This window comes from Salvelinus fontinalis, chromosome 37 (genome assembly GCF_029448725.1).
Source record: "Salvelinus fontinalis isolate EN_2023a chromosome 37, ASM2944872v1, whole genome shotgun sequence".
Lineage (NCBI taxonomy): Eukaryota > Metazoa > Chordata > Actinopteri > Salmoniformes > Salmonidae > Salvelinus > Salvelinus fontinalis.
In genome coordinates this window covers 109,424-397,781 of record NC_074701.1, presented here as the reverse complement: position 1 = coordinate 397,781, position 288,358 = coordinate 109,424, and the positions used below count along the sequence as shown (strand labels likewise).

The 288,358-nt window shown below is 43.3% G+C and overlaps 3 protein-coding genes across 12 annotated transcripts in view; 1 reads left to right on the top strand and 2 right to left on the bottom strand.

Moving 5' to 3' along the window:
• fgfr2 (fibroblast growth factor receptor 2) overlaps positions 1 to 68,177 on the bottom strand; it is a 170,819-nt gene extending 102,642 nt beyond the window's left edge. For 2 of the 8 annotated variants that reach the window (XM_055901665.1, XM_055901664.1), the window contains exons 1-2: positions 8,395 to 9,109; positions 5,502 to 5,778 (exon numbers count right to left, since the gene is read on the bottom strand). In XM_055901665.1, coding sequence (XP_055757640.1) covers positions 5,502 to 5,691 — 190 coding nt within the window. In that variant the 5' untranslated portion in view covers positions 5,692 to 5,778; positions 8,395 to 9,109. Of the gene's footprint in view, positions 1 to 5,501; positions 5,779 to 6,464; positions 6,765 to 8,394; positions 9,111 to 68,073 lie in introns of those variants that run through there. The other 6 variants (XM_055901661.1, XM_055901666.1, XM_055901659.1 and 3 more) reach the window with 6 other exon arrangements.
• A 23,896-nt stretch (positions 68,178 to 92,073) lies between these two features.
• On the bottom strand, positions 92,074 to 266,648 carry LOC129835960 (arginyl-tRNA--protein transferase 1). Of its 3 annotated transcripts, none has more exons than XM_055901655.1 (12): positions 266,460 to 266,648; positions 255,487 to 255,550; positions 255,194 to 255,256; positions 254,267 to 254,370; positions 246,938 to 247,135; positions 222,553 to 222,767; positions 216,961 to 217,089; positions 180,488 to 180,520; positions 164,414 to 164,595; positions 149,094 to 149,193; positions 117,801 to 117,921; positions 92,074 to 97,604 (listed from the first exon to the last, which is right to left on the bottom strand). In XM_055901655.1, exons 1-12 carry the CDS (start codon positions 266,557 to 266,559, stop codon positions 97,426 to 97,428), a joined length of 1,488 nt encoding a protein of 495 aa, XP_055757630.1. In that variant the 5' UTR covers positions 266,560 to 266,648; the 3' UTR covers positions 92,074 to 97,425. The 3 variants fall into 3 exon arrangements, with proteins under 3 accessions (XP_055757630.1, XP_055757629.1, XP_055757631.1); XM_055901654.1 differs by lacking the exon at positions 216,961 to 217,089 and adding an exon at positions 219,087 to 219,215 and having other exon boundaries at positions 266,460 to 266,647; XM_055901656.1 differs by lacking the exon at positions 216,961 to 217,089 and having other exon boundaries at positions 266,460 to 266,647.
• A 14,351-nt stretch (positions 266,649 to 280,999) lies between these two features.
• On the top strand, positions 281,000 to 283,898 carry LOC129835948 (gamma-crystallin S-1-like). Its single transcript, XM_055901642.1, has 3 exons — positions 281,000 to 281,098; positions 281,582 to 281,824; positions 282,738 to 283,898. Exons 1-3 carry the CDS (start codon positions 281,012 to 281,014, stop codon positions 283,023 to 283,025), a joined length of 618 nt encoding a protein of 205 aa, XP_055757617.1. The 5' UTR covers positions 281,000 to 281,011; the 3' UTR covers positions 283,026 to 283,898.
• Positions 283,899 to 288,358: the final 4,460 nt, after the last annotated feature.

Here is a 288,358-nt window from a genome sequence, read left to right as displayed (position 1 = left end):
ATCAATTTTCAAGTACCTACATTTTATATATGTAATTGTTGTAAAAGCCTATAGAAAAAAAAACTCCTCCCAAAATGTATGCCAAAAAAGTATGCATTACCACTTTAAGAATAATGCATTTTTCAATAGGCCTACCCAATGGAATTATACATTAACATTCTAAAATATGTCCGAATAATGTGAGAATTTCCTGACTAAATAGACAGCATGCTCCCGACACACACACACATTAATGAAGTCTGTCCATGTGGTAGCTAGTCATTCTCGCCATTTGAGATGTTGAAGAGTTATTGAGGGGTTACTGTATCTTGTTTTACAACGAGAAAGTGACAAGTTGAATAATAATATTGGAGCAAATCAATTCAAAAGTTTATTGGTTGCGTACACAGATTTGCAGATATTATCGCAGGTGCAGCGAAATGCATGCAGAACTTCTAAATCGGCTACCATATCGTCAATGACTTTAAGGACGAAAGAGCCTCGAGGAAATTATTTTCAAGGTAGGCTATTCCATGATGACTGAGTTGTGCATCGCAAATATTCAACCAAGACTTTGAACTTTTTAAAATACCTGGTTTGCATACCCATTCTTGCCTAAACATTTATAGGTAGATATCATAACTTGGAACTGCTACCGCTGTTGGTCATCGGTCCACGCAACAACCAGCTGTTTGAGAGCTGTGTGCTCTCTCTGCCCAACAGATTATCTATAGGCTATATGGGTGTAGCGAGCATGTGATAAATAATCGAAACCGCAAACGACCAGCTTCGGGAATCCATCTGTTTTTTTTAAATAAATTTCAGCCTAGATTAAAAATTGCATTATTGAAATATTCCTTACAGACGGGGATTAACGACTGGCCCGGAGGGTTCCCAAAACCTCCCTTCTAAATTGAGCCCTGACACACAGACGAGCATTCCCGTGCCGTTGTTGCCTGTTCAGGAAGTTGGTCCATTTTTTGTCATTTGCACATTACTGATGAATAAATCACAACGAAAACATTTTTACAAATTGTGAAGCAAAAACCAACGCGACCAGGTAAAAGAAATTCACTGGTACCCTTGCGACCAATTCAAAATGTGTGTCGCACTGCCAAGTCAAACCCTCGCAAATGCAACTGTTTCGGTCACAGCATTGAACCCTGCCCCCCCCCCCCCCCCCCCCCCGCTCTTTCATAGAGGCTCAGAATGCAATTTCCATCACTATCAACTCACCCTGCTCTGGAGTTCATTCCTACCCCAGCCCAGTCTATGCCTAGACTGGGCCCAGATATGTTTGAGCTGATCGTTGCCCATGGCAAACACACAAGGAAGGCAGACTGTGTTGTGGTCACCTTGCAGCATCCCTTGGTCACAGCCTGGCACAGGCAATCACTCAGTTCTATCACCCTCTTATCAGACAGGTGTGAGGTAGTGGTAGAGTGACAACAAGGCGTTTTCTGCTGCATCGGCCAAGGCAAACAACAGTCCATATAACACCGACACACCTCCACACTAACTAGGCCTAACGGCAGGCAAGTAGGGGCCTATAAAAGTCCATTGTATAGAAGAGGCTATCAAGGTAACTGCCTGGCCATATTGACAGCAGGACTCGGGATAGTTTGTTTAGTTAGAGAGTTCAGCTCCACTGCCACTGGGGCATACACACACACAATAAGCACGCTCACACACACACCAAACATGCTCACGCACGCACACACACACATCATTAACAGGCCAGGTGCAGGCAGACAGGCTGACACTTTTACACTTTTACAACCTGGATCCTACTGCTGTTTAGATATCACTGTGTTTGAGGTAAGTCATATGGCCACTATCTTTTCTCCACCACCCATTTACATGAAAATGAACATGCAATAAAATTAGGTTCTTCTTATCAAAATTGAACTGGCGATAACTATGCATGTGTCCTGTTATGAAAACCTGAACAGAGATTTTAAAGTAATATAATTAAAGAAATATAATTGCTAGATTGGAGGTCTGGGACGAACAATACCAGTATGGCAATATGTTTCCCATGGCAAAAATGAAAACACGAAGCAGACCAAACTCTTTGGTACTTTAAAAACCTGCTGTATATAAAATACTGTGTGCTATAACTTGGAAAATAAATACATGTGATTCTGGATGACAACATAACGACGTTAGTTTCCAACATTAGGAAGCTAAATCTGCTTCGTGTTTTGTTTCCTTGCCATGATACTAACGAGTATCGCGATACTGGTATCGTCCCAGCCCTACTAAATTGTGGTTTAAATGTCAGTAGCAGCCTCTTCCTGCTCCACACAAGATGAAGGATAGACGTGTATGTTTCAGCATGTTCCTCCCTGCTATACTAGCCTTCCAGGTAGGACTCCACCAGTATATCACAAGCTGACAAGTTGTTTTGCTCACATAATGAGTAGCAATCAATCAAAACGAATCACAATTACGCGTTTTCCATGACAATGGGTTGTCACGCCCATGCATATTTACATTGATTTAGCCTGACTATCCTTCAGTCCACTTAATCTACTACCACAAGTATAGTAAGAGTGAGGACCATAGAAATTGAATGAATAGATGGTATTTTTATGGTGAAGATAGCTAGCTTTACCTTCTAGAACACCTGTACTTTGCCAGTTCCATCGACACGCAAGTTCCAACGTACAGACTACACACACAGTGCCACATTCATTCATTCAACACAAGTATCTAAACAGGCCCCGGAGCCAAGCAGCATAAATGCCATTGTAAAGGGACACATACCAGCGTTTGTAACCCGTTTCCATATCATTGTTACTCCGCTCCACTTACCCAGTTCAATTCACAGTGAAAATCCAGCCGGGCTTCTGGACAAGGCAAACAGTTGCATAAATACAGAACGTCCGGGGTGACTGACGACAACAACAATACCAGTACTGTATAGCCTTTTCACAACCATATGCTCGCTCTACTTCTTCAGTTTCCGCATACAGAGGTAAACAAACCCACTGAGGAAAAAGGTAATGGGTCTGCGCACAAAAAGATGCATAAAGGTGCATAAAGAGTGAGATCGAGAAAATTCATCGACAGTCCATTCTTAAGTAAAACTAAGTCAAGGGATAGCATACACATACATTTCAGTTTAACAACCTTCTTTGGTGGGTAGGAAAACAAACTAGCAACAGAGCTATCATGGGTTCATTTCTTGTTCAAAGCTAGCAGTAACACTGATATGCACTCTATGACAATATCCCTCCCTTTCCAGAGAGGTATATAGAGACAGTGGTGCATGCACTTGTGGCCCTGGGCGCTCTAGTGTTCAGATAGGGTGGGGCCAAAGGCCATTACTGTCAAGACAACCTCTGGGGGGGTAATTAAGAGAGGGACAGACAGTCTAGTCTGTCTCTTTTCACGTTCCTCTCTTTCTGTCAGTACAGATGGGACACCACAACCACAACCAATCAGAGGGAGAGAGGTTCTCATATGAGCTCAAAGGAAATAAATTGTAAAAGTGTTTGGTGCATCTTTGGTGGTTTAAAATGCAGTGTATCCACTTGTGTGTGGCTGGGATGGGATTGTGTTTTTAAATAACCAAATCCAACGAAAAAGCTGGTTCACACACAAAACACACACAATCTTCACCGCCGTGGAATACTACCCTTACGTGCTTGACCAGGGTCAGCTAACAAAAACTGATCTGGGATCAGATATCGGGGCTTTCTAAATAAGCCTCAGAAACCTGCCCTGTTGATCCGTCACCATGTGAACCCCAGGTTCAGCCCACTTAATCCCAGTCACATGACTTCCCAACTTTTCCTCCTTCTCCGTAATCTCCCCTATTTGAAGGAAATGTCAGGAAAAGTCAACTATGCACAAATCCTCTTAAAACATTTAGCTATTTGCAAATATTGGATTACAATGGAAAAATTCCAGGCTCTTACAACAAAGGCATGTCCAATAAATCTGTTTTTCAAACGGAGCCGATTGGAGCTAAGAGGACTCTCTTTCTGTAAACAACAAAAACAAGAGTGAAAACCTGAGGTAGTGAGGTAACCCTTGTCTGGGCAAGTGTGGGCAACTCCCGACCCCTAGGCCAAAGGGCAAGAGAGCAGGGGCTGAGTGTGTGTGTAAACTTTGAAGGGGGATTCAAAAGGCATGCAGCGTTGGCCCAACTTACTGACTGACTAGCCAACACAACAACTCTAATTAGGCTCTGCCTACTTCTCTGAATTTCCAGGCTCCTTGGAGGCTAGTGACAAAACACATAGTACTCACAAACACTGCCTGTATTACAAACCATCTTTCATAATGTATTTCAAGAAGTAACTGTTTCTAAAACAAAATGCGACCATCTCAGGCACCAGTTCAGCAGCCCAAAAATATGTTAAAAAATGGCCATGGAAGGTAATTTAGCTGGAGACGAGCTAGAGCGACTAAGGAACCAAAAAACGGTGTCAAGTTAAGGAAAGTAGATCCTTTCACATTCACACTGTTAACCAAAAACAAGTATTTTCTTCCCAAACAAAAGGCTGTTTGGTGGAAAATAGGCTACACATAGACGTACAGGCTAAAGTGTGTGGTCCTCACTCCTCCCCTCAGAAGAAGCAGAGAGAGAGACTGACAGAGAAGAAGAAAAAGGGCAAAAAACGCAGTAGAAAAGGAGCAAAAACGTTTGATTCACTCAGCAACACATTGAAAAGTGTTGTTTATGGTGGGAATCAGCCTACTGCAGTGCGAGTAGTGGATGAAGAGAGCTCTCTCTTTCCTTCTCTCTATCTCTCTCTCTCTCTGGGGCAGCGGGGCACCCGAGAGGTGCAAGTGAAAACACTGTCCCACTCACCTTCCCACTTATCCTCTCATACCAGGTCCCGGACCAGTATTTCACACATGCTAGGCTTTGTCCATGGCAATTTAAAGCACCACCGCCTGTCACGCTTTTCATGACAGTTTTTAACTTTAGATGACACAAATAGTGTCCCGAGACTGAAATTTCACAACAACAGGCAAAGAAAAAGTGACTATGGGAAAGAAGTAAGAACCAAAGCGATGTGCCATGGTAGTAAGTATCTCATGGTGTGGCAAACATCACACATGCCAAGGTTAGTTAGTTTCCACATTTGATAGTTTCCTTTTTACGTGCCCCAATTTCTCAATTCCACATGTTTCATTTCTAATGAATCCATAATACTGTGGAGATTTGTTATAATGAGGGTGAGGGCATATTTTAGGGAAAAGAAATAGGAGTACAACTCAAAAGTGCCAGCCCTCCTCCTCCCCAACAGTGTACGATGAGGGGTGCAAGACAATAACCAAGGAGCCAAGTTGAGTCTTTCAACAACACTACCTCCTTCTCTCTATCCCACCATTATATAACACGCTCCAGGTGCCCATTGCCCTTAGGCACAGACCTAGGATCAGCTTATCTTTCCCAAATCCTAACCTTAACCACTGAAGGGGGAAACCTCTAAACTGACCTTAGATAAGTATCTAGGGGCAACAAAGTATATAATACAGTCAACGAGGAGCCAGTATCTTACCTTCAGGTTCTAGCGTAGCCTCCTCTTCCTCGGCGGCAGTGTACGGCGGCCTTGCCAAAGTAGCCGTTGCTAGGGACAGCAGGATGGTGGCGAGCAGCCAGGCCCACGAGGCCATCCCGTTAGTGGAGGGTGAGTCCGTCCCCCATCCCCCCCTCCTCAGGCTCTGCCTCCCCCTGGACACTGATCCCATCTGAGGGGCTCCACCCAACCATCAACTGCAGGCTGCCCGGCCTGTCACTCACTGTGAATTCCCCCAATCACCTGGGCTGAGGAAAGGCTGTGGGAGGAGCAATAAAGTTGGAAAAAGGGTGGTAAATAGGTGAAGATGGAGGAGAAAAGGTAGGTAGGGATGAACATTTTAAATAATGTGGGGAGAAAGGATGAGAGAGGGAGAAAAGCAAAAGAGAAAAATGTATATTGACTTAGAAACTGAAGCCAATTCTGCATTTACCATACACTATAGTCATATTCTCACCTATTCTAATTTGTTCACCGACTTATTTAATTTGTTTCAGTTACAATAACACCTATAGAGAGAGTAGAGAGAGGAAGAGCGAGAGAGTGTGTCACAAAATGCTGTCAGACAAGCCTTGCCACAGACATACCGAAACGCTGATGCACCTCAGCTCAGCACACAACCACACCACAGCTACCTTTACACCAGACCCATTGTCACAAATCCTCACGTTCCCTATTACAATACTACCGTCTGAGTACATAGCATTTCTATTAAGTGGACTTGACGCTTGCATTTCTAGGCTAAAATCACTCTTTATAAAAGATGCACATTTATTTAAAAAAATAGAAACGGCATAGAATAGGCATTGTTAGTTGTGAAAAACATAACTTTATTACAAGGCTATCTATACCTATGTATTGTATTATACCATTTCACTAATGAAATTATTAGCCTATTATTATTATTAATGAAATTGTGGAATATCAAATTCCATCAAACATTACCTTCTTCTGATCAGAGAGTAGGTTACAATTAATAAGTAAATCATCCAATACTGAATAGCCTATATGAGTTGTATCCTAGATGCTCCAAACCTGTTGCTTTCCATTTGAGGTTGGTATATTAGTGAACATGCATACTTTTCTGTTGCAAAATAAATTCACTTAATTCATTGTAGCCCTATGATTATGCGATTTGCAATTTAAAATGGAATACACTAGGACACATCAATCTACTGGCCATTGCCAGACAGCTGCGGTGCAATCCGTTTTAGAAATCTATAGAGGTTTGGAGCGGCTGCAAAGAGCCCCGAGTCACGCTTCCTCAAGCGCCTTCTGATCCAGCTGCGATGTATTGATTGGTTTACCCAGGAAGATGCATGTCATTTGACATGTAGGCGTAAACAGCAACTTTGAAATGTGTTGAGCGATTCTGGCTCATTTATATTGACTGGAGAGGGGAGAGCACGCGCGGATCGCAAGCAAACGTTTATGCCCCCCCCGCGCGCACTACATCATGGGATGCTGCCTGGATGCATTCCTCACGTACAACGTACCTAGAGTGGGCAGACTACCTTGGTTTAGGACTATGGTTTATTTAACATTTTAAAAATTCGTCTATCAATGCGATGTAGAAAATTAAGCAAAGTAATAAATAACCAGAACTGTGTTAATGAACATGCACGGAGCTCCATCCACTGCTTAGATATGTTTCCCTAATTGAAGGGAAAACATAGTAAACATCGCCTTATAGGCTGTTGTTGAATTAAAAACAGTATTTCCCCCAAATAAGAAAACAAGAGCTCTTGCTTCGTAGTATAAAAAGGGGTAGGCTACATTATATGGCAATTTCTTATAATTTGACTTGTCAGATCAACGTAGCATTTTAATTAGCCTATGGATAAGATGAGTCCTTTCAAAACTCCTTAGAACAACAAATATGGCTAAAACAACAGGTCTTACCAGCATTAAAAATGAGCTATTCTATTTCAGATGCGTAAAACCCACATCAGGAATGGATTATATTCAATTATATTCTCGTATAGTCTTTTGCTAAGCAAAATGGACACTTCAGACCGGCACTGCAAGGTAACCGACAATTCATGGACAATTCTTTATGCTCGACAATTCGCCTAAGTCTAGCCATCTTTTGCTGTGGTAAATCTAACTACCACACGTATAGCCTACAGCTTTTAAAACCTCTTTATGAGTTGCTGCTGTCAACAACATGACATCCAATAAGTTCGGACACCAGGGCTTTTCAGCATATGCATATCCATAGGTTTCCCTGGCTCCCATTTAAACCAAATCTTCCGAATGAAATTTCTAAGCGCTGATTTTAATCCTATTGATATTCAAATCCGTTGGCTTTTGGACTCAGTGCTCAGTGAGTCCATGCAGTAAAAACACAAAGTGCGGTCACGGGGTAGTTGGCACCATTAATGCGATGTAGAAAATTAAGCAAAGTAATAAATAACCAGAACAGTGTTGTTAATGAACATGCACGGAGCTGCATCCACTGCTTAGATATGTTTCCCTAATTGAAGGGAAAACATAGTAAACATCGCCTTATAGGCTGTTGTTGAATTAAAAACAGTATTTCCCCCAAATAAGAAAACACGAGCTCTTGCTTCGTAGTATAAAAGGGGTAGGCTACATTATATGGCAATTTCTTATAATTTGACTGTCAGATCAACGTAGCATTTTAATTAGCCTATGGATAAGATGAGTCATTTCAAAACTCCTTAGAATAACACATATGGCTAAAACAACAGGTCTTACCAGCATTAAAATGAGCTATTCTATTTCAGATGCGTAAAGCCCACATCAGGAATTGATTCTATTCAATTCTATTCTCGTTGTTCCAGGACGAATAGAACAATAACCATTTGAGATCTATGCCCACAAGTTGCCAAAATACGGCCCAAATACTTACAACGAATAACTACCTAAAGTCTGGAAGAACTCCGATTCGCATGCATGGACAAGGCAGGAGGCGAGTGCATGGGCCGAATCGAGAGGAATGTGTAGCCTAGTCCCGATGGAGCAAATTCACCCCACTGCACCAAAAATGCCAAGCAGCGATTTTTTTACTTTCCCCAAATTGGACGAGCAACAAATAAAATCACTGAAAATGTATTATTAAATCACGATGTCATTGTTGTTCCATTGCGCTTAAAAAAAAATCCGAATTTAAATCCATATCCTTGAAAAATAACTAGAAAAACATAGCTACGTCCCTGAAACTTCTTCACCAAGTTGCTAGTCAACTCAAATGTCAGTGTTCCAGAGCGAGCGCACTTTTCATCCAAACGAAAGGTTTGCACTTTATGATGAACTAATGGGTAAAAAAAGAACATAAACTCTCCAAAAACATAGAATCCATCAATATATGATCCCTCGCGGCAGAGCGTCTTCTTCCCAGACAATCCTAGTACTGTTCTCAGACGCTTTGTCAGGTTTACTAGATTTTTTCTCCTCCTTACGTCCCCCGAAATTCGAGCCGTTTCCTGGCCACAGTGTTTTTGGCTCTGCCTTCCTCAGCCAATCAAATCTCAGTGGCCCCCTCTCTTTCTATGCTTTTGCCTCGAAAGAAACGACGAGCCTTTCTTGCTCCGTGCGCCCGAGGAGAGAGTGCTCAATTTACGGAGCTCACTACAAACTTGGTCCCATACAGGGGTCCTCCGCCCTTCGTTGGCTAGGCTCAACTCGCAATAATTACGCCCCCGTGCGGACAAAACACGAATCATATACATTGCGTTCGGAAAGTATTCACCCGTTGACTTTTTCCACATTCTTATGTTACAGCCTTATTCTAAAATGGATTAAATACAAATATTTCCTCACTCGGGATACCCGAGTGGCGCAGCGGTCTAAGGCACTGCATCTCAGTGCAAGAGGCGTCGCTACAGTCCCTGGTTCGAACCCAGGCTGTATCACATCTGGCCTTGATTGGGAGTCCCATAGGGCGTGCACAATTGGCCCAGCGTTGTCCGGGTTAGGCTGTCATTATAAAGAAGAATTTGTTCTTAACTGACTTGCCTAGTTAAATAATGATATATATTTTTAAATCAATCTACACACAATAACCCATCATGACAAAGCGAAAACAGGTCTTCTTATGGCTGAGTTCCCGTTAACGGGATCGATATGACAACAGCCAGTGAAAGTGCAGGGCGCAAAATTCAAACAACAGAAATCTCATAATTAAAGTTCCTCAAACATATAAGTATCTCATATCATTTTAAAGGTAATCTTGTTGTTAATCCCACCACAGTGTCCGATTTCAAAAAGGCTTTACAGCTAAAGCACAACAAACGATTATGTTAGGTCACCGCCAAATCACAGATAAACACAGCCATTTTTCCAGCCAAAGACAGGAGTCACAAAAAGCAGAAATAGAGATCAAATTAATCACTAACCTTTGATGATCTTCATCAGATGACACTCATAGGACTTCATGTTACACAATACATGTATGTTTTGTTCGGTAAAGTTCATATTTATATCAACAAATCTCAGTATACATTGGCGTGTTATGTTCAGTAGTTCCAAAAACGTCTGGTGATTTTGTAGAGAGCCACATCAATTTACAGAAATACTCATTATGAACGTTGATCAAAGATACAAGTGTTATGCATGGAATTTTAGATCCACTTCTCCTTAATGCAACCGCTGTGTCAGATTTCAAAAAAGCTTTACGGAAAAAGCAAACCATGCAATAATCTGAGATCGGCACTCAGAGCCCAATCAAGACAAAAAGATATCCACCATATTGTGCAGTCAACAGAAGTCAGAAATAACATTATAAATTTTCACTTACCTTTGATGATCTTCATCAGAATGCACTCCCAGGAATCCCAGTTCCACAATAAATGTTTGATTTGTTCGATAATGTCCATCATTTATGTCCAAATAGCTACTTTTGTTAGCGCGTTTGGTAAACAAATCAAAACTCACGAAGCGCGTTCACTAGTTGCAGACAAAATGTTAAAAAGTTCCGTTACAGTCCATAGAAACATGTCAAACGATGTATAGAATCAATCTTTAGGGTGTTTTTAACATAACTCTTCAATAATGTTCCAACCGGAGAATTCCTTTGTCTTCAGAAAAGCAAATGGAACGGCAACTACCTCTCATGTGAATGCGCATGACCAGCTCGTGGATGCTGGCAGACCTCCGACTCATTCCCCTCTCATTCAGCCCCCCTTTACAGTAGAAGCCTCAAACACGTTTCTAAAGACTGTTGCCATCTAGTGGAAGCCTTAGGAAGTGCAACATTACCAATATCCCACTGTATCTTCAATAGGGGCTGAGTTGAAAATCGACCAACCTCAGATTTCCCACTTCCTGGTTGGATTTTTTCTCAGGTTTTAGCCTGCCATAAGAGTTCTGTTATACTCACAGACACCATTCCAACAGTTTTAGAAACTTCAGAGTGTTTTCTATCCAAATATACTAAGAATATACATATATTAGCAACTGGGACTGAGGAGCAGGCAGTTTACTCTGGGCACCTCTGGGCACCATATTCATCCAAGCTACTCAATACTGCCCCCAGCCATATAATTTTTTATTTTTTTTAACAGAAATACCTTATTTACATAAGTATTCAGACCCATTGCTTTGAGACTTAAAATTTAGCTCAGGTGCATCCTGTTTCAATTGATCATCCTTGATGTTTCTACAACTTAAATAAAATAACATTTATTTCACATGATTTGGAAAGGCACACACCTGTCTATATAAGGTCTCACAGTTGACAGTGCATGCCAGAGCAAAAACCAAGTCATGAGCTAGAAGGATGTGTCCGGAGAGCTCAGAGACAGGATTGTGTCGAGGCAAAGATCTGAGGAAGGGTACCAAAAAATGTCTGCAGCATTGAAGGTCCCAAGAACACAGTGGCCTCCATCATTCTTAAATGGAAGAAGTTTGGAACCACCAAGACTTTCCTAGAGCTGGCCTCCAGGCAAACTGAACAATCATCGGAGAAGGGCCTTGGTCAGGGAGGTAACTAATGACCTGACCTGATGACAGAGCTCCAGAGTTCCTCTGTAGAGATGGGAGAACCTTCCAGAAGGACATCCATCTCTGCAGCACTCTACCAATCTGGCCTTTATGGAAGAGTGGTCAGATGGAAGCCACTCCTCAGTAAAAGGCACATGACAGCCCACTTGGAGTTTGCCAAAGGACACCTAAAGACTCTCAGACCATGAGAAACAAGTTTCTCTGGTCTGGTGAAACCAAGATTGAACTCTTTGCCCTGAATGCCAAGCGTCACGTCTGGAGGAAACCTGGCACCATCCCTACGGTGAAGCATGGTGCATGGTGCTGGTTTTCAGTAGCAGGGACTGGGAGACAAGTCAGAATTGAGGGAAAGATGAACGGAGCAAAGTACAGAGGAATCCTTGATGGAAACTTGCTCCAGAGCACTCAGGACCTCAGACTGGGGCGAAGGTTCACCTTCTAACAGGACAACGACCCTAAGCACACAGCCAAGACAACGCAGGAGTGGCTTTAGGACAAGTCTCTGAATGTCCTTGAGTGGCCCAGCAAGAGCCTGGAATAGAAACCGATATAACATCTCTGGAGAGACCTGAAAATAGCTGTGTAGCAATGCTACCCATCCAACCTGACAGAGCTTGACAGGATCTGCAGAAAAGAATGGGAGAAAGTTGCCAAATAGTGGCTGTAATCTCTGCAAAAGGTGCTTCAACAAAGTACTGAGTAAAGGGTCTGAACACTTATGTAAATGTAATATTTCAGAAGATTTTTTTTAATGGATTTGCATACATTTCTAAAGAGCTGTTTTCGCGTTTTCATTATGGGGTGTTGTAGATTGATGAGGGAAAAAATACAATTTAATCCATTTTAGAATAAGTCTGTAACGTAACAAAATGTGGAAAAGGTCAAGTGGTCTGAATACTTTCCGAATGCACTGTACATAATAGCAATAGTGCATTTACATTGAAAAGGACCCATGAGCACCAACATGTGATGTTCATAGGAGCATATCAAATTGAGTGTCAAATGAGAGCTAAGAGTCTATATTTTGGGGAAATTAAGGCATAGATAAATGTTTAAACCATTTTCCATCGAAGAAATGTGGCATAAGTAAAGGCTTTGATTTCTGTATAAACAGATGGAAAAGGGGTCTTCGAAAACATCTACAAGACAAAGTTATAAAAGGTATAAAAAAATACATCAAAACACAATAATGTTTGATGAAAAGACTCCTGCCAACTAATATCAACACTTATATTAAGTTTTGGAGAAATCGTTTACCTTATGGAAGTTGAAGAACTATTGCCTTCTACCTTGTAATTCCGTTTCCAATAACCCACGTCTTTTCTAATGTCCCTGATGAGGAGGGAGGATAATGAAAGTTCACAGAAGTAACAAGTAATGGTAGACATACAAATTAGCTATATAAATTGTGTTTATGAATTATTAAGTGATTAAAACTCGTAATTCCTTTACCAAAAAAAATCTGTAAATGATTTACTGCAATTTAATTGGCTACAATGGGAAATCATAATAGTCACAAACCACAGTTGGGTCACCTGCTACTGTCTTTCAAATCAAATCAAATCAAATCAATCAAAGTTTATTTGTCACGTGCGCCGAATACAACCTTATAGTGAAATGCTTACTTACAGGCTCTAACCAATAGTGGAAAAAGGGTATTAGATGAACAATAGGTAGGTATAGAAATAAAACAACAGTAAAAAGACAGGCTATAAAAGTAGCGAGGCTACATGCAGACACCGGTTAGTCAGGCTGATTGAGGTAGTATGTACATGTAGATATGGTTAAAGTGACTATGTATATATGATGAACAGAGTAGCAGTAGCGTAAAAGAGGGGGTTGGCGGGTGGTGGGTGGGACACAATGCAGATAGCCCGGTTAGCCAATGTGAAGGAGCACTGGTTGGTCGGCGCAATTGAGGTAGTATGTACATGAATGTATAGTTAAAGTGACTATGCATATATGATAAACAGAGAGTAGCAGCAGGAGAAAAAAGGGGGGTGGGGGGGGCACACAATGCAAATAGTCCGGGTAGCCATTTGATTACCTGTTCAGGAGTCTTATGGCTTGGGGGTAAAAACTGTTGAGAAGCCTTTTTGTCTTAGACTTGGCATTCCGGTACAGCGTGCCATGCGGTAGTAGAGATAACAGTCTATGACTGGGATGGCTGGGGTCTTTGACAATTTTTAGGGCCTTCCTCTGACACCGCCTGGTGTAGAGGTCCTGGATGGCAGGCAGCTTAGCCCCATTGATGTACTGGGCCGTACGCACTACCCTCTGTAGTGCCTTGCGGTCAGAGGCCGAGCAATTGCCATACCAGGCAGTGATGCAACCAGTCAGGATGCTCTCAATGTTGCCTGAGGGGGAATAGGTTTTGTCGTGCCCTCTTCACAACTGTCTTGGTGTGTTTGGACCATTCTAGTTTGTTGTTGATGTGGACACCAAGGAACTTGAAGCTCTCAATCTGCTCCACTACAGCCCCGTCGATGAGAATGGGGGCGTGCTCGGTCCTCCTTTTCCTGTAGTCCACAATCATCTCCTTAGTCTTGGTAACGTTGAGGGATAAGTTGTTATTCTGGAACCACCCGGCCAGGTCTTTGACCTCCTCCCTACAGGCTGTCTCGTCGGTGTCGGTGATCAGGCCTACCACTGTTGTGTCGTCTGCAAACTTAATGATGGTGTTGGACTCGTGCCTGGCCATGCAGTCGTGGGTGAACAGGGAGTACAGGAGGGGACTGAGCACGCACCCCTGGGGAGCTCCAGTGTTGAGGATCAGCGTAGCAGATGTGTTGCTACCTACCCTCACCACCTGCGGGCGGCCCGTCAGGAAGTCCAGGATCCAGTTGCAGAGGGAGGTGTTTAATCCCAGGATCCTTAGCTTAGTGATGAGCTTTGAGGGTACTATGGTGTTGAATGCTGAGCACTTTCACTGGCATACTGTTATATTCAGCTCATAACTGTTTTCTTTCTGTCATCTGGTGGTCTCTCTCTCTCTCTCAAAAATAGCTCCTTAGCAAATAGCAATTTCTCATGAAAGAATTTTGGGAGTGGTCTTTGTGAGGGGCCTAAATGGACGAGCCTAATGGAAGGGATATGCAACCTGGAAACTAGCTGTTATTGGCAAAAAGTTTTAAAACTCTCTTTTTTATTGGTTTATTTACTTATACCGCCTGGCGGTCTTTTAAAAAATGTCTTACACTAAAAGGCTATTATCATAATCCCCCCCATTTTTTTGCCCTCAGAACAGCCTCAGTTTGTCGGAGCATGGACTCTACACGGTGACGAAAGTGTTCCAAAGGGATGATGGTTCATCTTGACTCCAAGGCTTCCAGCAGTTGTGTCAAGTTGGTTGGATGTCCTTTGGGCAGTGGACCATTCTTGATACACACGGAAACTGTTAAACATTAAAAACCTAGCCAATTTGCAGTTCTTGACACAAACCGGTGCACCTGGCACCTACTACCATGCCCCGTTCAAAGACCTTCACCCTCAGAATGGCACTCATACAAAATGTATGTCTCAATTGTCTCAATGCTTAAAAATCCTTCTTTAACCTGTCTTCTCCCCTTCATCTACACTGATTGAAGTGGATTTAACAGGTGACATCAATAAGGGATTATAGCTTTCAACTGGATTCAACTGGTCAGTCTTTGTCATGGAAAGAGCAGGTGTTCTTAATGTTTGTATACTCAGTGTACATAAAACACAGGGAAATCAGGTTTTTGACTGCACTTTAACGTTCACAGACAGACCGGAGTGGACCAAATCTGAACGAATTGTTTCATAGACATGTGTTTCACAATTTGGATATCACAGTTCATTACAGTACAGTACAGTGAGTAAAGAACAGTACAATACAGGCCAGGCACCAGGATGACAGGCCTGCAGAGGTCAATTTGCAGTCTACTATATTTTTGTAAATAGGTTCCGGCCCCCTGATCATCCACTCAATAAAAAATCGTCCCACTGCTGAATCTATTTTCAAAGATTTCAAAGATTTCACTGCAAATACAATAGTTGAACAGTTTTTAACAAATTAATTTCTTCAAAAATGAAAGAGAAGCAAGAGAGAGATTTCATCATTTCCCCCCCCCACTTTCTGTTTCACTTACTTAGCTAGCAAATGCAGCTAGCTACTTTAGCCTACTCAAACACCCTGCTCAAACAGAGGGATGCTATGTTAGTTAGCTGGCTATGACTATCCAACACAAGACTGGAACTCTTCCAAGTAAAAGTAAGCTTTTGGTTTTACAAATGTTTTGCCACCGGGGCCTGCCATTCTTACTGCTCAACAGCTTACTGTAACATTACTGCATGATTGTAGAGGGTTTACTAATGCGTTAGTTCTGTTAGCTATGTTGACTATGACATTACTTTAGTTAATATGGTGACAACGATGAAGGCTGTGTGTAGCGGTTATGATATGGTTTGGCTTGGAAAGTTTTTTTGTTTGGTCACATACAGCTGATGTGTTGTGGATTGTCCACAAACGAAGGGAAAAGGTGAGCGGGGGAGTGCAAATATGCGAGAAGGAATATAACGTGACTGCTATGAAGGTGAACTGTGTTTACACGTGATCAGGGGTGTATTCATTCTGCCAATTCTGTTGAAAAACTTTTCTTAAACAGAACCAAAACGGAACGACACAGGGATAAAAATACATGAATTTGTCCAATAGAAACTCTTGCTTGCAACTTTTTGACTAATGATTGCACCCTAGATCAGCTAGTTGCAGGCAAGAGTTGCTGCTACCGTCTCTTATGACCTAAAATAACTTCTGGGTATCAGAACTGCGATTACTCACCACGGACTAGCAGAATCCTTTTCTTCCTTTAACGAGTCTGATGAGCCCGACGTGAATGATATACCGCTCTCCAGGGAACAGGCCCAGATCCCCATTATTTGCGTGAAGAGAATGCAGAGAAAAAGGTCCCAGAAGGTGGGCTGCCTTCTAAGAATTCGTGGGCAATTGAATAAACCCCTTAAACTTCCTTCCAATCTGCTAGTAAACGTGCAATCTTTGGAAAATAAAATCGACGACCTATGCGGAAGATTAAACTACCAACGGGACATTCAAAACTGTAAAATCTTATGCTTCATGGAGTTGTGGCTGAACGACGACATTATCAACATACAGCTGGCTGGTTATACGCTGTATCGACAGGACAGAACAGCGGCGTCTGGTAAGACAAAGGGTGGCGGACTATGTATTTCTGTAAATAACAGCTGGTGCACGATATCTAAGGAAGTCTCAAGGTTTTGCTCGCCTAAGGTAGAGTATCTCATGATAAGCTGTAGACCACACTACCTACCTAGAGAGTTTTCATCTGTATTTTTCGTAACTGTCTATAAACCACCACAGACTGATGCTGGCACTAAGACCGCACTGAATGAGCTGTATTCCGCCATAAGCAAACAGGAAAACGCTCACCCAGAGGCTTCGCTCCTAGTAGCCGGGGACTTCAATGCAGGGAAACTTAAATCCGTCTTGCCAAATTTCTATCAGCACGTTAAATGTGCAACCAGACGGGAAAAAAACTCTGGACCACATTTACTTCACACACAGAGACGCATACAAAGCTCTCCCTCACCCTCCATTTGGCAAATCTGACCATAATTCTATCCTCCTGATTCCTGAAAATTAAAGCAAGAAGCACCAGTGACAGATTAATAAAAAAGTGGTCAGATGAAGCAAATACTAAGCTACAGGACTGTTTTGCTAGCACAGACTGGAATATGTTCCGGGATTCCGCTAACAGCATTGAGGAGTACACCACATCAGTCATTGGCTTCATCAATAGGTGCATTGATGACGTTGTCCCCACAGTGATCGTACTTACTGTACATACCCCAACCAGAAGCCACGGATTACAGGTGTAACAGTATAGCTTCTGTCCCTCTCCTCGCCCCTACCTGGGCTCGAACCAGGGACCCTCTGCACACATAGACAACAGCCACCCTTGAAGTATCGTTACCCATCGCTCCACAAAAGCCTCGGCCCTTGCAGAGCAAGGGGAACAACTACTTCAAGGTCTCAGAGCGAGTGATGTCACCGATTGAAATGCTATTAGCGCGCATCCCGCTAACTAGCTAGCCATTTCACATTGATTAAACTCACCCCCCTTTTGACCTCCTCCTTTTCCGCAGCAACCAGTGATCTGGGTCACGGCACCAATGTAGCCATTTCACATCGGTTACACAGGAAACATCTGCACTGATCTAAAGGCTAGAGCTGCCGCTTTCAAGGAGCGGGACTCTAACTCCGAAGCTTCTAAGAAATCCCGCTATGCCCTCCGACGAACCATCAAACAGGCAAAGCGTCAATACAAGACTAAGATCGAATCGTACTACACCAGCTCGTCGGATGTGGCAGGGCTTGCAAACCATTACAGACTACAAAGGGAAGAAAAGCCGAGAGTTGCCCAGTGACACGAGCCTAACAGACGAGCTAAACTACTTCTATGCTCGCTTCGAGGCAAATAACACTGAAACATGCATGAGAGCACCAGCTGTTCCGGAAGACTGTGTGATCACGCTCACCGCAGCCGATGTGAGTAAGACCTTTAAACAGGTCAACATTCACAAGGACGCAGGGCCTGACAGATTACCAGGACGTGTACTACGAGCATGTGCTGACCAACTGGCAAATGTCTTCACTGACATTTTCAATCTCTCCCTCTCCGAGTCTGTAATACCAACATATTTTAAGCAGACCACCATAGTGCCTGTGCCCAAGAACACTAAGGTAACCTGCCTAAAGGACTACCGACCCGAAGCACTCACGTCTGTAGCCATGAAGTGCTTCGAAAGGCTGGTCATGGCTCGCATCAACACCATTATCCTAGAAACTCTAGACCCACTCCAATTTGCATACCACCCTAACAGATCCACAGATGATGCAATCTCTATTGCACTCCACATGGCCCTTTCCCACCTGGACAAAAAGAACACCTATTTGAGAATGCTATTCTTTGACTTCACCATAGTGGCCTCAAATCTCATCAGCAAGCTAAGGACCCTGGGACTTGACACTTCCCTCTGCAACTGGATCCTGGACTTCCTGACGGGCAGCCCCCAGGTGGTAAGGGTAGGCAACAACATATCCACCACTCTGATCCTCAACACAGGGGCCCCTCAGGGGTGCAAGCTCAGTCCCCTCCTGTACTTCTTGTTCACTCATGACTGCATGGCCAGGCACGACTCCAACACCATCATTAAGTTTGCCGATGACACAACAGTGATAGGCGTGATCAACGACGAGACAGCCTATAAGGAGGTCAGAGACCTGGCCGTGTGTAGCCAGGACAACAACCTCTCCCTCAACGTGATCAAGACAAAGGAGATGATTGTGGACTACATATCCTCAAAAGGTTCTATAGCTGCACTATCGAGAGCATCCTGACTGGTTGCATCACTGCCTGGTATGGCAACTGCTCGGCCATACAGAGGGTAGAGCGTACGGCCCAGTACATCACTGGGGCCAAGCTTCCTGCTATCCAGGACCTCTATACCAGGTGGTGTCAGAGGAAGGCCCTAAAAATTGTCAAAGACTCCAGCCACCCTAGTCATAGCCTGTTCTCTCTGCTACAGCACGGCAAGCGGTACCGGACCGCCAGGTCTAGGTCCAAGATGCTTCTAAACAGTTTCTACCCCCCAAGCCATAAGACTCCTGAACATCTAATCAAATGGTCACCCAGACTATTTGCATTGCCCCCCCTTTTACGCCACTGCTACTCTCTGTTGTTATCATCGATGCATAGTCACTTTAATAACTGTACCTACATGTACATATTGCCTCAACTAACCGGTGCACCGCACATTGACTCTGTACCAGTTATCCTCCTGTATATAGTCTCGCTATTGTCATTTTACTGCTTCTCTTTAATTACTTGTAACTTTTATTTCTTATTCTTATTCTTTTTAAAACGGTGGATTAGGGGCTCGTAAGTAAGCATTTCACTGTAAGGTGAAACACCTGTTGTATTCGGCGCATGTGACTAATACAATAAAATTTGATTTGAGTGTGCAAGGCGGTATTGAATATGTCACTGTCTGTCCATGTGTCACCTCAAATTCTTCTCTCGACCTGTGTGCACCTGTGTTGTAAACTTTCATTCATAGGCAAGGTTGTAGTAACCTCATGATGGGTATAGGGAAAATTAGAGTATCGTGTAGTAGCCTAAACCTATCAATGTTACATTGAACTGGGTGAATGGAATATGAATGACAGTCATCCAATATGCTATTACAGAAATAAGGCCATGCCGATGAAGGAAATGTTTTTGTCTTCCATCATCTTAAATGGGACCGACCGCCACTAATGGGATTGTTTACAAATGTATTTAATGTTTGAAATGATTATGTTTTAGAAAAATGTATCTATTTGAGTTTCTTGTGGTCAATTTGCAGTCTACAATTTTTTTGTAGTTAGGTTCCGGCCCCCTGATCATCCGCTCAATAAAAAAATCAGCCCGCGGCTTAATCTATTTTATGATACCTGTTACATGGGACCAACACTTTACATGTTGTGTTCAGCGTATATCTTTCCAAAAGCCCCTCACACACATCCTAGGCTCACCTCATCAACTACCTCTGAGTCACAGGATAGGCCCACCCTGTAGCTCCCCTCTCACTCTGCCTCAAGCAGTCTCCCTCATTAGTTCAGGCCTTTTCAATGGCTCTGAAAGAGAGAGTGGAGTGGAACAGAGGGAGGGACGGAGGGAGGAAAGGAGGGAGGCAGAGGACTAGCTCTATTTATAGAGGGAAAAACCTCCTATTCAGGATGAATAGAGCAGCTAATAAGGCTGTTACCAAAAGCGAGGGTCTGTCCTGTGAATGGAGGGTTCTCTCTCTCTCCCCCATCTCTCACTCTTGCAGTAAAGCCATCAGAGAGGTGAAGATGACAGCTTCGTTTGAAACAAAGATGGGGAGAGGGAGAGTTCTGCTGCAGTTTTCTCCTAATACAAGAGCGTCAAGGCAGTCATTCAAGCAAACTCCCCGTTCCTTCACCTAACGCTATTTACCGCTTTCCATTTTCTCCACCTTTTGAACATCATTTATTTTGGAAAGAAACCTCATCAAGTTGTGTTTCTTTAAGCTATTGACTTGGATGGACCCAATTCCCAAGAGCTGTGCTGCTTGTCCTCCTCTCTCTAATGTCCCACTCAATTTCAATTTAAGGGGCTTTATTGGCATGGGAAACATATGTTTATCATTGCCAAAGCAAGTGAAATAGATATTAAACAAAAGTGAAATAAACAATGCAAAATGAACAGTGAACATTACACTCACAAAAGTTCCAAAAGAACAAAGACATGTCAAATGTCATATTACGTCTATATACATTGTTGTAATTATGTGCAAATAGTTAAAGTACAAAAGGAAAATATCATCCCTCTCCTCTCCCATTTCCTCCCCCATTTCTTCTGCCCCAACACCCAAAGCAATGGAGGAGAATAAACTAGTGGGACATAGACAGACACACACACACACACCGTATAAGCACTATCCTCTAAGCCTGAACTAATACCAGGTAGAAAGTGTATATACATGATAATGAACCTACTTTAAAAAAAAAAAAATATTCTCAGATTTTCTTTTTCTTCAGTCACAGTATTTTCAATTTAGACCTATTAGCAGCACTATTTAGCAGCTTTGGTGGATTTTGTGTTCTCAAACAAGTGAGCCTGCCAACATTCTACATCAAGAATATGGGCAAAATGGAATTACTGACAATGGAAAAGGTGGGAATGTTACTGTCAATATAGCATTAAAAATAGTTTTCCAGATTGGATTTCGACAACAAAAAAAGAGATGTGAGTATTGGGTTGCGTCAGAGACAACCAGGCTAAATTTGGGTCCCGACGCAAAACCAGTTGAGAACCACTGCTCTAAGCGATTTTCATCAACAACAACAAAAAAGTACGCAACCTAGTAATTTGAAACAGCAATGCAATCTTTACAACTTCGGAAATACTATTACTTGAAAAAGCCCTTGTTTAACCCCTGACCAACCAGAACATGAGCTAGTTCAGGCCTGGCCAAAGATCGGCCCGGGGGCCGTATGCGACCCGCGACCTGATACGGTCCGCGGAATCATGCTCAGATCAAAGAATTTGCGATAGTAAAGTTTTGAAAAACGTATTTGTTATTAGTTTTTCAAAGAAAGTAGACAATGAATGTAGGGTGTCAAGATGAACAGTGACACAGCGTGTTGAGGACATCGCAGAGAATATGGATCAACAGTTGAAAGACAAAGTAAAGGATTTCTCCTTGGCCCTGGATGAGAGTAGTGATGCACGTGACACGGCACAATTGTAGATATTCTTACAAGGCATAACCCCAGACTTTGAAATGACAGAGGAGCTTGCTTCAGTGCAGTCAATGAAGAGCACAACCACAGGGAAATATTTATTGGAGGAGGTTAATAAGTGTGTGGCAAAGCTGGGACTGAGTTTTGAAAAGTTATCCAGTGTGACCACCGATGGGTGCCCAAACTTGACAGGAAAAAACGTTGGCCTTTTGAAAAGGATACAAGATCAAGTAGCTGAGCTAAATCCAGAACATAAAAGTATTTTCCTGCATTGCATTATTCATCAGGAGTTGCTCTGTAAATGTGTTCTGAAAATGAGCCATGTTGTGGATACAGTCACTAAAGTGGTGAACTGCATAGGAGCAAAATCTTTAAACTACAGGCAGTTTCACTGTTGGAAGTGAGTCAGGTTGTGCAGATCTCCTCTACCACACAAACGTGAGATGGCTGAGTTTGGGGAAGGTGCTTAAAAGGGTGTGGGACCTGAATTCGGAGATTGCTGAGTTTTTGCAAACGAAAGGAAAATATGTGGATTTCCCTCAACTGCAAGATAAAGAATGGTTGGCTGATTTTGCCTTCACCGTGGACATCATGGCCCTCATGAATGAACTGAATTCCAAACTACAAGGCAAGAGCCTTTTTCCACATCAGATGTACAGCCTTGTCAAAGCCTTCAAGGGAAAATGACTCCTCCTGACCCGTCAAGTAGAAACCATTAATCTCACCCACCCTCCGACACTACTAGTCTGTTCCCTATCAGATGACCAGCGGGAGCAGTATACAACGCTGCGTGCTTTGAACAGTGAGTTATCTCGTCGTTTTGAGGTTTTCAATGTGTTGGAAAATGACATGCTGTTGGTCTCCTCTCCTTTCACCTTCAATGTGGATAACGCTCCCACTGACCTGCTGTTGGTTTCCTCTCCTTTCACCTTCAATGTGGATAACGCTCCCACTGACATGCTGTTGGTTTCCTCTCCTTTCAGGTTCAATGTGGATAACGCTCCCACTGACCTGCTGTTGGTTTCCTCTCCTTTCAGCTTTAATTTTTGATAACGCTCCCACTGACCTGCAACTTGAGCTTATCGATCTTCAGTCTGATGGAGTGATTGGAGAACTATTCAAAACAATGTCACTGACGAGGTACTATACATCTCTCGATGAACAAAACCTTCCAAAGATTAGGAGTCATGTTCAGAAGATGTTTGTACTGTTCGGGTCAACCTATGTGAACAGACATTTTCAGTGATGATATATAACAAGTCAAGGGACAGATCATCTCTTACTGACTCACCTCTCAGCAATCCTGTACATAGCAACTTCAGAAACTACACCTGACTTCACTGCTCTAGTCAATGCCCATCAGAGACTTCACTCCTCACACTGATTGAGTAGTTTAAACGTAATATTGAGCTCTCTCTTTCTTGTGTTTTTGTGCATACCCGTTAACAAGAGTTCTGACCGTGGTGCTGAATGCACAGTGTACTTTTCCCTCTGTGTAGTTCATTGCATGTTTAATAGTGAAAATACCTACCAAAAGGAGAACATGGATGTGTTTTATTTCTGTCATGTTAAAAAAGTAAAATAAGTAGCATATCTGGACGTGATTTACAGTAGATATATCGGTCAACACATTCATACACATGATGTATAATCCTGTACTATGATTCTGGCCCGCGATGGCAAAAATATATTCTAATGTGGCCCTCCATGGAAAATAAGGTATAATAAGCTAACATAAGGAATTGTTTTAAGATGGTCATGCCAAGGATCATTTAGATCAGGCCTGGGCAATTATTTTCCACGGAGGGCCAGATTAGAACATATTTTTGCCATCATGGGCCAGAATCATATTACAGGATTATACATCATGTGTATGACTGTGTTGACTGATATATCTACTGTAAATCACATCCAGATATGCTACTTATTTTACTTTGAATGAACTGAACTCACCGAGCTACCTTCATATGAGTCTAGTGGGCATCCTTGAGCAAAACAACCGACATGTACAGTACCAGTCAAAGTTTGGACACACCTACTCATTCAAGGGTTTTGCTTTATTTTTATTATTTTGTACATTGTAGGATAATAGTGAAGACATCAAAACTATGATATGACACATATGGAATCATGTAGTAACCAAAAAAGGGTTAAACAAATCGAAATATATTTAACCTTTTAGATTCTTCAGAGTAGCTACCCTTTGCCTTGGTGAGAGCTTTGCACACTCTTGGGATTCTCTCAACCAGCTTCACCTGGCATGCTTTTCCAAAAGTCTTGAAGGAGTTCCCATATATGCTGAGCACTTGTTGGCTGCTTTTCCTTCGCTCTGCTGTCCAACTCATCCCAAACCATCTCAATTGGGTTGAGGTCGGGTGATTGTGGAGGCCAGGTCATCTGATGCAACACTCCATCACTCTCCTTCTTGATCAAATAGCGCTTACACAGCCTGGAGGTGTGTTGGGTCATTGTCCTGTTGAAAAGCAAATGATAGTCACACTAAGCACAAACCAGATGGGATGGCGTATCGCTGCAGAATGTTGTGGTAGCCATGCTGGTAAAGTGTGCCTTGAATTCTAAATAAATCACTGACAGTGTCACCAGCAAAGCTCCCCCACACCATCACACCTCCTCCTCCATGCTTCACGGTGGGAACCACACATGCGGAGATAATCCGTTCACAAAAACACCGGTTGGAACCAAAAATCTCAAATTTGGACTCATCAGACCAAAGGACATATTTCCACCAGTCTAATGTCCATTGCTCGTGTTTCTTGGCCCAAGCAAGTCTCTTCTTATTATTGGTGTCCTTCAGTAGTGGTTTCTTTGCAGCAATTTGACCATGAAGGCCTGATTTACACAGTCTCCTCTGAACAGTTGATGTTGAGATGTGTCTGTTACGTGAACTCTGCAAAGCATTTATTTGGGACGCAATTTCTGAGTCTCTAATGAACTTATCCTCTTTGCAATGTAAAGAATTGGTAAAATTTTGGGCGGTAAACCCGTAGGGTGACACATTAGTTGGACTGTGATTTAGGTTTTGTATTCCATGTCTCACCAAAATATAAACCTTGTTTCCCTTCCCTAGTGATATGAAAGGTATGTATAACTTTACTACTTCCAAAAGCCCTAGGGCCCCTCCTCTCTTCTTATTCTCCCAGATTTTTCTCTTGATATTTCTGTCACATTATAATTAAAAGATCAAAAGTGGGTGAGTCATATCCTGTATAGAACCTGAAACAAATGTGTGTGTGTGTGGGGGGCGACAGAGAGAGAAGGAAAAGTATGCCCCAGGGTTTAATTTGAACCATATAACTTTTACTTTGCAGCCATGTAGGGATGGAAGGGGGAAGAGACACTGCAGGAGGGATAGTGTTGGTGTAAGAGAAACAGTTAGTAGCCTACACAAATCAAGAGCTGATATAATTGCATGTTAAATTGAAGGAGACCAGTCTATTGGACATTCCGTAGAAGGTGTGAGAGATGAATGTTATCGTATTGGGGGGGGGAGGGAGGGAGAGACAGAGGGGAAGAGAGGTACAGTATTGATACCATACTGCAGCCATGACCAATATCACAGCCCTCCAGATAGGGTCAGCCAAGAGGTCAGATCTCTTCCCTTCCCTGATATCCCAAGGAATGTGGATTAGCAGTGGTTCTCTGCTTTCAGTACTGTAGACTCCAGAACCCAGCCACTACTACATATCCTGGGTTGTGTTCATTAGAGCACACCGTAACAAAACATTTTAAAATGTGCAATTTAAAACGATAACTACTGTTTATTGTAGGGTAAAAAAGAAGGGAAGCGCTGCTAGGGTACACAATTTTGTACAAATAAATTGCTCTTTGGCAAAGGGGTTAAGTAGTTATCAAACAAATGAGGACCAAGGCATATAGTGTAATTAAAATGCCTTTATTCTTACGGCATGTTCAATGGATAAAAGACTTAAAAAGTCTGATGTGTTTCGGCAGTATTGCCTTTGTCAGGGAGTAACCATGAAAAACAAATAGGAACAAGGCACTCTTCATATAATTAAAATGCCTTTATTTTTACGGCATGCTCAATTGAACATGGAAGTTACTCCCTGACGAAGGCCATGATGCCGAAACACATTTTAATCATATGAAGAGTGCCTTGGTCCTTGTTTTTTTTTGATAACTAGTGTTTCTTATTGGACAAATTCAGATAGTACATCTTTGTTTCACTCCATTTATAAAAAATGTAATCCGTTTCATGCCTACTGAACACGACCCTGGATAGGATACAGAAGTACAGGTAGCTACCCCCTCTCAGCATCCCCATCCCCAATATCTCTTAATAACCCAATTAGGACACTTAAGACCCTCTACTGCCAAAACCCTCCTCACTCCCCTAACCATCAGTCAGGTAAGAGACAGAGCAGGGATTCAGTGAGGGGGTGGAGGGTCAGTCATCCATATTCTTCATGTTTCCGCCACAGTTCTTGCGAGTGTTTGGAATAGCTGGGATGCCTGGATGCTTGGCTTACATCGGGGCGTGAACGAAAGGGAGAGTCTCTAAAGTTGGTTTTACAATAAAAGAGACTTGGAGTCCAGGCCTTTTGAGAAGAACCAATTTTATTTTACCTTTATTAAACTAGGCAAGTCAGTTAAGAACAAATTCTTATTTTCAATGACAGCCAGGGAACAGTGGGTTAACTGCCTTGTTCAGGGGCAGAATGACAGATATTGACCATGTCAGCTCGGGGATTCAATCTTGCACTAGTCCAACGCTCTAACCACTTGGCTACCTGCAGCCCGAATATATCAATGTTTTTCTGTTTTAAGGTAAAGGAGATGGACATTCATTTGTCTTGTTTGCAAATTAACTCAAACGTACAGAAATACCTGTTTCATATTCTATACAGGATATGACTCACCCAATTTGGAGTTATTGGATTTACATCAAACATGCTTGGCCAGACTGCAAACACGCACGCACACACGCACTTGTCTCAGATTCTATACAGGATATGACTCACCCAATTTTGAGCTATTGGGTTTACATCAAACATGCTTGGCCAGACTGCAAACACACACACACACACACACACACACACACACACACACACACACACACACACACACACACACACACACACACACTCTTTCACACTCTATGCCTACTGCTCATTACCAGACATTGACACAGGCCTCCATACTAATAGTGACTGTAAGAGCTCAATCTTGTTTGCGCCATGGTGGAGGGAGTTAGGCATTAGCGCTGATGCTGGTGATCCATGCACTTGCTCTGTCTGGATCAACAGGAAGAAGGGTTAAACATTACTGTCTGGATGTGTCCCAAAAGGCACTCAATTCCCTTTATAGTGTACTACTTTTGACCAGGGTCCATAGGGAAAAGTAGTGCACTATATAGAGATTAGTGTGCCATTTACGACCGATATTCTGTACGTATAGGCTCCTAACAGTTCCCGAAACCCAGCACGGCTCTCTTTGAATGATGAGTCTTAGAATGTTCTCTTCACCTATTCAAAAGCAGGACACCTCTCTCTGTCAATGAAGAGATAGAGAGGTGCTGCTCTCCTCCGAAAGGTAAGACTTCCTGGCCTGCAGCGTTTGCGCTCACTTGACTGAGTAGGTAAAGGTCAGGAGAAGTAATTCAGGTTTAGCGCGATTATAAGTTAGTTCTTGGAATAGATTCCATGTGTCAAAAACTGACATTGTTGTCTGATTTGCCACTAATATTATACGGGGGAAATCCGTTCTGTTGATTTCTGGTATATTATCAAAATAAATCAATCACAGCACATTTTTGAAATCATTCAGCAGTTTTTACCTAATTAAGTAAAATACCATTGGAAATGAATGATGAAAGTTCAAGTTATATTCCTAAATATAGGGGGGGGGGGTATGTGCTGTTGAAACTACCACAACTCAAAAACACATGGAAACTAGAGATTTTATCATCACTGGTTAGAGGACAACCTCCAGAACACAGTCAGATACATTTTGGAATGTTGCATTTTGATACGGGGGTCACCCGTACATCCCCAAACTCAAATCAAATTTTATTTGTCACATGCGCCGAATACAACCGGTGTAAGCCTTACCGTGAAATGCTTACTTAAAAGCCCAGTTTAAGAAATAGAGTTAAGAAAATATTTACGAAATAAAGTAAAAAATGTAAAGTAAGAATAAAATGACATAAAAATAACGAGGCTACATACAGGGTGTACCAGTACCGAGTCAATGTGCGGGGGTACAGGTTAATCAAGGTAGTTTGTATATGTAGGTAGGGGTAAAGTGACTATGCATAGATAATAAACAGCGAGTAGCAGCAGTGTAAAAACAAAGGGGGGATGTCAATGTAAATGTCCAGGTGGCCATTTGATTAATTGTTCAGCAGTCTTATAGCTTGGGGGTAGAAGCTGTTAAGGAGCCTTTTGGACCTAGTCTTGGCACTCCGGTAATGCTTACCGTGCGGTAGCAGAGAGAACAGTCTATGACTTGGGTCACTGGAGTCTTTGACAATATTTTGGGCCTTCCTCTGACACAGCCTAGTATATAAGTCCTGGATGGCAGGAAGCTTGGCCTCAGTGATGTATTGGGTCGTATGCTCTTGTAACGGCTGTCTAATGCTTCCTCCTCGGATGAGGAGGAGTAAGGGTCGGACCAAAATGCAGCGTTGTATGCAGACATAACGAAATTCATTTAAACAAGACGAAACACGAAGAACACTTGAAACGATTACAAAACAACAAAACGACGTAGACAGACCTGAACATGTGAACTTACATAAACACGAAGAACGCACGAACAGGAACATACTACATACACGAACGACAACGAAACAGTCCCGTGTGGTGCGACATACACAGACACGGAAGACAATCACCCACAAACAGTGAGAACAGCCTACCTTAATATGGTTCTCAATCAGAGGAAACGTCAAACACCTGCCTCTAATTGAGAACCATATCAGGCAACACATTCAACCCAACATAGAAACACATAACATAGACTACCCACCCAGCTCACGTCCTGACCAACTAAACAAAGTAAAACAAAGGCAAATAAGGTCAGGAACGAGTACCCCCCCCCCCCCCCCCCCCCAAGATGTGGACCCCGGCCGCAAAACTGAACCTCAAGGGGAGGGTCTGGGTGGGCATCTGTCCACGGTGGCGGCTCCGGCGCAGGACGAGGACACCACTCCACCACTGTCTCTGTCCCCCTCCTTAGCGTCCTCCGAGTGGCGATCCTCGCCCCCGACCCTGGTCTAGGAACCTTAACACAGGTCCCCCCTAGATAACTCAGGACAGAGAGGTAGCTCAGGACAGAGAGGTAGCTCAGGACAGAGAGGTAGCTCAGGACAGAGAGGTAGCTCAGGACAGAGAGGTAGCTTAGGACAGAGGGGCAACTCTGGACTACTGGCAGCTCCGGGCTGAGGGGCAGCTCCGGGCTGAGGGGCAGCTCCGGGCTGAGGGGCAGCTCCGGACTGAGGGGCAGAACCGGACTGGCTGGCGGATCCTGGCTGGCTGGCTCTGGCGGATCCTGGCTGGCTGGCTCTGGCGGATCCTGGCTGGCTGGCTCTGGCGGATCCTGGCTGGCTGGCTCTGGCGGATCCTGGCTGGCTGGCTCTGGCGGATCCTGGCTGGCTGGCTCTGGCGGATCCTGGCTGGCTGGCGGCTCTGGCGGATCCTGGCTGGCTGGCGGCTCTGGCCGCTCATGGCTGGCTGGCGGCTCTGGCCGCTCATGGCTGGCTGGCGGCTCTGGCCGCTCATGGCTGGCTGGCGGCTCTGGCCGCTCATGGCTGGCTGGCGGCTCTGGCCGCTCATGGCTGGCTGGCGGAAGGCTCTGGCCGCTCCTGTCTGGCGGAAGGCTCTGGCCGCTCCTGTCTGGCGGAAGGCTCTGGCCGCTCCTGTCTGGCGGAAGGCTCTGGCCGCTCCTGTCTGGCGGAAGGCTCTGGCCGCTCCTGTCTGGCGGAAGGCTCTGGCCGCTCCTGTCTGGCGGAAGGCTCTGGCCGCTCCTGTCTGGCGGAAGGCTCTGGCCGCTCCTGTCTGGCGGAAGGCTCTGGCCGCTCCTGTCTGGCGGAAGGCTCTGGCCGCTCCTGTCTGGCGGAAGGCTCTGGCCGCTCCTGTCTGGCGGAAGGCTCTGGCCGCTCCTGTCTGGCGGAAGGCTCTGGCCGCTCCTGTCTGGCGGAAGGCTCTGGCCGCTCCTGTCTGGCGGAAGGCTCTGGCAGCTCCTGTCTGGCGGAAGGCTCTGGCCGCTCCTGTCTGGCGGAAGGCTCTGGCAGCTCCTGTCTGGCGGAAGGCTCTGGCCGCTCCTGTCTGGCGGAAGGCTCTGGCCGCTCCTGTCTGGCGGAAGGCTCTGGCCGCTCCTGTCTGGCGGAAGGCTCTGGCAGCTCCTGTCTGGCGGAAGGCTCTGGCTGCTCCTGTCTGGCGGAAGGCTCTGGCGGCTCCTGTCTGGCGGACGGCTCTAGCGGCTCCTGTCTGGCGGACGGCTCTAGCGGCTCCTGTCTGACGGACGGCTCTAGCGGCTCCTGTCTGGCAGATGGCTCTGAAGGCTCATGACAGACGGGCGGCTTTGAAGGCTCAATGCAGACGGGCGGCTTTGCAGACTCAGTACTTAATCATATGTTTGACATCTTAAATGATCGCGCCCCAGGTTACATGAAAAACCACATTGATATGGTCTATAACCAACACAGTCATACTACCAGAGCTAGTGTTATGTCTTGTAAAATCCCAAGAGTAATCAGAACTGCGATGAGCATGTTTTTCCATACAGGCATTTGTCTATGGAATAACCTTCCCTTGGAGATCAAGAAAATAGAAAGTAAAATTAGCTTTAAAAAGCAGGAAAAGTTTTTAATTTGGACAGGGTTGTCTAGGTAAGGGAAACCACTCCACTGCCCCTTGTGCCACTGGTCAGGTGTATTTATTTGAAGGATTGGTATGATATGAAATTAATAGATTGTTTTAATGTGAAATGGTTGATTTTTAAGGTTAGGGAGAAGTGCAGTGAATAGTGCCACTTTTTAGGATGTCAATATAAATGAATGTATTTATGGTTGTTTTGTAATTTTGTCTTGTCTTTTAATCATTATATGTGTTATTGTTTTTAACAATCGAGGACCACTTTGGAAACAAGCGTTTTAATTCATACTTTCTAGTGGTATCCTCTGGGTCCACATTGTGCATTTTCTTGTATACAGTGGGGCAAAAAAGTATTTAGTCAGCCACCAATTGTGCAAGTTCTCTCACTTAAAAAGATGAGAGAGGCCTGTAATTTTCATCATAGGTACACTTCAACTATGACAGACAAAATGAGAAAAATAAATCCAGAAAATCACATTGTAGGATTTTGTCTGTTGCACAAAATAAATTCAATTCAATTCAACAGCTGGTGCTCTCATGCATGCTTCAGTGTTGCTTGCCTCGAAGTGAGCATAATGGGCATTTAGCTCGTCTGATAGGCTTGCGTCACTGGGCAGCTCGAGGCTAAGTTTCCCTTTTATAGTCCATAATAGTTTGCAAGCCTTGCCACATCTGTCGAGCGTCAGAGCCAGTGTAGTAGGGTTCAATCTTAGTCCTGTATTGATGCTTTGCCTGTTTGATGGTTCATCTGAGGGCATAGCGGGATTTCTTTTAAGCGTCAGGATTAGTGTCCTGCTCCTTGAAAGCGGCAGCTCTAACCTTTAGCTCAGTGTGGATGTTGCCTGTAGTCCATGACTTCTGGTTGGGATATGTACGTACGGTCACTGTATGTGGAGTTAAGGTGGTCTAGAGGTCTTTTCCTCTGGTTGCAAATATGACATGCTGGTAGAAATGAGGTAAAACGGATTTAAGTTTGCCTGCATTAAAGTCCCCGACCACTAGGAGCGCCACTTCTGGATGAGCATTTTCTTGTTTGCTTATGGCCTTATACAGCTTGTTGAGTCTGGTCTTTGTGTTGGAATCAGTTTGTGGTGGTAAATCGATGGCTACGAATAATATAGATGTGAACTCTCTTGGTACTAATCTGAGGTAAAAAGGATGCATAATTCCCCCCAATTCGATGTGGTCAAAACGTCAGCTTGTGTAATGTAGTAACACATACTGTCCACATCATGGAAAGTAGCATAATATACATTCATTATATATAGCAAAATAATTAAATATCTTAATTTAGGATGACAGTAATGAAGCAAACTTAAATTCTTTCAATAATCACATATATTTCTCATTAGTTTAACCATTTAGAGATAAAAAAAATGCTCCTAAACACAATTTAACCAGGCGCTCTAGACTAGAGTGACCATTGGGCCTGTGCAGCAGGCTGAACGTTTGACGTCCTGTTTGTCCATTTTAGTACCGTTTGTCCATTTTGTGAAGCCGTAGCTTCCTCAAAAAAGTTATAATTAATCTAGGATAACTCAAGAAATCTGCTGTTTTTGCCGAGGAGATCTTAGTCGCTCAATTTTACATCTAACTAAAGATGTTTGGTTCAGTGAAAAATAGTGCATGAAAACGAGTCATCTCCTGTTGAATGACAACAAAGACTTTATTGAAGAATTCCTACTGTTGACCAATCACCAACGAAGGGGTGCAGACTTCGGCTACCGACTTCGGCTTGCCTCGAATATATCTTCCAAACTGTTTCGGCTGGGAAGCATGCGGACGCCTTAAGATGTACATGACTTCCAAGGATACTCCTGATAGAGCCATACTACATTCCCAACATACACTGCTTTCATCCTGTTTACAGTGAGATAGATGCCCGGTGATATAAATCACAGGGTCAGTAAATGGGCTGCCTGACCTTTGACTCCCCCCCCATTCCCCCCAGGGCAAGGAAAGACTCTGCTTTGTGTCCTGCAACAGCAACTCATTAACACCCAAGCCATCAACACGTCTACCCCCAACCTCCTCCCTCAACCGTCCATCCTCAACTATGAAATAACACACATGAAATCATGTAGTAACCCAAAAAGTGTTAAACAAATCAAAATATATTTTCCGTTTGAGATTCTTCAAAGTAGCCACCCTTTGCATTAATGACAGCTTTGCACACTCTTGGCATTCTTTCAACCAGCATCACCTGGAATGTTTTTCCAACAGTCTTGAAGGAGTTCCCACATATAATGAGTACTTGTTGGCTGCTTTTCCTTCGCTCTGCTGTCCAACTCATCCCAAACCATCTCAATTGGGTTGAGGTCGGGTGATTGTGGAGGCCAGGTCATCTGATGCAGCACTCCATCACTCTCCTTCTTGGTCAAATAGCACTTACACAGCCTGGAGGTGTGTTTTGGGTCATTGTTCTATTGAAAAAGAAATGATAGTCCCACTAAGCTCAAACCAGATGGGATGGCGTATTGCTGCAGAATGCCGTGGTAGCCATGCTGGTTAAGCGTGCCTTGAATTCAAAATAAATCACAGACAGTGTCACCAGCAAAGCACCTCCACACCATCACATCTCCTCCCATGCTTCAAGGTGGGAACCACACATGCGGAGATCATCCATTCACCTACTCTGCGTCTCACAAAGAAATGGCGATTGGGAACCAAAAATCTCAAATTTGGACTCATTAGACCAAAGGAAATATTTCCACCAGTCTAATGTCCATTACTCGTGTTTCTTGGCCAAAGTAAGTATCTTCTTTTTATTGGTGTCCTTTGGTAGTGGTTTCTTTTCAGCAATTCGACCACGAAGGCCTGATTCACGCAGTCTTCTCTGAATAGCTGATGTTGAGATGTGTCTGTTACTTGAACACTGCAAAGCATTTATTTGAGCTGCAATTTCTGAGGCTGGAAAACTCTAGTTTATCCTCTGCAGCAGAGGTAACGCACAATAAAATAACAATAACAAGGCTTTATACAGGGGGTACCGGTACGAGGCTATATACAGGGGGTACCCCCGCCAATGTTCGGGGGTACAGGTTAGTCAAGGTAATTTGAGCTGAGCTGCCTGTGGTGGTCCTCATGAGAGTCAGTTTCATCATAGCGCTTGATGTTTTTTTCCCGACTGCACTTGAAGAAACTTTCAGAGTTCTTGAATGTTCCAGATTGACTGACCTTCATGTCTTAAAGTAATGATGGACTGTCATTTCTCTTTGCTTATTTGAGCTGTTCTTGCCATAATATAGGTTTGGTATTTTACCAGGTAGGGCTATCTTCTGTATACTACCCCTACCTTGTCACAACAACACTGATTGGCTCAAACACATTAAGGAAAGAAATTCCACAAATGTACTTTTACCAAGGCACACCTGTTAATTGAAATGCATTCCAGGTGGCTACCTCATGAGGCTGGTTGAGAGAATACCAAGAGCGTGCAAAGCTGTCATCAAGGCAAAGGGTGGCCACTTTGAAGAATCTCAAATATGAAATATATCTCTGGGTTCGCGCCCAGGCTCTGTCGCAGCCGGCCGCGACCGGGAGGTCCGTGGGGCGACGCACAATTGGGCAAGCGTCGTCCGGGTTAGGGAGGGTTTGGCCGGTAGGGATATCCTTGTCTCATCGCGCTCCAGCGACTCCTGTGGCGGGCCGGGCGCAGTGCGCGCTAACCAAGGGGGCCAGTTACACGGTGTTTCCTCCGACACATTGGTGCGGCTGGCTTCCGGGTTGGAGGCGCGCTGTGTTAAAGAAGCAGTGCAGCTTGGTTGGGTTGTGCTTCGGAGGACGCATGGCTTTCGACCTTCGTCTCTCCCGAGCTCGTACGGGAGTTGTAGCGATGAGACAAGATAGTAATTACTAGCGATTGGATACCACGAAAATTGGGGAGAAAAGGGGGAGAAAATGTAAAAATATATATATATAAAAAAAATATATATATATATTTTGATTTGTTTAACACTTTTTGGGTTACTACATGATTTCATGTATGTTATTTCATAGTTGATGTCTTCACTTTTATTCTACAATGCAGAAAATAGGACAAACAAAGAAAACCCCTTGAATGAGAAGGTTTGTCCACAATTTTGACTGGTACTGCATGTCTAAGTGAACATCTATAAAGGTGTGAGTTTGTACTTCTGTGTGTGATAAAAGCGATTGGGGCTGGGCGTTGAGGCAAAGCATATGTTTTCTTAGGAGACCATGAGGTGAGTGGGGGTTAAATATTTTGACCATGGACTGCAAATTTAAAGCCTAATTTGAGCTGAGCTGTCTGCTGAAGAGTATCCTGTCTGCTGAAGAGTATCCTCTTCACCATAGACCTGACCCTTAACCTCTCTGCCCGCCTCTGCACTACATCTAGAGATGGCAGGCGGGGGAAAGTTAAACACTCTGTGTGTGTGTGTGTGTGTGTGTGTGTGTGTGTGTGTGTGTGTGTGTGTGTGTGTGTGTGTGTGTGTGTGTGTGTGTGTGTGTGTGTGTGTGTTTAGTTTTACTATCATTGTGGGGACCAGAAGTCCTCACAAGAATAGTACAACAGGACAATTCTGACAAGTGGGGACATTTTGCTGATCCCCACAAGGAAAACAGCTATTTTAGGCTTAGGGGTTAGGTTTAGGTTTAATAGGGTTTCTTTAGTGCTGGTATCAAACCTTGGGTTGCATGGGGCTATTGCAACTTCCTGCTCTGTCTGCATATTGCAAAATCAAATCAAACTTTATTTGTCACATGCGCCGAATACAACATGTGTAGACCTTACCGTGAAATGCTTACTGACAAGCCCTTAACCAACAATGCAGTTTAAGAAAGATTTAAGAAAAGATTTACCAAATAATCGAAAGTAAAAATAATAAAAAGTAACAAAATAAAATAACGAGGCTATATACAGGGGGTACCGGTACCGAGCCAATGTGAGGGGGTCCAGGTTAGTCGAGGTAATTTGTACATGTAGGTAGGGGTAAAGTGACTATGCATAGCTAATAAACAGTGTAAATAAACAGCAGTGTAAAAACAAATGGGGGGGTGGCGGGTCAATGTAAATAGTCCGGGTGGCCGTTTGATTAATTGTTCAGCAGTCTTATAGCTTGGGGGTGGAAGCTGTTAAGGAGCCTTTTGGTCCTAGACTTGGCGCTCCGGTATCGCTTTCCATGCAGTAGGAGAGAGAACAGTCTATGACTTGGGTGACTTGAGTTTTTGACAATTTGATGGGCTTTCCTAAGACTCCGCCTAGTATATAGGTCCTGGATGGCAGGAAGCTTGGCCCCAGTGATGTATTGGGCCGTATGCACTACTTAGCACCTTCTAGCGCCTTACGGTCAGATGCAGAGCAGTTGCCATGCCAGGCGGTGACGCAACCGGTCAGGATGTTCTCAATGGTGCAGCTGTACAACTCTGAGTCTCCTGAGGGGGGAAAGGTGTTGTCTTGACCTCTTCATGACTGTCTTGGTGAGTTTGGACCATGTTAGTTTGTTGGTGACGTGGACACCAAGGATCTTGAAAATCTCGACCCGCTCCACTACATCCCCGTCAATGTTAATGGGGGCCTGTTCGGCTCGCCTTTTCCTGTTGTCCCCGATCTGCTCCTTTTTCTTGCTCACATTGAGGGAGAGGTTGTTGTCCTGGCACCACACCACCAGGTCTCTGACCACCTCCCTATAGGCTGTCTGATTGTTGTCGGTAACCAGGCCTACCACTGTTATGTCGTCAACAAACTGGTGTTGGAGTCGTGTCTGGCCACACAGTCGTGTGTGAACAGGGAGTAAATGAGGGGACTAAGCACACACCCCTGAGGGGCCCCGGTGTTGAGGATCAGCGTGGCAGACGTGTTGTTACCTACCCTTACCACCTGGGGGCAGCCCGTCAGGAAGTCCAGGATCTAGTTGCAGAGGGAGGTGTTTTAGTCCCAGGGTCCTTTGCTTAGTGATGAGATTCGTGGGGACTATGGTGTTGAACGCTGAGCTGTAGTCAATGAACAGCATTTTCACATATGTGTTCCTTTTGTTCAGGTGGGATATGGCTGTGTGGAGTGCGATTGAGATTGCGTCATCTGTGGATCGGGGCGGTATGCGAATTGGAGTGGGTCTAGGGTATCTGGGATGATGCTGTTGATGTGAGCCATGACCAGCCTTTCATCGACGTTGTCGATGCACTTATTGATGAAACCGATGACTGAGGTGGTAAACTCCTCAATGCAATTGGATGAATCCCGGAACACATTCCAGTCTTTGCAAACAAAACAGTCCTGTAGCGTAGCATCCGCATCAACTGACCACTTCCGTATTGAGCGAGTCACTGGTACATCCTGCTTCAGTTTTTTTCTAGGAGTAGGAATCAGGAGGATAGAATTATGGTCAAATTTGCCAAATGGAGGGCGAGGGAGAGCTTTGTATGTGTCTCTGTGTGTGGAGGTGGTCTAGAATCGTTTTCCCCCCCTCTGGTTGCACATGACATGCTGATAGAAATTAGGTGAAACTGATTAAGTTAGCCTGCATTAAAGTCCCCGGGCCACTAGGATCGCCGCTTCTGTGCACAAACAGTTCAAGCTGTGGACACTGTGGTCCCGTGTGGCTCAGTTGGTAGAGCATGGCGCTTGCAACGCCAGGGTTGTGGGTTCAATTCCCACGGGGGGACCAGGATGAATATGTATGAACGTTCCAATTTGTAAGTCGCTCTGGATAAGAGCGTCTGCTAAATGACTTAAATGTAAAAAGCTTCTACTTTTAAAAATCCACCTTTCCAGAAATAATGATCTCACTGTTTCCGCTTGTTATAGACCCCCAGCTGTGCCCTGGACACCATATGTGAATTGCCCCCCATTTATCTTCAGAGTTTGTACTGTTAGGTGACCTAAACTGGGATATGCTTAACACCCCACCCCGTCCGTCCTACATTCTAAGCTAGATGCCCTCAATCTCCAACAAATTATCAAGGAACCTACCAGGTACAACCCTAAATCCGTAAACACGGTCCGCGTTCCAATGACCACCCCTCATCGCTGTCAAACGCTCCCTAAAACACTTCAGTGAGCAGGCCTTTCTAATCGTCCCGGCCCGGGTATCCTGGAAGGATATTTACCTCATCCCGTCAGTAGAGGATGCCTGGTTATTCTTTAAAAGTGCTTACCTCACCATCTTAAATAAGCATGCCCCATTCAAAAAAACGTAGAACTAAGAACAGATTTAGCCCTTGGTTCACTCCAGACTTGACTGCCCTTGACCAGCACAAAAACATCCTGTGGCGTACTGTATTAGCATCGAATAGCCCCAGCGATATGCAACTTTTCAGGGAAGTTAGGATCCTTGCATTCTGTAGCACAAACTCCAAAAAGTTCCGGGACACTGTAATGTCTATGGAGAATAAGAGCAGCTCCTCCCAGCTGTTCACTGCACTGAGGCTAGGAAACACTGTCACCACCGATAAATCTACGATAATCGAGAATTACATTTTTTCTACGGCTGGCCATGCTTTCCACCTGGCTACCCCTACCCCGGTCAACAGACCAGGCAACCCCCGCAGCAACTTGCCCAAGCCTCCCCCACTTCTCCTTCACCCAAATCCAGATAGCTGATGCTCTGAAAGAGCAGCAAAATCTGGACCCCTACAAATCAGCTGGGCTAGACAATCTGGACCCTCTCTTTCTAAAATTATCCACCGCAATTGTTGCAACCCCTATTACTTGCCTGTTCAACCTCTCTTTCGTATCGTCTGAGATCCCTAAAGATTGGAAAGTTGCCACGGTCACCCCCCTCTTACAAGGGGAAACACTCTAGGCCCAAACTGGTACAGACCTATATCTATCCACCCTGCCTTTCTAAGGTCTTCGAAAGTCAAGTTAACAAACAGATCACTGACCATTTAGAATCCCACCGTACCTTCTCCGCTAGGCAATCTGGTTTCCAAGCTGGTCATGGGTGCACCTCAGCCACGCTCAAGGTCCTAAACGATATCATAACTGCCATCGATAAGAGACAATACTGTGCAGCTGTCTTTATCGACCTTGCCAAGGCTTTCTCGACTCTGTCAATGACCAAATTCGTATCGGCAGACTCAACAGCCTTGGTTTCTCAAATGACTCCCATGCCTGGTTCACCAACTACTTCTCAGATAGAGTTCAGTGTGACAAATCGGAATGGCCTGTTGTCCAGACCTCTGGCAGTCTCTATGGGGGTGCCACAGGGTTCAATTCTCGGGCCGACTCTTTTCTCTGTACACATCAATGATGTCGCTCTTGCTCTTGGTGATTCTCTGATCCACCTCTACGCAGACGACATCATTCTGTATACTTCTGGCCCTTCTTTGGACACTGTGTTAACAAGCCTCCAGACAAGCTTCAATGCCATACAACTCTCCTTCTGTGGCCTCCAACTGCTCTTAAATGCAAGTACAACTAAATGCATGCTCTTCAACCGATCGTTGCCCGCACATCAACCTAGCATCACTACTCTGGACGGTTCTGACTTAGAATATGTGGACAGCTACAAATACCTAGGTGTCTGGTTAGACTGTAAACTCTCCTTCCAGACTCACATTAAGTATCTCCAATCCATCACTAAATCTAGAATCGGCTTCCTATTTCGCAACAAAGCATCCTTCACTCATGCTGCCAAACATATCCTCTTAAAACTGACTATCCTACCGATCCTTGACTTCGGCGATGTCATTTACAAAATAGCCTCCAAAACTCTATTCAACAAATTGGATGTAGTCTATCACAGTGCCATCCATTTACAAAATAGCCTCCAAACCCCATATACCACCCACCACTTCGACCTGCATGCTCTCGTTCGCTGGCCCTCGCTTTATATTCGTCGCCAAACCCACTGACTCCAGGTCACCTATAAGTCTTTGCTAGGTAAAGCCCCACCTTATCTCAGCTCACTGGTCACCATAGCAGCACCAACCCGTAGCACGCGCTCCAGCTGGTTTATTTCACTGGTCATTCCCAAAGCCAACTCCTTCATTGGCCGCCTTTCCTTCCAGTTCTTTGCTGCCAATGACTGGAACGATTTGCAAAAAGCACTGAAGCTGGAGTCTTATATCTCCCTCACTAACTTTAAGCATCAGCTGTGCGAGCAGCTTACCGATCATTGGTCCTGTACTGTACACAGCCCATCTGTAAATTGCCCACCCAACTACCTCACCCCCATATTGTTATTTCAAATTGTAATTATTTCGCCACTATGGCCTACTTATTGCCTTACCTCTCTAATCTTACTACATTTGCACACACTGTACATAGATTTTTCTATTGTGTTATTGACTGTACATTTGTTTATCCCATTGTTTGTGTAGCACTGCTTTTCTTTATCTTGGCCAGGTCGCAGTTCTAAATGAGAACTTGTTCTCAACTGGCCTACCTGGTTAAATAAAGGTTAAATATATATATTTTTTTTTTAAAGAGCATTTTCTTGTTTGATTTTTGGCCTTATACAGCTCGTTGAGTGCAGTCTTAATGCCGCCATCGGTTTGTGGTGGTAAATAGACAGCTACGAATAATATAAATGAGAACTCTCTTGGTAGATAGTGTGGTCTACAGTTTATCATAAGGTACTCTATCTCAGGTGAGCAATACCTCGAGACTTCTTTCATATTAGACATCGTGCACCAGCTGTTATTGAGAAATAGACACCCCCCACCCCTCGTCTTACCAGACGTAGCTGTTCTGTCCTGCCAATGCATGGAAAATGCCGCCAGCTCTATATTATCCCTGTCGTTGTTCAGCCACGATTCGGTGAAACATAAGATATTACAGTTTTTAATGTCCTGTTGGTAGGATAGTCTTGATCGTATATCATCCATTTTGTTTTCCAGTGATTACACGTTGGCCAATAGAACGGATGGTAGTGGAGGTTTACTCACTCGCCTATGAATTCTCAGAAGGCAGCACGGCCTCCGCCCCCTTTTTCTCCGCCCGTTCACGAGAAAGCAGTATATCCTTCGTGTCAGACTCGTTAAAGAAAAATATTTGTCCAGTTCGAGGTGAGTAATCGCTGTTCTGATGTCCAGAAGTTATTTTGGTCATAAGAGACGGTAGAAGCAACATTATGTACAACATCAGTTGAAATATTAAGTTACAAACAATGCAAAAAAACAAACAGAATAGCACAGTTGGTTAGGAGCCCATAAAGCAGCAGCCATCCTCTCCGGCGCAAGTCTGGTCTAGAGGGGGTAGGAGAACATTGGCAGGTTATTTTCCTGAGAGATCAATGGAGGCCCAGAGCTCAGAGGTGTCCCCTGCAATGGTTCAATGAGATCAAGACAACAACGAGAGGAGGGCAATGAATTGATTAAGTTCTGAGGGTAAATAATTAGAAAATACAATAAAAATCTAAAATCATGCACACTGGATCAATAAATTGATAGATAAATAATTGAATAAGTAAATGATTGAAAACTCACACCAAGAGATAATGGGATTTGGGGATTAAGAGTAGCAAAAATTTGTGCTACGTTAAAGTGCTTTATATAAGAAAAAATCTATATAAAGGACCAAACCAGACGGCACAAATAAAAAACAAACCTGAACTACCTCCTCGTGTTGGTGGCCTCTCTGGCTCTAGGGGGTTTTGGGTTAAGGTTAGAATTAGTATAAATCTTAGAATTTAAGGTTTTGGGTTAGAATAAGGTTAGGTTTAAGAGGGTTTCTGTTTCATGGGCCTATTGCAACTTCCTGCTCTGTCTGCATATTACAAGTCAGTCTGGTCTGGAGAGGGTAGGAGAACATTGGGCGGTTATTTGCCCGAGGGATCAATGGAGGCCAAGAGCTCAGAGGTGTTAGGAAGACAACAATGAAAGGAAGACAAGGGATTGATTAAATTACGAGGGTATGCAATTAGAAAATATAATAATATTCAAAAAAGCATGCAAGCTGGATCAATAAATTAATCGATAAATAATTGAAGAAGTATATAATATAGTAAATAATGAAAAACCACAACAACGGATAAAGGGATTAAGAGCTGCAAAAAGAAGTGCTATGTTAAAGTGCTTAATAAAAGAAAACATTTAATAAAACAAGACAAAAAATTCTGAACTTCCTCGTGTTGGTGGCTCCTCTGGGTCTCACAATTGGGCCCCTACCAACCCCTACAGGTCAAAGCTATATTCTATTCTTTACCATTCAAGCCAAGTGGAGCCAAGGTCTTAAGTTTGGCGATCCACCTGGATTCAGCCGCTCTTCTCTGGGACATGGTCCAGGAGGCTTTCATCACCAGAACGGTGATGCGGAGAGAGGTTGTGGCGTGTATTTGTATTGTGTTTTGATTTTTTTTTATTGTGCAGAGGTGTTGTTTGAGGAGTGTCAATACGGTGTGGCTGGTTTCTCCTATATAAATGTTGTGACATAGTATTCATGTTATGGCATAGACAACGTTGCTTCTTTAAATGGTCATAAGTTGTGGGATAGGACTGGAGGTATGTGCATGTGGATTTTGATTGTGGGAGTTGTCTATAGTGCTGTTGTTCATTGGGGAGGGGTTTGGGTTAGGGCATAGGATTTTGAATGGGAATCAAATTGTGTGTGTCCACAAGGTTAGTTAAACAAGACTGTGTTCCTCTCTAACTACACGAGAGTCTAAATTAAAGTGTATACTGTATGTATTAGGCTTGTTGTTTGTTAAATCCAGTACTGAGAGACAGAGTTTGTGTGTGTGTGTGTGTGTGTGTGTGTGTGTGTGTGTGTGTGTGTGTGTGTGTGTGTGTGTGTGTGTGTGTGTGTGTGTGTGTGTGTTTTTGTACCTCTGTTTATACTGTCTCCAGCTCTCAACGCCGCTCAGTAACAAAAGGGTGTCTGTGTGTGAGGTAGGTCAGGTTGCTGCGGGGCTTCACGTTGCAGCATGCATACCTCCAGAGCACAGACTGACAGATTTACATTGTTGTCTGCCCCGGCGTTCTGCACTTGCTTGTCTTAATTACCCTGCTGTTGCGCAATGGCAGCTCATGAAAAGACAATCTCGCAGCAGTGTGTGTGTGTGTGTGGACCATCCTCTCTGTCTCCAGTCATGCCCATGGCCATTGCTGAGAATCATTGAATAAAACTCAGACTATTAAGTCACTGTGTTAGGGAGCAACTGGAGTCAAGTACTTAGTAAGGCATTTATCACATGGGTTGGGGAAACATTGGGTGCTGCAATACCAAACACACTTGTAGACTAAAGAAGTATTGACTGATGGGATATACAAAGGAATATCCCTCCACTGGTAGAGGTCTGGATTGTCCCCAGGGTAATCACTCCTCTGGCACTATTTTCTTCATGTGAAGGCTAAATGTGTGACAGTACACTCCAGTCATCCCCTTTTGCAAAACTGTGCTAGATAAATAAATTAAGCAAGTTAAGAACTACAAGCTGCCATTTTAGGGGATATTCCATCAATCATGGAGGAAACACAAGACCTGGCGAATACACTGAACTTGATCTTTCCGGCTGCAAAAACATTGTTTCCAGACTTCACAGTATTTTAGTCCTTGACTATTTTATAAACAGTGGTAGGTAAACGCTGAAGCTCTTGAGTCAGAGGTGTATGGTAGATGGATGAGTTGGCTGTTGTGGATTTCAACTGTTCTCTTCCCAAAATGGGTCCTGAGATTGCATGAGACTAACCCGGTAACTACAACCTCTACATTTGGAATGTCTATTTATATGGATAACATACATCTTATGCCCAGTGTGGCAACCCCCACACCTCTACAAAAACATGTCTTTTGGATGAGTTGGGTTAAACACGGAAGTCACATTTTGGTTGGACAATAAAGTGATATTAAATCTCCTCACTTGAGGAAAGACAAGGATTTGGACCCGCATTCACCCACTCAAACTCTCCTGCGTTGGTTAACCAACGCTGAAGTAAGAGTGTGCCACTAGCAACACCAAGATTGTGTGTTCAATTCCTGCAGGGATCACTTATTAAAATGTAAGCGCTCCATTGTCACTTTGGATGAAAGCACCTGCATATATGTACATCGTGCTATTATTGTTACTGAAAACAGGATAAAAGAAAGCCCATATAAAGCGTTACATTTCGTCATACATTTGGAATGTCTATTTCTATGGATAACATAGCATACATCTTACAGCTGACATACAGTGTGATTATGGTATATCTAGAACTTTCTAGAACTTTCATTCATATGATGTCACCTAATCCTTGCTGTAATGAATAAACATAAATCCTATAGGAGTCATTCTACCAATGTGGGAAAAGTACAGGGTTTACACTAGTAATTACAGTAGGCAGTACAAGTCAAAGAGACACACCTTGTAAAATGAGTCCCTGAGAACAGTGATGTTCACATTGACAGACTCTCTCTCCCTTCCCCCTCCCCTCTGGCCTCCCTGCAGTTAATGTCTCGAAAGCACCACTCCCCCTCGCTCATCCCAACACCCATCTTCCCCTGGCCAAGACCCACCCAGCGAGAGCTGTCACTCCTCCAGTGTGTCACCGTAATTGACTGTGACAACAAACAACTGCACACGCCAGTGTGTGTATTTGTGTGTTACACGCCCACAGCAGTAGAAATCCACTTTTCTTGAGCTGAAAGACGATCGCCAGAGCTTACCCCATGATGTTGCACGCTGATGTAAGTCAATAAGTCATCGTTTTAGTCAGAGTATGATATATTTGGCTTGAAGTGACACAAACTGCCGATTCGTGCAAATTCATGCCAAAGACGTGTCTTTTCCTATGAAATGATGTGTAAATTATTTTTCACTGACGTTTTGTTTCATGGCTGGGTTTTATTTGAATGGTACCATCCACCAGTATGGCATTAATTAGAAAGACCTGCAAAGTTTGCGAGTCACGACTGAGTTACACAATATAATATACTGAAAAAAAGATATGTCAATTGAAATAAATTTGGCCCTAATCTATGCATTTCACATGACTGGGCAAGGGCGCAGCCATGGGTTGGGCCTGGGAGGGCATAGGCCCACCCACTGGGGAGCGAGGCCCAGCCAACCAGAATGAGTTTTGCCCCACATAAGGACTTTATACTCCTCAGTTTCATCAGCTATCCAGGTGGCTTGTCTCAGACAATCCTGCAGGTGAAGAAGCCGGATGTGGAGGTCCTTGGCTGGTGTGGTTACACGTGGTCTGCAGTTGTGAGGCCGGTTAGACGTACTGCTCAATTCACTGGCAACAGCTCTGGTGGACATTCCTGCAGTTAGCAATTACGCGCTCCCTCAAAACTTGAGACATCTTTGGCATATTGTTGCGTGACAAATCGGTACGTTTTAGAGAGGCCTCTTATTGTCCGCAGCACAAGGTACACCTGTATAATGATCATGCTGTTTAATCAGTTTCTTGATATGCCACACCTGTCAGGTGGACAGATTATCTTGGCAAAGGAGAAATGCTCAGTGACGGAAGTAAACAAATTTGTGAGAGAAATACGTTTTTTTGTGCATATGGAAAATTTCCAGGATCTTTTATTTCACACTTTACATGTTGCGTTTATATTTTTGTTCAGTATAGATCATCTTTGGCAGCAAATATGGTGAATAAATGAAGATAGTTCACTAAGGCCGTTTACCATTGAAAAAACATTTCGGTTCTGGTCTATTTAACACGGTTGGTCTCCCATAGACACCAATGCAAAAGCAGCAGGGTCTGTTCTACTTAGTTAATTGAAACAGAAAATAAAAGTGAATGGGGTGTCTCACTTCCTCTTCCATCTCTGGCTACAGCTTTTCGCAGTAGCCTACACTTAGCTGAGCCATGGAGCAATTAAAAAGAGGGGTTTCAAACGTATGTTTTTGGACCTCCACTTTTACTGGTAAAAAAACAGTAAATAATCTCAATCCTTCTGTTTGTAACAATGTAAAAATGCAAACAACTATTCAGAGACAACTTCAAAATGTAGGTAATCTCTCAAGATTTAGTACTTACATTTGCAGTTAATGTCTCGAAAGCACCACTCCCCCTCGCTCATCCCAACACCCATCTTCCCCTGGCCAAGACCATGACATAGACTGACCAGGTAAATCCAGGTGAAAGCTATGATCCCTTATTGATGTCACGTGTTAAATCCACTTCAAATCAGTGTAGATGAAGGGGAGGAGACAGGTTAAAGAAGGATTTTTAAGCCTTGAGACAATTAAGACATGGATTGTATATGTGTGCCATTCAGAGGGTGAATGGGCAAGACAAAAGATTTAAGTGCGTTTGAAAGGGGTACGGTAGTAGGTGCCAGGTGGACTGGTTTGAGTGTGTCAAGAATTGCAACGCTGCTGGGTTTTTCACACTCAACAGTTTCCTGTGTGTGTCAAGAATGGTCCACCACCCAAGGATATCCAGCCAACTTGACACAACTGTGGGAAGCATTGGCGTCCACATGGGCCAGCATCCCCATGGAACGCTTTTGACACCTTGTAGAGTCCATGCTCCAACAAATTGAGGCTGTTCTGAGGGGAAAAAAAGGGGATGCTACTCAATATTAGGAAGGTGTTCTCACTCAGTGTATAGCTAGCTAGCTAGCTTGCTGAAATTATAGAGAACACAAAGAATATAGCTATTTGATCATGTCCGTGTACATGCCCAAATATTAATGACATCTGCAATCCAACACAGTTTCACTGTAATTATCAAAAGTCATGTCAACAGCTCGTATTGGCACGGTTTAGCTGAGACTCATCTTTTGACAGGTAGGCTGGTAGTCTTTTAATAAAAGAATAATTTCCCCACCTGATTTACAGTATACCTGTATTTACTGAAATGGTGCTCACCTAACTTTACTTAGCTAGCTAAGGTTAGCATTCTAGCTAATTACACTGACAGCTGTCAGTCAGTGACTTATTTGTAGTTACTTTTCTACTAAATATGGAAATCAGCACAACGTTCCCACCCCCAATTTTTGAATATGTATTAGCAGCCTGTGTCAGTCTTCAAGGTGGAATTTAAACGTGAATTTACACTCTAGAACAGGAATTACCAGTGGTAGAAAAAGTACTCAATTGTCATACTTGAGTAAAAGTAAAGATACCTTAACCGAAAATTACTCAAGTAAAAGTGAAAGTCACCCAGTGAAATAGTACTTGAGTAAAAGTATAAAAGTATCTACTTGAGTAAAACTAAAAAGTAAGAGGAGATGCTATACATCAAATTCCTTATATTTAGCAAACCAGCACAATTTTTTTTTTTTTATTCACGGACAGACGGGAACACTCAACACATAATTTACAAACACAGTATTTGTGTTAAGTGAGTCCGCCAGACCAGAGGCAGTAGGGATGACAACGTGTTATATTGATAGGTGCGTGAATTGTACCATTTTGCTGTCCTGCCTGAGCATTCCAAATGTAATGAGTACTTTTGGGTTTGAGGGAAAATGTATGGGAGTAAAAAGTACATATTTTCTTTAGGAATGTGGTGGAGTGAAAGTAAAAGTAGTCAAAATAGTAAATAGTAAAGTAAAGTACAGATACCCCAGAAAACAACTTAAGTATTTTTACTTAAGTACTATACCACTGGGAATTACTCAAAATAGGTGTGGTAACTTCCTCTGAGGTGGGCCTTTAAAAAGCTCACTTTCATTTTTTCTTTCCGTTTATTGTTCCCAGTTACACTGCTCTGCTTTGCTCTGTCTTGTAAATTATTGAGTGAAGTTGCAGTAACCTCTTGCCGGTTAATAGTTTTATGGTTCTAATTATTTTAAAAGACTTAGAGGGGCTGAGAATCATCTTGGTCCTGTCAGAGAGATAATAGGTTGAGGAGCCGTAACTCTTTGACTTCCTGGTGAAGTAGAGAATAGAGAGTGGTAGGAGGGTTGCAGTTTAGGTTTCACAACCCTTCTCAAGTGGAATTCTCCCTGCTTGTTTATGTAAAAGTTTGAGGTGCAATGTACATCCCTCGGAGAGAAATTACTGAAAGTAGATGCCCAAAAAGTTCAGGGGGGAAAAGGGTGAATCCACACTTCAAGAGAAGCCAAGAAAGTATTTTTTGATTTTTATTATTTAACCTTTATTTAACTAGGCAAGTCAGTTAAGAACAAATTCTTCTTTACAATGACGGCCTACACCGGCCAAACCCGGATGACGCTGGGCCAATTGTGCGCCTCCCTATGGGACTCCCAATTACGGGCCAGTTGTGATACAGCCTGGATTCGAACCTGGGTGTCTTTAGTGACGCCTCAAGCTCTGAGATGCAGTGCCTAAGACCGCTGCGCCACATGTTACTAAAAGGAGAATCATTTCAATGAGAAAGGAAGGGAAAGAGAGAAAGCTAGAGGCACGTGACATCAGGTTTAACCGGAGAGAGGCGACATACTGTAAATCAAAGATGGCGTGAAACATGGCACCTTCGGGTTCACTATTGTGTTTTCAAATTGAAGTAGACAAATTATTCTCTCACGAGGCAGGGGTACTTTTAAGGTTTGATGTGCTAATGATATTGATCTGTTGTTTGTCTAACATTACCCCGAAGAGCCCAAATCAATAAACCTGTACACATTAACCAGGTTGAAGTGTGGATTCACTCACACTTGGCATGGGCAGCCAGGCAGGGAATGTTTTTTTTTAATCTACCATGAAAGCATAAGCTACAGCTAGCTAGAACTGCAGTGCATAACATGTGGTGAGTAGTTGACTCAAAGAGAGAGAAAGACAATAGTTGAATGAACAGTTAAAATGAATTTCTTCAAAATGAAGGAGAAGCAAAAGAAAGAGATAGCTAGCTATATTTCATTGTATTCTTTTCACATTCACTTACCTAACAAATGCAGCTAGCTAGTTTAGCCTACTCAAACACCTGGCTCAAACAGAGAGAGATACTATGTTAGCTAGCTGGCTATGGCTATCCAACATTGGAACCCTTCCAAGTCAAGGTAAGCTTTTTGTTTTATTAATTTACTGCCACAGGGCCCGCTGGTGGAACTGATAAACGTCTTGCTGACTGTACACTGTACTGCATGATTGTAGTCAGGTTTACTAACACATTAGTTCTAGTAGCTATGTTGACTATGACATTAGCTAATAATGGTGACAATGATGTAGGTTGTGTGTAGCGGTTAGTGGTTATGATATGAAGGATTGGCTTGGAAAGGGTTTTTCGCCTGGTCACAGACAGCTGATGTGTTGTGCATTGAAGTCCACAAGCAAAGGGAAAAGGTAAGAGGAGGGAAAGCACGTAGATGCAAGAAGGAATTATAGCTACAATGATCAAAGTGATCATGCTGTTTGTATGTGGCTGCAATAAAAAAGACGTTTGTGTGTGATCAGGGGTGTATTCATTCTGACGATTCTGTTGAAAAACGTTCTAAACGGAACCAAACGAAACGAAATAGGGATAAGCATACCTGCATTTGCCCAAATAGAAACTCTCATTTGCAGCTGTTGGACTAATGACAACACCATAGATCAGCTCGATGTATTGAACGTGTCTGTCACCTTGATTACTGAAATTTCTCTCAACCTTCTCTCAATCTCTCAACCCTTTCGTTCACGGGCTAGGTTGTAGCAACCTGATGATGGGTATAGGGAAAATGTGAGTATCATGTCTAAACCTATCGATGTTACATTGAGCTGGGTGAATGGAATATGAATGACAGTCATCCAATATGCTGTGATAGAAATAAGGCCGTGCTCATTAAAAAAATGATCATCCTCCCTCATCTTAAACGGCACCGACCGCCACTGGACCCAACATTGACCAATAGTGGAGGTGGTGATCACAGGACACATAGTTGTCCTCTGATTGCACGTATTGTCATTGTTGTAGTGAAATAGAACGTGTATGATGTGCACTGTGTGTTTTCGCCGTCAACAGAAATCCTACACAACTCCTCCGGAGTTAAAGAAAATGAGGTTGTTCTAGGACTGATTAATGATACTGCGTTCTGCATGTCAGCTAGTTCCTCAATGACCACAGTCAATAGAATGAACGTCAATAGAATCAACTAGGCGTCATGATATTTTGACTACAGTGTTTTGCATTGTGTTCAATGTGGCTGACCCCATTGATTACCGATAAGTAGTACTGACTTTATTATCCCCATGGGAAATGTTGTTTTATGTTGGTAAAGTTATTTAGTAATAGGATGGATATGTTTTTGGCTTATTGGAGGGTTTTTGCATTAGTGGCCATTGTGTGTGTGTGTGTGTGTGTGTGTGTGTGTGTGTGTGTGTGTGTGTGTGTGTGCATGCACGTGTGTGAGCAGCTTCCATCTGGGTGTCAGGCAGGCTGGCTGATGGGTAAGGTAACCCTGTGGTGTGGAGATCTGTCGGGAGGTGTGGGGCCATGTGTCTCCACCGAGGGGGTGCAGGGGGGTCTTGGTGGGCTCTGCAGTCCGTGACCATGAGGACTGTTACCCTCAACCTCCCATTCCAGACACTTGATTACACACACACACACACACACACACACACACACACACACACACACACACACACACACACACACACACACACACACACACACACACACACACACACACACACACACACACACACACACACACACACACACACACACACACACACACACACACACGACTCATGTGTTATGATTGATACTCATGTTATGATCTACGGTGCAGAAAATAATTTGTAACCATGAGCCTTTATTGAATTACATACTTACTCAATTACCCATTGTTATGTTTGTTCCTTATATAATGATAAACCGGTGCGTAGGTTTAACTACTTTTAATGAACATATACTTCAGCTAGAAAACTCCTTGTTTAGCCATAACGTAGTCTAAATGTTATTAACACATAACAACACACCCGTGATGTTAACAAATACGCTAAGTGTACAAAACATTAGGAACACCTGCTCTTTCCATGACCTAAACTGATCAGGTGAGTCCATGTGAAAGCTATGATCCCTTATTGATGTCACCTGTTAAATCCACTTCAATCAGTGTAGATGAAGTGGAGGAGACAGGTTAAAGAAGGACTTTTAAGCGTTGAGACAATTGAGAAGTGGGTTGTGTATGTGTGCAATTCAGAGGGTGAATGGGCAAGACCAAAGAACTGCAATGCTGCTGGGTTTTTCACGCTCAACAGTTTCCTGTGTGTATCAAGAATGGTCCACCACGCAAAGGACATCCAGACAACTTTTAATTTATTTTATATTGAATTTAACCTTAATTTGAACAGGGAAGACATATTGAGACCTAGGTCTCTTTTACAAATGCGCCCTGTATAGGCAACATAAATATATATACACATTATACCCAAACTATATACAGGTATATACAGTGGGGCAAAAAAGTATTTAGTCAGCCACCAATTGTGCAAGTTCTCCCACTTAAAAAGATGAGAGAGGCCTGTAATTTTCATCATTCAACTATGACAGACAAAATGAGGGAAAAAAATCCAGAAAATCACATTGTAGGATTTTTAATGAATTTATTTGCAAATTATGGTGGAAAATAAGTATTTGGTCACCTACAAACAAGCAAGATGTCTGGCTCTCACAGACCTGTAACAACTTCTTTAAGAGGCTCCTCTGTCCTCCACTCATTACCTGTATTAATGGCACCTGTTTAAAACCTCTACAGAGTACCTAACCCGGATCCGGGAGCACCCCCCCCCCCCACACACTGATTAGCATCGCTAGCATAGCGTCACAATTAAATAGTAGCATCTAAATATCATTAAATCACAAGTCCAAGACACCCAATGAAAGACACAGATCTTGTGAATAAAACCACCATTTCAGATTTTTTAAATGTTTTACAGGGAAGACAAAATATGTAAATTTATTAGCTAAACACGTTAGCAAAAGACACCATTTTCTTACTCCAACAGTTTCTTACTCCATCAGGTGCTATCACCAATTCGGCTAAACTAAGATATTGATAGCCACAAACCAACAAACAAATTCATAAGATGACAGTCTGATAACATATTTATGGTATAGCATAGTTTTTTTTTTTTAAATGTGCATTTTTCAGGTATAAATCACAGTTCTACATTGCAGCTGCAATCTGATATAGTGCTGATGCAGCTAGAACAATTACAGAGACCAACGTTATATAACTAATTACTTGTCTTAAAACATTTCAGAAAAAATACACAGCGTACAGACATTGAAAGCCCAACATCTGGTGAATCCAAACAATATTTCAGATTTTTTAAATGTTTTATAGCGAAAACAAAATGTATCGCTAAATTAGCATAACCAGGCCAGCCAGAACCGGCTGGACGCGCCCGACCAGTTCACATGCACGACAGATATATGAAATAACATCGTAAATTGGGTCTTACTATTGCTGGTCTTTCATCAGAATGTTGATCAAGGTGTCCTTAGTCCTGATGAGTCGTTCAATCCATTCACAATGGCAACCTCCCCTCTTCATTTAGCCTGGGTACTGGTCGACTGGCACGGTCCATGTCCAAAGTTAAAAAACTCAAAGAACGGAACACGGCAAAACTCCCGAAAAAATTCTAATAATCTGATTAAACTATATTGAAAAAACATACATTACGGTGATATGGTCACATGTATCAAACAAACTTCGACACGGAGATAGTTTTCATCCGTAACGTCAGCATAACAAAAGACAATGGCACCTCTGAAAACGCGCATCTCAGAAACCGGAAGTTGTCGGTCACGCTAAAGAAATAGGTCTTATTTCACGTCAGTACAAGATAAACAAAAAATTTCTCCTCTGACGTCTTCCAGACACCCAGAGGAAGAAGAAGGAAGTGTGTTTCGGGTCATAGGTCGCGTGACCATATATAGGCAGAGCTTTGAAGCGAGCATACACATCTTGCAATCTTCTTCTGGCTCAGGGAAAGTGCTGTGAAATGACCTGTGTTTGACTCAGAGACAAAATTGGAACGGTTTTAGAAACCATAGCTTGTTTTCTATCCAATGGCATATGGTTATATGCATATAGTAACAGCAATAATTGAATAAGAGGCAGTTTAATCTGTAGAGGCAATTATGCTAATGCGAAACAGCACCCCCTGTATTCTCAAGAAGTTAAACTTGTTATCAGTATAAAAGACACCTGTCCACAACCTCAAACAGTTGCACTCCAAACTCCACTATGGCCAAGACCAAAGAGCTGTCAAAGGACACCAGAAACAAAATTGTAGACCTGCACCAGGCTGGGAAGACTGAATCTGCAATAGGTAAGCAGCTTGGTTTGAAGAAATCAACTGTGGGAGCAATTATTAGGAAATGGAAGACATACAAGACCACTGATAATCTCCCTCGATCTGGGGCTCCACGCAAGATCTCACCCCGTGGGGTCAAAATGATCACAAGAACGGTGAGCAAAAATCCCAGAACCACACGGGGGGACCTAGTGAATGACCTGCAGAGAGCTGGGACCAAAGTAACAAAGCCTACCATCAGTAACACACTACGCCGCCAGGGACTCAAATCCTGCAGTGCCAGACGTGTCCCCCTGCTTAAGCCAGTACATGTCCAGGCCCATCTGAAGTTTGCTAGAAAGCATTTGGATGATCCAGAAGAAGATTGGGAGAATGTCATACGGTCAGATGAAACCAAAATATAACTTTTTGGTAAAAACTCAACTCGTCGTGTTTGGAGGACAAAGAATGCTGAGTTGCATCCAAAGAACACCATACCTACTGTGAAGCATGGGGGTGGAAACATCATGCTTTGGGGCTGTTTTTCTGCAGATACTAGTTGAGTATCTGGAGCATCAGCATTTGTGGGTTCGATTACAGACTCAAAATGGCTAGAAACAAAAAACTTTCTGAAACTCGTCAGTCTATTCTTGTTCTGAGAAATGAAGGCTATTCCATGCGAGAAATTGCCAAGAAACCGAAGATCTCGTACAGCGCTGTGTACTACTCCCTTCACAGAACAGCGCAAACTGGCCCTAACCAGAATAGAAAGAGGAGTGGGAGGCACCGGTGCACAACTGAGCAAGAGGACAAGTACATTAGTATGTCTAGTTTGAGAAACAGACGCCTCACAAGTCCTCAACTGTCAGCTTCATTAATTAGTATCCACAAAAAAACAGTCTCAATGTCAACAGTGAAGAGGTGACTCTGGGATGCTGGCCTTCTGGGCAGAGTTGCAAAGAAAAAGCCATCTCTCAGACTGGCGAATAAAAAGAAAAGATGGGCAAAAGAACACAGACACTGGACAGAGGAACTCTGCCTAGAAGGAGTCGCCTCTTCAGTGTTACCTCTGCTGCAGAGGATAAGTTCATTAGAGTTAGCGGCACCTCAGATTGCAGCCCAAATAAATGCTTCACAGAGTTCAAGTAACAGACACATCTCAACATCAATTTTTCAGAGGAGAATTTTTGCAAAGAAACATCTACTAAAGAACACCAATAATAAGAAGAGACTTGCTTGGGCCAAGAAACACGAGCACTTAGTGGGACTATAATTTGTTTTTCAACAGGATAATGACACAAAACACACCTCCATGCCGTCTGCCTTGCAAGGGTTAACACGTTTAAATGTTGGCCACGGAGAAGGAGAGCCCACAGGCTTTGATAGCGCGCCGTGTCAGTGGCACTGTATTGTCCTCGAAGTGAGCAAAGAAGTTGTTTAATTTGTATGTGAGCAAGACGTCGATGTCCGTGACAGGGCTGGTTTTCTTTTTGCAATCCGTGATTGACTGTAGACCCTGCCACATACGTCTTGTGTCTGAGCCGTTGAATTGCGACTCTACTTTGTCTCTATACTAATGCTTTGCTTGTTTGATTGACTTGCGGAGGGAATAGCTGCACTGTTTGTATTCGGTCATGTTTCCAGTCGCCTTGCCATGATTAAAAGCGGTGGTTCGCACTTTCAATTGTGCGCGAATGCTGCCATCAATCTATGGTTTCTGGCAGAGCAGGGAAGGGCTTTGTATGCATCGTGGAAGTTAGATTAGGAATGATCCAGAATGCTACCAGCTCGTGTCGCGCATTCGATATGCTGATAGAATTTAGGAAGTCTCGGTCTCAGGTTAGCTTTGTTAAAATCCCCAGCTACAATAAATGCAGCCTCAGGATGTATGGTTTACAGTTTACATAGAGTCCAGTGAAGTTCTTTCAGGGCCGATGAGGTATTTGCTTGTGGGGAAAATACACGGCTGTGACTATAATCGAAGAGAATTCTCTTGGTAGATAATGCGGTCGGCATTTGATTGTAAGGAATTGTAGGTCAGGTGAACAAGGGGACTTGAGTTCCTGTATGTTGTGATTAAACCATGAGTCGTTAATCCTAAGGCATACACCCCCGCCCTTCTTCTTACCAGAGAGATGTTTGTTTCTCTCGGCGCGATGCATGAAGAAACCGGGTGGCTGTACCGACTTTGACAACATATCCCGAGTGAGCCATGTTTCTGTGTCACAGAATGTTATAATCTTTGATGTCTCTCTGGAAGGCAACTCGTGCCCTAATTTCATCCACCTTGTTATCTAGAGAATGGACACTGGCAAGTAATATGCTCGGAAGTGGTGGATGGCGTGATCACCTTCTGATTCTGACCAGTAGGCTGCTCCGTCTGCCTCTCCTGCGGCAACCGCGTTGTTTTGGGTCGGCCTCTGGGATAAGATCCCATGTCCGGATGGAGATCCGAACAAAGGATCCGCTTCGGAAGAGACGTATTCCTGCTCGTAATGTTGGTAAGTTGACATAGCTTTTATATCCAATAGTTCTTCCCGGCTCTATGTAAAAACACGCAGGATTTTCTGGGCTAGCAATGGAAGAAATAATACATAAAAAAACAAGGATCTGAAGCAGGGCGACCATCTCTGTCGGCTCCATCTTGAAGAAATGATTAGCGGTCATTTGACTAGTGTTGAATGAATAACGACCCTACTCCCCAAAAATAGTAGGTCTGGCTGGGTAACGTTATAGTTACATGTTGGTCAGGATAAATCAATGGTACAGATTCTTCTGTCAGCCTATATGTTTTATGCATGTTCCGCTCCACCATTCCTGCATTTGCAAAGCTGTCTTTGGTAAAATGAGCATGGCACAGGCGACTTCGTTTGAAAGTGTCTGACTCGCCTTTCCCAGCAAATTACAACACTCCTCACCGTCGTTCTGGACTTGTTGGGAAGATTTAAAAAGCTTGGGTGTCTTGCGTCCAGAGATGAGGCATTTTTTTCTTCTTTTCGGTTTGGTTGAACTGCGACTTTCTCCAAAACAAAGCTACTAACCTATGTCCATGTAACCTAACCTAATTGGCACTTCATTATACTGCACCACACCACACACTACCTTTACATCAAACACAACATGCTCAATCTCCCTTCATTACTGTGGAGAATTTCCACAGAGTTTTTTCTACGGGTTTTCGCTCCTCCCTTTTACTTGATTGATTAACTAAGGTCACTAATTAGTAGAGAACTCCTATCACCTTCTTGTTTAGGTCTGAACTGAAAGAAAAAACCTGCAGACACTAGGCCCTCTATGGAATGATTTCGACACCCCTGCTGTAGTGGAACGAGCAATGTGAAACTTTCATAAGGCTGATTTGGATGAGGAATTATTGAAATTACTTGCTTTCATTCTTGAACTCTGTTTCTGTTAGCTTTGCTATTGACGGACACCATGATATAAAGTCCAATCCCACTAAGCAAGTGAAGTAAGCAAGTGACATAGTAACAAATAAATATAAATCCTAAGGGAAGTCTTACATAAGAATATCAATAAGAGGTCAGGGTTCCTGATAAATTCCCAGGAGGCAACAGCTCAACTCTTTGATGTTTAAAGACAGGATTTCTCAGAGTCAGCAAACTACCCTCTTGTGCACCACAGTTCTGAAACCAGGGGCCGGATTCACAAAACCTTCTTAAAAAGACATTTCTTCTTTTAACTGCCATTTCCCCCTGAACTATAGACATAAGGAGAATGTTAAGCAAAGTTGCTATTCCTTAATTGGAAATGTGAAGGTTTTTCCTAAGTTTCTTCCTAAGAAAAAAGTTAAGAAGAAATGGGATTCTTGAAAATAACGCTTTAGGATTTCTTCTTGGAAATGTACTTATCTTTAGGACAGCTAAACCCTTGTCTTGAGACTAATGGATACTTTTGCAATCATTAACGTTTTCTTGCGCCACAGACACAGTTGGCTAACAGACATTTAAATACAGCAAGAATAAAAATTAAACATGCATTATCTAGCTAGCTAGTAATTAACAATATATTACAATATTCTAGAAGTGTTAAATATCTAGCACTATCTCGTCAATTAGCAAAGAAGAACATGGCTAACTTAGCTAGCGACGTTAACGTTGGCCATGTTGGCTACAATGTCTTTACACGCTAACGTAGCTAACTAACTTAATGGTCGCGCAGTCCCTCTAACACCATCTCTATGATGGACAACACCTTCTCCTACAGCTGGTCCACATGAATGGTCTCTCAGCTCCCTTCTTCTTAGCAGACAACTTGATGTCAGACCACTTATTTTTACGGCGTCACTGTCCCTTGCCATACCCCCGACGGCAGAGACAGACTCGGCCACTCTCAACCATCCTTTCTTTTTGGTCTCAGCAGTGACCCCGCAGTTATCAAGTCTCCCCAACAGCAACCTTTTCCTGACTGCTATTTCCTCCACCATCAATCTCTTTTCTTGGTTATCCATTTTTGATTTTGATATAGCTAGCATGATGGCAATAATGTGTGAAAAAATAACAAAATAACCAAATACGATCATCCATGTCACATAGGCTTATTTATTGGTTTCAAGCACGTCACTAATGTCAAGGCCACATAATAAGATATTTACGAAGTTCCTAAGAAAACTATGAATTCCTAAGAACATGTTGAGGAATTTCATTTTCTAACTCTCTTATGAACTTACAATTTTTTTCATTAAGAAACTTACGTTTTTCCATAAGTAATGTTTGGTGAATCCGGCTCCAGATCCACAAAAAAACAGGAGTCCATAAGTGCAATTCCTTAACAACATCTTAAGATTTTATGACGAAGTCCTCAACTTTCTTCTTACAAATCTTCTTAAGACGTTTGTTGCTAGGCAACCACTTTAGATAGCTATCTAGCTAGCAATGGCAATCATGTTCACATATTTCCTACTGAGATTACTGTTCTTAAACATGTTCTTGGGTTTAAAATAATCAATACTGAAACTTTCAGATTAAGTTTGTGAGTGAATTAAACATGTTCAATTGCTTTCATGAGCTTATTCTCTCACTGCCCTGAGTTTAAGACAAGGATTTAGCTACCTTGAAATTAAAAACAAATCCCAAAACTTTATTTTCAAGATTCTAATTTCTTCTTCACTTTTTGCTTAAGGAGAAACATAAGAAATAGTGCAAGAACATTTCCAATAATCTTTTTGAGGAACAGCAACTTTTTAACTTTCTTCATAAGTATCTAGTCAAGGAAAAAATGGCAGTTAAGGTTTACATTTATTTTTAAAAAGGTTTTGTGAGCCCAGATACACAAAACACTTGTTACGCAAAAACTTAATAAGAAGTTCATAAGATCATTCGTAAGTGCAATTCCTCAACAATTTCTTAAGATTTACTGATTTTCTTACGAACTCCTCAAATATCTTCTTACGTATCTTCTTAAGATGTCCGTTGCTAGGCAACTGATTTAGCTCGCTATCTAGCTAGCAATGGCAATCATGTTAGCAAATTTCCTACTGAGATTACTGTTCTAAAACAGGTACTTGGGTTTAAAATAATAAATACTGAAACTTTGAGATTAAGTTTGTGAGCGAATTAAAGATGTTCAATTGCTTTCACAAGCTTTTTCTCTAACTACCCTGAGTTGAAGACAAGGGTTTAGCTATCTTGGAATTTAAGAACATTTGCAATAACTTTATTTTCAAGAATCAAATTTCTTCTTAACTTTTTGCTTAAGGAGAAACATAAGAAATAGTGCAAGAGAATTTCCAATAACCTTTTTGAGGAATAGCAACTTTACTTAACTTTCTTCTTAAGTCTAAAGTAAAGGAAAAAATGGCAGTTAAGAATACATTTCTTCTTAAGAAGGTTTTATGAATCAGGCCCCTGGAGTGCAAGAGTTTCAGAATTAATGTCTGAAATGTACAACAGCATACAGAAATAGGAAAACGTACAGCTATTAATGAATTACACACACACTGAAAATTGAGTCTGTAAGGCGAGTCTGTGAGTACCAGTCCATCTGCCCCTGATAGTTGGGCACTGGATTTGTGGCCTGTGATGTGAGTGCTCCTGGTGTGGTGTGGGAATAGCAAGTGGCTGAGCTAAAAGTCATTGGTGCGTGTGTGTGTTTGTGTATGTGTGCTTCTATGCGCTCCTTTATACGTCTATGTTCGCAGACCCATGTGTGTGTTTGCTCATGGGCTCCCCTGCTAATCTGATAATGTATTCCAGAGGTCAGGAGGTTCTCCCCCCAAATCAATGGAGGGATTTAAACAGCTTTCCCAAGGAATGTGCTTCATCTGCACTCCGCTCCATTCTGGGGAAAACATCCACCTCGATTATGCCTAGCCATCCAATTTTCCATGGAATTTAACCACAAAAAAAAGGGGGTCAAATGACTGAATGAAAAGCGAGTTGCAACAGTGGCCTTCCGTCCCTCTTACTCATCCCCTTCTCTTTAACATGTCCGAAAAGGCCAAAGTTTAAAAAGGTAAAAAGATTGCACTCACTTTCTCCCACTCAAACTGTTGTTGTGATTCTTTGGCCTGGCTGACACAGTGGAGGCACTGAGGCAGGCATACGGGCCTTTTTGTCACTAGCATAGAGCCACAATGGATTTGAGAATTCACATGCATAACTGATTAACTGGCCTACTAATATTGTTGCACTCACTAAGTCTAGGGGTTGTAGGCCTAGTTAACTGGTATGCAACCTGATTTAAGACATGCATCTACTGTATGTGAGAAATCAGCGCATGCGCCTAGGTGTTGAATGTACATGTGCCCAGGGAGCCAACAACCTTACCTTGGTACAGGGCTAGCTGCATGTATGGCTATCTTGACCTCTTGGTCGGATAGTCCAAGCGGACTATTATTTGTTCAGAGTGTGACTAAACATAAATATGTACAAAAAGGAAAAATACCAAAGGCATGCCCAAACTAAAGTCTCAAAAACAATCAAAAGGCCTCAAACAAACCCAGCCCCCTCACGGCTTGCAAGCTGGGACACTGACTGACGGTCGCAATTGGCAGCACCTGATGTGCTTATCAATCAGGCTCAGCACCTGGACAAGGTTGCTGCTGCCCCCTGGGGGAATGGAGTGTGAAACTGGTAGTGTGCTCTCTAAACTACCTACTGTAACCTATTCCCTAGCAATACAGAGATAACTGAACAGTGATGTAAGAAGATAGATAGGACTTCCCTTCTCCATATGTGAAGAAAGATGAAAAGACACGCACACACACAGACAGACTCCACAATCACACATGACTACACTCAACAAACAGCATCCATTTTGAACCTACACAATGTCATGGCAGCAAGCGCCAGCTTCCCCTATTTCAAATAAGGATCGCTGACATTATATGATATTCTCTATAACTCTATTTAACTTCCTATATGATTGACAGCTTATGATTCCACAGTTCTATGCAGAGGTCGGTCATAGAGGTTTAGGGGCAGAGTTATTATGGAAATAAAAGAGGGATTTTCAGTCATAAAAGAAGGGTCTTATATAACAGAGAGCTGTAATAAGCCTGTTACAGAAGGCTAGGGTTACAGTGCTGTAGAGAGAGAGAGAGAGAGAATGAGGGAGAGAGAGGGAGAGAGCAAGATGAGGAGCGAGTAGCAGTCAGGGGGAAAATGACGCAGCCTACGCTCAGCATGGGCTTGTGATATGAGATCATGAGAGATCTTTTCATCTCTGCCTTATCAGCAGCATTTGTGTGAGTGTGTAGGAATACACTAGACCGGTATGTACTCTCCATCTCTCCTCCATCTCTCCCTTTTCTTGGACTGGGCCTGTTCAGGTCGTAAATAAGCCTGGGCCCAGATAGGGGAGGACGCCTAACCCAGACGGGCCCCTGGCCTCCCCCTCCACTGGCTAGACTCCAGACTCCCAACCCTTCATTCCCCTTTCCACCTTCACCCCAAAGCCATGCTGTACCCCCATCCTTTCCACCCACCCTTCTACATCCCTGCTTCCCCCTCCTCCTGTATATGGGGCGGATGAGGTCAGCAGTTTGATAAACACATAAAGCAGCCACGTTACACCATGAAGGCCCCTGATGGCCCATGTCACTGGTTCCCACAGCCCGTCTGTCTGTCACTCTTACTAAATGACAACAGTCACCCTTTCCCTGACCCCTCTAAACACCCCTCTCATGCACGCACGCAGGCAGGCAAAAGCATCCGCAAGCAAGAAAGTGTGCACGCACGCACACACTAATCAGCCCACCCTCACACTGCCCTGTCATTCTCTTCTTGACTAACAAAACCTCCAACCCCAAACCCTGTAGTCCCCCCCCCCAACCCCCCCCCCCCCCCCCCCCCCCCCCACCCTGCACAGTTGACAGGCTGTCAGTGGAGGGAGAGGGGATGGGCGTGGAGCCCAGTGATCCCACCCTGTCTGTCCCATCAGAACCAGGGTCTCTCCGTCTCTCTCTCTCTGTGCAGACACTCTTTGAAACAGAAGAATGCACCATGTAAAATCTGCCCATAGAGGCTGGCAGACAGTCTGAAAGGGGCAACACTAATGCCACCCGGATATCACCCTCCCCCTGGCACAATAACACAGATGCTCCTGGCAAGCCTGGCAAAGTCCACCCAGTATGGTGGACCATTGAAAACTCTGTTTGGGTGACATCCTGGGTATAGAAAAACAATTAATGTATCTCTCTCAAACTATCTGTCAACCCTCTGTGTGTCACTCACTTCCCAGCAGAAGGGAAACTTATTTAGTCACACAAGGTCAGGGGCTGTTTCTCAATTTATCTTTCTGCAATTCTTCACATCCTATCTCCTCGCCTCCTTATCAGAAGGTCCAAGGAGGCGAGGACAGAGGATACAAGGAATTCAGTGGCAGTCGTGCCGTTTAAGATGAGGGAGGACATTTTTTTTTCATCATGAGCATAGCCTTATTTCTATTATAGCATATTGGATGACTGTCATTCATATTCCATTCACCCAGTTCAATGTAACATCGATAGGTTTAGGCTACTACATGATACTGTAATTTTCCCTATATCCATCATCCTATATCATCCTATGAATGAAAATTTACAACATAGGTGCACACAGGTCAAGAGAAAAATGTGAGGTGACAGACAGTGATACATGGATAGACACTCTTGAAAAATGCAGGTGTGTTTATCCCTGTTTCGTTCCGCTTCTGTTTAAGAAACCTTTTTCAACAGAATCGGCAGAATGAATACACACCGTGTCACGCATAAACACAGTTTACTCTCATAGCAGCCATGTCGTATTCCTTCTCGCATCTATGTTCTCTCCCCTTTTCCATTCGTTTGTGGACAATCATGCAGTAACGTTACAGTGTATAGTCAGTAAGCAGTTTAGCAGTTACACCGGCTGGCCCCAGTGGCAATAAATTAGTTAAACCAAAAGCTTACCTTGTAAGTGGCTCCCGAGTAGAGTAGCAGTCTAAGGCACTGCATCTCAGTGCTAGAGGCGTCACAACAGACCCTCGTTCGATCCCGAGCTGTATCACAACCGGCCGTGATCGGGAGTCCCATAGGGCGGCACACAATTGGCCCAGCTTCGTCCAGATTAGGGGAGGGTTTGGCTGGGGTAGGCCGTCATTGTAAAATAAGAATTTGTTCTTAACTGACTTGCCTAGTTTTAAATAAAGGTTAAATAAAAAAATATATATTGGAAGTTCCAGTGTTGTGTTGGATAGTCATAGCCAGCTACTGTAGCTAACATAGCATCCCTCTGTTTGAGCACGGTGTTTGAGTAGGCTAAACTAGCTAGCTTCATTTGCTAGCTAAGTAAGTGAAACTGAAAAAAAATTACGAAATCTCTCTCACTTCTCCATTTTTGTTCTCAAAATTACTGTGTAAGTCTATGGAAGGGGTGAGAACCACGAGCCTCCTAAATAAATGTTTATTGGTCACATACACATGTTTAGCATTTGTTATTGCGGGTGTATGATTGGTTTTGTATTGAAGTCAATGTACCCAGAGGAGGACGGAAGCTAGCTGTCCTCTGGCTACACCGTGGTCCTACGCTATAGAGTTCTGTTGAAGCTACTGTAGACTTCCATTGCAAAACAGTGTGTTTTAAATCAATTATTTGGTATTGTGAATATATTTAGTATATTTTTGTCTAAAAAGGATAACTGTTACTGTTTTACAATTGACATTTTTAGGAAATTCACTGTGGAGGATGGGTCTCCCCTTCCTCCTCTAAGGAACCTCCAGGAATTGAGTAACGATTAGTTGAGAAACAGCCATTGTTCAAGCTTCACATCCCCTTCCTCCTCGAGGTTGAAGGTCATTATAACCTTATGGAAAAACCACATCACACTTGATCATGTTTTTCAAGTGATTCACATGTGATCTTAAGTTAATGTAACTTAACATGTAAGGGGATGTAACGTCCTGACCAGAGTTCTTATGTGTTTTGCTTGTTTAGTGTTGGTCAGGACGTGAGCTGGGTGGGAATTCTATGTTGTGTGTCTAGTTTGTCTGTTTCTGTGTCCAGCCTAATATGGTTCTCAATCAGAGGCAGCTGTCATTCGTTGTCCCTGATTGAGAATCATATATAGGAGGCTTGTTTTGTGTTGGGATTTTGTGGGTGATTGTTTCTTGTCTTCTGTCTTTGTGTTCTGCACCAGATAGGACTGTTTTCGGTTTTCACATTTATTGTTTTGTTGTTTGTAGTGTTCACATATTCTTTATTAAATTATGCTGAACACTAGCCGCGCTGCATTTTGGTCCTCTCCTTCATCCCAGGAAGAAAACCATTACAGGGGACATCCTAAACGACCCATTTTTGTTTGCAGGGCAACACTGCTACTCCTACTGCTCTCTCCTCGTCTGCCCACGTGTTCTCGCACACCCCGAGAGCTTCTGGTCAGCGGGGTGGTGGCACTGGGATCCTCATCTCTCCCAAGTGGACATTCTCTCTTTCTCCCCTGACCCATCTGTCTATCGCCTCCTTTGAATTCCATGCTGTCACAGTTACCAGCCCTTTCAAGCTTAACATCCTTATCATTTATCGCCCTCCAGGTTCCTTTGGAGAGTTCATCAATGAGCTTGACGCCCTGATAAGTTCCTTTCCTGAGGATGGCTCACCTCTCACAGTTCTGGGTGACTTTAACCTCCCCACGTCTACCTTTGACTCATTCCTCTCTGCCTCCTTCTTTCCACTCCTCTCCTCTTTTGACCTCACCCTCTCACCTTCCCCCCCTACTCACAAGGCAGGCAATACGCTTGACCTCATCTTTACTAGATGCTGTTCTTCCACTAATCTCATTGCAACTCCCCTCCAAGTCTCCGACCACTACCTTGTATCCTTTTACCTCTCGCTCTCATCCAACACTTCCCACACTGCCCCTACTCGGATGGTATCGCGCCGTCCCAACCTTCGCTCTCTCTCCCCCGCTACTATCTCCTCTTCCATCCTATCATCTCTTCCCTCTGCTCAAACCTTCTCCAACCTATCTCCTGATTCTGCCTCCTCAACCCTCCTCTCCTCCCTTTCTGCATCCTTTGACTCTCTATGTCCCCTATCCTCCAGGCCGGCTCGGTCCTCCCCTCCTGCTCCGTGGCTCGACGACTCATTGCGAGCTCACAGAACAGGGCTCCGGGCAGCCGAGCGGAAATGGAGGAAAACTCGCCTCCCTGCGGACCTGGCATCCTTTCACTCCCTTCTCTCTACATTCTCCTCTTCTGTCTCTGCTGCTAAAGCCAATTTCTACCACTCTAAATTCCAAGCATCTGCCTCTAACCCTAGGAAGCTCTTTGCCACCTTCTCCTCCCTCCTGAATCCTCCTCCCCCTCCTCCCCCCTCCTCCCTCTCTGCTGATGACTTCGTCAACCATTTTGAAAAGAAGGTCGACGACATCCGATCCTCGTTTGCTAAGTCAAACGACACCGCTGGTTCTGCTCACACTGCCCTACCCTGTGCTTTGACCTCTTTCTCCCCTCTCTCTCCAGATGAAATCTCGCGTCTTGTGACGGCCGGCCGCCCAACAACCTGCCCGCTTGACCCTATCCCCTCCTCTCTTCTCCAGACCATTTCCGGAGACCTTCTCCCTTACCTCACCTCGCTCATCAACTCATCCTTGACCGCTGGCTACGTCCCTTCCGTCTTCAAGAGAGCGAGAGTTGCACCCCTTCTGAAAAAACCTACACTCGATCCCTCCGATGTCAACAACTACAGACCAGTATCCCTTCTTTCTTTTCTCTCCAAAACTCTTGAACGTGCCGTCCTTGGCCAGCTCTCCTGCTATCTCTCTCAGAATGACCTTCTTGATCCAAATCAGTCAGGTTTCAAGACTAGTCACTCAACTGAGACTGCTCTTCTCTGTATCACGGAGGCGCTCCGCACTGCTAAAGCTAACTCTCTCTCCTCTGCTCTCATCCTTCTAGACCTATCGGCTGCCTTCGATACTGTGAACCATCAGATCCTCCTCTCCACCCTCTCCGAGTTGGGCATCTCCGGCGCGGCCCACGCTTGGATTGCGTCCTACCTGACAGGTCGCTCCTACCAGGTGGCGTGGCGAGAATCTGTCTCCGCACCACGTGCTCTCACCACTGGTGTCCCCCAGGGCTCTGTTCTAGGCCCTCTCCTATTCTCGCTATACACCAAGTCACTTGGCTCTGTCATATCCTCACATGGTCTCTCCTATCATTGCTATGCAGACGACACACAATTAATCTTCTCCTTTCCCCCCTCTGATAACCAGGTGGTGAATCGCATCTCTGCATGTCTGGCAGACATATCAGTGTGGATGACGGATCACCACCTCAAGCTGAACCTCGGCAAGACGGAGCTGCTCTTCCTCCCGGGGAAGGACTGCCCGTTCCATGATCTCGCCATCACGGTTGACAACTCCATTGTGTCCTCCTCCCAGAGTGCTAAGAACCTTGGCGTGATCTGGACAACACCCTGTCGTTCTCAACTAACATCAAGGCGGTGACCCGTTCCTGTAGGTTCATGCTCTACAACATTCGCAGAGTACGACCCTGCCTCACGCAGGAAGCGGCGCAGGTCCTAATCCAGGCACTTGTCATCTCCCGTCTGGATTACTGCAACTCGCTGTTGGCTGGGCTCCCTGCCTGTGCCATTAAACCCCTACAACTCATCCAGAACGCCGCAGCCCGTCTGGTGTTCAACTTTCCCAAGTTCTCTCACGTCACCCCGCTCCTCCGCTCTCTCCACTGGCTTCCAGTTGAAGCTCGCATCCGTTACAAGACCATGGTGCTTGCCTACGGAGCTGTGAGGGGAACGGCACCTCCGTACCTTCAGGCTCTGATCAGGCCCTACACCCAAACAAGGGCACTGCGTTCATCCACCTCTGGCCTGCTCGCCTCCCTACCTCTGAGGAAGTACAGTTCCCGCTCAGCCCAGTCAAAACTGTTCGCTGCTCTGGCACCCCAATGGTGGAACAAACTCCCTCACGACGCCAGGTCAGCGGAGTCAATCACCACCTTCCGGAGACACCTGAAACCCCACCTCTTTAAGGAATACCTAGGATAGGATAAAGTAATCCTTCTAACCCCACCCCCCCCCCCCTTAAAAGAGTTAGATGCACTATTGTAAAGTGGTTGTTCCACTGGATATCATAAGGTGAATGCACCAATTTGTAAGTCGCTCTGGATAAGAGCGTCTGCTAAATGACTTAAATGTAAATGTAATCACCTGTGATATCTCATGTGAAAGATATTCACATGTGAAATATCATCACGTGAAGTCTTCCAAAACCACATGGTTTCACATGTGAAAGGTTATGTGATCACGTGAAAATCCACATGTGAAACGTCATGTGAAATATCATCAGATTGAAGTGTTTCAAAACCACATGCTTTTAAATAATGTCTTGTGTGAAATTTCACGTGAAATACAATTTTACACGTGCAAAACATGATTTTGCACGTGAAATCATGTGGTTTTTCCGTAAGAGTAGCACTACTTATCAAGGCCATTTCCAACTCCTCCCCACTTCCTATCCTCACCTCCAGGACCATGGCACCACAACCGCGGCTCTCATCCCTAAGATGAGGTCTGGTCCTGGGCCTCACAGCTAGAAGAGGCAGGGTCTGGCTCCAGAAACCAATCCCCACCTCCAGGCCAATGGCATTTCAGCCCCATCTCCCAGCACAAAGATCAGGCCTAGTTCTGGGCCTCCCAGCGAGCTGAGCCAGGGCCCGGCTCCAGACAGCCATCAGGGTGATGGACTGATGCTACAGCAGAGGCCAGAACCTCAGCTCTCTTTCTAAGTCCAGATGCATTAAAGAGCTGAGAAAAAATTAAGAGTAGACTGAGGAGGAGACTTAGGAGAAGAGAGAAGGCTCTTTGACAGGAGATTAGATAATATAAAGGAGGGGGACAGCTTAAAAACACAAACTCAGGTTCACTGGGTAAAAAAATAAAAAAAATAAAAATCATCATGCAATGTTTTGGTTATTTTGGATATAAGCCACTTAGGGTTTTTATTATCTTATGATTTATGTTTTTTTCCCCCATGACAGGCTAATATGAATATCAGTAGTTAGAACTAGTTTGCCCTCATCAGTAATGATAGATGGATTCCAGTGTTACGAATTAAAGATAATAGATGCAGTTATAATGCAGGAAGCACGTGTTGGAAAAAGGTACCAAATGTCTCAGTGGATGCCACCATATTCCCTACATAGTGCACTACTTTTGACCAGAGTCTTATATGGGCCCAGTTTAAAGTAGTGCAGTATATAGGGAATAGGGTTCCATTTGGGATTCAGCCAGTGCCCTTCAGGCAGCACTGGGCCAGGCAGGCAGTGGAGACATTACCTCACACACTACTGGGGGTGGAGATACGCCTTCCTCTGGTGTGTGTGTGTGTGTGTGTCCATGTTATGCCACAGGAAAAAAAAAAAGGGACCAGACCCACTTGTTATTTTTACAGATACACCCAAACGCTCGCTGTGTGGACTTGGTTGCACAGAACAACCAGTCTTTCTCGAGACACCCCATTGATTTTACATTCTGATTACCCTACAGTTTTGACTACTCTACAGTCTACACGGCTACTACAGTCTAGATTAAATAAAGTGGTAAAGCGAGTACTGTACTTGGGGACTTTTCCTGTTTTAATTCAACCACATGGGTTTTGGTTCGATTCATATGTGGTTTGTGCAGTAAGAGCCCATCTCCCCTTTCCTGTTTACTCTAAAGCCCCAGACCATCATGGGGCCATACCAAAGCACCACATTCCCTCAGAATTCCCCCTGTTCATCTAGAAATCATAACAATAAGCGACCAGAACTGAAAGAGCTTCCTTTCCCGCAATAATGCAGATCAGCGTTAAGACAACAAAGTGGCTCATAGATGTTAACCCAACATATGCTCGCTATTTTTTTTTGCGGGGGTCGCATTTAAAAACTCTTAGCGTCTTACCTCACACCAGCAGCTTTACTCAAACCGCCAAACATGTCCCCCTCTGCACCACGCCGTGGTTCTTTTAGAGACTTGGAAGTGAATTCGAATTGCCTTTAAACTACCCCAGAAAAAGAGAGTGGGAGAGCGAGAGTATCAGAGGACGCCCCAGAAATTGGCAAAGACTTCAGACATCCAAGCCATAGAGTGTTCGCTCTGCTGCCGTCCTCAAAACAGGACCAGAGCAAGAGCTCTCGGACCAACAGGCTTCTACCCCCAAGACTGCTAAGTATCCATAAGACTGCAAAATAGATTATTAAATGGTTACCCGGACTATCTGCATTGACCAAATCTAACATTGACTCTATGCACAGCCTTATTCTAAAATTGATTAATCGTTTTTTCCCTCAACAATCTACACACAGATCAAGCTACACACAATAATGACAAAGCAAAAACGGGTTCATTAATTTTTTTTGCAAATGTACACGGTCAAAAGTCAAACGTTTTAGAACACATACTCATTCAAGGGTTTTTCTTTATTTTTACTATTTTCTACATTGTAAAATAATAGTGATGACATCAAAACTATGAAATAACACATATGAAAGTCACGTAGTAACCAAAAACGTGTTAAACCTATCAAAATATATGTTCTATTTGAGATTCATCAAATAGCCACCCTTTGCCTTGATGACCGCTTTGCACACACCTGGCATTCTCTCAACCAGCTTCATGAGGTAGTCACCTGGAATGCATTTCAATGAACAGGTGTGCAGCCTTAAAAGTCCATTTGTAGAATTTATTTCCTTCTTAATGCGTTTGAGCCAATCAGTTGTGTTGTGACAAGGTAGGGGTGGTATACAGAAGATAGCCATATTTGGTAAAAGACCAAGTCCATATTATGGCAAGAACAGCTCAAATAAGCAAAGAGAAACGACAGTACATCATTACTTTAAGACATGAAGGTCAGTCAATATGAACATTTCAAGAACTTTGAAAGTTTCTTCAAGTGCAGTCGCAAAAACCATCAAGCGCTATGATGAAACTGGCTCTCATGAGGATCGCCACATGAATGCAAGACTTACCCAGAGTTACCTCTGCTGCAGAGGATAGGTTCATTAGACACCAGCCTCAGAAATTGCAGCCCTAATAAATGCTTCACAGAGTTCAAATAACAGACACATCTCAACATTAATTGTTCAGAGGAGACTGTGTGAATCAGGCCTTCATGGTCAAATTGCTGTGAAAAAACAACTACTAAAGGACATCAATAATAAGAAGAGACTTACTTGGGCCAAGAAACACGAGCAATGGACATTAGACCAGTGGGAATTTGTCCTTTGGTCTGGAGTCCAAATTTGAGATTTTTGGTTCCAACTGCCGTGTCTTTGTGAGACGCGTTGTGGGAGAACGGATGATCTCTGCATGTGTATTTTCCACCGTAAAACATGGAGGAGGAGGTGTTGTGGTGCGGGGGTGCTTTGCTGGTGACACTGTCTGCTTTATTCAAGGCACACTTCACCAGCATGGCTACCACAGCATTCTGCAGCGATACGCCATCCCATCTGGTTTGGGCTTAATGGGACTATCATTGGTTTTTCAACAGGACAATGACCCAAAACACACCTTCAGGCTGTGTAAGGGCTATTTTACCAAGAAGGAGAGTAATTAAGTGCTGCATCAGATGACCTGGTTTCCACAATCCCCCAACCTCAACCAAATTGAGATGGTTTGTGATGAGTCGGACCGCAGAGTGAAGTAAAAGCAGCCAACAAGTGCTCAGCGTACTCATTACCTGCAAAAGCATTCCAGGTGAAGCTGGTTGAGAGAATGGCAAGCGTTTGCAACGCTGTCATCAAGGCAAAGGGTGGCTATTTGAAGAATCTAAAATCTAAAATATATTTTTGGTTACTACGTGATTCCATGTGTATTATTTCATAGTTTTGATGTCTTCACTATTATTCTACAATGTAGAAAATAGTACAAAATAAAGAAAAACCCTTGAATGAGTATGTGTTCTAAAACTTTTGATCGGTAGTGTAAATAATTTAAATAATTATTCAATTCCTTTACTCAGTACTTTGTTGAAGTACCTTTGGCAGCGATTACAGCCTCGAGTCTTCTTGCGTATGACGCTATGCTTGGCACACCTGTATATGGGGAGTTTCTCCCATTCTTCTATGAAGATCCTCTCAAGCTCTGTCAGGTTGGATGGGGAGCGTCGCTGCACAGCTATTTTCAGCTCTCTCCAGAGATGTTTGATTGGGTTCTTCTCCGGCTCTGGCTGGGCCACTCAATGACGTTCAGAGACCTGTCCCAAAGCCACTCCTGCGTTGTCTTGGCTGTGTGCTTAGGGTTGTTGTCCTGTTGGAAAATGAACCTTCAACATAACCTGCTCCAGAGTGCTCAGACTTTCGTCAAGGATCTCTCTGTACTTTGCACCGTTCATCTTTCCCTCAATCCTGAAAGGCTGGTCATGGCTCATGTCAACACCATAATCCCGGAAACCCTAGACCCACTCCAATTCGCATACCGCCCCAACAGATTCACAGATGATGCAAACTTAATCGCACTCCACACTGCCCTTTCCCACCTGGACAAAAGGAACGCCTACGTGAGAATGCTGTTCATTGACTACAGTTCAGCGTTCAACACCACAGTGCCCACAAAGCTCATCACTAAGCTAAGGACCCTGGGACTAAACCCTACCTCTGCAACAGGATCCTGGACTTCCTGATGGGCCAGCCCCAGGTGGTAAGGTTAGGTAACAACACATCTACCAGGCTGATCCTCAACACCAGGGCCCCTCAGGGTTGCGTGCTTTATCCCCTCCTTTACTCCCTGTTCACCCACGACTGCTTAGTCAAACACGACTCCAACACCAGTTTGCTGATGACACAACAGTGGTAGGCCTGATCATAGACAACGATGAGACAGTCTATAGGGAGGTCAGAGACCTGGCAGTGTGGTGCCAGGACCAATAACCTCTCCTTCAACGTAAGCAAGACAAAGGAGCTAATCGTGAGTTACAGGAAAAGGAGGGCCGAACACGCCCCCATTCACATCGACGGGTCTGTAGTTGAGCGAGTCGAGAGTTGAGTTCTTGGTGTCCACATCACTAACAAACTATCATGGTCCAAACACACAGTCGTGAACAGGGCATGACAAAACATTTTCCTACTCAGGAGACTGAAAAGATTTGGCATGGGTCCCCAGATCCTCAAAAAGTTCTACAGCTGTACCACTGAGAGCATCCTAACCGGTTGCATCACCGCCTGGTATGCGTACAGCCCAGTGTTTTTACACTGATGCTACTCGCTGTTTATTATGTATGCATAGTCACTTTACCCCTACCTACATGTACACATTACCTTGACTAACCTGTACCCCCGCACATTGACTCGGTACCGGTACCCTTGTATATAGGCTTGCATTGTTATTATTTTGGTACTTTTTATTTTGTAAATATTTTCTTAACTCTATTTATTGAACTGCATTGTTGGTTAAGGGTTTGTAAAGTAAATATTTCAAGGTAAGGTCTACAACCTGTTGAATTTGGCACATGTGATAACATTTGATTTTACTAGTCTACCAGTCCCTGCTGCTGAAAAACATCCCCGCATTATGATGCTGCCACCACCATGCTTCACCGTAGCAATGGTATTGGCCAGGTGATGAACAGAGCCTGGTTTCCTCCAGACGTGATGCTTTGCATTCAGGCCAAAGAGTTCAATCTTGGTTTCATCAGACCAGAGATTCTTGTTTCTCATGGTCTGAGTCCTTTAGGTGTCTTTTGGCAAACTCCAAGCGGGCTGTCATGTGCCTTTTAGTCAGGAGTGGCCACTCTACCATAAAGGCCAGATTTGTGGAGTGCTGCAGAGATGGTTGTCCTTCTGGAAGGTTCTCCTATCTCCTCAGATGAACTCTGGAGCTCTGTCAGAGTGACTATTGGGTTCTTGGTCACCTCCCTGACCAAGGCCCTTCTCCCCACGATTGCTCAGTTTGGCCGGGCAGCCAGCTCAAGGGAGAGTCTTGGTGGTTCCAAACTTCTTACATTTAAGAATGATGGAGGCCACTGTGTTCTTGGGGACCTTCAATGCTGCTGAAATGTTTTTTTATTCTTCACTGGATCTGTGCCTCGACACATTCCTTCAACCTCATGGCTGGGTTTTTGCTCTGACATGCACTGTCAACTGAGGGACATTATATAGACAGGTGTGTGCCTTGAGAGAATGCCAAGAGTGTGCAAAGCTGTCATCAAGGCAAAGGGTGGCTACTTTGAAGAATCTCAAATAGAAAATATATTTTGATTTGTTTAACTCTTTTTTGGTTACTATGTGATTCCATATGTGTTATTTCATAGTTTTGATGTCTTCACTATTATTGTACAATGTAGAAAATAGTAAAAAATTAAGAAAAACCCTTGAATGAGTAGGTGTCTCCAAACTTTTGACTGGTACTGTACATACAGTGCCTTCAGAAACTATTCATTCCCCTTGTCTTATTCCACATTTTGTTGTGTTACAGCTTGAATTCAAAATGAATTAAATAACTTTTTTTCTCACCCATCTACATACAATACCCCATAATGACCGTGAAAACAGAAATGTTAGCAAAATTATTGAAAATGAAATACAGAAATGTCTAATTATACAAGTATTCACACCCCTGAGTCAATACTTTGTAGAAGCATTTGGCAGCCATTACAGCTGTGAGTATTTCTGGGTAAGTTTCTAAGAGCTTTTCACACCTGGATTGCGCAAGAGTTGTCCATTATTCTTTTTAAAAAATTATTCAATTTCTGTCAAATTGGTTGTTGATCATTGATAGACAACCATTTTCAGGTCTTGCCATAGATTTTCAAGTAGATTAAAGTCAAAACTGTAACTCAGCCACTCAGGAACATTCACGGTCTCTTGGTAAGCAACTCCAATGTAGATTTGACCTTGTGCATTAGGTTATTGTCCTGCTGAAAGGTGAATTTATCTCCCAGTGTCTGGTGAAAAGCAGACTGAACCGGGTTTTCCTCTAGGATTTTGCCTGTCCTTAGCTCTACTCCGTTTATTTTTTATCGCCCCAGTCCTGAACACTTACAAGCATACCCATAACATGATGCAGCCACCACTGTGCTTGAATATATGGAGAGTGGTACTCTGTAATGTGTTGTATTGGATTTGCCCCAAACATAACACTTTGTATTCAGGACAAAAAGTGAATTGCTTTGACACGTTTTTTTGCAGTATTACTTTTGTGACTTATTGCAAACAGGATGCATTATTTTGAATGTTTCCTTCATTTCAATTAGGTTAGTATTGTGGAGTAACTACAATGATGTTGATCCGTCCTCAGTTTTCTTCTACCACAGCTATTAAACTCTGTAACTGTTTTAAAGTCACCATTGGCCTCATGGTGAAATCCCTGAGCGGTTTCCTTCCTCTCTGGCAACTGAGTAAGGAAGGACGCCTGTGTCTTTGTAGTGACTGTTTGTATTGATACAGTACACCATCCAAAGTGTACTTAATAACTTCACCATACTCAAAGGGATATTCAATATCTGTTTTTTTAAGATTTGTACCCATCTACCAATTAAGGTCTTCTGAAAGTGAGGGACCTTACAGATAATTGTATGTGTGGGGTACAGAGATGAGGTAGTCAGTCAAAAATCATGTTAAAAACACTTATTGCACACAGTCCATGCAACTTATTATGTGACTTGTTGAGCAAATGTTTACTCCCGAACTTATTTAGGCTTGCCATAACAAAGAAGTTGAATACTCATTGACTCAAGACATTTCAGCTTCTCAATGTTAATGAATTTGTAGAAATTTTGAAAAACACAAATCCACTTTGACATTATGGGGTATTATGTGGAAAAAGTCAAGGCGTGTGAATACTTTCTGAAGGCACTGTATCTACCTCAAACACATCATACCCCTGCAGATAGATCTGGCACTGGTACTCCTTGTATACAGCTTCATTCTTGAGTCTTTTATCCCTTGTGTTACAATATTTGTTATTTTTTTTACTCTGCATTGTTGGGACGGGCTCTTAAGCAAGCATCATTTCACAGTAAAGTCTACACCTGTTGTATTCGGCGCATGTGACAAATACAATGTGATTTGAGTTAGAGAGGGGAGAGCGAGAATGAGAGAAGGGGATAAAGAGAGGGAGGGAGAGAGAATGACAGAGTGAGAAGGAGAGGAGAGAAAAATAATGAGGAAGATAAATAAGAGTGAAGGAGGAGAAGGAGAGAAAGGCGATGGGGTTGTGTCTGTGTTTCCCTGGATTCCTGGATAATGATCAGGCTGTAACCGTACTGGGCTAATTTCCGCCAAACGAAACAAGGGCCCCTGCCAGCCCCACTTTATTGCTCTCCATTTTTAATCTTTCCCTTTTTTTGACTTGTGACATGAAAAAAAGTAATATATACAGAATCTGCATTTAATTCGCATGGCAGCCAACTATATTTTTTCTATTTTTTTTTTGTCTGCTCCCCTTCTTTTTTTCTTGCACATTCAGAACGTTCTCTGTCCAAGGCAGGGATTTTTGGCTGGTGTTGCTTGCTCACCAGCGGATGGGAATATTTTCAGAGAAAACGCTCTTGCCAACAGCTTTCTGCGTTGCTGCGGTCTCGTATACTGACCTAAGCAATCGGTTGCTCAACCTACTCACTCACTTGCTGCCGTTTTTGTCTTGCAGCGACCCCTCGTAACAAATATGGCTGCCTGAAAGCATTTAGGAATGCAGCCACTGTAGTGAAGGCCCTCTGTACTCAGAGGGTCTTCACAACTCAGTGAAAGCAAATATTGATTATTTTGCAAATGGCTACCACCCACACTATTGGACTAAAGTAGCTGTCAATCCTACATTTGTTTTTGCAACGTCATTGGAAATCTTATATGGGCAAGGGAGTAGAAAAAGACAACAAAGGAGGTGGAATCAAAGCAGGTAGGGCAGTGAGTGGTGAGCCAAGGGATTTGTTTTGGAATACATAGTAATACGCTTCTGGAAGTGGCATTAAACCTGTCAGCTCATGCACACACTGCGAACCCAGAACGGGCGGGGGAGAGAAAGTAGTCTCGTCTCCACCTAATCGGGTCTCATAGCCACTGATGGGCCTTGATCCAAGAGCCACACTAGCTGGAGGCTGAAGGAGAGACAGAGGGGAAAGCAGGGCAGGCTAAGCTGCATGCCGACTAGGGTTTCTGGGTTCACTGAATCTCCCCTTATATCTGAAATGTGGTTTGGTGCTCCTTATTTGGTTGGATTTATGGGCGCAGAGTGGTAACCACAGAACTCATAAAACAGATGTGAACTCTTTCCCTCCTCAAGTGAACCACACCTAGGAACCCATTTGAGGTGTAATCAGTGTGCTTATTGGGCGTTACTATACCAGCAATCGTAACATAGCGCACTAATTCCTAAACACTTGAGGTGGCCAGGCTCCTTTGGACCATGTTTCCCTCCCGGCTCAGTCAGTAATGAACTGAATTCATGGTATACAAACAAGGAGTAATGATGGTACTATTCACTGCCCAAAGTGAACTGGCTTCCATTGGCGTCCATTTTGTGGTGGTCTTGGATGAGGCCCTTGGAGGAGGGCGTGGTGCCATCCCAGCTGCCCCCCCCCCACTCGCACATGCCAGGCAGACTGGCCATAACCACACCCTCTTCTGTTGCCGAGAGCCGGGGCATTGGGGCGCCTAGCGGGCGTTAGCCAGAAATGAAAATATTTATCTTGCTAAGCGTTTCTGCAAATTGCCCATAGGACCATCGCTGGGTGTTAATCAACTGGGGTGCAGGTGGTCTAGTCAATACAGAGCAAAGTAAGTGAAAAGGTGGGCACAAGCATACAGTGGGGAGAACAAGTATTTGATACACTGACGATTTTGCAGGTTTTCCTACTTACAAAGCATGTAGAGGTCTGTAATTTTCTCTTAAATCCAGAAATTACATTGTATGATTTTTAAGTAATTAATTAGCATTTTATTGCATGACATAAGTATTTGATCACCTGCCAACCACTAAGAATTCCGGCTCTCACAGACCTGTTAGTTTTTCTTTAAGAAGCCCTCCTGTTCTCCACTCATTACCTGTATTAACTGCACCTGTTTGAACTTGTTACCTGTATAAAAGACACCTGTCCACACACTCAATCAAACAGACTCCAACCTCTCCACAATGGCCAAGACCAGAGAGCTGTGTAAGGACATCAGGGATAAAATTGTAGACCTGCACAAGGCTGGGATGGGCTACAGGACAATAGGCAAGCAGCTTGGTGAGAAGGCAACAACTGTTGGCGCAATTATTAGAAAATGGAAGAAGTTCAAGATGACGGTCAATCACCCTCGGTCTGGGGCTCCATGCAAGATCTCACCTCGTAGGGCATCAATGAAGATGAGAAAGGTGAGGGATCAGCCCATAACTACACGGCAGGACCTGGTCAATGACCTGAAGAGAACTGGGACCACAGTCTCAAAGAAAACCATTAGTAACACACTACGCCGTCATGGATTAAAATCCTGCAGCGCACGCAAGGTCCCCCTGCTCAAGCCAGTGCATGTCCAGGCCCGTCTGAAGTTTGCCAATGACCATCTGGATGATCCAGAGGAGGAATAGGAGAAGGTCATGTGGTCTGATGAGACAAAAATAGAGCTTTTTGGTCTAAACTCCATTCGCCGTGTTTGGAGGAAGAAGAAGGATGAGTACAACCCCAAGAACACCATCCCAACCGTGAAGCATGGAGGTGGAAACATCATTCTTTGGGGATGCTTTTCTGCAAAGGGGACAGGACGACTGCACCGTATTGAGGGGAGGATGAATGGGGCCATGTATCGCGAGATCTTGGCCAACAACCTCCTTCCCTCAGTAAGAGCATTGAAGATGGGTCATGGCTGGGTCTTCCAGCATGACAACAACCTGAAACACACAGCCAGGGCAACTAAGGAGTGACTCCGTAAGAAGCATCTCAAGGTCCTGGAGCCTAGCCAGTTTCCAGACCTGAACCCAATAGAAAATCTTTGAGGGAGCTGAAAGTCCGTATTGCCCAGCGACAGCCCGGAACCTGAAGGATCTGGAGAAGGTCTGTATGGAGGAGTGGGCCAGAATCCCTGCTGCAGTGTGTGAAAACCTGGTCAAGAACTACAGGAAACGTATGATCTCTGTAATTGCAAACAAAGGTTTCTGTACCAAATATTAAGTTCTGCTTTTCTGATGTATCAAATACTTATGTCATGCAATAAAATGCAAATTAATTACTTAAAAATCATACAATGTGATTTTCTGGATTTTTGTTTTAGATTCCGTCTCTCACAGTTGAAGTGTACCTATGATAAAAAATTACAGACTACATGTTTTAAGTAGGAAAACCTGCAAAATCGGCACTGTATCAAATATTTGTTCTCCCCACTGTATATGAATGTATATTTATGGGTCTAAGCTTAGATCCACATGCTAAACAAAAAATGCCCATGTCATGCACACACTCCTCTGTGAACTCTAAGCCAATGATCACTGGCCTTTCTCACTCCTATAAATGTCGGACTAGAGGCCTAGAGCCAAGACACAGTGCATGAAACATTTCTCAAATGTGTGGTTAATCAGGAATGACAATTTTTACCTGTGGGATTCTCTACGTGGGAAAGAAAGAGGGGGTGAGAGGTAGAAAGAGGGAGAGATGGAGAGAGTGATAGAGAGAGGAGGGTATCTTAAAGGTTTACTACAGAATAAATATGTTTATATCAATAAATAGGCCAACATGTTTTTTGATGGGTATATTAGTGGTTAGTAAACAACACTTTCAGAAAATTCATGATCATATGAATTTTGTTGAACAAAATATTCCAAAAACCATAAGCACCAATGCCATGTATCATTTGGCCACTCTAGATGCATTATATTCTCATTCCCTTTCTTGGCCTGCATACTGTACAAATGATTATAGTTCCTCTATGATGAAGGCAGATATGATACAATGATAATGATAAAAAATATTGTATATAACTATTACTTTTCTGGTGATTTCCAGTTGCCTTTCCAGATTCTTTTTTTTGGGATTACATTTACAAAGGTACATACTGTAAAACGACTTAAGTGAAACATAATCCGTAGAACAATAGCTGCCTTTAGGAAAAACTGTTTATTAAGTTATTATAGGCTATTAGTGGGGAAAATCTACACTTTATTGGATAGATATGAGAGCCAGCTGAATTTACAACATTAAATGAAGTGTGAATATGGGAGAAAATTGAGAGAGTGAGGGCTGAGGTAAGTCTTTCGTAGACAAAGAAAATTTATAGAAGTGAACAGTTGTACGCTTGTTGCTTTTTACAATGAAGGCAATTATATAAATGTAAACATCCACAGGACCTTGCAAAACCACACAAAAATACATTACAAACAGTCATTGAGACTGAAATGTTTGTTGCCTTAAAAAGAAGATTACACAGTAAGATTGGGTCAGGCGTTTTTGTCTGAGACAAAGAAAAACACCAGTCACCTCTACCTGACACCCTTTGGTGGCAAAGTGGCACCAAGCAACGCAAAATGTTGTATACTACCCTCATAAAGTACATTTCAAAATTACAAGTCATACGTAAGGTTCTGTATTTATTTTCTTAGTCAACCTTGTGTTCTTGAAAGTAGCCGTGTTTCATTTTTGTTCATTGATTTCACCTGTGTTAGTTACTCACCTGGTCTCATCAGCTCCTTATTTAGTTCAGTTCATTCGGTTTGTGCCTTTGTGAGGTATTGTTCGTTTTGACTCTACTAAGCCGTTTCCTAGCTCGTTTGTGAGAACCAGTTATAGCCTTCAGTCCTAGTTTTGATTCACCTGCCTGTTTGCCTACCTGTGTATGACCATGTTTCATATTGGGGAATACAAGATTTGAAAGTCCAGGTTTCAAATAAAATGTAAATATTGCTGTTCCTAAAGATATATTTTTTTTATGACATTGCCAGCACTAAGATTTTAGTTTGATTTCCAAAAAGACAAATTATGTCACTTTCTATTTTCTGATAAAACTCGACGGATGCTGTACCGGGTCGTGAAAAAAAAAACACTCATAGAAAAACAGTCATCTGAATCACTCAGTGTGTTGCTAAAAGTTAACCGGCCCCGCCGAGCCCGTGTAAGCCTGGGCAAGCTGTAAATATCGGCATATTTTTTTAATATATACAGACATTTTAGTATACAGACATTTTAGTGTTCTCTTCCCTGGCCCAGCTCCCCCTCAGACCCAGCAGGTTACCGTTGAAATGCCAAGCACTCCCTCTACAACAACAGCATCATTCACTAGGCCAAGATTTAGGAGCTCCATTTCATGGGTTCAGGGGGGATGAGGGGGTGAGAAGGAGAGGGAGAGGCTGGGAGGATAGCTTCACCTCTACCTGAGGTTCTTAAAAAGGCAATCCAGGAAATATACAATACTTAGAAATGTCCTTGTTTTCCATGACAACGTACATGAAATGAGTTGGAAAATGAATAGGAAATACAGTTAAGATGTTGACAAGGTTATAAATAATAATTGTGTCCTTCAAACTTTGCTTTCGTCAAAGAATCCTCCATTTGCAGCAATTACAGCCTTGCAGACCTTTGGCATTCTAGTTGCCTTTGTTGAGGTAATCTGAAGAGATTTCACCCCACGCTTCCTGAAGCACCTCCCACAAGTTGGATTGGCTTGAAGGGCACTTCTTACGTATCATACGGTCAAGCTGCTCCCACAACAGCTCAATACGGTTGAGATTTTTTCATTTTATTTTATTTCACCTTTATTTAACCAGGTAGGCTAGTTGAGAACAAGTTCTCATTTACAACTGCGACTTGGCCAAGATAAAGAAAAGCAGTTCGACACATACAACAACACAGAGTTACACATGGAATAAACAAACATACAGTCAATAATACATTAGAAAATGTCTATATACAGTATGTGCAAATTAGGTAGGATAAGGGGGGTAAGGCAGTAAATAGGCCATGGTGGCGGAGTACTTACAATATAGCAATTAAACACTGGAATGGTAGATGTGCAGAAGATGAATGTGCAAGTAGAGATACTGGTGTGCAAAGGAGCAAGATAAATAAATAAATAAATACAGTATGGGGATGAGGTAGTTGGATGGGCTATTTACAGATGGCCTATGTACAGGTGCAGTGATCTGTGAGCTGCTCTGACAGCTGGTGCTTAAAGCTAGTGAGGGAGATATGAGTCTCCAGCCTCAGTGTTTTTTGCAGTTCGTTCCAGTCATTGGCAGCAGAGAACTGGAAGGAAAGGCAGCCAAAGGAAGAATTGGCTTTGTGGGTGACCAGTGAGATATACCTGCTGGAGCGCGTGCTACGGGTGGGTGCTGCTATGGTGACCAGTGAGCTAAGGCGGGGCTTTACCTAGCAGAGACTTGTAGATGACCTGGAGCCAGTGTGTTTGGCGACGAGTATGAAGCGAGGGCCAGCCAACGAGAGCGTACAGTCGTGGCCAAAAGTTTTGAGAATGACATAAATATTAATTTTCACAGTCTGCTGCCTCAGTTTGTATGATGGCAATTTGCATATACTCCAGAATGTTATGAAGAGTGATCAGATGAATTGAAATTAATTACAAAGTCCCTCTTTGCCATGCAAATGAACTGAATCCCCCCAAAACATTGACTGCATTTCAGCCCTGCCACAAAAGGACCAGCTGACATCATGTCAGTGATTCTCTCGTTAACACAGGTGTGAGTGTTGATGAGGACAAGGCTGGAGATCACTCTGTCATGCTGATTGAGTTAGAATAACAGACTGGAAGCTTCAAAAGGAGGGTGGTGCTTGGAATCATTGTTCTTCCTCTGTCAACCATGGTTACCTGCAAGGAAAATCGAGCCGTCATCATTGCTTTGCACAAAAAGGGCTTCACAGGCAAGGATATTGCTGCCAGTAAGATTGCACCTAAATCAACCATTTTTCGGATCATCAAGAACTTCAAGGAGAGTGTTTGAATTGTTGTGAAGAAGGCTTCAGGGTGCCCAAGAAAGTCCAGCAAGCGCCAGGACCATCTAAAGTTGATTCAGCTGCAGGATCGGGGCACCACCAGTACAGAGCTTGCTCAGGAATGGCAGCAGGCAGGTGTGAGTGCATCTGCACGCACAGTGAGGTGAAGACTTTTGGAGGATGGCCTGGTGTCAAGAAGGGCAGCAAAGAAGCCACTTCTCTCCAGGAAAAACATCAGGGACAGACTGATATTCTGCAAAAGGTACAGGGATTGGACTACTGAGGACTGGGGTAAAGTCATTTTCTCTGATGAATCCCCTTTCCGATTGTTTGGGGCATCTGGAAAATAAGCTTGTCCGGAGAAGACAAGGTGAGCGCTACCATCAGTCCTGTGTCATGCCAACAGTAAAGCATCCTGAGACCATTCATGTGTGGGGTTGCTTCCCAGCCAAAGGAGTGGGCTCACTCACAATTTTGCCTAAGAACACAGCCATGAATAAAGAATGGTACCAACACATCCTCCGATAGCAACTTCTCCCAACCATCCAGGAACAGTTTGGTGACGAACAATGCCTTTTCCAGCATGATGGAGCACCTTGCCATAAGGCAACAGTGATAACTAAGTGGCCCGGGGAACAAAAAATCGATATTTTGGGTCCATGGTCAGGAAACTCCCCAGACCTTAATCCCATTGAGAACTTGTGGTCAATCCTCAAGAGGCCGGTGGACAACCAAAAGCCCACAAATTCTGACAAACTCCAAGCATTGATTATGCAAGAATGGGCTGCCATCAGTCAGGATGTGGCCTAGAAGTTAATTGACAGCATGCCAGGGCGGATTGCAGAGGTCTTGAAAAAGAAGGGTCAACACTGCAAATATTGACTCTTTGCATCAACTTCATGTAATTGTCAATAAAAGCCTTTGACACTTTTGAAATGCTTGCAATTATACTTCAGTATTCCATAGTAACATCTGACCAAAATATCTAAACACACTGAAGTAGCAAACTTTGTGAAAATTAATATTTGTGTCATTCTCAAAACTTTTGGCCACGACTGTACAGGTCGCAGTCCAATTTGTTGAGTAGAGTATTTTTTGTAAATGACATCGCCGAAGTCGAGGAACGGAAGGATGGTCAGTTTTACAAGGGTATGTTTGGCAGCATGAATGAAGGATGCTTTGTTGTGAAATAGGAAGCCGATTCTAGATTTAATTTTGGATTGGAGAAGCTTAATGTGAGTCTGGAAGGAGTGTTTACAGTCTAACCAGACACCTAGGTATTTGTAGTTGTCCACATATTCTAAGTCAGAACCATCCAGAGTAGTGATGCTGGATGGGTGGGTTGGTGCGGGCAGCGTTCGGTTGAAGAGCATGCATTTAGTTTTACTTGCATTTAACCTTTCTAGGACACACGTTCCGCTAGCGGAACCCCCCCCACAACATTCTGCTGAAAAGGCAGCGCGGGAGATAAAAACATTTTTTCTTCGAAATATGTAACTTTCTCACATTAACAAGTCCAATACAGCAAATGAAAGATAAACATCTTGTTAATCTACCCATCGTGTCCGATTTAAAAAATGCTTTACAGTGAAAACACAACATATGATTATGTTAGATCACCACCAAGTTCAAAAAACACAGCCATTTTCCCAGCCAAAGATAGGAGTCACAAAAACAGAAATAAAGATAAAATGAATCACTAACCTTTGATGATCTTCATCAGATGACACTCATAGGACATCATGTTACACAATACATGTATTTTCTGTTCGATAATGTGCATATTTATATCCAAAAATCTTAGTTTACATTGGCGCCATGTTCAGAAATGCCTCCAAAATATCCGGAGAAATTGCAGAGGGCCACGTCAAATAACATAAATACTCATCATACACTTTGATGAAAGATACATGTTTTAAATATAATTACAAATACACTTGTTCTTAATGCAACCGCTGTGTCAGATTTCAAAAAAACTTTACGGAAAAAGCACAACATGCAATAATCTGAGACGGCACTCAAATATAAATAACAATTCTCCGCCATGTTGGAGTAACAGAAATAAGAAATTACATCATAAATATTCCCTTACCTTTGAGTATCTTCATCAGAATGCATTCCGAGGAATCCTAGTTCGACAATAAATTGTTGTTTTGTTCGATAATGTCAATTATTTATGTCCAAATAGCTACTTTTGCTAGCGCTTTCAGTACACATATCCAAACGCTCGTGCAACTCACACATAACGTCGGACGAAAACTTCAAAAAGTTATATCACAGGTCGAATAAACTTGTCAAACTAAGTAGATAATCAATCTTCAGGATATTGTTATCATATATATCCAATAACGTTCCAACCGGAGCATTCCTTCATGTCTGTAAAAGTTATGGAACGCAAGGCGATATCATGAGAAATGCGCGTGACCAGGAACTGGCAATCTGCCAGACCACTGACTGAAACACCTCCCACCCGGTCCCACATCACAGTATACACTTCATTCAACGTTCTACCTACTGTTGACATCTAGTGGAAGGCGTAGTAAGTGCAAACCAATCCATATCTTCCTGGGATTTGAATAGACGATGAGTAGAAAAAACACCAGCCTCAGAATTTCCACTTCCTGTTTGGAAGTTTGCCTGCCATATGAGTTCTGTTATACTCACAGACATAATTCAAACAGTTTTAGAAACTTCAGAGTGTTTTCTATCCAATAGTAATAATAATATGCATATATTAGCATCTGTGACAGAGTAGGAGGCAGTTCACTATGGGCACGCAATTCCAAAGAATGTCCAAAGAAGGGCCAGAAGTATATAGAATGGTGTCGTCTGCGTAGCGGTGTATCAGAGAATCACCAGCAGCAAGAGCGACATCATTGATGTATACAGAGAAGAGAGTCGGCCCGAGAATTGAACCCTGTGGCACCCCCATAGAGACTGCCAGAGGTCCGGACAACAGGCCTTCCGATTTGACACACTGAACTCTATCAGAGAAGTAGTTGGTGAACCAGGCGAGGCAATCATTTGAGAAACCAAGGCTGTCTAGTCTGCCAATAAGAATGTGGTGATTGACAGAGTCGAAAGCCTTGGCCAGGTCGATGAATACGGCTGCACAGTATTGATGGCGGTTATATCATTTAGGACCTTGAGCGTGGCTGATGTACACCCATGACCAGCTCTGAAACTAGATTGCATAGCGGAGAAGGTACGGGGTGATTCGAAAGTATCGGAAATCTGTTTGTTAACTTGGCTTTTGAAGACCTTAGAAAGGCAGGGTAGGATAGATATAGGTCTGTAGCAGTTTGGGTCTAGAGTGTCTCCCCCTTTGAAGAGGGGGATGACCGCGGCAGCTTTCCAATCTTTGGGAATCTCAGACGATGCAAAGAGAGGTTGAACAGGCTAGTAATAGAGGTTGCAAAAATTTCGACAGATCATTTTAGAAAGAGAGGGTCCAGATTGTCTAGCCCGGTTGATTTGTAGGGGTCCAGATTTTGCAGCTCTTTCAGAACATCAGCTATCTGGATTTGGGTGAAGGAGAAATGGGGGAGGCTTGGGCGAGTTGCTGTGGGGGGTGGAGGGCTATTGATCAGGGTAGGGGTAGCCAGATGGAAAGCATGGCCAGCCATAGAAAAATGCTTTTTGAAATTCTTAATTATAATGGATTTATCGGTGGTGACAGTGTTTCCTAGCCTCAGTGCAGTGGGCAGCTGGGAGGAGGTGTTCTTATTCTCCATGGACTTTACAGTGTCCCAGAACTTTTTGGAGTGTGTGCTACAGGATGCAAATTTCTGCTTGAAAAAGCTAGCCTTAGCTTTCCTAACTGCCTGTGTATATTGGTTCCTAACTTCCCTGAAAAGTTGCATATCACGGGGGCTATTCAATGCTAATGTAGAACGCCACAGGATTTTTTTGTGCTGGTCAAGGGCAGTCAGGTCTGGAGAGAGAGCCAATGGCTATATCTGTTCCTGGTTCTAAAAGTTTTGAATGGGGCATGCTTATTTAAGATGGAGAGGAAGGCACTTTTAAAGAATAACCAGGCATCCCCTACTGACCGGATGAGGTCAATATCCTTCCAGGATACCCGGTCCAGGTCGATTAGAAAGGCCTGCTCGCTGAAGTGTTTTAGGGAGCATTTGACAGTGATGAGGGGTGGTTGTTTGACCGCAGACCCATTACGGATGCAGGCAAAATGAGGCAGTGATCGCAGAGATCTTGGTTGAAAACAGCAGAGGTGTATTTGGAGGGCAAGTTGGTTAGGATAATATCTATGAGGGTGCCCGTGTTTACGGATTTGGGGTTGTACCTGGTGGGTTCATTGATCATTTGTGTGAGATTGAGGGCATCAAGCTTAGATTGTAGGATGGCCGGGGTGTTAAACATGTCCCAGTTTAGGTCACCTAGCAGCACGAGCTCTGAAGATATATGGGGGCCAATCAATTCACATATGGTGTCCAGGGCACAGATGGGGGCAGAGGGTGGTCTATAGCAAGCGGCAACGGTGTTTCTGGAAAGGTGGATTTTTAAAAGTAGAATCTCGAATTGTTTGGGTACAGACATGGATAGTTTGACAGAACCCTGCAGGCTATCTCTGAGTAGATTGCAACTCCGCCCCCTTTGGCAGTTCTATCTTGTCGGAAAATGTTATAGTTAGGGATGGAAATTTCAGGGTTTTGATGGTCTTCCTAAACCAGGATTCAGACACGGCTAGGACATCCGGGTTGACAGAGCGTGCTAAAGCAGTGAATAAAACAAACGTAGGGAGGAGGCTTCTAATGTTAACATGCATAAAACCAAGGCTTTTATGGTTACAGAAGTCAACAAATGAGAGCGCCTGGGGAATGGGAGTGGAGCTAGGCACTACAGGGCCTGGATTAACCTCTACATCACCAGAGGAACAGAGGAGGAGTAGGATAAGGGTACGGCTAACGACTATCAGTACTGGTCGTCTAGTACGTTCGGAACAGAGAGTAAAAAGAGCAGATTCCTGAGCGCGATAGAATAGATTCAAGGCATAGTGTACAGACAAAGGTAAGGTAGGATGTGAGTACATTGGAGGTAAACCTAGGCATTGAGTAATGATGAGAGAGATATTGTCTCTAGAGACGTTTAAACCAGGTGATGTCACCGCATATGTGGCGGATGGAACTAAATGGTTGGTTAAGGCATATTGAGCAGGGCTAGAGGCTCTACAGTGAAATAAGACAATCACTAACCAGGACAGTAATGGACTAGGCATATTGATATTAGGGAGAGGCATGCGTAGCCGGGTGATCATAGAGGTCCAGTGAGTGGTTGTGCTGGCTGGAGACACGGCGATTCAGACAGTTAGCAGGCCGAGGCAGGCAAGCTAGCAGAAGGGCCTTAGAGGGCCGTCTCAATGGAGCACAGTCTGTTTTAGCCTCCGCGTGCTGTGACGTCGATAGACCAGTCGTGATGAATTAGGGTTCCGAGTAGCAGAGGGGTCCAAGTCCAATTGGCAAAATAGGTATAGTGGCCCAAGAAATTGGCCGATGGATCTATTCAGCTAACAGTCCAATATGCTCTAGGCAGCTAGCGAGCCGCGGCTAGCAGTTAGCAGGCCGCGGCCAGCAGATGGGCATTCAGGGGACGTCGCGATGTAGGGGCCAGTTGAGTACCCCCTTGAGCAGATTACGTCGTAGTCCAGTTGTGAAGGATCGGCGGGGTTCCGTGCCCCGTACCGGCAGTAGAAGGGGTCCGGGTATTGTAGCCCAGGAGTGGCTGATGGGCCTCTTCAGCTAGCCGAGAGAATGGGCCTAGCATGGGCTAGCTCCAGGCTAATTAGTGCTTGTTTCGGGACAGACGTTAGCCAGGAGTAGTCACTTGGATAGCAGCTAGCTAGCTGCGATGATCCAGGTGAAAAGGTCCAGAGCTTGTGGTAGGAATCCGGGGATATGGAGAGAAAATGGGTCCGGTATGCTCTGGTTTGAGTCGCGTTGTACAAACTGGCGAGAGGTTAGCTGATGAACGCTAGCAGTGGCTAGCTGACTACTAGCTAGTAGCTAGTGAGCTGGCTATCTTCTGTTGGGGGATTCCGGTTCCGAGGTAAATCAAAATACTTTTGAAAAAAAAAAAACAGATCTACACCACATTGGGTGAGGCGGATTGCAGGAGAGTATTTTGAAGTTGCGGTTTACAAAAATATAGACGTCTGACTGCTACGCCAACTTGGATTCTGTGCAGGCCAGATCCGGTGACTGTGCTGGCTACTCCATTATAGACAGAATACCAGCTGACTGCTTCTTCCCTAAATAGTTCTTCAAAGTTTGGAGCTGTGCTTGGGGTCATTGTCCTGTTGCAAGAGGAAATGGACTCCAATTTTGCGCCGTCCACAGGGTATGGCGTTCCAAAATGGAGTGATAGCCCTACTTAAAGATCCCTTTTACCCTGTACACATCTCCCCCTGTACCACCACCAAAGCACCCCCAGACCATCACATTGCCTCCACCATGCTTGACAGATGGTGTCAAGCACTCTTCCAGATACTCAACTAGTCTAAAGAAGGCCAGTTTTATTGCTTCTTTAATCAGAAGAACAGTTTCCAGCTGTGCTAACATAATTGCAAAAGGGTTTTCTAATGATCAATTAGCCTTTTAAAATGATAAACTTGGATTAGCTAACAACGTGCCATTGTAACACAGGAGTGATGGGCCTCTGTACACCTACGTAGATATTCCATAAAAAATCTGCCGTTTCCGGCGAAAATAGTCATTTACAACATTAACAATGTCGACACTGTATTTCTGATCAATTTGATGTTATTTTAATGAAAAAAAAAAAAAAAGGACATTTCTAAGTGACCCCCAAACTTTTTGAAAGGTACTGTAGATGAGAAGAAAAAAGAGGTGAAATTCCAGTAGGAATTGAAGGTGGAGCATGTTTGGTAGTTTGGTTAGAGAGTTGAGGATGTGGTGTGGGTCAAATCATGGAGGCCAAATCTTTTCCTTTTCTGAATAAGTCTAAAACTGATATTGATAACTGCGATAGCTAGATACACTACATGACCAAAAGTATGTGGAGACCTGCTTGTCGAACATCTCATTCCAAAATCATGGCCATTAATATGGAGTTGGTTCCCCTTTTGCTGCTATAACAGCCTCCACTCTTCTGGGAAGGCTTTCCACTAGATGTTGGAGCATTGCTGCGGGGACTTGCTTCCATTCAGCCACAAGAGCATTAGTGAGGTCGGGCACTGATGTTGGGCGATCAGGACTGGCTCGCAGTCGGCGTTACAATTCATCCCAAAAATTGTTCGACAGGGTTCAGGTTAGGGCTCTGTGCAGGCCAGTCAAGTTCTTCCAGACCAAACTCAACAAACCATTTCCGTATGGACCTCACTTTGTGCACAGGGGCACTGCCATGCTTAAACAGGAAAGGGCCTTCCCCAAACTTTTGCCACAAAGTTGGAAGCACAGAATTGTCTAGAATGTCATTGTATGGTGTAGCGTTAAGATTTCCCTTCACTGGAACTAAGGGGCTTAGGCCGAACCATGAAAAACAGCCCCAGATTATTATTCCTCCTACAGTTAGCACTATGCATTGGAGCAGGTAGCATTCTCATGGCAACCACCAAACCCAGATTTGTCCCTCGGACTGGTAAAGCATGATTCATCACTCCAGAGAACGTGTTTCCGCTGCTCCAGAGTCTAATGGCGGTGAGCTTTACACCACTCCAGCCGACGCTTGGCATTGCGCATGGTGATCTTAGGCTTGTGTGTGGCTGCTCGGCCATGGAAACCCATTTCATGAAGCTTCCGACGAACAGTTCTTGTGCTGACGTTGCTCCCAGAGGCAGCTTCAGCGGTCCTGTTCTGTGAGCTTGTGTGGCCTACCACTCAGGTGGTTGAGCCGTTATTGCTCCTAGACCTTTCACTTCACAATAACAGCACTTACAGTTGACCAGGGACAGAAATCTGACGAACTGACTTGTTGGAAAGGTGGCATCCTATGACGGTGCCACGTTGACAGTCACTGAGCTCTTCAGTAAGGCCATTCTTCTGCCAATGTGTCTATGGAGATTGCATGGCGGTGTGCTTGATTTTACACACCTGTCAGCAACGAGTGTGGCTGAAATAGACGAATCCACTAATTTGAAGGGGTGTCCACATACTTTTGCATATATCGTCTCCGCCATGTCAAAGCGCATTCGCCATGCTTCCGTAATCACTTTGACTAAACACTGTCTCGCTCTGTACAATACGGCCACTCATCATGTCCTGTGCCCTGGAGTGAGAGATAGAGGCAGCAAGCTCCGTAGTCCGCGGGCTCCGGGGCTGCTGGTAGTGGTGTGTTGAATCTGTGTGACAGTACCCAGTGGGAGTGGGCGCCCCTCTGTCCCTCTGTTAATCCTCAGCAGAAAGGGCCTGCATTTAGGCTGCGATACGCTTAATCCGGGGGCCTTGTTCACAAAGGAGCCCAGCACTTCCTCTGGCCTGGGAACTTCCGCTGGGTGGCTGGGGGCTGGCATGGGTTGCCAGTACAAACATGCTACAACCATGAACAACACGTCCACAGAGGCCGAGATTGAACAAACACTGTATACATACACATACTCGTGCACATGTGTGTACGTGCAAATGCACAGGCAGGCATACACAGGCACACACACAAACACGCAGACAGACACACAAACACTTGTGTATTCAGTGTCCTAATGTGGCCAATCAAAACAAGCTACAAGCTTTTACCATTTACACAAGGGCCAGAGAGAGTAAACACAACACACACACTCACTGTCCCCGCAGTCAGTGACTGAAAGTCTGAATAGAGTAAAAATAAACTCAGAGGACAGAAAAAGAAAGAGATCAAACAGTATTGTGACAGAGACATACCATTAACAAACAGGAAGACAGTGTATGCATCCCAAATGGCACCCTATTCCCAATATAGTGCACTACTTCTGACTAGGTCCCATAGGGCTCTGGATAAAAGTATTGCGTTCTGGTCAAAAGTAATGCACTATGTAGAGAAAAGGGTGTAATTTGCAACATAAACAGTGAAAAGAAAGCCTTTATTTAGCAGATTATTCAGATGTTCCATGGGATTTCCAGGTTGACTTTCATACTGTGTACACAGTTTGTGGGTAGATGCACGTGTCATAGGACCATACTGGTTGATGACGCAGTATCCTACAATCCCAGCTCTGACCTCAGACACTTGTGACCACTCAAATGTACTTTTATTTTGAAAAGACGTGAACCCGTATTCTAAACTACAACTATGACAGAAAGTATGCTGGCTCGGTATCGTCTTTTTGATTCTACGGAGAGATAAACAAAAGTAGACAGCCGTGTAACACTGACATACAGTTATCAAATAAATATAAACTTGGAATAGGGGGAAAAACCCAGGTCTGTCGGATGGAACGATTTCGTTACGTGATAAAATGTATCATGTAAATAAGATCCAAATTGGAGATTATTGACACAGGTAGTTATAGATATGTTTTATAGACCATATATCTATAGACGGAGGATATCTATAGTGTAGCCTATGGTAAGACAGGATAAAATGTAAGTGGTCCAAATATAACAAAAACTGCCTTTACTCCAAAAACCACACACACGGGGGATGGACGATTGTGCGACTGAGGTCCGGGGGAAAGCGTGGCTAATGTGAGAGAGGAACACTGGGTCCAATATAGCTCCAGTCAGCGCCAGTGTTTTCTTCCTGGATAATTCGCCTGTCACTCTAAACCCTTTCCCAAGGACAGTCTGTGGCTGTGCCCCAAATGGAACCCGTATCCCTTTATAGTGCACTACTTTTGACCAGGCCCCATAGGGCTCTGGTCAAGATTAGTGCACTATAGGGATAGGGTGCCATTTGGGACACAAACAGACCACAAACAGATCTTAAAAGAAAGTGTCCCCCCCCCCCCCCAAGAGTGATGGGTTTGTTCTAGCTCAGTTCCAGATATGTTTGTGCCATCTTGACAACTCCTTAGTCATTTCAATGCAATGGCCATAGAAGTTGGCAAGACAACACAAATAGACCTGGAACCAGGATAGGTTTGTTCCTTTTACTTTCAGCGAGCTGGTTGCTTTTCAAACTTGGCTGCAGAAACAGCCTCTGGAAAACAGCAGAGCGCTGAGCAGGCCTGCTAGACAGATAGATACTGTCCAGGGTCAAACTCACTGACTCACTCCCAGAGTCTGTGGTTAAAACACAACTGTTCTTTGTGTGTTGCTCTAACCCGAGGCTGGCTGAAGCTCTGTCTGTGGTTAAAACACAACTGTACTAAGAGTGTGTGTATGTGTTTGCGAGTGTGTATTAGTTTAACCCAAGGCTAGCTGAAGCTCCTTGGTGAATAGGAGGGCCACACAGCCGTTGCTCTGGGTTAAAGGCACAACATAAATGACCAACTGTCCCAGCATTAGGAATGGCTTTAACACATCTGCCTTCTAATTGAATGTTCACTTCGATTAGACCTTCAAGCGGAGTGTGTTGGCCCTGCCTGTGTATCGTGGGATAGCTCAGACTTGGGTAGTGTTCATTAGGCACCAAATTAAGAGAAAAAAACAGACTGATTCTGGGAGCGACTATCTGGATTCTTCCAATAAGAGGTACCTAATTTGTAATTTTCCTTTGCAATGTTTTTTAATGTGCATTAACGAAAACAAGCTTGACCCAGTGTTAGCCTAGCGCCTAGCTCAGAGCTGGAGGCTAGCCTGTTGACGTGGGTCTGGCCTGGCTCTGCTCTGGAGCTGCCTGCCGTTGACACTCTTTTGGAAGCACAGAGGCCAATTGCATTCATGTTCTGCCAGCTCACATATGACACCTGTCGCCTTGCCCAACTCAAACAAGCCTCGACCACATCAGTGTGTGTGTGTTAGTTTTATACAGTGTCTGTCTGTGCAAATGTACACTTTTATTTGTGCTTGTGTGCGCTTTGGAATGGATCATGTGCGTGCGTGCGCCTGTCCTCGTGCGTGTGCCTGTCCGTCCATTCAAGGAAATACCTCTAAAACCACATTCTCACGGTTCCTTGCAGGCTGGCCTGTACATGATTTGCATAGAGAGAAAACCACAAACATAAATAAGTAATTGGATATTTCATCCCTTTATTCGTTTGAAACAAAATAATAGTATCAATAATAAAAGAGCAAATAAAGCTATAAATATCAGTGACAGACAAACAAGCATACAGTACACACACACACAACCAGATCATGTTAATTTCAGTGTGGTTTGTGGGTGTGGCGTGTATGAGCCCAATCCTCAGAGTGAAGCAGCAACTTTCAGATTCTCCTCAACGTCACTGATTCTAGATCAGTGAATAGTCTGATCCCATATCAGTACAGAGGAGAACCATGCCTTGTGCTGGGTTCGGGTGAAGGTGATGGCTACTGCTGCTTTCCGTGGGGTGAAAGTCAAACATTATGAAATCAAAACGACACTGAAATGAATGTTCCCTGTAACCAAGATTTCTGAGTCTTAATCAACTGGATTGATAGTTCACAACTAAATAGACAACTTACTTTGTTAAACTGAAACCTTGCGTACTATGGATAAAACCGACATCTATCAAACGTGATTCAGATATAATATCATAGACGAGGCCGCCAGGTGAGTGCAATATGCCTTCAGGAAGCATTCATACTCATAGATTTATTTCACATTTTATTGCGTTACAGCTGGAATTCAAAATGGATTAAATATGTTTTTCTCTCATCCATCTACACCCAATAACCCATAACGACAAAGTATAAACATGTTTTTAGACATTTTTGCAAATGTAATGAAAATGAAACACAGAAATGTCTCATTTACATAATTATTCACACCGTGGTCAATACATGTTTAGAATCACCTTTGGCAGCTATTAAGGTTGTAAGTATTTCTGGGTAAGTCTCTAAGAGCTTTGCACCCTGGATTGTACAATATTTGCATATTATTCTTCAAATTCTTCAAGCTCTGTCAAGTTGGTTGTTGATCATTGCTAGACAGCCATTTTCAAGGTTTTCAAGATAATTTAAGTCAAAACTGTAACTAAGCCACTCAGGAATATTCAATGTAGTCTTGGTAAGCACCTCCAGTTTATGTTTGACCTTGTGTTTAATGTTAAGGTCTACACCTGTTGTATTCGGCGCATGTGACTAATACAATTTGATTTGATATTGTCCTGCTGAAAGGTGAGTGTCTCCCAGTGTCTGTTAGAAAGCACACTAAACCAGGTTTTCCTCTAGGATTTTGCCTGTGCTTAGCTCTATTCCATTTATTTTTATCCTAAAAAAAATCCCTAGTCCTTGCTGATGACAAGCATACCCATAACATGATGCAGCCACCACCATGCTTGGAAATATGAAGTGGTACTTAGTGATGTGTTGTGTTGGATTTGTTCCAAACATGACACTTTGTATTCAGGACATAAAGTAAATTTCTGTGCCACATTCTTTGCAGTTTTACTTTAGTGCCTTATTGCAAACAGAATGCATGTTTTGGAATATTTTTTATTCTGTACAGGCTTCCTTCATTTGGGTTAGTATTGTGCAGAAACTACGTTGCTGATCCATCCTCAGTCTTCTATTACAGGTCTTTAAAACAATTAGTTTAAGTCACCATTCGCCTTACTTTCCTTTCCGGCAACTAAGTTAGGAAGGCCTGTATTTTTGTAGGGACTGTGTGTATTGATACACCATCCAAAGTGTAATTAATAACTTCACCATGTTTAATGGTAGCTGGTTTATTCCCCCCCTCATCTACCAATAGGTGCCCTTCTTTGCGAGGCATTGGAAAACCTCCCTGGTCTTCGCGGTTGAAACTGTGTTTGAAATTCACTGCTCGACTGAGGGACCTTACAGATAATTAATTGTATGTGCGGTGTAAAAAAAAATCATGTTAACACTAGAACTGCTAAAGCAGTCATTTTGACTGCTCATGAATATAAAAAAAAACATTCTACATTTTTTAAAGTTATTCCCGCCTACGTCCTTGACTTTTCCTAAATAAGTCTATATAACACACTGTCAGTGTTTTAAATCTTAATATCACAAACAGAACTGGAGTTATAACCAGTTTGTGTCAAGAACTGCAACGCTGCTGGGTTTTTCATGCTCAACAGTTTCCCATGTGTATCAAGAATGGTCCACCACCCAAAGGACAACTGTGGGAAGCATTCCTGTGGACACTTTCGACACCTTGTAGAGTCCATTCCCTGATGAATTGAGGGAACTCAATATTAGGAAGGTGCTCCTAATCTTTGGTATACTCAGTGTATAACGAAACCAATTTCACACATAACAGATTAAATAAATGAAGTACTATGGGGATAGAGGAGAATGGGTGAGTTGACGAGAGGGGAAAGCGAACGATGCATAATTATGTAATCACCAATTGTTAAGAACATGTCAGGCCATTCTATTGTATTGATCCATTCTAATTCTAATCTTAAAATGGTATGTACCCTATAACAGTCCACCGAATCAAAGCAGTCTTATCTGTCTACTCTGGCCTACTTGAAGTAGGCTACACAGTGAGAGCGTGCGTAATTGTACATGTTGAACCGCTTTCAATATCTGCGAAAGGAGGCAGCAGGTGAGCGAGTGTCGGAGAATGTGGTGATGAGGTTTGTGGAACCTTACATTGGCAAGGGGAGAAATGTCACTATGGAGAATTTCTTCACGTCATGGTCATTAACCAGGTTTTCATCCAGCCTTTTTATGCGAATAAAGTACATCTGACAAAAAAAATGTCATGACAGGCCTGATCCAAGCAACATTTTCCAGTAAACTTTCCAAATGTCGACAAGGTGGGATCTTTTTGTGTCTAAAATTCATTATGCCGAGGAATGTCAGTGGAAACATCTTTTAAGCGCAAATATTGATATAATAACCATCATATCGAAGTAAACTTGGGAGTCACACGATGACATGTGTGGTCCTCCCACTATGATTCAACGGGATAGCATGTCGTTTATTAGGCTACAGAAATAAATGATGTTTAACTTCCCAGCGTGGTAAAAGTGCAATAAATATTGAGGGTCTTATTCTGGTGACATGATCATCAATGCTTGGCTAATCGCTCACTTCTGTCCATAATAATCTCATCATGTGAGCTGTTGCCTAGAGCACACATGCCAATATCGGAGTGGGCACACTTGCTATACAACGGAAGATTTTTGGTGAGAAAACCATCAGTAGAGTTGAAAAACGCAATGGAAACCCATTTGACTTGTATTTTATATTTACCGCAAAAGGTAATTGTATGTGTACTACGTCATCACGCAACCTTTTATCTGCGACAAGCCAATTTGACGGAAACATCTCTGGTGGGAAAATGAGCACATGATTTTTATGCAGATTTTTTATGCAGAGAATACTCGTAAGAAAATCTGTCGCCAATTGGAAGGAAACCTAGCTGCAGGCGAAAAAGTTGCTTGCAAAGAAAACAAGCCCGGCTAGCACCATGAACAAAGTGAGACGGGAACTCCCTCTGCGCAAAATAAGGCACCTGTACTGCCGTTGTACTCCTTAAAAGTTGCTGAAGAATGACAAGACAACGGGGGACACAGAAAACCGGAGACTATTACGCACTACAACCAAACAATGGTATGTCAAAGTGTGTCAAGAAAGTGAAAGTTACTAAGGGTGTGTACAGCTAAATAGCTAAATGATAACAGCTAAATGAAATCCAACTGATGCCATTGAGTGAAGACGCACACAATGTAAGCAAGAGCTAACAATAATTCACTATTTTTGACTGCTGTCATGTCAACACTTACCGTATAATTATAATGCCATTATAGCTTTTGTGCTGATTTTCACTATTTATCAAGCACACTTGGCGCTTATGTTTACGCTATTGATGTTTTCATCATTTGACTGTGTGCCTTCGTGTTTGAGTTATTTTTTTCTTCTTAAAAAACAATACGCTTTTATCGTGTTCCAACACCTATTCTTTCTGTTTCATAGTTGTAACAAGGGCATTCCGTGAATTAAATGTATTGAACATTTGAATTAATTTATATATTTTTTTACATATAGCCTACTAACCGGTCGATCGCGATCTACTGGTCTATCTTCAAGGCATTCTTAGTCGATCACCAAACATTTCTGTAGAAGCCAACGATAAAGTCAGAGGCATATGTTTTTTTTTGTGTGTGCTGTTGGCGGTAGATGCATCTTTTTCTTCAGAACCCCTACGCACCGGGTAAGCAAAGTGTTCCCATTTGAAATCATTGAATTTGCCTGAAAAGACAAACTTTGCCTAGCCGGCGGACCTGGAGATCTGTGGCTAAATCGAGTGCGCTTACTGCACTGGCCAATCAGATAGCTTAAATCACTGTGCCTACCTACAGCTTCCACGACCCCAGCCACAGCAAAGTTTGATACTAGCTTAGGTGAGATTTTATAACTTTTAAAACCATTACCATTAGAGAGACTGTTAGATAATTGGCAGCTCGTTGTCTATTTTAATATCGCAGAGTATTTCACTTTTTCTGGAATTTGAATTTATGCCCGAGGCACAATCAGGTGGAAGACTGTGTCCCCTTCTATATGGTCAGTCTCATCGGAGGAAAGCAAAGAAAGAGGGACCGTGAGAGTCGGACCCTCTGCTGCTCTCTCCCTCCCTCCGCTGAGACTAATACCATGTTCAAGACAACTTGGAACTCCTAAAAACAATATGCTTTGATAATGTACTAGGCCTACTGCACAGACTTCATTCCTACATAACTGTTTTTATTAGGTTCATGTTTTAAGTTAGGTTTTAAGAAAATTCTGAGCAGTAGATCTCCACTTGCTTTTTGGCTGCGAAAGTGATCTTGACTGGCCTACAGTAACAAACTAATCAAAATGCTATAGTGGTAGATTTTTTTTTACCCAAAGCCTTCATAAAAGCAACCAAAATTATTATTTTTGCGATAGCACACTGTATATGAAATGTATTAATTATACAGACTGCTCATTAGCTTGAAAATTGGTCCCTCCAGGCCCAGCAGTTCTAGTGTTAAACACTATTATTGCACACAGAGTCCATGCAAATTAGTATGTGACTTATTATGCACATTTCTACTTCTAAACTTATTTAGGCTTGCTATAACAAAGGGGTTGAATACTCAAGACATTTCAGCTTTTCATTTTTAATTAATTTGTAAACAATTCTAAAAACATAATTCCTTTCTGGGGTATTATGTGTAGGCCAGTGACACAATCTCAATTTAATGCATTTAAAATTCAGGCTGTAACACAACAAAATGTGAAAAAAGTGAAGGGGTGTGAATTCTTTCTGAAAGCAGGTACATACTTGAATGTGTTGGTTCGGCCTATGTGTAGTAGAGCTAAACTTGGTGAGGCTATTGTAGAGTGAAGCAGTGGAAAGCACTTACAAAGACAGCGGGATAGACAGAGACACATGAGCGGATCAAGGTGCAGGGTGGCGCCCCAAGTGGGTTACGCCCGGTATAGCAGGATCCTCTCAGCGCAGACCTGGCCCACCAGGCCAGCGTACTGCGCCACCTCCATCTCGTCGTTGGAGCCCTTGCGTTTGCGGGCGTAGGCGGCGTAGGGCATGACCGTCCGTCTGTACAGCACCAGAGCACGACCGAGGTCCTTCAGTACGTGTGTATCACCTGGACAGAAAGACAGACCAGTGGTGAATTCAGTGATGTGAAACGTTCTGAACATTGCAGATAGAGACTGAATTGAGCCGAGATGATTGATTCCATATTCTATCTGACTACAGGTTGAATATTTCCCCGCTATTTTACAATTGTTTCATCCAGAGAATAAATCAATCACTTTCCTCCCTGGTATTTCCAGCCAAAACCGGAAGTGTCATTCTAAAGCATATAAAACCATCGGACAGAATCGTGTGCCATTCTAAAGCTCAAATTATATACCGCAGTCAGACAACCATCAGATTCGGTTCCAACACCACCAGAACCAACCCATTGAAAAGCCCCCACCCCATGGCCCAACTAGCAAATCATAGTCTGATGTGGTCCTGATAGCGCCAGGAGAAAGGAGCAGGGCCCGTGGGCAGGACATTTGAAATATGTCTGAAAAAGAGCTTTGATAGGCATGCAAATTCAATCCTGATGCTACCTGAGCGAGATGAGCCCTAGCCCAAAATATCCCAAATGATTGTGCCATCATCTAATAGGGTACATATAACAGCTATACCGCACAACAGAAAAACATTAAAAGCAGATAGATGTAGCCTATGCTCGCTTCGGGAAAAATAAATTAAACAAGCTTCAGTAATCTTTTTGAGTGAGGACTATTACTGTAGGCCTACTGTATTGTATTATACTGTATTATATGGACTGGAATTACCATGTTGTGCGTATTACCTACTCTTCCATCTATTGTTCCTTTATTCCTTCTTCGCTCTCAACCGTTAAATGAAATATGTTTCCTTGTCCTTATCTTCATTGTAATTACATGCTTGAATAATATAGGACTAGAAAAAGATGCAGATGGCTTTGGCTTCTCTTCACGAGGATTGAATGTTCATGGGTCTGAATAAATAGCTTACTTGCTTTAGCCTATCGCCATCACACGTTCTCTCTCTTTGTAAACTAAAGGTGTGTTTAGAAATATTTTTGTTGTATTAATGCTATTTAATCTCTCCTCAGACTAATATTATTCTGTTTGTCCTGTGGGTACCTTTTCCACTGTTCCACACCTTGTGTATTGCGCTTTCATGGTGTATTTGTTATACCACTCTTTTGGCTGCTTCATTTAACGTTCAACAAACAAGAGCAAACTTGAATCCCTCGAATAGTCTATTAGTATAACAAACGCTCAAATTTCCAACAAGCTATTCTAGCCTAGCAGGAGCTAAGGAGGAGAGGGGCAGCGCAGAGCAGGTGCATAAATGAGCAAGAAAACAGTGAACTGTCCAACAATCTTGAACAGGATTATCTAAACTGAACAAAAATATATAAACGCAACATGTAAAGTGTTGGTCCCATGTTTGAGCTGAAATAAAAGATCCCAGAAATTGTCCATACGCATAAAAAGCTTATTTCAGGTGTTCCTTGTGCTGGGGACAATGAAAGGCCACTCTAAAGTGTGCCATTTTGTCACACACCACAATGACAAAGATGTCTGAAGTTTTGAGGGAGCGTGCAATTGGCATGCTGACTGCAAGAATGTCCACCAGAGCTGTTGCCAGATAACTGAATGTTAACTTCTCTTCAAAAAACCGCCTCCAACATAATTTTAAAGAATCTGGCAGTACGTTCAACGAGGAACACAACCTCAGACCACGTGCAACCATGCCAGCCCAGGACCGCCACATGCGTATTCTTCACCTGCGGGACTGTCTGAGACCAGCCACCCAGACAGCTGATGAAACTGTGGGTTTTCACAACCAGACTTTCTGCACAAACTGTCAGAAACCGTCTCAGGGAAGATCATCTGCATGATCTTTGTCCTCACCAGGGTCTTGATCTGACTTTAGTTCGGCATCGTAACCCAATGTTCGCCTTCGATGACCACTGGCACGCTGGAGAACCGTGCTCTTCGCGAATTAATCCCAGTTTCAACTGTGCCAGGCAGATGGCGGACAACGTGTATGGCGTTGTGTGGGCCAGCGGTTGACTGATGCCAATGGTGCGAACAGATTGCCCCATGGTGGCGGTGGGGTTATGGTATGGGCAGGAATGAGCTACGGCCAACGAACACATCTATTTTATCGATGGCAATTTGATTGCAGAGATACCGTGACAAGATACTGAGGACCATTGTCGTGCCATTCATCTACCGCCACTACCCCATGTTTCAGCACGATAATGCTCGACCCCATGTCACAAAGATCTGTACATAATTCCTGGAAGCTGAAAATGTCCCAGTTCTTCCATGGCCTGCATTCTCACCAGACATGTCACAAATTGAGCATGTTTGGGATGCTCTGGATTGATGTGTGCGACAGTTTGTTCTAGTTCGAGCCATTAAAGAGGAGTGGGACAAAATTCCACAGGCCACAATCAACAGCCTGATCAACTCCATGTGAAAACCCTCCCTAACCCGGACGACGCTGAGCCAATTGTGTGTCGCCCCATGAGCCTCCCGGTCGCGGTCGGCTGCGGCAGAGCTCCAGTACATCACTGCCAGTGTCCTCACTCACTGAGAACACATCACCTCGACCACCTTCACTGGCTCCCAGTCAAATTCCACGTCACCTATAAGATCCTACTCCTCACCCTCCATGGCCTTACCCCCTCATACCACTCAGACATCCTCCACATACACACACACACCCTCCCGCTGTCTCTACTCCGACTCTGAATTACTAACCATCCCAAAAACAAGACTCTGCATTTAGCACCCCTGCCCCCAAACTCTTGAACTCTCTCCCCCCCAGTCACCCGCAACTCTGACTCTATAGCAACTTTCAAAAACAGACTCAAATACCACTGGTACCGTCTGGCTTTCCCCTCAGCTTAGCCTTACTCAGCTCTAGTTATTTAAAAAGAAATAAAAGCTAATTAGCTTAACTACAGTGCATTTGGGAAGTATTCAGAAACCCTTACCTTTTCCACATTTTGTGATGTTACAGCCTTATTCAAAACCGGATTAAGTAAAAAAAATAAAAATAAAAAATCCTCAATCTACACAAATACCTTATTTACAAAAGTATTCAGACCCTTTGCTATGAGACTCGAATTTGAGCTCAGGTGCATCCTGTTTCCATTGACCATCCTGGAGATGTTTCTACAACTTGGAGTCCACCTGTGGTAAATTCAATTGATTGGACATGATTTGGAAAGGCACATCTGTCTATATGAAGTCCCACAGTGCATGTCAGAGCAAAAACCAATCCATGAGGTTGAAGGAATTGTCCGTAGAGCTACGAGACAGGATTGTGTCAAGGCACAGATCTGTGGAAGGGTACCAAACAATTTCTGCAGCATTGAAGGTCCCTAAGAACACACTGGACATCATTCTTAAATGGAAGAAGTTGGGAACCACCAATACTCATCCGAGAATTGGCTGCCCAGAGAAGAGCCTTGGTCAAGGAGGTGACAAATAACCCGATGGTCAATCTGACAGTGCTCTCGAGTTCCTCTGTGGAGATGGGAGAACCTTCAAGAAGGACAACCATCTATGTAGCACTCCACCAATCAGGCCTTTAGAGTGGCCAGATGGAAGCCAATCCTGAGTAAAAAGGCACATGGCAGCCCGCTTCTAAGACCATGATAAAAAGCATGATCTGGTCTGATGTAACCAATATTGACCTATTTGAACTGAATGCCAAGCGTCACGTCTGGAGGAAACCTGGCACCATCCCTACAGTGAAGCATGGTGGTGGCAGCATCATGCTGTGGGGATGGTTTTCAGCGGCAGGGACAGGGAGATTAGTCAGGATTGAGGCAAAGATGAACAGAGCAAAGTACAGAGAGATCCTTGATAAAAACCTGCTCCAGAGTGCTCAGGACCTCAGACTGGGGGCGGAGATTCACCTTCCACAACAGGACAACAACCGTAAGCACACAGCCAAGAAAACGCAGTAGTGGCTTCGGGACAAGTCTCTGAATGTCCCTGAGTGTCTTAGCCAGAGCCCGAACATCATTGGAGAGACCTGAAAATAGATGTGCAGCAACGCTCCCCATCCAACCTGACAGAGCTTGAGAGGATCTACAGAGAAGAAATTGGAGAAACTCCCCAAATACAGGTGTGCCAAGCGTGTAGCTTCATACCAAAAAAGACTTGAGGCTGTAATCACTGCCAAAGGTGCTTCAACAAACCTGTTTTTCCTTTGTCATTATGGAGTAGTGTGTGTAGATTGATTAGGGGAAAAAAATATTTAATACATTATAGAATAAGGCTGTAACGTAAAGAAAATGTGGATTTTCTGTTGTTATTCTTGTTTTTTTACTCTGGCTGTACAGTGTGCTTTTTAAAAATCCCATGTATTATCATCATCTCCCCAGCGCCAATTCCCCTAACCTAGAGCAATTGAGGTGTGTTCGTCTGACTTTGGGTTGTTTACAAGGCTTCACTCCTGGCCCGGCTTGCGGAACTAGTTGCTCAGTCATAAAGGCTGACAGTGAGTTCCCGAAGAGCACTGAAAAAAGCACTAAAAATGGTCCTTGCAGGTTTGGGTGGAAAAAAGGGTGAAAGAGGTAGGTAACCCCTGGTCCACACACCTCGAGGCACAATCCATTCTCCAGTGGTGAAGAGCCGTGCCAGCTAGCACACAATAGTGCCAACAGTCAGAGAGGCGGCTCAGGGCATTGGGGAATATCATGTCACCTGGGTTTACCTTTCTACATACACATTAAGGGCCATACTCTGACTTAAAAACCCAACTTGTTTTTACACCTGTGCATGTCTCCCTTTGACATCAATGAACGTGAAAGTCTGAATTGTGCACGCTTACTGTATTTCTACTAGGAATCAGGTCAATACAGTACAACCCGTACACTTTGAGGGCCCACATCTGTCTATCAATCAGTAGAACACCAATAGCCGTTTCCCTATCAGGATGTGAAGTAGACTGACCGTCCACCCACGCACTGTAGGGTCAGCCAGGAGGGAGAAAATAAACATGGTGATTCCACACAGGCAATGCAGCCACGTGGCGACAAATGAGTGAAACAGAAGGAGAGTTATGATTGTTATTAATAGACAAAAAAGGCTCCCGCCCACTCTTCATTACTTTACTCTCCAAACTAGAGCTAGGCACATGTGGTACCCAGCTGAGGGTGGTGTATGGACTGTGTGTTTTCTCTTATTGTTCCAATTTTAAATGAACTCATAAAAATAGTCACCCAACTAAGCCCGTCTCTGCTCTCCAGCGGAAGAGTTACGAGACGAGATGAGACAGAGGGCGAGAGACAAACAAACGGACAATACTACTATTATATAGTGTTGACATGACAACGCATCGTGGCACTTCTGCCTCTCGACTTTTACTTTTACTTGCTCTGTTCCACGACGCCGACTGGAGTTAGCTTTCGATAAACTGCCCACTTCACTTGTAGGGCATTAGTGTACCAACGTGATCCAGACACAGAGAATCCTAACAATGCTTCAGATCCATTCAAACTCCATGATGAAAATTATAAAGAAGCGGAGCTAAGGAGGACGAGGAGAAGGATATAATATGTCAACCATTATGATATAGTTAATGCTTCAAATCCAGTCTTCGTGTTAATTATTAAAGGCGCGGAGAAGAGGAAGATGAGGAGTAGAGAGGGAACCGAATACAGTGTGGTCAATAGTGACCCACTCTGGATGGTTTCTGGCTTAAGTCAAGATTTGTTTCTTCCAAAGCTCAGCACAACATGCTATTAAATAATATTTCCACGTGGGTTTAATGAGAAGAAGGGAGGCATTGGAAAATGCCCTTGGGCTCCCCAACTTCTCTCTTTCCCTCTCCCTCTTCCTCTACTACAGGAGGATATTTATATTTTGAGTGAGATATTATTGAATCCACAGTTTTGCATCACGTTGTATTTAAACACTCAGTTGTTTTCATCGCTTCTAAAAATGCTGATTTGTGAAATCTATTACATATCAGCTTCATCTTTTGAAACGAAAAACTAAATCAGCAATATCTCACAACTTGAATATTTACGCCTGTGGCTTCACAAGAGTTAACAAGTATTCATAACACTTGACTTCCATGTTTTCTGTTACAGCCTGAATTCAAAATGTATTAAATAGATGTCTTTTCTTCACCCATCTACACACAATTCCCCATAACGACAAAGTGAAAACAGGGTTTTAGAAATGTTTAGAAATACAGAAATATCTCACTTACATAAGTATTCACACCCCTGAGTCAATACATGATAGCATCACCTTGGCAGTGATTACTGGGTAAGTCTAAAAGCATTGCACACCTGGATTGTACAATATTTGCAAATGTTTCCTTTAAAAATTCTTCAAGCTCTGTCAAGTTGGTTATTGATCATTGCTACACAGCCATTTTCAAGTCTTGCCATAGATTTAAGCTGACATACAGTACCAGTCAAAAGTTTGGACACACCTACTCATTTAAGGGCTTTTCTTTATTTTTACTATTCTCTACATTGTAGAATAATAGTGAAGACATCAAAGCTATGAAATAACACATATGGAATCATGTAGTGACCAAAAAAAAAGTGTTAAACAAATCAAAATATATTTCATATTTAGATACTTCAAAGGAGCCACCCATTGCCTTGAAGACAGCTTTGCACACACTTGGCATACAGCCACCACCATACATCAAAAATATGAAGACTGGTATTCAGTGATGCGTTGTGTTGGATTTGCCCCAAACATAACACTGTGTGTGTGTGTGTGTGGGGGGGGGGGGGGGGGGGGGGGGGGCTGATCCTAAATGAGCACTCCTTTTTGGTCTTGAGGACAGGTTGGAGCTCTGTTAGCATCATGCTATCTGGCAGTGAAAAGCAGAATGGAGCTCTCTTAGCAAGGACACAGACATTCCTGAGGATGTCCATCATAGAGCTGACAGCAGAATGGAGCCTACAGGCTATTTCTCCCAGTGGAGAGCAAAAACAGGGGACTATTTGCATCCCAAATGGTACGCTATTCCCTATATAGTGCACTGTAGGGAATATGGTGCCATTTGGGACGCATCCAGACAGTCAAACAGAGCTGGAGGACAGAGAGGCTGAGGCTTTTAGCTGCCCAATTAACCTTGCCAATAACACTGAGCAGAGCTGTCACAAGAGAGGAGACCAGGTCTCTCCTTCTCTCCGTCAGACAATCCAAACATCCGCTCCCTTAATAAACAAATCCTTCCCCCGTCCTCCTTCCCACGTTTGCTCACTCGTTCCCTACATACATCCCACTCTCCTCCAGGGCTCCTGCCTGGTGAGCGGCTCCAGACCCCCACGGTCCGTCAGGACCACCGGACGTCCACCGACACGGGTCTGCGGAGAGGGCAAACTTCTTCCAGGTCAGAGGTCAGGGGTACATTGGGTAGTGTCTCTGGAGTGAGAGGGTCAGGACCGAGACGAGGGGCTCCGGGGCTTTGACAACCGTTTTTATTCACGTGTTCTTTATTTAACCAGGGAAGTCACATTGAGACTGACATCGAGTGAGCCCTGGCCGAGAAAGCGGCATACAGAATGGATTTGTGGATCCAGTGTGGTCTGTTTCATGTGGTTTCATCAACATTGATACAATACAACATGATGCATCTATAGGGATGTTAATAAGGCAGAGGTGCCACAGATTCAGACAAAAACCAAATGTCTCACTCATTAAAACAGCTCTAAGCCTAATTCACTAACTACTTCCATCTTTCCTCTCCATCCCTCTCATCTCAGCTCTAACAGGGGACTTGGGGAGAAGAGGAAAGAAGAGGTGGGGTGACCTCTCTCAGAACAGAAGGATTTAATGATCCACTCAGGATGAGAGCATTAGTGTTAGAGCCAGATCTAGTTAGTGGCACTTGTGATGAGCACAACTAAAGTACCTCTGACAACCAGTCAGAGACAGAGAGACTGATAAGAGGACGTGCGCCAGACACATAGCAAGTCAGACACATGGAGAGAGAGAGGGGGATTATCATGTGTGTGTGTGTGTGTGTGTCTGTGTGTAAGAGTACAATGGTATGTTCTCTATTAAATCAAGCCACACGGTGAGTCCAGATAAACATTTAGGATTGTTTGATTTAATTCCATCAATTCACATGAAGGATCTTGTGGATAATCAACCTTTATCAGATAACCTGCAACTAGGTCACGAATAATTGTCAAAAGAAAAGTTGTGTTTTAATTCAGTCGCGTTTAACTAAATAAACCAGCGACTCGAGCACTAAACTGTCTTCAATGACAACGTCTTTCCGCTCTCTTCATGGAACTCTTTTATCCCACGAGAGAGAGAATAACGTTCTTTCTTTTAGAGTCACCGAGAAACAATCACAAATTCACTTCTCTCATATCCGTAATCTTAAAATAGAATGAGTTCGTAATCTGCTTCTATAGTCAGAGCTAGCGATGTGCTCCATCATGAATTTCCAGAATAGCTGTATTTGCGTAAACTATGCTGTCTGCTACGGTGGCTACTTGTTATTGTTGCATTTGAGCCATTTAGCATCCAGAGCCATTTAGCCACTTATCCAGAGGCATTTAGCCACTTATCCAGAGGCATTTAGCCACTTATCCAGAGGCATTTAGCCACTTATCCAGAGGCATTTAGCCACTTATCCAGAGCGACTTACAGTTAAGTGCATTCATCTTAAAATTGATAGCTAGGTGGTGCAACCACATATCATAGACATAGAAAGTAAACTGTTCCTCAATAATGTAGCTGTCAGTAGAGCCAGACCTAGAAGGGGGGTGGGGGTCAAGTGCAAGTGCAGGTTGTGTTTATTTTATTTGTATTTTCGGGGTTGGCTCGAGGTGAGGAGGAGGATTATATAAGATATTGTTTGAAGAGGTAGGGTTTCAGATGTTTTTGGAAGATGGGCAGGGACTCTGCTGTCCTAGCTTCAGGGGGAAGATGGTTCCACAATTGGGGTGCCCGGACAGAAAAGAGCTTGGACTTGGCTGAGTGGGAGCTGCCCTCCCTTAGGGGTGGGTGGGCCAAGAGACCTGAGGTGGCAGATTGGAGTACTCGGATTGGGGTGTAGGGATTGAGCATAGCTGAAGGTAGGGAGGGGCAGTTCCTCTTGCTGTTCCGTAGGTAAGCACCGTGGTCTTGTTGTGGATGCGGGCTTCAGCTAGTGGAGTGTGCGGAGGAGCGGGTTGACATGAGAGAACTTGGGAAAGTTGAAAACCAGGCGTGCTGCTGCGTTCTGGAGCCAACAGCGAATTGCAGTAGGCCAGACGGGAGAGGACAAGTGCCTGGATTAGAACCTGTGGCACTTCCTGTGTGAGGTAGTGTCGTACTCTACAGATTTTGTAGAGCATGAACCTACAGGAGCGGGGTCACTGCTTTAATGTCTGCAGAAGACGACACAGTGTGGTCCAGGGTCACGCCAAGGTTCTTTGAACTCTGGGAGGGTGACACTGGAGTTGTCAACCGTGATGGAGGTCTTTGAGCAGATAGGCCTTCCCCAGGAGGAATCGCAATTCCATCTTGTCGAGGTTTAGCTTGAAGTGGTAGGCCGACATCCAAGTTGAGATATCTGCCAGATATCTGCAGGTGCGGCCTGCCTGGTAGGATGCAATCCAAGAGTGTGCATAGCCTGAGACGCCCAGCCCTGAGAGGTTGGAGAGGAGGATCTGATGGTTCACGGTGTCAAAGGCAGCAGATACATCTCGGATGATGAGAACAGAGGAGAGAGAGTAAGCTTTGTCAGTGCGGAGAGCCTCCGTGACACAGAGAAGAGCAGTCTCGGTTGAGTGACCCGTCTTGAAGCCTGACTGGTTAGGGTCAAGAAGATCGTTCTGAGAAAGATAACGAGAAAGTTGATCAGAGACGGCACGCTCAAGTGTTTTGGAAATAAAATAAATTAAAGTCAGAGGGGACGCAGCCAGTGGTCAGGCAGGAGTTGATGAGGGAAGTGAGGAATGGGAGAAGGTCTCCAGAGATAATCTGGAGAAGAGAGGAGGGGATGGGGTTGAGCGGGCAAGTTGTCGGGTGGACAGACCTCACTAGTCGCAGCATGTCATCTGGAGTGGGGAGAAAGAAGTCAAGGCGTAGGGTAGTTCTGTGTGATTGAGACCAGTGGACTCAATAGGCTGAGTGAATGAGTAGCGGATGTCGTCAACATTTTTTCCAAAGTGGTTGACAAAGTCGTCCGCAGAGAGGGAGGAGGGAAGGGGTGGATGATTAAGGAGGGAGGAGAAGGTGGAAAAGCGTTTCCCAGGGTTAGGCAGAAGCTTGAAATTTAGCGTGGTAGAAAGTGGCTTTAGCAGCTGATAGGGGAAGAGAAGGTGGAGAGAAGGGAGTGAAAGGTCCTTTAAAAGTTTAGTTTTCCTCCATTTTCGCTCAGCTGCCCACAGCCCTGTTCTGTAGGCTCGCAATGAGTCACTCAGCCACGGAGCAGGAGTGGAAGGCCGATCCGGCCTGGAAGAAAGGAGACAGTGAGAGTCATAGGATGCAGAAAGGGAGGAGAGTAGGGTCAAAGAGGCAGAATCAGAAGACAGGCAGTTTATTTCTGTCTTTTCTTCCGCATCGTGTAGAATGTGGTTGTTAGTCCTGCCTCTTCTGAATAACAAGGAGGTTCATTGAACCTTAGAACATCTTTGTTCTGTTTACTGATTGACTGGGTCAGCGGAGAGACAGTGATCTTGACCAATGTCATGACTTGCCCTCTTGGGTGAGGATCATAGGTGGCAGATCAGCCCCCCTTCTCTCTCTCTCTCGGGCACTAGAGTTTTATGAGTTAACAACCGGGTCGTAAAAACCTTGCAGGAACTCCTCTCCCACTCTTCAGAAATGGAAGTTAAAAATCCCTTTGTTACCACAGAGAGAGACTTTGCAGTACTGTAACATCAAACGTTTGGACATTTCTAACATAAATAATATGGTAAATTGTTCGTGGGGCTCAAAACAATCATGTCAATTAAGTTACTAATTTGTAATGGAACTAAGGACGGTAGAACATCAACTGTATCTCTGAATGTGTATATTTCCCAGTTATCAGATTTACATCTAAATGTTGTGGCTCTTATACGATTAAAAATTAAACGATTTGTGAGAAGATGAAATGTGATTTTTAGCCTTCTAAATGAGATAATGGGTTTTCATATAGACATTTGATACAGTAGCTTGCAAAAGTATTCACCTCCCTTGGCATTTTTCCTATTTTGTTGCATTACAACCTGTAATTTAAATAGATTTTTATTTTTATTTCATGTAATGGACATACACAAAATAGTCCAAAATGGTGAAGTGAAATTATATATTTTTTTTACTTGTTTCAAATTCAAAAAACGGAAAAGTGGTGCGTGCATATGTTTTCACCCCCTTTGCTATGAAGCCACTAAATAAGATCTGGTGCAACCAATTACTACCTTCAGAAGTCACATAATTAATTAAAGTCCACCTGTGTGCAATCTAAGTGTCACATGATCTCAGTATACATACACCTGTTCTGAAAGCCCCCAAAGTCTGCAACACCACTAAGCAAGGGGCACCACCAAGAAAGTGGCACAATGAAGAACAAGGAGCTCTCCAAACAGGTCAGGGACAAAGTTGTGGAGAAGTACAGATCAGGGTTGGGTTATAAAAAATATCAGAAACTTTGAATATCCCACGGAGCACCATTAAATCCATTATAAAAAAATGGAAAGAATATGGCACCACAACAAACCTGCCACCAAAACTCATAGACAATGCAAAGAGGGCATTAATCAGAGGCAACAAAGAGACCACAGATAACCCCGAAGGAGCTGCAAAGATCCACAGCGGAGATTGGAGAATCTGTCCATAGGACCACTTTAAGCCGTACACTCCACAGAGCTGGGCTTTACTGAAGAGTGGCGAGACAAAAATAAGCAAACATGTTTGTTGTTCGCCAAAAGGCGGAGACTTCCCAAACATATGGAAGAAGGTACTCTGGTCAGATGAGACTAAAATCGAGCTTTTTGGCCATCAAGGAAAAAGCTATGTCTGGCGCGACCCCAACACCTCTCATCACCTTGAGAACACCATCCCCACAGTGAAGCATGGTGGTGGCAGCATCATGTTTTGTGGAGGTTTTTCCATCGGCAGGGAATGGGAAACTGGTCAGAATTGAAGGAATGATGGATGGCGCTAAATACAGGGAGATTCTTCAGGGAAACCTGTTTGTCTTCCAGAGATTTGAGACTGGGACAGAGGTTCACCTTCAAGCAGGACAATGACCCGAAGTATACTGCTAAAGCAACACTCGAGTGGTTTAAAGGGAAACATTTAAATGTCTTGGAATGGCCTAGTCAAAGCCCAGACCTCAATCCAATTGAGAATCTGTGGTATGATTTAAAGATTGCTGTACACCAGCGGAACCCATCCAACTTGAAGGAGCTGGAGCAGTTTTGCCTTGAAGAATGGGCAAAAATCCCAGTGGCTGGATGTGCCAAGCTTATAGAGACATACCCCAAGAGACCTGCAGCTGTAATTGCTGAAAAAGGTCTCTACAAAGTATTGACTCAAGTTCAGTTTTTTTTGTTTCATTCATTGTTTGTTTCACAATTTAAAAAAATTGCATCTTCAAAGTGGTAGGCATGTTGTGTAAATCAAATGATACAACCCCCCCCCAAAATCTATTTTAATTCCAGGTTGTAAGGCAACAAAATAGGAAAAATGCCAAGGGGGTGAATACTTTCGCAAGCCACTGTAAGTCAGTAACCATGTGAGTACAGACATTTTGGCAAAAGGAGGGAATGCCCTTTTCCCCCCGAGTGTTTAAAAGGACTCGCTGAAGAATTTACATTAGACCAAGTAGGTGGACGATAAGCAGGACGTCACAAATGAGCAATGATTGGCTGAGCAATGGTTTAAAACTAAAGACCAGTGTGACTGACAGCATGAGCTGAAAGATACGAAATGGTTAGAAACTCTGAAACTCTCTCTCAAAGAAGACTACACAGGAACATCAGTCTGCAGCTGTTTAAGTACTTTAGTCTAGTAAACTCGACCGAGAACCACCGGGTAGTACTTTGAAGAATCCATTCTAACGAACACTTCCAGAATAAAGATTCACTCTAACAGACACTCCGAGATCAAGAAGGTATGGTGACCTCTGGTGGACAAAGCAGAGATTTACACAGAGACTTTGTCAAATTACTCCAAGTAGATGGATCGAGTGATTTCACCAGAGACGACAAAGACATAAGCATAAATATGTACATTGCATTTCTAAATCCGAATGAGCGGTTGATAGGGTGGTATATATCCATATTTACGTTGAGCGTATTATTCAACTGTATGTACGATAGTTGAATTCCTTTGTCTCCCCCCCCCCCCCCCCCCCCCCCTTTTCATTGTGTAACAAGCAGTCATATCGGGTTAGTCCACTAGGGACTTTTCATTGCATCATGTTAGTAACCAATGTATAATCTATCCTGTGTGTGTGTTTATGTAATTCTGTGTGATTATTTAGTTAGTAAATAAATAAGCCAATTTGTGTATTGCTGATTCACCATGGAGACTAGGGTTCGTGCTGATTTATAGGATATTACGACGTTCAGAATGAGACTGAAATAGGAGCAAATGATTGATGGATGACAGATAGTATATCAAGATATTCTGATATTTTTTAGTTAATTTGGGAAACAGTAACTCGTTAAATAAACTTTTCCAATGGTGCCCCAGATTACTAAACTAATTGTTATATGATTCACTTAATCATTGTAATAATTAAACAGTTAATTGATTTGATAAAATAATCGTTATCGCATTAATCACGACACCAATCAACTATCCCTTACATGAGTGTAGTTCTGTGCGTGTGCGCGCAAATGTGTGTATGTGTTATTCCAGAGGGAATCTGTTATTATGGGTGCTGTCAGACTGGGACTTGTAAAGATGGAAGAGAATAGAAGGCCTCAGTCTCTCCTAGCGACTTGGCACCATATCGCCTGGCTTTACTACCCAAACACACACTTTCAATAAACAGCACCAGTTAAACACAGCAAGACCACATACACTTGGCTGGGTGGGGAGAGAGAGAAGTGTGTGCGTGTATTTGTGTGTAGGTAGAGAGGAGTGTGTTGGCGCCTGGCTGCAGCATAAGCGTTTACCCTGTGGAGAGGGCAATTCTCCTATGTCTATGTCCATCAAACAGAAATTGTGACAAAGTGTATTTGTGTGTGTGCATGCGCATGAATGAGCCCGTGTTTAAAACGTGCCTGAGGTCAGAGAGAGGCCTAGGCTTTCAGCGGGAGGCATGTAACCCGTGTGCGCCCTAGTTTTCGACACGTCAGCATAAATGTATAGATTAGCACACCACACACACCTCATTAAGACAGGGCCTGCAGCCTCCTCATCCTGACAACTAGAGACCGCCCCCAGCAGCTATCCTCTAACCCCCAAGGTGAGGCCAGGGCCCCTAAATAGTCCACTGGACTGCTCTACAAGGGAGGACATATAGCTACTGTGTACTAAATACAAAAACATTTGAAGTGACATGTTTTGTGTTGGCAATAGACAAAAAAAGACAGGAAATTCAAATGAGCAGCCCTACCCTAAATTTAATATATGCATGAAGTTTTAGAGCAAACTCAGCTTATTACCTGCTACTGGTTTTAATGATATCAACACCTTTCTTGAGTATTCAAATGGGAGTTCAAGGTCATAATGAATCTGTCTCTGTGATTCGAGTGTCACGGTTGACAAATTTGCAAATGATTTATCCTATTTATATGAAAGAACTGCTTAACGGATTGGGGTGACGTTTGGCGAACATTTCATCGCCACTATAATGAAGGGGTTAATGGTAATGTGGACGGGTGAAACAAGTCATGGCTGTCTATAAGAGTTATGCTGTAGGCTCCTAAAAATGTCAAGAGATAGTTAACATACTGGCGTTACATACTGTCATACAGCTATGACAATGTTTGTATTGGTAGTAGTATGAGTTGGGGTTATGCCGGTTCATTGTTTAGCTAGCTACATATCTAAACAAAAGACTCCACTTCGGCCGGATTATTACATGATCCATCAAATTAGCAGGTGTGTCTGGGGGTGATTACGGCCATCGATTGTATTTCATGAACATGTGTACATGTCTAGACAATAGGGACCCAGACAGTGAGGGATGGTTATAGCATTTCCTTCACATGACCCATCAATTTAGACAAGTGTGTCTGGGTAAGTGTCATCTAAGAACAATAAAATATAAAACATTTTTATCATCTGGACACTTTGTTTTTGATATTGCTCCTATGCAAGTACTATCACTGTACCGTTTACACCTGTACACTGTGCATGTGACAAATAAAGATAGATTTGATTTGATAAAGCATGTGTTTACCAGATGGCCTTACATGTGATTCCTTAAAGAGATGGGTGGGACTAGGCATAAGAGGCTGTGAACCATGCTGAATGGGTGTGGACAAATACGAGCTCTCCAGTAGGTGTACCAAACATTCAAGGGCCATTTTCTCAAAAGTGGCATTACAAGTTTATCAATTTTTAAAGCAAAATTACTTTCCCAATGTTCCTCAACTGCAGTATATGATATACAATTTTCTAGCTCTGAGACTACTTTTATCCAACGTAAAAAAAACACAATTTCAAATGTTGCTACATAATACCAAATCGAGGCAGTCAATCACGTTTGTTCAGTGTAATTTGGTGCAAGGGTCTTCATATTTTCTTGCCCAGGGACCCCCTCCCAAGCAAATTGGCGACCCCCATTATCAATCTGCTCTAGATTGGCTCAGTCACTGGTCCGCAAGTCGGTCGGCGTGGATTGCGAATGGCTCCAGAAACTTCAAGGTATTCTAGCTTGGCCCAGTCAAGCGCCGTGATCGCCCCCGCCCCCTGTTAGGTAGTGATAGTGTTGAACAAGCTATAATAACCTTGGTATCTTGTGCAAATTCTTTCTGTGTACATACGTATAGATAGCACTGTAACAGTAATCAAAATGCAATTTGGGTTAATTGGATTTGTCCTGACGTTCTTCTGTACTTTATATATATATATATATATTTTTTTTTACATTTTAATTATTTGTGTACTTGTTTGACATTTTACTGCTTTGTAAGGAGCTAGTAACAAGCATTTCGCTGCACCCGCTATACCACCTGCTAAACTGTGTACGTGACCAATAAACTATTATTTACCAAGAAATGATTTGATATTGAGATAAAGGTCCAATGCAGCCACTTTTGTTTTTGAGGTCAGTAAAAATGAATGGTAACACTTTATTTGGATAGTTACTGATAGTCCATTGGTAGATGCTCTACAGACTATCTACTAACCCTACACCTTGCTTATCAACAGATAGATGGACTACAGATGGTCATACTACAGATCGACTACCCAAACAAAGACTACCCAAAATAAAACTAAGCTTACCAGCAGCAGTAAGCAAGTTGCACTTGCTGCACTGGTAACGTACTTTTCAAATCCTATGTCAGATACTCCAGTGAGTGTAATTGGCTCCAATTAGTGTAATATTCTCAATATTGTTTTATTTAACTAGGCAAGTCAGTTAAAAACAAATTAGAATTTACAATAATGGCCTACCCCGGCCAAACCGTAACCCGGACGACGCTGGGCCAATTGAGTATTGAGAATGACATAAATATTAATTTCCAAAGTTTGCTGCTTCAGGGTCTTTAGAAATGTTGTCAGATGTTACTAAGGAATACTGAAGTATAATTGCAAGCATTTCATAAGTATCAAAGGCTTTTAATGACAATTATATGAAGTTGATGCAAAGAGTCAATATTTGCAGTGTTGACCCTCTTTTTCAAGACCTCTGCAATCCGCCCTGGCATGCTGTCAAATAACTTCTGGGCCACATCCTGACTGATGGCAGCCCATTCTTGCATAATCAATGCTTGGAGTTGTTCAGAATTTGTGAGTTTTTGTTTGTCCAAATGCCTCTTGAGGATTGACCACAAGCTCTCAAGCTCTCTAAGGTCTGGGGAATGTCCTGGCCATGGACCCAAAATATCAATGTTTTGTTCCCCGAGCCTTATGGCAAGGTGCTCCTTCATGCTGGAAAAGGCATTGTTCGTCACCAAACTGTTCCTGGATGGTTGGGAGAAGTTGCTATCGGAGGAGGTGTTGGTACCATTCTTTATTCATGGCTGTGTTCTTAGGCAAAATTGTGAGTGAGCCCACTCCCTTGGCTGAGAAGCAACCCCGCACATGAATGGTCTCAGGATGCTTTACTGTTGGCATAACACAGGACTGATGGTAGCGCTCACCTTGTCTTCCCCGGACAAGCTTTTTTTCAGATGACCCAAACAATCGGAAACGGGATTCATCAGAGAAAATGACTTTACCCCAGTCCTCAGCAGTCCAATCACTGTACTTTTTGCAGAATATCAGCCTGTCCCTGATGTTTTTCCTGGAGAGAAGTGGCTTCTTTGATTTAGATGCAATCTTACTGGCAGCAATATCATTGCCTGTGAAGCCCTTTTTGTGCAAAGCAATGATGACGGCACGTGTTTCCTTGCAGGTAACCATGGTTGACAGAGGAAGAACAATGATTCCAAGCACCACCCTCCTTTTGCAGCTTCCAGTCTGTTATTAGAATTCAATCAGCATGACAGAGTGATCTCCAGCCTTGTCCTTGTCAACACTCACACCTGTGTTAACGAGAGAATCACTGGCGTGATGTCAGCTGGTCCTTTTGTGGCAGGGCTGAAATGCAGTCAATGTTTTTTGGGGGATTCAGTTAATTTGCATGGCAAAGAGGGACTTTTCAATTAATTGCAATTCATCTGATCACTCTTCATAACATTCTGGAGTATATGCAAATTGCAATCACACAAACTGAGGCAGCAGATTTTGTGAAAATTAATATTAGTGTCATTCTCCAAACTTTTGGCCACGAATGTAGATGTCCTAACCGACTTGCCAAAACCACAGTTTGTCAACCTCTCTGGGATATTCGGGACGCTAGCGTCCCGCCTCAACAACAGCCAGTGAAATTGCAGGGCGCCAAATTCAAAACAGAAATCCCATAATTAAAGTTCCTCAAACATACAAGTATTTTACACCATTTTAAAGATACACTTGTCGTAAATCCAGCCACAGTGTCCGATTTCAAAAAGGCTTTACGACGAAAGCACACCAAACGATTATGTTAGGTCAGCACCTAGTCACAGAAAAACACAGCCATTTTTCCAGCCAAAGAGTCACAAAAAGCAGAAAGAGATAAAATGAATCACTAACCTTTGATGATCTTCATCAGATGACACTCATAGGACTTCGTGTTACACAATACATGTATGTTTTGCTCGATTAAGTTCATATTTATATCCAAAAATCTTAGTTTACATTGGTGCGTTATGTTCAGTAATGTTTTGCCTCCAAAACATCCAGTTATTTTGCAGAAAGCCACATCAATTTACAGAAATACTCATCATAAACATCACAAAAACAAGCCATACAGATACCCGCCATGTTGTTGAGTCCACAGAAGTCAAAAATAGCATTATAAATATTCACTTACCTTTGATGATCTTCATCGGAATGCACTCCCAGGAATCCCAGTTCCACAATAAAAGTTTGTTTTGTTCGATAAAGTCCATAATTGATGTCCAAATACCTCCTTTTTGTTCGCGCGTTTAGTACACAAATCCAAACTCAGGAGGCGCGGGCAAGTCCAGGCGAAAGTTCCGACGAAAGTTCAGACGAAAAGTCATATTACAGTTCGTAGAAACATGTCAAACGAAGTATAGAATCAATCTTTAGGATGTTTTTATCATAAATCTTCAATAATGTTTCAACCGGAGAATTCCTTTGTCTTTAGAAACTAAATTGAACGCAGCTAACTCTCACGGGAGCGGCAATTACCAGTTAACGGAAACCCTGGCACACAGTCACACAACTCCCTGAAAAACAGTGGCAAATGTAACAGAGTAGCTAAATAAAAATGAATGAATGAGGCAGTTGCGTGCGCACTGCGCACACGCCAAACACCTGAAAGTACGCACACCTCTGCCTGCCAAGACCAACGTGACCGCTTGCGCCACACTATCAGTGTGTTAGACACTGGAAACAGCCAAAGCAACTGTCTGTGTTTGTGTGTGTGAAAATGCAGCGATTCTCTTTCTCTCCCTTGCAGGCTGCCATACACACTGGAGACAAATACTTCAACTCTTCTGAATGGTTTCTAGAGGATTTTCTCTCCATCTCAAGATCTGGTCGTTGTACATATTAGCCTGTTGTTTACGTAGCCAGATCAGTGAGTCGAGGTGGGGCTCGCCTAAACGGAGCCAGGCTCATCTTGGAAGAGCTAAATAGCTTAGAGGATTACTATAGACCCGGCAGTGGGGGTAGAAGTGTGGGGTGAGGTAGAAACAGTTTAAAGGAGCGTGTGTGCTGATACAGAACTCTAACAACAGAGAACTGAACAGTCAGCAGAGCGGGACATAGATAGAACAGGGAGAGGGAGGGGAGTGTGTGTGCGTGTGTATCATTATGTGTGAGTAAGAGCGAGAGAGTACTTTCAAGTACCCCACTCAGCAGTTATCCGCAACGAAACCTCTTTCTCTCCCTCTCCTCCTTGTCCTCCTCTCCACTCTCTCCCTCCCGGCTGTGGCGTCTGCTGGTCGGCCCGGCTATTATCACTGATATCATTATTCTGGTAATAATAACAGCATCTGCATCGCAAATGGCACCATTTTCCCTACATAGTGCACTACTTCTGACCAGGGCCCAGTAGTGCATTATATAGGGAACAGGGTGCCATTTGGGATGCAGCCCTGAGTCTTCCATAATGACAGTGTCTGACCACAGTGGAGCCAGCACACAAACTGACCTGGGTTCAGGGAAAGCTCAGTGTCTGGAGCTAAGCCAGAGGTTTCAACATACTGCACGATCAGACTCGGATTAGTTTGGTTCGGGCTCACACACACACACACAGGTTCATCTGAGCACACACGCATCCATAACAGCTTGTGAATACAATCGAAACGTTATTGTCCAATGTTAATTGGAAATTCGTTTTTTTTTGTGCTTCATGTTATTCCCCAAACCGAACCAGTTGTAGCGGTTACGTGCCTCGCACACAGGCACAACGGCAGTAAATGGTAGTTGAGATTTTGATGACAGAAACCCTCCGGTTGCCGACCTCACTGCAGACACATTTCCCCCGAGGATGGGAGGCAGCAACCCCCCTACTGGCCCAATTCTGTAACCTTGAGGCTACTGCCAACCACAAGAATGACTGATATAGGTCAGTGTGCCGTAGGATAGCGTTCATAGTGTACTGTAGGTCGCTGTGTTGTTTTCAGTACCTGCGTCGGGGTCCTGGTTGAAGCGTGCGTAGTGGGTCTGCTCCAGGCTGGGGATGCAGCGTTCTATGGGCACAAAGACATATGTCTCTGGGCACAGGAGGTCTGAAGGCTGGTACTGCCCCTAGAGAGAGGCGACAGAGAAAGTGGTTGTTACTTTACCATACATAACATTGCAGCAACATTTTGGGGGTGGTCCCGACCGGGACTCAAACCCTGGTCCAGAAAATGTTAGCCTTAGCCGTTACGCCAAAAGATACAAACAAACATAATATTGCGGCAAATTCGGGGGGGGTTGTTCCAACCGGGACTGGAACCAGGGTGCAGCAAATATCTACCCAACACCTTACTACAAGAGATCTGAACATCTTGATGAGGTTGCCACAATATTTCGAGTGTTAGACATACTTATAAACTGAGCTAGACAGAGATCATGGGGAAAGTCAGATGTAGAGGAAAAGGCTGAAGAGAAAGAAAATCGGGAACAGGGGGAAAGAGGAGAGTGCAGCAGAACCTTGGCCCTTTGGCCTGTTATCAAAGGCCTTGAATTGATCACAAGGCCCCAAACAAACACACAGATTACACTGTAAACGAGAAGGCGCCTCCAACAGGCATGCTGCACTGTCTCACAAACAGCCACATTATACACACACATGCTCCAACCAAACACACACGTATATTGATAAACACAACCAAGAGATTATGCAATAAAAAAGCAAGCGCCTCCACGAGGCCTTCTGCCACATCTCAAAACACGGACGCGCACACACGCGCGCACGTTCTCTCACACACACGTGCACGTTCTCTCTCTCTCACACACACACATTCTCTCACACACACACTTTCTCTCTCGCACACACACACTTTCTCTCGCACACACACACACACACACACACACACACACGTACGTACGTACGTACACACCCACACACACACCACGTACACACACACACACACACACGTACGTACGTACGTACGTACGTACACACACACCCACACGCACGTATGTACACACCCACGCACGTACGTACACACCCACGCACGCTCACCCACACACGCCCGTTCACCCACACACGCACGTTCACCCACACACGCACGTTCACACACACACGCACACATGCGCGCACGTTCTCTCACACACACGTGCACGTTCTCTCTCTCTCACACACACACATTCTCTCTCGCACACACACACTTTCTCTCGCACACACACACACACACACACGTACGTACGTACGTACACACCCACACACGTACGTACGTACGTACACACCCACACACGTACGTACGTACGTACACACACACACACCCACACACGTACGTACGTACGTACACACACACCCACACACACGTATGTACACACCCACGCACGTACGTACACACCCACGCACGCTCACCCACACACGCCCGTTCACCCACACACGCACGTACACACACACACACACACACACGTACGTACGTACGTACACACACACCCACACGCACGTATGTACACACCCACGCACGTACGTACACACCCACGCACGCTCACCCACACACGCCCGTTCACCCACACACGCACGTTCACCCACACACGCACGTTCACACACACACGCACACATGCGCGCACGTTCTCTCACACACACGTGCACGTTCTCTCTCTCTCACACACACACATTCTCTCACACACACACTTTCTCTCTCGCACACACACACTTTCTCTCGCACACACACACACACACACGTACGTACGTACGTACACACCCACACACGTACGTACGTACGTACACACACACACACTCACACACGTACGTACGTACGTACACACACACCCACACGCACGTATGTACACACCCACGCACGTACGTACACACCCACGCACGCTCACCCACACACGCCCGTTCACCCACACACGCACGTTCACCCACACACGCACGTACGTTCACACACACGCACGTACACACACACACGTACGTACGTACACGTACGTACGTACGTACACGTACACGTACACACCCACGTTCTCACACCCACGTTCACACACCCACGTTCACACACCCACGTTCACACACCCACGTTCACACACCCACGTTCACACACCCACGCTCACACACCCACGCTCTCACACCCACGCTCTCACACCCACGCTCTCACACCCACGCTCTCACACCCACGCTCTCACACCCACGCTCTCACACGCACACACACACATGCACACACACACATGCACACACACACACCCACGTTCACACGCATTCACACACACACACACACACATTCACACACACACACACACGCACGTACGTTCACACACACGCACGTACGTTCACACACACACGTACGTACACACACGTACGTACACACACGTACGTACACACACGTACGTACACACACGTACGTACATACACACGTACGTACATACACACGTACGTACATACACACACGTACGTACATACACACACGTACGTACATACACACACGTACGTACATACACACACGTACATACACACACGTACGTACGTACACACCCACGTTCTCACACCCACGTTCACACACCCACGTTCACACACCCACGTTCACACACCCACGTTCACACACCCACGTTCACACACCCACGTTCACACACCCACGCTCTCACACCCACGCTCTCACACCCACGCTCTCACACCCACGCTCTCACACACACACACACACACACACACACACACACACACGCACACACACGCACACACGCACACACGCACACACACACCCACGTTCACACACACGTTCACACGCATTCACACACACACACACACATTCACACAAACATTCACACACCCACACACATTCACACACACACACTCACACACACGTTCACACACACATTCACACACACGTTCACACACACATTCACACACACATTCACACACACATTCACACACACATTCACACACACATTCACACACCCACACACGTTCACACACACGTTCACACACACGTTCACACACAGTGAGGTCACAGCCTCCATTTGTTGCCTAATGAATATAACCCTGGACACGTAACCCACGATGGGGACAAACAGGGTCACCAGGGCCAGCTGAAGGGGATGTGTTAGTGAGTTAACTTATCCTGGTGCCAACAGATGAATAGTGGTAGTGGCGTTGCAGTGGACACGCTACACACCCACTGACATTCTCTGACTGCCAACAGTCACAGACATTCTTACACTTCACCACAACTACTCTATGGGTTCCCTCATCATCGCTCAGCAAAAGCACACATTCACATGTTTCTCTCACATGCACACACACACACCTTCATCCCAACACTGGACCTCTTGAAAACATCCGTGGGCACGGATGAGTGAAGGGACACGAGGAGAGAGGGATGGGATGGGATGGAGTGAGGCGTAGATGGAGTGAGTAAGCCACAGTTACACTCTGGTAGCACCAGAATACTTTCTAATCAGAGAGAGAGTGAACCAACGTGTAAGGACAGGCCTCTCTCTGTACTCTCCTATACCATGACAAGAAACAGGCACAGGACGATATGGAATTTTATGCAGGGCAATATAAAAAGTCCATGTCTATGTCCCAAATGACACCAAATGTTTCCTATATAGTGGACTATATAGGGAATAGGGTGCCATTTGGAAAGAAGACCATACTAGAGTATTTTAGGCCTATTTCTATGTTCCAGTCCAGACCTTAACCCAGAATAACATGTCTGTGCCTTTAAAGATTTGTGTGATGAAAAAAAGTGAAGATGTAGAGAGAGGGCCTATATAACCACAAATAAGAGACCGGAGGCTCATAGCCCGGTCAGAGAACTCAGCACTTATCCAAAAAGGGAAAAGGGAGCAGGAGAAAAGGAGGAATAGAACACCAAAATATGAGAGGACACAGGTATTAGTGGTCTGGAGCGAGAGAGCTGGGAGAAGAAAGAAAGAGTAGAAGAGGGGTAGTAAAAGCAGTGGCAGGCAAACAGTGGCTATGAGCGAGAGAGAGAGAGAGGAGTCTGGCAACTATCTGTGAGTCTGTTCCCTTTCCTTATTGGACTGGAGTGTTGGCCTGAGCTCACCACCACAAGGTGTTTCTCTTCTCTTTCCTCACTCCCTCTTATCTAACCCTCACTCTTTTTCACTGTCACTCTTTCCCTCCATCCTCAGTGTCCTCTCTCTCCTCTCCAGCTTTCCTAGGTTGGCTTTAAGGCTCTCCCTTCTCAGTTCCACAATTACTTCTACAGAGTTTACCTGGCCAGCAGATATGCTAGGGATGCATTGGTGTGACCACTATTTGCCTCATGCAGTGTGACATCTCATTCGCATTGAGTTGATCAGGCTGATGATTGTGGCCTGTGGAATGTTGTCCCCACTCTTCAATGGCTGTGCGAAGTTGCTGGATATTGGCGGGACCTGGAACACGCTGTCGTACACATCGTCTCAGAGCATCCCAAACGTGCTCAATGGGTGACATGTCTGGTGAGTGTGCAGGCCATGGAAGAACTGGGACATTTTCAGCTTCTAGGAATTATGTCCAGATCCTTGCGACATGGAGCTGCGCATTATCATGCTGAAACATGAGGTAATGGCGGGCGGATTAATGGCACGAAAATGGGCCTCGAGATTTCGTCACAGTATCTCTATGCATTCATATTGCCATCGATAAAATGAATTTTCTTTGCATTGTTCGTAGCTTATGCCTGCCCACATCATTACCCCACCATGGGGCACTCTGTTCACAACGTTGACATCAGCAAACAGATCGTCCACACGACGCCATCTACCTGGTACAGTTGAAACCGGGATTCATCCGTGAAGAGCACACTTCAGCGTGCCATCGAAGGTGAGCATTTTGCCACTGAAGTCAGTTACGACGCCAAAAATATCAAAAATGAACGTAGGCCTATTTAATGCAACCGCTGTGTCAGATTTACTTATTATACTTATTTTCCACCATAATTTGCAAATAAATTCATTAAAAATCCTACAATGTGATTTTCTGGATTTGTTTTTCTCATTTCGTCTGTCATAGTTGAAGTGTACCTATGATGAAAATTACAGGCCTCTCTCATCTTTTTAAGTGGGAGAACTTGCACAATTGATGGCTGACTAAATACTTTTTTGCCCCACTATAGGCAGAAATGCAAACAGGAAGTACCCGTGGTAAGGACTGGTCAACGCTGGACTGACCAATCTGAATCTTCAAGATTGTTTTGATCACGCGAAATGGGATATGTTCCAGATTGAGAATAACATTGACGTATACACTGGCATAGTGACTTAATCAGGAAATGTATAGGGGATGTTGTTCCCACTTTGACAATTAAAACCTATCCAAACCAAAAACCGTAGATAGATGGCAGCATTCACGCAAAACTGAAAATGCGAACAACTGCATTTAACCACAGCAAGGTTACTGGGAATATAATTCAGTACAAACAGTCCAGTTATGCCCTCCGTAAGGCAATCAAAAAGGCAAAACCTCAGTAGAGAGACAAAGTGGTGTCACAAATCAACTGCTCAGACATGAGATGCATGTAGCAGGGATTCCAGACAATCGGATAATAAAGGGAAAACCAGCCATGTCGGCCACCAACGCTGGCCACCACATGCTACGTGGACTGCGAGCTCTCGTTCTCCGTGGCCGTCGTAAGTAAGACATTTAAGCGTGTTAATCCTTGTAAGGCTCCCGGCCCAGATGCCATCCCTAGCCGCGTCCTGAGAGCATGCGCAGACCAGCTGGCTGGAGTGTTTACGGACATTTTCAATTTCTCCCTATTCCAGTCTGTTGTCCCCAGTTGCTTCATGTACCCAAAAAAGTGAAGGTAACTGAACTAAATGACTACCGCTCCGCAGCACTCCTGTCATCATGAAGTGCTTTGAGAGGCTAGTTAAGGATCATATCACCTCCACCTTACCCGACACACTAGACCCACTGCAATTAGCATGTCACCCCAATAGACCCACGAATGAGGCAATCTACATCGCAATGCACACTGCCCAATACCATCTGGACAAAAGGAACACCTATCTCAGAAAGCTGTTCATTGAATACAGCTCAGCCTTCAACAATAGAGTACCCTCCAAGCTCATCATTAAGCTCGGGACCTGGGTTTGAACCCCGCCCTGGGCAACTGGGTACTGGACTTCCTGACTGGCCGCCCCCAGGTGGTAAAGGTAGGCAACAACATTTCCACTTCCCTGATCCTCAACACAGGGGATCCACAAGGGTGCGTACTCAGCCCCTTCCTGCACTCTCTATTCACCAATGACTATATGACCAATGAGTTGGACCACAGAGTAAAGAAAAAGCAGCCAACAAGTGCTCAGCATATGTGGGAACTCCTTCAAGACTGTTGGAAAAGCATTCATCATGAAGCTGGTTGAGAGAATGCCAAGGGTGTGCAAAGCTGTCATCAATTAAAGGGTGCCTACTTTTTCCCACACATTTTGTTACATTACAGCCTTCTGCTAAAATTGATTAAATTGTTATTTTTTCAACATCAATTCAAAACACCATTCCAACACAATACCCCATTATGACAAAGCAAAAAAAAACAACATAATATCACATTCACATAAGTATTCAGACCCTTTAAGCACCTTTGGCAGCGTTTACAGCCTTGAGACTTCTTGGGTAAGACGCTACAAGCTTGGCACACCTGTATTTCGGGAGTTTCTCCCATTCTTCTCTGCAGATCCTCTCAAGCTCTGTTGGATGGGGAGCATCAATGCACAGACATTTTCATGTTTCTCCAGAGATGTCTGTTCAGGTTCAAGTCCAGGGTCTGGCTGGGCCACCCAAGGACATTGGGACTTGTCCGGACTGTGTGCTTAGGGTTGTTGTCCTGCTGGAAGGTGAACCTTCACCTCAGTCTGAGGTCCCGAGCAGGTTATCATCAAGGATCTCTCTGTACTTTGCTCTGATCATCTTTCCCTCGATCCCGACTAGTCTCCCTGTCCAAGCCACTGAAAAACACCCCCACAGCATGATGCTGCCACCACCACACTTCACCGTAGGGACGGTGCCAGGTTTCCTCCAGACGTGACGCTTGGCACTCAGGCCAAGGAGTTCAATCTTGGTTTCATCAGACCAGAGAATCTTGTTTATCATGGTCAGAGAGTCTTTCAGTGTCTTTCAGGAAAAGTCCAAGCGGGCCGTCATGTGCCTTTTACTGAGAGGTGGTTTCCGTCTGGCCGCTCCACCATAAAGGCCTGATTGGTGGAGTGCTGCAGAGATGGTTCTCCATCCATTCTGTTTCCATTGATCATCCTTGAGTCAAGATGTCTGAATACACTGTACACACACTCCAGATTCCAACATTGCTTGTCCTAACATTTATATATTTCTTAATTCCATTCTTTTACTTTTTAGATGTGCGTGTATTGTTAAGATATTACTGCACTGTCGGAGCTAGGAATACATTTCGCAACACCCACATGCTAAATTTGAGTATGGGACCAATAAAAATAAAATATAATTTAATTTGACAAGGAGGGACTGCTGGAATTTATCCAATAAGAAACACCAGTTCTCCATTACAAAGTGCTTTGCTACATTATGCCCAAATTAACACAACCCAGGTGTGTCTGAACTGACACTGGACACAGAGGGCTTAGTATGACCCAGACCCAGGCCAGCTCTGACCCAGGGTCACATTCACCTAGCCAATTGGATGTGTGTGTGTGTCACTCACAGCCAAAGACAAATAAACACCCTATCTGTCCCTCCCAATTCTAACACACACAGTTCACAATGACCTCCACTCTCATTCTGAGTCTCAGTCTTAAAAACACACACATTCACATTATCCACAGACAGACAGAACTGGGGGGTCCCTGCCATGCATTGCTGAATATGACACGTAAACAGACTGGGTCACACTAACAAACAGATCAACCTACACATCAGTGTTCAGGGTGAGAATGGTGAAGGCTGTTGGAGGTGGAAAGAGGGGTACGGCACCAATGAAAGACGAATGTAAACAAACTAAAAGCCAAGTCGTTTTGTCTCTCACAAGGAAACACACACACAAATTGAAACACTCACCCCCACTCCCAGGATTTGCCCCGCCCCACCCCTTCCGCCCCTGCACGGCTCTGCATCAGTGCTCCATGGACGACAGGTTAATGATGAGAAAATATTTTTACAGGATCTTATTTCGATTGAGCCCGACAGACTGAAGGCAGCGAGCAGCTTTACAGGTATCAAGACTCACATGGCCCTTTTATCTCCTCAACTCTCCAGGTCTTTATGGGCAGGCAGGCAGCACAGACAGCTACAGACATACAGGACCAGCCCCAGCCCATCTGGGGGAGTATGGCTGTATGTTATCCGTTAAAGACAGACATACAGCTCCAACCCCAGCCACTAACATACAGTCCCAGCCTTCTCCATATTGCCCAAGATCTTTTATGAGCAGGAAAACAGTACAGACACAAACATATACTGCCCCAGTCCCAGCCACCTGAGCCCCAGCCTGCTCTGCGTGAGTGAGTATGACTAGCCTTTATGTTATGGCCCCAACTCTTTCTGCCAGTAGTGCTGATTGGTTTTCTGGAATCCCCCTTCTCCCCCTAAAAAAGCCTTGCATGTCTCAGAAAGTGCAGACCAAGTGGTGCAGCCACTGTTTAGAAAAATACACCAGTCTGAGTTAAATGGCAAGGCAAACATGTCCAAACTCATGTCAGGCACACTAGCCCCACTCCAATTTGTCTAACGCTCCAACAGATCCACGGAAGACGCTATTTCCATCGCTAGTCACATGACCGTAACACATCTGGACAATAGGAACACCTATGTGAGAATGCTGTTCATTGACAACAGTTCAACATTCAATACTATTGTTTCCTTCAAGCTCAGCACAAAGCTCAGAGCCCTGGGTCTGGACACCACTCTCTGCAACGATCCTGGACTTCCTGACAGGCAAACCACAGGCTGTGAGGATAGGCAACAACCCCTCCCCCACACTGACTCATAACACAGGGGCTCCCCCAAGGGTGTGTCATCAGTCCTCTGCTGTATTCCCTGTTCACCCACGACTGCATGGCTTTCCGCAACACCAACTCCAAGTTCTGACGACACCGCGGTTGTAGGCCTGATAAACTAATAATGACGTATCAGCCTTTAGGGAGGAAGTAAATGAACTGGCATTATGGTGTCATGAAAATAATTTCTCCTTCAAATCAGCAAAACAAAATAGTTGAATTTTGACTTCAGGAAGCAGAAGTCCCGATCCACATCAGAGGGACTGCAGTAGAGTCACGTTGCTTCCACATCACGAAGGACATGTCATGGACTGACAACACCACCATTCCTAAGACAGCTGAAGAAATTAGGCATACCAACTCGAATCCTATCCAAATACTACCGCTGCACCATCGAGAGCGTCCTGACCGGTTGCATCACGGCCTGGTACGGGAATTTCTCCGTTCATGACCACAAGGCCATCCAGCAGGTGGGAGAAGATAGCCATGTACATGACTGGGACTGTGCTCCCACCAATCCAGGACATCTACTCGAAACGGTGCCTGAAGAAGGCAAGCAGCATCATCAATGACCCCATACACCCCAGCCATGAACTGTTCTATCCCTTACCGTCGGGTAGACGGTATTGGAGCATGAGGTCTGATAGAAACTGTCTCTTAGCTGGTTGGTATCTACAAGTTATCAGACTGCTGTACAGTTGAACTGGACTGACCACCTGCTCCGATTCTCCACACCTTAGAGCGCACTCAAGAACACACACAATACATACAAAAGGTATCTGGACACCCCTTCAAATTAGTGCATTCGGCTACATCAGCCACACTGACAGGTGTATAAAAATCGAGCACACAGCCATACAATCTCCGTAGACAAAAACTGTCAGTAGAATGGCCTTAATGAAGAGCTTAGTGACTTTCAACGTGGCACCGTCCTAGGTAACTACCTTTCCAATAAGTCAGTTCATCAAATTTCTGCACTGCTAGAGCTGCCCCGGTCAACTGTAAGTGGTGATATTGTGAAGTGGAAACGTCTAGGAGCAACAACATCTCAGCCACGAAGTGGTAGGCCACACAAGCTCACAGAAAGGGACCACCGAGTGCTGAAGCGCCATAGAGCGTAAAAATGATCTGTCCTAGGTTGGAACACTCACTACCGAGTTCCAAACTGCCTCTGGAAGCAACATCAGCACAATAACTAGTCGTCAGGAGCTTCAGGAAATGGGTTTCCCTGGCCAAGCAGCGTTGGCTGGAGTGGTGTAAAGCCATTAGAGCAGTGGTAACGTGTTCTCTGGAGTGATGAATCCCGCTTCACTATCTGGGAGTCCGACAGACAAATCTGGGTTAGGCGGATGCCAGGAGGACACTACCAGCCCGAATGCATAGTGACAACTGTAAAGTTTGATGGATGAGGAATAAGGGTCTGGGGCAGTTTTCATGGTTCGGGCTAGGCCCCTTAGTTCCACTGAAGGGGAATCTTAACGCTACAGCATACACAATGACATTCTATACGATTCTGTGCTTCAGTTTGGGCAAGGCTTTCCTGTTTCAGCATGACAATGCCCCCGTGCACAAAGTGAGTTCCAAACTGAAATGGTTTGTTGAGATCAGTGTGGAGGAACTTGACTGGCCTGCACAGAGCTCTGACCTCAACCCCATCGTACACCTTTGGGATGAATTGGAACGCCGACTGTAAGCCAGGCTTAATCGCCCAACCTCAGTAATGCTTGTGTCTGAATGGAAGCAAGTTCTCGCAGTAATGTTTCAACATCTAGTGGAAGGCCTTCCTATTCTCTGAAAAACATCCCCAAAGCATGATGCTGCCACCATGCTTCACCGTAGGGATGGTGCCAGGTTTCCTCCAGAAGTGACAATTGGCTTTCAGGCCAAAGAGTTCAATAGTTCAATCTCAAATCAAACCAAATTTTATTAGTCACATGCCATTGTTTTATTGAACCTTTATTAACTAGGCATTCCACTCTTCAAGATTGCTTCGATCACATGGACTGGGATATGTTCCGCATAGCATCAGACAATAACATTGATGAATACGCTGATTCGGTGAGCGAGTTTATTAGCAAATGCATCAGTGATGTTGTACCCACAGCGTCTATTAAAACATTCCCCAACCAGAAACCGTGGATTGATAGCAGCATTTGTGCAAAACTGAAAGCGCGAACCACTGCTTTTAAATCAGGGCAAGGTGACCGGAAACATGACCGAATACAAACAGTGTAGCTATTCCCTCCACAAGAAAATCAAACAAGCTAAGCGTCAGTATAGAGACAAAGTAGAGTTGCAATTCAACGGCTCAGACACGAGAGGTATGTGGCAGGGTCTACAGTCAATCACGGACTACAAAAGGAAAACAAGCCCCGTCGCGGACCATGATGTCTTGCTCCCAGACAAACTAAACAACTTCTTTGCTCGCTTTGAGGACAATACAGTGCCACTGACACGGCCCGCTACCAAAACCTGCGGGCTCTCCTTCACTGCAGCACACGTGAGTAAAACATGTAAACGTGTTAACACTCGCAAGGCTGCCGGCCCAGACCGCATCCCCAGCCGCGTCCTCAGAGCATGCGCAGACCAGCTGACTGGTGTGTTTACAGACATATTCAATCTCAATCTCATGGTCTGATGGCCATGAGATTGAAGTTATTTTTCAGTCTCTTGATCCCAGATTTGACGAACATGTACTGACCTCGCCTTCTGGATGGTAGCGGGGTGAACAGGCAGTAGCTTGGGTGGTTGACCTCGATGATCTTTTTGGCCTTCTTGTGACATTGGGTGCTGTAGGTGCCCTGGCGGGCAGGTAGTTTTCCCACAGTGATGCGTTGCGTAGACCGCACCACCCGCTGGAGAGCTTTGCGGTTGTGGGCAGTGCAGTTGCCATAGTGGAGATGTTGTTTCCTACCTTCACCCACCTGGGTGCGGGCCGTCAGGAAGTCCAAGACCCAATTGCACAGGGCGGGGTTGAGACCCAGGGCCTTAAGCTTAATGATGAGCTTGGTGGGTACTATGGTTTGAATGCTGAGCTGTAGTCAATGAACAGCATTCTTACATAGGTATTCCTTTTGTCCAGATGGGATAGGGCAGTGTGCAGTGTGATGGGGATTGCATTGTCTGGGAACCTATTGGGGCGGTATGCAAATTTAAGTGGGTCTAGGGTGGCAGGTAAGGTGGAGGTGAAAAGATCCTTGACTAGTCTCTCAAAGCACTTCATGATGACAAAAGTGAGTGCTACGGGGCGATAGTCATTTACTTCAATCTCATTGTCTGAGAGTCTTTATGTGTCTTTTGGCAAACTCCAAGCGGGCTGTCATGTGCATTTTCCTGAGGAGTGGCTACCGTCTGGCAACTCTACCATAAAGGCCTGATTGGTAGGGTGCTGCAGAGATGGTTGTCCTTCTGGAAGGATATCCCATTTCCACAGAGGAACTCTGGAGCTCTGTCAGTGTGACCATCGGGTTCTTGGTCATTTCCCTGACCAATGCCCTTCTCCCCCAATTGCTCAGTTTGGCCGGGCAGCAAACTCTAGGAAGAGTCTTGGTGGTTCCAAACTTCTTCCATTTAAGAACGATGGGGGCCACTGTGTTCTTGGGGACCTTCAAAGCTGCAGAAATGTTTTGTACAATCAATTGAATTTACCACAGATGGACTCCAATCAAGTTGTAGAAACATGATCATCAATGGGAACACAAAGCACCTGAGCTCAATATTGAGTCTCATATTTCAGTCAAGAACAAATTCTTATTTACAATGACGGCCTACCTGGGCCAAACGCTAACCAGGATGACGCTGGGCCAATCACGGTCGGTTGTGATAGAGCCTGGAATCGAACCAGGGTCTGTAGTGATGTCTCTAGCACCGAGATGCAGTGCCTTAAACCGCTGCGCCACTCGGGAGCAAAGGGTTTGAATACCTATGCAAATAAAGTATCTGTTTTAATGTATAAATTTGCAAACATTTCTAAAAACCTGTTTTGATTTGTCATAATGGGGTGTTGTGTGTAGATTGCAGAGGATTTTATTTATCAAATCCAAATTAGAATAAGGCTGTAACTTAACAACATTTTGAAAAAAGCCCGAAAGCACTGTATACCATGCGTATCCCATACATAAACTCAGCAAAAAAAGGAATGGCCCTCTTTCAGGACCCTGTCCTTCAAAGATAATTCGTAAAATCCAAATAACTTCACAGATCTTCATTGTAAAGGGTTGAAACACTGTTTCCCATGATTGTTCAATGAACCGTAAACAATTAATGAACATGCACATGTGGAAGGGTCGTTAAGACACTAACAGCTTACAGACGGGTAGGCAATTAAGGTCACAGTTATGAAAACTTAGGACACTAAAGAGGCCTTTCTACTGACTCTGAAAAACACAAAAAGAAAAATGCCCAGGGTCCCTGCTCATCTGCGTGAACGTGCCTTAGGCATGCTGCAAGGAGACATGAGGACTGCCGATGTGGCCAGGGCAAAAAATTGCAATGTCCGTACTATGAGAAGCCTAAGACAGCGCTACAGGGAGACAGGACGGACAGCTGATTGTCCTCGCAGTGGCAGACCACGTGTAACACCACCTGCACAGGTTCGGTACATCCAAACATCACACCTGTGGGACAAGTATATGATGGCAACAACAACTGCCCGAGTTACACCAGAAACACACAATCCCTCCATCAGTGCTCAGACTGTCCTCTACAGGCTGAGAGAGGCTGGACTGAGGGCTTGTAGGCCTGTTGTAAGGTAGGTCCTCACCAGATAACACCGGCAACAACGTTGCCTATGGGCACAAACCCACTGTCGCAGGGCCACATAGGACTGGCAAAAAAGTGCTCTTCACTGACGAGTCACGGTTGTGTCTCAATAGGAGTGATGGTCGGATTCGCGTTTATCGTTGAGGGAATGAACGTTACACCGAAGCCTGTACTCTGGAGCGGGATCGATTTGGAGGTGGAGGGTTCGTCATGGTCTGGGGCGGTGTGTCACAGCATCATCGGACTGAGCTTGTTGTCATTGCAGGCAATCAACGCTGTGCGTTACAGGGAAGACATCCACCTCCCTCGTGGTACCCTTCCAGCAGGCTCATCCTGACATGACCCTCCAGCATTACAATGCCACCAGCCATACTGCTCGTTCTGTGCGTGATTTCCTGCCAGACAGGAATGTCAGTGTTCTGCCATGGCCAGCGAAGAGCCCGGATCTCAATCCCTTTGAGCAGGTGCCTTGGTGGAAGAGTTGGGTAACATCTCACAGCAAGAACAGGCAAATCTGGTGCAGTCCATGAGGAGGAGATGCGCTGCAGTACTTAATGCAGCTGGTGGCCACGCCAGATACTGACTGTTACTTTTGATTTTTACCCTTTGTTCAGGGACACATTATTCTATTTCTTTTAGTCGCATGTCTGCAGAACTTGTTCAGTTCATGTCTCAGTTGTTGAATCTTGTTATGTTCATATAAATATTTACACGTTAAGTTCCCTGAAAATAAACGCATGACAGTGAGGACATTTCTTTTTTTGCTGAGTTTACAACTAATAAAACTTGAACACTCCCTTCCTTTCACCCCCGCAACCCACACACCCCTTCTGTCTCAATCTATCTATTCCCTCCACCCCCCCTCATCCACGCCCAGCAAGACTCAACGAGCCAATCGTCTGACCCCAACCACGTGAACCCTAACACCTGACCCGTCAACCCTGTCAGCGGCTGGGAGAATGAATTAGCCCCAGACTGCGGCACCACACCATGGCTGTTAATGATTTGTTGAAAAATGCAAGCAGGGCAAACTAATAAAAAAAAATGAAAACAGAGGATGATTGTGAGGAATAATAGCGAGAAAGAAATTACAGAAAACGTTATACAAATGTTTCTACTGTGAGGCACACTGTTGGTGGTCTCTCGCTGAGCTTAAATCAAACAACAATTAACTGCCAGAAAGAAAGGCTCCAATTTAGGGGAGAGAGGGAAGGGAAAGGGGTGAAGGGGGGAGCGTTTAGCTTATAAACTTCACAGAGAGGGTGAAAATGGGTCTGGGCTGGTTTGATCTCGTTTTGATGGCCAAAGGTTCTCTGACAGGGCCGTCTGAAAGAGAGGAGGGGGGTATGCCACTGGGCCAGCAGCACAGTATTCCACCCACATAACAGAACAATCAGTCTAGCCAGTACAGAAATGAGCCAACTAAGCCAGAGCATTGGGGAGAGAATAAAAGATTTGAGAAAGAACAGATAGCCCTCTCAATAAGAAACCCTGTCATCAACACACAGAATAATATAGCCCAGCAATTCCCTACTAAGCTCAATAAAAATGTTGTATATTGTTGAATTGAAATCCGTTTTAATGTCTGGATTCCGTGATTACGTCTATATCACAGATTTTATAAGGCCCTAGTTTATCTCTCCTTAAAATTATCAAATTAATTGAATAGCTTCTTTCCCCACCCCCTCCATCCATCCTTTAATCCAAACCTGCATGGTGGCTGCTTTCTTTGCACAGTTGGTCATAGTACAAAGAAAGAAAGGAGGGAGAAAAAGAAAAGACACGTTGCTGTGCCCAGACCTGTTGAGCTGATGAGACATAAGCACATGGTGCTGCTACATAATATCTACAGTTGTTTATGGTAAATAGCATAGAGCTAGCATAGAGCTCAGTTGATAGAGCAAGGCTCTTGCAACACCAGGATAGTGGGTTTGATCGCCGGGGCCACCTATACATGCAAACTGTATGCACGCATGACTGTAGGTCACTTTGGATACGTGGGGACACGTCCACTTTAAACAGCAGGTCTGGGATCAGGTATACTTCTGTTTATGGTAAATAGATGCTATAGAGCAGGTCTGAGATCAAACGAGTTCCTGAGCGCTAGAATACAACATGGATGGTAATGTAGATGGGCCATATAGTTGGGCTAGTTAATGCTTTGAATTACAACACCAGCATTAAACTTAGTCCTGATAAGCAATACAGGCTACAAGCCAATTGGACCATATCCAATGCTCAAACACTACACCCCCCCCCCCCCCCCACCCCCACCATAAAAAGCCTTTGACTGCCTACGAATACCTCAAACTCACACACTGTCACTTAATCTGAGCAGAGAGATGCACATCTAAGTGACACAGTGTGAAGTCATATGTACACACACATGGCTAGAGAGAGTAAAAAACAATGAAAGAGTGGGACAAGTTGAGTCGTGAGAGTTGCACTGCTAAGCTGAGCATGTTTCTACCTGCCACTGCATACCTTGAGTTTTACACAGAGAGATGGAAGGGGAGGAACACACACACACAGTAGAGGATAGGGAAGAACTGAAAAAAGACTGCACTGCTCCTTCTAGAGTTGGGAGATACTGTCCCTTAAACATTTGTAAAGCCCCGCAAACAAAGACAATGAAATACTTCAATTGATTTCCATCGAAAATGTAACAAAACATTTTCATGTACAGCAAATTAATAAATTGCACGAAAAGAAAAAAAAATCCTGGATAGTTTCAATTCATAATGGAACACTCTGAACTATCTAATGGTGCTGGGCTTGTCCCCACCTCCCTCTCTCTCAACCGCTCTATCAGTGAGTAAAAGCACAATGAGAGGCTTTGCCATGTCCAAGCGCCTCCTGTACCTTAATCACTGCATTATGGACACTGTCAGCCCTATGAAAACAACTGTCACCCACCTCCCGGCACCTCCACCCCCAGCCTGTACTGATGAGGTGGATGGGTCTAGCACACGGATGGTGGGGAGGGGTAGTGGAGTAAAAGAGCGAGCAGTTATATACTATGGCTGCATAGTATGTGTGCTCGCTAGTCTCCTCGGAGAGAGGGTATTGCTGCTCTCACCCTCTGTTCTGTTGTCCTCTTAAGAATCTCAGAGTGAACAAAATGACCTATATTACCGAAACCTTAGAGGTAGTCAGGGGGATTAGAGCAGGGCTCTCCATCACACAGGAATGCATCAGTTTTATAAACTCAGCAAAAAAGAAATGTCCTCTCACTGTCAACTGCTTTTACTTTCAGCAAACTTAACATGTAAATATTTGTATGAACATAAGATTCAGCAACTTAGACACAAACTGAACAAGTTCCACAGACATGTGACTAACAGAAATGGAATGTGTCCCTGAACAAAGGAGGGGTCAAAATCAAAAGTAAGTCAGTATCTGGTGTGGCCACCAGCTGCATTAAGTACTGCAGTGCATCTCCTCCTCATGGACAGCACCAGATTTGCCTGTTCTCGGAGTGAGATGTTACCCCACTCTTCCACCAAGGCATCTGGTGGGGGGGGTGGCCCTAGCCCTCACCCTCCGATCCAACAGGTTCAAGACGTGCTCAATGGGATTGAGATCCGGGTTCTTCACTGGCCATGGCAGCATACTGACATTCCTTTGTTGCAGAAAATCACGCACAGAATGAGCAGTACGGCTGGTGGTATTGTCATGCTGAAGGGTCATGTCAGGATGAGCCTGCAGGGAGGGGTACCACGAGGGAGGTGGATGTCTTCCCTGTAACGCACAGCGTTGAGATTGCCAGCAATGAAAACAAGCTCAGTCCGATGATGCTGTGACACACCGCCCCAGACCATGATGGACCCTCCACCTCCAAATCGATCACGTTCAGAGTACAGGCCTTGGTGTAACGCTCATTCCTTCGACGATAAACGATAAACTCTTGGTGAGACACCACCGTGACTCATCAGTGAAGAGCACTTTTTGCCACTCCTGTCTGGTCCTGCGACAGTGGGTTTGTGCACATAGGCAACGTTGTTGCCGGTGATGTCTGGTGAGGACCTGCCTTACAACAGGCCTACAAGCCCTCAGTCCAGCCTCTCTCAGCCTATTGCGGACAGTCTGAGCACTGATGGAGGGATTGTGCGTTCCTGGTGTAACTCGGGCAATTGTTGTTGCCATCCTGTACCTGTCCCGCAGGTGTGATGTTCGGATGTACCGATCCTGTGCAGGTGTTGTTACACGTGGTCTGCCACTGCGAGGACGATCAGCTGTCCATCCTGTCTCCCTGTCTTAGGCGTCTCACAGTACAGACATTGCAATTTATTGCCCTGGCCACATCTGCAGTCCTCATGCCTCCTTGTAGCATGCCTAAGGCACGTTCACGCAGATGAGCAGGGACCCTGGGCATCTTTCTTTTGGAGTTTTTCAGAGTCAGTAGAAAGGCCTCTTTAGTGTCCTAAGTGTTCATAACTGTGACCTTACTTGCCTACCCGTCTGTAAGCTGTTAGTGTCTTAATGACGCTTCCACAGGTGCATGTTCATTAATTGTTTATGGTTCATTGAACAAGCATGGGAAACAGTGTTTCAAACCTTTACAATGAAGATCTGTTAAGTTATTTGGATATTTACAAATTATTTTTGAAAGACAGGGTCCTGAAAAAGAGATGTTCCTTTTTTTGCTGAGTTTAGATTCTACTCTACTTACTCACAAAGACATACTGTATCATGTACTTTCTCCATATGTCCTGTATTATAACCCATGTTTGGTTAAATGTCTGATCATTTTTATGTTCTCAATTTCTGCAAGTCAGAGATATAACAACTTTCTATACTTAATTCAACAGTGTTCAGCTTTCTACTTAAATGCCTACTTAACATGCACACACACCAAGGCAACGTGGAAGATTGATTGTTATTGACTAGTGATGGATGATGGCTTGCTCTCGGGACTGTGTGCTTTTGTATTTCAAGACTAAGAACTGAGCTGAATGAGACTGAGGGGAGGTAGGTAACTACAGCTGCTACTAAAAAGTCCTTAAAAAGGCTGTCAACTACCAGCCCAAGCAACAAATATTCCTTACTTCTTTTTATCGTCTTCCCTTCCTTTGTCATTGGCAACCGTTTTGTCACCCTCTGCTTTGCTCTCCATCTGTCCCTTCCTATTTCACTCATTTCGCTCACTCGCTCTTTCTTCCTTTCTGTGGAACTTTAATGGTTTCCTGGGCTCAGTTCGAGACATTATTTCAGAGGGAACAATAACAACAAAAGTAAGTGCCACTTTAAGCAACTCTCACTACCTCCCTCCCCACTGGGAACCGGTGTGTGTGTATGTTTGTCTTTCCCCGTCTATGCGCGCGTGCATACATTTGTGTGTTAGTTTGCTGAATTAAGGGGCCTTGAAAACAAGCGCTCTCTGTCAGGTCCTACAAGCCCAGGTCTTGTGGAAATTAACTCAAGCCAAGTAACCAACTGCCTCATTTATGTACTTTAACTTTATTATCATCACCACCTTCAAATGTCTGCTTGCTTAGTCAATCTTTAAAAATAACCTCCACACCTCTTCAAAAGAAATGGAAAGTTACAGAAACACAGACCAGTATTTTTAGCTCTCCTGTCTGTACAAAATTCTAAAAACAACAGTAGTAAATGAAATTGTACGTAGGTTGGTTGTGCGAGTGAGCGAGAGAAGAGAGCGGAGAAACAGGGCGAAAGACTTGTTTGTTTTACAACTAAAGAGACAAAACATGTTTGCACAAATCAATTCAATGCTTGAAGTTGTGAATCTTTATTATTACCACATTGAGTTCTGTGGTAAGAGTATTAGCGATGCCAGACTTCTATGAGGCTCAACCTTTCTGAGAGTACTGAGGCAACTTGTTGAACCCAAATACTTTAGAAAACAGACAGGGTGCAATTCCCCTCCATTACCACTAGAGGTAACTTTCCACAGACTTCTCAGTATTAGAGTAGGTGTTTGGCTATACAGCACCAAAGGACAGATCTGGGACAAGGCTATCTGGAATGAAGTGTGTCTATGGAATTCTTTAACATCTCTGGTTATTGCTTAAAGTGCTGCTCTTGGTAAGAGAGATGGTGAGAGGAAAGAAGGCTCTTCAACATCTAGGCTTATAGTAATAATCGATTGAATTCATATAGTGCTTTTGCAGAACTCAAAGTGCTTTACATAGTAAAAGGGAAATTCACCTCATCCACCACCATCAAACACCATATCTACAATACTCATCTCTGTCTGGAGTGTGTTCTCACCTCATTCTGCGGGTGGTGGAAGGTGAAAGGATACAGCGTGAGTCGTGAGGTGGCAGCCAGAAGGTCCTGTCCCCAGTCTGAGAGACAGTCCATGCCAAGTCACACCTCAGCCTGTCCAACAGGCCTCTATGTGCCGTAGCTTCCACACCCTCACACCAGAGTCCCTCTAACGGACCTTTGCAATAGCCCTGCTAAGAAGCTATAGACTGGAGCTGGTCCAAGGAGCTGGCTGTTGAGTGTCAGCCAATTCAATTGTGCAGAGCTGGGCTTGGAACTGGGACTGAGCGTCCCACAGAGGCTGTTTACTTGGCTAGTCTGGATGTGACATCCTGCCCGAGCCTGGCCATGGTCGGTTAGGGTTCATCCTCTGCCAGCCCCACTGACTGGCCATGTGGCCCACAGCCTTGGGAACCGCTCTAATGGAGTGGAAGTAGCAAGATAGGTTGGGGGGAGGGAGTCTTGGGTAATCCAGGGGAGGCTAAAGTTGTGCCCTTGCTCTCTCTCGCTCTATGCCAGAGAAGTATTCAGTCATCTCAGCTCTGATCTCACCACTTGACCACACACCTTTTCCTCACTCCCTTGTTCCCTACCTTTTTTATTGCCTAATCTGTCCTTTTGCTCATCATCAGTGGAGACTAGAGAAAATGCAAAAGCTCTTCCTCCTGTTTGTCTCCTCGTGGGCTGTGTAGGCAGGATGCTGAGATTATACAGTGCATTCGGAAAGAATTCAGACCTCTTGACTTTTTCCACATTTCGTTACATTACAGCCTTATTCTAAAATGGATTAAATTATTTCCCCCCCTCATCAATCTACACACAAAACCCCATAATGACAAAGCAAAAACAGGTTTAGACATTTTTGCAAATGTACTAAGGATAAAAACTGAAATCACATTTACATAAGTATTCAGACCCTTTACTCAGTACTTTGTTGAAGCACCTTTGGAAGAGATTACAGCCTCGAGTCTTCTTGGGTATGACGCTACAAGCCTGGCACACCTGTATTTGGGGAGCAACACTGAAGCATGCATGAGAGCATCAGCTGTTCCGGAAGACTGTGTGATCACGCTCTCCGTAGCCGATGTGAGTAAGACCTTTAAACAGGACAACATTCACAGAAGGATTACCAGGAAGTGCACTCTGAGCATGCGCTGACCAACTGGCAAGTGTCTTCAGACATTTTCAACCTGTCCCTGACCGAGTCTGATACCAACATGTTTCAAGCAGACCACCATAGTGTTCTTGGGCACAGGGACTAAGGTAACCTGCCTAAATGACTACTGACCTGAAGCACTCACGTCTGTAGCCATGAAGTGCTTTGAAAGGCTGGCCATGGCTCACAACACAACCACTATCCCAGAAACCCGAGACCCACTCCAATTTGCATACCGACCTAATAGATCCACAGATGATGCAGTCTCTATTGCACTCCACACTGCCCTTTCCCACCTGGACAAGTGGAACACCTACGTGAGAATGCTATTCATTGACTACAGCTCAGCGTTCAACACCATAGCACCCTCAAAGCTCATCAATAAGCTAAGGACCCTGGGACTAAACACCTCCCTCAGCAACTGGATCCTGGACTTCCTGACGGACAGCCTCCCAGGTGGTAAGGGTAGGTAACAACGCATCTGCCACACTGATCCTCAACACGGTGGCCCTCAGGGGTGCGTGCTCAGTCCCCTCCTGTACTCTCTGTTCACCCATGACTGCATGGCCAAGCGCGACTCCAACACCATCATTAAGTTAGCCGACGACACAACAGTCGTAGGCCTGATCACCGATGAACAACGATGAGACAGCGTATAGGGAGGAGGTCAGAGACCTTGCAGTGTGGTGCCAGGATAACAACCTTTCCCTCAACGTGATAAAGACAAAGGAGATGATTGTGGATTATAGAAAGAGGAGGACCGAGCACCCCCCCATTCGCATAGACGGGGCTGTAGTGGAGCAGGCTGAGAGCTTCAAGTTCCTTAGTGTTCCACATCAACAAATGATTATGGTCCAAACACACCAAGACAGTCGTGAAGATGGCATGACAACGCCTATTCCCCCTCAGGAGAAAGATTTGGCATGGGTCCTCTGATCCACAAAAAGTTCAACAGCTGCATCAGAGAGCATCCTGACTGGTTGTATCACCGCCTGGTATGGCAACTGCTCAGCCTCTGACCTCAAGGCACTACAGAGGGCAGTGTGTACAGCCCAGCACACCACTGGGGCCAAGCTTCCTGCCATCCAGGACCTATATAATAGGCGTGTCAGAGGAAAGCCCATAAAATTGTCAGAGACTCCAGTCACCAAAGTCATAGACTGTTTTCTCTGCTACCGCACAGCAAGTGGTACCGGAGAGCAAAGTCTGGGACCTAAAGGCACCTGAACAGCTTCTACCTCCAAGCCATAAGACTGCTGAACAGTTAATCAAATGGCTACCCTGACTATTACAATTACCCTTTTTTTTGCACTGACTATGCACACTCACTGGACTACAGACACACTTACACCAACTCACATGTACATTGACTCGACACAAAAACACACAATTTCACACTGTGCTGCCACTACTCCGTTTACATGCTATCCTGATTGCCTAGTTACTTTTACCCCTACCTACATGTACATACTAATTCAACTACCTTGTACCCCTGCATATTGACTGGGTACCGGTACTCCTTGTAGAGTGGTTCCTCCTTTATGTTGCGTCATACTGCAGAACACATTGTGGGCTGCTGCAGCATTCTGTGGCACGTTATTTCATTGTCAGCCATTTCTTCTGTTAATGCAAGTTAGTGCTAGTTTGACCGCCAGAGGGCTTCTCAAAGATAAGCATTTGATAGTCTTCAAAATTGCCATTACTAGACAATTTAAAACCTTTTTTGTAATAACATGGTATGTGGGATTTATTTAAAAAAATTGGCTTAATTTGATTAATATTATGGTATTTCTATTCGAAGAAAAATAAACCTCAGGGTTTCCGTAAGGATGGAATGGAAAATATGGCGCTGTACAACGTGCCGATCGGGGCTAGGCCACAGCATAAGAGGATTGGAGGATTCTAAATTGTTTGCCTTCATTACACAACTTTAATCCAATATTTCTAAAATTCAGTGATATTTATTCCCATAATTCGTTACGGATCTATAACTAAATCAACATCTGCATTTTGATAAATGAAAGCATAAAGATGCTGATGAAGAAATACAGTACATGCTTTTACATTTGGATAATAAGCATTTAAAGCATTTTGAAGATAAGCCATCTGAATTTGTTTATTAGGCTACTGTGCAGTCTGACAAGTAAACATAGCCTACAAAACATACTGTAGTAAACATGTGAAAGTGGCTAATTCCTTACATAAGCGAGAGCAGGCCATGTTTGTACTAGAGAATGCGGTCATGCGGGAGACCGAGGTTCAATTCCCCAAAGTGGAGGAAGGAGTAGGCTGTCCATGTAAATAAGAATTTGTTCTTAACCGATTCCATGTGTGTTATTTCATAGTTGTGATGTCTTCAGTATTATTCTACAATGTAGAAAGTAAAAATGTAAAAATCCTGGAATGAGTAGGTGTCCAAACTTTTGACTGGTACTTGCTTAATTAATTTGATTAATATTATGTTTTTTCTATTCCAAGAAAAACAAAAAACCCTCTGGGTTTCCGGGGTTCAATTTCCCGACGTGGAGGAAGGAGGAGGTGGTGTCCTTGTGACTTGCCCAGTTATAAAAAGGTTAAACTAAGAGCATAACATTTATGCACCCTAATTATTTTATTCTAATATAACCAATACCCAAACGGAGATTCAGTGAAAAAAAATCTCATTGATTTATCAAGATCAGTCACCATGCTTGTCTCAAAACAGTGCGAAATGATGTTGAAATCGTATTGCTTCTAACTTCAATATGCTTTTTAAATAAGACCTACACCACTTTTTTACAGCACATTAATTAACACTAGTGAGACTAATTTTGCCTATAGTAAGGCCTACAGTATATCAAAAAATATTTGTTTTCAATGACGTGACTCTCCGCGAATAATTACATTTACAAGTTCAAACAGGTGCCATTAATACAGGTAACAAGTGGAGGACAGAGGAGCCTCTTAAAGAAGAAGTTACAGGTCTGTGAGAGCCAGAAATCTTGCTTGTTTGTAGGTGACCAAATACTTATTTTCCACCATAATTTGCAAATAAATTCATTAAAAATCCTACAATGTGATTTTCTGGATTTTTTTCTCTAATTTTGACTGTCATAGTTGAAGTGTCCCTATGATGAAAATTACAGGCCTCTCATCTTTTTAAGTGGGAGAACTTGCACAATTGGTGGCTGACTAAATACTTTTTTGCCCCACTGTATATGTGTTATTTCATAGTTGTGATGTCTTCACTATGATTCTACAATGTAGAAAATAGAACAAATATAGAAAAATTCTGGAATGAGTAGGTGTCCAAACTTTTGACTGGTACTTGTTTAGTTAATATTATGGTGTTTCTATTCCATAAAAAAACTAAAAACCCTCTGTGTTTCTGATTGGATGGAACGGCTCTGTACAATGTGATGCTCATAAATTCAGAGCATTGTCAGGTTGTAAATTCTGACCGTTTCGCTCTCACGTTGTAGGGCTGATTTGAGCATTTTGGCCTTGCAATGGCAGTCAAGCACCTCAGCTAACGTTGGCTAGCTTGCTAGCTACTTCCAGAAACAAATGAGACCACTCTGACCATTTTACTCGCCCTGTCATAGCTGGTTAGGCAGTTTGTGTTAACCAGAGTGTTGGTGACTGTAAATGTGCTGCTGGAAACAAATTAATTGTGCTCTGTTGCTGACACCGGCCATATTCAACAGGTGTTGAGCGCTCGTAAAATCATTCTGCACTCTGGTACACTACTCAGACGAGAGAGCTCTGAAATCGGTGTAGATAGCTAGAGCAAATCTACGAAAGCAACCAAATGTCCATTGAGAATGCAAAACGACTACATCATTTAGCTATGCTAAGAATGATGGGGAAAAACAAGTCAATAAACATTGGGTAGTTAGATAGCCTATAGTTAATATACTGTCAAGTTTGATGTGTAACTACTAACGTTAGGTAGATAGCTAACATACCGGTACATACAGTTGAAGTCGGAAGTTTACATACACCTTAGCCAAATACATTTAAACTCAGTTTCACAATTCCTGACAGTTAATCCTAGTAAAAACTCCCTGTCTTAGGTCAGTTAGGATCACCACTTTATTTTAAGAATGTCAAATGTCAGAATAATAGTAGAGAGGATGATTTATTTCAGCTTTAATTTCTTTCATCACATTCCCAGTGGGTCAGAAGTTTACATACACTCAATTAGTATATGGTAGCATTTAAATTTAAATTGTTGAACTTGGGTCAAATGTTTCGGGTAGCCTTCCACAAGCTTCCACAATAAGTTGGGTGCATTTTGGCCCATTTCTCCTGACAGAACTGGTGTAACTGAGTCAGGTTTGCAGGCCTCCTTGCTCGCACATTCTTTTTCAGTTCTGCCCACAAATGTTCTATAGGATTGAGGTCAGGGTTTTGTGATGGTCACTCCAATACCTTGACTAGGTTTTCCTTAAACCATTTTGCCACGAATTTGTTAGTATGCTTGGGGTCATTGTCCATTTGGAAGACCCATTTGCGACCAAGCTTTAACTTCCTGACTGATGTCTTGAGATGTTGCTTCAATATATCCACATAATTTTCCATCCCCATGATGCCATCTATTTTGTGAAGTGCACCAGTCCCTTCTGCAGCAAAGCACCCCCACAACATGATGCTGCCACCCCCGTGCTTCACGGTTGGGATGGTGTTCTTCGGCTTGCAAGTCTGCCCCTTTTTCCTCCAAAGATAATGATGGTCATTATGGCCAAACAGTTCTATTTTTGTTTCATCAGTCCAGAGGACATTTCTCTCAAAAGTATGATTTTTGTCCCCTTGTGCAGTTGCAAACCGTAGTCTGGCTTTTTTATGGCGGTTTTGGAGCAGTGGCCTCTTTCTTGCTGAGCGGCCTTTCATGTTATGTCGATATAGGACTTGTTTTACTGTGGCTATAGATACTTTTGTACCTGTTTCCTCCAGCGTCTTCACAAGGTCCTTTGCTGTTGTTCTGGGATTCATTTGCACTTTTAGCACCAAAGTACGTGCATCTCTAGGAGACAGAACTCGTCACCTTCCTGAGCGGTATGACGGCTATGTGGGCCCATGGTGTTTATGCTTGCATACTATTGTTTGTACAGATGAACGTGGTACCTTCAGGTGTTTGGAAATTGCTCCCAACGATGAACCAGACTTGCGGAGGTCTACAACTTTTTCCTGAGGTCTCGGCTGATTTCTTTTGATTTACCCATTTTGTCAAGCAGAGACACTGAGCTTGAAGGTAGGCCTTGAAATACATCCACAGGTACAACTCCAATTTACTCAAATTATGACAATTAGCCTATCAGAAGCTTCTAAAGCCATTACATAATTTGCTGGAATTTTCCAAGCTGTTTAAAGGCACAGTCAACTTAGTGTATGTAAACTTCTGACCCACTGGAATTGTGATACACTGAATTATAAATGAAATAATCTGTCTGTAAACAATTGTTGGAAAAATTACTTGTGTCATGCACAAAGAAGATGTTCTAACCGACTTGCCAAAACTATAGTTTGTTTTCAAGAAATGTGTGGTGGTTGAAAAACGAGTTTTCATTTAAGTGTATGTAAACTTCTGACTTCAACTGTATATATATATATTCATTTTTTTCAGAACATTAACCGTGTGTAGGTAGATACGTGTGTAGTTAGATGTGGAAAGGTAGATAAATGATTTGTTGCAAGTTGGTGAGGGGGGGGGGGGGGGGTTCACACCTAGCTTGGCTATTAGACAATTCTTAAGTAAAGGTTGAATAGTCTATTGTTCAGCTAATAGCCCATCCTAGAAACGTCGTTAGCTGAATTCACAGCCTGCTACGCTTCTGAAAAACGAATAATAATAATTTTTCCCCTTGTTAAAGATTCCAATTGATAGTGTTTTTAGCCACAATCGGCCCCAACCCCAATTAATACATTTAGGCACAGTCGATAGCGTGCTGGACTTTGGGCTAGAATGTTGAGGGTTCGAAACCTGCTCCCTGCTTGTTTCATTACATTATTATGCCCTCTCATCTTGTTCCTCGCACTCTTCCATGTGTCATTCTCCGCCTGAGTGGCTCGCTTGTGGGCGTGCTGGCAGGATATGGCAGCACCTTTGGTTGTGCGTCAAGAATTCAGCATAGCAAGATTGTATGAAGGTTTGGTTATTCACGGGCTTATAGTAATATGCTCTAAACCGCTCTGGTGACAAACTTTGCTGCCCTGTTTTCAATCATCCACATGGCAGGGATAACCTCCTCAGATGAATGCAGACAAAGGGAGTTAGATATGCATAGGAAGTTTAGTGTACTGTTTTTTTTCTGTACATATGAATTACAAATCAGTCTTTACGTAATCATGTTTATAGTCTATTGCATAGTTACAATGTGTAATCATTGATGTTCCTGGAGCAGTAAACACTGTTGAAGTGTATAATTGTAATATATACATGCAGACACAGCATCATTCAAAGAATGGAGTTTGATACACCTGGCATTGGATATGACTGGGGGAAAAAACTTGCTAAATAGCGATTTTCGTAAATTAACTTCATGACAAAAAAACATGCACAATCGTTCGTCTCTACGTTAACGAACACATTCCTCTCAATTGTAATTTTTTTGCTTGACTCGTTATGACGTTATAATTACTTACATTTGCTTCCAACGTTATGTTTTTGTCAGACATCTTTGCTGAAGAAAGTCACCAGCGACGGGTGGCATAATGTCAAATTCTTCATTGGAACCACTCGATATGATTAGTCATATAAAAAAACTTGGGACCCAAATGCATCATGAGTGCTCTAACCCCCCCCCCCCCCCCCCTGCGGTGGTCTGGAGCGATGAAGCCATGACGCTGGGTACCTCTAAATCCCGCGGTGTAAGCTTGCACCTTTTAAATGAGTCACCACTGTATATAGTCTTGTAATTGTAATTTATTGTGATACCATTTTTTTTTTTTTTTTTTTGCAAATGTTCTTACTTTTTCACTCTGCATTGCTGGAGAACATTTGTAAGTAAGCATTTCAAGGTCATGTCTACAACTGTTGTATTCGGCACATGTGACAAATAACATTTGATGAGGCTATGTTCTAGACTCCACCGAGATACCATCCATTTCCGGAAGTCAAAACAAACAATTAGCGAAAAACAAAATTCACAGGGACTACTGCTGGAATTACATTAACTGTGCTAAAAAAAAGTTTGATTCCACGAGGGACTTCATCAGTGTTATAACGTGTTCTAGAACGAGGTATTCTAGATTTCTTTTCACTGACACTCGTAGACTCAATAAAAAAGGAGAGAGAAAAAGAGCGAGAGGGAGAGGTGTGAGAGGTGTCCAGCAGAGTTCAAGTGGTCATGTTGTGAGAGAGGGTTAGGACTGAGAGGCCCTCACTAAGTCCCAGAACCCAGGGGACCTCCAACACATCATTGTCCTGCTGGGACTCCAAACAGGGACATTTTGTGACCAGAACAAACGCACAGCGCGTCTAGGCATTAATTAGCTAGTTTGGTCACATATGCAAATAAGCTCGTAATGGGACACTGTGGGCATGTGTTTTGTGTATGTGTGAGAGCATGGGTCTGTGTGTGTTTGTGTGTGTTTGTGTGTGTGTGTGTGTGTGTTTGTGTGTGTTTGTGTGTGTGTGTGTGTGTGTGAGAGAGCGCGAGAAGGTGGGAACTGGGCAACCTTCTCACCCCAGCTCCGTCTCTCCCTGGGATAAAATAGGGCGAGGTAAATAAGGTAGTGAATGGGTATCCCCCCTCAGATATAGGGGGGGTTGGGGGGATAAATACCAATGGTGAAGGGGCAGGAAACTGTGGCAACAGACACGACTGACACCAGTGTGTTTAGGATTCTACGTATATACAACATCAGAGGCACACACACACACACACACACACACACACACACACACACACACACACACACACACACACACACACACACACACACACAGAAAATGAGAGATCCATCAAGCGGACCCATAATAAATGCTGGGGGGGAGGAAGGAGTGTGAAAATGGCATGTTGCCATAATCCTCAACAAGACATCACAATGTCTTCGACAGAAAGGGAAAAGTTGGGAGGAATACCTGAATGAAATAACACACGGATGAATGAACCAATGAGGGAATAGAGGAATTAGATAATGAAATAGGGGGCAATGAAGAAATGAATGAGAGAAAGGGGGGATTAATGAGACATTTCTGGCCCAATCTAATAGACTTGGAAAGGGTGCTTACTTTCACACAACCTCCTCAAAACCATCCCGTCAAGGTCAATGTTATGTGGATGTCCCCTGTGAGTGAGTGAGTGAGTGAGTGAGTGAGTGAGTGAGTGAGTGAGTGAGTGAGTGAGTGAGTGAGTGAGTGAGTGAGTGAGTGAGTGAGTGAGTGAGTGAGTGAGTGAGTGAGTGAGTGAGTGAGTGTGTGTGTGTGTGTGTGTGTGTGTGTGTGTGTGTGTGTGCGGGAAAGACAGAGATGGTTCTGTGTGTGCGAGATGATTGCGTGTATTTCTCCATGCGTTAGCGGGTGTGTGTGTCACACACACTCCTAGTGTTGCTGATTTACAGTGGCCATCTCCACTGTGACCTATCCTCAACCGCTAATGGTTCTAGCAGCCCAGTCTGCTCTCCCTTACTCTTTCTCTCCATCAGTCTATCCATTCCTCCTATCTGCTGTCGGCGAGTCCATCACTTTTATTTACATTCTTCCCCTCCCTACAGTTTTACTGTATATGAATCAGCTGTTCTGCTCTAAGAGCAGAACAGTGTGTGTGTGTGTGCGCTCCATCTCTTATAAACCTCCTTTCCAGTGCTTCACCATGTCATAGCAGGCTACCATAGGGGAGGATTAGAACCCGCTTTAAACAGGCCCAAAAGTCAGGCAGCCAGGCCGTAGAGCGTTGGATAAAGCATAACCACTAGTGTTGAGAATGTGAGAATTCACCTTTCAGAATCCCTCGGCTTCATTTTAACTAAACATATATCTTAACGCGCATACCCTTTACCAATGGAATGGCTGACATGATGTCTGTTTATGTCCCTAAGATGTCCTGGCCCTGGTCTCACACACACAACCCTCTGATCTCTCCGTTGCCCAGTTCAAAATAGACTGATTATGGGTTTGAGTTGAATGCCAACCTAGGCCTGGACGTCAATGATTCTACTTCAACTGGGAGTTGTTGGGGCATAGGGGTTCTACACTGGCTGTCTGAAGCTACAGCGCAGTAGCAACTCTGCACACTGAGTGAGAACAGTAACAGCACATTGAGTAAGAGAACACAGCTCTCAGTGGGCTGTTGTTACATAATGTATAGACTAGAGCAAAGCTATGGCTCTGGACCAGAGCCTTGCTCCTCAGTACAGGGGCCCACAGAGACAGAGGAGTAGGGGCTAATGAGTGAAAATGAGGAGAGAGCCAGAGCACTAGTTCAGACTGTTGAGACCCTTGCACCTAGAATAACACAGAGGGAAAGACAGGAAAAGAGGGAGAGGGGGAAAAAGGAGAGGAGGGAGAGCTCTCCATGAGGGCCAGATGGAACGGGACGCTCTGAATGTACTGGGGTTTCAATGAGAGAGACATCGCCGTAGCCACCAGTCGGAGAGGTTAGGCGGGGGTGAAGTGGAGTCTAGGGGGGGGCATCAAAACCGTTTACACGGTTCCAAATGATAATATATATATTTTCTCTAAATCATTTCTCACCCTATTCTCCGTAAGAGAAAAGGGCTGCAACCCAAATGACACCCTATTTTGTACATCGTGCCCTACTTTTGACCGAAGCCCAGAGCCTTGGTCAAAAGTAGTGCACTATAGGGAACAGGGTGCAATTTGGAACGTAGATGAGACATCCATTCCAATCCTATGTCCCTCCACCAAGTGCACTGCACACAGAAATGTCTTTATGGAGGCGAGGCACGGAGATTAAAATAACAAACACATAGAATAGGGAAAACACTGCGCTCACATCAAAGCCTCAGCTATTAATCACACTGACATGTTAGGGAGCGGGGCAACCCCCCCCCCCCGTTCTCTGTTTGATATCATACAGAATAATAGAAATAGTGTCGTGAAATATTCTCTACTACTTTGAAGAAGTTATTGGCATCCTACTAGGGTGAATATAGTTGGGTCGAGTACAACGGAATACAATTGAGCAGAGTACAGTAGAGTCGTCAAGTAGAGCAGAGTATAAACAGAACAAAGTAAAAAGTGTCATTATCGTACCTTGTATCGCATCTTGTTGCAGGAGTGGATGTAGAAGCCCAGGTAGTAGAAGCATAGCTTGGGGGACTGTTTCTGCAGCTGCCTGGTGAAGGCAACCTCCCTGGAGAAAAGAGATAGAGGATTTAGTCAGTCAGACAATATAATAAAGTACACTATTTATACAAAAGTATGTGGCACCCCTTCAATTTAGTGCATTCGGCTATTTCAGCCACACCCGTTGAGGACACAGCCATGTAATCTCGACAGATAAACATTGGCAGAAGAACAGTGACTTGTAACCTGGCAACGTCATAGGATGCCACCTTTCCAACAAGTCAGTTCGTCAAATTTCTGCCCTGCTAGAGCTGCCCCGGTCAACTGTAAGGGCTGTTATAATGTGAAGTGGGAACGTCTAGGAGCAACAACGGCGAGTGCTGAATAACGTAAAAATGGTCTGTCCTAGGTTGCAACACACACTACCAAGTTCCATACGGCCTTTGGAAGCAACGTCAGCACAAGAACGGCTAGTCGGGAGCTTCATGAAATGGGTCGGCTGGTTCGGCTGGTTTGGTGTAAAGATCGCCGCCATTGGACTCTGGAAAGTGGAAACGCTTTATTTGGAGTGATGAATCACGCTTCACCATCTGTTATTCCGACGGACAAATCTGGGTTTGGCCAGGAGAACGCTACCTGTTCGAATGCATAGTGCCAACTGTAAAGTTTAGTGGAGGTGGAATAATGGTCTGGGCTGTTTTCATGGGTCAGGCTAGGCCGCTTAGTTCCAGTGAAGGGAAATCTTAACGCTACAGCATACAAATGACATTCTAGACAATTCTGTGCTTCCAATTTTGTGCCAACGGTTTGGTGGAAGGTCCTTTTTCCTGTTTCAGCATGACAATGCCCCAGTGTACAAAGCGAGGTCCATACAGAAATGGTTTGTCGAGATCGGCGTGGAAAACTTGACTGGCCTGCACAAAGCCCTGACCTCAACTCCATCAAACATCTTTGGGATGAATTCGAACGCTGACTGTGAGCCAGGCCTAATTGCTGTTACAGCAGCAAAGAGGGAACCAACTCCAAATGAACGCCCATAATTTTGGAATAAGACGCTCGACAAGCAGGTGTCCACATACACTATGTGACCAAAAGTATCTATTTTGTCCTATTTAATTATGTGAGTTTAGTGAGTACAGTAATGCAGACACAGTATAATAGTTTTCTATTGAGAAAGAAACAGACAGTTTTCTGCCTCACAAAGATTTACAATGAAGTAGTATCAATTGGATTTAATTCTGTGAGTTTAGTACAGGTAGTCAGAATGGACAGGGCCCTTGACGGTCTGGGGACAGTGGAGTGGCATGACGGATCCCTGAGCAGGTTGCTGGTTCAAGACCCATCTTATAGTATGAACCCTTCAGCAAAGTCCTTTACCCATATAATAATAATGATATAGAACACTATATTAATTAAATATGTATTGTTTGACCGAAAAGGTTTGAATAAACAGCTGTACTACACAGAACATGAGTCTCATCTGTAAAATTGTATAAATGTTTTAGAAATCTGCTGCAAAGAAAAGTCATTTTAGCCAATCACTTATCATAGCATCATCATAACATACTATAATCACATAGGCCCTATAATTATAGCTGACTATTTCAGAGTAGTAAACCAGCTGGCATTTATAAAACAAGGAAGTAAACATCTAGATGTCAAATGGCACTGTATTCACTATATATAGTGCACTATGTACTGTAGGGAATAGAGTGCCATTTAGGAAGCAACCAACAACTACATTATAGTACGCAGTTCGTTTCCCCAGTGTTCACATTACATTGGATAAAAACATTGAAATGTTGAGCAGAGGGGAGGTAGACAATAAGGCTAAGGAGTGCATAAAATAAAGGCTTAATCCCAATACCCACCCTTACGGCTTGTGTACATTAGTAAGAAGTAAATTGCCGCGTGCCACTCAGGCCTACCAGTGGCTCGCTTGTGGCTATGCTGGCAGCCTATGTAACCCGTTTCAGGAAACTAGGCATGGGTCACCACTTCACAGGAGAGCCATTTGATAGTTTTTTTTACTTTCATGTACTTTGTTGTTTTTTTTACTTTCATGTGCCCTTTTCTTTTTTTACTTTCATGTGCCTTAATAACAAAACGTGTATGCCATCTATAAACACAAAAACTATTGTTAAATTACGAGCATAGTTGGTTTAGCCGCAGATAGACCGCAATCTTCCCGCTAGCCATGATTGGCTGAGATAATGAGTGGGCTGGACATGCCGAGAGATGAGTTTGGATTGGTCTGCCATATAGCACGTTTCTTTCTACTTGATATGGTCAGTATGTCTAGGTAATCCTGTCTAGCGCGGCTTTCATTTTTGTTTTATTGTGTATTAAAATTGTGTAAGTGTTGCTCTCCAGCTAACATTGAACCTGGTTGGTTAGCTACCTGCAGGATAGTAACGTCATGAGTTGTGATTATGGTTAAATGTTTACCTAGCTAGCTAACGTTAGCTGGCTGGCTCGCTTGCTAACATTACGTGTATGACCTTACTATTCGTATCTCAGAGCTATTTGCTTGGCTAGCTATAGCCTAATGTTAGCTAGCTAACATTGAACCTTGTTGGTTAGCTACCTGCAGAGCTAGCTACATGTCTTATAAAAGTACTCCACTATGCAAGTAACCATTTCGGGTGCGTTCGTAAATTCAGTCTGGCCATCTACATTTACATTACATTTAAGTCATTTAGCAGACGCTCTTATCCAGAGCGACTTACAAATCTACACCGATTTCAGAGCACTCTCGTCTGTGTGCCAGAGAGCGCAGAACAACTGATGAATTTACGAACGCTCAACACCCGTTGAATACGGCCGGTGTCAGTAAACGTCAGCAAAAAGGGTAATAAAAAATTGTTGCCGGCAGCACAGTTACAGTCACCAATGCTCTGGATAACGTGAAAACTGCCTAACCAGCCCTGCTAGGGCGAGTAAAATGATCAGAGTGGGGTGTTCTCTCATTATGTGTATGGAAGTAGATAGCAAGCTAGCCAATGTTAGCCAGTTAGCTTGGGTGCTTGACTGCCGTTGTCAGAACGTTCGGATCAACCCTACTAAACCGGCCAGAGCGTCCAGTGTGCGCTCTGAATGCGAAACGCTCTGAATTTACAAACAGACAATCTGACTGCACAGTTGCAGTCACCAACGCTCTGAATAACATAACAGCCTAACCAGCTCTGCTAGGGCGAGTAATGTTAAGTGAGCTATTCTCGCTCAGATGTGTCTGGAAGTAGCTAGCAAGTTAGCTTTGGTGCTTGACTGCTGTTAGTACATTCGGATCAACCCTTAAAGAGATGGGTGGGGCTAAAGCTTAAGAGGGTGTGAACCATGCTGAATGGGTGTAGACAAAGAAGGGCTCTCCAATAGTAGTGCCAAAAGATTCAAGGCCATTTTTTCAAAAGTGAGTTTACAAGTTTACTTTCAAAGCAAAATTATTTTCCCAATGTTCCTCAAATGTAGTGTATGATATACCATTTTGTAGCTCTGAGTCTCTACTTTTATCCAACGTAAAAAACACAATTTCTAATTTTGATACATAAGTCCATTTTGAGCCGGTCTGTCACATACAATGCAAGTTGATGCAAGTTAGATTGTGCATCAGGAATTCAGCACAGCAGGTTTTGCCCAGCACAGCTCTGGTTATTAAATGGGTTAATAGTTTAATCCATTCTCCATTTCACAAATTATTCACAGGTAAATAGTAAAATGCTCTCAACCGCTCTGGTGACAACCTTTGCTGCCTTGTTTCCAATCGTCCACATGGCTGGGAGAACTTATTCAAGTAAGTAAATATATTTTGAAAAAAAAAAAAAAAAAAAAAAAAAAAATTATAATAGTAGCTAACTAGATAACGTACAGGCTAAATCAAATGAGCTGCTAACGTAGCTAACCAGACAACTTTACATATATCCCCAGCTATCTAAGTGCATATTAGCTAGCTATATTGATGTATTCATCATTGTAAAAAACTAACTCCAAATGCATTTGTAGGTAGCTAGCTAACAGCCATGAAAGAGGGTGAAAGGATGGCAGCCCCAACTGTCAAAGTGAGAGAGTAGGCTAATCTGTATAAGGCAGGTACTTCTGTGTAGTTCAAGTCCCTAGAAGTGAGCACAGAGATAATAGTAACATAATATTCAGTATTTGAGTATAATTTTGCCTTAGAACTACACAGCTGATTCAAATGATCAACTCATTGTCAAGATTCAATTGGTCTTTATGTATTAATTTGTGATGCTATCCTTGATATGATCTTGTTGTTGTCACATGCTACACATGCACGTGTGCGCACCTGCATCTACGGTGCATTCGGAAAGTATTCAGACCCCTTGATTTTTTTCCACATTTTGTTACGTTACAGCCTTACTACAAAATTGATTAAATCATTTTTCTTCATCAATCTAAACACAATACCACATAATGGACAAAGAAAAAAAACAGGTGTAGACATTTTTGCTAATTATTCAAAATATAAAGGAGAAAAACCTTATTTACTTACAGTTGAAGTCAGAAGTTTACATACACTTAGGTTGGAGTCATTAAAACTCGTATTTCAACCGCTCCACACATTTCTTGTTAACAAACTATATTTTTGAAAAGTCGGTTAGGACATACTTTGTGAATGACAAGAAATTTTTCCAACAATTGTTTACAGACAGATTATTTCACTTATAATTCAGTGTATCACAAATCCAGTGGGTCAGAAGTTTATATACACTAAGTTGACTGTGCCTTTAAACAGCTTGGAAAATTCCAGAAAATTATGTTATGGCTTTAGAAACTTCTGATAAGCTAATTGACATCATTTGAGTCAATTGGAGATGTACCTGTGGATGTATTTCAAGGCTTAACTTCAAACTCAGTGCCTCTTTGCTTGACATCATGGCAAAAAAACATCTAAAGATATCAGCCAAGACCTCTGGAAAAAATTGTAGACCTCCACAAGTCTGGTTCATCATTGGGAGGAATTTCCAAATGCCTGAAGGTACCACGTTCATCTGTACAAACAAGACTACGCAAGTATAAACACCATGGAACCATGCAACCGTCATACCGCAGAGGAAGGAGACGCATTCTGTCTCCTAGAGATGAACGTACTTTTGTGCGAAAAGTGCAAATCAGTCTCAGAACAACAGCAAAGGACCTTGTGAAGATGCTGGAGGAAACAGGTACAAAAGTATCTATATCCACAGTAAATCGAGTCCTATATCGACATAACCTGAAAGGCCGCTCAGCAAGGAAGAAGCCACTGCTCCAAAATCGCCATAAAAAAGCCAGACTACGGTTTGCAACTGCACATGGGGACAAAGATCGTACTTTTGAGAGAAATGTCCTCTGGTCCGATGAAACAAAAATAGAACTGTTTGGCCATGATGACCATCATTATGTTTGGAAGAAAAAGGGGGAGGCTTGCAAGCCGAAGAACCCCATCCCAACCGTGAAGCATGGGGGCGGAAGCATCATGTTGTGGGCGTGCATTGCTGCAGGAGGGACTGGTGCACTTCACAAAATAGATGGCATCATGAGGCAGAAAAATTATGTGGATGTACTGAAGCAACATCTCAAGACATCAGTCAGAAAGTTAAAGCTTGGTCGCAAATGGGTCTTCCAAATGGACAATGACCCCAAGCATACTTCCAAAGTTGTGGCAAAATGGCTTAAGGACAACAAATTCAAGGTATTGGAGTGGCCATCACAAAGCCCTGACCTCAATCCCATAGAACATTTGTGGGCAGAGCTGAAAAAGCGTGTGTGAGCAAGGAGGCCTACAAACCTGACTCAGTTACACCAGCTCTGTCAGGAGGAATGGGCCAAAATTCACCCAACTTATTGTGGGAAGCTTGTGGAAGGCTACCCAAAACATTTGACCCAAGTTCAACAATTTAAAGGCAATGCTACCAAATACTAATTGAGTGTATGTAAACTTCTGACCCACTGGGAATGTGATGAAAGAAATAAAAGCTGAAATAAATCAGTCTCTACTATTATTCTGACATTTCACATTCTTAAAATAAAGGGGCATTGAAAGTCTCCAATCCTTCTTAAATGGAAGTTTGGAACCACCAAGACTCTTCCTAGAGCTGAAAGCCCGGCCAAACTGAGCAATCGGGGGAGAAGGGCCTTGGTCAGGGAGATGACCAAGAACCCGATGATCACTGACAGAGCTGCAGAGTTCCTCTGTGGCGATGGGAGAACCTTCCAGAAGGAAGCCAGACCGTTAGGAAGTCCAGGATCCAGCTTGGTGACAAGCTTGAAGGGGACAATGGTGTTGAACGTTGCGCTGTAGTCAATGAACAGCATTCTTACATAGGTATTCCTCTTATCTAGATTGGTGCAGTGCGGAAAGCAATTGAGATTGCGTCGTCTATGGATCTGTTGGGGTGGTATGCAAATTGGAGTGGGTCAAGTGTGGCGGAGTTAATGTGTGCCATAACCAGCCTCTCAAAGCACTTCATGATTACATAAGTGAGTGCTACAGGGCAGTAATCATTCTGGCATGTATGCCATTGCCACATAGAGCTTGCATCTGACCATGTTGCATTACAGAAAGCCCTGGTTGGTTTAAAAATGAATGTTGATCTCTAATTCTCAAAAAACTAAAATCTGTTGGATATTTATTAATTGAATGGTTCTCCCATCGATAGGTTTCCTGCCTGTAAACATCAGAGCATGTGGACTGACAAAGTTTGAATGTTTAAAACACATATGAATGAGCTGGTAAAAAAGCAAAGATTTAAAGTGGGCTTTTTTTTTGTTGAAGATCCTGCCTCTCCCTAAATAGCATGAAGCAGATTGTACAGCACAAATTTTCCTGACAGTTTTTGACTATGGGGACACCATTTACCAAATTGCAGCAGCCCTACTCTTAAACTTTTGGATGCCATCTAACACAGTGCCATTTTTGTTTACAAAGCACTACTATTCAACCTTTCAACTTCCCTATTGCACTCCACACTGCCCATTCCCATCTGGACAAAAGGAACACTTATGTGAGAATGCTATTCATTGATTACAGCTTAGCGTTCAACACCATAGTACCCTCAAAGCTCATCACTAAGCTAAGGATCCTGAGACTAAACACCTCCCTCTGCAACTGGATCCTGGACTTCCTGACGGGCCGCCCCCAGGTGGTGAGGGTAGGTAGCAACACATCTGCTACGCTGATCCTCAACACTGGAGCTCCCCAGGGGTGCGTGCTCAGTCCCATCCTGTACTCCCTGTTCACCCACGACTATATGGCCAGGCATGACTCCAACACCATCATTAAGTTTGCAGACGACAACAGTGGTAGGCCTGATCACCGACCCCGACGAGACAGCCTATAGGGAGGAAGTCAGAGACCTGGCCAGGTGGTGCCAGAATAACAACCTATCCCTCAACGTAACCAAGACTAAGGAGATGATTGTGGACTACAGGAAAAGGAGCACAGAGCACGTCCCCATTTTCATCGATGGGGCTGTAGTGGAGCAGGTTGAGCTTCAAGTTCTTGGTGTCCACAGCTACAAACTAGAATGGTCCAAACACACCAAGACAGTCGAGAAGAGGGCACGACAAAGCCTATTCCCCCTCAGAAAACTAAAAAGATTTGGCATGAATCCTGAGATCCTTAAAAGGTTCTAAAGCTGCAACATCGAGAGCATCCTGACTGGTTACATCAATGCCTGGTACGGCAATTGCTCAGCCTCCGACCGCAAGGCACTACAGAGGGTAGTGCGTACGGCCCAGTACATCACTGGGGCTAAGCTGCCTGTCATCCAGGACCTCTACACCAGGCGGTGTCAGAGAAAGGCCCAAAAAATTGTCAAAGACCCCAGCCACCCCAGTCATAGACGGTTCTCTCTACTACCGCATGGCAAGCGGTATCGGAGTGCCAAGTCTAGGACAAAAAGGCTTCAACAGTTTTTACCAACAGTTTAACAGGTAATCAAATGGCTACCCGGACTATTTGCATTGTGTGGCCCCCCCCCCCCCAAACCCCTCTTTTTACGCTGCTGCTACTCTCTGTTTATCATACATGCATAGTCACTTTAACTATACATTCATGTACATACTACCGCAATTGGGCCGACCAACCAGTGCTCCCGCACATTGGCTAACCGGGCTATCTGCATTGTGTCCCACCCACCAATCCCTCTTTTACACTACTGCTACTCTGTTCATCATATATGCATAGTCACTTTAACCATATATACATGTACATACTACCTCAATCATCCTGACTAACCGGTGTCTGTATGTAGCCTCGCTAATTTTATAGCCTCGCTACTGTATATAGCCTGTCTTTTTACTGTTGTTTTATTTCTTTACCTACCTATTGTTCACCTAATACCTTTTTTGCACTATTGGTTAGAGCCTGTAAGTAAGCATTTCACTGTAAGGTGAATTCAGCGCACGTGACAAATAAACTTTGATTTGATTTGTTGCTAAAGTATAAAAGAATGAGCTAACAAACCCACTTGCAGGGTAAATCCTCTTTGTTTTAGTACCCCCCCCTATTGTTGGAATAACGTGCAAAATTCCTTGATTCTTGATTCACTGGTGCCGGTAGGTCAGTTTAGGACTCTGGTATTAAATTAATTGAGTACGCAGTTGTAGTATTGAAATTGTTCCTTGTTTTATTTGGAATGTTAATTTTCTTAATTGTGAAAATCTTTATACTCGGGCTACAATTGTGAATGAGAACCTGGTATCAATGGGGTAAAAAAAAATATCTTGGGATTTTCTTGGCCCGCATGGTTAATTTCTTTCTTAATAAACTTAAACTTGATTTTCATTAGATTTTTCTATAGACCATTGGTATTGTTTGTTCTCTCTCATTATTAGTCACCTGGCTACTTTAAGTTTTAGGCTATTCCTAATAACCTTTTGAAATGGAACTCAGTTACATTCATTGTTTGATCTGGAGAAAACCATTGCATAAAATGATGCAGTCATGCCTTCAGTCATATACATACAGCCTATCGAATGGAGAGAGAAGAAAATATAGACTACATAAAAAATGAATAGCCTAAAACCCATGCAGCCGACAGAAACAGAGAAAGAAACAATATTTTCTGACTGGACATTTTGTGCTGCTTTGGTGGAATTCTCCACTTTCTGGCCTATAATATTCCTCTCGAGTTCCGCATCAAACACAGTATGTATTGAAATAGGCTTTAGCAAATAGGAATAGGCAAATTACTTGGAATGTCACTTGTGCTGCCCTGCGAGAGACTGTTCTTTACTGCGGGGCGCCAGTCAAGTTCAAGTAGGCTAAACCATCGTCTGCCACATCACGATGTCGTCACCATCGACGATGGCTGTCAATCATTGTTGATAGACGATGCTATCGTAATATCGCCCAACCCTAATGCACACACAAAACCACTCCAATGCCGGACACCAGCTGCCTTTTGGATAACAGTGCCTCAGGCGCAATGTCCATTCCTCCAATCTGTCACGTTCCTGACCTATTTATGTTAGTTGTTATGTGTGTTAGTTGGTCAGGACGTGAGGTTGGGTGGGCATTCTATGTTTTCTGTTTCTGTGTTGGTTTTGGGTTGCCTGGTATGGCTCTTAATTAGAGGCAGGTGTTTGGCATTCCTCTAATTAAGAGTCATATTTAGGTAGGCGTTGTCACAGTGTTCGTTGTGGGTGATTGTCTTCCGTGTCTGTATGTTATTTCGTACCACACGGGACTGTTTCGGTTTATGTAGTCTGTTTCCTATTCGTGCGTTCTTCGTGTCCATGTAAGTTCTCATGTTTAGGTCAGTCTACGTCGTTTGTTATTTTGTATAATTTCAAGTGTAGTTCGTGTTCGTTTTTCGTCTTGTTTAATAAATATGTGTTCAAACTTCGCTGCGCCTTGGTTCCCTCAATACTCCTCCTTTTCCGAAGATGGAGAGGAGGAGGATCGCCGTAACACAATCCCTCTTTATCCCCCTCTCATTGGGGCCCCTCTTCAGAACATCTCAACATCTCCCTCTCCTGTTCTTAGCACAGAATCACACCTACACACACTCCCCATGGAACACCAAGTCTCTCTCTAGCTCGCTCACTCACTCTTACACAACACCCCCTCCCCCTCACACACACGCTTCTGAAGGTGTATGGCAGAAAAGTTGTATATCTGACAGAGGAAGTCTTAAAAAATCAAATCAAATAACCTCCTCTGGGTTATATCTACACAGGGAGTACTGTTACTCTTGGAGACAGACTCTTGCAATAATAATATAAGAAATGTAGACCAGGGTCTGTTCAGGCTTGTGCGTGTGCACGCGCGCACACACATAAATGTACAAACTGCACATTCTCTACTAGTCACACACACACTATCTGTAGTCTCTCACATGCATGCACACACACGGCCAACTCTGTAAATCACCCAGTCCTTCAACATCTGTGCAGAAATACTTAAACGCTTTCTCACATTATTGGGTTACACTTTACAGGAAGTGTCAGATGTGTGTGTATGTGCGCGCTACGTGTGTGTGATCTCTTATTTCATACCAGCAGACAGAGTGCTGTCGTCAGCCGCACCACAAACACCCCACTGCCTCATCCAATACTGACAGATGAGAGCAGTATTTACCTACCCAGTCCTTAGGTGTTACCTATACTGTACCTCTACTGCCCACAGAGGGAGGAAAAGCGGGAGTGTGGTGGGAAAAATCAAGAGAGCGATTGAGAGAAACAGAGAGAGAGTGTAAAGGTTAATTATGGAAGAAGAACCAGAAAGGAGAAGGAAAAAATAAAGAGAAATGAGAGAAGAGAGAGATGAGGGAGGTAAAGGAAAAACATAGGAGCGAAAGAGAGAACAAAAAGTGAAGAGACTGTTTTCTGCAAGTACATTGAGTGGCCAGCCAAATAGAAAAAGTAACCAGCCAGGGAGTTTCCAGGCTGTGGAGAATTATATTTTTTTCTTCTTCAGAACAAGCTCTATTTTGTGGCGTCTGGAACATTCTAAAGACCTTGCTTCCATCTGAAATGCACAGCTAAATGATTGAATAGTTTTTTTTATTTTTTTATATGACTTCACCAGATTGGTCAAATTACTTGTGGTATCGAGTAGAAAGACATGACACAATTAAAATGACTTAAAATGCATGAACTGAGTGTGTTAGTTGTTTTGGATATCGTCTAGGCCAGGCGATCAACTGGCGACCCGCAGGCTGGTGGTAAAAAAAAATTCGGAGCAAAAGAAATTAAATAGTTTGGAATTTTCATCGTTTGACATAAGAACTGAAAACTCAACAGGAAATCTGCTCCAGGTGATTTTAGTTTAAGAAATCTGTTCGCAACTATTCACACGCATAAGAGAGACACACATGATTGTACATAAATGTGAGGAAGATTTGAAATTGTTTTAGTCAAACATATTTGTAAGGGATTTTTGCAGTCTACAAATTATTTGTAATTATGTTCCAGCCCATGAACATCCGCTATTACAAATAGAATTCAAAGAGGTCCAGTAACTGATTTTCTCCCCCCAAAAGGTTCAAATCATTAAAATGTCTAACGTGTGCTATGATTTGGGGGCATATGTAGTTCTTGTATATGTATAGCTAATAAACAGAGTACAACATTTCAATAACATTTCAACCATATTTATTGCACATTTTCAATGCAGACACATTAAACATGAGGTAAAATAAATATGCATCCTAATCATAAATAAAAGTAGTCCAATCACAAATGTTCTCATTTCAAGCAAAACAAGACTGCATTGTCAAAAAAATAACAAGTGCCTGTTTCTGAAAAAAGTGCTTTGATTTTTGAACAAATAAGAAACGACAGGTTTACTATTTATCTGTCCTACTCTCTCCCACTTCACTTCTCCATCTCTCTTCTTTAGCGAGAGAAATTGTCTTTTGCTTGCCCTGCCAGTAATTTGCACCTTGGCTGGAATGGAGACAGTGCCATTGTCATACACATATGTAGGTGCTCATTGGTGAGTCTAGAACGGTACTTATTTGTAATGATGTTGTAATGATGCTGTATGTGGAGTCAAACATGGTCAAGGTGTGTAGTGCTACTTTCGTTAGACCAGGGAAAACAGTCTCAGACACAGCCTGCAGCCAGAAAGTGTCATGATCGGTTAGTTGAAAGTGCTCTCAGTGCAACATTTGCTTGCAGATCAATCAGTTCCATCTGTAGAGATCCACCATGGGCCCACTTGAAGGTCTGTGTCATCTCCTTTTGAAATTCCTCAGACATCTGTGATGAGGAATGGATCTGAAATTAGAAGGAGCTGCTGTCCAAGGCTGAAGCTGTCAAAGCGATTTCTGAAGTTTCTAGTTTCTCAGCTCATCTATGAAGTCAACATGAGGAGAAACATCTCTCTCACCCTGAATCTGTTCCTGCACTTTCGGGAAGTGCGCACAGTCTCCTTGAAGATATTCCTTGAAAACTTCCAGTTTCCTCTGGAAGGAGCGAACAGATGTCATCAAATCACAAACTGAATTGCCCTTTAGTTTCACGTTGAGATCAAGGTGTGATGTCTGCCAAAAAAGCAACAAATCCAATTTGCTCTCGTCTCGCAAAAAAACTGAAAACCGTGTCGCCTTCTGACTCGAGGTGTACTAGGAAAGCTGTTATTTCCTTTCGAATGGACCAAAAGCGATCCAACACCCTGCCTTTACTGACCCATCTTACGTTGTTGTGCAGCAGTAGGTAATTTGCATTTGCCTCAACTCCTTTCAGGCATTCTCTCAGCAGGCGATGTTGATGAGATGAGGATGCCCTGAGGAAGTTGATAAGTTTCATCCGTGTATTCACACTTCAGCATACTTTTCTGACAGATTGGCGCACAGGACAGACTGATGAATGATGCAGTGGTAAGCTCTGAGATCAGGGTTGTCCTCTCTCAACCGTGCCACAGCTCCTCTCTCTCTAGAGACCACTTGTTTTAGATCTATCCCCCTCTTTCTCAGCATCTCCTCTATGGCCATGTATATGTCCTTACCTCTTGCATGTGTCTCGAATGGTGTTACACCTAATAGGTCTTCAAAGAATTCCTTCTCTGTGTGGTAAAATCGAACATACACCAGAAGCTGGGCATTATCACTCACATCAGTAGATTCATTAACAGCTAGTGCTATGCAGGGTGCACTCCGTACAGCTTCATCAAGCTGTGTTAATACATCCTCTGTTAGTATTTTACTCTATCTTGCAGTTGTGTTATGTGACATTGGGATTTGCTTGATCTTTTCACACAGCTCGTCTTTTTGTTTACCGCCAAGTAAAGTTTCAGCAACAGCATTCACGCACTCCATCCCCGTCAGTAAATGGCTTTTGGTGTTGACCCAAAATCCAAGCTCTTTTTAATGGACATTGGTTTGCACATTGTTGGGCAGTGAATGCATGGGAGAGGACACTGGTGGACCGATCATACTGGGCTTTGAGTTTGTTTATTTTGCGTGCCCTCACCTCAGACTGCTGTGGATATGTTTGCTCAAAAGATATGTGCTTTGCTTCGTAGTGGCGCTTCATGTTGGCACTTTTTATTCGAGCCACGGTCTCTGAACATATCAGGCAGAGTTGTTTGACACTCACCGCGGGAAGGATAAAGGCATATTTGTCTGTCCACTCCTCTTTGAAAGCTCAATTTTCTGTATCAACTTTCCTGACTTTTGCACACGCCATTCTATAATTTCTCCTCTCGCTCCGGCTTTGCTTCTCTCGCTGTCTCTCTCTCTGACAACATCAGTCTCCTAACATGCATTGTAAACATTCGCTTTGATTGGCCGAGTTTCGTGAAGTGATTTAAATAACGCATGTGATTGGACAACACACAGTAGTATGGGACGCTGTCTGGGACCTTCCCAGCTGTGCTGAGCCAGTGGAGTATGTGTACATTGAAAAAAACGGTTGCTTCCTCCGTATTTAACTTAACAATTATTTATGAGAAATGTGTCGAGGTCCAGATAGAACCTTTACTCGGTCCGGACCCGGACCCGAGGTCCGCCAATTGTGCACCTCTGCACTACAACAACAACAAAAAGCGGCCCGTGGCTGAATCTAGTTGATGATCCCTGGTCTAGTGCTGTAAGATCAGGACAAATTTCTAAGTAAGATAACCTTTAACATTTAAGTCATATTTACAGTTTTACTGCAAGATACGAATTTCTAGAATGATGTTTGTTCTTCAAATTATGTATTTTACTGGCTCAGCTACTGTGGACACTTAGGGTAAGGAAAACAATGTGTAATTTGGGTGAACTATCCATTTAACAGTTTGGCCTGTCAATCAATAACTGTGGGTGGGATGGTCAGGGGAGGGGAAAGGTTGTTTGGTACAAAGTTAGTAGTGTTTCAGACCTGTCAATCATTCATTGTGGGTGGGACTTTGAGGGAAGGCGGTAGATGAGTAATCTAGTGAGAAAAACTAGTCTACTCTTTCAATTTAATTTATTGTGGCAAAAAAAACTAAGAAAAAAGTTGTTTTCAAAAATCCTTCTTTAACCTGTCTCCTCTTCATCTACACTGATTGAAGTGACATTACCAGGTGACATCAATAAGGGATCATAGCTTTCACCTGGTCAGTCTAGGTCATGGAAATAGCAGGTATTGCTAATGTTTGGTACACTCAGTGAATAACTACGTTGTATAATTTATGAATAGCAAAGGGATATAAGAGACTGACATAGTCAGTTGGACACCTTTTACACAAGCGGTTCGGTCGGCAATCAAAAACATGAAATAGCCTATGTACCCAGACTCCGTAGCTAGCTATAAAGGTCTTCAGTGTTTTTCAAAGAAAATAGATGTGCCACAAAACAATAATTAAGTGGATTTCAACTCATCGTTACCACTTACATTACATGGGACGTGTTAATTCACTCACAGAAAACGATGAAGAAGCATCATGTTCTCCCTACTGTGAAAATACACTTTACTGCAGCCAACCACAGCGCAGAAAAATAACACAGGTACCGAGAGGCGGGACAGAGAGCAGTGTGACCCTGTCGCCGCTCGCTTTGTGACTGACAGGCACCTGTCCTATCAATAGAAGATACATATCGTTCATTCTAGCTGGACAAGGATATACAGACTTTTCTCACTAGCGAATTGAAACGTTTAAATGAAAAGAAGCCTAGTTCTTTTTCCAGTTTATACATTTTATTGAACTCTGGAAAGAGTGAGAGAAAGAGAGCAGAGAGAGAGAATGCAAGTCTATAACAGAGAAAACAAAAGGAGAGGAGACACAAATCAGGAAGAAAGAAAATAAAAAAAGAAAAGAGCAATGGAAACACTGCCAAATGCAAAGCTAGATCCTTAGCCTCTCCAGTCCTACTGACCTGAGTGCAGAGTAGGAGCCCAGCGACAGAGAGGCGAAGTCGGGGTGGTAGTACAGGTAGACAGAGGACACGCAGGTGGGCAGGACGTCCACTACTCCCACTGCCACGATGCGGTCGTCCAGCCAGTACTGTTGGTGGAAGGAACCGTAGCCCGCCGCTGGACCATCTGGAGACATCTCCATCTGGAGGTTGGGGGGGGCGGGGGGAGAGGTTATAGATCACAATAGTAGCATAAGTACAAACTGGAAAAATGCAATTGACCTAGTGACTGAATCATATGAATCCCCTGTTTGTTAGTGCTTTGGCATTAGCAGGTCTTTCACATACACACACATTTATCTTTTCATTAGAGCCCAGGCCCCACACGTGTAGTTTACCGAAAGCATTTGTTGAACTGAAATTGGTACTTAATGCAGGTAAAACTAAGTACATGTTACTTCCCAAAACGCTTCAAAATATACCTGATATGCACATTGGATGGTGCCCACATTTATCGTGTCCCTGCTTATAAATATCTGGGTATCTGGATTGATGAAAAACGCTCTTTCAAAAAGCATACCGATGAGTTAGTTACGAGGGTAAGAATAAAAATGGGCTTCCTAAAAACAGGAATGCCTTTCGGTAAATAGCAGAAAACAAATAATCCAGTCGACGTTCATTCCGGCTTTAGACTATGGCGATATACTCTATATGAATACAGATGCCACTGTATTTAAGCCATTGGACGATAGGTTCATTACACATCAATGCATTCTGTATCAGAAAGTAGGCAGGTCCTCTCAAGTCTCGTAGATCAATACACTGCTCTCTTTTTGTTTATAAGGCCTTCTTGTGCAAACGTCCAACATACCTTCCTTAATTGTTAAATTACAGACATGAGTCACCAGACCCAATCACAGGGATGGTGAACCTCTGGAGATCTCTTCAATCTCCACTGAGTTGGGGAGATTTGCTTTTAGTTTTTTTTGCACCCAACGTGTGGAATGATCTCCAAAGCACTCTAAAATTGGAGGAATTTGTGCCTCAAGAGCATTTCAGATGGCTGTTAGGGGACCTTTTCACTCAAGGAGAATGTTTTTTTTAGTGATTGATTGTGTTTTGATTTGTGTATATGAATGTCTATATGAATGTGAAGCTTGATGTGTATATCGTATTTTGCTGTGTTGTTTTATACAGGGCTCATCTGAAAATTAGACATCGTCTCAGCTTTGACTCCGTGTCAAAATAAAGGTTCAATCAAATAAATAAATGCACAGGGGTGTACAGTAGCCCGCACTCAGCCCGCTAATAGCTCCCAAATGTGGAGGGGGATCAGGCTGGGGGCGTGGGTAGAGCTGTGTGTGCTAGCCACAGAAACACATGGGAGACGCCTTTTAATAAAAGACCCTGTATGAAATCCATCTCGCCAGGCAGGGTGTGGAATGTGGCCAAGCTTACTCCTGGATGTGTGCGCGTGTGTGCAATACAACTCCTGTTTAGTACCCAACAGATTGCATGCTGGGTTTTTCAGTCAACTGGCTTAACTGCTTTATATCACACATACTTTAGACAGCTAGTGGGGCTAGGGGGCATATTAAGCCTGAGGTGGACTGGTGTGTGTGCATGTGTGAAAGAACGGTTGAAACAGGATCCTTCCCCACGGCCCATCTGGGCCCGGCGCAGACGCCGCTTGTTATCACAACACAGAGAGAGCTGCCGTTGTTAATCCAACAGTGTGAAAACACCCAGAATGCTGCTTGGCCACTGACCAGCAACAACCACTCTGACACAATCAAACCTGTCTAAATATGACCCCCCCCCCCCCCCCCCCCCCAATACCTATAATTGGACCTCCAGGACCCCTGCAAACTCACAGCTATCTTTCCCAGAAGACCTTCACCGGTCCTAGGCTCCACATTCCACTTGTACCCCCTTGGCGGAGCTAGGTTAAGTGAAGCTTACCGATTACCTGGGCGACACAACAGAGCATTGGAGACGGGGACAGTATCCATTCACTATGTGGGCTAGGGGGTGACGTGTTTGTGTGTGGTGAGCAGACTAGAGGAGAGAAGACTAGAGGAGAGAGAGAAGACTAGAGGAGGACTAGCATGGGGCAGACTTTAGCTTTCAACATTTTGAATGACCGGCAGTTGTGAGTGAGAGGGAGGCTGGGGGTAAACTGGAGTGTGTTAAGCTGGGAGAGTGGAGGTGGAACTGGAGGGGGTCTGGTTGGTGGCTGTATTAGCTATACTACCAGTCAAAAGGTTTAGAACGACTACTCATTCAAGGGTTTTTCTTTATGTTTTCTATTTTCTACATTGCAGAATATGCCTGGATGACAGCTTTGCACACTCTTGGCATTCTCTCAACCAGCTTCATGAGGTAGTCACCTGGAATGCACTTCAGGTGTGCCTTCTTGAAAGTTAATTTGCGGAATTTATTTCCTTAATGCGTTTGAGCCATTCAGTTGAGTTGTGACAAGGTAGGGGTGGTATACAGAAGATAGCCCTGTTTGGTAAAAGACCAAGTCCATATTATGGCAAGAACAGCAAAGAAATGACAGTCCATCATTACTTTAAGATATGAAGGTCAGTCAACACGGAACATTTCAAGAACTTTGGAAAGTTTCTTCAAGTGCGGTCGCAAAAACCATGGGTAAACGGATGATCTTCGCATGTGTATTTAACACCGTGAAGCATGGAGGAGAAGGTGTTATGGTGTGGGGCTGCTTTGCTGGCAACACGGATTTATTTACAATTCAAGGCACACTTCACCAGCATGACTACCACAGCATTCTGCAGCGATACACCATCTCTTCTGGGTTTTGGCTTAGTGGGACTATCATATGTCTTTCAACAGGACACTGATCCAACACACCTCGAGGCTGTGTATGGGGTAAATTTACCAAGAAGGAGAGTGATGGAGTGCAGCATCATATGACCTGGCCTCCACAATCCCCGAACTCAATCCAAATTGAGATGGTTTGGGATGAGGCAGACCGCAAAGTTAAGGAAAAGCAGCTAACAAGTGCTCAGCATATGTGGGAACTCCTTCAAGACTGTTGGAAAAGCATTCCAGGTGAAGCTGGTTGAGAGAATGCCAAGAGTGTGCAAAGCTGTCAAGGCAAAGGGTGGCTATTTGAAGAATCTCAAATATAAAATATATTTTGATTTGTTTAACACTTTTGGTTACTACATGATTCCATTTGTGTCATTTCATAGTTTTGATGTCTTCACTATTATTCTACAATGTAGAAAATAGTAAAAAATTAAGAAAAACTCTTGAATGAGTAGGTGTTCTAAAACTTTTAGAACACAAAACGGGTAGTGTACCTCTGGGGCTCCTAGTGGGCACAACATCTGGAGGCTGGGTGGGGCCCCTGAGCTGTGGCAGTCTGTCTGGGGCTGGGGAAAATGCCCGTCAGTGGAAGGCATGCAGCCTGTAAATTTCTTGGTACAGGCTCTGGCAGCAAACACTGGAGTCTTTGTCAGAGCCTAGGTTCACTTAGAATTTAGTAAGAAGTGAGAGCGTGGGTCTCCATGTGTGCGAGAGTGATTTTTCTTACCCCCTCGGAGCATGGCCGTGAGTGTCTGTCAGTGAATGGTTGAGTGTCTATTTACTTTCGGTGTGTGTGTGTGCACTCATATGCGTGTGCGTTTGCGCACGGGTGTGTATGTGTGCACTTGTGTGTGTTTATGCAGCAGACACGTGTAAGAGGTAGATCTTGTCTCACTCTAACCTGCGCGTCACCTCCCAGGTCAGCCTAATGGCTGTGTCCTTGCCACAATGACAGCAACCTAAACATTCTCCACCGCTAAACAGGAAACTGCCGCTGAGGCCTCAAAAGGGGCCCAAATCACTCTGATGGGCCCGCCAAACTCCCCCTTTACTTCCCCCTTCTCCTCCACACTCTCCCCCTCTCCTCTCTGGTCTAGTGCAGGGGAGTAAAAGTGTAATTGCTTAACTCAAACAAACGCACATTGCAGTATTGGAGTAGGAGCAATTTTTCCCTATGGTCAAATAAAATCTGAGATAAAACTTAGCTACAACTACTACCAGGTAGACTCCCCTCACAGGTATGCTTTCACTTTTCAGAATAAGAAGTCTGTGTGCGGTTTCTATAAACAAAGACACTGCATAAACATTGCTATGGCAGGTTTGATTGAATTCCTGCCTGAGTGCTCCGTGAGTTTTCAGAAGGCTCTGTGGCCAAAATGGAGCAGGTTAGTGAGTGGCATTGACATTCAGTAGGGTGCTGCTCATGGTCTGGTTTGGGGAAGAGAAGAGCAATTTGGGCAAACACACAGTACCAGTCCTCAGAGTTGTTTAGCTGTCAGGCCTGGCACGGTAATTGTATAATCGTGTAACTGACGATTATGGATGAACACCGTCATGAAAATAAAACAAACGTTATAACCGTTTTAATGAAGTAAGAAAATTATATAGTCAAAAGTTGAGAGAAAACTATGAAATAAGACATATGGAATCACGTAGTAAACAAAAAAAATCGTTAAGAAAATCAAAAAAGTTTAAATTTGAGATTCTTCAAAGTAGCCACCCTTTGCCTTGACAGCTTTGCACTCTTTGCATTCTCTCAACCAGTTTCACATGTATGTCTGCAAGGCCTATATCTTCTGCTAGCATATGTATTGTACGTCTATCCTTTGTCATGGAGATACAGGTGACGCTGGTTGAGAGATTAATCCATCCTAATGACAGAGAATATTTTTTTCTCCCACTGTCATAAGACACACTCCAGAATAGATTTCTTCTTGATATCTAATTTCATGGTTAATAATGTGATTGATTGCAAGATTTGGCCCATGATCATGCTACAGTAGTTACATGTTGATATAAACTCTGAAAATCTGAGGAAGGGTAGATTTAGACTAAACCTCATGCCATTACAAGATGAGATATTTAGCCAAATCAGTAGCAGTTGATCTTAGATCCTTTTTTCACAGATAGCACATTTCAAACTGCCTGCAAACAGAAATTTCAGTTGCATGAAATGTATAACAAAAAAAGGCAGAATATGGACCGCTTAGGCTTAGAACGAGTTTTCATAAGGGAGGTGAGAATACAGGCAGGCTACGAGCAACACAAAAAAATGCAGAACCCTTCTAACGTAATCCCAGCAATTAAGAAGGGTGATAAGATGGTGACCTTATCCAAAGAGAAACTGTGTTTCAGCATTTTTAGGAAGATTTATATAAAGCCTAATGTTCAGCGGGCCCCATACTTTTTTGTCTGGTATAGAATTACCTAGATGATCAGATAGCTAGGTAGAGGACATAGACCGTAACAGAAGAGGAGGTTAGAGCCGCCATTTTATCTATGAAAGTTGGGAAGTCACCTGGTCTGGATTACCTTCCTGTAGAATATTATAAAAAGTATATTGACATTATTGTACCATTTAAAAATGCCTCCTTTCCGGACACCTTTAATGAGGGGTTGATGTCGTTGATCCCTGAAAAGGATAGAGATATGACAGAACCTGGGAATTTTAGAGCCATCGGCCTCCTCAATGTGGATTGTAAGATTCTTACTAAGACCTTTGCGATACCCTTACAGAAGGCACTACCTATTATCTTACAAGTAGGATATCATACCATATCATACGAGCATGCCCAATTTGTAAGTCGCTCTGGATAAGAGCGTCTGCTAAATGACTTAAATGTAATGTAAATGCAAATAGGATTTATTAAGAAGAGGTCCTCTAATATGAGGCTCTGACACCTAAATGTGGTTAAAAGCGCCATAAAAAAGCCAGACTACAGTTTGCAACTGCACATGGGGACAAATATCGTACTTTTTTGGAGAAATGTCCTCTGGTCTGATTAAACAAAAATAGAACTGTTTGGCCATGATGACCATCATTATGTTTGGAGGAAAAAGGGGCAGACTTGCAAACCGAAGAACACCATCCAAACCGTGAAGCACGGGGGTGGCAGCATCATGTTGTAGGGGTGCTTTGCTGCAGAAGGGGCTGGTGCACTTCACAAAATCGATGGCATCATGAGGCAGGAAAATTATGTGGATATATTGCAGCAACATCTCAAGACATCAGTCAGAAAGTTAAAGCTTGGTCGCACATGGGTCTTCCAAATGGACAATGACCCCAAGCATACTTCCAAAGTTGTGGCAAAATGGCTTAAGGACAACAAAGTCAAGGTATTGGAGTGGCCATCACAAAGCCCTGACCTCAATCGCATAGAACATTTGTGGCAGAACTGAAAAAGCGTGTGTGAGCAAGGAGGCCTACAAACCTGACTCAGTTACAACAGTTCTGTCAGGAGGAATGGGACAAAATTCACCCAACTTATTGTGGGAAGCTTGTGGAAGGCTACCCAAAACGTTTGACCCAAGTTAAATAACTGAAAGGCAATGTTACCAAATACGAATTGTGTATGTAAACTTCTGACCCACTGGGAATGTGATGAAAGAAAAGCTTAAATAAATCACTCTACACAATCATTCTCTCTCTACTATTATTCTGACATTTCACATTCTTAAAATAAAGTGGGGATCCTAACTGACCTAAGACAGGGAATTTTTACTAGGATTAAATGTCAGGAATTGTGAAAAACTGAGTTTAAATGTGTTTTGCTAAGGTGTATGTAAACTTCCGACTTCAACTGTATACATTTTTGGGGGCTTGCCTGTTTTGCATGTTATTTTGGCGTCAATACGTGTCTCACATCAATTTGCATTTGGTACCTTGGGTCGAGTGTTAGCGCCAACTCACGTTTCTCGACCGTGTAAATTGGGGCCATGTCTTTGCAGACGGCAGCCGTTATCTCCTTCCACCTTCGTGATTCTTTGCCATATAGTGTGCCGCGGGCATAAGCCTCTTGCAACGTCTGAGTCAGGGGATTGTTTTGAGCACTCGACTATACTTTTTGGGGTCTCATCCGTAGACTCTCTGTGTAACGTTACTGTTTCACATGCTTATTGCGTAGGTGGTAAAAGAGGTTAGTGGTGTTTGAGCCTGTTGTCGGGACCGGCCTGCGGTATTTTTTTTCATACCCGAACCACGTCCATGCAACCGAAGTAGCCCCTCTTTTAGTTACGAGTTCCATGTCTCCGTGCTGTGTCACATTCACTCTCCTCCATGTTAATTTGTGTTGCAAACACAAAGTGTCGTCCAACAACGAAAAATATTGCCGTTAAGAGTGCGATTTGCCACACAACCAAATAAACGATAGAGCATAATATGAACCGACAGACATTTTTCTATCGTCACATGGTATATATCTTCATATCGCCCAGCCCTAATGCCAAATAATGCCAATATGTTACTCTGGAACCGTTACCCCATTTAATTTCAAATGGGTTCCTACTGGGATGAAATATTGGGAATTGAGTTCAAAATTGGAGGAAGTGATGGGACTACATTTTAAACCACTACTAGTCTAGATTAAGACCAATTTAGAAAAAGGAGAAAATCACTTTAATGGAGAAAGATCATGATTAAAATGGTTGTGATCCCACAATTTAATTATATCTCTGCAATGTTACCTGGAATGAATATTCCAGACCGGTATTTTAAACAATATGACAAAATAACTTTTTTGGGGACAGGAAAAAGAACAGGATAAATATGATGTGCTCACCAATGGATGTAGGAGGATTGGCTTTACCAGATATTAAATTTGTACAATTTATCATTTGAAATGACTAAATAGGCGAAGCTGTGTCCTCCCGAGTGGTGCACCGGTCTAAAGCACTGCATCTCAGTGCAAGAGGTGTCACTACAGACCCTGGATCAATTCCAGGCTGTATCACAACCGGCCATGATCGGGAGTCCCATAGGGCGGCGCATAATAGTGCCAGTGTCGTCCGGGTTAGAGTAGGCCATCATTGTAAATATGAATTTGTTCTTAACTGACTTGACTAGTTAAATAAAGGTTAAAAAAAATTATCTCTGGCTCGTGCGATGGCACGGAGATGTGCATGGAGCTACAAATGATGGCTGGAGGAAGATGAGTGCCATGAATGTCTGGCAATTTCTGTGCCTCCTTGAGACCCGACTGGAGATTGGGGACGGAGGACCCACATCATCAAGCAGGGTGAGGCTGGAGCCTCAGAAACCCTTGAGGCCTGATGTGCCACTACTGATGTGCGACTACCCTTCTCCTGACTTGGGCAGTGGGCACTAGAACCAGCTATTTCTCTCAAGGATGATCAACACATTACACATAACAGCCCCAACACATGCACACACATACGGTAGAGTAACAGAATGGCTGTCCCTTGGTCCATCCAGAACACAGGAGTGGATCAAGGCCTGGGGTTCAGCACAGTCACACCACATTACGCTCTTCTCCATTTCAACTCTGCCCCTCTGAGCAGCTAAATAAAACCCCGCCAAAAAGAAACAATACCCGCTTCCTGAGTCCATCCCCCAGTCCAGCTGGAAGGCTTTAGAAGAGAAAGGACAAGGGACTAAGAGTGTGTAGGAGTGTGCGCCCCCGCGCACCCCAACAGACGGCACACACGTGTGTTACTACATTTAACCCTGTTTGAATCTGTATTCATGTATGATGTTTCTAATAATAACTAGGTCAGGAATGTGTAATATACTGAAATAATATATAACCGCAACACTTAGTGCTGGTCCCATGTTTCATGAGCTGAAATAAAAGATCTCAGAAATGTTCCACACGCACAAAAAGCTCATTCCTCTAAAATTTTGCACACATTTGTTTACATTCCTGTTAGTGAGCATTTCTCCTTTGCCAAGATAATCCATCCACCTGACAGTTGTAGCATATCAAGAAGCTGATTAAACAGCATGACAATAAAAGGCCACCAAAATGTGCATCTTTGTTACACAACACAATGCCACAGATGTCTCAAGTTTTGAGGGAGCATGAAATTGGCATGCAGACTGTAGGAATGTCCAACAGAGCTGTTACCAGAGAATTTAATGTTAATTTCTCTACCACAAACAGTCTCCAACGTTGTGTTAGAGAATTTGGCAGAACGTCCAATTGGACCCACAACTGCAGACCATGTGTAACCACGCCAGCCCAGGACCTCCACATACGGCTTCTTCACCTGCGGGGGCTGAGGAGTATTGCTGTCTATCATAAAGCCCTTTTGTGGAGAAAAACTCATTCTGATTGGCTGGGACTAGCTCCCAAGTGGGTGGGCCTATGCCCTCCCAGGCCCACCCATGTGAAATCCATAGATTTAAATTGACTTATTTCCTTCTATGAACTGTAACATTCATATTTTTGTTCAGTATATTATAAAACAGGAAAGTTCCCACATTCATTTGTATTCAAGGTTAGCTACTACTGTACATATAGATAAACATTCCAGTTACCCACTCCAGCAAAGATGGAGAAAGGGTTTTATGTTCTCTAGTGATTTGTGTGCAGTATTTAAACCATTTTACCTGAGATAATCACTTTCGTCATGGAGACTTTGGAATAATGGTGACTGACTCGCACAACATTGGCTTCAGAAAATATTCACACCCCTTTCCACATTTTGTTGTTGTGATAGGTAGGGTTAAAACTGATTCAATTGTCATTTTTTGTCAACGATCTACACCAAATACTCTGTCAAAGTCCAAAAAAGTGAAAAATAATATATCTTGGTAACAAGAATTCAACCCTTTGAGTCAATACATGTTAGAATCACCTTTGGCAGTGATTACAGCTGTGAGTCTTTCTGGGTAAGTCTAAGAGCTTTGCAAACCTGAAATGTAAATTGGAAAATGGTGAGATGACAGCTTCACTTCTAGTCCTCAGGAAACTGTGCACTATTTTTTTTAAATGTATTATTTCTTACATTGTTAGCCCAGAAAACCTTAAGTGTTATTACATACAGCCGGGAAGAACTATTGGATATCAGAGAGACGTCAACTGAGACGAGCACTACGACCAGGAATACGACTTTCCCAAAGTGGATCCTTTGTCTGCACCTCCCAGGGCATTTAAACTGATTCCAGAAGCCGACCCAAAACAAAGCCGCCGGAGGAGAGGGTGCAGGAGTTGTCTTCTTCGGATGTGCGCACACCACCCACCGCTTCCGAATATATTACTCGCTAATGTCCGGTCCCTAGTTAACAAAGTCGACGAAATTACCGGAATAAACATCTCTCCGGTAAGAAGAAGGGCGGGGGTGTATGTTTCATGATTTACGACTCAATGTGTAATTGTAACAACATACAGGAACTCAAGTCCTTCTGTTCACCTGAACCTAGAATTCCTCACAATCAAATGCCGACCGTATTATCTCCCAAGAGAACTTTCCTCCATTATTGTCACAGCCGTGTATATATCCCTTCGCAAGCGGATACCAAGACGCCATCAAGGAACTTCACTGGACTATGTAAACTGGAAACCATATATCCTGAGGATGAATTTATTGTAGCTGGGGATTTTAACAAAGCTAATTTGAAAACAAGGCTACCTAAATTCTATCAGCATATCCATTGCAGTACACGAGCGAGTAACACAATTGACCCCTCCGTGATGCATACAAGGTCCTCCCCCGCCCTCCTTTTGGCAAATCTGACCATGACTCCATCTTGTTGCTCCTGTCCTATCGGCCAACCTTTCTTAAAGTGTCGGTCGCGGACATGTTAATGGTGGGTTGCGACATGTTAGAGTAAATGTATAATTATTTAATGAATTACTGGAATTGGTTTGGCCAAGTGCAACAACGCTCTCTGATTAGCAGCGGTGTCAGTTTGGCAGCTGAGCGAGAGGGAGGGAGATGCCCGTGTGCTTCGCGGTTTACCAGATCTTTTTCTGCAGTTTTCTTGAAGATCACTCCGCAACCTAAACGCTGCAGCGCTGTTGTTCAGCAGCAGATGCGCTGTCAGCCAATGACTTGTCATTCCCACTAGCCGCTATCTAAATTCTGACTGAGGACAATCGCCATTAAAATGCAAATACAGCGATGAGTTTCTCTTTGCTTCATACAAACTTTGAGAAATAATGACGAGTGCCCACAATGTGTTGTGTGGAGGAGTGTTAAGTAATGAATCACTGAAAACAAACAAATTCAAACGACGCGTCCTGACCAAACATCCACAGGCCGCCAGGGTTGCCATGTTTGCGGTTTTCTTCTCGCAAAATTGGGCAACTTTGAAAACGATGTTGTGGGTGAAAATGTATTGGTGGCGGGGTTTTTGGGCCTACTTCTAAATTGCACCGCGCCCGCCACGGTATTTCTCTTTAAAAATAATAATAATATATATTTAACTATAACCTGCTGCTGCTGACTACCAGGCAGTGAGCAGGTTGTTACTAGCAGCACACGCGCACATGGTGACAACCTTTTACCATTTGTAGGTAGGCTATTTGTATTGGTCATTATGAAGACACCCCTTTTCCGTAAAACATTAAAGCAAGAACTGATAACGGCGACAAGGCATTGGAAAAGGACTTTTGGCGCACTACAGCTCTTTAGATAAATTCGCTCACAGGTGGTTTAAAGTAAACGGCATTCAAATGTCAACTTCTAATGGATAACCGTATCAAGCAAAGTGTTTTACTCATGCTCAGTTCTAGGGTCTGGAGCGCTGCGCGAGTGGAAATTTGAAATGGAAGTTATGGAACTCCCTCGCGTGCTTCTGTTATGGGGAAAATGGGAAGTTGTCAATTGTGATCATGGTTACAGCTCTATCGCGAATGTATCATTCTCCACATTTAATGTTAGTTTCATTGTGGACTTTTCTCTGAAATTAGATGTTGGCCTTTTCAGCTCAACAAGATGCAGGTAGCCTATAAACAATACTAAAGCTCTGACTGCCTAGCGAACTGTTATGAGACCTGTGCTTGTGTCAGCTAACTAGATTGTACCACATAGAATATAGATCTTTTTTTATTTATTTAACTAGACAAGTCAATTAAGAACAAATTCATATTTACAATGACGGCCTACTCCGGGCCAAACCCAGACGACGCTGGGCCAATTGTGCGTCGCCCTATGGGACTCCCAATCACGGCCGGACGTGATACAGCCTGGATTCAAACCAGGTACAATAGTGACGCCTCTTGCACTGAGATGCAGTGCCTTAGATCGCTGTGCCACTCGGGAGTATGCTTTAATGACATTGTTAACCAGTTTATAATAGCAATAAGGCTCCTCAGGGTTTTGTGGTGTATGGCCAATATGTCCAAAGTACAGCCATTAACCGTGGTAAATTTGCCATATACCACACCTCCTAGGGCTTTATTGTCTAATCATAGCAGTCAAAACCAGTTAAATCGACATCCATTGATAAAAAATTATCTGGAGAGTTTAAGGGTGATTTATCTTTTGTCTGGCGACATTCTTAAACTTTCAAGAATTATTACTTTGATGGAAAAACGAATTTAGCTTCTTAGCCTACGTCGTTAAATTATGTAGATATTCCTTAATTCGCTCGATAACGTTATGGAAAAGGGGTTTCATGGATAAATGTGGCAACTCCTCTCTTGCTGCGAAAACTAGTCCCCAAAAATGTTTTCAGGCCTTGCTTTCAGAGGTCTTTGGTCTAGAAATTTTAGCTGGATCTGGCAACACTGAGCATGACAGTAAACACAGGGAGTTATTTCAGAACAGGGCAGAATGCCTCAGGAAATGCCTCAGCTTTGACAGTGGAAAAGTTAGTCAGCAAGCAAGCAAGGCATTGTTGTTATTTTATTACATAGTAGTAAAAGTGTTTCTATGATCTGACATTTACTCCTGAGGTGCTGACTTGCTGCACCCTCGACAACTACTGTGATTATTATTATTTGACCATGCTGGTCATTTATGAACATTTGAACATCTTGGCCATGTTCTGTTATAATCTCCACCCGGCACAGCCAGGAGAGGACTGGCCACCCCTCATAGCCTGGTTTCTTCCTAGGTTTTGGCCTTTCTAGGGAGTTTTTCCTAGCCACCGTGCTTCTACACCTGCATTGGTAGCTGTTTGGGGTTTTAGGCTGGGTTTCTGTACAGCACTTTGAGATATCAGCTGATGTAAGAAGGGCTACATAAATACATTTTATTTGATTCAAACAATCCCCCTAATAGCTAACAGCTAGCTAGGTAAAGTAAGCCAAAGCAAGCTAGCTAGCTACTGACAGACAACCCTAAGTAACAGTACATATGATGAAAAATGAGCAGGCCTACTGTACATCTTACTATAGAAATGATTGAAGAAAACAAGTATAGGTTGGAACTATTGCTGTTAAAATACAAGTAAAACAATGTATTCTGAACTGGAATAAACAGATTGAAGCAAAATGTTTTTGAGGAAAACACACTCACACAGTTCTGGATTGCTCATCTACAGCAGGAAGTGGTCTCCTGCTTGACGGAGAAAGCAGTAGATGTTCTGATCCAGTTTGGCACCACATATCTATGAGTCAGGGATCTCAACTCTGGCATACATAAAATCAAGTACAGGGTTACACTGTCAAAAACTGAGCCCAGAGTAGACGTGCTTGTTGAAGCTTCAACCAGCCACAAACCTCTCTTTAGGGCTTTGTGTTTGTTTTCTGGTTTACATCTGTGTGATGTGGTCAATCAGTTTATTCAGAATGAAAATTATTTATTATATATTTTAACAGCAACAGTTCCAACCTAGACAGCGTTTTTAATTGGGAAAAATAAACATGAATAGCTATTTATATTTTGTTATTTGTCTTTATTATATCTGTTTTTTACATATAGTTGCATGTTTTACATAAGCTTGGGTCCCAGGAAAACACAGAATTTCTCATTTGGGTCCCAGGCTGAAAAAGTTTAAGAACCGCTGCTATAAGCAGAAACTAAAACAGGAAGTATCCGTGCTTAGGTCTATCCAAAGTTGGTCTGACCAATTGGATTTCACGCTTCAAGATTGCTTCGATCACCTGGACTGGGATACGTTCCGGGTAGACTCAGATAACAACATTGACGAATACGCTGACTCGGTGAGCGAGTTTATAAAGGAGGTGCATTGGAGATGTCGTACCCGCTGTGACTATAAAAACCTTCCCTAAACAGAAACCGTGGATTGGATGGCAGCATTCGCGCAAAACTTAAAGAATGTACCCCCGCATTTAATCATGGCAAGGCAACTGGGAATATGGCCGAATACAAACAGTGTAGTTATTCCCTCCAAGGAAATCAAACAAGCAAAGTGTCAGTATAGAGACAAAGTGGAGTCGCAATACAACGGCTCAAACATGAGAAGTATGTTGCAGGGTCTACAGACAATCACGGACTACAAAAAGAAAACCAGCCGTCGCAGACATCGACGTCTTACTCCCAGACAAATTAAACAACTTCTTTGCGCGCTTTGAGGACAACACAGTGCCACCGATGCGAACCGCTACCAAAGACTGTGGGCTCTCCTCCGTTGCCGACGTGAGTAAAACATTTAAACCCTAGCTGCGTCCTCAGAGCATGCTGGTGTGTTTACGGACATATTAAACCAATCCATATCCCAGTCTGCTGTCCCCACATGCTTCAAGATGGCCCATAGCACTCACTTCTGTCATCATGAAGTGCTTTGAAAGACTAGTCAGGGATCATTTCTTCTCCACCCTACCTGCCACCCTAGACCCACTTAAATTTGCTTACCTCCCCAATAGGTCAACCGACGATGCAATCGCCATCACATCTGAACAAGAGGAATACCTACGCAAGAATGCTGTTCATTGACTACAGCTCAGTGTCCATGGGTCTGACCCCACCCTGTGCAACTGGGTCCTGGACTTCCTGACGGGCCGCCCCCAGGTGAAGGTAGGAAACAACATCTCCACTCTGCTGATCCTCAACACTGGGGCCCCACAAGGGTGCGTTCTCAGCCGCCTCCTGTACTCCCTGTTCACCCACGACTGCGTGGCCATGCACACCTCCAACTCAAATCGCCAAGTTTGCAGATGACACAACAATGGTAGTGGGCTTGATTACCAACAACGACAAGACAGCCTACATGGAGGTGGTGAGGGCCTTTAGAGTGTGGTGTCAGGAAAAGAACCTCTCACTCAATGTCAGAAAAACAAGATAGATGATCATGGACTTCAGGAAACAGCAAAGGAAGCAACCCCCTATCCACATCGATGGGAGAGCAGTGGAGACGGTGGAAAGTTAAGTTCCTCGGTGTACACACACAGACAAACTGAAATGGTCCACCCACACAGACAGTGTGGTGAATAAAGCACAACATCGCCTCTTCAACCTCAGGGGGCTGAAAAAAAATTGGCTCGTCACCGAAAACCCTCAAACTTTTACAGGTGCACAATTGAGAGCATCCTGTCGGGCTGTATCACCGCCTGGTACGGCAACTGCACCACCCACAATCGCAGGGCTCTCCAGAGGGTGGTGCGGTCTGCACAACGTATCACCGGGGGCAAACTACCTGCCCTCCAGGACACCTACAACACCTGATGTCACAGGAAGGCAAAAAAGATCATCAAGGACAACAACCACCCGAGCCACTGCCTGTTCACCCCGCTTCCATCCAGAAGGCAGGGTAAGTCCCTCTCTGGGACCGAGAGGTTGAAAAACAGCTTCTATCTCAAGGCCATCAAATTGTTAAACAGCCACCACTAACACAGAGGCAGCTGCCTACCTACAGACTTGATATCATTGGCCACTTTAATAAATGGAACACTAGTCACTTTAATAATGCCGCTTTAAGAATGTTTACATACCTCGCATTACTTATCTCATATGTATATACTACACTATCTATTGCATCTAAGCTGCTCTCTCACTGCTGATCCATATATTTTATATTTATATATTCTTATCCCATTCCTTTACTAGATTGTGTGTATTAGGTTTTGTTGTGGAATTGTTAGATATTACCTGTTAGATACTAAAGCACTGTCGGATCTAGAAGCATTTCGCTACACTCGCAATAATATCTGGAACCATGTGTATGTGACCAATACAATTTGTACAATATTTGCACATTCTTTTTCAAAACTGTACTTTGCTAACTCAGATATGTTCTTTTCACATTGTCCATTCTAGCATGGTTCCAGCAACTATAGTGGATGCGTAAACAGGCCAGTACATCTCAGTAGTGTGAATCAAGCATTGGAGTAATTTATACACTTTGGAAATGTAGAAGTATGTAGTCAACAGGAGGGCAGGGGTACGTACCTCAAGTGGTGAGTCACAGAGAAATCTCCTGAACTGTAGAGGGGGGACGAGCAGCCAGCGCCAAGAGAAAGAAAAGGGAGAAAAATAAACAGTTAGTTATGAGGGTCACTTAATCTCTATGGGCCACGAGTTTCAAATGAAAACCATACATTTTCCCAGTAACTGTCTCTTATGGTGTAACACTCCCATTCCTGTGCTTATTTAGATGTAATATATCAAATGGAGAGTAAATTCAGTATGCCATAGAGAGGAAGATCGTGTTTTCACAAGAGGAAACATTTGTCTTGAGGATCATACGAGCGGCGGTTGGTGCCGTTTAAAAAAAATTTTTTTTTTAAATGAGCATGGTCTTAGTATTACAGCATATTGGATGACTGTCATTCATATTCCATTCACCCAGTAACCAAGTTGACACATTCAATACCACCTCCTTCTCGCATCTACGCACAATCATCTTTTCTCTACGCTTGTGGACTGAAGTCCACAACACAACCGTTGTCTGTGACCAGGTGAAAAAACCTCTAAGCCAAACCTTCATACCATAACCGCTACACAGAGCCTACATCATTGTCAACATATTAGCCTACATCATAGTAAACATGGCTACTAGAACTAGCGCGTTAATAAGCCCACAAACCAATCCATGGGTACAATCACGCAGTACAGTGTAGAGCAAGCAGTTTAACAGGTAGACCGGCGGGCCTCGTGGCAATAAATTAATAAAACCGTAAGCTAACCTTGTCTTGGAATAGTTGCAGTGTTGGATATCCTTAGCCAGCTAGCTAACATAAGTAGTATTCCTCTCTGAGTCAGGCTGTTCAGTAGGCAAAATTAGCTGTATAAGCTAAGTGAACAAAACACAATGAAATATAGCTCTCTCCTTAACCCTTGGCCTACAATGGGCGCGCCCCTGCGGAAATCAAATTAATTAATTATTTTTTTTAACATAAAAATGTGTCTGTTTAAGCTAGAGATTGTTTGCAAATCGACCACATCCGCCGATATCGCCCTTCTATACCAATGGTGAAAGGTGGCAAAGCTACAGCGGTGTTTCTCAGACCATGAGACTTCCCAAAAATCGGACTTCTCGTGGAAACGTCTGCAGTGAATGGTTTGGCCTACAAACTATGACCTCTCTGTGGAAAGACTCTCACGAACACAATGGTGTTCTTTTTGGCCTAGGACACACACAAGCCTCAAGACTCGTCTGAAGGTCCCCGGTAGCAGTTCAAAAAATGAAGAAAACAGTATTAAAATATGGGGATAAATACAAGTAAAAGATATATATATATAATTTCCTGATTTATACAGTGCATTCGTAAAGTCAGACACCTTGACTTTTCCCACATTGTTACGTTCATCTCCCCCCCCCCCCTCAATCTACACACAATACCCCATAATGACAAAGCAAATAGGTTTAGAAATGTTAGCAAATTGTATAAAATAAAAAAATGAAATATTACATTTACCTAAGTTTTCAGACCCTTTACTCAGTACCTTGTTGAAGCACCTTGGCAGCAATTACAACCTCTAGTCGTCTTGGTTATGACGCTAAAAGCTTAGCACACCAGTATTTCGGGAGTTTCTTTCATTCCCCTCTGCAGATCCACTCAAGCTCTGTCAGGTTGGATGGGGAGGATCGCTGAACAGCTTTTTTCAGGTCTCGCCAGAGTAGGGTTGCAAAGGGTCTGACATTTTCCATGGGAAGTTAAGCCCGGGAATTTGGGGGATTTTGCTTAAATTAATCCAAAATAAATTAGCTTATAACAGTGAACCTTTTTTTGTGGTATACACAAGGCAATCCTAGGTCTTGTGGCATATTTTGGTTAAACTATCCCCAATTCAATGGAATTGCATTGTGCATTCTTCCGTCACATGTGCAGTGTACTCTTCCATCACATGTACAGCTGATTCTCAAGATCTTGCACACTAAATGAGATGCTATTGAGCCCACACTACTAAACTGCCTGAGGCAAGGACTACATGCTTTCTGGCATGTTTTGATTATAAAACTTTTTGTTAACTAGTAAATAGTAACCTACAGCAAAGTGTGTTGAAATCATTTCTAACTTGTTAACCATTTCTGATAGTTAGTTTTTGCTACCATGTAGGTTTTAGCTTGCTTGAGCCTGCTAACAGTGTTAATTCACCTGTTTCCATACATGTTTCATTTTAAAACATTTATCTTAGAAAGGAGTTGTTTAATCTAACTGCTTAACTATTTATCTGTACATGGAATTGTAAATATATACATATTTTTTTACAATTATTTTTTCACTCTAATCTTTAGAGGAAAATGCCAGAATCCTCTGGCCAAGTGCATAAAGTTCCCTCAGCACTCACAACTTCTGACAAAAGTCCCTGAAAACTATGAATCAGACACCTTATCGATAGCAACAGCTCATGGTCCTCCCTTCGATCCTGACTGGTCTCCCAGTCCCTGCTGTTGAAAAACATCCCCACAGCATGATGCTGACACCACCATGCTTCACCGTAGGGATGATGCAAGGTTTCCTTCAGATGTGACGCTTGGCATTCAGGCCAAATAGTTCAATCTTGGTTTCATCAGGTCAGAGAATCTTGTTTCTCATGGTCAGAGTCCTTTAGGTGCCTTTTGGCAAATGCCAAGCGGGCTGTCATGTGCCTTTTACTGAGGAGTGGCTTCCATCTGGCCTGATTGGTGGAGTGCTGCAGAGAAACTGGAGCTCTGTCAGAGTGACCATCGGGTTCTTGTTCACCTCCCTAATCAAGGCCCTTCTCCCACGAATGCTCAATTTTCCCGGGCTGCCAGCTCCAGGAAGAGTCTTGGTGGTTCCAAACTTGTTCCATTTAAGAATGGAGGCCACTGTGTACTTGGGGACCTTCAACGCTGCTGAAATGTTTTGGTACCCTTCCCCAGAACTGTGCCTCGACACAATCCTGTCTCGGGACAATTCCTTCGACCTCATGGCTTAGTTTTTGCACTGTCAACTGGACCTTATATACACAGATGCCTTTCCAAATCATGTCGGGCGGCAGGTAGCCTAGTGGTTAGAGCGTTGGGGCAGTAACCGAAAGGTTGCTAGATCGAATCCCCGCGCTGACAAGTTAAAAATCTGCCGTTCTGCCCCTGAACAAGGCAGTCATTGTAAATAAGAATTTGTTCTTAACTGACTTGCCTAGTTAAATAAAGGTTCAATAAAATAAAAAATGTCCCATCAATTGAATTTACCACAGGTGCACTCCAATCAAGTTGTAGAAACAGATCAAGGATGATCAATGGAAACAGGATGCACTTAAGCTCAATTTTGAGTCTCATAGCAAATTGGGTGAATACAATTGCAAAACATTTCTAAATACCCGTTTTCGCTTTGTAATTATGTGGTAGTGTCGAGGAATTTTTTATTTATTTAATCAATTTTAAAATAAGACTAACGTAACAAAATGTAGGTAAGCCAAGGGGTCTGAAAACTTTTGGAATGCACTGTATGTGTGCAAGACAAAAGATTGAAGTGCCTTTTGAACGGGGTATGGTAGTAGGTGTCAGGTGCACCAGGTTGAGTGTCAAGAACTGCAACGCTGCTGGGTTATTCATGCTCAACAGTTACCCGTGCATCAAGAATGGTCCACTACCAAAAGGACAGCTAACTTGACAAAAATGTGGGAAGCATTGGAGTCAACATGGGCCAGAATCCCTGTGGAACGCTTTTGACACCTTGTAGAGTCCATGCCACAACGCATTGAGTCTGTTCTGAGGGCAAATGGGGTGCATCTCAAAGTTTTGTACACTCAGTGTACTGTATATGCAGAGAAAGAGAGAGGGAGAGTAACTCTGCAAACTTGAGACAAGTCACACTCCATTAGTCTGTGCATAAAACAGAGGTGGTTAAACACAAACACGAAATCCATAAAGAGAGGAGTGTACAAAAGCAATTTTGTACACTCCTCTATTCCAGAATAACAACCAATCAATGAACACATACCCCATATCTGTGTTATTACCGTTATCACTGTGTGGTCTGGTTGTGATCTATAAAAGTATCAAACAGTGCTCCCTGTGGCACTAAAACCTGCATCAGGACAGGGGGGGGGAGAGGCTGGAAAGAATTACTTTAACAGCAGGAGCAAAATGCCACACGTCTTATCATGCTGCTCCTAATCTCTCCCTGTCCACTACTCCTGCTGTGGATACTGTGGCTCACTGTACTCCTACTATTCGTCCACCTGACCAATATGTACTCCAGCACTACTAACACATTACAAACTTGCTCACACATACTGGCACACGCACACACGTTTATGGGCAAACACACACACACAGTATAGACACAGGTGGAGTGTGGTCACTCCACGTGCCATTCAACCAGAGCACTGAATTGACCCCAATCTTGCAAAGTGCATTATTGCAGAAGGGACAGCAAATTAAACACTTTTCTAAACTGTCCAAAAAAATGAATTAATGAGTTAATGAACAGAACAACATCACCCACTATTAGATTACTTAATTTATTTGCTGTGTGGCAGAGCTAACTCAAACATGGATAATGAATATAAAAACATCTTATACTGGAACATGAAGGATATCAAATTACATAATTTGACATTGAAATGGGGGGGAAAGTGAGAGTGAGTGCAAGAGAGAGAGAGATGTCATAAGAACAGTGGCAGGCAAACTGTGGCTATGAGGTCTGGTTTGGCAGAGCTGGCACTACGATCCCTCCCTCTCTCCTGTTACCATGCCAGGCACTCATAAGCAGGGGGCTGCATGGGTAATCTTCCCCAGAGGGCTGAGCAGCAGAGCGTTTTTCCACGTATGTCTCCACTCAGTCACTCACCAGCCTGCTCTCATGGAGTCTGGTAGCCCTGAACCCAGTCTGGCCACAAACACACTGTACAGCAGGCATACACACAAAACAGACCACACACAAACACACGCATATCTCAATACACTCGCACAAACACACACACCATATTTTTGTATGTAATGCTTGCAGACACAAACCAATGACATAGGCAGAGAGACAGACACACACACACACACGTCTAGAGCGTGCAGGCGTCTCATACAAATACTGTACTGCCCCATTTAGTAACTTCCTAGTCCTCCTCACTCTCACACATGGCGCCCATCAGTTCCTCTACAGCTCTCCCTCTCCTATAACAAAACGCTCATCTGTGTACCATTAGGAAGGTAAGCAGCCGTCTCAGACGTACACGATATTTCTCAATCAAACACACACAATAGTTATCACAGACACGTTCTCCCTCACACACACACACACCAAAGTCACCGGTCTCGATAAAGTCTAATAGCTCACTCAATCACAGTGTGTTGGCCTGCTCATTTGTCAGCACTGTTGCATTGCGAGACATGGCATGCGATCACTGGTGTAAAGAATCCCAGACTTTCCTTTGCTCCCTCACCACACTATTTTTCACGGAGCCTCATCCTCCTATCATTTGGCGATTCGAAATCAATGACCACTTCATTTTACTTTAAGGACTGGGGCAAAAATTGGGGAAAACTAAAATGTTTGTTGAGGCTGGTGAAAATGGTTGCCTGGGAGAATAAAAACAGAGTGAGTTGACCTCTGGCCTTAAAGGAAGTTATAGGGGCTCTGTAGGGACCTAGAACTTCAATGGAGTTCGGCTACTAGAAAGCTTTGAAACGTGACGCAGCATTTAATGAACCTTACGGAATTGTGTTCATCTATGATGCAACTAGTTACTCTTTGAAAAACATTTAAGAAAATGTGTAAAACCGAGGCCGTAAGCTATTTCTTTCAGCAAGTCTTTCCCTTTCTTTTGAATAAAGAAAGTCCCTTCCAGAAAATATTCATACCCCTCAACTTATTCCACATGTTGTGTTACAGCCTAAATGTATAATTTATTATTTTTCTACACACAATTCCCCATAACGACAAAGTGAAAACATGTTTTTAGAAATTTGAGAATTTATTGAAAATGAAATACAGAAATAGTCATTTACATAAGTATTCACACCCCTGAGTCTATGCATGTTAGAATCACCTTTGGCAGCGATTACAGCTGTGTGTCTTTCTTGTACAACTTGGATTGTACAATATTTTCACATTCCATAGATTTTCAAAACGATTTAAGTCAAAACTTTAACTAGGCCACCCTTCTTTGCGAGGCATTGGAAACCCTCCCTGATCTTTGCGGTTGAATCTGTGTTTGAAATTCACTGCTTGAGTGAGGGACCTTACAGATAATTGTATGTGTGGGGTACAGAGATGAGGTAGTATTTCAAATATCATGTTAAAACACTATTATTGCACAGAGTGAGTCCATGCAACCTATGTGACTTGTTAAGCAAATTGTTAAACATTTCTAAAAACATAATTCCACTTTGATATGCGGTATTGTGTGTAGGCCAGTGAAACTTTGAATTCACGCAGTAACACAATATGTGGAAAAAGTAAAGGGGTGTGAATACTTTCTGAAGGCACTGTATGTCCTTTTTTCTGTTTCTCCCCTTCATTTTCCACTGTGAACCCCTGTCACGTGCCATGGTCTGCCGTCAGGTAGAGTAAATACTATTTAAACAGGATTTGTTGAGTTGCAAATCGTAAATGTATGACTTTGACTACTGTTCCCTGAAGGAGGGCAACGATGTCCAACACACTATGTGGAGTCGCAATCTCACAACTTCAGTTGAAGGATTTACAATCACACCTGACAAGTCCAATGAAATCCGCGCCTAGCTGGAAGTCCCGCCTTCCACAGGTGATAAGCGTGAGGCTCGGATTCATTCCTTCCATTTAATAACAGGTGTTGTACCTTGTTTCCCCCTTCAGGAAACAGTAGTTATAGTCATTACGTTCCATTCCCTTCTCGTCAGCCAACTTCAGTACAACACACCATGAGGAAATATAATCATGCCCCAAGCAGAGTGTGTGGCGATGCCAAACTCGTGTATGGTGATGCCCAACTCCCTGGTTCTGAAAGACACTCATTAGGCCCTAAAAGACACCCAACATGAGCACCCAAAACAACCAGACAAACGATTGTTTATTAGAAATCAAAATAGGAAGAGACAACTAAAAGACGTTAACCCTCCATAATCGCTCAGGGCAACTGGAGCACTGGGCCAGACGCTCTGAAATATCACAAGTGCCAGCATAGGTGAAACACCTTCTGACTAACAAGATGACAAGCCAGCACAGGTGTAACAATTACTGGCTAACGAGGTGGCACCAAATCTGTGCACCCAACCTGCTAACGTCCAACCTTGAAATATACATAGAATAACCAAAGCCTGTAAGACCACAAATATATTCCATATTTTTGTTGAACAAGTATGCTCACAACCAACAGAAAACAACTTCCATATCTCAACTTATATTATTCTAAAAGCAGTGGAAATCTCAGAGTTACGCAGCCATACCAAAGTGTATTGGGCTTTTCTCGTGCTCTTGAGGAAGACTATAGGTAATGGTGACAGCAGTGGTTGGCACTACTTTTATTGATCTCACATTATTTCAGAAGCTGAAGAAGCAAGAGCAGCATCTCCTGCTTGTTCAGAGTGAGCGGTCTGTCTACCAGAAGATGGTTGCTGACTGCAAGACCACCTGTCAAGACCTGCAGTTGTCTCTGGGGGGCCCTAATCAGTGCCTCTTTGCTTGACATCGTGGGAAAATAAAAAGTAATCAACCAAGACCTCCAAATTGAAGACCTCCACAAGTCATGTTCATCATTGGGAGCAATTTCCAAATGTCTGAAGGTACCATGTTCATCTGTACAAACAATAGTATGCAAGTATAAACACCATGGGACCACACAGCCGTCATACCGCTCAGGAAGGAGATGCGTTCTGTCTCCTAGAGATGAACAAACTTGTGAGAAATGTGCAAATCAATCCCAGAACAACAGCAAAAGGACCTTGTGAAGATGCTGGAGGAAACAGGTACAAACAGGTGGCCATCACAAAGCCCTGACCTCAATCCTGTAGAAAATGTGTGGGCAGAACTGAAAAAGCGTGTGTGAGCAAGGAGGCCTACAAACCTGACTCAGTTACACCAGCTCTGTCAGGAGGAATGGGACAAAATTCCCCCAACTTAGTGGGAAGCTTGTGGAAGGCTACCCGAAACATTTGACCCAAGTTAAACAATTTAAAGGCAAAGGTACCAAATACTAATTGAGTGTATGTAAACTTCTGACCCACTGGGAATGTGATGAAAGAAATAAAAGCTTAAATAAATCATTATCTCTACTATTATTCTGATATTTCACATTTACAATAAAGTGGTGATCCTAATTGACCTAAGACAGGGAATTTATACTAGGATTAAATGTCAGGAGTTGTGAAAAACTGAGTTTAAATGTATTTGGCTAAGGTGTTAGTAAACTTCCGACTTCAACTGTATAAACACACACACACACACGAACATCACGCCCCATTCAGAGAGAGACAGACAGCTGCATGGGAGATCTCACATTTTTCACCATGTTCTTTACAAAATGATAGATTTGGAGTTAGATAAACTTGGATTTTTCAGCAGGTACATATGCAGGATGCTACTCTCCACAGCATGGCCTTCGTTCCAGATCAAAACTGAAAACCTACAACCTCATTTTAAACCAAATTTAACCGGAGAGATTACTTCTTCCAAGGGATCCTTTTTCCAAGCTATACAGAGGATGCTCTAGCAAACAAACAGCAGAGACCTGAGGACACCATTCCAACCTGGAACTGAGTGAGTAGTGTTTGGTCTGACGCTATTTTGAAAGCCAAGAAGAAGAAAAAATTATGATTTTTTAAATTTTTTATTACAATGATATATTTTACTTTATGGGGACGGAATGCTGAGTTAAGGGTCCCAGGCTTGCAAGGACAGACCAGATACAACTTCAATTAGAACTAAGGTGTGAAGTTAAGTGTCGAGGTCTTTGGGCCCAACAAGTGGCGGGAGTCTTTGAAGCATCCTCTGAAGCCCCCTCCTGAAGTTCCAAGACCATTAACTGGCATTTTATACAAGAAAACTGCCTCCAGAAATAAAAGCTTCTCCCAAGTGGGTGTGACACCTACTCCCGTTGCCTGCTGCTTCAAATCAAACTTTATTTGCCACATGCGCCAAATACAAGTGTAGACTTTACCGTGAAATGCTTACTTACAAGCCCTTAACCAACAGTGCAATTCAAGAAGAAGAAAACATTTACCAAGTAGGCTAAAAATAAAAAGTAATAATAAAAAGTAACACAATCAGAGAAACGAGGCTATATACAGGGGGCACCGGTACCCAGTCAGTGTGCAGGGGTACAGGCTAGTTGAGGTAATCTGTCAAATAGAGTGAGCTGAGGAGCTCTGGGCTGCAGCACGCTATGTCGAACGGGTGTCCACGCTAAGTTCGGTATCGATATGGTGTTCCTGGTGGAGCCCCGGACCACCAGCTTGTCTTAGGAGGGGTGTGCTTGGATTCCATCTGGTGATATGTTCACCGTCAACCCTGGCCTGTCTCCCCGTCTGGTACAGGTACCCCCACCACACTCACCCCTGTTTCCCGAGCTTTCGCTCGCTTCCAGCACACATGCACTGCTGGGGCGAGTGACTCTGAACTTACAATGGCTAACCCAAAGTCGTTATCAACAATTTTTTTCTTGTGCATTTTTCCTCATGACTCCTGCATGCTTTGTTGACTACAAACTTTCTTTACCCAACTGTGGGACAGACTGTATTTGTTCCCACACTCGGGACTGACTCCATTGGTTACATGTACTTTTGGGCTCCCATCCTATTCTAACCACCTCTCGCCGGCTTTGTATTCATGTTACCTGATGAAATTACTGTACAATATGATATTGTTGCCATCTGATGCACATTCAGATGTCATAAATCATCACTGCAGAGCTCTCCCTGTACTATGCCATGCCTTCATTGTATTACTGTTGATGATATCTGGAAACCTGCATGTACACCCTGGCCCATCTACTGTTGTTAGACCCAATTCTGACTTGTGCTCTGATATCTGCTTCACTGATTTTGGTTCTCGTAAAAGCCTGGGTTTTATGCACGTTAACACTAGAAGCGTATTACCTAAAATGGATACATTTTAAGTGTGGGTTAACAGCTCCAATTCAGATGTGTTGGTCATTACTGAGATGTGGTTAAGGAAGAGTGTTTTGAATACTGATGTTAACCTTTCTGGTTATAACCTTCTTCGGCACGACTGATCTTCCAAAGGTGGGGGAGTGGCAATCTTTACTAAGGATTATCTTCAGTGCTCAGGTGTCTCCACCAATTCTGTCCCCAAACAATTTGATTTGCAGGTTTTAAGCATTACACTTTCAAATAGCTCTTTGTTGACTGTTGCTGGGTGTTATTTGTCTCCATCAGCACCGGCCTGTACCCTACCTGCCCTAAACTCTCTCCTGGCCCCTTACACTAAGTCTGAATTTGTCCTGCTAGGTGACCTAAACTGGGACATGCCTAAACCACTTGACAATAGCAATAGGACTCCCTAAATCTTTCTCAGGTTATTACCAATTCCACAAGGCATGACTCCAAACACCCAGAAAAGGCTACTCTCCTCGATGTTATCCTCACAAATAATCCTGACAGGTATCAGTCTGGTGTTTTCTGTAATGACCTTAGTGATAACTGTTTTCCAGTCTGTGTTCGTAAAGGCTGCTCAGGGAAACAACCTGTCCTGATTTGTCATAGACACTTGCTAAAAAACTTTAATGAGCAAGCCTTCCTTCATGAACTGGCCTCTGTAAAATGGTACAGAATCAGCTTGATCCCCTCTGTCGAAGAAAAAAAAAAAACACTGTTATTGTTAATACGTCCCCATTAAGAAAATTAGAATTAAAAACAGGTTCAGCCCCTGGTTTGACAGTGATCTTGCAGAGATATTCCACCTCAAGAATTGCAATTGGTAGAAAGGCTCGGCTGACTGACTATCGTTCAGGCAAATGAGAAATAAGTGCACTCAAGCTATCCGGAAGGCCAAAGTAAGTTACCGTAAGGAGCAGTTCTCTTTCTGTGAGAACAGAAACACATTAAGCATCTCCAATCCAAAATTAAATTTAGAATCGGCTTCCTATTTCACAACAAAGCATCCTTCACTCATGCGGCCAAACATACCCTCGTAAAACTGACTATCCTACCGATCCTTGACTTCGGCGATGTCATTTACAAAATAGCCTCCAACACTCTACTCAACAAATTGGATGCAGTCTATCACAGTGCCATCCGTTTTGTCACCAAAGCCCCACATATTACTCACCACTGCGACCTGAATGCTCTCGTTGGCTGGCCCTCGCTTCATATTCGTCGCCAAACCCACTGGCTCCAGGTCATCTATAAGTCTCTGCTAGGTAAAGCCCCGCCTTATCTCAGCTCACTGGTCACCATAGCGGCACCCATCCGTAGCACGCGCTCCAGCAGGTATATTTCACTGGTCATCCCCAAAGCCAATACCTCCTTCGGCCGCCTTTCCTTCCAGTTCTCTGCTGCCAACGACTGGAACGAACTGCAAAAATCACTGAAGCTGGAGACTCATATCTCCCTCACTAGCTTTAAGCACCAGCTGACAGAGCAGCTCACAGATCACTCCACCTGTACATAGCCCATCTGTAATTAGCCCATCCAACTACCTTATCCCCATACTGTTATTTATTTTGCTCCTTTGCACCCCAGTATCTCTACTTGCACACTCATCTTCTGCACATCTATCACTCCAGTGTTTAATTGCTATATTGTAATTATTTCACCACTATGGCCAATTTATTGCCTTACCTCTCTTATCCTACCTCATTTGCACACAGACATTTTCTATTGTATTATTGACTATGTTTGTTTATTCCATGTGTAACTCTGTGTTGTTGTTTGTGTTGCACTGCTTTGCTTTATCTTGGCCAGGTCGCAGTTGTAAATTAGAACTTTTTCTCAACTAGCCTAACTGGTAAAATAAAGGTAAAATTAAAAAATCTTGTTGGCTGACGAAAAGTAAATGGACCATTTTCCCAATATCTTCAATATGCGCCTCGGAATTGGATAAGGACGTGCAGTTGCGTCCCCGACGTGTTGGTCTTTACTTGTAGTCTGTGAGAAAGACACGATCATGTGACAGAGCGCCATTTGAGTGAGAGGCACTATTGAGCATGCAGCCGGGAGAAGGGCACAACAGCCACTGGCCGCAAAAGGCAGGGATTTTTCAGGGGGCATTACAGCCAAACAAAGGGGATGCCACTGGGAAATTCAAGGCGGTATAAAGTGCTTGTCAAATTGTGAATGAGAGTGATGAAGTGTGTACAGCCTGCACACAAAAAAACAAAGCAGAGCTCATGCCTTTCTTGCAACTGTTTTCAAATCATCATTAGAGTCGCATCATGCAAACAGCTGACAATTTCATGACCATCTGTTTCAACCATACAGTTTTTCAATTCCCCATCAATCCACGGAGCCTTAACAGTCCTAACAGTCAGTTTCTTAGCAGGTGCATGGTTATCAATAATTGCAACAAGTGCAGCATCGGATGCTCCTTAATCACATCAGTCGAACAAATATTTTTTTACATCCACATCAAAATATTTTGTATGATCTCACACACTATTTTAGGCCCAGCTTTCAGAACTTTGACTTTCCTGGATATAGCCACTATACTGCATCCAATGGGTACAGATACAACTTTAGAACAAAGTTCTCCAGTATTAGTAAAAATGTGATCAGTACATGTGGGTGACCTTGTTCCTGTAGTGTTTGTAAACACCCTGGCAGGTTGATTAATAACCTGAACCAGATTACAGGCACCGGTTACAGCGATAACTTAGTGGCAAGAAAAAGTATGTGAACCCTTTGGAATTACCTGTATTTCCGCATAAATTGGTCATCAAAGTTGATCTGCTCTTCATCTAAGTCACAACAATAGACATTGCGCTTAAACTAATAACACACAAATTATTGTATTTTTCTTGTGTATATTGAATATATCGTTTAAACATTCACAGTGTAGGTTGGAAAAAGTATGTGAAAAAGTAGGCTAATGACTTCTCCAAGCCAGCAGCATACCACCATGCATTACACTGCTGGCTTGCTTCTGAAGCTAAGCAGGGTTGGTCCTGGTTTGTCCCTGGATGGGAGACCAGATGCTGCTGGAAGTGGTGTTGGAGGGCCAGAAAGAGCCACTCTTTCCTCTGGTCTAAAAAAATATTCCAATGCCCCAGGGCAGTGATTGGGGACACTGCCCTGTGTAGGGTGCCGTCTTTCGGATGGGACGTGAAACGGGTGTCCTGACTCTCCGAGGACATTAAAGATCCCATGGCACTTATTGTAAGAGTAGGGGTGTTAACCCTGGTGTCCTGGCTAAATTCCCAATCTGGCCCTCAAACCATCACGATCACCTAATAATCCCCAGTTTACAATTGGCTCATTCATCCTCCTCTTCCCTGTAACTATTCCCCAGGTCCTTGCTGTAAATGAGAACGTGCTCTCAGTCAACTTGCCTGGTAAAATAACAGATAAATAAAAAAGCTAATTGGAATCAGGAGTTAGCTAACCTGGAGTCCAATGAGATGAGATGTTGGTTAGAGCAGCCTTGCCCTATAATAAAATCACAAAATTTGAGTTCGCTAATCACAAGAAGCATTGCCTGAAGTGAACCATGCCTCGAACAAAAGAGATCTCAGAACACCCAAGATTAAGATTTGTTGACTTGCATAAAGCTGGAAAGGGTTACAAAGTATCTCGAAAAGCCTTGATGTTCATCAGTCCAAGGTAAGACAAATTGCTGAACTTTCTTCATTTGTAGACACTGTTGCTACTCTCCCTATGAGTGGCTGTCCAACAAAGATGACTGCAAGAGCAGAATGCTCAATCCTAGTGTCAGCTAAAGACTTACAGAAATCTTTGGAACATGCTAACATCTCTGTTGACGAGCCTACGATACGTAAAACAAACAAGAATGGTGTTCATGGGAGGACACCACAGAAGTAACCATTGCTGCACGTCTGAAGTTTGCAAAAGTGCAACTAGATGTTCCACAGCACTACTGGAAAATATTCTGTGGACAGATGAAACTACAGTTGAGTGGTTTGGAAGGAACACAATGGCACGGAACATCAAAACCGCATCCCTACTGTAAAGTATGGTGGAGGGAGCGTCATGTTTGGGGCTGCTTTGCTGCCTCAGGTCCTGGACAGCTTGCTATCGTCGACGGAAAAATACATTCTTAAGTTTATTAAGACATTTTGCAGGAGAACGTTAGGCTATCTGTCCGCCAATTGAAGCTCAACAGAAGTTGGGTGATGCAACAGTACAATGACCCAAAACACAGAAGTAAATCAACAGAGTGGCTTCAACATAAGAAAACACCCCTTCTGAAGTGGCCCGGTCAGAGTCCTGACCTCAACCCGATTGAGATGCTGTGGCATGACCTCAAGAGAGCAGTTCACACCAGACATCCCAATAATATAACTGAACTGAAACAGTTTTGTATAGAGGAACGGTCCAAAATTCCTCCTGCAGGTCTGATGCACAACTACAGAAAACATTTGGTTAAGGTTATTGCTGCCAAAGTAGGGTCAACCAGTTATTAAAACCAAGGGTTCACATACTTTTCCCACCCTGCACTGTGAATGTTTACACGGTGTGTTCAATAAAGACATGAAAACATAATTGTTTGTGTTTTATTCGTTTAAGCAGACTATGTTGGTCTATTGTGACCTAGATGAAGAATTATATGACCAATTTATGCAGATATCCAGGTATTTCCAAAATGTTCCCATACCTTTTCTTTCCACTGTACCTCTTGATTGGACAGCTTGATGAAAACCAGTCAATATTCAGGTCCCCAAGAAAGTAGACCTCTGTTTACGTCGCATACACTATCAAGCATTGCCCACATTATTTAGATACTGACTGATAGCTCTTGGTGGCCTTTAGCAAGACCCCAAAAGAAATGGCTTTAGATGTGCCAGGTGAACCTGCAACCACAACACTTCAATACCACTTGACATAAGGTATTCTCTAAGCATTACAGGGATATGGCTCTGAATATATACAGCAACACCTCCCCCAAAAGCAAACAAAGCAAGAGAAAATATATATACCGACAGCAGTCCATTAAATCAGTTGGTGTGTGTGTAAGTATGTGTGTGCTGCGTGGGAGAACTGCACTGTTCTTCAGGTCCTGGACCTCTCTGGTCAGGTTGTCCATTCTTTTATTAGTTGATTCCAGTATTTGGAAAAAACAATTAACTATTTTCTTGTTGTTGTAACAACTGCTTGTAGAACTATTTTTGTTTCTTTAAAAGATCCTTCACCTGTGATAGAGATAAACCACTGTCCTCAACGGTACTCCCCCCGGCTTTGGTCTTTGTAATGGTAGAAACGCAGGTTACGCTGTTACTCCTCGCAGTTCCAGACAGGGCAGGTCACAGGGAAGATTGAAAACAACAAACAGCAGGGATCCAGACAGCCACAAGCTCGGGACAATGCACGTTCCCAGTCACAATGACTAACAGCGCTCAAGCTCTCAAGAAAACCCAGCTAGCTTGATAGGTGGCTAGCTGTAACGCAAAACAACTCCTCAGACCCAGCGGGATCCCTGGACAGATAGTATCGGTCCTAGCAACTGATGCCAACCACGTTGCAGGATCCAAACTGAACCCTGTGGAACTTTGGGTTGACACAACTGTGTTTATTCGGCATGGTTTGCCTGAAGCCCGGTTCACTCTGGGTTCGGTGGTTCCGGCAATCGGTAACGCACCCCAATTGGCAGTGCCCCTTGAAGGTTATTCTGTCACAATAAGCCTTACTCGGTTTACGCTGGTACTCAGCGCTGGACCCCACAGATTAAAAATAAACCCATGCGAAAAACACCCTTATGAAGGTTGTCATACCATCCAGTCATAGGTACCAGTGCCACAACAACTTGTAACCAGGCTGAAACGGGGACAGACAGCTCTGAAAAAACGTACCCCTTCAATGGGAACTAACAGGGGCTATTCATAATTTAATCTAATTCACAGGAATGAAACCAATCGCCTATAGAACCCATAACCTGCATCACTAAGTGATTCAGATGGACGAGTGCGCTATAGGCAGGAATCAGAAATGAATCACTGTAATGAGCCACCTATGCGAGAGGAGTATCCCCTTGTGGACAGAGAGTGAGTCGCCCAACTTATTACTCTCACCCTGAGGAGACTGATATACCAAATCAAATGTTATTTGTCACAATCACCGAATACAACAGGTGTAGACTTTAGTGAAATGCTTACTTACAAGCCCTTAACCAACAATGCAGTCTAGAAAAGTAAGTTAATTTATTATGGCTGGGGGGCAGTATTGAGTAGCTTGGATGAATAAGGTGCCCAGAGCAAACTGCCTGCAACTCAGGCCCAGAAGCTAAGATGTGCATATTAATAGTATATTTGGATAGAAAACACTCTGAAGTTTCTAAAACTGTTTGAATGATGTCTGTGAGTATAACAGAACAAATATGGCAAGCAAAGACCTGAGAAAAAAATCCAACCAGGAAGAGGGAAATCTGAGGTTTGTAGGTTTTCAAGTCTTTGCCTATCCAATATACAGTGTAAAATTTGGTCTGATTGCACTTCCTAAGGCTTCCACTAGATGCCAACAGTCTTTAGAACCTTGTTTCAGGCTTCTACTGTGAAGGGGGAGAGAATAAGAGCTGATTGAGTCAGGTGTCTGGCAGAATGCCATGAGCTCAGTCTCGCGTAATGGAACTGTCGTCTGAACTAAGTGCCTGCGCCGTGTGAATTTGGATTTGTGAACTAAACGCGCGAACAAAAATGAGGTATTTGGACATAAATTATGGACTTTATCGAGCAAAACAAACATTTATTGTGGAACTGGGATTCCTGGGAGTGCATTCTGATGAAGATCACAGGTAAGTGAATATTTAATCACAACATGGCGGGTATCTGTACGGCTTGTTTTGGTCTCTGAGCGCTGTACTCAAATTATTGCATGGTGTGCTTTTTCCGTAACGCTTTTTTGAAATCTGACACAGCGGTTACATTAAGGAGAAGTTTATCTACAGTTCCATGTGTAACACTTGTATCTTTTATCAATGTTTATTATGAGTATTTCTGTAAATTGATGTGGCTCTCTGCAAAATCACCAGATGTTTTGGAAGCAAAACATTACTGAACAACGCGATGTATGTGTCAATGTAAACCGATGTCAATGTAAACTGAGATTTTTTCTCGAATTTTTCTTCTTCTTCTGACTCCTCTCTTTGGCTGGAAAAATGGCTGTGTTTTCTGTGACTAGGTACTGACCTAACATAATCGCATGGTATGCTTTCGTTGTAAAGCCTTTTTGAAATCGGACACTGTGGTGGGATTAACAACAAGTTTATCGTTAAAATGGTGTATAATACTGTATGTTTGAGAAATTTTAATTATGAGACTTCTGTTTGAATTTGGCAACCTGCACTTTCACTGGCTGTTGTCATATCGATCCCATTAACGGGATTTCAGCCATAAGAAGCTAAGCAAAATTTTTTAACAGGGTTAAAAGAGCAGCAGTAAGATAACAGTAGCGAGGGCTATATACAGGGTGTACCGGTACAGAGTCAATGTGCAGGGGTACAGGTTAGTTGAGGTAATTGAGGTAATATGTACGGTAGAGTTAAAGTGACAATGTATAGATAATAACCAGAGAGTAGCAGCAGCGTAAAAGAGGGGGTGCAAATAGTCTGGGTAGCCACTTGATAGCAGTTCAGGAGTCTTATATTTTGCGGGTAGAAGCTGTTAAGATGCCTTTTGGACCAGACTTGGCAGTCTGGAACCTCTGCGGTAGCAGAGAGAACAGTCTATGACTAGGGTGGCTGGAGTCTGACAATTTTTTGGGGCCTCTGACACCGCCTGGTATAGAGGTCCTGGATGGTAGGAACCCTCTGTAGTGTCTTGCGGTCGGAGGCCGAGCAGTTGCCATACCAGGCAGTGATGCAACTAGTCAGCATAATCTCGATGGCGCAGCTGTAGAACTGAGGACCCATTCCAAATCGTTTCAGTCTCCTGAGGGGGAAAGTGCTTTTGTGCCCTTTCATGACTGTCTTGGTGTGTTTGGACAATGATCGTTTGTTGGTGATGTGGACACCAAGAAACTTGAAGCTCTCAACCTGCCCCCCTACAGCCCCGTCGATGAGAATGGGGGCGTGCTCGGTGCTCCTTTTCCTGTAGTCCACGATCATCTCCTTTGTCATGATCATGTTGAGGGTGAGGTTGTTATCCTGGTACCACACGGCCAGGTCTCTGACCTCCTCATCGTTGTCAGCGATCAGGCCTACCACTGTTGTGTCGTCAGCAAACTTAATGATGGTGAACAGGGAGCACAGGAGGGGACTGAGCATCTACCCCTGAGGGGCCCCCGTGTTGAGGATCAGCGTGGCAGATGTGCTTCCTACCCTTAACACCTGAGGGCGGCCCATCAGGAAGTCCAGGATCCAGTTGCAGAGGGAGCTGTTTAGTCCCAAGGTCCTTAGCTTAGTGTTGAGCTTTGAGGGCACTATGGTGTTGAACGCTGAGTCAATGAATAGCATTCTCATGTAGGTGTTCCTTTTGTCCAGGTGGGAAAGGGCAGTGTGGAATGCAATAAAGATGCATCATCTGTGAATATGTTGGGGCGGTATGCAAATTGGAGTGGGTCTAGGGTTTCTGGGATAATGGTGTTGATGTGAGCCATGACCAACATTGCAAAGCAGTACATGGCTACAGATGTGAGTGCTACGGGTCGGTAGTCAATTAGGCAGGTTACCTTAGGGACTTTTGGTGGTCTGCTAGACAGATGTTGGTATTACAGACTGCGACAGGTTGAAAATGTCAGTGAAGACACTTGCCAGTTGGTCAGCGCCTGCACGGAGTACACGTCCTGATAATCCATCTGGCCTTGTGAATGTTGACCTGTTTAAAGGTCTTACTCACATTAGCTACGGAGAGCGTGATTACAGTCGTCCGTAACAGCTGATGCTCTCATGCATGCTTCAGTGTTGCTTGCCTCGAAGCGAGCTGGGCAGCTCGCGGCTGTGCTTCACTTTGTAGTCTAGTTGCAAGCCCTGCCACATCCGAAGAGCGTCGAAGCCGGTGTAGTACTGTGTATACCCCTTTAACCCTGTGAACACTATGGAACGCAGGGTAACAGAGGGGGCTTTAAACATGGACAAGCGTCCAAATTAAGTTGTGTTTCTGTGAGACTGTGTCGCCTGGATGAATCAAGGCCCATTATGGACACAGGGGGCTCCAGCAATGGCTGACGTTGCACTCCGTGTGGACGTAACCAACCGTGGGAGTACTGAAGTCACAGTAATGTTTTTTGGGAGGGGCTCACAGGTTGCTCAGGCCCGTGCTAAGGTCCTTCACTCCTGAGCCAAGTGCCCGATGACTGCGTCATCAGAGGTGCCCTCAAGCTCCAAGAACTGGAAATGGGAATGTGATTGCCATAACGCCGGGGGAAAGCTAGTAAGCTAATTTTCCAGAAGTAATGCATGACGTTAGCCATGAGGCTTCTAGTCTAAGCTAGCTAGCCTCTGACTGCAGCACGTCCATTTAGAATAACCAAGCGACTTTATGCTAGCTACGTATACTAAACAAGAGAGTTAGCCAAGAAATTCCACCATTATGAAGCTGGAAAAACTAGCAGTAGCTAGCTTGCCTCTGCAAGTTAGCTAACGTGGCAAGCATGCGATGCATTACTTTTTAGCTAGCCTGGTCTCGAAAGTTCACGTAGGACCGGATCACCGAGGTGGGACCAGGACCCTTCTGGGAAGAGAGGAAATCGGTGCTTAACCAAGGCGGACACAGGCGGCAGGGGGATACCTACAGAACCTGGTCGCCCTCTCTTTTCGAATAGCCTCCCGTAACTGGCAACAGAGTGCACAGGAGCCGGAAGACATTCAACTCAACCAGCAAACCAATCCATCTCTGCATCCTGCAATTCAGATCCAGCCGAGGTACAAGCACCCGAGAGAGGAAGTGACTATCAGAAACACCAAGCCTCCTAAAGAAAGCTAAACAATTGTCACGTGAACCTGCACCGCAGACTATTGGTGGAACAGTGCCTGCCATTCCCTAGTGTCGCAAACCAACTGATTCGAGCAAGGGCAGTCTTCCGATGTACCGAGCCGAGACATACAGTGCCTTCAGAAAGCCTTCATACACCTTAATTTATTCAACAAATTGTGTTACAGCCTGAATTCTAAATGCCCACACGGGTCCGAGTGGACAAATCCATTGTGGAGGCCGTGGGGATGGCACATTCCACTCAAAAAAGTTATACTAAAATCGTACATGGTTAAAGACAATGGTGCAACAATAAAAATGATATCATTTTATAATGCGCTTTCTCCCGAGTTTGATAGTGGTCGCTGTCCACATTGTATGAGCGCATCCTGTTCAGTCTTAATACCGTAGGCCTATATTTCAATATACTATACGCTACTGAATCAATCAATCATTCATTTGTTCATGTCATCACAGAGCGTTCGAGTCATTCATTTTAGTTTCAAAATAAAATAAAGCGACCCTTGAAGATTAGCGTAAACAAATCCACCATTCTATTTCAGCAATTGTATTCACGAATGCATGCCACTTAGTATTTGGCTTCACAAAATCAAAACAACGATCAACTCACATAATAGCACCTTATCCTTATTTTTCTTTATCAAATTTATTGACTTCCCCTTCCAGACCGCCCAGTAAACATTACCTTGTTTCAAGTTTGTCACGTCAACTGCATCCATTTTGCTTTCACGTGTTATGGTGTTGGGAGGTTGTTATAACCAATTGATTGATACGATTATGATATGCTATGCTATAGGTCAGGCTCTATTGGTCATGTGCATGCGATGCATTAATGCGTCACGAACGAGAGGAAGGGTTGAGGGAATAGGGAATGTTTTTCCAAAACAAATGAGGGATTTCGGAGAAACAGAACTTCTCAGTCAGAAATGGCTGCAATTATGTTTCAGCGTCAGCAACACGGACATTGCGATAAACACTTGATGTTCTGTGGTGGTCGCAGCAGCAGGGAGGAGAGAGACAATGGGTACTAGTCACGCACTCGCTGTCCTTTTTGTACACAGCCCATTAAGTTTGAGCCCGGTCCAGCACAATCAAATCAATTGCGGTCGGACTCCCTCTAGTGTGTCTTAATTATTTAATCAAACAGCGCGCTTAAAGCATTAGACAATCTCAGTGCAAATAGCTGGTCTGATTAAAACACATAGGATGTGTCTAAATATGGAAAAAGACACTTAAAAATTTTGACCAATCGATTTGTCAAATTAAGATTTATTATTTGGGGTGGGAGACAGCCGTAGTAAAGATCTACATCGTCTCTACCGAACCTCTCCCATATCTGGGACGCCACCCAAGGGTGTAGACTCCATTCCTGAGGAAAAGGGCCCCTCATGGATAACAAATCCACACCAGAGTTGAGGAAACCCGGGAACACACATTGCCCAAACACAGACACACACCTGCTGTCTCAGAAAGCAGCACTGTTTTATAGTCTACCAGAGTGTGTCCCTAGGTAATACCTTAATAGATTAATAAATACCTCCAAAACATCATATGACCCAACTTCCCCCTACGCAGCACCGGGCATGGCAGGTCACCAACAACCCTAACGAGCCCTCACCACTTTAACGATGCACAACACTTTCCATTGCTCAATAACTTCACCTGGAGGGGAAAAGGAGGAAGAATGGGGGAGGAGAGTTTCTGGAAGAGGGGGGGGGGGGTAGGTACAGTTGAAGGCAGAAGTTTACATACACTTAGGTTGGAGTCATTAAAACTTGTTTGTCAACCACTCCACAAATTTCTTGTTAATAAACTATAGTTTTGGGATGTCAGTTAGGACATCTACATGACAGCATGACACAAGTACATTTTCAACAATTGTTTACAGACAGATATTTCGCTGTATCACAATTCCAGTGGGTCAGAAGTTTACATACACTAAGTTCACACTGCCTTTAAACAGCTTGGAAAATTCCAGAAAATGATGTGGCTTTAGAAGCTTCTGATAGGCTAACTGACATCATGAGTCAATTGTAGGTCTACCTGTGGATGTATTTCAAGGCCTACCTTCAAACTCGGTGCCTCTTTGCTTGACATCATGGGAAAATCAAAAGAAATCAGACAAGACCTCAGAAAAAAGATTGTAGACCTCCACAAGTCTGGTTCATCCTTGGGAGCAATTTCCAAACACCTGAAGGTACCACCATGTGCAAACGTTGGTTAGAAAGGTGCAAATCGATCCCAGAACAGCAGCAAAGGACCTTGTGAAGATGCTGGAGGAAACAGGTACAAAAGTATCTATATCCATAATAAAACGAGTCCTATATCAACATAACCTGAAAGGCCGCTCAGTAAGGAAGAAGCCACTGCTCCAAAACCGCCATAAAAAAAAGCCAGACTACGGATTGCAACTGCACATGGGGACAAAGATCGTACTTTTTGGAGAAATGTCCTCTGGTCTGATAAAACTAAAATAGAACTGTTTGGCCATAAAAGGGGGAGGCTTGCAAGCCGAAGAACACCATCCCAACCGTGAAGCACAGGGTGGCAGCATCATGTTGTGGGGGTGCTTTGCTGCAGGAGGGTGCCAACAAAATAGATGGCGTCATGAGGATGAAAATTATGTGGATATATTGAAGCAGCATCTCAAGACATCAGTCAGGATGATATACTTGGTCGCAAATGGGCCTTCCAAATGGACAATGACCCCAATAATACTTCCAAAGTTGTGGCAAAATGGCTTAAGGACAACAAAGTCAAGGTATTGGAGTGGCCATCACAAAGCCCTGACCTCAATCCTATAGAAAATTTGGGGGCAGAACTGAAAAAGCGTGTGCGAGCAAGGAGGTCTACAAACCTGACTCAGTTACACCAGCTCTGTCAGGAGGAATGGGCCAAAATTCACCCAACTTATTGTGGGAAGCTTGTGGAAGGCTACCCGAAACATTTGACCCAAGTACCAAATACTAATTGAGTGCATGTACACTTCTGACCCAATGGGAATGTGATGAAAGAAATAAAAGCTGAAATAAATAATTCTTTCTACTATTATTCTGACATTTCTTAAATGAAGTGGTGATCCTAACTGACCTAAGACAGAGCATTTTTACTTGGATTAAATGTCAGGAATTGTGAAAAACTGAGTTTAAATGTATTTGGCTAAGGTGTATGCAAAAATCCGACTTCAACTGTAAATGAATAGGGAATGGATGGAGAATGGGAGAGGAGGATATAGTGCTAGATAGAGTTAGCTATAGAGAGAAGATATACTGTAGGGTCAAATTGGTTGAGAGGGTCCCAATGTGCTCCTTCCCGTTTCCTTTATTACTAAACCTTCCAGTTTTGCTGATCTGAAGGGCCTATAAGTAGTGAAGGAGCTTGCACGGTCCACCATATTGTACGGAGCGAATTTGGACTGACTAAGTGTAAAGGACAGTAACCCAGTAGCAGCAAAGAATATGGTGCCACAGAATAGCAGGAGTGAGAGGGGGCCATGTCTAAACTAATGTGAACAGAAGGTCAAACGGGAAGGGTGGGAAGAATTTATCAATTCGAGGTGGGTGGCTTAGGTCCAGTAGAATAGGGGAAGTTGTAATTAGCAGTGTCATAGGGGCAGGTGTGGTGCTTGTGTGTGTGTCTGTCAAAGCAGGCTTTAAGACCATGCAGGCTGGAGTTCCAAATAATTTACTCCAAAATGCCAAGCCCCTTCCCCTGGACAACTACAATGCCTTTGGCAAGTATTCAGAGCCCTTAACTTTTTCCACAGTTTGTTACGTTACAGCCTTATTCTAAAATGGATTATATATGTATTTTCTCAAAGCAATCTACACACACTACCTCATGACGAAATGAAAACATTATATGTATTAAAAATACAACAGAAATACATTATTAACATAAGTATTTCAGCCCTTTTGTTATGAGACTCGAAATGGAGCTCAGGTGCATCCTGTTTCCATTGATCATCCTTGAGATGTTTCTACAACGTGATTGGAGTCCACCTGCGTTAAAATCAATTGTTTGGACATGATTTGGAAAGGCACACACCTGTCTATATAAAAAAAGTCACACAGTTGAAAGGTCATGTCAGAGCAAAAACCAAAGCCACGAGGTCGAAGGAATTGTCCGTAGAGCTACGAGACAGGATTGTGTCAAGGCACAGATCTGTAGAAGAGTACCAAACAATTTCTGCAGAACTGAAGGTCCCCAAGAACACAGTGACCTCCATCATTCTTACACCGAGACTCTTCCTAGAGCTGGCTGCCCGGCCAAACTGAGCAATCGAGGGAGAAGGGCCTTGGTCAGGGAGGTGACAAAGAAACCGATGGTCAATCTGACAGAGCTCTAGAGTTCCTCTGTGGAGATGGGAGAACCTTCAAGAAGGACAACCATCTATGCAGCACTCTACCAATCAGGCCTTTACGGTCGTGGCCAGTTGGAAGTCACTCCTTAGTAAAAAGTACATGGCAGCCCACTTCCAGTTTGTCAAAAGGCACCTAAAAACTCAGACCATGATAACTAACATTCTCTGGTCTGATGTAACCAATATTAAACTCTTTGGCCTGAATGCCAAGTGTCACACCTGGAGGAAACCTGGCACCATCCCTACGGTGAAGCATGGTGGTGGCAGCATCATGCTGCGGGGATGTTTTTCAACAGCAGGGACAAGGAGACTAGTCAGGATTGTGGGAAAGATGAACAGAGCAAAGTACAGAGAGTTCCTTGATGAAAACATGCTCCAGAGTGCTCAAGACCACAGGCTGGGGCAAAGGTTCACCTTCCAACAGGACAAAAACCCTAAGCACACAGCCAAAACAATGCAGGAGTGGCTTCAGAACAAGTCGCTGAATGTCCTTGAGGGCCCAGCCAGAGCCCGAACTTGAACATCTCTGGAGATACCTGAAAATAGCTGTGTTGCAACGCTCCCCATCCATCCTGACAAGAGCTTGAAGGGATCTGCATAGATGAGAAAAACGCCCCAACTACAGGTTTGCCAAGCTTGTACCGTCATACCCAAGAAGTTTCTATGCTGTAATCGCTGCCAAAGGTGCTTCAACAAAGTACTGAGTAAAGGGTCTGAATACAGTACTTATTTTTTTTAACTGTCTTAAACTCAAATTTAAATAAGCTAGCAAAGATTTCTAAAAACCTGCTGTTGGGGTATTGTGTGTGTATAGTGATGAGGAAAACAATACAAATTAATCCATTTTGGAAAAATTGCTGTAATGTAAGAAAATGTGGAAAAAGTCAAGGGGTCTGAATACTTTTCGAAGGCACTATATTACAATGGATCTATAAAGCACACATACATAAACACGAATACTTTCCCTGTCATGAAACACAAACAAGTCCTAAAATAAACATAAAACTCATGTCCAATTTCTGTGTATCAAAAATACTACTGTTAGCACACGAATCGAGGGTCCATAGTCCTACAAACCTCTTTCTTCCCAATCCCATTGGTATGAAGGTGAAACAGGGTAACTGGTACAACCCAGATGGTACAAAAACTAACCAGCCTTACATTCACCCGTAGCCTCATGCATACCACCATCAATAACACAAACTGGCAACCCCATCAAACCTGGCAACCCCATCCACAAAAAAATGTATACTAAAATCTTGCACGAAACAGACAGATGTCAGTGTTGTGGTCCACACCTCTCTAGTCCTCCTTTCTGTCCCTGGGAGGCTCTACTGTCCCAGTCTCACAACACAGCAGTGAAACTGGGCAGAACACAAATATACATGCACTCACACCTTCACAATTAACAGTCCTGGTGTTATGGCACCAGGAAAGAATCAGTCACCACTGACAGACTCTTGACTGACTTCACTCATTTTTACAAGCTGGAGAATTAGGTAATTTGCTGCGCGCCGTTGGCAGATAGCTAGGCAGGTGGAGGTTTTTCCAGCCCTCTGGGACAAAGGGTCCTCACAGGTGTGTACGAGTGAGAGACTATTCCTTGTGTTATTTATGCCTCATATTATTATTCTATATTCCTCTGCATTGTTGGGAAGGGCACGTAAGTAAGCATTTCACTGTTAGTCTACGCCTGGTGTTTACGAAGCTTGTGACAAATACAATTTGATTTGAGACGCTGCGTCCCAAATGGCACCCAATTCCCTAGATAGTGCACTTCAAAAGAGAATGTCCAGGAACCGCATTCTAACTAAACAACCTTGTCTCCTCCTCCACCCCAATCACCTGCAAAAGTCAATTGTGAGTTGATATGTGCTCCCAGACACTGAAAACATCCCTGTTTCACAGCAAAATATTTCAACTGCGGGTGAAGATTTATGGCGAGATGGTAAAAACACACGCCGAACCTTCTTCTTTATTTCCTGTGTAGGAGTATTCATTAAATAGCCTAGGTCTCAATTTCAGCTGTGAATGGACCTCATCTAGTTGGATTTGCCATAGTTGCCACAGAAAAGGGTTTTAAAAAACGTTCAACAAGTAAATAAGTAACATCACTAAATCACTTGTGTACAAACGTTGTGGGTACATTAGCCACAACCACATTATCACATGCAAACACACACACAATGAAACTTGCTTATAAAATAGATAGTAGTTGCTTTAGTTTTGAAGGAAAGAGACAATACATTACCAAAAGTATGTGGACACCTGCACAAACTACTTATTCCGAAATAATGGACATTAATATGGAGTTGGTTCCACCTTTGCTGCGATAACAGCCTTCAACTTCAAGGGAAGGCTTTCCAATAGATGTTGGAACATTGCTGCGGGGACCTGCTTCAATTCAGCCACAAGAGCATTAGTGAGGTTCGGGCTGTGATGTTGGGCGATTAGGGCTGTCTCAGTAGGAGTTCCAATTCATCCCAAAGGTGAACGATGAAGTCAGGGCTCTGTGCAGGCCAGTCAAGTTCTTCAACACCTATCTCGACAGACCATTTCTGTAAGGACCACGTTTTGTGCATGGGGCATTGTCACATGTCACGCTGAAACAGGAAAGGACCTTCCCTGAACTGTTATCAGTAAAGTTGGAAATACAGAATCGTCGAGAATGTCAATGTATGCAGCAGCGTTAAAATTGCCCTTCACTGGAAATAAGGGACCTAGCCAGAAACATGAAAAACATCCCCATTACTCTTCCACCAATCATCACAGTCGCCACTATGCATTAAGGCAGATGGCGTTCTCCTGGCATCCGTCAAACCCAGATACATCCGTTGGACTGCCAGACAGTGAAACGTGATTTATCCTTCCATAAAGTGCATTTCCACTGCTCCAGAGTCCAATGGCGGCAAGCTTTACAACACTCCAAACCGACACTTGGCACTGCGCATGATCTTAGGCTTATGTGCGGCTGCTCAGCCACGGAAACCCATTTCATGAAGCTCCCGACAACACAGTTCTTGTGCTGACGTTGCTTCCAGAGGCAGTTTGGAACTCTGTAGTGAGTGTTGGACAGACGATTTTTACACGCTAAGACCTTAGTGGTCCCATGTGTGGCCTACCACTTAGCGGCTAAACCGTTGCTACTCCTAGCCTTTCCCACCTCACAATAACAGCACTTAAAGTTGACCAGGGCAGCACTAGCAGGTCAAATTTTAAGAACTGACTTGTTGGAAAGGTGGCATCCTATGACGGTGTCACGTTGAATGTCAATGAGCTCTTCAGCAAGGCCAATCTACTGACAATGTTTGTCTATGGAGATCACATGGCTGTGTGCTTGATGTTATAAACCTGTCAGCAACGGGTGTGGCGGAGATAGCCGAAACCTCTAATTTGAAAGGGTGTCCACATACTTTCGTATACAATTAAAGTCGGAAGTTTACATACATTAAAATCAGTTTCACAATTCTTGACATTTAATCCTAGTAAACATTCCATGTCTTAGCATTCCATGTTAAGATCACCACTTTATTGTAAGAATGTGAAAGGTCAGAATAAAAGAATGATTTTTCTGCTTTTATTTCTTTCATCACATACCCAGTGGGTCAGGAGTTTACATACACTCAATTAGTATTTGGTAGCATTGCCTTTAAATTGTTTAACTTGTGTCAAACGTTTCGGGTAGCCTTCCACAAGCTTTTGGCCGATTCCTCCTGACAGAGCTGGTGTAACTGAGAGTCAGGTTTGTAGGCCTCCTTATTCGCACATGCTTTTTCAGTTCTGCCCACATGTATAGGATGAGGTCAGGGCTTTGTGATGGCCACTCCAATACGTTGACTTTGTTGTCCTTAAGCCATTTTGCCACAACTTTGGAAGTATGCTTGGGGTCATTGTCCATTTGGAAGACCCATTTGCAACCAAGCTTTAAATCCTGACTGATGTCTTGAGATGCTGCTTCAATATATCCACAAATTTCCTGCCCCATGAAGCCATCTATTTTGTGAAGTGCATCAGTCCCTCCTGCAGCAAAGAACCCCGACAACATGATGCTGCCACCCCCGGGCTTCACGGCTGGGATGGTGTTCTTCAGCTTGTAAGCACCCCCTCTTTTTCCTCCAAACATAACGATGGTACATACATTATGGCCAAACAGTTCTTTTGTTTCATTGGACCAGCGGACATTTGCTGAAAAAGTACGATCTTTGTACCCTTGTGCAGTTGCAAACCGTAGTCTGGCTTTTTTATGGCGGTTTTGGAGCAGTGGCTTCTTCCTTGCTGAGCGGCCTTTCAAGTTATGTCAAAATAGGACTCATTTTACTGTGGATATAGATACTTTTGTACCTGTTTCCTCCAGCATCTTCACAGGGTCCTTTGCTGTTGTTTGGGATTGATTTGCACTTTTCGCACCAAAGTACGTTCTTCTCTAGGAGACAGAAAGTGTCTCCTTCCTGAGCGGTATATACTTGCATACTATTGTTTGTACAGATGAGCGTGGTACCTTCAGGAATTTGGAAATTGCTCCCAAGGATGAACCACACTTGTGGAGGTCTACAATAATTTTTCTGGGGTCTTGGCTGATTTCTTTTGATTTTCCCATGATGTCAAGTAAAGAGGCACCGGGTTTGAAGGTAGGCCTTGAAATAAATCACCAGGTACACCTCCAATTGACTTATATTATGTCAATTAGCCTATCAGAAGCTTCTGAAGCCATGACATTATTTTCTGGAATTTTACAAGCTGTTTAAAGGCACAGTCAACTTAGTGTATGTAAACTTCTGACCCACTGGAAGTGTGACAGTGAATTAATCTATCTAAACAATTGTTGGAAAAATTACTTGTATCATGCACAAAGTAGATGTCCTAACTGACTTGCCAAAACTATAGTTTGTTAACAAGAAATTTGTGGAGTGGTTGAAAAACGATTTTTAAATGACTCCAACCTAAGTGTATGTAAACTTCCGACTTCAACTGTATATAGTGTATATGGGTCGTTCCAAGAATGGAGTACATCGTTTTTTAAAACTTTTTACCACCATTCGTGATATCCAATTGTTAGTTAGTCTTGTCCCATCGCTGCTAATCCTGTACGGACTAGGGAGAGGCAAAAGTCGAGAGCCACACTGCTCACTTAACCCTGAAGCCAGCCGCACACCAATGTGTCAGAGGAAACACTACAACTGGCGACCGAAGTCAACTTAAAAGGCGCGCAGCCAGTCACACGGAGCATGATGAGCATGATGGGACAAGAAAATACCGTCCGGCCAAACCCTCCCTAAACCCGGATGATGCTGGGCCAATCGTGCGCCGTTTCATTGGTCTCCCGGTCACAGCAGGCTGTGATACAGACTGGGATCTAACCCAGGGCTGTAGTGATGCCTCAAGCGCTGCGATGCCATGCCTTAGACTGCTGCGAAACTCGGGAAGCAAATAGAGTACATTTTGAAGCCCTTCGATATTTTAAGTAGAAACTGTTCACCAATATTGTATTTTAAAAGCCTGTTATAGTGCCTTCAAAGTATTCATACCTGTTGACTATTTCACATTTTGTTGTTTTACAGTCTGAATTTTAAATATTATATATTTTTTTTTCCCCTTAACCATCTACACAAAAGAACCCATAATGACAAAGTGAAAGTGTTTTAAAAAATGTTGGCAAAATAAAAAATTAAATACAGAAATCTAATTTACATACAGTACCAGTCAAAAGTTGACACCTACTCATTCAAGGATTATTTATTTGTACTATGTTCTACATTGTAGAATAATAGTGAAGACATCAAAACTAAGAAATAATATATATGGAATCATATAGTAAACAAAAAAAAGGCTGAAAACTATTCAAAGTAGCCACACTTTGCCTTGATGACAGCTTTGCACACTTGGCATTCTCTCAACCAGCTTCATGAGGTAGTCACCTGGAATGCATTTAAATTAACAGGTGTGCCTTGTTAAAAGTTCATTTGTGGAATTTATTTCCTTCTAATGCATTTGAGACAATCAGTTGTGTTGTGACAAGGTAGGGGTGGTATACAGAAGATAGCCCAATTTGGTAAAAGACCAAGTCCATATGGCAAGAACAGCTCAAATAAGGAAAGAGAAATGACAGACCATCATTACTTTAAGACATGAAGGTCATTCAAGCACTTTGAAAGTTTCTTCAAGTGCAGTTGCAAAAACCATCAAGCGGTTTGATGAAATTGGCTCTCATGAGGACCGCCACAGGAAAGGAAGACCCAGAGTTACCTCTGCTGCACTTCAGAAATTGCAGGCCAAATAAATGCTTCAAAGTTCAATAACAGACAGCATCAACTGTTCAGAGGAGACTGCGTGAATCAGGCCATCATGGTCGAATTGTTGCTAAGAAACCACTCCTAAGGACACCAACAAGAAGAAGAGACTTGCTTGGGCCAAGAAACACTAGCAATGGACATTAGACTGGTGGAAATCTCTAATTTCGTCTGATGAGTCCAAATTGGAGATTTTTGGTTCCAACCGCCGTCCTTGTGAGACGCAAAGTAGGTGAACGGATTTTCTCCATATGTGTGGTTCCCACCGTGAAGCATGGGGGTGGTGGTGTGATGGTGCTTTGCTGGTGACACAGTCAGTGTTTTATTGAGAATTCAAGGCACACTTATCCCATCTGGTTTTCAACAGGACAATGACCCAACACACCTCCAGGCTGTGTAAGGGCTACTTGACCAAGGAGAGTGATGGAGTGCTGCATCAGATGACCTGGCCTCCATAATCACCCAACCTCAACCCAAATGAGATGATTTGGGATGAGTTGAACCGCAGAGTGAAGGAAAAACAGCCAACAGGTGCTCAGCATGTGGGAACTCTTTCAAGACTGTTGGAAAAGCATTCCTCATGAAGCTGGTTGAGAGAATGCCAAGTGTGTGCAAAGCTGTCATCAAGGCAGAGGGTGGCTACATTGAAGAATCTAAAATATATTTTGATTTGTTTAACACTTGGTTACTACATGATTCCATATGTGTTATATTATAGTTTGATGTGTTCACTATTATTCCACAATGTAGAAAATAGCAAAAATAAAGAAAAACCCTTGAATGAGTAGGTGTGTACACTTTACTCAGTACTTTGTTGAAGCATCTTTGGCAGCGATTACAGCATCGAGTCTTAGGTATGACGCTACAAGCTCGGCAAACCTGCATTTGGGGAGTTGTTCCCATTCTTCTCTGCAGATCCTCTCAAGCTCTTGTCAGGTTGGATGGGGAGCATCACTGTACAGCTACTTTCAGGTATCTCCAAGGATGTTCGATTGGGTTCAAGTCCAGGCTCTGGCTGGGCCACTCAAGGACATTCAGAAACTTGTCCCGAAGCCACTCCTGCATTGTCTATGCGGTATGCTTAGGGTCGTTGCCCTGTTGGAAGGTGAACCTTCGCCCCAGTCTGAGGTCCTGAGTGCTCTGGAGCAGGTTTTTATCAAGGATCTCTGTACTTCGCTCCATTCATCTTTCACTCAATGCACCCTGGTCCCGTGTGGCTCAGTTGGTAGAGCATGGCGCTTGCAACGCCATGGGTTGTGGGTTCAATTCCCACGGGGGGACCAGGATGAATATGTATGAACTTTGTAATTTGTAAGTCGCTCTGGATAAGAGCGTCTGCTAAATGACTTAAATATAAATATAATATAAATATATGCTGACAGGTCTCTCAGTCCCTGCCACTGAAAAACATCCCCACAGCATTTTGCGGCTACCACCATGCTTCACCGTAGGGATGGTGCAAGGTTTCCTTCAGGTGTGACGTTTGGCATTCAGGCCAAAGAGTTCAATATTGGTTGAATCAGACCAGAGAATCTTTTTTCTCATTGTCAGAGTCCTTTAAGGTGCCTATTGGCAAACTCCAAGCGGGCTATCATGTGCCTTTTACTGAGGAGAGCCTTCCGTCTAGCCACTCGACCATAAAGGCCTGATTGGTGCAGTGCTGCAAAGAATGTAGTTCTTCTGGAAGGTTCTCCCATCTCCACAGAGGAACTATGGAGCTCCATCGGTTTCTGGTCCACCTCCCTGACCAAGGCCCTTCTCCCCCGATTGCTTTACGGACAATTCCATCAACCTCATGGCTTGGTTTTTGCTCTGACATGCACTGTCATTTGTGGGACCTTATCTAGACTGGTGTGTGCCTTTCCAAATCATGTCCAATCAATTGAATTTACCACAAGTGGACTCCAATCAAGTTTTAGAAACATCTCAAGAGTGATGAATGGAAACAGGATCCACCTGAGCTCAATTTCCAGTCTCATAGCAAAGTGTCTGAATACTTACGTAAATAAGAGGTTTTTTTATTATTATAAACGTGTAAACATTACTAAAAAACAATTTCTGCTTTGTCATTATGGGGTACTGTTTGTAGATTGAGGATGTAAAGTAACAAAATTTGGAAAAAAGGGGTCTGAATACTTTCCGAAAGCACTGTAAAGTTAATAGCTTTCCTAAATTTTGTGCAACTTACTTTAGTGCCTTGTTGCAAACAGGATGCATGTTCGGATATATTTTTTATTCCGTACAGCCTTCTTTCTTTTTACTCTGTCCATTAGGTTAGTATTATGCACTACAATGTTGATGCATCCTCACTTTCCTCCTATCACAGACATTAAACCCTGCAACTGCTTTCATGTCACCATTGGCCTCATGGTGAAATCCCTGAGCGGTTTCCTACCTCTCCGGCAACCGAGTTAGGAAGGACGCCTGTATCTTTGTAGTTACTGGGTGTATAGATACACCATTCAAAGTGTAGTTAATAACTAAACCATGCTCAAAGAAATATTCAAATGTGAGCTTTTTATTTTACCAATCTACCTATAGGTGCCTTTCTTTGCGAGGCATTGGAAAACCTCCCTGATTTTTGTGGTTGAATCTGTGTTTGAAATGTACTGCTTGACTGAAGGACCTTACAGACAATTGTATGTGTGGGGTACAGAGATGAAGTAGTCATTCAAAAATCTATGTTAAACACTATTATTGCACAGAGTGAGTCCATGCAACTTGTAACTTGTTAAGCATATTTTTATTCCTGAACTTATTTAGGCTTGCCATAACAAAAGGGGTTGAAACTTATTGACTCAATGCATTTCAGCTTTTCAATTTTGGCATTATTGGGTAGGCTAGTGACAAACATTATTCTCAATTTAATCCATTTTAAATCCAGGCTGTAACAACAAAATGTGGAAAAAGTCAAGGGGTGTGAATGCGTTCTGAAGTGCTTTTTAATAGAGACTTCACTGAAAATGTAATAAATCCGATTTAAAGGTGAATATAGACTTGCTAAAACATCAAAAGAGTTTGAAGGTTAACCCACTTACACCAACATTTCTTCAAGTTTTTAGCATCATTTTAAAGTCCTAGTTATGTCCTTGCTTTGACAAAGTCATTTCTGAAGATTATTTGTTATGTGATTAATGATGAATTTAAGTCTGTCCTTCATTTTAAGGTCAACCCTGTTACGTGAACTGATATGGCGAAACTACTCCTTTTAAAATGTTTTTTTCAAAAGAAACATTGAATATACAGTATAATAGTCAAATCATAGTGTAAAATGAAGATGGGCTAGAAATGTTTGAACAACGAAAAAAAAAAAAAAAAAGTGACATGCTGACCAGACCGGACACGTCGCGTGCGCCGCAAAATAAATTTAGAAATCCTTGTTATTCAATTATTGCGCGCGCCAACGAGCGTCTGCGATGCCAAGGGCTAAAATAGAAGTCCTTTCTATTTCTGACGCAGAACGCGCTGAAAGTCCTGCCTCTCCCATCTCCTCATTGGTTTATAGAAGCAGGTACCCACGTGCCATCTCCTCATTTGTTATACCCACGTGGGTGATTGAAAGACAAACTGTTTTGCCGGTCGTCGTGGTAATACTATGAAATATTAGATGCAATCACCATATAAGTTCAAAGATGAAAAAGCCTGGAAGGAGGAGAGATGACTAGAAACGATTCGATTGACTGTTTTGTGTGTGGATTAATTGTCGGGGTAGAGGAACTTGTGCATTTCAGGTAAAATAACTCAATGTTTATATCCCAGGACAAATTAGCTAGCAACAGCAAGCTAGCTAAATAGTAAGCTAACTAGCTAAATTGCCATACATGTTTAAGGCTTTTCGAAATGTCCCCAAATTAATGTCATTGGTTCAGTTTGTTTTGAAATGTTAACCTGTGTGTCGTGATCACGTTTGGTGTAGGGGGACAAAATAAATTTGCTCACGCGCGCAGCCGGTTTGGGTTCCGTGTAAGGTTGCACTCAATTCCGGTTTGGGTTCCGCGTAAGGTTGCACTCAATTCCGGTTTGGGTTCCGTGTAAGGTTGCACTCAGTTGCAGCTTGCGGTTGCACACAACAAGTTTCCGTTTCCATTCCCCATCACAAGGGGATTTATGTTTCATTTAAGATAAAACCTCAACCCTGTTACAGTCAATCTCTGTTACTTTATTGGCACTTACTATAGGTCTTGTTTTTCCCCTTGAGATGGGAAAACATGTTTTTTATGAAGTCAAACATGTGCTCTCTATGACAGAATGTTAAAATGAATTGAAATTCTGTTTTTTTTACCAAGTTACACTACCCAAAATGCACTATTTGTGGAATGACCCATATAATCCACACTGGCTCATTAGAGTCTAGTGTTGTGATTAATAGTTGTTGATTGAGAGTATCCAATATTCAGGCCAGCCTCTTCCTGTTCATTAGAGTGAAACTAACTCCCTGATCGCACTGCAATCATTCAACTTGAATCTATAACATAGCCCCGACGATGGTCCACACCTCAGTGTGTGGACCAACCACCATCTATAAGTATTTTCTAGGTAAAGCTCCGCTTTATCTCAGCTCACTGGTCACCATAACACCCACCCGTAGCACGCGCTCCAGCAGGTATATCTCACTGGTCATCCCCAAAGCCAACACCTATTTGGTCACCTTTCCTTCCAGTTTTCTGCTGCCAATGACTGGAACGAATTGCAAAAATCGCTGAAATTGGAGACTTATCTCCCTCACTAACTTTAATCATCAGCTTTCTGAGCAGCTTACCGATCTCTGCAGCTGTACATAGACCATCTGTAAATAGCCCATCCAACTACCTACCTCATCCCCATATTGTTTTTATTAACTTTTTTGCTCTTTTGCACACCAGTATTTTCACTTGCACATCATCATCCGCACATCTATCACTCCAGTGTTAATTTGCTAAATTGTAATTACTTCGCTACTATGGCCTATTTAATCCCTTACTCCATTTGTACACACTGTATATAGATTTTTCTATCGTGTTATTGACTGTACTTTTGTTTATCCATGTGCAACTGTGCTGTTGTTTTTGCCGCACTGCTTTGTGTTATCTTGGCCAGGTCGCAGTTGTAAATGAGAACTTGTTCTCAACTGGCCTATATGGTTAAATAAAGTTGAAATAAAAATGATTTTAAAAAGAGGCATTAATAACAATGGGGTTCCTTGTGTGTGTCTTATCTGACCCTGGTTGAATCACACATGGCACCCTATTCCCTGTAATTGCTCTGGGCTCTGCTCAAAAGTAGTGCACTATAGAGGGAATAGGATGCCTTGAGAGACAGCCCATGAAACACGCAGGCAATGACATGCATTGAGTTCCCCTAGTCATAAATCACCATCAAACACAATGGAATCAACTTACATAATGGCATGCAGGGTAATCTAACCGTTAAACTAACACACCACAATGGGTATGTGTATGAGGTTATCTGCAAACAAGCATGCAGGAGATTTGCTGTGTCACCATGCGAGGCGGTCAGAGCAATCATGTGATGTTAAGGACATTGACATTGTACTCAAAAATGGAAAAGAAAACCGGCAGAAAATTCTCAACAGGACAGATTGCTGACAGAATGTAAATACATGAATATTCATATCTAGGCATATTTTCTGCTGACATTAAATGAATACTCATTTATTTCAAGTTAATTGGTAACAAAAAATAACTTCCAACACTTCTATGGATGGTACTGTGTTTGTGATGGAGGAGCAAAATGTGGCAGGGTGGCGTGTACAGCACAGCGCATGGTGGCATTGTGGCAGTCACTGTGCCCGGTACATTACAGTGGGTGCGATGTCAGAAACGTTACCGTACCTCACTCTCGTTACACTCGGAAGGGGTGTCGCCGTGAACGGCCATCTGGTAGCGTGCGTACAGCGCTGCCGACTGCTCATAGGTCGCCATGAACTGAGGATCATCATCATTGACGGGCACTAGCCTCACCTTCGGAGAGGATGGTGAAAGAAGAAGTGGAGGGATGGATAAAGTCAACATTGTTTGTCGAGAGTGGGGACAGCGAAGGGGGAAAGACAAACGGCGAAGAAGAATGAGGACATACAGAATGGAGTTGGGGTTTTGGAGGGAGAATGAAGAGGAGGAAGGCGTGGTAGTGGTTTGCAGGGGGGGCGGACAGACAATAGGGGAACCAAACAATAAGTGGGGAGGGTTTAGACAATGCCGCATAAGCAGTTTAGCACTATAAAAAGGTTCTACTGAAGCAATTCAGACTCCCAGTTCAAAGTTTTTTTGATTCTTTTTTTTTTGCTGCTCGGGTTCTGAATTGAGATGGGTCAGGCCAATCAAGATTCCAACCATAGAATTAACAACAAACCATAACTAAGAATTCTGGGAGAGTGAGTCCAGTGGTGGTTACTGCCTGGAGATGAGGGATCCAGGGACCCTGAAGATGAGGCTAGTGTACCACCCCCGCGTCACGGTTGACGACGAACCCTCAACGAGAAAGACAGAGCACTAGAGGTTGAGTGGAGATCTAAGATATGAGATTCAAGGAACAACAGGCATCCACATTCCACACACACTCACATTCAGATAGGGATCTACACACTCACTTTTACTCTTGTATACATCCAGATATGAGACAATAGCAATGTCCCAAGTGGTGTGAGATTTACACAGATAAAAATCAGGCTGGGGTATAGTATAGCTCCAGCCTTCGAGACAGAATGTCTGGTGAGAACCGCAGAGCGGAGACAATCCTCCAAGTGTGTCAAGTGCCAGCATGGACAAAAACGACAAACGAATGCTAACACTGAATTTTAAGTGGATGCTTCAGTTCAACAACTGCGACTGGTTGGGGAATGGAATAAAAACAAACGAGCAGGAGTGATGGGCACAGAGGGAGTGGAAGACTGATGAAGGAAAGAGGAAGAGGATGGGAATGAATACCTGACTGCCACCGTATTCAAACAGCTAGAGGTAGCATCCCAAATGGCACCCTATTTCCTACATAGTGCACTACTTGGTTCTGGTCAAAAGTAGTGCACTAGGTACAGAATAGGGTGCTATTTAGGACACATTCTGAGAAACTAAAGACCCAATTAGACTGAGGCACCTGTAGAAACACTGCCTTCAACCTCCTCCGTGTATGGGAACATTTCCCCCTGCGAGCGAACAACAGATCACATGCACACACATTCAGACATCCACAATCATGTAAGCGTGCGCACACAGACACACACACTCCCCTAATCCTGAGTCCTTCATTCACTTTCTCCCTTTCATGCATACCCATACCACAGGAGGTTGGTGAAGCCTTAATTGGGGAGGATAGACTCGTGGTAATGGCTGGAGCATTATTAGTGGAATGATACTAAATAAATGGATTCCATGTGTTTGATGCCCTTCCACTAGCCCCTTTCCAGCCATTATTATGAGCCGTCCTCCCCTCAGCAGCCTCCACTGACCCACAGTCACACTTCCAATTTTTTCTTCTCTCCATCCTAAACACTTCCATAGCCAGAGAGTGTTTATATAACTTGCTCTTTCATGTCACGTAATTCCACGTTCTCGCCATTTCCCGCCACTACTCTATCAAATGTCTCCATTCTCTTTCACTTAGCACCCCATTCACTTTCATCTGTATCATCTTAGTTGCCTGATGACAGATTTCACACAAACATTGGTCAGAGATACTTCGCTCACATTGGAGAGAGACTGATTATACTATTTGGCAAACTCCAGAAAACAATTACATCTGTCGGTTCAAGATGTTCACCCAATGTTGACAAGATGCTTTTAATGTTGTTTGTTTTCATATAAATCATGTTATGAAGCCAAAGACAAATTTCCACATCGTGTTTTATAATAAAGACAATTGAATTTACTCTCAACACTGTTCACTGTGTTTTGATATCAAAAGCACCTCTTAACCCTCACTTCCCCCTGTGCCCCTTGAGCACGTTGACCTGCTGACCCCTGACCTGGCTCTCGGTGGGCTTGTCTGGAGGGTCGTGGTGAATGGCCATCTGGTAGAGTTTGTACACCTGGTAGGAGGCGTCGAAAGAGGCTTTGAACTGTGAACTGGGGGGGTTGGAGCGCACTAGCCTCACCTTCAAAAGAGGGACGGGCAGAGAAGGGTTAAGACAAAAATAAAGAGACAGGCATTTCAATAGGACACAGAACGATAAGTGGAGACAAATCCACACAGAGGGTACACATCACATTCACATAGTAAATCAGGGGGAGAAAAAAATGTATTTAAAAAAGTATGAAAGAAACAGAATGGCGGGTAAACGGAATGTCTCTTCCTCTACTAACTCTGTCCGTCACTTACGGGTACTAGCAAACTAAGGCAAATCCTTTGAGTGTTACATTTCTCATTTTCAAGCATGCCACATCAGGCTTTAAACCATCTAAGCCGTTTTCCTCCTTTTAGGTAGGCCCTTGTGAACACTTTTAAGAAGATGTTTTGTATTAAGTACGCATTCTATATTCCACGTGTGTGGAGACAGGATACGCCAAGGTGAGCCTTTATTATACATCTTGAAAAAAGGTATTTGACTGAATGATTAACACAGTAAAACAGCATTCAGAAGTCATATTGGGTGGGAGTTATTGACAATGCAGTTTTCTATTACCGCAACCACAGGTGTTGTACACCCAAGCAGTGAGGTTGATTAAGGAGGAGGGCGTGTTTGTGTCCATCTCAATGGAGACAAGCAGAGTGACAGGTGAGAGCATGACAAAAGAGAACAAATAGGGTAAATACCACAAGTGTTTGTCATCATGTTTAACAGAAACATCATTTAAAGACCTTACCTGGGTTGATCTCCTGAAAAACCAAAGAGATCACTCAAACATGACCTGTGTGTGTGTGTGTGTGTGTACCTCTTATAAACCCCATTTCCAGTGCTTCACCATGTCATGTCAAGCTACAGTAGGGGAGGATTAGAACCAGTTTTAAACAGGCCCAAAAGTCAGGCAGCCAGGCCTTAGAGCGTTGGATAAAGCATAACCACTAGTGTTGAGAATGTGAGAATTCAACTTTCATAATCCCCCCGGCTTCATTTTAATTAAATATCTTTGTTTTTAAGCTTTTGTTGGCCAACATGCCCCTGCCATTTGAATAGTAGCCTGCGAGGGAATTTAACCCAAGGTTTGTTTGAGTTGGACATGCATAGGGCTCTCATATGACTGCTTGGTACACGCATTGTATATTCAAACAAAGATGTTGGGCCTTTTACGTAAAAGATAATAGTAAGTAAGGCCTCTTTAATTTACTTTTAAAACTCCAGATCTTTTGATACGCCGAAATAGTTTTATTGAGCCAACACCACAATGGATAGTTTGGTGAAAACGCAACGCTTCTCATAACAATCGAATGAGATGGCACACCGACAGACTAACACCAAACCATTCCAATAATGCCACTTAATTAAAATGGAGAGATATTGGCCTTCAAAAGCCCCTGTAAGACGATACGCTGTCCCACATGTGGAACTCTGTGTGAGCCCAAATCCCGCTCTCTTTGATAAAAACGCGCAGAAGAGATACTCGCCGACTAAAGAATGTGTCTGATAAACAGAGAAGGCCAATGGCTAAACAAGAGCAAGTGAACGTGAGAGGAGAGTGGGTTTTAACTAAAAGATAATAAATAATAGGAAGGCATATTGAGCGAGACAGAGAAACAGATTGGTGTTATACGCTTCCCTTTGGGGAAGGGGGGGCTGTCAATCGTGTGGCCACACTGACCCCTGGTGGTGGCAAGGGCACACGCATGTGTTCCAACCTGACCCTCCAGACATCTCATCTATGTCATTCACTAAAAGCCACTAGTTTTACTGTAAAACAAGGGTTGTGGATGAGAACAGGGTTGTGGTTAAAGGAAAAGGCTTTACTACGATTCCCACAGTCTCAATGTATCTATCAATACAAGGGAAGGGGCCTTACCTATAGTCAGGGGCCCCTTACCCTCGATCACCTCTCCTTTCAATGTCTCCTCTTTCATTGGGGGCATGTGTACATAGTTCTCTCCTCCTCCCGGTCCTTTCCTAATGATTGTCTGACTCCATCACTCAGGCGGTCTGACATGTTTAACAGTTGTGCTGGTGATGAAGTGGAGCTGGAGTGTTGTTAATTGCATTCGTGTAAACACCCAAAATATCCTTGCGGTCCAAGACCTTCAGTTTTCCCCCTGTAGCTCCACAGCTTACTTAACAAATCTGAACGGGGGTGTATTTGGTGATATGAAACGTTCTGATAGAAAGTTGTCGATAGAAATAGAATAAATAGAGCATACTTGCACGATCCCTATTCTACATGACAGGCAGTCAGATCTGCTCGACTCAATTCACGTCTAATTCTGAATGTTCTGGTATATTTGATCATCCTGAACAGGCTCCTGCTGTCTTAGAGTCCTGCTGAAGACTAAGACTCCCAAAGTCATAAAGAGTGGTGTGGATGGCAAAAAACAGATTCAATTATCTCCATATCATCAGAATCCTAAACATCCCAATTCCTAGCATTGATTGCAGCCCATCGGTATGCTTTAGGCCTACAAACTCGTGTTTCAAACACATGTGCCGTTCAATCATCTTAACTTGCCAAACAATAAATTAACCTTCAAATTGGGTGGCTCGACCTTGTGTGTACATCCACTTAAGGAAATTGAATGAGTAAACATCACAGCCAATGGAAGTAATCTAATCAGCTAAGATGAGCTGATTGGGAGAGGAGTCTGATGGGTGCTCAGTGCCAGTCAGGGAATGAATAGCTCGTCTCAAGGTCTGGCTTAATCAAAAGCTGACATCACTCTAGACTACCAACCTCAGCGAAAGTCAAGAGGATGGACCAAAACTTCGCCTTATACTGGAAAGGAAAAATGTTTTCTCTGGGATTGTGCTCTAAATGGCACTATATTCCCTTCATAGTGCACTACTTTTGACCAGGGCCCATAGAGCTTTGGTCAAAAGTAATACACTATAGGTTATTGGGAATAGGGTGCCATTTGGGATGAAGCCCTGCCTGCAGTACATCCCAGAGCCAAAAGTAGATTTACATCTCTTAAACAATGCAGAGCTCTGCACAGTCATTTGAATGTGATTACTTGGGGTAACCTGACCCAGTGTGTGTAGTCAGGCTACCATTTGGTTGAGTTTGTGTCGTGAAGTGCTGGATTTTCCACTTGAGCTCTCCCCACAGGCACGCATGGTGAAGTCACTGGGTTAGGGAAGCAGATAGAGGCCGCTCTCTGGCCGGGTCTGAAGATAGATCCTTTGGAAGTGGATAGATGTAAAGCAATATAGAGGAAACTCACCTAAAGCCACTGGAAGGCTAGGTGGTGCCATCACTGTATTACTTACACCCATCCGGTTCCTTCAGATCTGTAGACATTGAATGAGTAGGGACTAGGAAGTAGTTGTAAACCTGAACCCCTCTCTCGCTTACCTCGAGGTGGTGCAGAGGACTATCGGGCAGAGATTCGTTGATGAACTCCTCCAGGGCTTTGGGTTGGTTGAGCTGGACGGGCGTGGCGGGGTTAGAGGTCACAGAGGCCGGGACTCCACCCCCCACCTGTCTCTTCTGCTCCTTCTGCAGCCGGCGCGCCTTCCTCAGTTCTTTGGCTTTCCTACACAATGGCCTACCGGGGTCCGCTCCTACCCCTGAATGGGAGGAGAGAGATGGAGAAGAGGGGGATGGAGAGAGGGAGAAAAATAGGAAGAGAACGAGAGGGTGGGAGGGAGAGAATAAAAACTATTGTTAGAAATTAGAATGGTATGGATGGGAGCGCAAGTTTCCTTTCCAAGGGTGCAAGAACTTCAGGATGTTAAGACACCACATCGGAACCCTTTTTCCACTCCAAAAACAACCTTGGGGTATGACATTTCCAAAACTGTTCAATGTAAAAGAAATGCGAAAAAGAGCTTGATAGAGGGGAAGGGGGGGGGGGGGTACTACATTCCAGCCTTATGGAACAGGAGAACAAGTTTCCCCTTTATGCAAGACTCTGCATGGGGTTTATTAACGCGGTAGTGTGGGAGTGAGAAAGATGTGGTTACTTTTAAACGATGTTGCCATTGATGAGGAGTCCCACATTTGGGGATATTTTGTGGGTGTGAAGCCATGTTTCCAGTGGCTTTGCTCCCGTCAGGGGAAGTCGGATTGCCTTGTTTGCTTTAGCGTAGCCTCCACACGCATGCGCCCACACACACACACAAAAAAAACACATCTACATGGATGTCGTTTTCTATTTTTTCCCCCTTCCTCAATACTCTTTACATGACATCACCGCACGAGAATCTATAAAACAGCATGGGTTGTGTTTGTTGACTGCAAGTGATTTCTTGGCTTTTTGTGGACACCTTTGGTTTCAAATGAAGGCGTATCAACTTAGGAGATGGAAGGTCCTCTGCCTCTGGGGAGTTCCCAATCGAATGACGAAGATCATGACCGTATATGACTGTGTATGTGCTGGATGGTTTGGACAGAGCTGCAGGTTATGATGGGAAACAGTGGTCAGCTTTCCAGCATGTCAGTAGCTGCTCCACACATCAGAGTCCTGGACCTTAGGCAGAGATGTGTGTCTGTTGCTGACATCAGAGGGAGCACACTACAATCACAAGAGCAGTGTCTAGAGACAAACATACAAACCAGGCTGATACAGCTTAAACAGGATAGGAGAACATAGTACTGTAAGGAAAATGGATCTTCTTCCAGACCTACTACTAAAGGTGATACACACACAAACCTCATTCTTTACAGAGGAGTCTGTTGCATCTACATGACAGAGGACCGAGACAAACAGACGGACTACTCTGTTGACTTGACGCACGCATATATTGCGCAATGCAGCTCCAGTAACTCCATCCCTCCCCACCTGGCCTTCTGCAAGCGTCCACCAAAACCACCCTCTTGATTGGCGAACGTCATATCGGAGACCCGCAGGAGGAGAGGGCAAGGAGTAGTGTCAGGAACCAGAACCAGGGTCATATTCACTAGTCATCAAACGGAAGAAAAACAACAAACAAGGACTACCTAAAAACGTGTCCAATCAGAAAAATAGTTTTCATTTTCTGTTGCAAAGCATTTTACTAACTAATATGGCCCTGTATCAAAACTGGGCGGAACGATCCTCAGCTTTCAGCATAGACCTACACATACTAACTAATGTCTCTACATACTATGAACTGTACACTCCTGTCAATATCTATATGGGCGGTATTTTGACATGAGGGCTACACACTTTTCTGTAAATCACTCATTGCGGTAAGAGTTGTGAGCTTATCTGAACTCTGAATCAGGGCCCCAAGAGACCATAGATAAATCCCTGTCACGGTTGATTTTGCAGTTGTCTGGGTGCTAATGCTACGGGTCAGGTTGAGTGATTCTGTGTCTAGACTCTAGACAATAGACACCAAGTTACGAGATAGATAGACAAAGTGAGACGGAGAGAGAGCGTGAGAAAGCTAGCAAGCAAGAAAAAGAGGGAGGGAAGATCTGAATTGCATACTCCTCGTATCCTCTCTCTCCTCAAAATCCCATTGGATGAGAAAGCTAGAGGTCCATCCCATTTGACCTTCTCCTCTAATGGGTTTTGAGAAGGAGGCGGGGATAGTGGCGAGAGGACGCGAGGCAGTGGAGGCTCCTCCGAGGAGGAATGGAAGGACCATCCACTGTGAATTTCATACAAATTGTAAAACATTTGCAAATGTATAGTTTTTAGATGAAACTATACTAAATATATTCACGTCACCAAATAATTGATTAAAACACTTTTGCAATGAAAGTCTACAATAGCTTCAACAGAACTCTGTAGGGTAGCACCATGGTGTAGCCAATCCAATTCACATTCTCCCACAGAGACAAACAGAAAAGGACATGTCTCAGTCAGAGGACTGAGGAGAGAGCATTACCTCCTTCCCTTGTATATCTTCACATTCTCTCCATATCCTGTGACTAAAGAGAGAATGTTCCCGAGCAGGAGTGACAGCGCGGTCAAATGGTTTCCCTCCAAATAAGTATAAACTAAACAGTCAGGGCAAGATGGAGCGGTCACATAACAGGTTCTGGCCTCTGTTCAGACTGAACACTGACTGATCCAAACACATAGCAGGGTTCTACACTTTTTTTTACTACTACAAATTTTTTCACATGATTTTGTCGCAGCAATGATTAATGAAAAATAAATATATAATTGATCATGACCTGGGCCCACACTCACAAAAAAAGCTTCAAATATATATATTTTTTAAAATAAGTTTAAGATACTTTGTAAGTGCAATTCCTAAAACATTTCTTCTTAAAGTAGGATTTTCTCATGAACTTGAACTATATTTTTAAGATCATGAGTGTTGCTAAGCAATGAGCTAGCTAGTAAGGGCAATCCTGTTAGCATATTTCTTACTGATCTAACAAATATGCTTAAATTTAAAACAATCAATACTGAAACTTTGAGATGAAGTTTGAGTCAACTAAACATGTTCAATTGCTTACATTAGCTTATTTTCCTCACTTCCTTGAGTTTAAGACGAGGGTTGAGCCATGTTGGAATTAAGAACATTTCCAAGAAATCAAAAAACTTGATTTTTGAAGAATCGTATTAAGCATATGCTTATCAACATGCAAGGTGCAGCAAGCATAAGCACCATCGCTTGATAAATAGTGCATAAACAATTTTAAAGGATTGCATGAATAACTGTGTATAATTATATATTTTTTAAAGTATAGTTATTTGTTTAGATAGAGTAAAGGATATGTTTTGTATAATCCTACAAATTCCTAGGAAAAAAAAAATGTAGGCCCATAGCCTAGTTTTGTTTCCCTTACAATAAAACAGTCTAATTCATTTGATCACCTTTATTTGTAGAATTATATTAGTACTATAATTCTAGTCATGAATAAAGTCCAGTTACAGCTTTTGACAAAGTAGAACTGAAAAAGATAAGTCAGCCAGGTGCACAGGTGAAATTATTTGCTGCATTCTTAAACAAAAGCACCAGTGCATGAATTGCATAAATAAATAGCATCTTGTAATATGTTATTTTTTGCTTAGTAGCCAGAGCAATGCTGCCGTGTCATGTGTCATGTCATGTCAGGTGCCATGTGCCGACTGCATGGACAGCACGGATACTCTTGGAAAAAGTGAAAATAGAGCTGCACCTCTTGAATTATGAGTGTTATTTGACAAAAGGTAATAGAAACGGCAGAATATGTGCCTTCTGATACTACAGTGCATTCGGAAAGTATTCAGACCCCTTGACTTTTTCCACATTTTGTTACGTCACAACCTTATTCTAAAATGGGTTAAATAAAAGATCAATCTATACAATTTTTTTATTTAGCAAATGTATTCAAATAAAACGAAAGACATTTACATAAGTACTCAGACCCTTTACTCAACTTTGTTGAAGCACGTTTGGTAGTGAATACAGTCTTCTTGGGTATGACGCTACAAGCTTGACACCTGTATTTGGGGAGTTTCTCCCATTCTTCTCTGCAGATCCTCTCAAGCTCTGTCAGGTTGGATGGGAAACATCGCTGCACAGCTATTTTCAGGTCTCTCCAGAGATGTTCGATCGAGTTAATGTCCGGGCTCTGGCTGGGCCACTCAAGGACATTTAGAGACTTGTCCCGAAGCCACTCTTGCGTTGTCTTGGCTGTGTGCTTATGGTCGTTGCCCTGTTGGAAGGGATGGTGACTGGTTTCCTCCAGACGTGACGATTGGAATTCAGGCCAAAGAGTTCAATCTTAGTTTCATCAGACCAGAGAATCTTGTTTCTCATGGTCTGAGAATCCTCTAGGTGCCTTTGGCAAACTCCAATCGGGCTGTCTGAGGAGTGGCTTCCGTCTGGCCACTACCATAAAGGCCCGATAGACAACTATCTCTGCAGCACTCCACCTATCTGGAAGGTTCTCCCATCTCCAGAGGAACTCTGGAGCTCTGTCAGAGTGACCATCGGGTTCTTGGTCACCTCCCTGACCAAGGCCCTTCTCCCTCGATTGCTCAGTTTGGCTGGGCGGACAGCTCTAGGAAGAGTCTTGGTGGTTCCAAACTGCTTCCAATTAAAGAAGGATGGAGGCCACTTTAATGCTGCATCAATTCCTTAGACCTCATGGCTTGGGTTTTGCTCTGACATGCACTGTCAACTGTGGGAACTTATATAGACAGATGTGTGTTTTGTGTGCTCAATTTCAAGTCTCATAGCAAAGGGTCTGAATACTTAGGTAAATAAGGTATATTTTTTATTAATACATTTGCAAACATTTTATTTTTTTATCAGTTTCTGCTTTGTCAATACGGGGTGTGTAGATTGAGGATTGTTTTTTTTTAATACATTTTAGAAAAAATTTAAAAAAATGGAAATCAAGGGGTCTGAATACTTTCCAAATACATTGTATATAGAGTTCAAAATGTTTACCTGCATGTGACTGAGGGAGGGTTTGATAAAGTGATTATCCTTTCCCTGTAAATTACAAGATGAGCCCTCTTGAAGATGAGCTCTTCATAAACAATTTTACAACTGACAATATTGTCCGTCAGATTATTTACAACTTAAATCTTGTCTATAGGCTAACTCTTATTATGCGTGAAATTAGTTTGGATATAGTTTCGCTGGGCAGGCATAATTTTTTCTCCCTGCTCATAAAGTTGGATAGAGTGAAGGATATTTTTTGCATTAAAGGCCTAGTGCAACATTTAGCATGTTTTCGTTTCCCTTAAAATAAATTTGATTAGTAATAGAATTACAGTAAATAAAACAGTCCCATAACAGCCTATCTTTAAATGAAATTGTGAAGGTGAATGATTGTTGCCCATTCATCTATTTGTCATTCATTCAGTGAAGAGAGAGAGGGACAAATTAGCGCCCGGCTGGGTACCAACGTCCTACAGCATATTGTCTTGGTGGGTTAAGTAAGGAATATGTGTGAGAAAAAAGAAAAGAAAAAAACTGGTAAAATTTTCAAAATACTTCACTGTTTGTGTTGTCAAAATTCTGACAAATGAGCAATGTAAAATACAACCATTTAGGAAAAGTCAGGGAAGGAGCAGGACATCTATTATTCGTTTGGGAAAAAAACATTTGTTAAATTACAAAAATGAAGTGTCAGTTGGCCTATGACGGTTCTAGTATTAAATAAAAGTACAAAGATAAAGAAATAAAAACAATTAAAACAAAACTAGAACCAGTAAAGCTTTCCTTGACTTTTCCTAAATACGACTATGTAACACACTGCCGTTGTTAGAATCTTAATATCACACACAGAACTGGAGTAATAACCAGTTTAAGGAGGGCATGTGATCATCTTGAATGGTTTTCCCATTGCCTGTCCTCCGAAACAGTAAGGCCTACACTGCTCCCTCTTCCGACAGATGAGAGTGCAGTGCCCAGTTGATAATTACCCAGACAATTGCCTCAAACCGTACGGAACTAAATTTCACACGTTACAGATTAAATAAATAAGTAAAGTATGATGGGGAGAATTGAGCGCGGGGGAGCGAAGAATGCATAATTATGTTCACCAATTATGAATCAAGAACAGGGCAAGTCATTCCATTGCAGTCGTGACCAAAAGTTTTGAGAATGACAAATATTAATTTCCACAAAGTTTGCTGCTTCAGTGTCTTTAGATATTTGTCAGATGTTACTATGGAATACTGAAGTATAATTACAAGCATTTCATAAGGGTCAAAGGCTTTTATTGACAATTACATGAAGTTGATGCAAAGAGTCAATATTTGCAGTGTTGACCCTTCTTTTTCAAGACCTCTGCAATCCTCCCTGGCATGCTGTCAATTAACTTCTGGGCCACATCCTGACTGATGGCAGCCCATTCTTGCATAATCAATGCTTGGAGTTTGTCAGAGTTTGTGGGTTTTGTTTGTCCACCTGCCTCTTGAGGATTGACCACAAGTTCTCAATGGGATTACGGTCTGGGGAGTTTCCTGACCATGGACCCAAAATATCGATGTTTTGTTCCCCGAGCCACTTAGTTATCACTTTTGCCTTATGGCAAGGTGCTCCATTATGCTGGAAAAGGCATTGTTTGTCACCAAACTGTTCCTGGATGGTTGGGAGAAGTTGCTCTCGAAGGATGTGTTGGTACCATTCTTTATTCATGGCTGTGCTCTTAGGCAAAATTGTGAGTGAGCCCACTCCCTTGGCTGAGAAGCAACCCCACACATGACTGGTCTCAGGATGCTTTAGTGTTGGCATGACACAGGACTGATGGTAGCACTCACCTTGTCTTCTCCGGACAAATTGGGAAGGGGATTCATCAGAGAAAATAACTTTACCCCAGTCCTCAGCAGTCCAATCCATGTACCTTTTGCAGAATATTAGTCTGTCCCTGATGTTTTTCCTGGAGAGAAGTGGCTTTTTTGCTGCCCTTCTTGACACCAGGCCATCCTCCAAAAGTCTTCACCTCACTGTGCGTGTAGATGCACTCACACCTGCCTGCTGCCATTCCTGAGCAAGCTCTGTACTGGTGGTGCCCCGATCCCGCAGCTGAATCAACTTTAGGAGATGGTCCTGGCGCTTGCTGGACTTTCTTGGGCGCCCTGAAGCCTTCTTCACAACAATTGAAACACTCTCCTTGAAGATCAGATAAAATGGTTGATTTAGGTGCAATCTTACTGGCTGCAATATCCTTGCCTGTGAAGCCCTTTTTGTGCAAAGCAATGATGACGGCACGTGTTTCCTTGCAGGTAAACGTGGTTGACAGAGGAAGAACAATGATTCCAAGCACCACCCTCCTTTTGAAGCTTTCAGTCTGTTAGCATGACAGAGTGATCTCCAGCCTTGTCCTCATCAACACTCACACCTGTGTTAACTAGAGAATCACTGACTTGATGTCAGCTGTTCCTTTTGTGGCAGGGCTGAAATGCAGTGGAAAAGTTTTTTGGGGATTCAGTTAATTTGCATGGCAAAGAGGGAGTTTGCAATTAATTGCAATTCATCTGATCACTCTTCATAACATTCTAGAGTATATGCAAATTGCCATCATACAAACTGCTGTTTCAGACTTTGTGAAAATTAATGTGTCATTCTCAACTTTTGGCCATAACTGTATTTATCCATTCTAATTATAGGCCTAATCTTAAAATGGTTTGCACCCTAAATCAGTTCACCGAATCAAAGCAGTCTTATCAGCTCTACTCTACTTGGAGTACTCCGTCCTACTTGGAGTAGGCTTCACAGCTAGAGCGTGCATAATCTTACATGCTGAAAGGCGTTCAATATCTGGGAAAATACCCACATCAGGCAGCAGGTGCGAGTGTCTGAGAATGAGGTGATGAGGCTTGTGGGACCTTATGTTGGCAAGGGGAGCCATGTCACCATGGACAATTTGTTCACTTCACCGTCATTGGCGAACAAGTTGCTTGCAAAGAAAACAAGTCTGACCGGCACCATGAACAAAGTGAGACGGGAGCTCCCACCATCTGCCCAAAATAAGGCACCTGCACAGCAACGGTGTTGAAGAATGACAAAACACAGGGACAAAAGAAAACCTGATACCTTTTTGTTTGTTGTGCTTAATAGTATGTAGTGTGTAAAGCAAGTGAAAGTTCTGAAAGTTTTGTCAAGGGATAACAGCTGAAGGAAATCCAACTGATGCCATTGCATGACGATGCACACAAGCATGAGCTGACAATAATTGACTCTGACTGCTGTCATATCAGCACGTATATTCATTATAATACCATTATTGCTTTTGTGCAGAGTTTCACTATTTATCAAGGCCACTTGTCGCTTATGTTACTTTTGTTTTTATCATTTGACCGCTCATCTTTTGACTGTGTGTCATAGTGGTTGGGGTATTTTGTTATGTTAGTGTTATAAAAATAAGCTGTTTCCATGTTCCAACACATATGCTTTCTGTTTCATAGTTGTAACAAAGGCACTCCATTACATTTTTTTTTAAATAATTTTGATATGATTTGGATAGATTTACTGTATCAGCAAAGACAAGAGACTTCAAAAGTACAAAATCTATTTGTTGCAGATTTCAAATTACCATGGTTTTAATTTCGGCAAAATCCTCTAGAGGGGAGAATCTGAAAAAAAAAAATTCTTGGACTGAATTCCATCATTCATTTTTTTTTTTTTTTGGGGGGGGGGGGGGGTTACCCTTTATTCAGTTGTGTTTGGCTAGCGGTGTTTCTGTACCAAACTTGTGATAGTTTTCAATACTAATGGCCACTGGATTACTGCAAATAAGCATGATTCTTCCAGGAAGGCATAGGCAACTTTGTAGTTAATTTTTAATTGCCTTTCCATCTACACGATAGGTCATCATTCGAGTTGCTAACGGCTACACAACGTGGTAGACATATAGGCCCTAAGAGCACCGCAGGGCATGACATTCAGGTAAATTTGCCAGAGCCAACTGAAAGCTACTGATCCAAATGAAAAAAAATACCAGCCTGGGACAAGATCTGACAGGAAAGCGAATGACGCGTGCATAATTTCAATATCTGGTAATTTTATCTTTCATTTACGAACCGAGCAAGTAGCCTATACAGGGTTCATACAGACATTGGCAAGTCAAACTCAGACTTAACTTACATTTTTATTTCAAGGACCTACAGTTGAAGTCGAAAGTTTACATACACTTAGGTTGGAGTCATTAAAACTCGTTTTTCAACTACTCCACAAATTTCTTGTTAACAAACTATAGTTTTGAGGAGTCAGTTAGGACATTTACTTTGCACATGACAAGTAATTTTTCCAACAATTGTTTACAGATTATTTCACTGTATCACAATTCCCGTGGGTCAGAAGTTTACATACACTAAGTTGACTGTGCCTTTAAATTCTCTGGGATATGTGGGACACTAACGTCCCACTTGGCCAAAAGCCAGTAAAAATGCAGAGCACCAAATTCAAACAAATTACTATAAAATCAAACTCTCATGAAATCCCACATGAAAGATACCAAATTAAAAACTACACTGGTTGTGAATCCAGCCAACATGTCAGAATTCAAATAGGCTTTTCGGCGAAAGCAAACGATGCTATTATCTGAGGATAGCAACAGAGTAAACAAAGAGAGAGAAGCATATTTCAACCCTGCAGGCGCGACACAAAAAGCAGAAATACAAATATAATTCATGCCTTACCTTTGACGAGCTTCTGTTGTTGGCACTCCAATATGTCCCATAAACATCACAAATGGTCATTTTGTTTGATTAATTACGTCGATATATGTCCATTCATTTGGCGTGTTTGATCCAGAAAAACACCGCTTCCAACTTGTGCAACGTGACTACAAAATCTCAAAAGTTACCTGTAAACTTTGCCAAAACATTTCAAACTACTTTTGTAATACAACTTTAGGAATTTTTTACGTAAATAAATCGATAAAATTGAAGACGGGATGATCTGTGTTCAATACAGGATTAAACCAAACTGTAGCTAGCTATCTGGCCACGCGCCTCTAACAAACAGGACACTTCGAGTGACCCTCGTTCAAAATGGCCGTACTTCTTCATTACACAAAGGATAAAACCTCAAACAATTTCTAAAGACTGTTGCCATCCAGTGGAAGCGGTAGGGTCTGCAAGAAGGTCAATTAGAAATCTGGATTCCCAATGAAACCCCATTGAAAAGAGAGTGACCTCAAAAAAAAAAATTCTGAATGGTTTGTCCTCTGGGTTTCGCCCGCTAAATAAGTTGTTATACTCAGACATGATTCAAACAGTTTTAGAAACTTCAGAGTGTTTTCTCTGCAAATCTACTAATAATATGCATATCTAATCTTCTGGGGATGAGTAGCTGGCAGTTGAATTTGGGTATGCTTTTCATCCAAACGTGAAAATGCTGCCCCCTATCCTAGAGAAGTTAAACTTGGAAAATTCCAGAAAATTATGTCATGGCTTTAGAAGCTTCTGATAGGTTAATTGACATCATGAGTCAATTGGAGGTATACCTGTGGATGTATTCCAAGGCCTACCTTCAAACTCAGTGCCTCTTTGCTTGACATCAAAGCAAAATCAAAAGAAATTAGCCAAGACCAAGAAAAAAAAAATAGTAGACCTCCAGAAGTCTGGTTCATCCTTGGGAGCAATTTCCAAATGTCTGAAGGTACCATGTTCATCTGTACAAACAATAGTACGCAAGTATAAACACCATGGGACCACGCAGCCGTTACACCGCTCAGGAAGGAGACGCGTTCTGTCTCCTGGAAATGAACGTACTTTGGTGAGAAAAGTCCAAATCAATCCCAGAACAAAAGCAAAAGGACCTTGTGAAGACGCTGGAGGAAACAGGTACAAAAGAATCTATATCCACAGTAAAACAAGTCCTATATTGACATAACCTGAAAGGCCGCTCAGCAAGGAAGAAGCCATTGCTCCAAAACCGCCATAAAAAAGACAGACTACGGTTTGCAACTGCACATGGGGACAAATATTGTACTTTAGAGAAATGTCCTCTGGTCTGATGAAACAAAAATAGAACTGTTTGGCCAGAATGACCATCGTTATGTTTGGAGGAAAAAGGGGGATGCTTGAAAGGCGAAGAACACCATCCCAAATGTGAAGCACGGAGGTGGCAGCATCATGTTATGGGGTGCTTTGCTGCAGGAGGGACTGGTGCACTTCACAAAATAGATGGCATCATGAGGCAGGAAAATTATGTGGATATATTGAAGCAACATCTCAAGACATCAGTCAGATAGTTATAGCTTTGGGTCTTCCAAAATGGACAATGACCCCAAGCATATTTCCAAAGTTGTGGCAAAATGGCTTAAGGACATCAAAGTCAAGGTATTGGAGTGGCCATCACAAAGCCGTGACCTCAATCCTGTAGAAAATGTGGGCAGAACTGAAAAAGCGTGTGCGAGCAAGGCCTACAAACCTGACTCAGTTACACCAGCTCTGTCAGGGGGAATGGGACAAAATTCACCCAACTTATTGTGGGAAGCTTGTGGAAGGCTACCCGAAACATTTGACCCAAGTTAAACAATTGAAAGGCAATGCTACCAAATACTAATTGAGTGTATGTAAACTTCCTACCCACTGGGAATGTGATGAAAAAAAAGCTGAAATAAATCTCTACTATTATTCTGACATTTCATATTCTTAAAATAAAAGTGGTGATCCTGACTGACAGGGAATTTTTACTAGGATTAAATGTCAGGAATTGTGAAAAACTGAGTTTAAATGTATTTGGCTAAGGCGTATGTAAACTTCCAATTTCAACTGTACTTTCCCTCTGTCACATGACATGTTGCTAGAAAATGTACCCCTTCTCTTTAGTAAACACACACACACAGGCATTCTGTCACACACACAAAAGAGGTACGAGGACAGAGCACGCAGCCTTGGTAAAGAAAATGACAGATCTATTCCTGTGGAAGACCGAGTCTCCCACTCCAGCAGTTAACACTTCATCAAATCTAGAGCACTCTCCCTGCCCCCCTGCCACACAAACACTTTTCATTAAGTAGCCTAGTAATACAAGCACAGGAAAACTGATACTGATTTTCTCTAGTACCACCCACACACAATTTAATGTTTCCCAGTAGAAGAGGTCGTTTTGTTGCTGCGTCATCCCTCTGTGCTAGCCTCTAGCCTTGCAGCGGTGTTGGCATGTATATTTATGGCAGGGGCGTAGGAAGCAGAGAGAGCACTGGCGGTTTAACAACCTGTCCTTACCATCACAACCTGATCATAAATTGCTATTGAAAAAAAGTGACTTGCTATGGCTTTACGTCACCTGCCATCCCATGGTTGGAGTTATTTATCCAATACAACCCAGTGTTCTTCAAATGGAAGCTTCTCTAACATCAGATATGTACAGTGCGGTGTCCCTCAGGGCATGTTCCACACTCTACATGTCAGCACCCAAAGCCAGTGAGCTCACTGAATAAGGAGAGAGTCAAATATAATTGTATTGGTCACATACACATATTTAGCAGATGTTATTGCGAGTGTAGCGAAATGCTTGTTATGTTAGCTCCAACAGTGTAGTAGTATCTAAAAACAATTCACACAAATCTAAAAGAAAGCAATTAAGAAATATTAGATTGGCATTGCTCTGAGTGGCATTGACTAAAACAGAATACAGTATATACACATTTGAGATGAGTAAAGTAGTATGTAAACATTATTAAAGTGGCCAGTGATTCCATGTCTATGTATACAGGGCAGCATCCTCTAAGGTGCAGGGTTGCGTAACCGGGTGGAAGCCGGCTAGTGATGGCTATTGAACAGTCTGCTGGCCTTGATAGAAGCGGTTTTCCAGTCTTTCAGTTCCAGCTTTGATACATCTGTACTGACCTCGCCTTCTGGATGATAGCGAGGTGAACAGGCAGTGGCTCGGGTGGTTGATGTCCTTGATCTTTTTGGCCTTCCTGGGTCATTGGGTGCTGTAGGTGTCCTGGAGGGCAGGTAGCTTGCCCCCAGTGATGCATTGGGACCACCCTCTGGAGACCTGCGGTTGTGAGCGGTGCAGTTGCCATACCAGGTGGTGATACAGCCCAACAGGATGCGCTCAATTGTGCATCTGTAAAATTTTGAGGGTTTGGGGGCTGAGAAATTTCTTCCGCCTCCTGAGGTTGAAAAGGCTGTTGCGCCTTCTTCACCACACTGTGTGGGGTGGACCATTTCAAATCGCCAGCGATGTTTACGCCAAGGAACACGGAGCTTTCCACCCTCACTGCGGCCCGTCGATGTGGATAGGGTTGTGCTCCCTCTGCCGTTTCCTGAAATCCACAATCGGCTCCTTTGTTTTGTTGATTGAGGTTCATTCCCTGGCATCACTCTCCCAGGGCCCTCACCTCTTCCCTCTCGTCCTTGTTGGTAATCAAGCCCCATACTGTTGTCGTCTGCAAACTTGATTGAGTTGAAGGCGTGCATGGCCACGCAGTCATGCGTGAACAGGGTGTACAGGAGGGGGCTGAGCACGCACCCTTGTCAGAATGGGTGATTAATAACAAACTGGTCTTAAATGCATGTACATCTAAAAGCATTGTATTTGGTTAAAAACATCCTCTAAGGCAGGGGTGTCAAACTCATTCCACGGAGGGCCTAGTGTCTGCAGGTTTTTGGTTTTTCCTTTCAATAAAGCCCTAGACAACCAGGTGTGGGTTCCTAACTAATTAGTGATGTTAATTCATCAATCAAGTATAAGGGAGGAGCAAAAACCCGCAGACACTCGGCCCCCCGTGGAATGAGTTTGACACCTGTGCTCCAAGGCCTCCACCTCAACTGGAGTTGTACATAAAGGGTGTGACCGGTAAAATGGTCAAGTGCAGCACGCCAAGCCCTTAACTCCACATACAGAACTAACACGTATGCCAGTCTTTCCTGGTTAAGGGTTGATGAGGGATTATCTGCTTCTCTTCTAGTAATGAGAAATATTAAAGTAACAAATTACAGATTGTCTGTATAAATCAAAACATTCACTCAGACACCATACATACCCTACTACAAGACATGCAACCAGGGGTCTCTTCAAATCAAATAGTATGGGTCACATACACATGGTTAGCAGATGTTAATGTGAGTGTGGTGAAATTCTTGTGCTTCTAGTTCCGACAGTGCAGTAATAGCTAACAAGTAATCGAACAATTCCACAACAACTACCTAATACACACAAATCTAAGTAAAAGGATGGAATAAGAATATATACATATAAAAATATGGATGAGTGATGACCGAGCAGCGTAGCCAAGGGGCAATTGATGGTATAAAAATACAGTATATACTAAGGGTGAAACGGTTCACAAAACTCACGGTTCGGTACATCAACAAAATAAATGCCTGATAAATACATAATTTGTATTTAGATTTTCCATTTATTATAATAGTAAACATAGGTAGCTTGAATTCCCAGGACATATGGAAACAAAGGGACAACAAAAACAGCAGTGCCTGCCTGATAACATTAAATAAAATAGTAATTTAAAAAACAGAACTTCAACAAGAGTGCATAGTCCAGCAGCATATCAAAATTAAAGGCACATAGCACCACTTGACTGGATAAAAATAATAAACATGATCAGATTTAAGTTTCCTTCAAGAAGATTAGTCTATCCACATTATCTGCAGTGAGCACAGATCGGCTTGCTGTGACAATGTCAGCCGCTGTGGAGAACACCCTCCCGCTAGGGACAGAGGTCCCAGGCACAGCCAGGTAGCGCCTTGCTAACATGGCAACATGAGGGTATATTAACTCTTTGGTCTTCCACCATGTAAGTGGATCAGCATCCAGGGGAATACAGTCCACCTCCTCCTCTATGACCTTGACCTTTGACTTTGTTCCCTGCTCCTGGGTCGTGAAACAACTCCCCAAAAAGCTCAGTCATGGCAGACTTCTTTTCTGGAGGAGAACCCCTGTCGTCTGCCGTCTCTGGAGAGGGGTTGGCTCCTGTGGCATCTGTGGCTTGACCCTGCAGAATTAAATTAGATGAAAATTACTATCTCTGAAGAGGCTTTAAAAATATGATTTGTTAGAAATATATAGACACTATGACAATTTCAACTTTATAATTAATTGTTAAATCACTAATTAAAATACAATACCTGTTGTATATTGGTCACAATCTCTGCTGTGAATTCATTGTAGATTCTCAACCGAGCAGCAGCATCCAGGTGCAGCAGGGACTTGTAGCAGGGGTCCAAAGCGGTGCTCTTGTGTAAGCAGTCTTTGACACCACTGTCAGCATATCTAAACTCCAGGTTAACTTTGATAACAGTCTTGACCTCCCTTACTGCGGGTTCATCTTCAGATGCCACCATTTATTTCAGGATCATTGTTTTCATAAGCAGGACCATGAAAACTGATGGAATGCTCTCAGTGCATATCAGTGTTGTGACTGTTTTGAGAGGTTTGCACACTTTGATAACTTCTTCTGCTAGTCTTATGTCTTTTTCAGACAGACAATATCTTGGCCATTCTTCCTGACAGCTTGATCAGTCAGTGTAGAATACGCCACAACTTTCTGCTCAAGGTATCGCTCAACCATGTCATGGCTTGAATTCTATCTAGTAAGGACATCTTGGATTGGTTTGTGGTTTGGCAGCCCCTGCATCTCCTGTTGTGTCTTGAAAACATGTGCAGCAGTTGTGCTTTAATGAAAGGATACCACCTTCCTGATCTTTGCTAGGAGGCGAGAGACTGGATTCACTGACATTGCTTTTTGAGATGCTAGATTAATAACGTGAGCAAAAGCATCCCATCTGGTGTCCCAGTCCAGCTAGTGCAACTGCATTTACAATATTTCTAGCGTTGTCAGTGGTCACAGGAATCGGTACGTTATCCCTCTCCAACTTCCACACTGCAACTACTTCTCTCATCCCAAGTTTACACTGGTGTGACTACTCAAGGGGACGTGTTTGAATGACATTGCTTTTCATCTCCCACTCTGCCGTAAGGAAATGAGCCGTTACAGTAAGGTAGCTCTAGACGCTCTAACAGACAGTTGGACAACAGACAGTGTTTCTGACAACTTGCGCTCAAGTTGTTCTTTAGGTTTTTTGGTATAAGGAAGGTTTTAATGTCTGTGCAAAACGTGTACGGGAAGGAATAGTGAAGCGCGGCTCGACCACTAAACATGTTTCATTCTCTACCTCTCTAACTGTACTTCAAATCTATGATACTCCCCCACTTAACATACTGCTTGACTAGTTGGGCCCAAGCTTGCTGTACAACATTAAAACCTATTCAGTCTGTCTACAAAACAGGCTCTCAAAGTGCTTGATAGGAAGCCCAATAGCCAGCATCACTGTTACATCCTCAGAAAGCATGAGCTCCTGAGTTGGGAAAATCTTGTGCAATACACATGCACATTTGTGGCCTGCTGGAGGTCATTTTGCAGGGCTCCTCCTTGCACAAAGGCGGAGGTAGCGGTCCTGCTGCTGGGTTGTTGCCCTCCTACGGCCTCCTCCACGTCTCCTGATGTACTGGCCTGTCTCCTGGTAGCGCCTCCATGCTCTGGACACTACGCTGACAGACACAGCAAACCTTCTTGCCACAGCTCGCATTGATGTGCCATCCTGGATGAACTGCACTACCTGAGCCACTTGTGTGGGTTGTAGACTCCGTCTCATGCTACCACTAGAGTGAAAGCACCGCCAGCATTCAAAAGTGACCAAAACATCAGCCAGGAAGCATAGGAACTGAGAAGTGGCCTGTGGTCACCACCTGCAGAACCACTCCTTTATTGGGGGTGTCTTGCTAATTGCCTATAATTTCCACCTGTTGTCTATTCCATTTGCACAACAGCATGTAAAATGTATTGTCAATCAGTGTTGCTTCCTAAGTGAACAGTTTGATTTCACAGAAGTGTGATTGACTTGGAGTTACATTGTGTTGTTTAAGTGTTCCCTTTATTTTTTTGAGCAGTGTATGATTAATGTATTGTTCGGTTCGCAGTGTGTACCGAACCGTACACCCTGTACCGAACGCTTCAACACGAATACATGTACGTTTCACCCCTAGTATATAGGATGAGGTAGGCAAGATATGTAAACATTATTAAAGTGACTAGTCATCCATTTATTAAAGTGGCCAATTATTTCAAGTCTGTATGTAGGCAGCGGCCTCTCTGTGCTAGTGATGGCTGTTTAACAGTCTGATGTCCTTGAGATAGCGGTCCCAGCTTTGATGCACCTGTACTGACCTCGCCTTCTAGATGGTAGCGAGGTGAACAGGCAGTGGCTCGGGTGGTTGTTGTTCTTGAACTTCCTGTGACATTGGGTGCTGTAGGTGTCCTCGAGGGCAGGTAGTTTGCCCCCGGTGATGCGTTGTGCAGACCACACCACCCTCTGGAGAGCCCTGCCGTTGTGGGCAGTACAGTTGCCGTACCAGGCGGTGATACAGCTCGACAGGATGCTCTCAATTGTGCATCTGTAAAAGTGTGTGAGGGTTTTAGGTGACAAGCCAAAGTTCTTCACCCTCCTGAGGTTGAAGAGGCGCTATTGCGCCGCCTTCACTACACTGTTTGTGTGGGAGAACTATTTCAGTTTGTCCGTGATGTGTACACTAAGGAACTTGAAGCTTTCCACCTTCCCCACTGCTGTCCCGTCGATGTGGATAAGGGGTGCTCCTTCTGTGGTTTCCTGAAGTCAACGATCTGTTTTGTTGGCATTGTTTCCCTGAAACCACACTCCTCACCTCCTCTCTGTAGGCCGTCTCGTCATTGTTGGTGACCAAGCCTACTACGATTGTGTCGTCTGCAAACTTGATTGAGTTGGAGGTGTGCATGGCCACGCAGTCATGGGAAAACAGGGAAAACAAGAGGGAGCTGAGCATGCACCCTTGTGGGACCCCTGTGTTGAGGATCAGCGAAGGGGTGATGTTTCTTACCTTCACCACCTGGGGGCTGCACGTCAGGAAGTCCAGGACCCAATTGCACAGGGCGGGGTTGAGACCCAGGGCCTCAAGTTTGATTGATGAGCTTGGATGGTACTATGGTGTTGAATGCTGAGCTGTCATCAACGAACAGCATTCTCACATAGGTATTCCTCTTGTCCAGATGGGATAGGGCAGTGTGTAGGGGATTGCATCGTCTGTGGACCTATTGGGGCAGTATGCAAAATGAAGTGGGTCTAGGGTGGAGGTGTATGGATCCTTGACTAGTCTCTCAAAGCACTTCATGATGACAGAAGTGAGTGCTATGGGGCGATAGTCATCCGTTACCTTGGCCTTCTTGGGTACAGGAACAATGGTGAAGCTTGTGGGGACTGATATAGGGAGAGATTGAATATGTCCGTAAACACACCAACCAGCTGGACTGCGCATGCTCTGAGGGCACTGCTAGGGATGCCGAATGGGTCATACACCTTGTGTCATAGCCGTTGAATTGCGACTCCACTTTGTCCCTATACCGACATTTCACTTGTTTGATTGCCTTGGAGGGAATAACTACACTGTTTGTATTCAGCCATATTCCCGGTCATCTTTCCATGGTTAAATGCGGTGGTTCGCACTTTGTTTGGCGATAATGCCACCATCTATCCACAGTTTCTGATTAGGGTAGGTTTTAATAGTCACAGTGGGTACAACATCTCCAATGCACTTCCTTATAAACTCACTCACAGAATCAGCGTATAAATCGATATTATTCTCTGAGGCTACCCGGAATATTTCGCGTGAACAGAAAAATCTTGAAGCGTGAATTCAGATTTCAACGCTGGTCTGACCATAGTTCTTATCACGGGTACATCCTGTTTGAGTTCCTGCCTATAGGACAGGATGAGGAAAATGGAGTCGTGGTCAGATTTGCCGAAGGGGTGCGGGGGAGGGCCTTGTATGCATCGCGGAAGTTAGAGTAGCAGTGATCGAGCGTATTACCCGCACGACTGCTACAATCAATATGCTGAATATGCTAACAAATTTCCTTTGTTAAAAATCACCAGCTACAATAAATGCAGCCTCAGGATATGGTTTCCAGTTTGCATAAAGTCCAGTGAAGTTCCTTGAGGGCCATTGTGGTATCGGCTTGAGGGAGGGGGGGGGGTATACACGGCTGTGACAATAACCGACGAGAATACTCTGGGGAGATAATATGGTCGGCATTTGATTGTGGAATTCTAGGTCAGGGGAACAAAAGGAGTTGAGTTCCTGTATGTTGTTATGATTACACCATGAGTCATTAATCATGAAGCATACACCCCCACCCTCCTCCTTCCCAGAGAGATGTTTATTTCTGTCGACGCGACGCATAAACCCAGGTGGCTGTACCGACCACGACAACATATCCCAAGAGAGCCATGTTTCCATGAAACAGACTGTTACAATCTCTGATGTCTCTCTGGAAAGCAACCCTTGCCCCCATTTCGTCTACCTTGTTGTCTAGAGACTGAACATTGGCGAGTAATATACTCTAAATCGGTGGGTGGTGTGCATGCCTTCGAAGCCTGACCTTGAGGCCACTCCATATACCTCTTCTGCGGCGACGTTGTTTTGAGTCGGCCTCTGGAATCAAATCAAATGCCCTGGGTGGTGGGGCGAACAAAGGATCCGCTTCTGGAAAGCCGTATTCCTGGCCGTAATGTTGGTAAGTTGGCGTCGCTCTGATATCCAATAGTTCTTCCCGGCTGTATGTAATAACACTTCAAGGTTTTCTGAGCTAACAGTTAAATAATACATAAAATAAAATACTGCATAGCTTCCCAAGGACTAGAAGCAAGGTGACCCTCTGTCGGCACCATCTTGCAAATCCAAGTCCAAAACAAATTCATGCCAACGCACAGTTCTATACAGAGCCATGATTGCATGTTACTCCCATCCCCAATTACTCAAGCAATCAGCAAAATTACCTTTACAAAGCGGACTTAACAACTAATGGACCGGCAGGGACTGTAAGGGGACCCACAAGCAAAAAAAATATATATATATATAAATAAAATAAAACTTGTATTATTTGCAGTTAAAATTTGTGTGGCTGTCCATGTCCATCAGCATGGTGTTACTTTTTTGTGGACCCCAGGAAGAGTAGATGCTGCTTCCGCAAAAGCTAATGAGAATCCGAATTTAAATTTTATAAAAAGTCACCTCCACCCCCCATACACACACAGTACATTCAGACGCCTTGACTTTTTCCACATTTTGTTACATTAAAGCCTTACTCTAAAATGGGTTAAATAAATACAAATCTCAATCTCCACACAATGCCCCATAATGACAAAGCAAAAACAGGTATAGAAATTTTGGCCAATGTATAAAAATAAAATAAATATTACATAAGTATTCAGGCCCTTAGCTATGAGACTCGAAAATGAGCTCAGGTGCATCCCGTTTCCATTGATCATGCTTTAGAGGTTTCTACAACTTGATTGGAGTCCACCTGTGGTAAAATGAATTGATTGGGCATGATTTAGAAAGGCACACACCTGTCTATATAAGGTCTCACAGTTGACAGTGCATGTCGAAGCAAAAACAAAGCCATGAGGTCAAAGGAATTGTCTTTAGAGCTCAGAGACAGGATTGTGTCAAGGCACAGATCTGGGGAAGGGTACCAAACATTTCTGCGGCCTTGAAGGTCCCCAAGAACACAGTGGCCTCCATCATTCTTAAATGGAAGCTTATAACCACTAAGACTCTTCCAAGAGCTGGCAGCCTGGCCAAACTAGGCAATCGGGGGAGAAGGGCCTTGGTCAGGGAGGTGGTCAATCTGACAGAGCTCCAGAGTTCCTCTGTGGAGATGGTTGTCCTTCTGGAAGGTTCTCCCATCTCTGCAGCACTCCACCAATCAGGCCTTTATGGTAGATTTACTGAGGAGTGGCTTCCGTCTGGCCAAAGGCACATGACAGCCCGCTTGGAGTTTGAAAAAAGACACCTAAAGACTCTCAGACCATGATAAACAAGATTCTCTTGTCTGATGAAGCCAAGATTGAACTCTGGACTGAATTCCAAGCGTCACATCTGGAGGAAACTGGCACCATCCCTACAGTGAAGCATGGTGGTGGCAGCATCGTGCTGTGGGGATGATGTTTTTCAGCAACCAGGAGACTAGTTAGGATCGAGGGAAAGATGAACGGAGGAAAGTACTGAGATCCTTGATGAAAACCTGCTCCAGTGCATTCAAGACAAGTCTCCGAATGTCCTTGAGTGGCCCAGCCAGAGCCCAGACTTGAACCCGATCGAACATCTCTGGAGAGACCTGAACATAGTTGTGCAGAGACGCTCCCCATCCAACTGGACAGCGCTTGAGAGGATCTGCAGAGAAGAATGGGAGAAACTCCCCAAATACAGGTGTACCAAGCTGGTAGCGTCATACCCAAGAAGACTGTAATCGCTGCCAAAGGTGCTTCAACAAAGTACTCAGAAAAGGCACTGAATACTTATTTCAGTTTATATAAAATTTGCAAACATTTCTAAAAACCTGTTTTTCTTTGTCATTAAGGGGAACAAACAATCAATTTTAGAATAATGTTGTAACATAACAAAATGTGGGGGGGGGGGATCAAGGGGTCTTAATACTTTCTGGATACACTGGATATATAACTAAATGTAGCATTTAACCATTTCACATTTTATCAAGACAGGAATGAACTGGCTCACTAAGACACAAAAAGTTAGGTAGGCCTACAGTGGCAACTCCTAACTTTAGGGAGCCATGTTAGAAATAATTACAGCTTTGCCATCCACACACTTCTGCACCTCTCTCCATTTAGCCTAACTCAAACTGCACCTATCATACAGAGGAAATGAGTCCTCTCCGATGATGGAAAACATTTCAGAGAGGTGGGCCAGCGGGACGAGGGAGAAGACCTGGGAGTGCACCCCAAATGTCACCCTATTCCTTATATAGTGCACTACTTTCTAACCAGAATCCTCTGGGCCCTGGTCAAAAGTAGTGCACTAAGTAAGGAATAGGGAGCCATTTCACAAGCAGCCCCGACATGACTTCCAGTGGGGGCTTTTTCTGAGAGGCGGAGTGGAACATGGCATAAGTCTTCATCTCTACTGTATCCGTTACATAGAGGTGTTGTAAACAGGTCTGCCCTGTCTGTGCGTATATCTGTGTTTAGGTTTATAGTACCCTACCAGGCTTTCCTGGTTCACTGTGTATCCACGGGCTTATATGAACAAGGATGTGGGCCTATTTTTACTGTGTCCCATATGGCACCCTATATAGTGCACTTATTTTGACCAGAGCTATGGCCACTGGTCAACAGTAGTGCACTACATAGGCAATAGGATTCCATTTCAAATCAAATGTTATTTGTCACATGCTTCGTAAACAACAGGTGTAAACTTAGTGGCATGTTTACTTATGGGCCCTTCCCAACAATGCAGAGTGGAAGAAAATATACAAATAATAGCACAAGGAATAAATACACAATAAGTAACAAATTGGCTATATCCACAGGGTACCATTAAGGTATATATGTACAGTGCCTTCAGAAAATATTAACACCTCTTGACTTTGTGTTTCAGCCTGAATTTAAAAATGTATTTAAATGTATGTTTTGTCACTGGCCTACACACAATACCCCATAACGTCAAAGGGGATTTCTGCTTTTAGAACATTTTGCAAATTAATTAAAGCATTTATGGCAAGCCTAAATAAGTTCAGGAGCAATGCTTAACAAGTCACATAATAAAGTTGCATGGACTCACCTGGTTTAAAAAAAATTGACTACCTCATCTCTGCAGTCCACACATACAGATAATTGTAAGGTCCCTCGTTCGAGCAGTGAATTTCAAAACAGATTCAACCAAAGACCTGGGAGGTTTTCCAGTGCCTTGCAAAGGGCACCTATTGGTAGATGGTAAAAATAAATAAGTAGACATTGAATATCCCTTTGAGCATGGTGAAGTTATTAATTCCACTTTAGATGGTACACCCAGTCACTACGAAGATACAGGCGTCCTTCCTAACTCAAAGTTACCGGAGAGGAAGGACTATGACTGTTAAGAGTTTAATGGCTGTGATATTATAAAACGGAGGATGGATCAACATTGTAGTTACTCCACAATAGTAAAAGAATTGACAGAGGGGAAAAGGAGGAAGCCTGTACAGAATACAAAATATTCCAAAACATGCATCCTGTTTGCAACAAGACACTACAGTAATACTGTAAAAAAATGTGGCAAAACAATTCACTTTTTGTCCTGAATACAAAGTGTTATGTTTGGGGCAAACGCAAACCACCAGATTACTAAGTACCACTCTCCATATTTTCAAGCATAGTAGTGGCTTCATTATGTTTCGGGTATGCATGCTTGTAATCGTTAAGGACTGAGGAGTTTTTCATGACAAAAGAAAATAAATTAGAGCTAAGCACAGGCAAAATCCTAGAGAAAAACCTGGTTCAGTCTGCATTTCACCAGACACTAGGAGATGAATTCACCTTTCAGCAAGACAATAACCTAAAAACCAAGGCCAAATCTACACTGGAGTTGCTTTCCAAGACAGTGAATGTTCCTGAGTGGCCGAGTTACAGTTTCGACTTCAGTCTATTTTAAAACATATGGCAAGACCTGAAAATGGAAGTCTAGCAATGATCAACAACCAATGAGGTTGAAGAAAGAAAAAAAAAGGGTAAATGTAGCAAAATCCAGGTGTGGAAAGCTCTTAGAGGCTTACCCAGAAAATCTCACAGCTGTAATCAATGCCATAGGTGCTTATACAAAGTTGACTCAGGGGTGTAAATACTTATGTAAATGAGATATGCATTTCATTTTCAATAAATTAGCCAAAATGTCTAAAAACATGTTGTTTTCACTGTCATTATGGGTTATTGTGTATAGATGGGTGAGAAATATATTTAATACATTTTGATATGTAGGGGCTAGACATTTTGGACATACCCAGAGAGAAAAGGACAGTCAGAAGCTGAAATATGAGCAGTTATACGTAGCACTTCCCTCACCTGATCAGCATTTATATGTATTAATCCACTCACTCAATGTTGTTCATTCATTACCATGTATCACTGTGGTGTGTCTCAGGATATCCTGCAATTGAACTGAGTGGAACTGAAGGGAGAGCTTGTGATAAATTGGCTCCATTCAGCCTCATTCATGAAAATTACAGCAAAAACGTCAGCTCCATTCATACGATTCAGAAGCAGGACAGAGAACGACTATATTCATAGGTGACTGCTCCCACCTGCTGCCCATATGGGGAACTTCATTTATTCATTATTTCTAGATAAATCATCTTTCATGAAAAGGACTGGGAGCAGAGGTTGTGCATCCTTACACGTATGCAACCTAGATCCTGAGGGGTGAAGATGTAGCCTAATATACACAATATTCTTGCACATTGTAAGCAAGCAAATGACCCAGCTGACATGAGATTCCAGCTTATTTAACCAATCAAAGATCATTCTCCACTGAATGCCCTCTTAATTTCCTGCCTTTAGACTTACCCGGTTTGGGGGTTGATTCTGGTCCTCTCCCGTCTGGAACAGACACTGGGTCTTTTCTAGCGGTTTCAAACTCGACTGGGGTGGTGTCTCCCTCCTCAGTCAGAATGGCTGTGACCACAGGACTCGCCACCTCAGGGTGACAGACTTTAGCAGGGCCATGCAGTCCTCCCTCCTCACACAGCGAGTCCATGGGCTCCCCTGAACAGCACAAAGCCAGTCAGATAGTACTGATACACAATCAGTAGGTATTAATACTGTACTACAGTGAGGTCTGAATGTAAAAGGTTAGCCTGGTTAAACCAGACAGAACACTCACCATTTTCACTTGTTCTGAGTGTTCAGTCTGGTTTAACCAGGCTAATACAGAGTAGGGATGGGCATGTGAAATGATTTCACTGTTCGAGTAGTCCAGTTAAATAATGTTAGAGTAAAGAATAAATGCCAGAATGTTCAATTCTAAACCATTGTTATCATTACATTTCATTATGATTTCAATTACGAAAACAAGTCCAATTTGCCCCCAGAAAACCTTCACATCCCTTGACTTTTTCCACATTTTGTTGTGTTACAAAGTGGGACTAAAATGGATGATCTTTTTTTGACAACAATCTACAAAAATATTCTAATGTCAAAGTAAAAGAATGTAACATTTGAAGAAAAAAAATAATAATAATGCCATATTTTGATGAAATAGGATAAGCATACCTTTTAAGCCCACGTACCCATTAAGGCCACTTCCATCTTTAGATTCAATTTTTTTTTTTTATCAACCTTTTCTGCAGTTAAATGTTTCAAACAATTAATCTGGTTGTTATGTTGATAAGTTTTTACTCTAAGCCAATCAGATGTTTAATTATTAAAGTTAAACAGCTGTGGAACATGTTTAAATGCATTTTCTTATTTTACTGTTATATTGTTACATAAATGTCAAATTTACAAAAATAGCATCTCTCGTAAGCTTAAAGGGTACAGCAGCACACATACTCTACAGAATGGGAAAAAATTAATATTGTTCAATACTAACTTTGCATAATATTATAGTCTATAGCGTATATTTATACACAAAATATTTTGTATTTTTCACCATAAATCACTTGTTCCAATTAAGCCTGGTTTGCATTGAAACATGTGGATGGTGTTGATATATCCCTGATATTCAATGAACACGAGCATACACTTTTTTTGTTCAGATTTATGTTATCTAAAACAAATTACAGCTATGCATATTATGCATCTAGCCATGGTGTCGTTACTAAGATTAGAAACCTCTGTACTCTCTCCAAGACGTTTTGAGTGGACAGGTAGGCATCGATGCAGAGAGAATAATGGATCAGGGTTGAGGGATAGAAGACCAAGTGGTGGACAGAAATGCAAACAAATGAGGGACAAGAAGATTACTATTGAGTGACGACTCATGCACTTTGTCATTGTTATTAAGGCTGGGCAATATCAGCTAAAAAATAAATAAATCAAAAATCAAAATTCACAATATCAAGAAAAATTCTCTAAATAAGAGTTGTACAATTAAAATGTCAAATACACTGCATTTCAAACATTTAGCAATAATCGAATGAATTCAGGATGGGAAAATGGCGCCGACAGACAGGGAAGCCGTGCTTCTAGCGCCTAAGCAACTTCTCATTATTTAGTTTGTGTTACTTCTTACACTAAGATCCAAGAAAATAGTATTATTACATTCAACCGGAAAGAACTTTTAGATATCAGAGCAGTGGTAACTCAACAGCATTCCGACCAGGAATATGACTTTCCTGAATTAGATTCTTTGTTCGTACCCCTCAGGGCAATTTAACTGATTCAAGAGGCTGCTCACAAAATACCGCTGGTGGAGAAGAGGTATTCGGAGAGGAAGAACGCACAACACCCGCCACTTCCAAGTATATTACTCGCTAACGTTCAGTCTCTGGATAATAAAGTTGACGAGCTCTGGGCGATGATCTCCTTCCAGAGAGAAATCCGGGATTGTAACGTTGTTTAGCAGAAACACGGCTCTCTTGGGATATACTGTCTGAGTCCGTAAAGCCAGTTGAGTTCTCAGTTCAGGGCGGGGGCTCCCGAAGTTCTACCAGAACATTGACTGTAGAACTCACTGAGAAAACATTGGACCACTGCTACTCAAATTTTCGAAATGCCTACAAGGCCCACCCCAACCCTCCCTTCGGCAAACCTGATCACGAGTCCATTTTGCGCCTCCCTTCCTATAGGCAAAAACTGACACAGGAAGTACCCATGCTAGTGACTACTCAACACTGGTCTGACCAATCGGAATACATGCTTCAAGAATGTTTTGATCACGCGGAATGGGATATGTTCCAGACAGCCTCAAAATAAGATCGCCGAATACACGGATATGGTGACTGAGTTCATCAGGACATGTATAGGAGATGTTGTACCCACTGTGACTATTAAAACCTACCAAACCCAGAAACCGTGGATAGATGGCAGCATTTGCACAAAACTGAAAGCGCATACCACTGCATTTTACCATGGCAAGGTGACTGGGAATATGGCCAAATACAAACAGTGTAGTTATTCCCTCCGCAAGTCAATCAAACAGACAAAATGTCAGTACAGAGACAGTGGAGTGGCAATTCTACGGCTCAGACAAGACTTGTGGCAGGGTCTACAGACAATCAAGGACTACAAAGGAAAACCAGCCACGTCGGACACCGATGTCTTGCTTCCGGATAAGCTAAACACCTTTTGCGCCTGCTTTGAGGACAACACAGTGTCACCTAACAGCTACAAAGGACTGTGGGCTCTCATTCTCCGTGACCGACATGAGTAAGACATTTATTAAGCGTGTTAACCATCGCAAGGCTGCCGGCCCAGATGTCATCCCTAGCCGCATACTAAGACCAGTGTGTTTACGAACATATTCAAATCTCTCCCTATCCCAGTCTGCTGTCCCCACATGCTTCAAGATGGCAACCATTGCTTTCTTGGGTACAGGAACAAAGGTAACTATTGCCCCGTAGCACTCACTTCTGTCATCCTGAAGTGCTTTGAGAGACTAGTCAAGGATCATGTCACCTCTACCTTACACCCTATATCCACTTCAATTTGCTTACAGCCCCAATAGATCCACAGACAATGCAATTGCACTGCACACTGCCCTATCCCATATGGACAAGAGGAATATCTATGTAAGAACACTGTTCATTGACTATAGCTCAGCATTCAACACCATAGTACCATCCAAGTTCATCATTAAACATGGGACCCTGGGTCTAAATCACGCCCTGTGTAACTGGGTCCTGGATTTCCTAACGGGCCGCCCCCAGGTGGTGAAGATAAGAAACACCTTCGCGTCGCTGATCCTCAACACAGGGGCCCCACAAGGGTGCGTGCTCAGCCCTCTCCTGTACTCCCTGTTCACCCATAACTGTATGACCACGCACGCCTCCAACTCAAATCATCAAGTTTGCAGACGACAACAGTAGTAGGCCTGATTAGCAACAATGACGAGACAGCCTACAGGGAAGAGGTGAGGTCCCTGGGAGTGTGGTGCCAGGAAATTAACCTCTCACTCAACGTCAACAAAACGAGCTGATCGTGGACTTCAGGAGACAGCAGAGGGAGCACCCCACTATCCACAAGACCGCAGTGAAAGTTAAGTTCCTCGGCTTACACATCACAGAGAAACTGAAATAGTCCACCCACACAGACAGTGTGGTGAAAAAGGTGCAACAGCGCCTCTTCAACTTCAGGAGGCTGAAGAAATTTGAGAGCATCCTGTCGGGCTGTATCACCGACTGGTATGGCAACTGCACCGCCCGCAACCGCAGGGATCTCCAGAGGGTGGTGCGGTCTGCTTAATGCATCACCGGGGGCAAACTACCTGCCCTCCAGGACACCTAGAGCACCCAATGTCACAGGAAGGCCAAAAAGATCATCAAGGACAACAACTACTTGTTAGATATTACTGCACTGTTGGAGCTAGAAACACAAGCGTTTCACTACACCCCCAATAACATCTGCCGAATGTGTATGTGACCAATAAAATTTGAGTTTGATGTTATACCTAGGCTAAATATACGCCTTCCACAACCATAAGACCCACTAATAATTGTATTTTTGCAATAGCCACTGACCTGGCTTTCAAGACTATGAAAATTCCCTTTAAAAAAAAAAAAGTACCTGGAACCAATGCATAATGCACATTCACAAATAATTCCTAACTTCTTGTAGCAGGCATTAGGCTATAGAAACATCTCAAGCCCACGTGCTAGTGGCCTCTCGAGTGGCGCTGCGTTACTACTATAGATCCTGGTTTGATACCGGGCTGTGTCACAGCCAGCCACGACCGGGAGAACCATGAGGCGATGCACAATTGGCCCAACGTCGTCCGGGTTAGGGGATGGTTTGGCCAGCTGGGATGTTCTTGTTCCATCGCGCTCTACCGACTCCCGTGGCGGGCCAAGCGAATGATCACTGACACAGTCACCAGGTGTACGGTGTTTCCACCGACATTGGTGCGGCTGGCTTCCAGGTTAAGTGCGCATTGTGTCAAGAAGCAGTGTGGCTTGGCGGGGTAGTTAGATGGATATGACCAATTGGATATGACGAAGTTGGGAAGTTAATAAAAAGCCCACATGCTAGTGATTGCCCAGCTAATATTTATATTTCAAGTTTAGCCAACATGGATCTATTTGCTAGTTAAAAGTTGAACAGTTGAATTGTTAGGAACACACCCTTCTGTCTGTCTCCAACTGTTTGAAAAGCATGTTAGCCTGTCAACTTTGTTCAGATGTTGAAATCAAGCGGCCTACTTTCTCAGAATTAGAACTAATTGCCAGTTCCATATAATTGTGTTTTATGCTTATTGCACATTTATAAAACACAGATTAGACAGCTAGCATAAGTCTTCAGCTAAAATGCTGCTAGTGGTACATGGTACCCCAATGCAGAGCGTGACAAAATTCATTTTCCAAAATCTATGTTCATTGATAGTCTCGTTTGAGTAGTGTCTGCTCTGAGTGCAGTTTGAGTAGGTGAGGAATAAAAAGGCTATCTTGAGAAAAGTTAACTTCTCCTCTATTACAGTAAAAATAATGTCTCAGTGTGTTTGTGTCCATATGACCGAATCCATTGGACCAAACCTCAAATAGCGAGTTGAAATCACTTGTCAGAGAGGAAGATGTGCTCAACTTTGTTGACGTGAGAGGGACTTGGTGTGCGTAAACAATAGAGGAAGAGGCGAAAGCAAAAATGTCCAAAATAAGTTCAATACATTTATACAGGCTTATTTTGGACCTAAGCTTGTCGCCTGCCTTTGGGACAACGACTCCCACCATTATGGCGAAGACATGCATCTTTTCATTATATACAGATCTCTGGTGTAAATGGGGCGGTGCACAGAAGGAGAGAAAGAGACGAGACCAAAAATACAAGAATAAAAACAGACAAAACCTCCAAAAAACTAAAAATGGCAAAACCTCAATTCTTGCGATGCAGACATTGGGGAATGTTGAGCAAAAACATACATTTGAATTAATTTGATATGTCACCCAGCCCTTGTTGTCTTTCTTTAATCCAGGCGATTCCGTTTTTTGTCCACCACCTGTACTTTATTAATACAACAGTAGAGGGGGAGATTTGAAACAGTCTGCAGAAAAGCTTTAGGAAGACAAGTTAAACGAATTAACAAGAATAGCAGTACAGCAAATGTGATTCAGCTTTTTTTTTAATGGTCTTTGTGCTAGGCATCTTATACACAGAGGGCCGATGTGGGTTGAGGTTTTCGTTCTAACTAAGGAAGGAAGAAGGAAGTCTATAAGTTTGTTAATTTAAAATCAGGTGTGTACTGGTTGGCAAGAACAAAAGCCTAAGTCCACATTGATCTGTAGATACGGTTGGACACCCCCCCCCCCTTATTATGAGCGCTATTTTCATGATGAATACCGTAATTTCCGGACTATAAGCCGCTACTTTTTTCCCACGCTATGAACCTTGCGCTTTATACAATGACGCGGCTAATTTATGGATTTTTCCCGCTTTCACAAATTCATGCCGCCAAAAAACTGAGCACCGTCACATAATGTGAAGTAAATCGAGCGCGCTCAAACTTTCCATTATTCTGATTACGGTAGTCATTTTGTCACCCTCATCATGGCAAAGACACGGAGAAATGCATATGATGCAGCTTTCAATTTGAAGGCGATCGATCTGGCTGTTTGAAAAAGAAATAGAGCTTCTGCACGGGAGCTTGGCCTTAATGAGTCGATGATAAGACGTTGGAAACAGCAGCGTGAGAAACTGACTTGAGAAACTGCAAAAAGACAACAAAAGCTTTCAGAGGAAAGAAAAGCAGATGGCCCGAACTAGAAAATGGATTGGATGACAAGTGGGGAGAAATCCTTTTCTAAAACGGGCCGCATGCGAAGAGCGACTTATGGTCAAGTCTGCCAGTGGGTCCTGACAGAGTGGAGCTGCTGCGTATTGAAGAGGGCAGCATAAGCTCAGCGGGGAATTTGCCTCCGGATGAAAGTGAGGAGAGCACAATGAAAACGATCCAACATCGGATGAAGCAATTCTGAGGCTATTCAACTCCGACACCAAAGGAGATGACTTCAGTGGTTTCAGTGCACAGGAGGAAGATAGTGACCAAGGACTTTCTTGGTAGGCTACTGTTTACTACTATTTAAAAAAAAAAAATGTTACAAGCCTGTTTCGTTAAAGCCTATTTATTTTTGTTACAAGACGTGTTTCGTTTAAAGGCTGTGTAAAGTTAATTTGTTTCAATGTACAGGTAGGCACCTGCGGCTTATAGACACGTGCGGCTTACTTTATGTACAAAATACTTTTTTTTTTTAAATTCAGTGGGTGCGGCTTATATTCAGGTGCGCTTAATAGTCCAGCAATTACGGTAGTAATGATCAGTTTATTTTAACTTTAAGGGAGATTGAATTTTATATAAAATGTCAGTTTTGAACATTTGGAAATTAATTTATTTGGAAGACTCATGGGCTCAGTACCCATTAAGACGAGTTGACTTTTCACATATTTTATCAAATATTTTCATATCTTCACAAGTCATTATCGCCACTTTTCTTACAGAAATGTAGACAAAACGCATATATTAGATTTGATAAAAAAGTATTACTCGCAAGTGAATGAATACTGACGTCAATGGGAGGATCTAAACATTTAACTTTGCACACATTGACCCCTGCCCACGATCTGCACTGAGGAGTACTTGGTTTGAGTGCTCATGCCCATCCCTAGAACAGAGCAGCCTACCACATGTAATTGATGTCGTTTACTAAAGACAGCTTCGCATAATTATTTTACGAAAGCAAATTTCCTCACCATCGCCCTGTTCCGTTGGCATCTCCCCTTTAGACAGAAACTTGCTCATCTTCTTCAGGATCTTCTTGTGGGTTTTAGATGGCTGAAAGTTCAAGGCGTGACACCTACAAACCATGTATTAGTGTGTTAGTGAACCATTAGTACATGGCTTACAACTGAGTAAAGGGTCATCTGGGTCATGTTCATTAGGCATCAAACAGAAAACAGATTGAAATAGACTACCCAAACTAAATAGACTACCCAAACGTGTCAAATAAGAAACACTTGCTTTCGTTTTTCTTTTGAAAACATTTGTGCATTTTGGTACGGTGTGCACTGTTAGGTTCTAAATAGAGAAAAAAATAAAAATGGACAACGAGGAAAAGTTCAACGTTTATTCACCCAGTGGGCCAGACAGCTGAACAGACAAAGACATGTTCCCCCCCAGCACAAGCATTTACACCCGACTTTAGGCGGAGTCTCCTCCTTTTCTCTAAACATGACATCTTTATTGCTAGGCAGGAAGTTAAGTGATGCGAGTAAACTGTTCCTTCTCCCTTAATGTGACCGGACCTCAGCACCCACTCTTCACTAATCCACAGCTATCGACCCTTATCAGTAACCGCAACCATGTGACTGCCTTTCCCTTACTTTGTAACATTTCAAGCCGCTGGCTCACCACATACCTACAGATAACCATTCACTTCTGGTGTAGCAAGTATTTCAAAATCACAACCCAACAACTGAAACCAGACTGTGGCACTTCTGCATCCATAGGATACCGGATGTCTTACAATAAGATGTTCTGCATTCCCCCCTCTCCCGCTCCCTCTGTAAGATGAATACGGATATTTCAAGTTTACACGTCAGAAGCCATCAGCACTAATGAATACGACACCAGTTTGAGCTAGGTTGATGTGAGTCTTTTTGATAATAGGCTATCTTTACCTGATGGTGTACTGTGGACAGCAGGTCTTGTTCATGATGGGCTTGTAAACATACTTCCCGCTTCTGTAGAAGTAACAGACAAGGAAGTATAACAAATGAGCACATGCAGTGGGCATTTAAACTACTACAGATAAGGAATGTATATACACAACTACAGATAAGCAATGTGACAGTTGTACACCCATAAATATGTTAGCATGGAGGGCTATGTTGCTGCTGTGTCAAAACGTGTAGAGACTACTGGCCTGGAGGACACGTGTGTGTGGCATTATAAAGCTCAGAATCTGACTTACCGTCTCCATCCTCTGTCTATGAGATCCTGGTAGTCTTGTACTGTCATGGCGTGGGACCACATCCCTGCATAAAAACACAGGCAGGAGGAGCAGACATGAAATGGGGCAAATCCACAATAGCGGATTTACGCTGACTTGACTTTTCACTTTAAAATGATAAAATGTCTTCCAAACAAAAACCATTGATTTCAGAAAAAGAACCATACTTTGAACAATTCACACAAATTTCATAAAGACACATTTACTGGAAGAACTGTGCAGATGCAAAGTTTGGTAACAGAATTAGGGTCAAAACTTAACACGACCACGTTTCCTCCCAAAAAGATCTGCTCCGAATTAAGATTCAAAGATGTCTGCAGAAAGAATGTGGTCTGAGCTATGACATGACACCTTCAGTTTGAAGAAACATATGTTGGTTATTGAACTACAGAGGGAAGGGGATTCACGGTCACGGAATAACTTGGAATAATGTTTATTACGCGTTCACAATTATTCCTGCACAATTGAACAGTAATTCATCCTAAAGGAATTGTTATTTCTTGCCCACCCATCCACTTAACGCCACCGCTCACCCAATTTCCCCATCTACCCTCTCACCCAAAACCCCACCCTCCCATATGGACAGGGAAAGAGCAGACAAATCCAAAGCACAAGAAACGTAGGAAAAACAAATAATTGTAATAGAAACCAATGATGAAAATAAGTACAATTATTCAAACACTGATATTAAACTACACACACACACGTATACATTAGTGGTACATTTAAATTTATTCATTTATCAATCATTATTTTCCTACGTCTACTGAACAAAAATAAAAACGCAACATGCAACAATTTCAAATCCTTTACGGACATACAGCTCATAAAGAAATCAGTCAATTGAAATAAATTCATTACACCCTAAATCTATGGGTTCCACATGACTGGGAATACAGATATGCATCAGTTGGTCACAGATACCTTAAAAAAGGTAGTCGTGTGGATCAGAAAACTAGTCAGGAATCTGTTGTGACTACCATTTGCCTCATGCAGCGTGACATCTACTTCGCATAGAGTTGATCAGGCTGTTCATTGTGGCCTGTGGAATGTTGTCCCAGTATTCAATGGCTGTGCGAAGTTGCTGGATATTAGCGGGAACCTGAACACGCAGTCGTACACCTCGATCCAGAGCATCCCAAACATGCTCAATGGGTGACATGTATTGTGAGTATTACATTACATTGCATTCCACAAGGAAACTGACAGGCTGACCACCTGTTACGCGAGTGCAGCAAGGAGCCAAGGTAAATTGTTAGCTAGCATTAAACTTATCTTATAAAAAACTATCTTTACATAAACACTAGTTAACGTAGTAGTGTCAACCATATGTAGTTACCTAGCTTGTCCTGCGTTGCATATAATCAATGTGGTGCCTGTCAATTTATCATCGAATCACAGCCTAGTTCGCCAAACAGGGGATGATTTAACAAAAGCTCATTCGGGAAAAAAGCACAATCGTTGTACGAATGTACCTAACCATGAACATCAATGCCTTTCTTAAAATCAATACACAGAAGTATATTTTATTTTTTTTATCTGCATATTTAGTTAAGAAATTCATGATAGCAGGCTATATTAACTAGAGAAATTGTGTCACTTCTCTAATGCAGAGTCAGGGTATATGCAACAGTTTGGGCAGCCTGGCTCGTTGCAAACTAATTTGACAGATTTTTACATAATTATGACATAACACTGTAGGTTGTGCAATGTTACAGCAATATTTAGACTTAGGGTTGCCACCCGTTCGATAAAACAGAGCGGTTCCATATTTCAATTATAGTTTCCGGATTTGACCATATTAATGACCAAGGGCTCACATTTGTGTTTATTATATTATAATTAAGTCTATGATTTAATATTTGATAGAGCAGTCTGACTGAGCGGTGGTAGGTAGCAGCAGGCTCGTAAGCATTCATTCAAACTTTACTGCGTTTGCCAGCAGCTCTTAGCAATGCTTGAATCACAGCGCTGTTTATGACTTCAAGCCTATCAACTCCTGAGATTAGTACTGCCAGCCTAAAGTGCCTATTAGAACATCCAATAGTCAAAGGTATATCAAATACAAATGGTAGAGAGAAAGTCAACGTTAATTCCTACTATAAACTACCACCTAAAACTTCTTAACTGGGAATATTGAACCACCAGCTTTCATATGTTCTGAGCAAGGAACTTAAACGTTCTTTTTTTACATGGCACATATTGTACTTTTAATTTCTTCTCCAACACTCTTTTTGCATTTTTAAAACAAATTGAGCATTTTCATTATTTATTTGAGACTAAATTGATTTTATGAAGTTAAAATTTAAACATTTTTTAAAAAAGTGTTAATTGAGTATTGTTGTAATTATTACACACACGCGGCCGATTAATCGCTATCGGCTTTTATTGGCCCCTCCAATAAATCGGTATCGGTGTTGAAAAATCATAAATCAGTCAACCTCTAGTCATATAAAAAAGGTCCCACAGTTGACCATGCATGTCAGAGCAAAAACCAAGCCACGAGGTCAAAGGACTTGCCCGTAGAGCTCAGATCTGGGGAAGGGTACCAGAACACAGTGGCCTCCATGATTCTTAAATGGAAGAAGTTAGAAACCACCAAGACTCTTCCTAGAGCTGGCCGCCTGAGCAAATCTGGGGAGAAGGATCTTGGTCGAAACACACCAAGACAGTCGTGAAGAGGGCACGACACCACCCTTCCCCCTAAGAAGACTGAAAAGACTTGGCATGGGTCCCCAGATCCTCAAAAAGCTAGTTGCACCGTCAAGAGCATCCTGATTGGTTGCATCACCGACCAGTATGTCAGCTGCTCGGCATCCGACAGTAAAGTATAGAGGGTAGTGCGTACGGCCCAGTAAATCACTAGGGCAAAGCTTCCTGCCATCCAGGACCTCTACACCAGGCGGTGACAGACGAAGGCCCTAAAAATTGTATAAGTCCAGCCACCCTAGTGGTTGTAGCTGTACCAGAGAGCTAAGTCTAGGTCCAAAAGGCTTCTTAACAGCTTCTACCCCCAAGCCATAAGACTACTGAACAATTAATAAAATGACCACCCGGAATATTTGCATTGACCCCCACCCCTCCATTTCTTTTTACACTGCCTCTACGCATAGTCATTTTAACCCTACCAACATGTATAAATTACCTCAACTAACCTGTACCCCCGCACATTGACTCAGTAGCTGTACATATTATTGTGTTCATTTTTTAAATGTACTTCATTTAGTAAATATTTTCTTAACAGAAGTGACCTCATCATATTAGTTTTCATAAACTATTAAAACGCTGCTGAAAAAGATCCTAAGGGAAACACTGCAACTGATAGCTGGAAGGACTAGGCTACATTATCCTGAGTAGTCATAGCGCTACTGTCGTTATGGAAAGCATCACCTACCCAACAGGCACACATGATCACCAACACTATTCAGGTGTGACAGTAACAAAAGGCTTTCTATGAGAGAGATGTTCAGAGGCGGAGGACGTGAGTGTTTTTGTACATAGGCTGTTTATTGTGTCGCAGTCAGATATCAATCACGGCTGATTGAAAGACTTGTTTGTTTAGGCCTATCAAGAAGAACAGGGCTGGTTAAAACCATTCTATGTGCAGCAACAGTTTGAGACCACTGGTGCATATCATCACAAAACATAATATTTTTCCACATTAATGAATAAACAATTATGAACGTTCAGAAGCTTTTTTAAATACCTTTGCCTAGTCTTGAAATGTTCAGAGTACATGGATGGGAGTTACTGCTTCCAAATGAAAATTGGAGTTAGTGGGTACTTAGAAGAATCTCAAATATATATATTGATTTGTTTAACACTTTTTGGGTTACTACAAATGATTCCATGTGTTATTTCTTAGTTTATAGAATAATAGTGAAGACAACCAATGTAAAAAAGAAAGAAAAACCCTGAAAATGGTGTAGGTGTGTCCAAACCTTTGACTGGTACAAACCCTTGACTTTTTCCAAATTTTATTACGTGACAGACTTGGATTAAAATGTTGTTTTTCCCCCCCGCTCAATCTATACACAATACCCCATAATGACAAAGCAAAAAACAGTTTTGATTTCCCCCCCCCCCCCAAAAAAAGAAAAAAACCTTAATATCATATTTACATAAGTATTGAGACCCTTTACTCCATACTTTGTTGAAGCACCTTTGGCAGCGATTACAGCCCCGAGTCTTCTCGGTTATGTTACACACTTGACACACCTGTATTTGGGGAATTTCTCCCATTCTTCTCTGCAGATCCTCTCAAGCTCTATCAGGTTGGAAGCGTTGCTGCAAAGCTACTTTCAGGTCTCCAGAGATATGTTTCTTACTATTAATAAATTTGAAATAATTATAAAAACCTGTTTTTTTGCTTTGTCATTATGGGTTATTGTCATTAGAGTGGTGATAAAAAATTATTAAAACCATTTTAGAATAAGGCTGTAATGTAACAAAAGGTGAAAAAAGTCAAGGGACCTGAATGCTTTACCGAATGCACTGTATGTTACTCCAAATCATAAAGACATGTTCATTGCAAATTATATGCCTTTGCTCACAAAGATTAAACAAGACTTGGTTAACTTAACTTCTTATGGATGCAGGGGCAGTATTGAGTAGCTTGGATGAAAGGTGCACAGAGGTGCCCATATTAAACAGCCTGCTCCTCAGTCCCAGTTGCTAATATATGCATATTATTCATATTGGATAGAAAACACTCAAGTTTCTAAAACAGTTTGAATTATGTCTGTGAGTATAACAGAACTCATATGGCAGGCAAAAACCTGAGAAGTTCCACTTCCTGTTTGAATTGTTTCTGAGGTGGCAGATTTTCAACCAAGCTCTCAATGAAATTACAGCGAGATATGGATGAGTTTTCACTTCCTACAGCTTCCACTAGATGTCAACAGTACTTTGTCTGATGACTCTAATGTGAAGGGGGGCCGAAGGAGACAGGAATGAGTAATCACTGCCACGAGCTGATCACGCATTCACCATGGGCCTTCACATGAGGACGTCCGTTCCACCGCTCTTCTGAAGTCAATCTAATTCTCCGGTTGGAACGTTATTCAAGATGTATGTTAACAACATTCTAAAGATTGATTCAGTACATCGTTTGACATGTTTCTACTGACTGGTATGGAACTTTTGGCCATTTCGTCACGTTATAGTGGAGGCGCTTTGTGACTTTGGAATTGTTTACCAAAGGCGCTAACCAAAGTAGCTAATTGGACATAAATAACGGACATTATGGAACAAATCAAGCATTTATTGTGGACCTGGGATTCCTAGGACTGCATTCTGATTAAGTTCATCAAAGGTAAGGAAACATTTATCATTTATTTTCTGGTTTCTGTTGACCCCAACATGGCGGCTAATTTGGCTATTGTTCTGAGCTCAGTCTCAGATTATTGCATGATTTGCTTTTTCCGTAAAGCTTTTTTGAAATCTGACACAGCGGTTGAATTAAAGACCCTTGCTCCCTTTCGGTCTCAACGTAGACTTTGATCTGAAGCCATTCTTGTGACTTTGCCATTGTAATTGTTTGTAAGCTTGTGTAGTCTAAAATTAATCTATGATTGTATGCTATCCTTTGTATGCTGCTCTTTGTATGCCATTTTAATATTTGAGAATTAACCAATGATATTAGGCCACTCTTGGCCATGATTACAGACACCTGTGTGTCTTTTGACACTATATAAAATTTGTGTTTGTGATTATACTCTGATGAAGACAGCTTGGCTGTCGAAAAACGTTGGTAATTACATTTTTGCATCTGAGCTCCTAGAGTGTGCGGTTCTCCTTTATTTTAAACTGGTCTACCCTACCAAACACTTTTTGACAGAATTAATGTCATCAGGATGAATATCCTTCCTCTGCTAAAATGGCTATTCCAAAAGATCCCCTGCCATCTGTTCTTTTTTCAAAAATTAATTCCAACCTAAATATATCTGGAACAATAAGAAAACCGAGAACCAAATCTACAAAATGAATTAAGCCTAAGAGTTTAGGAGGGCTCTTTGCAAATCTGCAACTATATTACTGGTCTTCTCAGATCAAGCATATGATTAGTTGGTGCCTAAAAGACGCCACTCAAATTTGGGTTGGGATGAAATCAATAGCATGTCATCCAAGAGCAATAGCTTCCTAACCATTTAAGAATAGCTTTGAAAAGATCCAGCCCTTATCTGACTATTATACAGTACATAAGATGCAAGGAGGTACTTGCAGATTCCAGACCATATATCACTCTGATCACCGATTGCACTTAATCCAGAATTTCCCCCCGAAAAACAAGTATTGGACTTCTGGACTGGGTATTTAAAAATGTTTATGTAAACTTTATTTAACTAGACAAGTCAGAAAAAAACAAATTCTTAGTTACAATGACGCCCAAACCCAGACGACACCGGGCAAATTGTGTGCCGCCCTACGGGACTCCCAATCACAGGCGGATGTGATACAGCCTGGATACGAACCAGGGACTTTAGTAACACCTCTTACACAGAGATGCAGTGCATTAGACCGGTGCGCAACTCAGGTATTACTGACCTTACGCCTTTAATTACTCAGGACACTTAAATCATTCCAACAGAAAAACAGTTTGATTTAGCCAACAAAGAGGTTTTAAGTACCTACAATTTAGACACTTCATGGAGGGTCAGAAGAATGTCGATAAACTAAGATTTCAAATTACTGAAGTTAAAAAAACTATTTACGAATCCTAACTGTTTGGAGAGGTTTAATCTCCGATTTACAGTTGAAGTCGGAAGTTTACATAAACTTAGTTAATGACTCCAACCTTGTTTTTCAAATCACACAGAATTTTTTTTATTTTTTTTTATAACGTGCCCAACGTAAACAGACATTTTCTCTGGCCCAGATTGTAGAAAATGCATATAATTTACAGATTATGATAGAAAACACTCCAACGTTTCCAAAACATTGTCTGTGAGCATAATAATACTTATTCTGCATTTGAAAACCTGAGAAGATGTAACCCGGGAGTGATATATATATATTTTTTTTAATCTGTGTTTCCTGTCCCGTCTATCCTCCATTTAAAGGGGTATCAACCAGATTCCTTTTCCAATGGCTTCCTCAGGCTGTGACCAGGCTTTAGACATAGTTTCAGGCTTATATTTTGAAAAATGAACGAGAATTTTCAAAAGTAGTCCGGTGTCCTCTGAATGTTTCCTGTGCGCGAGAGAGGGGCACCCCATATTCCTTTTGTCTCTTAATGAATAGGTCATGGTCCAGTTGAAATATTATCGATTATGTTTGTTAAAAACAACCTAAGGATTGATTATAAAAAACATTTGACATGCTTCTACGACCATTACGGATACTTTTTGGAATTTGTCGAATGGAACACGGCTTTGGTTTTCTGAACATAATGCGCAACACAAATGGTGTTTCTTTGTGATAAAAGTAATATTTATCGAACAAAAATAACATTTGTTGTGTAACTGAGAGTCTGTGTATGATCTTATTCTTCATATCTCAGACACATTTGCTTGACTAGTTATAGCCATAGAACCTGGTTGGTTAGCTACCTACAGATTCATGCAGGGTAGTAACATCATGAGTAGTGATTATGGTCCATTGTTTAGCTAGCTAGTTGTCTCAACAAAAGACTCCTAAATTAGACAAAGTATTTTTATTTCAAATTACTGTAACGTCATTCATTGGGATTCATTATTTACCTAGCTACATTTCTTAACAAAAGATTCTCATCTTAGTGTGCCAGAGCGCAGAATAACAATTTTTGAATGCTCAACCCCCGTTGAATATGTACGGTGTCAGTAAACGTTGGCAACAAAGTGTAATTCAATTGTTGCCAGAAGCACATTTACAGTCACCAACGCTCTGGATAACATGAAAACTGCCTAACCAACTCTGCTAGGGCGAGTAAAATGGTCAAAGCAGGGTGTTCTTCCAGACACATAATGAGTAGCTAGCCAATGTTAGCTAGTTAGCTTGGGTGCTTGACTGTCGTTGTGAGGTCAGAGCTTTCGGAACAACCCTATTGGCCAGAGCGATCAACCCTTAAAAAGATGGGTGGGGGCTACTTGGGTACACTGCAGCATCCACCGAGAGGTTCTTGCTGCCAAGGGAATGTCTGACAGCTTGAAAGTGAAAACGGTGCCAAGGGAATGTCTGACAGCTTGAAAGTGAAAACGGTGAAAATGGTTAACTTTGCTACAGCAAGGCCCCTGATCTCTCATATTTTCTGCATTATGCAATGATATGGGCAGTGACCATGTAACGCGTTTACAGCATGCTGGTTATCAAGGGGCAAAGTATTGACGTTTTTTTTTAATTGAGAGACGAGCTAAAGTTCTCTTTACTGACCATAATTTTCACTTGTCTGCCGCTTGCATGATGACGAGTTCCTCACACGACTGGCCTATCTGGGTGATGTTTTTTTCTTCGCCTGAATGATCTGAATTTAGGATTACAGGGATTCTCCGCAACTATATTCAATGTGCGGGACAAAATTGAGGTTATGATTAAGATGGAGCTTTTCTCTGTCTGCATTAAGAAGGACAGACAGGTCTTTCCTTCATTGTATAATTTTGAGTGAAAATTAACTCAAACTTACGGATAATGTCAAATGTGATATAGTGAAGCACCTGAGTGAGCTGGGTTTGCAATTATGCAGGTACTTTCCTGAAACGGACGACACAAACAACTGGATTCGTTATCCCTTTCATACCCTGCCTCCAGTCCACTTAACGATATCTGAACAAGAGAGCCTTGTCGAATTTGCAAAAGCAGTTCTGTGAAAATTGAATTTAATCACAAGCCACTGCCAGATTTCTGAATTGGGCTGCGCTCAGAGTATCCTGCCTTGGCAAATCGAGCTGTTATGACACTGATGCCCTTTGCAACCACGTACCTATTTGAGAGTGGATTCTCGGCCCTCACTAGCATAAATTAAATACAGCCATAGACTGTGTGTAAAATGATTTAAGACACTCTCCAATACAACATTGCAGAGTTATGTGCATCCTTTCAAGCACACCCTCCTCGTTAAACCTGGTGGTCAGTTATGAACAAATAAGGTTTTAAATGTAAGATGGTTAAATAAAGAGCAAAATGATTTATTATTATTATGCCCTGGTTCTGTAAGAGCTCTTTGTGACTTCCCAGTTGTGACAAAAACTCACACTCATTCTTATGTTTAATAAATGTATCGTATAGTGGGTGTGTTTCGCAGGCTTAAAATGATGGCAAAAAAACAACATTTGAGAGTGCACTGACCCTGGTGCTAGAGGGGGTATGCAGCTGGAGGTTGAATAAAAAGTTTGGGAACCACTGGTGTAGCGAATCACTGCACCATTTAACAGCTCTGAAATACATTTTCCATAACCAAAAACATTGTATTTACCACTGGTGTACAAAACCAAAACGCAAAAACGAAACTTAACAGGATGCATCGAAATAGCACACATAGAACTAATCTACCACTTAGACTTGCTTCCAATGAGAAATCTATAACTAACATTTCTATGTGAATTTGGTTGGGGCGTCCAAAAAGTTACTTATTGCAGCTTTAAGTACATGGCAGCATACACATTGTTGGATTACATCATGAAGCAAACATTTTTTTTTTTTTTTATAACGGAGCATTTTGTAAATTCAACACACCCCCTCCAACTGGACATGGTTGGTCAAATCTTCTGTGCTGTACCAAACAGTACCTAACCTGTTAGTCCCAGTATAATGGATACCACGTTTTGGGGGTTAAATCACATAATTTGCTATTACAATCTCAGTTTGTGCTCGCTGTCTAGTGATCCGGCCTGCTATACATAGAGAAACCTCTAAAATCTCTTTAACTCAGAATCCTTGTGTAACCCAAGGTGTTGTGTGCCACCACGGCACAAATGGAAAGGGGGATAACTAGTAAATTACACAACTGAATGCATTTAACTAAAATGTGTGTGTGTGTGTGTGTGTGTGTGTGTGTGTGTGTGTGTGTGTGTGTGTGTGTGTGTGTGTGTGAGGGGCTGCCTTAATTGACATCGAACTCATCTGCGTACATGGCGCCGTTATTGTTGGGTGTTAGCTGCCTTGCTCAAGTGCAAAACGGCTGATTTAAATGACACAAACAGATACACTTATATTAGACCCCCCCCTTGTGGTGTCAACACAACATTCCTGTCTGTGGAAGAAAAGAAAACTCCGTTGAACCCTCCCTGATTTAAAAACACTTCCAGCTCAGAGCTCACCCACTGATTTGGCACCTAGGTACGCTTCTCCTTCCTGGCAGCGTTGATGGAGCAACTGCATGCTGTACTGTACACATGAACATGAAGGGCAGGAGCAGCAAATCCTCAATCTTGTTCGGCAAATTCAGATTATAGAGAATTAACTAAAAACACAGGCTCCCTACCCTAGGCCTAACAAGTTAGCAACCTGTATGAAGAGTTGTTCAAGCTAGCTAGTTAGCTGCAGTGGTGTTTATAACGTTTAAGGACTGGTGCAGTCCCACTCATGTATTTTTTTTCCTAATTTTTGGATACAGACATTGACTTCACATCGTTAGTTAGGCCTAACTAACGAATAGGCTATAATGTTGAAGACTGGTCAGCTGTCAAAGTAGCCAAGTCATCACAGTGTTACCGTTAGCTAGCAAGCTAATGCTAGCTAGCAAGGTTAGCTAGCAAGGTTAGCTTGGTGTGTTTGACTACCTAGCTAACGTTAACAACATGTTTATTAAATATGATATCAAATAACATGCAAAAATATTTAACCTCGGTAACGTTAGCTATGTATGGCTAGCAACAATTATTTGACGGCTTGCTAACTAGCAAACTGTCTGCTGTTGGAAAATGGCTGGCTAACGTTAGCCAGCGTCAACGACAAGGCCTTTACGAAGCGAAGGACAGCACAATAAAGTTGACCCAGCGAATTTACAAATCAAATCTTACCATGAGAGAAGTTCCCCTTCTCATTTTTACAATAACCACAGCGGTAGCCGTCATCTCCCCCGAAATATTCCACTATTGTGCAGGAGCTACCTGCTGCCATATTAATTTCCTTCTTCCTAGTGATGGATTATTCGCGAACGAACGGCTCTTTATGAATGGATCTTTTTGGTGAACGTTGGGAACCGAATCGTGAAAGAGCTGGCTCCCTGATTTGCATACTGCGTCTTTTTGAGCTCAAAGCTGTTTTTATGCAGATAAGTCGATAAATAAGTATATAAAGAGGGTGAACAATACATAGTGTTTAGAGCGCGTCAATCTGGTCCACTTTTTTTTGTAAAAAAAACACAATTTGCAGGCCATCATAATACATTTGTACCTAGCCAAATTATTAAACATCGATTTCACGTTTACATTCATTTTGGGCTTTACATTGAAGATCATAATTGTTTATGGTTATAGGTCGATCTTTGAGTATTTTCAACAAAGAGCCGTTTGGGAGCCAAATGGGCCGGCTCTTTTACGTGAACAGAGCCAAAGTAGCCGGATCCACAAAAATACTATATAAGGCCATCACTACTACTTATTCTATACATTTGTATTGGCAGATCGCAACCAACTGAAAGGTGCATACAATCCCACATTCTGTCCCTATACATCTATTTCTCTCATCTAGCCCTTTGTTTATGCCTACTGTTCTGGAGTGTAAATTCATTACACTTTGTGACACCAAAAGGGAAGAGAAGAAGATGGGGAAAAGGGAAGAAAAATTGCCCTATCAACTGACCCTACACCTATTAAAACCTCACCACTATTCCACTACCTGGTCCTATCTGCTCCTACACCAGACCTGCAGCCTGGGAAGACAGGACACTATCGTTCAACACACCTTGTAACACTTCTGCAGTAAAATCTAGTACATCCAAGTACATTTCTGTAGCTGCCACCACAACATACACCACCAGTCAAAAGTTTTAGTACACCCAAGTACATTTCTGTAGCTGCCACCACAACATACACCACCAGTCAAAAGTTTTAGAACACAGACTCATTCAAGAGTTTTTCTTTATTTTGACTAATTTCTACATTGTAGAATAATAGTGACGACATCAAAATTATGAAATAACACATGGAATCATGTAGTAACCAAAAAAGTGTTAAACAAATCAAAATATCTTTTATATTTGAGATTCTTCAAATAGCCACCCTTTGCCTTGATAACAGCTTTGCACACTCTTGGCATTCTCTCAACCAGCTTCACCTGGAATGCTTTTCCAACAGTCTTGAAGGAGTTCCCACATATGCTGAGCAATTGTTGGCTGCTTTTCCTTAACTCTGCGGTCCGACTCATCCCAAAACATCTCCATTTGGTTGAGGCCAGGTCATCTGATACAGCACTCCATCCATCTCCTTCTTGGTAAAATAGCTCTTACACAGCCTGGAGGTGTGTTGGATTATTGTCCTGTTGAAAAAACAATGATAGTCCCACTAAGCCCAAACCAGATGGGATGGCGTATCACTGCAGAATGCTGTGGTAGCCATGCTGGTTAAGTGTGCCTTGAATTCTAAATAAATCACAGACAGTGTCACCAGCAAAGCACCCAGACCATAACACCTCCTACTCCATGCTTTATGGTGGGTAATACACATGTGGCGATCATCAGTTCACCCACACGGTGTCTCACAAAGACATGGCGGTTGGAACCAAAAATCTCCTATTTGGACTCCAGACCAAAGGACACATTTCCACCGGTCTAATGTCCATTGCTCATGTTTCTTGGCCCAAGCAAATCTCTTATTATTATTGGTGTCCTTTAGTAGTGGTTTCTTTGCAGCAATTCGACCATGAAGGACTGATTCACACAGTCTCCTCTGAACAGTTAATGTTGAGATGTCTCTGTTACTTGAACTTTGTGAAGCATTTATTTGGGCTGCAATTTCTGAGGCTGGTAACTCTAATTAACTTATCCTCTGCAGCAGAGATAACTCTGGGTCCTCCATTCCTGTGGTGGTCTTCATGAGAGCCAGTTTCATCATAGCACTTGATGGTTTTTGCAACTGCACTTGAAAAAACATTCAAAGTTCTTGACATTTTCCGTATTGACTGACCATCATGTCTTAAAGTAATGATGGACTGTTTTTTCTCTTTACTTATTTGAGCTTTTCTTGCCATAATATGGACTTGGTCTTTTACCAAATAGGGCTAGCTTCTGTATCCCCCCTACCTTGTCACAACACAACTGATTGGCTCAAACGCATTAAGAAGGAAAGAAATTCCACAAATGTACTTTTAACAAGGCACACATGTTAAATGAAATGCATTCCAGGTGACTACCCCATGAAGCTGGTTGAGAGAATGCCAAGAGTGTGTAAAGCTGTCATCAAGGCAAAGGGTGGCTATTTGAAGAATCTCAAATATAAAATATATTTTAATTTGTTTAAAAGTTTTTTGGTTACTACATGATTCCATATGTGTTATTTCGTAGTTTTGATGTCTTCACTATTATTCTACAATGTAGAAAATTGTACAAATAAAGAAAAACCCTTGAATGAGTCGGTGTTCTAAAACTTTGGACCGGTAGTTTATATTTTCTGTGATTTACGTAAAATTTCTGCTGTACAGTTGATAAGCACGACTATGAACACTATGAAACCAACCTTACTGGAGAACGTTAATTCCTATCACTCTCTATTGGCCTCGGCCTGCACACATGGAGCCTCTTAGGATCTCTCGCCCTGGACCCATCTTCCTCTATTACTCAAATCAAATCAGAAAATAAAATAAAATTGTATTGGTCGCATGCGGGTGTAGCGAAATACTCTCTTCACTGCCTCCGCAAACGTCACCTTCTGTACTATTTTGATCCTGGCAACATCAACCTGCCTTTCTCTCACCAGACAGTTCTGATCTACAGCAGCATGGGTACCCCTACAGATAACACACATAACTTTTCCCACCGATACTACACATTCCTTTGTCTTATGCCCTCCTGCACACTTCTCACATCTAGGAATCTCCCACCTACACACTGCTGCAACATGATCAGAAGCTTGGCACTTAAAACACCGTAATGGGTTCGGGACAGAAGTTCTCAAGGCATAACTGACACATACTAACTTGACTTTGTCGAGTTATGTCTCTGCATCAATACTCAACAGGACATAATGTGGATATTTTTCACCACGCTCTCCACCGGGCCTGCTTCGCACCAAACGGATGGCGTCACTGACAGAATCTTCCTCTTCTTCCATGGTATTATGGCGGTCTGCAAACAATTGTTAGAGGTGCATGTGTAACCGATGTGAAATGGCTAGCTAGTTAGCGGTGGTGCGCGCTAATAGCGTTTCAATCGGTGACGTCACTCGCTCTGAGACCTTGAAGTAGTTGTTCCCCTTGCTCTGCAAGGGCCGTGGCTTTTGTGGCGCGATGGGTAACGATGCTTCGTGGGTGTCTGTTGTCGATGTGTGCAGAGTTCGGGGCGAGGAGAGGGACAGAAGCTAAACTGTTACACATGCCACCACCTACTGTGCGGGTGGTAAACTATATATATATATATATATATATATATATATATATATATATATATATATATATATATATATATATATATATATATATAAAAAAAAATTAAATCCATTATAGGAAAGTTAAATAAAAATGTACTTAAAAAATACATCCCACTACTTCAGTCACATTCCAACTTAAGTCACATCCCTACACAGGTTCAGGCGCCTGTGAGGGCTAAATATAATTTGACAGGATTTCTTGCAATGCCTCAGCTGTTAACTCACTGAGTCACAGAAAGCGTTCTGCTGCACTCCCAATAATTCAAATTATCAATGTATTCTCTGTTTGTGCTGTGCAGTTCATGACCATTGCAGTAAATGCTAGAAGGCCACCTTTTTAACATGCAATATACTTTATCATGTTGCCTCGGTTGCCGAGAAACATACACTGGTGTACCATTGCTTCTTCATCTCTGCTCGCTCACCACCTCCAGGTAGGAAACATGCTGGACAACCCTTACTCTTGTCATCTCTGTCTCCTTCACCCTAACAGGGCAATCCGGGAATTAGGGCACATGTTCGCCATCACAATTGCAACACCCAACCTCCACTGTCATTTGATACTCTTCCCATCTGCATACACTTGACACATGTTCAAATCTTCAGCATTTATGGCATTGAAAGGGTTTGTGCAAGAAGGCTCTTACAGGGTATTTCATATAGCCCAACTTTACATGAGAAGGGAGAGAGTCTTCATCAAAGAACAAAAGTACGAATGAAGTGACCAACCACTTCACCTACTTCCTCAGGTATTACATCTGCATGCACTTTATGCGCTACGCCAGAGAAAAACCCCTTGATAGGGGCTCTGCTTTGAAGATCCATACACAAAACATTCCACTCATATATCTTCTTGAGGCCCAATGCACGCTTCTTCTGCGGACACACAAAAAATGTAAATAAGCCCACTTCTTGTGACCCTCACTGACGCCACCTCACCTAACGGATCCATGACTTTTATTGAGACTTCAAAAAGGATCTCCCAGGGTCCAAAACCCTCACTCCAACTAAAAACTAGTCCACAGGTTTCCTATTTTCCACCACAACTTAATTTTTCACCACTGTAACCCACTCATTCTCACTCTCTGTGCTCTCATCTTCACCCTACTCACCAGCAGTTTCAAACAATACGTCCGTTTCCTCCGTCGCCATCTTCGACAATGAGTTATGAGCGAGCTAGCCTCTTTTTTAGTGGTTCAAGCTGCAAAGCTGGGTGAAACCACTATAATAAGAACAAGAGAAAGCCTCCAAGATGTCAGACCATTGTTTTTTTTGTTTTTTGCCCCTTTTCTCCCCAATTTTGTGGTATCCAATTGCTATTAATTACTATCTTGTCTCATCGCTACAACTCCCGTACGGGCTCGGGAGACACGAAGGTCGAAAGCCATGCGTCCTCCGAAGCACAACCCAACCAAGCCGCACTGCTTCTTAACACAGTGCGCCTCCAACCCGGAAGCCAGCCGCAACAATGTGTCGGAGGAAACACCGTGCACCTGGCCCCCTTGGCTAGCACGCACTGCGCCCAGCCCGCCACAGGAGTCGCTGGTGCGCGATGAGACAAGGATATCCCTACCGGCCAAACCCTCCCTAACCCGGACGACACTAGGCCAATTGTGCGTAGCCCCACGGACCTCCCGGTTGCGGCCGGTTGCGACAGAGCGCGAACCCAGAGTCTCTGGTGGCACAGCTAGCGCTGCGATGCAGTGCCCTAGACCACTGCGCCACCCGGGAGGCCTACACAGTTCCATTTCAGGAGCCCATTAGTACAAGCACATTAGCACTTGAGCCCAGCCGAGGCCAACGCGTGCAGGAGCGGGGACTTGGTCCAGAAGAACGGTTTCAACTGCGCCAACAGCTTTGCTTCGGTACTGCAGTTTAACTGATGCCTGGCCCAGAAACACAACTTCCATATACGGCCATATAGAGAAGTCAGAATATAACATTCCTAATAAGACCCTTTAGTCATCACCTCTGTGCACAAAACATCCATTGAATGATTCTAATAATTGTCAATGGGGCCCAATAATATTTACAACACTCACAGCCCCGAAGATCCAATGTCTGCCAAGTTTTTGGATGACGTGATGCTGTCGTCACTGCTAGTGCACATGATGTTGGTCCATATAAACCCGATGCAACCCGGAAATAGACGGTCCATGAATCGGCGTGTGCGAAAGAAGGTTACCTATGTAACCACGGTTATGTGAGCTATTGGATCACTCCAATATGGTATCCTTCCGCGTGGAAGGTTACATTCCGAGTAAGAATTTCAGATTAGTCTGGTGTACCGCTTAAATAGCTGCCCCCAAACTACTTCCATCTCGTGTCCTTTTCGAGGACCCGTAGATCACCAACAAAGAGGATTGGAGTGATCAAATAGCTCAAATAACCGTGGTTACATACGTAACCTTTGTTATGTAGCACTATATTGGATCACTCCAATATGGTATCACAATACCAGATTAATCGGTGAACTAGATAAGGGCCAGACAGAGAGCAATGTCCCATAGGACTGAGCTCAGGGCAGTCATAGTTGCTATGTTCCCCTGTCCCCACTCAGGGAAGTGGAGGCAACACCCAATGCAGTCATTCCGACCGCATTGGTGGGGGCAACAATGACTTAATAGTACCTAGAAAAAGGTGCTAGCTGAGGTGCAAATGTCATTGAGGGGAACTCCTCGGCGCAGTGCCCACGATGTAGGTACTACTCTAGTAGAATGCGCCACTACAGCAGACGGCAGAGGCCGGCTGGCCAGCTAATTTGCAGTTGTAATAGTGTCCACAATCCAATGTGAGAGTCTTTGGAGAGAGAATACCAATAGTGTGCAAAACTGTCATCAAGGCAAAGGGTGGCTACATGGAAAGAACCTCAAATATATTTAGATTTGTTTAACACTTTTTGGATTATTACATGATTCCATATGTGTTATTTCACAGTTTTGATGTAAAAAATAGTCAAAATAAAGAAAAACCCTTGAATGAGTAGGTATGTCCAAACTTTCTGACAGTACTGTATATATATACACACATATGTATGCAGAGTTGAAGTCGGAAGTTTACATAGGTTTACATACACTTAGGTTGGAGTCCACAAATTTCTCGTTAACAAATTATTCTTCTGGCAAGTCGGTTAGGACATCTACTTTGTGCATGACACAAGTACTTTTTCCAACAATTGTTTACAGACAGATTATTTCACTGTATCACAACTCCAGTGGGTCAGAAGTTTACATACACTAAGTTGACTGTGCCTTTAAACAGCTTGGAAAATTCCAGAAAAGGATGTCATGGCTTTAGAAGCTTCTGATAGGCAATTTTATTTATTTATTTATTTATTTAACCTTTATTTAACCAGGTAGGCAAATTGAGAACACGTTCTCATTTACAATTGCGACCTGGCCAAGATAAAGCAAAGCAGTTCGACACATACAACAACACATAGTTACACATGGAGTAAAACAAACATATAGTCAATGATACAGTGAAAAAAAATAAGTCTATATACAATGTGAGCAAGTGAGGTGAGATAAGGGAGGTGAAGGCAAACAAATATATGTATAAATAAATAAAAATATAAAAAGGCCATGGTGGCGAAGTAAATACAACACAGCAAGTAAAATAAAAATTAAAAACACTGGAATGGTTGGTTTGCAGTGGAAGAAAGCGCAAAGTAGAGACAGAAATAATAATTGACATAATATAAGTCAATTGGAGGTGTACCTGTGGATGTATTTCAAGGTCTACCTTCAAACGCAGTGCCTCTTTGCTTGACATCATGGGAAAAGGAAAATAAATCAGCCAAGACCTCAGAAAAAAATTGTAGACATCCACAAGTCTGGTTCATCCTTTGGAGCAATTTCCAAATGTCTGAAGGTACCACGTTCATCTGTACACACAATAATACACAAGTATAAACACCATGGAACCACGCAGCCGTTATACCGCTCAGGAAGGAGACGCGTTCTGTCTCCTAGAGCTGAACGTACTTTGGTGCAAAAAGTGCAAATCAATCCCAGAACAACAGCAAAGGACCTTGTGAAGATGCTGGAGGAAACAGGTACAAAAGTATCTATATCTAATCGAGTCCTATATCAACATAACCTGAAAGGCCGCTCAGCAAGGAAGAAGCCACTGCCCCAAAACCGCCATAAAAAAAGCCAGACTACGGTTTGCAACTGCACATGGGTACAAAGATCGTACTTTTTGGAGAAATGTCCTCTGGTCTGATTAAACAAAAATAGAACTGTTTGGCCATAATGACCATTGTTATGTTTGGAGGAAAAAGGGGGATTTACAAGCCGAAGAACACCATCCAAACCGTGAAGGGACTGGTGCACTTTACAAAATAGATGGCATCATGAGGCAGGAAAATGATGTGGATATATTGAAGCAACATCTCAAGACATCAGTAAGGAAGTTAAAGCTTGGTTGCAAATGGGTCTTCCAAATGGACAATGACCCCAAGCATACTTCCAAAGTTGTTGCAAAATGGCTTAAGGACAAGTCAAGGTGTTGGAGTGGCTATCACAAAGCCCTGACCTCAATCTTATGGAACATGTGTGGCCAGAACTGAAAAAGCGTGTGCGAACAAGGAGGCTTACAAACCTCATTCAGTTACACCAGCTCTGTCAGGATGAATGGGACAAAATTCACCCAAATTATTGTGGGAAGCTTGTGGAAGGTTAACTGAAACGTTTGACCCAAGTTAAACAATTGAAAGGCAATGCTACCAAATACTAACTGAGTGTATGTAAACTTCTGACCGACTGGGAATGTGATGAAATAAATAAAAGCTGAAATAAATCATTCTCTCTACTATTATTCTGACATTTCACATTTAAAAATAAAGTGGTGATCCTCACTGACCTAAAACAGGGAATTTTTACAAGGATTAAATGTCAGGAATTGTGAAAAACTGAATTTAAATGTATTTGGCTGTCCCGATCGTCTTTAAGTGAAAGAGAGGACCAAGGCGCAGCGTGATATAAATACATCTTCTATTTATTTGAAGATGAAACGAACACGACACTAATACAAACTAGACAAAACAACAAACGACCCTGAAGCTAACAAACGAAAGTGCAGACACAAGCTACTAACGTCAAACATAAACAATTACCCACAACCTACCTAATGCCTATGGCTGCCTAAATATGACTCTCAATCAGAGACAACGATAGACAGCTGTCTCTAATTGAGAACCAATCCAGGCAACCATAGACTTACATAAACACCTACACTGAACACAACCCCATGAACTGTACCAAAAAACCCTAGACAATGCACACACCCTAGACTAGACAAAAACCACAAACATCCCTCATGTCACACCCTGAACTAACTAAAATAATAAAGAAAACAAAGATAGCTAAGGCCAGGGCGTGACAGTACCCCCCCCCCCCCCCCCCCCAAAGGTGCGGACTCCGGCCGCAAAACCTGACACAGAAGGGGAGGGTCCGGGTGGGCCTTCCTACGGCGGCGGCTCGGGTGCGGGACGTGGACCCCACTCCACCATAGTCAATACCCGCTTTGGTGGCGTCTCTGGAACGGCGACCCTTGCAGCGAGTCCCGGACTGAATACCATCCCAGAGGGCACCACTGGACAGAGGGGCAGCTCCGGACTGAGGGGCAGCTCCGGACTGAGGGGCAGCTCCGGACTGAGGGGCAGCTCCGGACTGAGGGGCAGCTCCGGACTGAGGGGCAGCTCCGGACTGAGGGGCAGCTCCGGACTGAGGGGCAGCTCCGGACTGAGGGGCAGCTCCGGACTGAGGGGCAGCTCATGACTGGAGGGCAGCTCATGACTGGAGGGTAGCTCATGACTGGCGGGCGGCTCTGGCGGCTCCTGACTGGCGGGCGGCTCTGGTGGCTCCTGACTGGCGGGCGGCTCTGGCTGATAACTAAGGCCAGGGCGTGACATTGGCTAAGGTGTATGTAAACTTCCGACTTCAACTGTATATAAATATGCATTATTTTATGAAAACCTTTTGTGCTATTAGTTTATCAACTCACGTTCACAATAACATTATATATAGCCACTGATATTGTGAGTGATGTCAAACCAATATTAGGAATGATATCTGATATTCGGTTTTCTGTGACTACAGGGGGACCATTCTCTCTAACAGGATCTAGCATCTAGGATCTAGAGATCTAGCAGGATCTCTTTAAACACTATTTTCAATACGACTACAGCATAAGGTCATTTATTTATGTCCTGCCATTCAAAACAATCAACTTATTGCTTAGCCTAATCAGAGTAAGAATTATTCAAATAATATTTATTTACGTAAAAATGAATCTTAAAAGTCAACTATTGTAAGAAATTATTCAATACAAAAAATAAAAACATCTCTAAACATCCAGCATCCTCACATAAAACATATAGCCCTAGTCTATTATGTGCTTCTCTATATATACTGTATGAACTCTTTAAGGCTATGGTGGATGGCATGTAAAAAAAAAAATGCAATTGCCTAAAGGGGTGAAATGAACTCTGTCACAAAGAAATAGGCGGGGCTATTATGTTTTACGTGAGGATGGTTTACCCAGTGCCTTCCCAAACCCTGAGCAAATGTGATAACACATTGTTTGCAAATGTCCTTGCTTTGTCTATTTTGGATGGCCTGCCAGCCCATCCACCGGCACCCTGGGGTGATGCAGGAGAATAAGACATGAGATAGATAGATTTACAAACTAAATTGAGACAGCTGTTTGTCGCAACACTGTCTTGCTGTTTTTCTCATAATATATAAAAAATAAAGTTATCAAGGTTAAGACATTATTTGCGTTAATATGTTAATACTTACTCTTTCTTCTAAACTGCTGTCCCTCTTCCACACTGTCAATCTCTGGAATCAATCATTCCCAACACAGGACCTTGGGGAAGGATGAAAAGATGAAAGTGAGTAGACCTTTCCAAGAAGGAATCTCCACCATATTCTTTACACTACTCTTTAATCTTTACAATACATGTGGTAAGTGTACATTTCTCTTTACATAAGTGAGGGAAGTGTGCAATGCAAATAGCTTATATAGTTATGGTCATGACTATATAGGCTGAATCTTTAGGAGCTGTTGGTCTTACATAATAGTTTGTGCCTGTTACATTTGAAAAGAACTAGAGTCGATTGACATACTGGTGAGTCAATCTAAATTAAATAACAACGCATTGGATGCGTCTCAATCCACCGCATCCGCCAGTGTCGCACTTCCGCATCTGTGGTAATGGTTGCAGAGCTAGAGCGGTGTTTGTCAGACCATGAGACATCCCGAAAATTGGGCTTCTCATGAAAATGCCTGTAGCCTCCAAACAGTTTGATCTAACATCTCGGTGGAAAGGGGAGATTCTCAAGAACATGATGGTGTTCTCCATTTTGCTCCACGACCCCCCACAAGTGTCAGGGGACTCGTCTGAAGTCAGGGCCGTCTGTTTGTAGCGTTCAAACCGTTTGGGCTACAAACAAAATGTGACCCCACTGCGGAAAGGGGAGATTCTCAAGAACACGATGGTCGACAACCAGACGTGTCACAGGACTCATCTGAAGGTTACCGGTACCTGTTAAAAAAATGAATGGAAGTATGAAGGTAGCTTTGAGCCTATCCCAACAAACGGGTTAAATATGTGTAAAATATTTATAGATATTTCCTGAGCTTTCTTGAATCTCTCAGCCTTGTTTCTTATGATACATTTTTGGACTGTCTTTTTTGCCATTATGAATGTGTTCTTCATATAACACATTCATATAGTAGTAAATGCCAAATTCAATATTTTATCATTAAAAACAAATATATATTTTGTTTTGATACCTAAATGGGTCCTAAAATTCTAAATCAAATAGCTAAATGATCCATAGTATGACCATCTTAAAACAATTCCATATTTCAGCTTAGCACCCCCCCCCCCCTCATCCAACCGCTTAGACTTACAGGGGTTAAATGTTATATTCGTTTTATGGTCTTTTTGGTGTGCATTCCATTACAGGAAGACCACACAATAGATTATGCTACACTGCTATGTCTCCAAAATGTGCACATGTAGAGCTACAAATCGTTGTTGACGCCCGCCAACGAGAGCTCCATGATGGGCTCCCTGTCCGAAAGCGTATGGCTATGTGTCTTACCTGAGAGAGAAGGGCGGTGCACCACTCACCTCCAGCCAGCTGAGGGCACTGTACATCGGAGCTCTGTTAACCATCAGGAGTCTCCAGGCCCTTTATGAGTGTCTCGTCAAGCCCCAGCCGCACCTGGTCAAGCTCAACCCCCTAAAGCCCAAGCTTTAACCACAAGGTGCTGGCGTTGCTGAGAAATACAAAGCAATAATATCATAACAACCTGCAAAGCTTGTATGAAATACACAGAAAATGTTCAAATGCAATAGCTAAAGGATGTATGCATTAAAACGTCCGTTCGGCTGGCTGGGACATGGGTCAAATGAAGCGCAGATTGAGCAATGTCTGTTGTCCCCTCCAGAGATTGGACAGTTTGATGAACTGAGCTGGTGATCCTTCTTCTCTGCGCCTGGGGTGTCCATCAACAGGGCACAGATATCATCAGCCTGAGGAAGGAGGAGAATATCGAGGGAGAGATACTGGGTGATAAGGGGTTTCCCTAGCCATGTGTGTCAAAATGTATTGGATGGGAATTATTGTGACCAGACTATGTCATTGTAAGTCAAACACTTGTGCAATTAGAGAGATACAGCATAACACATGTATACATTCACTATGTTTATCTTCTGAGCTGCCTTGTGGAGATGGTTGAAGGCTCACTTGTCTGTGGCGTTCACACGGCATTGAACTTTATCAGGAGGGCTGTAGAGGAGAGACAGAGAGAAGTGACAGAGGACAGAAGAGACAGGAGAGGAGTGACAGAGAGGAGAGGAGCGAGAGAGACCGAGAACATTATTTAAAATCCTAATGAGAAGACTGATGACATCCACGCTATTACATATGTAGGCTTTCCACCAGGCCTCTTTCATCACACTGTGGGTGATGTTATTTTATGTGATGTAAGGTTTTCTGTAAGGCTTTGTAAATTAAACAATGCATACAATGCCTTCTAAAGCCTAATGACATCCAAGCTGTTACATAGGCCACACAATGTGTTTTGTAAGCATTGTCTATGTCTATGTAAAAATCTTTTGGCAATCCATACAGCATGTAAAATGTCTTCAAAAGCCTAATGTAATCTTTTTCATCTTCATCCCGTATGAGGCTGCGTTGTGCATTGAGATGAGGCCTCTTTTGAGGCCTCCTTTGACCTGAGCGTTGTCGTCAGCCCCGTGGTCCTGGATGTTCATGTCTCCCTCCTTCACCATGTTCAAAGACATGTTACCATCACTGTTCTTCTTGGTGGGGATACACACAGACAGATAGTCATTAAAATGTATGTGTCACGGCTGTTGAATGAAGTAGACCAAGGTGCAGCGCGGTGAGCGTACATATTCCTTTATTTAAGTGAATACGCCGACAAAACAATAAACACTACAAAAAACAAACCGTGAAGCTAAAGGCTATGTGCCATAAACACAGTCAACTTCCCACAAAGACAGGTGGGAAAAAGGGCTACCTAAGTATGGTTCTCAATCAGAGACAACAATAGACAGCTCTCCCTGATTGAGAACCCTACCAGGCCAAAACATAGAAATTCAAATAATAGAACATAGAATACCCACCCCAAATCACACCCTGACCAAATCAAATAGAGACATAAAAAGGATCTCTAAGGTCAGGGCGTGACAGTACCCCTCCCCCCAAAGGTGCAGACTCCGGCCGCAAAACCTTAACCTATAGAGGAGGGTCTGGGTGGGCATCTATCCGCGGTGGCGGCTCAGGTGCGGGACGCAGACCCCGCTCCACCACTGGCTCACGCCACTTTGGTGGCACCTCTGGTGCGGGGACCTTCGTCGCCGACCCTGGACTGGGGACCCTCGTTGCGGACCCCGGACTGAGGACCCTCGTAGCAGACCCCGGACTGGGTACCCTCATAGCGGCCCCAGACTGGGGACCCTCGTTGCGGGCCCCGGACTGGGCGCTATCGTTGTGGGCCCCGGACTTCCACTTTTGGACTTTAACAAGAGTCGTCACTAGTTACGACAGCCACAAAGTCATAATTACGGCTGTGTGTATTCAGGTGATACCCCAATACACACTGGAAAGGAGAGAGGTTAGTGGAGGAGTAGCGGAGCAAGTTCTAGGCCATCTCTGCCCAGGGCACGAACGCTGCCCACTCCCCCGGCAGGTCCTGGCAATAAGACCTCAGAAACCCCGCCTATTTCTACCATTTAGTTTCAGGCGTTTCCTTTGCACCTGCTACGTTAGGTTATGAGGGAGCAGTGAGTGAACACCATAGAAGAAGACCAAAATATGAATACAAAGATGGAAAAGGCCTATGGCTCCCCCTGTCTCCTAAAGTGGGAATGCACCACATCTGTCCTCTTTTTGACGCATGCTAAGACTACAATAAACATATTACAATATGGAGAAATTATCGTACTCTGTCTCTACTTTTGTTAGATGTTCTAAGTCAAGAGAAGTTCAAGTTCAAGTCTTCCATTTGCCACACAGAGGAAGAATGTACAGTGGTTTGTTGGATATGTACAGGCACATAGAAATATGTAAATACACTACAGCCTATATGAGAATATATAGATGAACAAAGATTATTATACACCAAAGTCATCATTCAGAATGATTTAAATATGGCTGTTAGAGTAGGGCAGGTAGGGGGCAGATGTTTGTGAGAGTGAATGAAGTCCAGTTTTGCAACTAACCTTTTTCAAACCTGTTCCCGAGTCATGTTTTTCTCAGGACCAAACCAGTGTGCAACTCTATTGTCTGGGCCTAGAAAAGAGTCTGACTGGATTTGTATGACAATGGAAATCAATCTAAAGGGAGCATGAGCATGAGGTTGACATGTGCTTAGTGTCATGAGGGCAGATATATAGAACAGTTTGTGCTGACATGATAACTCACCTGATTTTACTAACAATGCTCTGTCCTTTTTTTCGGACACATAAAAGGCTCTGGGACGAGGACAGGCCTGTCCTGTTGATCTACACAGTCATGATGGGTAAGGTAAGCAGAACATATCATTGACCTAAAAAAAAAACATTATAGGCCTGTCAAGTCTATCGCAATTCAAGTTCAGGTTTTTGTGTGAAATCATAAGTGTTGTACGATCCCAGAAAAATTGTTGCCTGGTTCCAGATATGATTGTGCTGAATACCCAACTCCTGTAGCAGTTGTTTGGCATGGCATTGACAATGACCATGACAATAGGTGGTAGCGAGTCAGCACATACAGATCTGGGACCAGGCTAGGAAAATAGTACTTGAGGGGTTCTCCTATCCTTTGTGCCACTCTCAAAAATACTTGCAATGTCAATTTCATGTGTACATCCACATAAAGAGGTGTTTTTCACCCAGAAAGAAGGTTCTAAGCTAGTTTGATGTAGAGATGTGTTTGTGCTTGTATTCCCATTACTTTAGAGGCTTTCATTCAAATCTAGAGATGTGCTTCTGCCTGTATTCCCATTAACTTTAGAGGCTCTCTGTTCAGATCATCTTCTACGAGGGCAGGAACTTTGAGGGACGCCACTATGAGTGCAGTGGGGACTGCGCTGACATGCACTCCCACTTCTCCCGGTGTAACTCCATCCGGGTGGACAGTGGGTGCTGGGTGGCCTATGAGAAGTCTAACTATTCTGGGTACCAGTATATGCTGACAAGGGGGAAGTACCCCGACCACCACCGCTGGTCCGGCTTCAACGACTGCATCCGCTCCTGTCGCGTCATCCCTGCTGTGAGAACAACTTCACCTTGACTGACATGACACGACATAGCACAAGCAAATGCTCTTGCATCTGTTATACCTTCATAAACAGTTATGACAGCTGACACAAGTTAGACATGGGTGCATAGGCAATTGACTTGACAAAAAACGTGTATTTGTGAGAGGTGTTGACATGTTGAATGCACCGAGCTGTCTGTTTTGAACTCGAACACCCGTGCGTACCCCACAAGACATGCCACCAGAGGTCTCTTCACAGTCCCCAAGTCCAGAACAGACTATGGGAGGCGCACAGTACTACATAGAGCCATGACTACATGAAGATTTAAAAAACAGATAAAAATACACCTTATGGAACAGCGGGGACTGTGAAGCAACACAAAAAAATAGACACATGCATACAAACATACGATAACATATGTACTATACACACATGTACACATGGATTCTGTGTTATACATATGTGGTAGTAGAGTAAAGGCCTGAGGGCACACAATTAATATATTGGGAAATCTTTTATGAATGTATTGTAATGTTTTCCAAATTGCCTTAATTTTGCTGGACACCAGGAAGAGTAGCTGCTGCCTTGGCATGGGGATGGGAATCCATAATAAATATAAATACAAACTATTATTTAGGAATGTTTGTACGAGGTATGCCTTGCCAATTGAAATTGACCAAAACAACGATTTTGTTTGAATCAATACAGGCTTAAATGTAACTGTCAGATTGTTGTCAGATTCAGATTCAAGATTCCTATAAATGTACATCAGCTGTCATGACTGATTAGAACACCTTACATAATTGTTATGACAATATTGTGTGTACCTAGGGAGCCTTCATACTGAGTGTTCAGACCTAAAAGTCTGATATTGAAAACCATTATTTCAGTTCGGTAAAGTGAATCCATTTTCTCCTCGCACAGTATAACGGAAACTACAGGATGAAGATCTTTGAGAGATCAGACTTCGGGGGCAAGATGATGGAGCTGAGCGACGACTGTCCCAACCTGCAGGACCGCTTCCACCTGAGAGACATCTCATCCTGCAATGTCATGGAGGGCTACTGGATCCTCCACGAGCACCCCAACTACAGGGGTCGTCAGTACTTCCTACGCCCTGGCGAGTACAACAAGCACAGCGACTGGGGCAGCATGAGCTCCACCAGTGGCTCAGTGCGTCGCGTCATAGAGCTGAAGCAAACCAACCAATAAAGCAGAGTCTCTAGATCTCTCTCCAGCCAGGCTAGATCTCTCTAAAAGCCTGTATAATTCTGTACAGGGGTTGACTAAATGAGCCAATCTCAACATATGGTTGGTGTCAGGGAATAGGGAGATTGTCCTTTAAGAATTAGTATCACTGGATGATAATATGACTGGGCAGAAGTAAGAAAGCAGTGTCTTGGAATCCTGGTGTAGTTGTACAAAGAGCATTTAGAAGGCTTTCAACAAAACATCAAATGATGGAATTTCTTGTGGAAGAATGGTGTCACATCCCTCAAACAGAGTTCCAGACACTTGTAGAATCTATGCCAATGCGCATTGACGCCGTTCCGGCTCGTGGTGGCCCAATGCCCTATTAAGATAATTAATGTTGGTGTTTACTTTATTTTGTGAGTTACCTGTAGCTCTACTGTATAGTTAAAGGTACATTACATTTAAAATCAAAGAGGGATGTGCACATATCTCAACATTAGAATACTTTCTCTTGTTGTCTTCAACATAAGGTCTGAAAACATCTGACAAACTTACATTTTGAAGTGAAATATCCCATTGAATTGGCCAGTGAGATGCTTTACCAATTGAAATAAATAAGACATACAGTAAGCTGTTTCCCACAATTGTCACGCCTGCTCCCGCTCCCCCTCCCTGGCACTCGAGGACGCCAGGCTGCCCATCATTACACACACCTGTCACCATCATTACGCACATCAGAGCAATATTGGACTCCCCTGGACTCCTTCACTTGGTTGATTGCCCCCTCTATATCTGTCTGTTCCTCAGTTTTCCCCGTGTCAGCATTAATATCGTTATGTTTTTCATGTCCAGACACTGTCCTGTCCTGTTTCATGTCTGTTTATTAATTAAATGTTCACTCTGTGTACTTGCTTCTCGTTTCCAAGTGTCTATCTTTACAACAATTGACTGCAGAGAGAGAACATTTATCAGACTACCCTTCACTTTGAGGACTGGGTGTATGAATGAGTACATGATCTAATGTCAACAAAAGCTACAATCTGGGATTCGTTTTTCAGATAGATGGAAACTCCAAATGCAAGGACTGACAGTTCATGACATCCACAAGATAGTTTTACACATATGGTGAAGCTATACATTGTTTGTTAATGTTGTTGTTGTTTGTAAACAATGGAGTAATAATGTCGATAGCCTTTTTGATGCAGGCCTCAGAGTCGATGCAGACATGGCAGATGCCCTCACTGTGTCCCGGCCCAGGGATGCCCTTGGCAGTTCTCTGAATGTCTCTGACCAGCTGGGACGACCCTCAAGGGATGATCAGGTCTATCATCTTATCTAGTCTACATAGGTCCTCCACATTTTTTTTATTTTTTTTTATTTCACCTTTATTTAACCAGGTAGGCTAGTTGAGAACAAGTTCTCATTTGCAACTGCGACCTGGCCAAGATAAAGCATAGCAGTGTGAACAGACAACAACACAGAGTTACACATGGAGTAAACAATAAACAAGTCAATAACATGGTAGAAAAAAAGAGAATCTATATACAATGTGTGCAAAAGGCATGAGGTAGGCAATAAATCGAATAATTACAATTTAGCAGATTAACACTGGAGTGATAAATCATCAGATGATCATGTGCAAGAAGAGATACTGGTGTGCAAAAGAGCAGAAAAGTAAATAAATAAAAGCAGTATGGGGGGTGAGGTAGGTAAATTGGGTGGGTAGTTTACAGATGGACTATGTACAGCTGCAGCGATCGGTTAGCTGCTCGGATAGCAGATTTTTAAAGTTGTTGAGGGAGATAAAAGTCTCCAACTTCAGGGATTTTTGCAATTCGTTCCAGTCGCAGGCAGCAGAGAACTGGAAGGAAAGGCGTCCAAATGAGGTTTTGGCTTTAGGGATGATCAGTGAGATACACCTGCTGGAGCGCATGCTACGGGTGGGTGTAGCCATCGTGACCAGTGAACTGAGATAAGGCGGCACTTTACCTAGCATAGCCTTGTAGATGACCTGGAGCCAGTGGGTCTGACGACAAACATGTAGCGAGGGCCAGCCGACTAGGGCATACAGGTCGCAGTGGTGGGTCGTATATGGTGCTTTAGTAACAAAACGGATGGCACTGTGATAAACTGCATCCAGTTTGCTGAGTAGAGTATTGGAAGCTATTTTGTAGATGACATCGCCGAAGTCGAGGATCGGTAGGATAGTCAGTTTTACTAGGGTAAGTTTGGCGGCGTGAGTGAAGGAGGCTTTGTTGCGGAATAGAAAGCCGACTCTAGATTTTATTTTGGATTGGAGATGTTTGATATGAGTCTGGAAGGAGAGTTTGCAGTCTAGCCAGACACCTAGGTACTTATAGATGTCCACATATTCTAGGTCGGAACCGTCCAGGGTGGTGATGCTAGTCGGGCGTGCGGGTGCAGGCAGCAAACGGTTGAAAAGCATGCATTTGGTTTTACTAGCGTTTAAGAGCAGTTGGAGGCCACGGAAGGAGTGTTGTATGGCATTGAAGCTCGTTTGGAGGTTAGATAGCACAGTGTCCAAGGAAGGGCCGGAAGTATACAGAATGGTGTCGTCTGCGTAGAGGTGGATCAGGGAATCGCCCGCAGCAAGAGCAACATCATTGATGTATACAGAGAAAAGAGTCGGCCCGAGAATTGAACCCTGTGGTACCCCCATAGAGACTGCCAGAGGACCGGACAACATTCCCTCCGATTTGACACACTGAACTCTGTCTGCAAAGTAGTTGGTGAACCAGCCAAGGCAGTCATTAGAAAAACCGAGGCTATTGAGTCTGCCGATAAGAATATGGTGATTGACAGAGTCGAAAGCCTTGGCCAGGTCGATGAAGACGGCTGCACAGTAATGTCTTTTATCGATGGCGGTTATGATATCGTTTAGTACCTTGAGCGTGGCTGAGGTGCACCCGTGACCGGCTCGGAAACCGGATTGCACAGCGGAGAAGGTACGGTGGGATTCGAGATGGTCAGTGATCTGTTTGTTGACTTGGCTTTCGAAGACCTTAGATAGGCAGGGCAGGATGGATATAGGTCTGTAACAGTTTGGGTCCAGGGTGTCTCCCCCTTTGAAGAGGGGGATGACCGCGGCAGCTTTCCAATCCTTGAGGATCTCAGATGATACGAAGGAGAGGTTGAACAGGCTGGTAATAGGGGGTGCGACAATGGCGGCGGACAGTTTCAGAAATAGGGGGTCCAGATTGTCAAGCCCAGCTGATTTGTATGGGTCCAGGTTTTCCAGCTCTTTCAGAACATCTGCTATCTGGATATGGGTAAAGGAGAAGCTGGGGAGGCTTGGGCGAGTAGCAGCGGGGGGGGGGGGGGGGGGGGGGGGCTGTTGGCCAAGGTTGGAGTCACCAGGAGGAAGGCATGGCCAGCCATTGGGAAATGTTTGTTGAAGTTTTCGATTATCACAGACTTATCAGTGGTGACCGTGTTACCTGGCCTCAGTGCAGTGGGCAGCTGGGAGGAGGTGCTCTTGTTTTCCATGAACTTTACAGTATCCCAGAACTTTTTGGAGTTAGAGCTACAGGATGCAAATTTCTGCTTGAAAAAGCTGGCCTTTGCTTTCCTGACTGACTGCGTGTATTGGTTCCTGACTTCCCTGAACAGTTGCATATCACGGGGGCTCTTCGATGCTATCGCAGTTCGCCACAGGATGTTTTTGTGCTGGTCGAGGGCAGTCAGGTCTGGAGTGAACCAAGGGATATATCTGTTCTTGGTTCTGCATTTTTTGAACGGAGCATGCTTGTCTAATATGGGGAGGAAGTAACTTTTAAAGAATGACCAGGCATCCTCAACTGACGGGATGAGGTCAATATCCTTCCAGGGTACCCGGGCCAGGTCGATCAGAAAGGCCTGCTCGCAGAAGTGTTTTAGGGAGCGTTTGACAGTGATGAGGGGTGGTCGTTTGACCGCGGACCCGTGGCGGATACAGGCAATGAGGCAGTGATCGCTGAGATCTTGATTGAAGACAGCAGAGGTGTATTTGGAGGGCAAGTTGGTCAGGATAATGTCTATTAGGGTGCCCATGTTTACGGATTTAGGGTTGTACCTGGTGGGTTCCTTGATGATTTGTGTGAGATTGAGGGCATCAAGCTTAGATTGTAGGACTGCCGGGGTGTTAAGCATATCCCAGTTTAGGTCACCTAACAGAACAAACTCTGAAGCTAGATGGGGAGCGATCAATTCACAGATGGTGTCCAGGGCACAGCTGGGAGCTGAGGGGGGTCGGTAGCAGGCGGCAACAGTGAGAGACTTATTTCTGGAGAGATTCATTTTTAAAATTAGAAGTTCGAACTGTTTGGGCATAGACCTGGAAAGTATGACAGAACTTTGCAGGCTATCTCTGCAGTAGATTGCAACTCCTCCCCCTTTGGCAGTTCTATCTTGACGGAAAGTGTTATAGTTGGGTATGGAAATCTTAGAATTTTTGGTGGCCTTCCTAAGCCAGGATTCGGACACGGCAAGGACATCAGGGTTGGCAGAGTGTGCTAAAGCGGTGAGTAAGGCAAACTTAGGGAGGAGGCTTCTGATGTTGACATGCATGAGGCCAAGGCTTTTTCGATCACAGAAGTCAACAAATGAGGGTGACTGGGGACATGCAGGGCCTGGGTTTACTTCCACATCACCCGAGGAACAGAGGAGTAGTAGGATGAGGGTGCGGCTAAAGGCTATCAAAACTGGTAAAAGGAGCAGATTTATGGGCTTGGTAGAATAGATTCTGGGCATAATGTTCAGACCGGGGTATGGTGGGGCACGGGTACAGCGGAGGCAAGCCCAGGCACTGGGTGATGATAAGAGAGGTTGTATCTCTGGACATGCTGGTCTCAATGGGTGAGGTCACCGCATGTGTGGGGGGTGGGACAAAGGAGGTATCAGAGGTACGGAGAGTGGAACTACGGGGTCCATTGCAAACCAAAACAATGATAACTAGCCTGAACAACAGTATGCAAGGCCTATTGATATTTGAGAGAGACATACAATAAGGCATAAAGTGATTGCAGGTCTTGATTGGGAGAGCTAGCTAAAACAACAGGTGAGATAACAGCAGCTAGTCAGCTAACACAGCAACAGCAGGTAAAAATGGAGACGACTAGGCAGAGAGGGTCGGATTAAGTACACACAGATCCTGAGTTAAAGCACAGAGCCGACAGATAAAACACAAAATAAATAAACAGAATGGAGTACCGTGAATTAATGGACAGTCAAACAGGCATCAGCTATGTAGCCAAGTGATCATAGTGTCCAGGGGGCAGCCGTAGATGGAGCAGGGAGGCCTCCACTAAGCTAGCACGCTGCGTTTAAAGTTAGTAGCCCGGGGGGTGGTCTGC

What these genes read in the sequence shown, in the direction of transcription:
- LOC129835960 (XM_055901655.1), bottom strand. Translation starts at nt 266,559, where the DNA reads ATGGCAGCAGGTAGCTCCTGCACAATAGTGGAATATTTCGGGGGAGAT. An exon ending in GAAGGGGAACTTCTCTCATG is followed by an intron (nt 255,551 to 266,459) that starts GTAAGATTTGAT and finishes GTTTTTATGCAG; the next exon opens with GGATGTGGTCCCACGCCATG. An exon ending in TCTGTGACTCACCACTTGAG is followed by an intron (nt 164,596 to 180,487) that starts GTACGTACCCCT and finishes CCCAACCTCCAG; the next exon opens with ATGGAGATGTCTCCAGATGG.
- LOC129835948 (XM_055901642.1), top strand. Translation starts at nt 281,012, where the DNA reads ATGCTCTGTCCTTTTTTTCGGACACATAAAAGGCTCTGGGACGAGGAC. An exon ending in ACACAGTCATGATGGGTAAG is followed by an intron (nt 281,099 to 281,581) that starts GTAAGCAGAACA and finishes CTCTCTGTTCAG; the next exon opens with ATCATCTTCTACGAGGGCAG. An exon ending in CCTGTCGCGTCATCCCTGCT is followed by an intron (nt 281,825 to 282,737) that starts GTGAGAACAACT and finishes CTCCTCGCACAG; the next exon opens with TATAACGGAAACTACAGGAT.